This window comes from Cynocephalus volans, chromosome 7 (assembly GCF_027409185.1).
Source record: "Cynocephalus volans isolate mCynVol1 chromosome 7, mCynVol1.pri, whole genome shotgun sequence".
NCBI lineage: Eukaryota > Metazoa > Chordata > Mammalia > Dermoptera > Cynocephalidae > Cynocephalus > Cynocephalus volans.
Window position 1 is genome coordinate 65,889,967 of NC_084466.1, and position 288,358 is coordinate 66,178,324.

Sequence of the window (288,358 nt, forward strand, 5' to 3'; positions counted from 1 at the left end):
ATCAGTATAACAGTAACCAGGGAGAGTCTCTGTGTCAACGCGTCCAATTGATGGGTATTTACATTGCTACTTATGGCAGAGACTTCTGGTTGTCCCCAACAGTCATTTTCCCTTGTTTCCATATTAATAAATCCCTGAATTTTAGCTGGACACATAGCCTCTCAAAAAAAAAATTCACTGCATTCCTGCAGTCAGGTTTGGTTCTTGCATCCAAGTTTTGATCAATGGGATGTAAGCCAAAGTGTATTGGGGAAGTTTCTAAGAACTCCCCTTAAGTGAGATCTGGCATATGCCCCTGACTTTTTCTTTACTTCCTCCCCAACTCCACTGTCTAAAATGTGCATGTGACTTTTGGCTGTTGTCTTGGGCCTTGAGCACTGTCCAGGGATGACAGAGTTGTGAGCTGAAGGTGCCTGTGTCCCTGAGGGCTTTGTTGAGCAGAACCACTCAGTCCTGTAATACCCGCCTTTAGATTTTTACTTGAGATAAAAATAAACTTATATTTTGTTTAATACATTGTTATTTTGGGTTCTGTTATTAGCAGCTAAATTTATCCTGTCACATTATTGCCATACATTCTTTCTATAAATGTTTTTTATCGCATGCTACATAGTATATATTTCTTACCTTCCACTCACCTTAACCCAAAACTTTCTGGTGGCTCTTGTTGATTAGAAGAGAAAGGAAATGTATCAGGTTTAGTAGGCAGAAACTGTGTGTATTTAAATTAATGAATTCAGAGAAACATGTATAGGTCAGCAAGCCTTTAGAAAAATAAGATCAAAAAAGAAAAATACAAAATGCTTGTATTCCTGTAACTCATAAGGGACAAATCTGAAACAATAGTCCTATCTTGTCAAGTAGGAAAAGCTCTCAGTAAGACCAAGCTGCAAACCCCACTTTTGGTTTCCCTGGTTTGGGGCCACCTTGTGTTAATGACATTATTAATAAGAAAAAACACGTGCAAATGAAATAATTAACTGTCTCCCCTTCATCTTGGAGGCAGGGGGTTAGGAGAGAACTGGGAAGGGTTTGTGCATTAGACAAAGGCTGGGATTATAAGGGTTGTAAGTAAAGGAATATGCCTTCAGTCACAACTACTTCAAGCGACTCACACCTGTGTAATCCCTGATGACTAAGTTTTAGAAAATGTCAACAAACTGCCTGAGTTGTTTTTCCTGATGTGGATAACCCATGCACTTGGAAAGGGAAGAGTTTCTTCTCTTGGTGCAGTGGCTTTGTTTGTTGGCTTGAGGTGTAGTAATCTAGCAGCTTGCTGCTTTGGTCACCCTCCCTGGCCCTTGGCATGGCCAGTGAGAGTTGGGCCTGTGTTGAGGGCATTAGAATATGAGGTCAATACAAATATTATGGGAAATGCTTTAATTTTTTTTTTAAGGCTGCCTGCCATCTTTACACCTCTTTGCCCCCTGAGATATGAGCTAGAGCCTATGTGATGGCTAGATTTGTTTGACTATTTAATCTCTTCCTCCATCTGTTTTTGAGAAATATGTAATCTCTTTATCAGAGGGGAGCTTAAAGTCCCACCAACATTCCTGCTCCAGGTGTTATGGGCTGAATTGTATCCCCCCAAATTTATATGTTGAAGTCCTAACTCCCAGTGTCTCAGGATGTGACTGTATGTGGAGATAGGGTCTTTTTCGGGGGGTGGGAGGGTGGGTGGTAGGTATAGGGATCCAAACCTAGACAGGATCTTTACATAGGTAATTAAGTTAAAATGAAGTTGTCAGGATCATTCATTTAACAAGTACTTCTTCCGTGCCTGCAACGTGCCAGGCAATGCTGAGCATGGGTACACACTGGTTGGCAGAATGGACAGAGGCCTACCCTCGTTGACCAGCTGCCTTCGTGGACATGTGAGCTGTGCAGTCACTTAGTGTCCCATGTTAGAAGGGCCCTGTGCTTGGTTTAATGCTCTGCTGTCACCATCTTGAAATTCTTAATAATATTCAAACAAGGCATTCTGCATTTTCATTTTTCTCTGAGCCCTGCAAATTATGTAACCGATCCTGCTCATGGAAATTACAGTTTAGTAGAAGAATCAGTTATATTCTCTCTACTGAGGAATGTGAATCAGTGGCATGGAGAGGCTAGTGTAGCCGGAGAAGTGGTATAAAGAGATGAAGAAAAATAATGTTCACAATGGAGAGAAGGAGGGGAGCCTGCTGGCGGGGGATGACAAGATACATTAGTGTAGCAGCAGGGACTCTTTTTTGTTTTATTCACTTTTCCCTCCTAAATTTATCTGAATAATTCAGATAAACTGAGCAGGTTCCTGTTCCTTGAAACTTGAAAGAATGTAAGAAGCACACACATATGGGAGGTGGTTTAAATCATGGGATTGAAATAGAACAAGAGAGGAGAATCGAAGCCCCTTGAAAGCCAGTGTTTCCCATACTGTCCATGAAAGAACTTTTCATTACTTTGAATTTCCCATTTGTCATGAACTGATACTTTTGGAATGTAAAATAACAACAAATTGAAAATAAAACAAAAACAAAAGAGGCACACCTAATACAAATTCACAATTTTTTAGATTAAACAGAAATAAAATTACATTTCAATAAATATAATCAGAACAAACATAATGTGGGATGAAAGAAAAAAATTATAAAGATGCACATTGTTTATTGAAAGTGCCCATATACATAATTAATATAGAGAATTGCTATTACACTATTAATTTTTGTCATTCTGCTAACAAAAAGTAGGGAGTAAGTAGCAATTTAATATTATTAAAATGTTTCATAGTAAACACAACTACACAAACAGCAGGAATATCAATATTTAAAGTTTTAATGTCACAAATGAGTGTGTTCCTTGCTTGTTAATTTATCTAATCTAAGTTGGATTGGTAACATGCTACTTGCAGGAGATAATGTGTATTTAAACTGTTTTTATATTTTATTTTAATAACACTAGTAGTAGAGAAACCAGGCTCTCAAAGGTATGTTAAAGGGAATGGAAGAAGAAATTAAAAGCAATTTCAACAAGCTCAAGATATGCACTTTTAACTTTTATCCGTAGTGAAGGAAGCAGTGCTTTACTTTCAAAATTTACGTTCAATTCATCAGTAGCCAGTCCCCTAAATTGTCCTATAAAGTTATAGTTACATTTAAATATTTTTCAATGAAAGAAATGGATTATGGATCTATGAATTTTTTGTGTATAGAGCTTATTTTGATGGAAACTAAATACTCAAAATGTTTTATCAAATTCATAATGAGTTTTTTTTTGTCAAATGTCACTTAAGTTTGATGGCTTTATTGCTTCATTAGTCCGTACATGATTTTAGCATTTCCTGATGAGTTATGGCTCTAAAACTCAATAAATGGGGGCTTATTCTTCTGAGTAAAATTAGTACAAATTCTTAGATTTTAATTCTTTGGAATTCCTTTTTTTTCATTATTTGATTTACTACATCTATTACAAACACATCTATTTACTACTGACATTTCTTTTATTGACAAAATAGGACAGTGAGGCTTGTTTCACCATCTATAATGTATGGTTAAAATAAAAGTTTACTTTTCTAGTTTAGCTATGAATTTCAGAAAGAATCAGTCTAATTAAAAATTAAAATGACTGTAAAAATAACAAGTTATAAAAGTAAATAAACATTTACATTTTCACAAATTTTTACTCACTTTTGGGTTGAGGTGACAAACCTTAAAATTTCACTCATTGTAATGCAGTCCTACTATGCATGACAAGGACACAGCCATGCCACCTGCCACTCACCACACAAGTCAGAGAACACCTGAACTGTTCTATACTTTGTTTAACAAAGGATGTCCAATGACCATATGCTTGCATATTGGTGAAATGTCAAATTGCTATAAACAAGGCTAAGCACTTACTCTTAATTTCTATACTTTCCTTGTGGACTAATCACAAGCAGTTTGCAGACTAGTACTGGTCCAAGGACCACACTGTGAGTAGCATTGTTCTAGGGAACATCTGCACTGAAGAGACTGGCAGAAAGAACTAGTGAAGGAGTCTATAAAGTAATAGAAGGGAGGAGAAGCACAAAGAGACAATGGAATTGTGGAAGACTAGGGAATTTTTAAGGAGGAAGTGGTTAACTGTGTTAACTGCAAGAAAGGTCAAGTAGGTTAAAGACTGAAAAGAAGCCACTAAATTGACAGTTAGGACATGAGTGACCTTTGAAAGATTTCAGTAGAGTGCTGGTTGTGGTAGTGGAAGAAAGACAGGCACTCATAGGCTCAGAAATTGGGAAGTAGAGAGAACCAATCACTGCTTAAAATCATGTGCAATGGAAAGAAATGGAAATAGTGTGGTAGCTTGGGGGTGCAAACACTTCAAAGGAAGACTTTTTAGGTCAGTGGAGAATCAAAAAAAAAAAAAAAAAAAAAAATTCCAGTATCACAGAAGGAGTCTCGAGCTGAAGAGAGTTCCTTCTCCAGATAGAAAATCCAGGGAAGATAGTTTTTGGTCTTACAGCAGTCTTATTAAAGTTACTATGCTGGTGGGGGGAGATCAGGGGAAACGTCTTTTAAGAATCTGCGTAATTTTTAATACTTCTTTGGTAGTGCAACAGAAAGCTATGTTTTGGGTGTGTGTGTGTGTGCAAGGATTCTGATCGACTCAATTGCTCCTGAGTTGTGTGGAAGGAAACTATACCAGGGTACTTCAAAAAGTTCATGGAAAGATATGTATTACCTTTTAGTTCTATTTTTCCACTAACTTTTTGAAGTATCCTTGTATTTTCTTTTCTTTTGTTTTCTTCCCCTTCACTCTAGCATTGATGCTGGAGGGAAAGTACTCATATATATTTAAATGTACTAGGAAACATAGTTAAATCAATCCATGGTAAAGATACGTATCTTTTTGTAAGGTAAGAAATCTCTCTGTATCATTACTGTGGTAAATCCAGAGGTTGATGAACTGGGTTTAATAAAGCAGGTCATACCTACATATGAAGAGAGTTTACTTTTAGCAAGCAAGCATTTACTGTGTACCCAACAGTGCTAAGTACTAAGGCTACCAAGATGCCTAAGATTTGGTCTTCATCCTGAAGGGGCTCAGAGCAGAGAGATTATCAGTCATAATGCTTCCTGGTGCAGATGACTGAAAACATCAGCTCAGATGAGGTCAGTTCCATAATTGGTCAAATCAGAGGCTCAGTTATGTCACCAAGGACCCAAATTCCTTTGACGTTCCTACTGCACCAACCTTAGCATTTCTGCCTTTTCCATAGGTAGGTTTGCTTCAGGTTACAATGGCTGCAGAAATTGCAAGTGTCACATCCTCATAAATCTGTGTCATCCCTGTATCTCATTTTATCAGACTCCCAGAAGACTAACTTTCATCCTGCAAAGGTCAAAACTGCATCCTGAGCTCTTGGCTAAACTAATCCAGTGCAAGGTGAATGATACTACCACTTTAATCTATTAATTCTCTATAGCTGGGACTGGGCCCTACTTGTGACAAACATTTGGCCCCCAAGAGGGACTTTTTGAAGTTAGATGGGACTGGCTGTTAAGTAGGCCAATGCTTGCCAAACCTTTACACATCCTGACCTACGTCATTGTAGACAGAGTCAATGATAGTTCATTGTACAATGCTTGAAAGGTCCTGGCTGTTCATGACCTGCTTGAAAGGTCCTGGCTGCCTCAGACCCTGTTTAGCTGTTTCAGGAGGAGGGGACTTACGTCAAGGCACAACTGTATTTTATTCACAGCACCTCAGTTGGGGAATTCTGAGTGGGCAATCAACAGTGCCTGCCAAAGAGAAAAAACATATATTCAAACTAAACAACCTGTTAACGTAAATAAATACCAAGAGACCGAAGACATATAGCTTCTAAGCGAATGTTTGATGCTGGTAGTTCCAGCAAGCTCTTTTCTGTTGCTGTGTGTATGCCCATGCTGTTTCTCTCTTGGCATTTTCTTCACCAACACAATGTAATGGATAAGTGGAGTCAAATATACTTAGGTTCAAGTCCTCTGCCACCCATCTGCTGTGTGTTATTGGGCAAATTAATTAACTCCTCTGAGCCTGTTTTCCCATCTGCAATTTAGACTGCGAATACTACCCATTTTAAAGGGCTGTTTCTGAGGATTAAATAAAATAATTACATAAGGTGGCCAGCACAGTCCCTGGCACATAGTAAGCCCTCTTTAAATGTTAGGTGGGCCTGGCAAACTTCTATTCAACTGCCACTGCTCCTCTGAAGATCTCCCTTGGACGTTTCGATGGTGCCTCCTGTTTTTAAACCACTACTGAGACCTCTGATGACAGTATAATTTGTTCATTTACCCACAGCCCTCCCCCTCGCATCCCCCCGCGCCCCCCAGTGATCCCCCAAAGGCCAGTAACTGTCCTACACTCTGTTTCTTTCAGTGATTGGCAAAGTTCAGCACTTGTTAGGTGTTGCCTGTTTGTTTTTGTTTTGGCCGACTTCGCTTAACGGATTGGGCGGGAGGAGGCGGGTGGAGCGGGAGGGCGCCGCCCTCGGAGGAGGAGAGGGGCGTGCCCGCCAAGGGTGCATTCGCCGGACAGACCCCGCGGGCCCGAGCGGCTGCCGGATCAGACTCAGATAGAGATGGGGGAACAGTGTCACCCACCAGACTCTTTGTAAAGCCCCGTACGGATACCCCGGCCTGGGGGGGACGGTTTCGGGTAAAAACAAGTCCAGACAGCCGCGTCTGCCTACGGGAAGGCACGTGGACCCAAGCCGGGCCTCCCCGCCCGGCCCGCGCGACCTCGCACCCCAGCCCGCGCACTGCCGGGCGCCCCGGTCCCCCCAGACGCCGGCGGGCTCGGAGCCGCGCGGACGTGACGCCGCGGGCGGAAGTGACGTTTTCCCGCGGTTGGAAGCGGCGCTCGGTTGCCGGGCGGGGAAGGGCGCGTCCGGTTTTTCTCAGGGGACGTTCAAATTATTTTTGTAACGGGAGTCGGGAGAGGACGGGGCGTGCCCCGACGTGCGCGCGCGTCGCCCTCCCCTGCGCTCCTCCACAGCTCGCTGGCTCCTGCTTTGGGCGGGCGTCATGCCACCCAAAACCCCCCGAAGAGCGGCCACAGCCGCCGCCGCCGCCGAACCCCCGGCGCCGCCGCCCCCTCCTGAGGAGGACCCGGAGCAAGACAGTGTCCCCGAGGAGCTGCCTCTGGCCAGGTGAGTGGGCACAGCTGCGGCGGCAGCCAGCACGCGGGAAGGGCGCCCCGAGGGTGCTGCGGGCGGGCGGGCGCCGCAGCGGCACTGCGGGGGCGCATCTTCGCCGGGGCGCATCTTCTCCCGGCGGGAGGAGGGTCCCTCCCTGCCCCCACCACCGCGCGGAGCGTCTGCGGGACGGTGACAGGGTTCTGGGTTCGCGAGCGCGGGGAGAGGAGCTGGGAGGGGTCTCGGCTCCGGCTTGACAGGTGTCGGGCGGGTGGGGCTCGGGTCTCTGAGCGAAGTGACAGGTGCAGTCTTTCCTCTAGCGAGACGGAGACTCGGAGGCGGCGGGTACTTGCGAGCCTCCATCAAACGCAAAAAAGTTAAATGAAAATACAAAAATGACAGTTTTTCTCCTGTTGAGATCTGGAGTACGCTGGTGGACGTCTGACTTTCTGTTTTGGTCTCCTGCGATGCAACAGTTGAACGTATTTGCACTGCATTGGAAGCCCAGTCCTGGGAAAGGCCAACCAGAAAAGGCTTGGACGTGAAGCGCAGGGTCCTAGGTGTCAATTGCCCACAGGGTACTTGGCTCTGAGGGGCTGTGTGGGGTTCTCTTAGAACAATGCTTTGAGGCCCTGGGGACTTAAAGCCATCTGCAGTGACTGGTAGATCATAACGCTTTAGAGGAACTGGCATATGGGCAAAAGTTTCGTGAGACATTTAGCATAAGTTGTTTGAAAGTTTCTAGACTACTTTTTCTTTCTTTCTTGTTTTTGTTGTTGTTTTTTAACCGTTGGATAGAACTCTTACGTCTTAGTTGGCCTCAGCATGTCTTATTATTTCTTCCATTTTGCCTTTTTTTTTACTTTGAGCCAGCAAGAATCCTGGTATCCCCTCTTTTTTGGTTTTGTTTTTGATGCAAAATTAGTGATGTTCTTGTGCTCACCTGGACTTTTTTCCCCCGTACTAAATTGAATCTAAATTTAAGCAAGTCCATGTGGATACACTAGAACATAACAGGGAGATATTTATTGTATTGCAACGTCTTATTTTTCTTGATTGTATTATTTTATGGTTAAGTAGCTAAGATTGAAAGTGTGTAATTGTCATTATTATTGCTAGCACTGGTTCTGCTTTGAAACTACAGATCCACTGCAGGGGACTGGGACTCGTTTCTGTACCTCATCACTTCCTCCCCCATTCTAGTCCATCACTAAGTCCTACTTTACCCTCACCCATTTGTTTCCACTTGCTAGACTCTAACAGAATTAAGGGAAAATTGTAAAATATTGAAATGGAATTTTGGAAATGGCCTGTGGAAGGCTAATATTTAATATTTAATATTCATATATTTAAATGATCTTATTATCGGTCAATTAAAAATCATACTCACTAGTAAAAAAACACAAACAAACAGACAAAAATCAGTCTGGGGGATGTTCCAGGAGAAATCATCACTTTAGTTTCTGATTAAATTCTTTTTTTTTTTTTTTCTCTGATTAAATTCTGATGTATTCAATACTTGAAAGTTTCCCTTTGGAAAGAGCAGTAATAACTAAAGAATTCTATGTTATGCACACAGCTTTGGAAACATTCTTGATTATTGTAGGGTATACAGGAATATTAAAGTTCTGGCTATTGTCTGGGAGAAGAAGGATTGTTTATTATTTTTAAAAAACACATTATTTTATATACTTTTAAATAATGGAACTATCAAGAATTCTCCTATAGGTCAAAACCATACACGATATGGTTTCTTCTTGATTATCCCTACCCACAAAGAGTTTCATTAGCATGGACAACTGAACTCTATAGATTAACTACTTAGCAAGGGTGGAACCACTGCCTGGCACTCTGAAGCTGAGAAAGTTGCTTAAAGATGGATTCAGGGCCCAGTCCAACTGCATTTCCAGCGACAGAGTCAATTTCTACTTTAAGAGTTGAGATCTTATTTCTGTTGCATTATCTCTAGCCTAAGTGATGTAGTTGGAAGGGAAACTGTCTCTAGGAACAGCATACCACCTTCATTGTTGAAAAGTTAATTATGTTTGAAGGAGGAGTTGGCAGTCTAGAGCAGTGGAAAAGGGCGTGGATTATGGAGTTAGACTATTGGGTTCATATCTTAGTTTACCTCTTACTGGTGGTGACTTCAGGTGAGTGCACTAACTTCCCTCATTTGGTAGACATCTGTAAGACAAGGATAATCAAAGCATTTACCTAACAGGGCTGATGGGGGGAATTCAGTGAAATCAGGCATCTGAGGTACTTTGTACAGGATTATAGTAAATACTCCAATATTACTAGTTATTTCTCATACTGTTGTTAGTATTAGATGTCAAGTAGACATTAGATGAATGACAAGGAATTAGCCAACAAGAATTTATTGAATGCCTGTTTTGGTTAAGATCAAGCAGAAAATGCTGAAATAACGATATAAATTTTTACATCGCTTAATCATGTAAGAAATGTTAGTAGGTAGAGAGATTATATGAAACATTCATAAGTGTAGACTATAGTTTAGCTAAGTCACTACCATCCAGTTGATTGTATAAAATTATCTATGGGATTTTCTGTTCTTGCTATTATCATCCCATTTTCCCAAGTAACTTTAGCTATTGTATTTACTTTGTATCATAAAGCTGTTTTGCTGCTCTGAAGTATATTTGACTCATCACGCCAGCAAATATTTTTCACTGTGTGCTATCCTTATTTTGGAAAGACCATGAAAAATATAAACATATGTTTAAATTCTAAGTGTAATTTTTTTCAAAGATAAAATAAGATCTTAAAGTATTTAATGATGCTTTCTTTCAGAATAGTGCTGTTATGTGCAAACTGTTGAAACAAATGTTTACTAAATCAGTTTGATTCACAAATCTGTGCTTATTTCCATTTTGTGATTATTTTCATTTGGTAGGCTTGAGTTTGAAGAAACTGAAGAACCTGATTTTACTACATTATGTCACAAATTAAAGATACCAGATCATGTCAGAGAAAGAGCTTGGTTAACTTGGGAGAAAGTTTCATCTGTGGATGGAGTATTGGTAAGGATTTTCTTTAAATTTTTTGAAAATAATTTTTCTCACTTTAAAAATAATTTCAAATAATTTCAAATCAAGTTTTTCTATTTGAAAAATATTTTCAAATAGAAAATTTGGAAAATAGAAAAATATAAATAAAAGCTAGTAATAATTCCATTACCCAGAGGTAATTTGCCTCTGATAACATTAAAAATGTTTGAAAATTTTTTCCCTATATAAGCCTCCCACCAAAGTGTTTTAAAGCAAATCTTAGATATCATGTCTTATTTATTAATACTTTACTATAAGTACTTTTTAAGAAACACACCCATACCTTATAATGTGCGATCAGTGTTCAGGTTTCCCGATTGTCTCAGAATTAGTTTTGTTAGAATTCAGGATCTTTGATAATATTTTGATATATTTCTTCCATTTTTTTTCTTTGCATATGTATATATGTACAAGGGATCTTCAAAAAGTTCATGGAAGGGTTTGTATTATCTTTTAATTCTATTTTTCCATGAACTTTTTGAAGTACTCTTATATGTGTAATAATAACAACAGCAAATAATGTTTTATATGTACTGAGGGAATATTATAAGCACTTTACAAATAACTCATTTAATAAGCCATCAAGAAATGAAATATAAAATCTTTATTTTACATGTAAAATATAAAATCTTCTTTTCATAGAGGAAGATACCTAAGTACAGTGAGGTTAAGTAACTTGACCAAGGTCCTTGGGAAATAAGATCTCAAATACAAATTTGGGAGCATACATATAGTTATTTATTGTTACATGTAGTTACACATAGTTTTGTATCTTGATTTTCTTTTTTGCTTAGCATATCATGACCATTTTTTTATGTTATTAAGTATTTTCTGGTAATATAGTTTCTAGTGACAATATAATATTTTGTCTATTGGATGTATTTTAATTTGTTAACTTTTACTGTTATTAGACATTTAGTTTTTTCCCAATTTTTTGATGTTATAAAATAACATAATAAACATCCTTATTCATAAGAATAATGCTTGGCACAAAGTAAGTATTTGATATTTTGTTAAATAAATTAATTAATGAATCTTTGATTATTCATTAGAATAAATTTTTACAAGGTGAATTACTGAGTCAAAAGGTATGAGCATTTTTATGACTCTTGGTGATTACTACTAAATCTCACTCCAGACATATACTTTTAATGAATTTAGTTTCTCATTATCATAGTATGAGTACACGTCTCTCTGTTTTTATTGATCAGATCAACAAGCACCATATGTCTTTATATTCCATTAGAAAAACTGATTAAAACCATCTAAAAAATCTCTGGCAATTAAAGGAGAAAACAAGTGCCACAATTCTGAAGATCTGAACATAATCTCAAATTCCTTCTCTAAAAAAAGAGAAATATTTAAGTATTTTGGATGTATAACTTTGATATTATCACCCTAAAGCATCTAATATGTATATTTTCACTTATTAGGGTACTTCATGTACATGAAGCTATTTTTGTGCATGTTAAAGGGAGTCAGAACTCCTTCAACTCTTTTCATAAAATATTAAGCTTTTAGTTTTCAGAAAATTTGGAAGGGGTAGCTGATAACAGAGAGTATTAGTGAATACTGCTAGTTTCCAATTTATGAGTGTATTGTGTTCCAAATCTGTTTGCAAGTGCAATATGGTAGTTAGGTTTCCAGCCTAGTCAAACAACTTTTTTTCATGCTGTCATATAACAGTAATAGCTTTAATAAGTAGAAGCCTTTTTGGGCTTCAGACTTGAATACACGTATGAACAAATGTTACTACTTTCTTATCCTTCCCTTTTCTCCTCCTGGCTTTGTTCCTACCTTCCCTGGGAACTGGCACAGTTTAAATCTAATTTCCTAATGGAGCTCATGATGGGGAATAGGATATGTGAAATCATTCCCAGTTGTATGCTGAAAGACAGCAAGAAAGGAATTTGATGTTACTTTTGGATTTGGTATACATTTTTGGAGGGTATGACAGAAGATGATGTCCTGTTGTCCTGTTATAATTCAATAGACCATTTCCTTGAAATATTATTTTAAATGATAGTTAAGTTTGGAGGGTTGTCTTGAGAATTTAACCTCCATTTATATAATAATTCTTTTTTTTTTTTTTTGTCAGCTGACCAGTATGGGGATTTGAACCCTTGACCTTGGTGTTATCACTGTGCTTAACCCACTGAGCTAACTGGCCAGCCCTATACAATAATTTCTTTTTTTTTTTTCCTATGACTAAATTTTATTTTTTTTATTTTTATTTTTTAAATTTTATTTTGTCGATATACATTGTAGCTGATTATTGCTCCCCATCACCAAAACCTCCCTCCCTTCTCCCTCCCCCCCTCCCCCCCAACAATGTCCTTTCTGTTTACTTGTCGTATCAACTTCAAATAATTGTGGTTGTTATATCTTCTTCCCCCCCCCCCCCGGTTTGTGTGTGTGTGTGTGTGTGTGTGTGTGTGTGTGTGTGTGTGTGTGTGTGTGTGTGAATTTATATATTAATTTTTAGCTCCCTCCAATAAGTGAGAACATGTGGTATTTCTCTTTCTGTGCCTGACTTGTTTCACTTAATATAATTCTCTCAAGGTCCATCCATGTTGTTGCAAATGGCAGTATTTCATTCATTTTTATAGCTGAGTAGTATTCCATTGTGTAGATGTACCACATTTTCCGTATCCACTCATCTGATGATGGGCATTTGGGCTGGTTCCAACTCTTGGCTATTGTAAAGAGTGCTGCGATGAACATTGGGGAACAGGTATACCTTCGACTTGATGATTTCCATTCCTCTGGGTATATTCCCAACAGTGGGATGGCTGGGTCGTATGGTAGATCTATTTGCAATTGTTTAAGGAACCTCCATACCATTTTCCATAGAGGCTGCACCATTTTGCAGTCCCACCAACAATGTATGAGAGTTCCTTTTTCTCCGCAGCCTCGCCAGCATTTATCGTTCATAGTCTTTTGGATTTTAGCCATCCTAACTGGGGTTAGATGGTATCTCAATGTGGTTTTGATTTGCATTTCCCGGATGCTGAGTGATGTTGAGCATTTTTTCATATGTCTGTTGGCCATTTGGATATCTTCCTTAGAGAAATGCCTACTTAGCTCTTTTGCCCATTTTTTAATTGGGTTGCTTGTTTTCTTCTTGTAAAGTTGTTTGAGTTCCTTATATATTCTGGATATTAATCCTTTGTCAGATGTATATTTTGCAAATATTTTCTCCCACTCTGTTGGTTGTCTTTTAACTCTTTTAATTGTTTCTTTTGCTGTGCAGAAGCTTTTTAGTTTGATATAATCCCATTTGTTTATTTTTCCTTTGGTTGCCCGTGCTTTTGGGGTCGTATTCATGAAGTCTGTGCCCAGTCCTATTTCCTGAAGTGTTTCTCCTATGTTTTCTTTAAGAAGTTTTATTGTCTCAGGGTGTATATTTAAATCCTTAATCCATTTTGAGTTGATTTTAGTATACGGTGAGAGGTATGGATCTAGTTTCATTCTCCTGCATATGGATATCCAGTTATCCCAGCACCACTTGCTGAAGAGGCAGTCCCTTCCCCAGTGAATAGGCTTGGTGCCTTTGTCAAAGATCAGATGGCAGTAAGTGTGTGGGTTGATTTCTGGATTCTCTATTCTATTCCATTGGTCAGTGTGTCTGTTTTTATGCCAGTACCATACTGTTTTGGTTATTATAGCTTTGTAGTATAGCTTAAAGTCAGGTAGTGTTATGCCTCCAGCTTTATTTTTTTTGCTGAGCATTGCTTTGGCTATTCGTGGTCTTTTATTGTTCCATATAAATGTCTGAATAGTTTTTTCCATTTCTGAGAAAAATGTCTTTGGAATTTTGATGGGGATTGCATTGAATTTGTATATCACTTTGGGTAGTATGGACATTTTCACTATGTTGATTCTTCCAATCCAAGAACATGGAATATCTTTCCATCTTCTTGTATCCTCTCTAATTTCTCTCAGCAGTGGTTTGTAGTTCTCATTATAGAGATTTTTCACCTCCTTGGTTAACTCAATTCCTAAGTATTTTATTTTTTTGGTGGCTATTGTAAATGGGCAGGCTTTCTTGATTTCTCCTTCTGCATGTTCACTATTGGAGAAAAGAAATGCTACTGATTTTTGTGTGTTGATTTTGTATCCTGCTACTGTGCTGAAATCATTTATCAATTCCAACAGTTTTTTTGTAGAGGTTTTAGGCTGTTCGATATATAGGATCATGTCATCTGCAAACAGGGACAGTTTGACTTCATCTTTTCCAATCTGGATGCCCTTTATTTCCTTCTCTTCTCTGATTGCTCTGGCTAGTACTTCCAACACTATGTTGAATAGGAGTGGTGAGAGTGGGCATCCTTGTCTAGTGCCTGTTCTTAAAGGAAAAGCTTTCAGCTTTTCCCCATTCAGGATGATATTGGCAGTGGGTTTGTCATATATGGCTTTAATTATGTTGAGATACTTTCCCTCTATACCTAACTTATAGAGGGTCTTTGTCATGAATGAGTGCTGAACTTTATCAAATGCTTTTTCAGCATCTATAGAGATGATCATATGGTCCTTGTGTTTGAGTTTATTAATATGGTGTATCACATTTATTGATTTGCGTATGTTGAACCAACCTTGCATCCCTGGGATGAATCCCACTTGATCGTGATGAATAATTTTTCGTATTTGTTGCTGTATTCTGTTTGCTAGTATTTTAGTGAGGATTTTTGCATCTATATTCATCAAGGATATCGGCCTGTAGTTTTCTTTTTTGGTTATATCTTTACCTGGTTTTGGTATCAGGATGATGTTTGCTTCATAGAATGAGTTTGGGAGATTTGCGTCCGTTTCAATCTTTTGGAATAGTTTGTAAAGAATCGGTGTCAATTCCTCTTTGAATGTTTGGTAAAATTCTGCTGTGAATCCATCTGGTCCTGGGCTTTTCTTTGTTGGGAGCCTTCTGATAACAGCTTCAATCTCCTTTATTGTTATTGGTCTGTTCAAATTTTCTACGTCTTCACGGTTCAGTTTTGGGAGCTTGTGTGTGTCCAGAAATTTATCCATTTCCTCCAGATTTTCAAATTTGTTGGCGTATAGTTGTTTATAGTAGTCTCGAATGATTCCTTGTATTTCAGATGAATCAGTTGTAATATCGCCTTTTTCATTTCTAATTTTTGTTATTTGATTCTTCTCTCTTCTTTTTTTTGTTAGCCATGCTAATGGTTTGTCAATTTTATTTATCTTTTCAAAAAACCAACTTTTTGATTCGTTGATCTTTTGAATTGTTTTTTGGTTTTCAATTTCATTCAGTTCTGCTCTGATCTTAATGATTTCTTTCCATCTGCTAACTTTAGGTTTGGATTGTTCTTGTTTTTCTAGTTCTTTAAGGTGAAGTGTTAGGTTGTTCACTTGCCATCTTTCCATTCTTCTGAAGTGAGCATTTAATGCATTAAATTTTCCCCTCAATACTGCTTTTGCAGTATCCCACAGGTTTTGGTATGATGTATCATTGTTTTCATTAGTTTCAATAAACTTTTTGATTTCCTGCTTGATTTCTTCTTGGACCCATATGTCATTAAGTAGAATGCTGTTTAATTTCCATGTGTTTGTATAGTTTCCAGAGTTTTGTTTGTTATTAATTTCTAGTTTTAATCCATTGTGGTCTGAGAAGATACATGGGATAATTCCAATTTTTTTGAATTTATTGAGACTTGATTTGTGACCTAATATGTGATCTATCCTGGAGAATGATCCATGTGCTGATGAGAAGAATGAATATTCTGAAGTTGTTGGGTGGAATGTTCTGTAGATATCTGCCAATTCCAATTGGTCTAGAGTCTTGTTTAGATCTTGTGTTTCTCTACTGATTCTTTGCCTAGATGATCTGTCTAATATTGACAGTGGAGTGTTCAGGTCCCCTGCTATTATGGTATTAGTGTCTATTTCCTTCTTCAGGTCTAATAGAGTTTGTTTTATAAATCTGGCTGCTCCAACATTGGGTGCGTACATATTTATGATTGTTATGTCTTCTTGATGGATCAGTCCTTTTATCATTAAGTAGTGTCCCTCATTGTCTCTTTTTATGGTTTTTAGTGTAAAGTCTATTTTGTCAGATATAAGAATAGCCACTCCAGCTCGTTTTTCTTTTCTGTTTGCATGGTAAATCTTTTTCCATCCTTTCACTCTTAGTCTGTGTGAATCTTTATGGGTGAGGTGGGTCTCTTGTAGGCAGCATATAGTTGGGTCCTGCTTTTTGATCCAGTCAGCCAGTCTGTGTCTTTTAATTGGGGAATTTAAGCCTTTAACATTAAGAGTTGTTATTGAAAGGTGTTGATTTATTCCTAGCATTTTATTGGTTGTTTGGTTGTCTTAGGTGTCTTTTGTTCCTTGCTTTCTGATTTACTGTTTGGTTTCTTTGTTTGTTGGTTCCTTAGGTTGTAGATAGTGTTTTTGTTAGCTTGTTTTCTCTTCATGAATGCCATTTTTATTGTACTAGCGGGTTTAGATTTTTCTTAGGTTTTTATGGCAGTGGTAGTTATTTTTCAGGAACCAAACCCAGTACTCCCTTGAGGATTTCTAGTAAGGGTGGTCTTGTGGTAGTGAACTCCCGCAGTTTTTGTTTGTCTGAGAAATATACTATTTGCCCCTCATTTCGGAAGGATAGCCTTGCAGGGTAGAGTATTCTTGGCTGGCAATCTTTGTCTTTTAGTATTTTGAAAATATCATCCCATTCCTTTCTAGCTTTTAGGGTTTGTGATGAAAAGTCTGATGTTAACCTGATTGGGGCTCCCTTATAGGTGATTTGACGCTTCTCTCTTGCAGCTTTTAAGATTCTCTCTTTGTCTCTGAGTTTTGCCAATTTGACTATGACATGTCTTGGAGAAGGCCTTTTTGGGTTGAATACGTTTGGAGATCGTTGAGCTTCCTGGATCTGAAGATCTGTGATTTTTCCTATACCTGGGAAGTTTTCTGCCACTATTTTGTTGAATATGTTTTCAATGGAATCTCCATTTTCCTCCCCTTCTGGAATACCCATGACTCGGATATTTGAGCGCTTGAGGTTGTCTGATATCTCTCTCAGATTTTCTTCCATGTCCTTGATTCTTTTTTCTTTCTTTTTGTCTGCTTGTGTTATTTCAAACAGCCCATCTTCAAGTTCAGAGGTTCTCTCTTCAACTTCGACAAGCCTGCTGGTTAAACTCTCCGTTGTGTTTTTTATTTCGCTGAATAACTTCTTCAGTTCAGCAAGTTCTGCTACATTTTTTTTCAGGACATTGATTTCCTTGTATATTTCCTCTTTCAGATCCTGTATACTTTTCCTCATTTCATCATGATGTCTAGCTGAGTTTTCTTGTATCTCATTCAGTTTCCTTAGAATTATCACTCGAAAGTCCTTGTCAGTTATTTCAAGGGCTTCTTGTTCTATAGGATCTAGAGTATGAGATTTATTAACTTTTGGTGGTGTACTTTCTTGATTTTTTGTATTTCTGGTGTCTTTTTTTTGGTGTTTATTCATTGTGGCAGGGGGTTTCACAGTCCACCGGTTTGAGACTAATGACTAACTAGGATGTTGCTGTGGTTGCCAATTTGGTATGGCTCCCACCGTGACTGCTCAGTTGGCCTCTAGTGTCTTGTGTGTGTGGTTGCCTCGGGTCTTGGGCTTCTCCGGGGATCCACCTTTCTGGTCAGCTTGTACTCTGCTGGGCTGGTGTATCACGTACCACAGGGTGTGTGATCTCTGTTGAGCTTTCACTTTCTGTACAGGACTTCTCCCCGTTCCGTGTGCTCTGGCCCAGGCTGTTAGATCGTGCAGTGGCGACCCCACCGGGTGTGTGGTTTCTGTCGAGTCTCCGCCTCCCTGGCCTCACGTCTCCCCCCTCTGTGCACACTGTGCTGGGCTGGGGTGTGTCTTCTGCACCCCTCGTCTATCAGCTGGGCCTTCAAGACCCTGCTCAGCACCGCCTCGCCCAGGAAGTCTACCAGGTTTCTGCTAGGCACAGACGACCGGTCTCTCTGGGTGCCTTTGTAGCACTGTGTAGATCTTTCTCAGGTCTTGTTCACCTTTGTATCCCCCCGGTATAAACCGAGTCTAGTGCCCGCCTGCAGCCTGCTCTCCGGCAGGTTCAAGCGGACCTGGGAACTCTCCTACCACACTATTCCCAACCAGAAATTCGTTAGGCTTTTTTCCAAACTGGTGGTCGCAGAGATGGTATCTGCCTCCCAGTAACAGGAAGTTTACCGGGGCGGAGTCCAGGGTGTGGTGGAGTGACAGTCAGCCCGCCCGTACTTCCTAGCCCTCCCAACACTGGTCGGGACGCCCCACACCCCCAGCCCCGCCAGAGAACCGCGGAGGGAGTGGGAGAGGAGGCCGGCCTGCAGGGTCCGGAAAGCCCCGCGCCAGGCCAAGCAAATGGGCTCAGTGATGGCCGAGCAGGGCGGAGCTGCCTGCACCTGGGAAAATGGAGGCAGCACCGGGGCAGTGAGTGGCCTGGTGGTGCAGGCGGGAGCCGCGTGGGCATCCACCCCCCGAACAGAGCTGTGCCAGGGATCACTCACAGTGCTGTGCCAGGTCCGGCGCTCGCTCTGTCTCTGGTTTGTTGCCTTCCGTGTTCTCGGCGCTGCCGCCTTGGGCTGTTCAGTCGCGGCGCCGCTCGGGCGCTCCCAGGAATCTTCTTTAATGCCGGCCTGAAACCTCGAATCCTGAATAGGGCAGCTGGCCGCCTTCAGTGCGGCCCCAGCCTCCGGGATCCTGGCTGCATCCACAGCAGCCCTGGCGCCGTGTTCCCTGTTTCAAGACTCGCTTTTGCAGCTAAGAATCCATTCTTTTCCTGCTCCACACTTCAAAGCTGTTGCCTGTAAATGAGGCAGCCTCTCCTGCCGGGGGCAAAGTGGCGTTGAGCCCCCACGACCGGCCAGCAGCAGCAGTCCTCCCTTAAGAGATGGCCAGAGGAAGGTCCACAAGTTTCCCGGCTGCCTGAGGCCCAGTGGCCACCTTTTCCACCTCAGCTACTCCGCGCCAGCCGCCGCAGCCGCCGCCATCTTGAAACTCGAATCCTATACAATAATTTCTAAGGTAGAATGTGAAGGAATGTGTTCTCAGAAGCGAATATAATGACAGAATGAACCAGTTTCCAATGTAACTATTCTAGTGGCAGTTGTCTATCTTCTTTGAAACAAGAAGAGGAATGTAGTCAGGGAACACTTTTTGGCAGTTGAAATCAGGTGTTGTTTATTTGGAGTCAGACTGCACTGATTCAAGTCTCAGCTGAACCACTAGCTCCATGATCTTGAACAAGTTACTGAAAATCCCCAAGCCTCAGTTTTCTTATCTGTAAAAGAAAGGTGCTAACAATAATATCTGGATATTGGAGTTATTGTGCAGATTAAATAAATAAATGCATGTAAAACACATGGTAGTGTTAATGAGTGCCTAAATTAGGTCATGCAAACGGAATAATTTCACTTAAGAACTACCCTGAAAAACTTTAATTTTTTTTAAGAGAACTTAAGAATCAATTAAAATGTTTGAATTTTTAAATGTATGTGTAGTGATTTTGATGTGGTACTCTTGTTAAAATTTTTATTTTTAAGTTCTTTAGAGTCAGAAAAGTTATTTATGCATGCATGAAAGCATATATTAATCCTTTTTAAGCAAAGTTTTCTGGTAGCTTTTCTAGAAAAGTGTTTTCTTCTTTTTCATAAACATTTAATGCGGTGTAATATGTGATTGCTGTCATAAGATTGGATTGTACTCATGCTGCATATAGCATATAAGGGACTTTCCATTAAGAAATTGGCAAGGAGTGCTGCTCATATTGTGACTTAAGGTGAATCATTTGTTAGAATTTTATTTTTCTTTCTGCATCTTGAATGGCAGTGTGGTAGAACGGAAAAGGCCTTAGACCTCAAGGCGGAAAACTCTGGTTGCAGTTATACTGTAGCTGTATGATTTTAGGCAAATTGGTTTAATTCTCCGAGTCTTAGTTTGCCCTCTGTAAGGTAGAAATAATGTCTGAATGTCAACCTCACAGGGTTTTTGTGAGTATTTTATATATATATATTTCAGAGAGCTTTGAAGTATATTGTCCTTGATAGGGCCACTTATTTACTTATTTTTGCGATATCATCATTATATTTAAAAAAAAAATTGAAAAGTAAGTTTGGAATTAGAGTGATTCTAGGCATTCCATTTAAGTTGTACTACAGAAATATGAAGGGGTTTCTTAATAACCTTAAATAGAATGTCTCTTTTAAAATTTTGTGGTAATGAAAGGTCTCTACGTGTTATTTTCCAGTCCTTGGCAATTTACGTACCCTTTCTGTTTGAAGATGGTGCTAGTATTGATTGCATGTGGGTGTTAGTGAGAAAAATTTATTTAAGAACATGTATATTAATGTTGTTTTTGTCTTACAGATGTAGAGTATTTACAGTTTCTTTTATTTCTGATCCCACTTCTAAGATTTAAAAAAAAAATATTATGGAGAATTTCAAACATTTATAAAAGTAGGTAGAGAAAATATGAACTGTCATGTACGTCTTACTCAGCTTCAACAGTTATCAACTATGGCCAAACTGTATTTCTCCCTGGCCACTAGATTATTCTAAAGTAAATCCCAGATACTGTATTTCTTCCATAAATATTTTCAGTTATGCATGTGGAAAAGAAAAGAACACTTTAAAAGAATGACCGCAGTTCATCGCACCTAACAAAATTAATAATTTCTTAATATAAAATATCCAGAATTTCCCATTTGTTTCATAAATTTTTTCAGTATGTCCTTTTTCTAGTAAAAAGAAAAGAAACTTTTATTTCATTTAATTTTTAAAAATTTTTTATTTTTGTTCATTGTACGTGTTTATGGGGTACAATTTGTTGTTTCAATACATATATATGTTGTTTAGTGATCTAGTCAGAATAGCTAGTATATCTATCATCAGAATAGTTAGCATACCTAAACATTTATCATTTCTTTGTTGTTATAATATTCAAGATTCTCTTTTCGGGCTATCTTAAAATATACAATACAAGTATTATAAGCTATTGTCACCCTAGGGCACCGGAACTTATTTTTCCTGTCTAACTGATTTTGTAACTTTATGCTAGTCTACCAACCTTTCCATGGCCCTGTTTCCTCACTCCCTTTCCCTGATTCTGGTAATCAGTATTCTACCTTCTATTTTTCTTTTTTTTCCCTTTTTCTTTTAAATTTATTTTTCTTAATTGATCCATGATAATTGTATATATTTATGTAGTACAATATGATAATTGGGTACATTCATACTATGTGCAATGATCATGGATGGTCACTATATATCCATCACCTCAAACATTTGTCACTTTTTTGTGTTAGGAACATTCAACATCATCTTGATGATATTCAAAGATACACGGTACTTTGTTGTTGACTGTAGTCCCCTAAATTACTATAGAGCCCTACATCCTATTCTTCCTATCTCTCTAATATTTTGTATTAACTGACCACCCTCTCCCCATCCCCTTTTTCCACCTCCCTCCATCAGTCTGTAGTAACCACTATCCTACTCTCCACTTCTATGAGATCAACTTTTTAAAATTCCACGTATGAGTGAGAACATGTGGTATTTCTCTCTCTCTCTGCTTGGCTTATTTCACTTAACATAATTTTCTCCAAGCTTATCCATGTTGCTGTGAACAACAGAATTTCATTCTTTTTTATGTCTGAGTACAGTATTCCATTGTGTATATGTGCCACATTTTCTTTATCCAGTCATCCGTGGAAGGACATTAGGTTGGTTCCAACTCTTGGCTATTGTGAAATAGAGCTGCCATAAACTTGATAAACCTTTGACTTGTTGATTTCCATTCCTTTGGATATATACCCAGTAGTGGGATTGCTGGATCGTATGGTAGTATCTGTAGTTGTTTGAGACATCTCCATACTGTTTTCCATAGTGGCTGTACTAATTTACATTCCCACCAACAATGTATAAGAGTTCCCCTTTCTCCACATCCTCCCCAGCATTTGTTATTTTCTGTCTTTTTGACAATAGCCATTCTAACTGGGATAACATGATATTTCATTGTGGTTTTGATTTGTGTTTCTCTGATGATTAGCAGTGTTGGGCATTTTTTCATATGCCTATTGGCCATTTGTATGTCTTCTTTTAAAAAATGTCTATTCATTTCCCTTGCCCATTTTTTAATTGAATTATTTGTTTTTTTATTATTGAGTTGTTGGAGTTCTTTGTATATTCTGGATATTAGTCCCTTGTCAGATGCATAGTTTGCAAATATTTTCTCCCATTCTTCAGGTTGTTTTTTTTCCCGCTCTGCTGATTGTTTCCTTTGCTGTGCAGAAGCTTTTTAGTTTGATAAATCCCATTTGTTAATTTTTGCTTTTGTTCTCTGTGCTTCTGAAGTACTATTATGAAGTCTTTGCCCAGACCTATGTCCTGAAGTGTTTCCCCTATTTTTTTTTTTTATGAAGGATCTCCTTATTTCCTCTTTTTTTTAAAATTATTTTTTACATTCTATGATGTTGTTGTGGAGCAGTTGGGAGGGAGGGGGAGAGGAGAAAGGGGAAGACAATGTGATAGAAGAAGGATGAAGTAGGAAGGGTGAGATTGAGGCCTGTGGGCCTGTAGCACCCCCCATTCCCCACAGGGGAGACCAGGGGGCTTCTAGCGGTGGCTTGGTCACCCTTCAAAGGGCTGAAGTAGATGTCAAGTGGGTGTGGCAAGAGCCCTCACCTCCCACCACCTCAGCTCAGGAACCTGGGGCCCTTCTTGCTGTGGCTTGGTGGTTGTCACTGGGCTGGTGTCACTGGGCATGTCGGGGGGCGTGGCCGAGGCCCTCAGTCCCCCACCACCCCGGCTCAGGAGAGCCCTGAGTGCTTCCTGAGGTGGCTTGGTGGTCATCGCTGGGCTAGCTGCAGGTGGTGGGTGTGTGTGTGGCTGAAGCCGTTGGCCTCCCTCTGACCTGGCTTGGCAGAGCCTGGGGTGCTTCCTGTGGTGGCTCAGTAGTCGTGGCTGGGGTGGTTGCACTTGTTGGGGGGATGTGGATGAGGCCCTAGACCCCCACTCTCGGGACTGTTTGTGGGTGTCAGGGGGCATGGCTGAAGCCCCTGGCCTTCCCCACTTTCTGGATTGGTAGCCCAGGGACTTCTGGTCCTTCTAGATGTTATAGGTGTTCTTTGGTGAAATGAAACTTTTATTAGTTAATATCTAACATTGTCTCTGGTTGTGGGTACTTTGTTTTCTCTTTCAGTTCTGTGTTGGGTTATTTGCTGTTCCCATCACTCAGACTCTGTGCTGGAACTAATTTGTTGTCCTTTGCTTACTTCTAAAATGAGAGAACTTGCTGTGGGGACCAATAACTGAGCTCTGTAATAGAGCTAAATTGTTGCTTTGCTGCTGATTCCATAGGGAAGGCTTTTTGTGCAGCTCAGGTTTTAATGGTTGTCTTTATAGGTATTTCTGGTTCTACTGAAATCTGGTGTACTTGGGTTCTGTAGAAACACCGGTCTAGGCTTGAGTCCTTTCATCAAACTGCACCCCATGCAATTCTGTATTCCTGACCAGTTTTCTTTGAGTGGTCCTATGCTGATTGGGGTGCAGATCAGCTGTCCTTGCTGTGCGCCAGTGTTGCCCCGGTTTGCCTGTCTCACCCACTGCCTGGGCTCCAAACACTTCCCGTGGGACAGGCCATGCTCTGGTCCCTTGCGATGACTCACCAGCCTGAGTGGTTCCTTTTTTTCAGTTGTTGTGGCTTCTCAGTCCTATGTAGGTCCATGGGAACCCTATTAGTGGTATTGCTGGCCTGGGGGCCACCAAGGCCCTCTCCTCTGCTGCTGCCTCCAAGCAACTTCATCTGAAAGGCACAGCTGCAACTTTTTGCCAGCTTCTGCTCCATGCACTCAGCAGCTCCAGCCTGGAAGTGGCTGGGATTCAAAATGGTTGGAGGGGTATTTTCTTTCTCTCATCATGGCTTGTTCTGTCGTCATGAATCCATAGGTCTCTCCTCCTCTTCCCCTGATCTCTTGCAGCTCCAATTTGGCTGTCATTGCTTCTGTGTAGTTGTAAATTGGTTGATTTGTGGGAGAGGGTGATGCTGGGGACCGTCTATTCCACCATCTTGACTGGAAGTCCCCTCTATGTTTTCTTATTGAAGTTTTATAGTTCAAGTCTTACTTTTAAATCTTTAATCCGTTTTGAATTGGTTTTGGTATATGCTGAGAGATAGGTGTCTAGTTTTATTCTTCTGCATATGGATCTCCAGTTTTTCCAGCACCATTTATTGAGGAGACTATCCTTTCCGCAATGTATGTTCTTGACTCCTTTGTCAAAAAAATCAGTTGGTTGTAGGTAGGTGTATTTAATTCTAATTCTCTATTCTATTGCATTTGTCTGTGTCTTTGTGCCAGTACCATGCTGTTTTGATTACTGTAGCTTTGTAGTATATTTTGAAGTCAGGAAGTGTGATATCCTCCACTTTGTTCTTTTTGTTTCAGGATTGCTTGGGCTATTCAGGGTCTCTTCTTGTTCCATATAAATTTTTGAATCGTTTTCTTCTATTTCAGTGAAGTATGTCATTGGTAGTTTGATGGGGATTGCATTGAATCTGCTTTGGGTAACATGATCATTTTGATAATACTGATTCTTCCAATCCATGAGCATGGGATGTCTTTCCATTTTTTTGAGACTTCTTTAATTTCTTTAATTGGTGTTTTGTAGTTTTCATTGTAGAGATCTTTTTCATCCTTAGTTAAATTTATTCCTAGGTATTTTATTTTTTTTTGTTGCTATCATAAATGGGATAGCTTTCTTGATTTCTCTTTTGCTAGTTGTTGGTGTATAGAAATGCTGTTGTTTTTTGTATGTTGATTTTTTTTATCCTGCAATTTTACTGAATTTGTCAGGTCTAGGAGTTTTGGGGTAGAACCTTTAGGTTTCTCTCTATATAAAATTATGTCATCTGTGGACAGGAACAGCTTGACTTCTTTCTTTCTGTTGGATGTCCTTTATATCCTTCTCTTGCCTAATTGCTCTGGCTAGGACTTCCAGTCCTATATTGAATAGAAGTGGTAAGAGTGGGCATCCTTGTCTTGATCCAGTTCTTAGGGGGAAAGCTTTCAGTTTTTCCCCATTTGGTATGATGTTAGCTGTGGGTTTGTCATGTATAGCCTTTATTGTATTAAGATACTTTCCTTCTATACCTAATTTTTTGAGAGTCTTTATCATGAATGGATGCTTTTATCAAATGCTTTTTCTGCATCTATTGAGATGATCTTTTTTTTTTTTTTTTCTTTTCTCTTTCTCTTGATGTGATGTATTATGTTTATTGATTTGTATGTGTTGAACCATACTTGCATCCCTGGGATGAATCTCACTTGATCATGGTGTATAATCTTTTTGATGTGCTGTTAGGTTTGGGTTAGTAGTATTTTATTGAGGATTTTTACATCTGTGTTCATTAGAGATATTGGCCTGTTGTTATCTTTTTTTGTTGTGTCTTTGTGTGGTTTTGGTATCAGGGAAATACTGGCTTTGTAGTATGAATTTGGAAGAATTCCATCCACTTCAATTTTTTGAAATAGTTTAAGAAGTATTGGTATTAGTTCTTCTTTAAATGTTTGGTAGAATTCAGTAGTAAAGCCATCTGGTCCTGGAGTTTTCTTTTGGGAGACTTTTTATTACTGATACTATCTTGTTACTTGTTATTGGTGTCTTTAGTTTTCTATTTCTTCTTGGTTCAGTTTGGTAGGCACATGTGTCCAGAAATTTATCCATTTCCTTTAGGTTTTCATATTTATTAGCATGTAGTTGTTCATAATAGTCTCTGATGATCCTTTGTATTTTGGTGTTATCTGTTGTAATGTCTCCATTTGCACTTTTGATTTTATTTACTTGCATATTTTCTCTTTTTTTTTTTGGTTGGTCTGGCTAATGGTTTGTTGATTTTGTTTACTTTTACAAAGACCCAGCTTTTGTTTGATTGATTTTTTTTATTGTATTTTTAGTCTCAGTTTCATTTATTTCTGTTCTGGTTTTTATTATTATTTTTTTCTTCTACTTATTTTGAGTTTAGTTTGTTCTTGCTTTTCTAGTTTCTTCCTTAGTTTTTTATTTGAAATATTTCTATATTTTTGATGGAGGTGTTTATTGCTATAAACTTTCCTTTTAATACTGCCTTGGCTTTATCCCAAAGGTTTTAATGTGTTGTGTTTCTGTCTTCATTAGTTTCAAGAAATTTTTTTATTTCCTTATTTTCTTCTTAAACTCTTCTTTGACCAATTGGTAGTTCAAGAGCATGTTATTTAATTTCCATATATTTGTGTAGTTTTGCAGATCTCTTCTTACTGATATCTAGCTTTATTCTGTTATGGTCAGTAAAAACACTTGATATAATTTCAGTTTCCTTGAACTTGTTGAGACTTATTTTGTGACCTAACATATGGTCAGTCCTAGAGAATGTTCCATGTGCTGATGAAAAGAATGTGTATTCTGCAGCTGTTGTATGAAATGCTCTGTATGTGTCTGTTAGGTCCATCTGGTCTGTGGTACCATTTAAATCTGATGTTTTCTTATTGATTTTCTGTCTTCATGGTCTGTCCAATGCTGAGAGTGGGGTGGTAAAGTCTCTAGCTATTATTGTGTTGGTGTCTATCTCTCCCTTTAGATCTGATAAAATCTGCTTTTCATATCTGGTTGCTCTGGTATTGGGGGCATGTGTATTTATAATTGTTATATCCTCTTGCTGTATTGATCTCTTTATCATTATATAGTGTCCTTTATCTCTTAGTACAGATTTTGATTTAAAGTCTCTTTTAGCTGATTAATCATAGCTATCTATACCTGCCTGCTTTTGTTTTCCATTTACGTGGAATATCTTTTTCCATTCCTTCACTTTCAGTCTGTGTGTGTCTTTGTACGTAAGGTGTGTTTCTTGCAGGCAGTGTATGGATGTGTCATGTTTTTTTAATCCATCCTGCCAGTCTGTCTTTTAATTGGAGCATTTGATCCATTTACATTCAAGGTTATTATTTATATGTGAGGTCTTACTCCTGTTGTTTTGTTGACTGTTTCCTGATTGTTTTTCTGTATCCTTTGTTCCTTTCTTCCTCTCTCAGTGTTTATCCTTATGGTTTGGTGGTTTTCTGTATTGATAAGGTTTGATTTCTTTTATTTCTAATTTGTGTATCTACAATACCAATAAGTTTTATATTTTCAGGTATCTTCGTGATGGCTGTTATTTATTTTTTTTCTTCTCAATGTAGGACTCTTCTAAGCATTTCTTGTAAGGCTGGTCTGGTGGTGATGAATTCCCATAATTTTTGCTTATCTGAGAAAGACTGGAGATTCATTGAAGTTGGATATCAATTGTGTATTAGTTTGGTGGGGAGGCCATAACAAAATACCAGACTAGGTGGCTTACACAACTGAAGTTTATTTTCTCACAGTTCTAGAGGCCAGAAGTCCAAGTTTGAGATGTCAGCAGGTTTGGTTTCTTCTGATGTGTCTGTTCCTTTGCTTGCAGATGGCTGCCTTGTCGCTGTGTCCTCACATGATCTTTTCTCTGTATGCACACATCCCTGCTATATTTTTCTGTGTCCAAATTTCCTCTTTTTATAAGGCTACCAGTTGTATTGGTTTAGAACCAACACTAATAGCCTCATTTTTAACTTAATCACCTCCTTAAAGGCCATATCTCCAAATATTGTCCCATTCTGAGGTACTGGAGTTTAGGGCTCCAACACATGAATTTTGGAGGAACACAAATCATCCCATATCACCCTGCTCTCTGGGCCCCCAAATTCATGTTTTTTTCTCACATGCAAAATACATTTATCCCATCCTGTCAGCCCATATGCCTGTTCTAGCATCAACTCAAAGTCCTAATTCTCATCGACATATCTAAATCAAGTGTGGATGAGACCTGATGTATGATTCAACCTGAAGCAAAGTTTCTGTCTAGCTGTGAACCTTTGAAACCAGACAAGTTACCTGCATCCAAATACAATGTTGGGACAGTAATAGGATAGACATTCCTATTCCAAAAGGGAAAAATTGGAAAGAAGAGAGAGCAGGTCTCAAGCAAGTCTAAAACCTAGCAGGGCAAATTCCATTAGATTTTAAGGCTCAAGAGTAATACTCTTTGACCCAGTGCTTTGTCCTCTGTGCCCTCCAGTGCAGTAATGTCACCCCTGAGGCCCTGGGTAGCATCCTGGCCCAATGAAACTGAGCAGACTGTCTTTTCCCCCAGACCTGTACTCTCTGGGCCCATGATAGCAGTGGCAGCCCTGATGATCTCCAAATAAGTATCAGGGTCATTGTTCTTTTTCTTGAAGGATAATGCTGCTTGTAGCTCGATGGTGCTGTTGTCCTATTCTGTAGAATCTCAGAAGTTCAACAGCCTTTCTTCATTTCATTCTGTCTCTGTCTCATTCACTCCAAGCTGGCAACAGTTTGGCTGATATAGGAGATTAGATCCATGAGTCCAAAACCTATAATTTTTTTTTGGTCAAATTGTTGTCTATTCATAACATTGGTATTCTCTCCAGAACACACTTTCTTACATTTTGTAATATGGATAGGTTGAGAATCTTCTAAACCTTCAAGTTTTGGTTTCTTTTTGTTTAACAATTCCTTTTTTAATTTTTCTCTCTCTGCTCACATTTTACTATAAGCAGGAAAAACCAGGCCTCGCCTTCAACAATTAGTTTAGAAAACTTTTTGACTAAATATCTAAGTTCATTGCAAACTCTACCTTCCACAAAATACCAGAACACAATTCAGACAAGTTATTTGCCACTTTTTAACAGATTATCTTTTCTCTGATGTCCAATAATATGTTCCTCATTTCCACCTGATACCTTACCAGAAGGACTTTTAATGTCCATATTTCTGCCAACAGTCTCTTCAAGGCAATCTAGGCTATTGCTAACATGCACATCAAAACTCTTATCCAGCTCCAAAGCCACTTCCACATCTTACAGTAGGACCTTACTTCTCAGTACCAAAGTCTGTCTTATTTACTATGGCTGCTGTAACAGAATACTACAGATTAGGTAGGTTAGATAACAGAATTTTTTTCCCCCCACAGTTCTGTAGGCTAGAAGTCCTAGATCAAGGTATTGGCAGGGTTGGTTACTTCTGAGGCCAGTTTTCTTGGCTTGTAGATGGCTCCCTTCTCACTGTATTTTTACATGGCCTTCCCTCTGTGTATTCATATCCTTGGTGTTTTTTTGTGTGCCCAAATTTCTTCTTAGAAGAAGAAGTCATATACAAGTCATATTGGATTAGGGACCACCCTGACAGTCTCATTTTAACTTAATCACATCTTTAAAGGCTGTATCTCCAAATATAGTATCATTGTGAGGTGCTGAGGATTAGGACTTAAGCATATGAGTTTGAGAGAGACACAGTTCAACCCATTTTTTTTTTCCTTTTTTTAAAAAATTTTTTGCTGGGTAGTATTCTATGGTATGGTTGTACCACAGTTTGTTTAACCATTCACCTATTGGAAGATATTTGGGTTGTTCATAGGTGTTAGCTATCATGAATAAAGCTGCTATGAACATTGTGTATAGGGTTTTGTGTGGACATCAGTTTTTATTTTTCTGCAGGATAAATGCTGAAGAATGTGATTGCTGGTCGTATGGTAGTTGCATGTTTAATTACATAGGAAACTGCTAAACTTTTCCAGAGTGGCTGTGTCATTTTACATTCTTACAATTAATAGATGATCCAATTTCTCTGCATCTTTGCCAACATTTGGTGTTGCCACTATTTTTTATTTCAGCCATTCTTATATGTGTGTGGTGATATCTCACGGTGGTTTTACTTTACATTCTTCTGATGGCTAATGATGTTAAATGTCTTTTAATGTGCTTATTTGCCATCTGTGTAGCCTCATCAGTGAAATGTTTCTTCGTGTCTTTTGCCCATTTTGAGTTTCCATAGGGTTTTCTGCAGATACAGTTATGTCATCTGTGAATAATGACAACTTTATTTCTATTTCTTAAATCTTTATATTTTCCCCCTTTCTTGTTGAATTGGCTAAGACTTCAATACAACGTTGGAAAGAAGTGGTAAGAGTTCCTGCCCTGAAGGAGGAATAATTTTGTATTTCACCATTAAGTATGATATTCGGAGTAGGTTTTCTTAAGATGTTCTTTATCAGATAAAGGAATTTTCCTTCTATTTCTAGTTTGTTGAGAGTTTTAAAAAACTTATTATATTAGAAATGAATGTTGGATTTTGTCAAATGCTTCTTCTGCACCTATTGAGCTAATCACATACTTTCCCTTTTTTAGACTTTTGATGAATAATATTGACTGATTTTCAAATGTTAAAGCAACCTTGTATTCCTGGAATACATAATCAAGTGAAGATTATGATATATTATCTTTTTCATGTAATGTTGCATTTGATTTGCTAAACTTTTTAAAAGAAATTTTACACATATATACATGAGGAATATTGGTCTGTAGTTTTCCATTTTCGGTTATGTCTTTGGCTGGTTTTGTTTCAGAATAATTCTGGCCTTATAGAATGAATTGGGAAATATTTCTTCCTCTTCAATTTTTTTTGTTAGAGCTTGTGTAAAATTGTTATTTTTCCTTAAATGCTTGGTAAAGTCGCATGGACCTAGAGTTGTCTTTGTGGGAAGGTTTCTTAACTATCGATTCAATTTCTTTAATAGGAATTGGGCAATTCAAGTTTATCTATTTCTTTTGGAGTGAAGTTTGGTAGTTTATGTTTTTTAAGGAATTGGTCTACTTCATCTAAGTTGCTGAATAAAATAAATTGGCATAAAATTGTTTATAATGTTTCCTTATTATTATATCTTATATATCTTAGTACACTTTATTAATCTATCTTGTATTAGTTTTCTTTAGTATATGTATCATATATTTTTAATGTAATATGTGATGACATGACCTTCTCTATCCTTTGTAATGCTTTTTACTCTCAAATCTACTCTAATATTAATATAGCCACTTCAGCTTTCTTTTGATAAGGACTAGCATGGCATGCCTTTTTAAAATCCTTTTTATATATAAATATGAATATAAGTAATTTTTAGTATTTATATGTATATTCTTTATATTATATAAAGACCTATTTGCATCTTTATATTTCGAGTGGATTTCTTGAAGATAGCAAAAACCTGTGTCCATCTTTGCCGTTTGATTGGAGTTTTTAGACCGCTGACATTTAATGTGATTCTTGATGTAGTTGGGTTTAAGTCTATTGTTTTGATATTTGTTTGTATTTGTCTCTTCTTTTTGCTTCTTTTTCCTCATTTTGGACTGATTTTTTTAATGATCCGTTTTTTCCTCATTTCTTGGCTTATTAACTATAAACCTTTGTTGTGTTATTTTAGTAGCTGTTTTAGTGTTTATAGTATACATTCTGAACCTATCACAGTCTACATTTGATATTCTGCTTTATATGTAGTATAAAAACCTTATGCCAGTTTACTTCCATCTCTTCCCTCCTAGCCTTTGTTCTGTTGTTACACATTTTAGTTCTACATGTGGTATAAATCCTGCAATACAGACTCCCTCAGTATCCATGGGGGGTTGGTTCCAAGACCCCCCAGAAATACCAAAATCCACAGATGTTCAAATTCCTTATGTAAAATTGAGTAGTGTTCACATAAAACCTATGTACATCTTCCCGTATACTTTAAATCTACATCACTTATAATATTTAATATAATGTAAATGCTATGTAAATAGTTATTGTGCTGTATTGTTTAGGAAATAATGACAAGAAAAACGTCTGTACATGTTCAGTACAGACACAATTGTCTGTTATTTTTATATATATTTTTAATCCACAACTTTTTGAATCCGTGGATGAGGAAACCACAGATATGGAGTTGACTGTACATTATTTTTATTTTTGCTTTAAATAGTTATTTTTAAAAGAGATTTAAATAATAAGAAAAACACATTCTTCATATTTAGCTATGTAGCTACTATCTATGTCCAGTGTTCTTCATTCTTTTGTGGAGGTCCAGATTTCCATCTGGCTTCATTTTCCTTCTGCTCGAAGAATTTTTTGTAACATTTTTTATAGTTAAGGTCTGGTGACGATGAATTCTCTTGGCATTTGTATGTCTGAAAAAGGTTTTATTTTGCTTTTGTTTATGAAAGGTATTTTCACTGGTTAAAGAATTTTAGCTTGACTTCCCCTACCCCACACCCCCCAGTATTTTAAAGATGTGGCTCCACCGTCTAGCTTTCATTGTTTCCAAAGATAAATCTGTTACCATTTTTAGTTGTGTCCCTCTGTATGTAACGTGTCTTATTTTGATTTTTTCTCTTCATCACTAATTTAAGCAATTTGGTTATGATGTGCTTTGGTGTAATCTTAAAGTTTCTCGTGCTTTGAGATTCATTGTGCTACTCGGATTTGTGGATTTATAGTTTTCATCAAATGTGGAAAAATTTTGGCCATTGTGTCTTCAAAAAGTTTTTTGATCCCCTTTCTCCTCCTTTCAGGGTTTCCAGTTACACATGTATTTAACTTTTGATATTTTCCCACAATTCATGTCTATTCTGCTCTGTTTTTTCCTCCAGTTTTCTTTGCTGTGCATTTCATTTTTTATAACTTCTTTTGTTTTGTCTTTGCATTAACCTGTATTTTCTTCTGCAATAATTTAATTTGCCCTTAATCTCATTTAGTGTACTCTTTTATCATAGTTTTTAAATTTTTATCGATAGAAGTTCAAATTGGGTGTTTTAAAATATATCTCATGGTCTCTACTTACCATGTGTGATCTTTCCTCTAGCTCATGGATTGGCAAACTTTCTATAAAGGGCCAGATAATAAATATTTTAGGCTATACAACTCTTCAGCTCTGCTATTGTAGCATGAAAACAGTCATAGACAATAAATAAATGAATAAATGTAGCTGTGTTCAAGTAAAACTTTGTTTACAAAAACAAGTGACAGGCTGGATTTGGCTGTAATTTGCTGACCCCTGCTCTAGCTTCTTGAATATACAGGATTGAGTTATAGTGACTGTTTTGATGTCCTTATCTAGTAGTGATTCTGTATCTGAGTTTTTCAGTTTTGAATTAACTTATTATTCTCCTCATTATAGTTTATATTTTCCTGCTTTTTGTATGTCTGGTAATTTTCTTTCACAGGGGCTGCCAGATATTGTAAATTTTACCTTTTCCTATATTGGATATTTATGTATTCCTTTAAATATTCTTGAGCTTTGTTCTGGGATGAGATTAGGTTTCTTGGAAACAGACAGATCTTTTAAATCTTACTTTTAATGTTTATTTGATGGTACTAGAGATTGGTTTCCTGTAGGGCAAAGATTCTCAACCTTGGCACTATTGACATTTTCTGCTGAATAATTCCTTGTTTCAGGGGCTTGCCTATGAAAATTATAGAAAACAGTGGCCTCAACCCACTAGATGCATGTAGCATACCCTGCCCCCAGTTTTAACAACCAAAATCATCTGTAGACATTGCCAAATGTCCTCTGAGGAGCAAAATCACCCCTGACTGACAACCACTTGTCTAGTATTAAATTTTCACTATTGAGGTAAAACCCTGCCTTTTAATGTATATCCCTTGTATTTTCATGATGTTTTCACCTCTGGCTGTTGGGAACAGGCACTGTTTCCAGCCTGTGTGTTCCCTCAGTCCTTTTTGGTGATTATTTCCTGGCTTTGTTAGTTTCTTCACCTGCATGTGTTAATCAATACTCAATTGACCACTTGAGAGTAATCCTCTGTAGATGTCTGGAGTTCTTTCTCTATGCAGCTCTCTTCTCTTTGGTACTCTGCATTGTGAACTCTAGCTCCTTTGACTTCCCTGGACTCCCAGTTCTGTATGGACATTTTAGAAAGAACACTATGCTCTCCTTGGTTTCCCTCTCCTTGAATTGCTGCCTGGAATTTTTCCCCAGAAAGTTAGTTTGAACATTGGTAGGTTCACATTGTATCATTCTTGTCCTTTACAGCTCACTGTCCTTCATTGCCTAACATCTGGTGTCCTGAGTTATTTCATATTTTTTCCCCTGGCTTTTTAGTTGTTTTAGGCTAAACAGTAAATCTGGTCCATGTTACTCTATCATAACTTGATGCAGAAATCCTCAGTTAAATATTTTTTGTAACCTGCACCCCCTTTTATCAACATCCCCAACCAGAATGATACATTTGTTACAGTTGATGAATCTAGCTGACACATCCTTATCACTCCAAGTTCATAGTTTACATCAGGGTTCACTCCTGGTGTTGTACATTCTATGGGTTTTGACAAATACATAATGATATGTATTCACCATTGTAGTATCATGTGGAGTAGTTTCACGGCACTAAAAATCGTCTGTGTTCCACCTATTCATCCCTCCCTCCTTCACCCTTAACCCCTGGTTTTTACTGTCTCCTTAGGTTTTTTTTTTTTTTTTTAACTGTCTCCTTAGTTTTACCTTTTCCAAAATGTCTTCTTAGTTTTATGTTTTCCAAAGTGTCATATAGTTGGAATCATACAGGAATCAGATTGGATTCTTTCAGTTAGTAATATGCATTTAAGTTTCTTCCATGTTTTTTCATGGCTTGATGGCACATTTCTTTTTAATAATAATATTCCATTGTCTGGATGTATGACAGTTTATCCATTCAGCTACTAAAGGACATCTTGGTTGCTTATAAGTTGTGGCAATTATAAATAAAACTGCTATAAACATACATGTTCAGGTTTTTTGGTGGACATTAAGTTTTTAGCTCCTTGGAGTAAATACCAAGGAGCATAATTGCTGGATCATATGGTAAGGGTATGTTTAGCTTTGTAAAAAAAACTGCCGAACTGTCTTCCAAAGTGACTGTACCATCTTGCATTCCCATCAGCAATGAATGTATTGCTCTACTTCCTTGTCAGCATTTGATGTTGCCAGTGTTTTAGATTTTGGCTATTGTAATAGGTGTTTAGTGGTATCTCATTGTTGTTTGAATTTGCAGTTCTCTAATGGCATAAGATGTTAGGCATCTTTTTTATGTTTATTTGCCATTCATATGTCTTCTTTGGTGAGGTATCTGTTCAGATCTTTTCTGTTTTTTAATTGGGTTATTTTTTTTATTGTTGTGTTTTAAGAGCTCTTTGTATAGTTTGGATAACAGTCCTTTATCAAATATGTCTTTTGCAAATATTTTCTCTGATTTAGTGGCTTGTTTTCTTGTCAGTGTCTTCTGCAGAGGAGGAGTTTTAAATTTTTATTCAGTCCAGCTTATCAGTTCTTCCATTTATGGATTGTAACTTGGTATTATATCTGAATATCATTGCCAAACCCAAAACCAGCTAGGTTTTCTCCTGTATTATCTTCTAGGATTTTTATAGTTTTGCATTTTACATTTAGGTTACTGATTCATTATGAGTTAATTTTTGTGAAGAGGGTAAAGTTTGTTGAGATTCTTTTTTTTGCAGTGGATGTCCAATTGTTCTAGCACTGTTTATTGAAAGACGTCTTTTCTCCATTGTACTGCCTCTGCCCCCTTATCAGAGATCAGTTGATTATATTTGTGTGGGTCTATTTCTGTTCTCTTTATTCTTTTTCTTTGATTTGCCTGTTCTTTCATCAATACCACCCTGTCTTTATTACTGTAGCTTTATAGTAAGTCTTGAAGTTGGAGAATGTTAGTCCTCTGACTTTGTTCTTCCCCTTCAGTATTGTGCTGGCTATTCTTTGTCTTTTGTCTCTTCATATAAACTTTAGGATCAGTTTGTTGATCTCCACAAATAACTTGCTGGGATTTTGATTGGAATTATGTTGAATCTATAGATCAAATTGGAAAGACTGACATCTTGACAATATTGAGCCTTCCTACCCCTGAACATGGGATATTTCTCCATTTATTTAGTTCTTTGATTTCTTTCATTAGAATTTTATGGTTTTACTTGTCTTGATCTTGTAGATATTTTGTTAGATTTATACATTAAAAATGAAATGAGTATTTCATTTTTTTGGATGACAATGAAAATGGTATTGTGCTCTGCTTGTTCATTGTTGACATATAGAAAAATGATTGACTTTTGTGTGCTAACTTTGTATCCTGCAGCCTTGCTATAATTGCTTATTAGTTTCAGTAGTTTCTTGTTGTTGCTGATTCTTTTGGATTTTCTACATAGACAATCCTAATCATATCTGTGAACAAAGGCAGTTTTCTTTCTTTCTTCCCAACCTGTATGCCTTTTCTTTCTTTTTTCTTTTTCTTTTCTTTTTTTTTTTTTTTTTTTGGTCTTACTACATGCATTGTCTTGGACTTCCAATCTGGTGTTGAAAAGGTGTGGTGAAAGGTGACATCCTTGCCTTGTTCCTGATCTTAGTGGGAAAGCTTCTAGTTTTTCACCAGTAAGTATGATGTTAGCTATAGTTTTTTCTGTAGATATTCTTTACCAAATTGAAGAAGTTCCCCTCTCTTTGTAGTTTGCTGAGTATTTTTATCATGAGTGGGTTTTGTCAAACTCTTTTTCTGCATCTATTGATATGAGGATGTGATTTTTCTTTTTTAGCCTGTTAATGTTATGGATTACATTAATTGATTTGAATGTTGAACCAGCCTTGCATACCTGGGATCAATTCCACTTGGGGTTGTGGTATTTTATACATTGTTGGATGGGATTTGCTAATATTTTGTGGAGGATTTTTGCATCTATTTTAATGGAGATATTGGTCTTTAGTTTTTTGTTTGTTTTTCCTTGTAATGTCTTTGTCTGATTTTGGTATTAGCGTAGTGCTGGCTTCATAGAATGAGTTAGGAAGAGTTTCTCTGCTTTCATCTTCTGGGAGAGATTGCAGAGAATTAGTATAATTTCTTCCTTAAATATTTGGTAGAATTCGCCAGAAAAGCCATCTGGACCTGGTACTTTCTGTTTGGGGAGTTTATTAATTATTGATTCTGTGACTGATTCTGTGATTATCTTGATTCTATGTCTATAAATATAGGCTTATTCAGATTGTCTATTTCCTCTTGTGTGAGTTTTGGCATATTATGTCTTTCAGGGAATTGGTCCATTTCATCTAGGTTATCAAATGTGTAGACATAGAATTGTTCACTGTATTCCTTTATTATCCTTTTAGTGTCATAATACTCTGTAGTAATATACCCTCTTTCATTTCTTAGTAATTTGTGATTTGATTAGTAATTTGTGTCTTCTCTTGTTTTTTTGTTGTTGTTGTCAGTCTGGCTAGAGGCTTATTGATTTGGCTGATCTTTTTGAAGAATCAGCTTTTGGTTTCATTGATTTTCTTAATTTCTTGTTTTCAGTTTCATTGATTTCTGCACTATATTTTATTTCTCCTCTTCTGCTTACTTTGAATTTAATTTACTCTTCTTTTTCTGCTTTCCTAAGGTAGAATCTTAGATTATTGACTGTAGATCTTTCTGCTTTTCTAATATATGTACACTATAAATTTCCCTCTTAAGCACTGCTTTTGCTGCATCCCACAAATTTTTACAAATTGTATTTTCATTTAGTTCAAACTATTTTTTAAAAACTTCTCTTGAGATTTCTTCTTTGATCTTTGTGTTATTTAGAAGTATTTTGGGATTTTCTAGATATCTTTCTGTTACTGATTTTTAGTTTAATTCCATTGTGGTCTGAGAGCATGCATTGTAGGACTTCTCTACTATTTAATTTGTTTAGATGTGTTTTATGGCCCAGAATACGGTCTGTCTTGGTGAATGTTGCATGTGAAGTTGAGAAGAATGTTTATTCTGCTGTTGTCAGATGAAGTAATTTATAGATGTCAGTTATATCTAGTTAATTTATTGGTGGAAGAAAGTTTTTCATATTTTTTCCTAATTATTTTTCTAATGTCTGTAGGATATGTAGTCATTTTTCCTCTAATATTAGTAATTTGTGCCTTCTCTTTTTCTTCTGGATTCATCTGGCTAGAGTTTTATCAATTTTAATTAATTTTGTTCAAAACCCTGCTTTTGTTTTTTACTGTTTTTCTATTTTAATTTATTGATTTTTGGGGGGGTTGGTTTTAATTTCTTCTTTAATTTTTCCTGGCTTTTGCAGGTCGAAGCTTATGTCATTGATTTGAGTATTTTATTCTTTACTAGTGTAATTTAATATTATAAATTTCCTTGTAAGCACTACTTTTATCTGCATTACACACGCTGGTATGTTGTGTTTTCATTTTTCATTCAATTAAACATATTTTCCAAATCCATGTGACTTTCTCTTTGAATGGGTTATTTAGAAGCACATTGTTTAGTTCCCAAGCATTTTTTGATTTTCTGGATATCTTTCTGTTATTGACTTCTTATATAATTCTGTGCCTTTTCAGTTCTTTACAGCTTCTTAAAATTTGTTGGGATTTGTTTTATGTCCCAGAAAATGGTCTGTTTTTGTGAATGTTTCATGGATATTTGAAAAGAATGTGTATTCTGCTACTGTTGGGTAGAATGTTCTATAAGTGTTAAATCAAGTTGCATGATCATGTTGCTTTCCTGTACCTTCACTGATTTTCTTTCTATGTATTTCATGGATTACTGAGGGCCAAATTTGTGTTTTTGTTATTTTATTTTATTTTATTTTATTTTATTTATTTGTTTGTTTGTTTGTTTGTTTATTTATTTATTTATTTGGTGACTGGCTGGTATGGGGGTGAGGGAGGAATTTGAAGTCTCCAACTTTAATTAGAATAGTCTCTCTCCTTTTAATTGTTTTTGATTAATGTGGTTTGAAGTTATTAGGTGCATACAGGTTTAGAATTTTTATGGCTTCTTGGTGAATTGACGCCTTTATCATTATGTAATGTTCCTCCTTATCCCAATTTATATTTTTTGTTACATGGTGTCCACATGTCCATTCCACTTTTCTGGTGATTAGTGTTTACTTTTACCTTCATTTTGGTTTTAACCTATCTCTGTCTTTATATTTAAATGGGCATTTTGTTGTTTTGTTTGTAATCAGCATTCATTGAGCATTTTTAGCAGAATTCTTCTTACTTCTTTTAGGGTTCCCTGTGTCTCTTGCTTTTGTGCTGTGCCACAGATAAGCCAGTATTCATGTCTTTTTCTCTTCTTGGAGGTTCCTGCCTTTCCTTAGATTTCAGATTATTTGGTTTCCTTAAAACTGCAAGTCTCTGTTGGGTTCAAGAAAGGGTATGATTTTGTTTCTTATCTGGCTTGTTCTTGTTGTGAGGGTGGGAGCAACACTCTGAAGCTTTCTGCATTCTAGGAAGAAGTGGAATTATACATTACCTTTTGCTTTCTGTGAATGTTTACCTTGGTAATTTGTTTAATATCTATCCATAGGACTAATTAAAACTATACCAGACTTCTTCTGTTTTAAACCTATCTATTCAGTCTCAAGTTGTTGTTTTGCATTACCTCTCAACATTTATCCTTTCTTTTCTCTTACCAGCAGTGCATATGCCTGTGTGATATATTTTCTCCTTCTTACTAGTCTTTTGTTTTCTTCATCCAATTTATTTTACTGCTTGATCTTTTAAAATGAATAGTTTACACAGTTTGCCCCACCTTTTATTTTAAAATTTATTTTTCATTGTTACAACCCTTTCTTAATAGCCTCCACTTAATGTCTCCCAGATATGAAGAGAATAAAGTACAGACTGTTCCAGTGTTTGGAGTCCGCCATATCTGGTACTTTAGCCTTCCTTTCAGTCTTATTATTTTTTTTCCAATGCCTTGTGCTCTCCTCTCTCAGATTATATGTTCGTGCTATTTCCCTCTTCTTGGAGTAGAAAACCCATCTTTATTCTGATAGCCCAAATTCTGCGTATTTTTAAGGTGCAGTTTAAGCTTCTTCTCTATGAAGTGTTTCCTGATTTGTTTAAGCCATTCTGAACTCTTTTTGTTTCATTGGATAATTTATTGTTGACTCTACTCATTTGGAAGAGACAGGCAATATAGAAACATAGTTAAGACCATGAGCATTGTCCACTAGCCCTACCAGTGGACTAAGTTACTAAGTTGCTAATATTACTATTTTATTTTTTCGTGGCTCACTGGTAAGGGGATCTGAACCCTTGACTTTGCTGTTATCAGCACCATGCTCTAACCAACTGAACTAATGCTAATATTTTTGGTAATTTAACTTTTCATTTATTTGTGCTTTGTTTGTAAAACTCATTTGTAGAGTCCTTATTTAAAATTCTTAGAGTTCTTTTGCATGTTTCTTGTTAACAATTTTATATAATTCTCTAATTGTGATATGCTCTTTTAAATGGTGGTTTCAATTTAAAGTGCCTTTTTTTTTTTTGGTATACTGTGCTTGGAGTCTGTGAGATATATATATATATATATATATATATGAACAAATTAGGGATTCTGGTTCCATTTTTTTGTGTGTGTCCAGTCCAGTGAGTCAGTGATAAAGCGTATGAGAACTGAACTGTGGTTGCCTTCTAATCTCTGGTCAAGTGTTGATTATTTTTGAAATGGCAATGATATGATCATAAACAAAATCATAAGTATTTCACTTTACTTCCTCCTTCTTCCATATGACTGAATTAAGCTGAGGTAATTATCTTCAAACACAGAAACAGTATTAAGAGTAAGTTGCTCTTGGAGGTGGTTACCAAAAAAATTTAATAGCTTTATTGAGCTATAATCCACATACTATAAGTTGACCCATTAAAAGTGTACAATTCACTGGTTTTTAGTGAAGATATCTTGTATTCATGGATCGGAAGAATTAATGTTGCCAAATGTCCATACTACCCAAAGTGATCTACAGATTAAGTGTAATCTCTATCAAAATTCCAGTGACATTTTTCACAGAAATAGAAAAACAATTCTAAAGTTTGTGTGGAACCACAAAAGACTGCAAATAATTAAAGCAATATTGACCAAGAAGAGCAAAGCTGGAGGTATCACACTTCCTGATTTCAAATTATATTACCGAGTTATAATAATCAAAACAGTATGGTACTGGCCTAAAAAACAACACATAGACCATTGGAGCAGAATAGAAAGCCCAGAAATAAATAAACCCAATCATATATGGTCAACTGATCTTTGACAAAGGCACCAAGAAAACACAATGGGGAAAGGATAGTCTTTCAATAAATCGTGCTGGGAAAACTGGATATTCACATGCAAAAATATGAAATTGGATCCTTATCTTACACCATGCACAAAAACCAACTCAAAATGGATTAGAGACTTAAACATTAGACCTGAAACCATAAAACTCCTGGAAGAAAACATAAGGGAAAAACCTCATGACATTGGTCTTGGTAATTATTTTTCTGATATGGCATCAAAAGCACAGGCAACAAAAGGAAAAATAAATGAGACTACAAAAATAAACAAATGAGACTACAAATAACTACTGCTTCATTGCAGTATTATTCACAATAGCCAAGATATGGAAACAGCCTAAGTGTCAGTCTATGGATGAATGGATAAAGAAAATGTGATATATATGTATAATGGAATATTATATGTATATATACATATACATTATATAATATCAAACTAAAAAGTTTCTTCACAGCAAAGGAAACAGTCAACAAAATAAAAAGGCAGTCTACAAAATGGGAGAAAAATATTTGCTAATTATATATCTGATAAGGAGTTAAGAACCAAAATGTATAAGGAACTCATACAAATCAATAGCAAAAACAAATAACCCAATTAAAACATGGGCAAAGGACCTGAATAGACATTTTCCAAAGAAGACATGCAAATGAGCAACAGGTACGTGAAAAGGTGCTCAACTTCACTAATCATCAAGGAAATGCAAATCAAAACCACAAATGAGATGTTACCTCACTCCTGTAAGAATGGCTGTTACCAAAAAGTCAAATGGTAACAGGTGTTGGAGAAGATGTGGAGAAAAGGGAACCTTTGCACACTGTTGGTGAGAATGTAAATTGGTACCTTTATGGAAAACAGTATGGAAGTATCTCAGAAAATTAAAAATGGAACTACCACATGATCCAGCAATCCCACTTTTGGGTGTGTATTCAAAGGAAATGAAATCAGTATGTTGAAGAGATATCTGCACTCCCGTGTTCATTGCAGCGTTATTCACAATAGCCAAGATGTGGAAACAACCTAAGTGTCAGTCTATGGATGAATGGATAAAGAAAATGTGATATATATGTATAATGGAGTATTATTCATTATATGTGTGTAATGGAATATTATTCAGCCTTAAAAAAGTAGGAAATCCTTCCATTTGCTACAACATGGGTGAACCTGTAGGATATCATGCTAAGTTAAATAAACCAGACAAAGACAAATACTGCATTATTCCATTTATATGTGGAATCTGAAAAAAAAAATTAAATACATAGAAACAGAGTAGAAAGGAGGTTACCAGGGTGAGGGTATATGGAGAGATGTTGGTCAAAGGGTACAAACTTTCAAGTTACAAAATGAATAAGTTCTGGAGACCTAATGTACAACAGGGTGACTATAGTTAAAATGTTTCATATACTTGAAGTTTGCTAAGAGAATAGATCTTAAGTATTCTCACTACATATGCATAAAAATGGTTACTATGTGAGGTGATGGGTATGTTAATTAGCTTGATTGTGGTAATCATTTCACATTGTGTACATGTATCAAACCATCATGTTGTGTACCTTAAATGTTGTACATTTTTTTGGTCAATTATAGCTCAATAAAGCTGGGGGGAAAAGGTCAACTCATTTATTCATTAGTGGTGTTTTTCTTTTTTGAAGAAGTATATGTGATATTTGGTTGAAAGAGTTGACATACAAACTTTGGAAGATACCTTTTATCCACATAATTGAATCTGAGTTGTAGGCATTAGCCTCTCTCCTCAGTGTTTTTCAGCCTTGTTTTCAAGAGTAGTAGACACCAGTTTCATAGCTATTTTACAGAAAAGCCAGTTAGTGGCCTTTTGAGAATGGTGGCAGTTATCTCCTTGGGTTGATCATATTTGGGATTTGGCTCAATAAAGTAAGCAGGGAAATTGATGAGAAATGAAGTGATAGGTCAATTATATGTCAGCTGTTTAGCAAATGCGGTCTGTAATGTCATTTCTTTGTATGACCTACCCTTGTTGATACTCACTAGTTTGCTATCAATGTGTGAATGGAAGCTGAAGTAACTATAGTAAAACCAACAGTCTTAGCTTATGCCCTGTCTGGTGTTTCAATTGCTGCTTGTTTCTCTGAGTGTACTAAGAAAAAAAGAAGGAAAGCCACTCTATCCTATATTAGGGAATGGCTCACAGCTTTTTTTTAAAAATACACATTTAACACCACATTAGAGCTGGACACTACTAGGCTCTTGGAGAATGGTGGCAAATTAGTCATTTTTTGTGCCTTCAAGATGCTTACAGACTAGTTGAGATAGGCATAAATGAGCAAGCAAGTAAATCACAATTCAGTTAAGAGCTCTGATAGGCCTATGCACTGAGTTCTTAAGGAGTTCTTAAGGGAGGGAGTTCAAGGTCCTCATCTTTTGGACAGAGGCCAGGTAAATCTTGCCAGGTAACATGTTTTTCCGGGATTAGAATCAACTGTCTCCCCACAAAGGCATGGTATAACTGAATGGCTGATTCAGCTGGTGTTTATCCCTGAATGTTATATTAAAAATGTGATTGAAGTACTGGCTGGTTAGCTCACTTTTGTGTTACCTGCACCAGGCACTCCCAAGTCAAGAGTTCAGATCCCCGTACTGACCAGCCACACACACAAAAATAAATAAAATAAAAATAAATAAAGTGATTGAGTACAAGCAAAGTTAGCTTTTTACGTTCTTCTTCTTGGCTGTGCTACTCTTACTTTTTATTTCTGTGCACATCCAAGAATGTCCTTAGCAATAGAATGCTGTCAGCTAATATTATACAATTGAAAAGGGGGATTTTCTGGCATATTAACATGTTATTTCTTTTGTTTCTGCATATAACCTAGGTGAGGAGGAAATCCAGGAGTAGAAGATAAAGGCAGCTCTTTGCCCTATTTTCCTAGAATGCCTTCCTGTAATACATTTCATATAACCTTATTTCTAATCACTTATTATAGTCTTATGAATTAAATGTTAAGGTGTATCCTTCTGACTGAGGTAGATAACGTATTTCTTGTGGCTTGCTTTTATTTTTCATATTTCAAAAAGTATAGGCTAGAGAGAATATTATTTTTAACTTTAAAAATTGCAGTTTAAATCCTTATTAGTTATGATAGCATGAGTAGTAATTTTCTGATGTCTGATTTTCTGACACTTCCGAGATGACTTTTGTCACCACTTGATGGAGCTCTTTTATAAGTAAGTGCATAGTAAAAAAGCAAGTACAAGTTCAGTAATTAGAGGTTGTCATTAGAGTGGTTCAAAATGAACTCGAATGATAGCGTAATAGGTAGCCTCTTCAACTGTTAATTGTAGATTTTGATTTAAACTGTAATATATATAATTAAAATTTTGATATTTTAAAGATTTTTCTCAAGAGTATTCCTAATTTTTCTCTCTTGCTTTATATAAATTTAGTATTTTTGTTGGCTTAACTTTTTTCCTGTTTTATGATTGTAGATAATTTAGAAAATGTATGTAGGCTTAATGAAGAAAATGAAAACAGTTTATAATCCTACCACCTAGAGATAATCATTAACTTTTGATATATTTTTTCCTTCCCTTCTTTACTTTTTTTGGTTTTTCACAAAATTGGAATAAAAATATATACAGAATTTTGTATTCTGTTTTTTTTCCCCTTATAACATTATATCTTGGATATTTTTTCATGTTCTTATAATATTCTTTGAAAATGTTTCAGGGGTTTTATATTATTCCATGATATAGCTCTATCATAATTTATTTAGCCGGTCTGCTTTAAGATATGTAGACCTTTCCTATTATTTTTGCTATTATAGATAATTCTTTGAAAGTCTATTACACTATCTTGACTCAACTCTCCAGTTATTTTTACTGGATAAATTCTTAGATAAAAATGAAGTATTTTAAGGATCTCGATGCATATTAACAAAGTGCCTTTCAATTTACACTATTCTGAGGTTTAGCATTTTTAACAAAGTTTGAAAAGTACTGTTTTCTCATTTACAAAATGCTTATTCCTTTCCCATTTTTCTGCCTTGTTTTACTTACCGTGTCTTTTTGGTAGTTGTTTTGGCTGGGTAAGAATAATTTTCTTATGGTTTAACTATTTTTAAAGTGCTGTTCTGTGCCCTTTTCACAATTTTCATCTAAATTTTCAAGAAAACACATCAGTTACAGATTTTAGGTTATAAATTGTCATGGGGAAACAAGAAAGGCCTAGAGCTTAAAAGAGCAATCAGGCTAGAAAGCAGAATGAGATGTGAGAACCATCTGTATGAAGATGATGGGGGTACTGTAGGAGTGGATAAGATTGCTGAGGAAAAGAGAGAATGGTGGAAAAAAGCTCTTGGGGTTAAGAAACACTGAAAAAGTTGTGAGAGAGGAAGGAAAGAGAGTGAGAATGTTAAAGTGTAAAGTTAAGGAAAAAAGTTTCACGAGAGTGGATTGAAGGAGAAAAATTGCAGATGCTGCATAGAGGTCTTTCTGGATGAAATCAAAAAAGGCCATTTGATTTAGAAAGAGCGAGATCTTTGACGACTTAAATAATAGTGTTTGTATAGTGAGAGGGGTGTGTGTTAAGTGGGTGTAGTATGTGTACACTGTGAGAATGTGTGGTGCATGTGTGTATGAGAACAGTGAAGTGTGTGTGTACACGGAGAGGGAGTGTGTGTGAAGTAAGGATAGTTGCTTGACAAGGTTTAGGAATGGAAGGATAGTTTTGTTTTAAAGGTGATACAAGCTTATTTGTAACCAAAGTGAAAGAAACTTTTAGAGAGAGAACTGTTAGAGAAATTATAAAAGACAGAGGGAGGAATTAGTAAGCTGTGTCTTCAAGGACACCGAGAGACAATGTCATCTAAGGTGGGAGGGAGGGAGGGATAAGAGATATTAATTTGAGAGTGGAGGATAATGGCCATTTGTCAATGTCAGAAGAAAAGAGGGACTTGAAGATGTAGAGACATTTTGAGGAAGACTGGAAGATACAGAAATCAGAAATGACTTGATGTGGAGAAGAATGTTGAAGCTTTAGGTATTGTGATTCTTCAACCTTCTCAATAAAATAGAAATCAAGACCACTGCTTAAGAGTATAGAACTCTTGATGGGGGTGATGAGATTAAGGATTTCTATAGTGAGAATGTAAGGAACATCAATGTAGAAATGTAATAAAGAAAATCTCTTACATGAACAATACTAAATTGAGTATTAGGAAACTTGGGTTTTAGGTCATGGCATTGACTGACTGTGATGAGCAAGTCTAAACTCTGTAGTCTTTAGTTTCTTAAACTACACAATGAGAGGCGAATCAGATGATCTTTTCAGATTGAAAAATCTTAAATCAAACTCAACTAAAAATGAACAAAACATATAAAACTACAGTAATCAAGACATTGTGGTGTTGGTGGAAAAAAAAAAGAAGTAAATCAATGGAATAGAACAGAGAATTCAGAAATAGACCCATATGTGTGTGTGTGTGTGTGTGTGTGTGTGTGTATTCAATTTTTTTTTTTTTACAGATATACAAAGCTAATTCAATGGAGGAAGGATATTCCTCTTAACAAATGATGCTGGAGCAAATGGAAATCCATATGCTAAAAAGGAACTTCCATATCTACCTTGCAGCATTTATAAAAGTTAACTCAAAATGAATCATAGACCTAAACTTCTAGAACATGACATAGGAGAAAATCTTTGTGAACTTCAGTTGGGCAAAGATTTCATAGATATTATTACTGAAAGCACAACCCATAAAAGAAATAAATTAATATATTGAGCTTAATCAAAATTTAAAACTTCTCCTTGAAATAGTCTATTTAAGAACATGAAAAGACAAGCCATATTTGAAATAAAGATCACATTTTATTCATGGGAAAGGTCTTTAAGTTTTCAAAAATCAGAACCTAGAGCATAGAAAGGCAGTGAAGTGTCAGACCAAGATCTGCTCAGAGCCAGGAGAGACTCCTTCCTGTGGGGAAAAGGTAGGCAAGGGGAATCCCCAGTGCTCTGTGCTCCTGCTGTGGATGCCTGCAATTCAAGCTATAAGAGAGCCTTGTGGCTCTTGCAAGCTATGAGCTAGTGTGGGGAGCTGCTTGGGGTCCACACCCCTGCATTAATCCATAGAGGGGGTTCATGCTGAGCTTTCCCATTCCCTGGGTCCCAGGCTGCTATTGAACATTGTCATTTTGGGGTCAGAGCCAGCACCAGAGTGTGTTTTGCCCTGGGCCCTAATAGCCATGGCATCTTCACACGCCTAAGGCCTCTTCATCACACTGACTCTGGCACCTGAGCTCATGAGGTGCCCAGCACCCCTGGGAACAGGTGGTTCAGTGCAGTGTGGAGGCCATCCCCAGGACAGAGGGAGCCAGCACTTGCATTTTCTGGAGCCTGAGACCTGACCAAACAGGGCCTTCTGCCACCTCCATCATCCCTGCCTACTTCAGTGGAGTGCCTATGCATCTCTCCTGGGGGCAGAGTACTGCTGTGGTTCCAGTGAACCCACCCAAACCCACCCACTCCAGCTGGAAGCTGCAGAATGACCACATGCCCCTCCTGGGGACACAGACTCCCATCTGTAGATCCAGCAAGCCTGCTCAGGGCCACCTGCTCCAGCTGGGGAGCTGCAGGGTACCCCAGCATCCCTCTTGAGGGGGCACAGGGTCTGGCTCACACCCCCAGTGATCTCATCCAGAATGGCCCACTCCAGCTGAAGAGCTGTGGAGCACCCCATTGTCTCTTAAGTACACAGAGTTCCTCCCAGTGACCTTGCCCAGTATCGCCTGCTTCAGTTGAGGAGCTGCAGAGCACCCCAGCATTTTTCTTGGGAGCTCAAGATCCTAGCAGTGGCCTCAGTAACTCCACTCAGGGTCACTAACTCCAGCTGAGGAGTTTCTGAGCACCTCAGTGTCTCTCTCAGGGGTGCAGTATCCTGGCTGCAGCACCAGTGAGCCCACTCAGGGTTGCCAGTTTAAGCTGAGGAGATGTAGAGCACCCTAGCACCTCTCTCAGGGGCACAGAATCTGGGTTGCGGCACCAGCGAGTCTGCACCGTGTCACCCACTTCACCTGAAGAGCTGCAGAGCACCCCAGTGCTTCTCCTGGGAGGCCAAGACCTCACCCACAGCCCCAGAAACCCTGCCCAGTGTCTCCTATTTCAGCCAAGGAGCCTCAGAAAACTCTAGCACCTGTACCAGGAGTCTAAGGTTCCATTTGCAGCCCTAGTGACCTCCCCAGGGTTGGCCTCTCCACTTGAGGAGGTGCAGAGCTCCTGAATGCTCCTTCCAGGGTTCTACAGTCCATTCTGCTACCCAAGTGACCCTGCCTACTTTAGCAGAGGAACAACCGATTTCCATAGCACCTCTGCATAGAACCCTGAAGTGCCAGTGATGCCATTCAGGGTTGCTCACTTCAGCTGAAGAAGCACTGAATGCACCAGTGCATCTCCCAGAAGCTTAAGGTCTCAGTTGCAGCCCCAGCAACCCTGCCCAATGTCACCCACTCCAGCAAAGAGCTGTCAAACACCCTAGTGCCTAAGCCATGAAGGCACTCACAGATAACTCTAACATTGAATACAGTCAAAGAAATCACAAAGGTACTACACCACTACCCTTACCCAAAACCTAACCTAAAACACCCTAACTGACTGACACTGTAGAACACATCAACAGGGAAATCTTCAAAATCTACTGTAGAAAATGAGAGTGACTGTTCTACCAGATGCCCAGACATCAGTATAGGGATATGGGAAACATGGGAAAACAAGGAAACATGACACCTCCAAAAGAATACAATAATTCTCCAGTACCAGGCCCCAAAGAAAGGAAATCTATGTAATGCCTGAAAAGGAATTTAAAATACTTACCTTAAGGAAACTTAACAAAATGAAAGAGAATAAACACAACAAACACAACAAATCAAAAAAACAATTTATGATCTGATGGAGAATTCAACAAAGAGATAGATAGATATAAAAAAGAACTAAACAAAAATCTTGGAATAAAGAATTCATTAAATGAAATACAAAATACAATTGATGGCTTGAGCAACAGGGTAGATCAAGCAGAAGAAAAAAATTTGGAACTTGAAGACAGGTGTTTTGAAACAACCCAGTAGGACAAATAAATAAATAAATAAAAACAAAAATAAAAAAGCCTATGAGATCTATGGGACAACTTTAAGTGTACAAACATCAGTGTTATGGGTATTCCAGAAGGAGAAAAGGCATCAAAATCCTATTTAACAAAATAATAGCTGAAAATTTCCAAAGTATTAGGAGAGATACAGACTTCCAGATACAAGAGGCTCAGATGTCTCCTAACAGATTTATCCCCTAAATAATAAAACTCACTGGCAGTGCAGAAATGAAAAAGAGAAAGAAATTATATCTTATCAGTACAAAAAACCAAAACAGAACAAAAAACCAAAACCAAATAGCAGAGACAACAGTAAAAGAGAAAGAAAGGAACAAAGAATATACGAAACAACCATAACACAACAGAATGTCAGGAATAAGGCAACACTTTTCAATAGCAACCTTGAATGTAAATGGATTAAATTCCTCATCTAAAAGATATAGACAGGCTGAATGGATTGATTAAAAAATAGGACCCACTATATGCTACCTACAAGAAACTCACTTCACCTGTAAAGACACACATAGATTAATAGTGAAGGGATGAGAAAAGATACTCCATGCAAATGGAAACCAAAAATGAGCAGGAGCAGGTGTGCTTATATCTGGTAAATTAGATGTTAAATTAAAAAAAAACTATAAAAAAAAGACAAAGTATAGCATTATAAAATAATAAAGGGATGAATTCAGCAAGAGGATATAACAGTTTTAAGATTATATGCACCCAACATTGGAGTGTCGAGATATATCAAGCAAATATTATTGGATCTAAAGGGAGAGACGGACCCCAATAGAATAATAGTTGGGGACTTTAGCACTCCTCTCTTAGCATTGGATAGATCATCTAGACAGAAAATCCACAAGGAAACATTGAATCTAAACTGCACTATAGACCAAATGGACCTGACAGATATTTGCAGAACATTTCATCCAACAACTGTAGAATACAAATTCTTCTCATCAGCCCATGGATCATTCTACAGGATTTATGGTATGTGAGGCCACCAATCAAATCTCAATAAATTTTTTAGAAATTGGAATAATATTATCTTTTCAGATGGCAGTGAAATAAAACTAGAAACCAATAACAAACAAAACTTTGGAAACTGTACAAATACATGGAAATTAAACAGCATGCTCCTGAACAACCAATGGATCAAAGAAGAAATTAAGCAGGAAATCAAAAAATTCCTTGAAACAAATGGAGATAAAAGCATAGCATACCAAAACCTATGAGATACTGCAATGCAGTACTAAGAGGGAAGTTTATTGCAATAAGTTTTTACATCAAAAGAGTAGAAAGATTTTAAATAAAGAATGAATGTTGTAGGTGGTTTCTGTTGATTTTAAAATTTAAAAAGCATGGTAACAGCAGGAGGTTATTTATTAGAGAGGCAAACAACTTTTCACGTTTTGGTAGTTCCTGAGAAATTGTCTATATTAATATAAACACATATACAAAAATTGTTAATTTTATTGAAATATGTAATAGTTATAATAGTGAAGCAGTGTATACTTTGTATGTTGAGTTTCAGAAATAGTAGGCATGTAATGCAGTTACAAAATCAAATTTATTGATATATAATTTACATATACTAAAATGTACCAATTTTAAGTGCACAATTAGATAAGTTTTCACAGATACATACACCCATGTAATCACCACCAGTAAGATATGGAACTTTTTAATAACTTTAGAAAGTTCTCTCATTCCCCTTCTCAATTATTCCCAACACCTCCCCTCTGGTCCTCAGGCAACCACTGATCTACTTTCTAACATTAAAGATTAGTTTTGCCTTTCCTAGAGTTTGATATGAAAGGAATCATACAGTGTATCCTTTTGTGTCTGGCTTTTTAAAGTATAATAATTTTGAGATTTATCAATGTTGTTATGTTTATTAGGACTTTTCCTTTTTATTGTCAAATAGCATGCTATTGTAGGGGTATACCACAATTTATTTATGTATTCACCTGTTTCTGGATATTTGGGTTGTTTCCAGCTTATGGCTATTATGAATGAAGCTGCTATGAATATTCACATGTAATGTTTTCATTTGTCTCGGGTGTCCAAGTGTGTGCTAACAGTATAATGTCCACCAAACTGAGAAGGTATCCTGAACCCAAGAATGAAGCAGGCAACTCCATATGGTTTACAAGGAGTTATTTATCATCATTTTTATTATTTATGAGTGGTTACTTACAGGGAGTGGATTGGGTGGAGTGTCAATCTGAGTGTTGTGTGGGTTGCTTTCTCCTCAACCCCCTGGTGTGTGTGTGGGGGGGTGAGTGGGTGGGTGCATGTTGAAGCTTATAAGGGACTTATATGCCAAAGAGAGAGAGGCTGCAGAAGTGGAAGATTACCAGGCACCTTGCAGCCTCCTGCTGCTTATCCTTGAGGTTGCTGGTGTTTTCCTCTTACCTTACACAAGCATAGCATTCTGTTAATTTCCCTTCCTCAGTTGCTATGCAAGTTGCGCATAGGAAAGATTTTAACTATTGAAATTGAAGCCAGAGCTTCCAAGGCCGTGAGGATGGAGTGCATTTTGACTAGCATTCATACACTTGCGTATAAATATCTGGGAGTGGAATTTCTAGGTGAGGAAAGTATATATTTAACTTTATAAGAACATGCCAAACTTGTTTTCTAAAACAGTTGTACCATTTTCACCAGTGCTATTTGAGTATTCCATTGCTCTCCATCCTTACTGACCCTTGATATTATCAGTCTTTTTAATTTTATTGATTCTAGTGGATGTATAAGTGTAATATGTTTTAAAATATTTATATCCTAAAAGTACTGTAGCTAAAATTAAGGAAAAGTTAGACTTGAATGGTGGTAAACTGTTATCCACAAAAGTTGGTAGTCCAGAACAACTTTTTATCCCAAAGTTTGTATATAATTGAGATTTCAAAACTTGGCACACATGCCTTTCTTTTTAGCTCTATTGTAACCTCCAGTTAAGAGTAAGCAAATAGTTCTGTTTAATAGAACATTAGATAATTTGGAATTTCTTTTATTTTCAATATAATATAATCTAAATTTTACCTATAAAATTTACATATTTAGAAGGTGGTATATATTGTTAGGAGAAAAATTATTCTAATGATAATGAAAAAGTATTCCAGATAGTACCAAACCCTATATACACTTTGTTTTTTCCTACATACATACCTATTATAAAGTTTAATTTCTAAATTAGGCACAGTAATGAATTAACAATATATATGTATGTGATATATATATAATGATAAAATAGAACAGTATAACAATATACTGTAATAAAAGTTATGTGAGTGTGGTCTCTCTCAAAATATCTTACTGTACTGTACTCACCCTTTTTGTGATAATGTGAGATGGTACATATCTACATGATGAGATAAAATGAGGTGAATGACATAGGCATTGTGACGTAAATGGAAAATTCCAGAAATAAATGATTCATAAGTTTTAAATTGGGTGCCATTCTGAATATCATGATAAATCTCTCACCCTCCCACACCATCGTGCCTTGGACAGGGGTGTGAGTTATCTCTTAGTCTAGCGTATCCATGCTATATGTGCTGTCTGCCCATTAGTCACTTAGTAGCCCTCTCTTCTTTTATCAGATCAAATGTCAAGGTGCTTGTGTTCAAGAAACTCTTATTTTGCTTAATAATATCCCCAGGCTGAAACCACAGAAAACAAAACAGCAAATAAGCGGGGGCGGCGGGGGGGGGGGGGGACTACTGTATTAGTTTTATGCTGGGCATTATCTAAGGGCTTTATAAATATAATCTCATTGAATTCTTACAAAGTGAGGTATGTGTTATAATTTTGATTTCACAAAGAAGACAGTTAAGGAACTGAGACATGAATTACAGATGGCTAAAAAATGCTTGAATGAATAAACTGATAAAAGAATGAATTAGAGAAAAGGAAGTCTAATTGAATAATAAAGTGGGCTTTTTAAAAAAAGGTTATATGTTATAGACTCTAAAATATTTTAACTTTGCTTTGATGACATTGGATTATTGAAAAATGAAACTATTTCAAAGAATTGATTGACCCCTAAAGTTTCCACAGTAAAGTAAGTTATTTAACTTTTTGATCTAGTAATTTTCATTGCCTTATAATATAAAATTTAAGTGTTTGTTATTAGTGTAGAATGAAATGCATTCAATTATATGCCATCATAAGGATTTTAAAGCATTTATTTTGTTATGCTAAATAGGAAAAAAATCACTTGTAATATAGTTTTAACGCAGTATCCAATGTATGAATGATTTAATGAAATATTTGAACTGTGTTTGTTCCCAGGAAGGTTATATTCAAAAGAAAAAGGAACTGTGGGGTATCTGTATCTTTACTGCAGCAGTTGACCTGGATGAGGTGACATTCACTTTTACTGAGCTACAGAAAAACATAGAAACCAGGTAAAATTTCTTGTGTGAATATAGGCTTCTGCCATTAAAGAAAATTGTTTCTGGACTTTCATCTTAATAGTAAAGTAAAGTAAAAACATTAAGTAAAACACAAAGGACTTGGGTCAAATGATATACTGCCATTCTCTCATGCAGCCCTTAATCAAAGCATATTTGTACTGCATTTCTTAAAAATATAGCTGTTGTGTTCAGGGAAAATTTTCATTGTATGTCTGACTATTCTTCTATAAACTTCCTTAATTGTAGCTATTGATAAAGTGAAGAAAAAAGCAAGGATTTATAAAGTAGGCTTATTATATACTAAAATCTTTATTAAAGTGACATAAGTCTATCTTAAAGATAATTAGATAAGATTTATTAAAGCTTAAGATTGTTTTAATATAGTACATACTGTAATTACATACATTTTATACTACATATTCAACTGAGTATACACTGCATTACTTGATAATTACTTAACAAATGTTTGTTGTTGAGCATATAGACCTTTGAAAGAAGTTCCAGTAATTCATGAACTTTATATTGAGAAACTTTTTGGGACTCATAGTCATTTCCTTTGGCAGCATATTTATGAAATGCAACAGTAAATTTTACAAAATAGGTAGTTGTTACAAAATAGGTAGTTGTATATGGTTCTTCTTGAATAAGCCATCTAGAATTAAACATAACTGGTCTTTTATTTAAATGAGATCAATTAAATTGTTAAACTTTTGTAACTTTTTTTCTTATACCCCTAAATAAAATGTGGAAAGACCTTGTATATTCATAAAAATACAAAATAATATAAATAACATAAGTAATTCACAGAATAAATGCCTATAACACCACAGGCACTAACTCTTCCTTTTTTCTTTCCTCCCTCCCTGCCTTTCTTCCTTTCATTAAGTTAGACCTAGAAAAAGAAGGCTTTGTTATAACAATTCAGTTTTCATGGTACTCCAAGGACAGGTATTGTCATATACCTCATAAAAACGAACTGAGAATGGTTCTTTAAATGCTCTTTTAAGGTTGAATTCTTTTCCACATCTGCTCCATTCTCTTCTCTTCTAATCAACATCCTGATCTCCTACTCTGAATCTTTTCTTCTCCTTTATTTGTTTTTCCACATAGCTTGTCATGGCTGCCCTAATCCCTTCTGTATCATGAGAATTTTTAGCCTTCTTTTGGGTTTTGTGCCCCTGCCGATTAGCTGAAGCTCTTATTTTCCCATTTCTTGAGCTAAGTGTCTGATTGATCCAGCCCTTTTTTTTGAATGAAGTCTATAACTCTCATTGCTGGACAGCCTATAGATGAGTCTGGTGACTGCCCTTTTCTTCACTTAGCTGCTTTGGTTTAATCCCTTACACAAACTTGATTAGAAATGAGTATATGAGATGTAGTTGATGATTGCTATCTTTAGTGCCCTATAGAAAAAAATGTATACATTGATGTTTCAAGTAGGTTTTTATAGGAAAACATAAAGAATGACTTCAAGTCATTATTTAAACAACATAAAATTTTAATCAGCTTTCCTTTTCCCTTTCCCAACAACTCAGTCCAAAAACTCTTGGGAGGCAAAGAAATTAAGTTTGTATGTCTGTGGCAGGGGAGTGCCATGGGGCCCATGGAAGGATGTGAGAGCCAAAGTGGGGTGAGGAGGACATCCACATGGGGGTTGTTCTTGTGTGTGGGCAACCTGACGTGGTGTGCAGTGTCAGAGCAAGCAGGGTGTGTGGGTAGCCAATGTAGGGAGTGATAGCACAGGTGAGGTGAGGAGGGCAGCTTGGTGTTGGGAGTCAGATCCTGGTATGGAGGGTCAGGGTGACAATGATGTCCATGTGGAGGGGTGCAGGCAGCCCAGAATAGGGAGTCAGTATGAGCAGAGAAGAAGAATGTTCACATGGGGGAGTGGTGGCTTTTGAGATGGAAAATAGTCACAGTGGGATAGGTTAAATGAGTAAATAAATTCAGGATGAATGGGTTTTAGGTTTCTGATTGTCAAAGAAGAGTTACAGATATGGAAGGGGAAACACTACAATGAACCATGTGGTTTTGTGTTGGAATTGAGTAAATGGATGTGAATTTGTGGTTCATAAAACATACAGATAGATAGGAGTAAACATATATGTGTGTGTCCTTTCATGACCCTTCTTTTTTTCTGTATTCTCAGTGAGAAATAGATATCAGCATAGGTATACAAATATAGGGATGTAGGTTGAAGGCTAGTTGGTTTTTTCCTTTTCAAATTCTAGTAAAATGCAAAAAGTAATTCCTTCCAAAGATGTAATAGTGATTTAGTGTAGAGCTAGTAATCTTTTGAATTGAAATGTCTGTGCTTTGAAAATGAAATAAAACAAATTTTTTAAGTTAACTGATTTACTTTTTTTCTATTCTTTCCTTTGCAGTGTCTATAAATTCTTTGACTTACTAAAGGAAATTGATACCAGTACCAAAGTTGATAATGCTATGTCAAGACTGCTGAAGAAGTACAATGTATTGTGTGCACTCTATAGCAAATTAGAAAGGTAAAAAAAATTTTATCAGGAATACACCCTGATTTTTCATGTCAATTTTTATAGTTAGATTCCATCTGGGAATTATGGCATATTTAGTAAAGTTATTAACTGTTACCCCCAGACATTCCTTTTGCTATTAGGTTCTTATTAATTCTTAGCTTTCTTATTTATCCAGTCGTTTACCTTCTGAATGCTTCCTCCAAAATTAACTGTTTTACTATCCTTTCATGTCTCTCATTTGTTTTCACAAACTTTAAGCTTAGTTCCCACTCAGCCTTCTCTGCCAGAAGACTTCTAGTTCTGAATGGAGTAGTGACCTAAGCATAAACTTCTTCCTAATGGTGTTATTAAGTTTAGAAAGGGAAGACATATTGGCAATGGAAAGTGTATATGACCTGTGCTACCAAGTAATGATTTGTACTCCTACTGATGATTTAGAAGACTTTTCACCATTACTGTTCAACTGGGAGAATAATGAATATGCTTGGGTTAAGTGTTTGATACAATTTTCATCCAAACTGTAGTCCCCTACCCCCAGCATTACAGCATTTAACATGGCATGTGTCCATTATTATGATTGTTTCAGAGTTCATTTCATTTTGGTAGGAGAATATGAGAGTTAACATTGTAGCTAAATAAGCAATTGTATAATAGCGTGGTAAAGGGAGAAGGGAAAAAAGGTATTCTGGAGATATTCTGGAGAGAAGGAGGATGGAGAAAAAGCTGGAAAGAAGCGTCTTCTCAGAAGGATGCCTCTTTTTTCCTTCTTGCTTGGTATATCACTAAAACTTCAGAGGTGTGATTAGAGGATGAAGAAAGTGGAGAAAGATTCAAAGGTTGGCTAGGGCTTTTGAAGAAATATCTTTTCTTGCTCTTGTTTTTTAACTGTAATATAGTAGCATTGGGCATTATTATTTCTGTCCTTTCTTGAAGAGAGTAGAAGCTTTTTGCATAGGAAAACAGGAAATTTTTTATTATTAAAGAAAATAAATTACCTAAGTAATTTGCATAAGAAATGTGAACTAATGATAGAATGCTTGGAAAACACAGAAAGGCAAAATTTCAACACTGGAGATAATCACCTGTCGTATTTTAGAATATTTCCTTCCTTTGGGTGTTGTTTTACACTGAGTAGATTATATTGTATATGTAATTTCTTGCCTTTTGTAATTTACTTAATAGGGACTTTCTAAATTCTTTTCTGTCCTTTAATCTTGTTTATAACCTTTTAATTCATATCTGGGATCTTATCCTGATAACATGATCCTAAACACAAAAAAGCTTTAGAGATTTTTGTCACAATATTATTTAGACCCCTGGAAAATTAGAAACAAACTGTTCATTCACAACTGAAGTTAAGCAATAAAATCTTGTAAATATAAGCATAAAGTATTATAAAATAAAATTTGATGAGGAATAATAATATGGGAAAGTGCTTTCAATGTTAAATAAATGATTATAACTGCTTGTAAGGAAAAAATCCAGACCACTAATGCATAGAATGAAATGACTGGACAGAAGTTTGCCAAAACATTAACCTAGGTTTTATTTGAGTAACTTACATTTCTAAGAAGGATGTGTTACCTCTATAATAAAGTAAGGAAAAATTTTCCCAAGCCAATTTTAAAGAAAATTTCTATTCTATAAAGATTAGTACTTCAAAATCTATAATCATCAGATTATTTGTAGATACAGAATTTTGAGGCTAGTTCGTAGGAGTGGTTTGAGGGACTGCCCTGACTTGTTTTTTTTACTATAGTATTTTAACTGAATACTTCCTGATTGCTTGCTCTCTGTCTGAGATGAGGAATCTGCTTGGATATTTGTTTCTGGTTTCCTTTATCCTTTACCAATCACACCTGCTGATGAATTGTATTTGATTCTCCTGGAGACTTAGGAAGTTAGAAGTTTGAATAACCTAATGGGTAATTGCAGACTTTACAGTTTACTTGAAGTGGTTTGCTATCCTCCTTTTCTATAAACAGAGAGCAATGATCAATAAATAAACCAAGTAGGCCAACATTCTTCCTTTTTACATTCAGATGCATGTTAAGATTCTGTTAAAAATGTTTATTTTTTGTCTGTATTTTGAGGGATATAAGTAGTTAGTCTGGAAATGGAGGGGAGAAAGTTATAGAGAATTGCTTTAGATGATAGAAAATTCAGATGATAAAGTAAGAAAAGAAAGCTAAAGTTGACTATTGAAACTATTACATAATTAAAAAGTGAAAGCTTTAAAATATTTTATGGACTGTTCTGAAGTGCCCATGCTCTTCCTATCTTCCATTCCCCATGTTTTTCCTGAAGGCCAGGGTAAACAGGTATTTCCAGTTTACTAAGTAGGACCAGAATTCCCAAAGAATATTCTGCAAAATAGTATTCTGGTGTGAAGCACAACCAAAAAAGGGTCGCTCTAGTAGAGCTTAGTGGAGAAGAGAATGGAGTCTTTTGAGTAAGACAGATTTGGATTTTAGTCTGGGCTCCAGCATATACTGTGTGATCTTGGACAAGTGTATTAACTTTCATGTTTAGTTTTCTAATGTGTAAATTGAGTTGGAAATAGTACCTACCCTGTTAAGTTTTTTAATGTATTAAATGAGATAATGCATAGACAGTGCTGAGTCCAGTGCCTGGTATAAGTACAGTAATTTTTCCATGCATGTTAGCTTTTAAAACAAAAAAAATTTTGCCCAGGTGGGGAAACAGTATGTACCATATTCCCTCCCCTTAAAGATTCACAATGAACATTGGCAACCCAAGGCTCTTAGAAGTCTTGTAGAATAAAATTGGTTGAACTTTCTTGAGTTCAGTATTTCCTGTACTTATTAGGTTACTTATATATGCTTATGTGTATTTAACATCAATTAGTATCTTGTGAAAGTAATATTTTGTGGGATTATACCTTAAGAAACTTTATACTATCGTTTTATTGCTAATAAATTAACAAACCACAACAAGTGTTAACTAAGTATTAGTACTGAGCTGTATGTCAGGTACTAAGGATACAAAGCCATATGACACTATGATCATCAAGAAGCTTTTAGTAAACAGATTGTATTTTTTATAAAAATAAATGCAATAATGAATGTGATACTTAGTTGTAGAGGATTATACTTAAGAAGTAGAAATTATATAGTGGGCAAAGTATTATATTGCATATGTTTAAGGGTGAGAAGGGTAACTATAGGGGCAATTTTGGTCAGGAAAAAACTGTAGAAGGCAGTATCTGATAGGGTTTAAAGGGTAAATAGAAATTCACCAAGCAAAATGAGTTGGAACTGAGACTGAGTATCCTAGGCAGACTGATTAACATGTGTATAAAGACAAAATAGTAGCAGGATGTATAGGTGGCCATCTGTATCTGTGTGTTCCTCATCCCTGGATTCATCCAACAAGGGATCAAGAATATTCAAAAGAAGAAAAAAATTGTGTCTGTATTAAACATGTACAGACTTTTTTTTCTTGTCACTATTCCCTAAACAATACAGTTATAACAACTATTTATATAACGTTTACATTGTAATCTAGAGATGATTTAAAGTATATGGTAGGATGTGCATAGGTTATGTGCAAATACTATATCATTCTATATCAGGGACTTGAGCATCCGCAGATTTTGGTATCTGCGGAGGATCCTGGCACTAATCCTCGTGGATAACCAGGGATGACTGTACTTTGGTAATACTAATGACTGAAAGGTAAGAAGGGATCAGATTGGTAGTGAGCTTGGATTTTGCCCTGTAGGCATTAGAAAGTCATTGAATGATTTTAAATGACATAGTCAGATTTGGCTTTAAAAGACCATTCAGGCCCTTGTAAAAGGAATTTTGAATTTTTATTGATTAGTCATATGAGATAATTTAGAGTTAACTTTACAGGCCTTGAAGTGGATCAGCAGGAGTTTTTCTATCTTATTTGTACCTTTTTCTGAAGAGTAATTGAGAAGATTAACGGTGATTCCAAAGCCTATTTATTTCGGAGTAGACTATATGAATATATAGTCTTTTATAGGCTTTTATGACCTTTTATGATCTGGTATTCTTACCAGATCTAGTCTAACAACATTCAATTGTAAAATGTATTCTGAGTTACAAATGAACATACGGAATCTGGTCCTTTTGTAATTAGATATTATGATGATGTGATACATCATGAATTGGAAAAAACTACCTTAACTTTGTTTTGTAATGCTATACGTTTTTTGTTTTTTAAATGTATACTTCTTAAAGTAAATAAAGCATGATAAATTGCTATGAATTCTAAAATATGAATAAATTTTAAAAGTAACTTTTAAAAAAGATATAATGTTAATATAATTATTTCTTCCTTTCAGGACATGTGAACTTATATATTTGACACAACCCAGCAGTTCGTAAGTAATTTAGAGCGTGTTATTTCTCACTTTTTAAAAAAGATTTTTCTGGAATAATCTCGACCAGATTGATAATGTTGGGGTTAGTTTGATTTATTATAGTGTACCACTTCATAAGTTAAGGTCATAGATTTAAGTTCTGTGTTGATTATTTATCTTCTCACAAAGAAAATGGTATGAAATACATGCCTTGTACTTTAAGGGGGAACTAATAAGTGGAAATTGATTTAGTGCAACATATCACCAGCTCTTGGGAAAAAAGTAAATTAATTGACTAAATCCTTACTGAGGGTCTGTTACAGGCACCTTATTAACTAAGACTCAGCATAATTTTTGTGTAAGAGTACATACAAAGGTCTATATTAAAATTTCCAAATTATTTTTTTAAATGTGTAATGCATGCTTTAACAGTATACCTATCTAGAGCTCCAGAGTTTTTCTTTGGAGCTTTTCTGTTCCATTGAATTAGTAGTACTGAACATGATTGATATAAAGGGAAATTGTATATTTATTAATTGATTGATTTGAATCTATTAATTCCAACAAGTAAATATTTATGAAAAGATTATCAAGGAAAAGTGTTAAACTGGCAAACTGGAATCACCCAAAACTTCATTTTTCTGTTTACACTGTTGATTTTAATAAAAAAACAAAGCAAAAAAGTATTGAGGTAATTTGTTTTTTTGGTTTTTTTTTTTTTTTTTTTTTTGGTGGCTGGCTGGTACAGGGATTGAACCCTGGAGCTTGGTGTTATCAGCACCATGCTCTAACCAACTGAGCTGACTGGCCAGCCCTATTGAGGTAATTTGAAACCAAGTTTATTAATATACCATGCCCTTTATGTATTTTTAGACTAGAATTGAGATATTCAGAATTTCCTTTACAAAATATATACAGTTGGCCCTCCATATGTGTGGGTTGCACATCTGCAGATTCAACCCACTGCAGATAGAAAAAAATTAAAAATATAAAAAAGAAAGAACAATGCAACAGTAAAATATTATATACAGTATTGGGTATTATATGTAATCTAGAGATGATTTAAAGTATTTGGGAGGATGTGTGTAGGTTATATGCAGATATATGCCATTTTATACAAAGGACTTGAGCATTCGAGAATTTTGGTATCTGTGGGGGTCCTGGAACCATTCCCCCGTGGATACCGAGGGACAACTGTACAATTCTACGGGCTAAGTATGATATGTCTGTAGAAACACTAAGTGAATTGGGACAAATTAAGTTCAGGTATAAATTGTGGATTTAAACTGGACTATATTCTATTAAGCATTTAACTCAGGACTGTGTTTTAAAACAAACAAAACCGCACAAAAGGTATACAGTTGGAAATTTTTTGTCAGTGTTAAATTTTTCTTTCTTTTCTGTTCTCTGTTTGTTTACTAGAATATCTGCTGAAATAAATTCTGCCTTGGTGCTAAAAGTTTCTTGGATCACATTTTTACTTGCTAAAGGTAAATTCATTATGTTTATTACACGCTAATGTTTCAAATGTAATAATTGACATTCTTTTGGACTAAGCTGAAGATTTTTATTCAATTAATGCACTCCTCCGCATTCTCTGTGTGGCTTAGCAAGTTCTTAATTCTGGTCCTGGAAACAATTTTGGACATGTTTTATTTCTGTTTCTCGTATTCCATCCTTCCTTTTTTTTTTTTAAACAATAACTGTGTTACTGTTTTTTACAGCGAAGTGCAAAGAAAAATTATTCAAAATCTACCCAGTAATAATCATCATTAAAATTATGTTGCTGTCATTCCAGATATATTTTTGTATATACATTCTGATAGAAAAAAGTGGGTGGATGAGTGCATTCACAAATAGATATAATTTTCTAAAAATAGGATCATACTAAAGTGCTACCTTAAAAGTGTGAAAATTAATTTTATTTGAATTTTATAGAAGAAAAGAAATAAGAGAAATGGAAAGAATTGCTTAAATTTAGATAAGTGTTTTGTCACTCTAAGTAGTATTCTTAAGATGTGAGGGTACATCAAAAAGTTCATGGAAATAGAATTAAAAGATAATATGAATCTTTCCATGATTTTTTAAAGTACCTTCGTATTGCTCTTAGATTATAAAAAAGCATTATGACAAAATTACGTTAGAATCTTTATTATTTAACTTTGTGGTTTTGATTTAAAGCAATATACGTTAATCTGCTTTGAAGAAAAAGAATGTTAGTATTCTCACTCTTCCTGTCACCTTCCCTCTCCGCATTTTCTAATTAGTTCATTTTACTGTGAGCATTACATTATCAAAGATAATAACATTTACATTCAGTTCTGTAATTATGATTATTACACTTGTGTAGTCTCAGTTCCGTATTTAAATGAATTCTAAGCTTATCCTAATTCCTATATTATAGCTTCTCCATTTTTGAGTTTTTTAATTTAATTCATTTCTTTGCTGGCTGGATTTTACCATCAAGTTTTTAAAAATAGGCTTCTTGGTACCATGTTCCCTATGTTTTTTTTTTTTTTTTTTTAATTTTTCAATACCTGAATAATATGAATCATCTCCTTTTTAATTTTTTTTCTTCCAAATTTTATTTTGTCAATATACAATGTAGTTGATTATTGTGGCCCATTACTGAAACCTCCCTCCCTCCTCTCTCTCCCCGCTCCCTCCCAACAATGTCCTTTCAGTTCGCTTGTTGTATCAACTTCAAGGAATAGTAGTTGTTATCTCTTCTCCACCCCCCATTTTTTTTTTGTATTTATTTATTTATTTTTAGCTCCCACAAATAACTGAGAACATGTGATATTTCTCTTTCTGTGCCTGACTTGTTTCACTTAATATAATTCTCTCTAGGTCCATCCATGTCATTGCAAATGGCAGTATTTCATTCTTTTTTATAGCAGAGTAGTATTTCATTGTGTAGATATACCACAGTTTCCATATCCACTCATCTGATGATGGACATTTGGGCTGGTTCCAACTCTTAGCTATTGTAAAGGGTGCTGCAATGAACATTGGGGAACAGGTATACCTTCTACTTGATGATTTCCATTCCTCTGGGTATATTCCCAGCAGTGGGATAGCTGGGTCATATGGTAGATCTATCTGCAATTGTTTGAGGAACCTCCATACCATTTTCCATAGAGGCTGCACCATTTTGCAGCCCCACCAACAATGTATGAGAGTTCCTTTTTCTCCGCAACCTCGCCAGCATTTATCGTTCAGAGTCTTTTGGATATTAGCCATCTTAACTGGGGTGAGATGGTATCTCAGTGTGGTTTTGATTTGCATTTCCCGAATGCTGAGTCATGCTGAGAGTTTTTTCATATGTCTGTTGGCCATTTGTATATCTTCCTTTGAGAAATGCTATTTAGCTCTTTTGCCCATTTTTTAATTGGGTTTCTTGTTTTTTCTTGTAAAGTTGTTTGAGTTCCTTGTATATTCTAGATATTAATCCTTTGTCAGAAGTATATTTTGCAAATATTTTCTCCCACTCTGTTGGTTGTCTTTTAACTCTGTTAATTGTTTCTTTTGCTGTGAAGAAGCTTTTTAGTTTGATATAATCCCATTTGTTTATTTTTCCTTTGGTTGCCCATGCTTTTGGGGTCATATTCATGAAGTCTGTGTCCAGTCCTACTTCCTGAAGTCTTTCTCTTATGTTTTCTTTAAGAAGTTTTATTGTTTCAGGGTGTATATTTAATTCTTTAATCCATTTTGAGTTGACTTTAGTATATGGTGAAAGGTGTGGGTCTAGTTTCATTCTCCTGCATATGGATATCCAGTTATTCCAGCACCATTTGCTGAAGAGGCAGTATCTTCCCCAGTGAATAGGCTTGGTGCCTTTGTCAAAGACCAGATGGCTGTAGGTGTGTGGGTTGATTTCTGGATTCTCTATTCTATTCCATTCATCAGTGTGTCTGTTTTTATGCCAGTACCATATTGTTTTGGTTATTATAGCATTGTAGTATAGTTTAAAGTCAAGTAGTGTTATGCCTCCAGCTTTTTTTTTTTTGCTCAGCATTGCTTTGGCTATGCATGGTCTTTTGTTATTCCGTCTGGATAGTTCTTTCCATTTCTGAGGAAAATGTCATTGGAATTTTGATGGGGATTGCATTGAATTTGTATATCACTTTGGGTAGTATGGACATTTTCACTATGTTGATTCTTCCAATCCAAGAGCATGGGATATCTTTCCATCTTCTTGTATCCTCTCTAATTTCTCTCAGCAGTGGTTTGTAGTTCTCATTATAGAGATTTTTCACCTCCTTGGTTAACTCAATTCCTAAGTATTTTATGTTTTTGGTGGCTGTTGTAAATGGGCAAGCTTTCTTGATTTCTCTTTCTGCATGTTCACTATTGGAGAATAGAAATGCTGCTGATTTTTGTGTGTTGATTTTGTATCCTGCTACTTTTCTGAAATCATTTATCAACTCCAAGAGTTTTTTTGTAGAGTCTTTAGGCTGTTCGATATATAGGATCATGTCATCTGCAAACAGAGAGAGTTTGACTTGATCTTTTCCAGTCTGAATGCCCTTTATTTCCTTCTCTTCTCTGATTGCTCTGGCTAGTACTTCAAACACTATGTTGAATAGGAGTGGTGAGAGTGGGCATCCTTGTCTAGTTCCTGTTCTTAAAGGAAAAGCTTTCAGCTTTTCCCCATTCAGGATGATATTGGCAGTGGGTTTATCATATATGGCTTTAATTATGTTGAGATAATTTCCAACTATACCTAACTTATAGAGGGTCTTTGTCATGAATGAATGTTGAATTTTATCAAATGCTTTTTCAGCATCTATAGAGATGACCATATGGTCCTTGTGTTTGATTTTATTAATATGGTGTATCACATTTATTGATTTGCATATGTTGAACCAACCTTGCATCCCTGGGACGAATCCCACTTGATCATGGTGTATAATTTTGTGTATGTGTTGCTGTGTTCTGTTAGCGAGTATTTTAGTGAGGATTTTTGCATCTATATTCATCAAGGATATTGGCCTGTAGTTTTCTTTTTTAGTTGTATCTTTAACTGGTTTTGGTATTAGGATAATGTTTGCTTCATAGAATGAGTTTGGGAGATTTGCCTTTGTTTCAGTCATTTGGAATAGTTTGTAAAGAATTGGTGTCAATTTCTCTTTGAATATTTGGTAAAATTGTGCTGTGAATCCATCTGGTCCTGGGCTTTTCTTTGTTGGGAGCCTTCTGATAACAGCTTCAATCTCCTTTATTGTTATTGGTCTGTTCAAATTTTCTACGTCTTCGTGGTTCAGTTTTGGGAGCTTGTGTGTGTCCAGAAATTTATCCATTTCCTCCAGATTTTCAAATTTGTTTGCATATAGTTATTTATAGTAGTCTCTAATGATTCCTTGTATTTCAGAATTATCAGTTGTAATATCGCCTTTTCATTTCTAATTTTTGTTATTTGAATCTTCTCTCTTCTTTTTTTCAGTAAGCCATGCTAATGGTTTGTCAATTTTATTTATCTTTTCAGAAAACCAACTTTTCGATTCATTAATCTTTTGAATTGTTTTTTGGGTTTCAGTTTCATTAAGTTCTGCTCTGATCTTAATGATTTCTTTCCCTCTGCTAACTTTGGGTTTTGATTGTTCTTGTTTTTCTAGTTCTTTAAGGTGAAGTGTTAGGTTGTTCACTTGCCATCTTTCCATTCTTCTGAAGTAAGCATTTAATGCGATAAATTTCCCCCTCAATACTGCTTTTGCAGTATCCCACAGGTTTTGGTATGATGTATCATTATTTTCATTAGTTTCAATAAATTTTTTGATATCCTGTTTGATTTCTTCTTGGACCCATTTGTCATTAGTAGAATGCTGTTTAATTTCCATGTGTTTGTATAGTTTCCAGAATTTCATTTGTTATTGATTTCTAATTTTAATCCGTTGTGGTCTCAAAAAATACATGGGATAATTCCAATTTTTTTGAATTTGTTGAGATTTGATTTGTGACCTAACATGTGATCTATCCTGGAGAATGATCCGTGTGCTGATGAGAAGAATGAATATTCTGAGGCTGTTGGATGGATGTTCTGTAGATATCTGCCAAGTCCAATTGGTCTAGTATGTTGTTTAGATCTTCTGTTTCTCTGCTGATTCTTTGCCTAGACGATATGTCCAATATTGATAGTGGGGGGTTCAGGTCCCCTGCTATTATGGTATTAGTGTCTATTTCCTTCTTTAGGTCTAATAGAGTTTGTTTTATAAATCTGGCTGCTCCAACATTGGGTGTGTATATATTTATGATTGTTATGTCTTCTTGATGGATCAATCCTTTTATCATTATGTCGTGGCCCTCGTTATCTCTTTTTATGGTTTTTAGTTTAAAGTCTATTTTATCAGATATAAGAATAGCTCCTCCAGCTCGTTTTTCATTTCTGTTTGCATGGTAAATCTTTTTCTATCCTTTCACTCTTCATCTATGTGAGTCTTTGTGGGTGAGGTGGGTCTCTTGAAGGCAGTATATAGTTGGTCCTCCTTTTTAATCCAGTCAGCCAGTCTGTGTCTTTTGATTGGGAAATTTGAGCCTTTTACATTAAGAGTTGTTATTGAAAAGTTGATTTCATCCTAGCATTCTATTGATTATTGTTTGGATGTCTTAGGTGTCTTTTGTTCCTTTTTTTCTGATTTACTGTTTGTTTTCTGTATTTGTTGGTTCCTTGGGTTGTAGATAGCCTTTTGTTTGTTTTCTCTTCATGAATGCCATTTTTATTATACTAGTGGGTTTTGAGTTTTCTTGGGGTTTTATGGCAGTGGTAGTTATTTTTCAGGTACCAAACCCAGTACAACCTTGAGAATTTCGTGTAAGGGTGGTTGTGTGGTAATGAACTCCCACAGTTTTTGTTTGTCAGAGAAATATACTATTTATCCTTAATTTTGGAAGGATAGCCTTGCGGGGTGGACTATTCTTGGCTGGCAATCTCTGTCTTTTAGTATTTTGAATATATCATCCCATTCCTTTCTGGCTTTTAGGGTTTGTGATGAAAAGTCTGATGTTAGTCTGAGTGGGGCTCCTTTATAGGTGATTTGACGCTTCTCTCTTGCAGCTTTTAAAATTCTCTCTTTGTCTTTGAGTTTTGCCAATTTGACTATAACATGTCTTGGAGAAGACCTTTTTGGGTGGAATACGTTTGGGGATCTTTGAGCTTCCTGAATCTGAAGATCTGTGTCTTTTCCAATAACTGGGAAGTTTTCTGCCACTATTTTGTTGAATATGTTTTCAGTGCAATCTCTTTTTTCCTCCCCTTCGGGAATACCCATGACGTGGATATTTGAGCGCTAAAGGTTGTCTGATATCTCTCTCGGATTTTCTTCAATGCCTTTAATTCTTTTTTCTTGTTTTTTTAATCTGCCTGTGTTATTTCTAACAGCCCATCTTCAGGGTCTGAAGTTCTTTCTTCAACTTCTGCAAGCCTGCTGGTCAAACTCTCTGTTGTGTTTTTTATTTTGTTGAATGAATTCTTCAGTTTGGCAAGCTCTGCTACATTCTTTTTCAGGACATTGATTTCCTTGTACATTTCTTCTTTCAGGTCCTGTATACTTTTCCTCCTTTCATCATGTTGTCTAGCTGAGTTTTCTTGTATCTCATTCAGTTTCCTTAGAATTATCACTCGAAATTCCTTGTCAGACATTTCAAGGGCTTCTTGTTCTATAGGATCTAGAGCTTGAGAGTTATTACCCTTTGGTGGTGTACTTTCTTGATTTTTCATATTTCTGGTATCTTTCCTTTGATGTTTAGTCATTGTGGATGGGGGTTTCACAGTCCACTGGTTTGACACTGTTGTCTGGCTAGGATGTTGCTGGGGTTGCCAATTTGGTATGGTTACCTCAGTGTCTGCTCAGTTGGCCACTAGTGCCTTGTGTGTGTGGTTGCCTCGGGTCTTGGGCCTCACTGGGGAGCCACCTTTCTGGTCAGCATGCACTCAGCCGGGCTGCTGGGTCACATGCCGGCACCACAGGGCATGTGGTTTCTGCAGAGCTTCCGCCTCCCCTGCTCAACATCTCCCTGCTCCGCGCACTGGGCCAGGCTGCTGGGTCGTTTGGCAGCACCGCAGGGTATGTGGTCTCTCCATGTTCCCTATGTTTGACATGTTATGAATCATGTCTATAGTCTTTATACTTGAAAGACAACTTGGCTGTGTATCCTATTCTTGGGTCATGTTTTGTTTACCTTAGACACTATTTTCTGGCATTGAACTTTGCTGTTTAGAAATCTGAGGCTAGCTTAATTTCCCTTCCTCATTTACTTCTGAAATACTTAAAGACTTTTTTAAAAAATTTGATAACCAGGATATCTCTAGATTTTTATTATTCTGTATTGGTTTTTCTTGGAACACTGTTATTCCTTTTTAAACTGAAGGTTCTGCTCTTCATTTCAGAGAAATCTTAACATACTATTATTTAAGATATTATTCTATTCAGTTAGGTTATTTTATTCTATTCTTTTTCAGGAACATTAACTGTCTTATGTTGGATTGTTTTTGTCTTTCATATTTATTATCTTCTCTCATATTATTCTAATCTTTTTTCTTTTTCATATATATTAATTTTTTTTATCTCAAGCCTTTCTTCTGTTTTGAGCTAAACTATTTTTGTAATGGTGTTATTTGGTCCTCAGTTTTTTCTTAGCTTGTCCAGTTCTTTGTTTTTATATAACTTGAATTCATTAAGTTCTTAGTGCAAGAACTTATAGGGCATTTTCTTCTTTTAGACTCTCTTCCAGATTGGGTTGTCTATCTGATTTTTTTCCCTTTTAATGTTGTAATTTTCTTTCTTCTCTTCTGTAATATGTTTGCATAGTCTCTGTGCTTTTGTCCCTCATCTTGCTGTGACTTTAAAATGTATAACCCTGACTTGATATTTTGTTTTCTGTGATGTAGTGTGAGTGTGTGCCCTTCACTCACTTTGCACTTAATCTGTGACTTGTTCGTGTTCCCCAGAGAGCTACAAGATGAGAGCAGGCATTTTTATTATACCTACCTCTTTAGTAAGAAGATAAGGGAGAAAGAACATAGTTCATCTGAAGTGATGTGAGCCTTGGTTGTTCTGAGTTTTTGTTAGAATGAACTCTGTAACAGAACACTTCAAGTGGAAGTTATATTCCATAACAGGAATGTGCTGGGATTCAGAGTGTTCCCAGCTTAGCACAGTATACTGGAGTCTCTACTTTTGTCAAGAAGTTAGCTATAGTTGTTTACTCCTTCTATTTTACCCTTCTCCAACCAGTAATTTCTACTCCCACTAAGTCAGAAGAGAAAAAAGATGAAGATACCTCTGAGTTAGTATTTCTCAAATTTGGTATTGGTACTAGCACTTAATCAGTACAATTTTTTCCTTTCATTTTATTAGGTTTTGGAGGAGAGCGATCCTTTCATCTGACTTCACTCTACTGTTTTTACTTAGAGGTCCTTGATATCATTCTTTACCTCTGTGGTATTCCTTAATGGCTTACTTTTGAGTATATTGCAAACAGTTTTTGCACCATACCTATGGATGTAGAAAACTTATCTGATGCAGGGTTACCTGTTTTCTCACATAGTTTCTGCACTTTTGATACTTGTTGGAATTATTAGTGCTTTATTAGTGAGACACTCAGAAGGTAGAGAGTGAATCAAATTAAACTTCTCTTTTAAAAATAATGCATAACATATAGCCATAAGCAAATATGTAATAGTTTTATTTTATCATTGTAGAGTAAGGGCTGGGTCTGGAGCTCACAGAACTCTCAAGCCCATTGTCCAGACTGGGTTATAAACCCTTCACACACAGGTCTATGAGCTAGGTAACAGGAAAAAGGTCCTTGGAGCCTTGGTTGAAGAAAGAGTAGTCTTTATGCAGCACACACAGGTCTAAGAGCTTAGGCAGTCCAAAGAGAAGCTCAGAAACTCAACTGGTACTAGCAAAGTCCAGAGAAAAACTGAGGAGCTGCCAGCAGAGTAAACATGCTCTATTTTTAGACTCGAGCTCTGCCATCCAGCCTGTTTCACAAACTCAAGAACACACAATAGCAACAAAAGAAAACTAACTCCACCCACACACAACTTGTTTACAAGAAACGTGCTGCTTGACCCCCAACCAGACCTGAGTGGAGGGAGCCTGACCAAACTATTCTATTTTCCTAACAATCGTGATTTGTATATTTTGTGTAACTACACTTTGTTTTTTTCAGGTATCTAATATATGCATTTATTTTTTCATAACGCTCTAGTTTTATATGTTTGTATTCACTTTTAGGCTTTTGTACCAAGTAATTATTTTATAGATGACCTTACAATTATATACTAGTTTTGTTTTTTCTTAATGGCTTTGGTTATTGTAATATTTTGGAGGGAGGGTTAAAATTTAAAATATATGAGGTGTTTTTATATAATTAGAATTAAAGATTAGCATGTATCATATTTGAAAATTATTTTCAGAAGTAATAAATTCTATAGCACTTACCGAAACTGGAAATAAGTTTTAAAAAGCAAAATGATTTTAGATATAAGGAATGAATTATTATAATAACTTAAATGTAAAATTCTCAGGGTAGATTTATACTTGATTTATAACTTCATGACTTTATATATTTTTATTTATATTTTTATGTAGTTTAAACCTGATGTTGATTTTTTGCAAAAAGAAAAAGGAAAAAATCTTTACCATGCCTCTAGAGATTGTTGAATGGAGAAGTATATGGATACACACACACCCACAATTTTCTCTGACTTAACGATCTTAATCTCTGACTTTTTAAAAAAATGTGAACATTTTTATTTTCAGGGGATATATTACAAATGGAAGATGATCTGGTGATTTCATTTCAGTTAATGCTGTGTGTTCTTGACTATTTTATCAAACTTTCACCTCCTGCATTGCTCAAAGAACCATACAGTAAGTATTTTAAATATACCCCTCCTAGTGTGTCATTCGGTAGTTATTTATTGAATGTTTAGTAGATACCAGACATGGTTCTAAAGCTGAGAGGATGATAAAAAATAGATCAGACATGGACTCTAACCTCAAGTAGCATAAGTTATAAAAGGAAAGATAAGCAAATAGAGTATATGGTAGGAAGTGATCTGGGTCAGAATATAGATACAGCAAATGCTATGGGAGTTCAGGAGACAAGAAAGTTTTCCCAGCTATGGAAGGCCAAAGAATACCATATAAAAGAGGTGGTATTTGGAATGAATGTTGAAGTTAGGATAGTGTGAAAGCACTACCAGTAAAGAAGCTGGGGGAGGGTATTTTCAATAAAGAAAAGCAAAAGACAAGACAGATATGAATGAAACAGCATGGGAGAAAGTAGTCCATCTCTACAGGATAAGGTTAACTAAGTTTTTATTAGTATTGGATGCTGTAATAACTATGTGATTGATTTTTTTTTTGTATATGAACTGTAATTGATACTGTTTCAGTGGATGATGAGAGGGGAAGTGAATTTAAATAAAAACTATTGCTAATTTAATTAGCGTTAATCAAAGATGGGTAGATTCCTCTTAGACTAGAATTTCTTCCTTTGGCAGCCTCAAGAGTAAGATTTCAAAATTATTTATTATACTGCAGAAAAATTAAAACTTAACTACGGCTGGACTGATTCCTTGCTCCTGAAATGATGACAGTATTAATAATAATACTAAAAATAACAGATAGATCAAAACACGTAAGTCTGAAAGTGTTGTTGAAGTAGCTTAAAGGCTGAAGCCTAATTTTTGTGAACACCAACTTAATGGAAAAGTAAAGTCTGTAGCAGAATTTTGAAAACATGCTGAACATGGTTTGGCAGAGAAGGCAGAAACCTTCATTTAGCAGAAATCTTATGCAAAGCAGAGGGAGAAATAAAAAAAAATTATATGTAGAAAACAATTAACAGACTTCAGAATATTCCCAGCCTTTTAAAATTTCCTTTATCTGCCTTTTCCTCATTTTTTTTTTCAATGTTAACAGCTTTAATAAGTTGATGTAGTGTGTTACTTTAGGTTGATAGTCTTTGTTCTCTTGGATAATTCAAATCCACATTTAATTCTTTAAGTGCTGTGTTAAAGAGAAACCAGGATGAGGTATTGAATTGACTGAGTAAACTCTTCATTAAATTTTGTTATGGAGAATTTTAAATGAATACAAAAGCAGACAGTAGTATGATAAGCCTCCATGTATTCCATCACCTAGCTTCAACAGATAACTGATGGTCAGTCTGTAGCACCATTTCTTGGCCAATTCACAGCCCCCACAGCTGTATTATTTTGAAGCACATCTTTGCATACCATTTCATCCTTATACGTTTCAGTATTTATCTGTAAAAGATAAAGACTTTTTAAAAGTATAATGACAGTACCATTATCTAAATAATGGAATTCTACTCTGCTATAAAAAAGAATGAAATACTACCATTTGCAACAACATGGATGGACTTAGAGAAAATTATGTTAAGTGAAACAAGTCAGACACAGAAAGAGAAATACATGTTCTCACTTATTTGTGGGAGCTAAAAATAAATAAATAAACACACAAACAAAGGGTGGGGGAGAAGACAACAATCACAATTCCTTGAACTTAAGACAAGTGAACAGATATGATGTGGTGGGGGGAGGGGAGAAAAGGAGGGGGGAAAGAGGAATGGATAAAGGGTCTCAAAAATCAACTACAATGTATATTGAGAAGTTAAAATAAAAAAAAAATAATAAAAAAGCAAAAAAAAAAAAACCAGGATCACAGACAAAAAAAAAAAAAAAAAATCAATGAATAGTGATTTCTTATTTTAACAAATATCTAGTGTTTACATTTTCAATTATCTTATAAATGTAATTAGAAAAAAAATTTACAGGTTGACCGAATCAGAATCTAAATAAGATCTGTACTTTGTGATTGATTGACATGTTTCTAAAACTCTTTTAAAAGTTCCTTTCTATCTGTCTTTCTTTTTTTATTTCCTTAAAATGTATTTATTAAATAATCACATTTGTGATTCAAAACATCACATTTTAGTTTCCCATATTCTAGTTTTTGCTGATTGTATCTTGTGGTATAATTTAACATGTTCCTCTGTCCTCTCAATTTCTTGTAAGTTGTTGGTTTGGTCTAGAGGCAATGAATACTTTTTATTCTTAATCATTTGTAATCTCTTTAATAACAGAACCTATATTTAGTTTGAATTGGGAGTGCTCAAAATAATCCAGGGGATTTTTTAAAAAATCACAGTTTATTATTGTATTATTGTATTTACATGCCCGTCTTTTAAAAACACCGTGATTTATTAAAACTTTAGAATTTTTAAATTTATTTTTATACTATGTCTAGAAATTGAATCCATAAATAATTTTCTCATTATTTTTAAGACTCTAAGATAGAAAACATTTTTTCCTTTTGCAGACTGATACGATACAATTAGAATTAGTTTATAAATTGGCCATTTCTCTGGCCTTTTCTTTGCATTTGTTTATGGAGCTGTAGGTGTTTTAGAGTTCTTTTTGGGTTGTTTGGGGGCAGAGGAGAAATAGGGATGGCAAAAACTAATATCAGTGCAACTTAAAATAGGTATTCAATAAACAGATGAATTCGTTATCCTTCAAATGAAGCCTAATAAGTAAAAGAGTAGAATGTTACCAAAATTATTTCTATACTTCTGAATTAGAATACTTCATTTTTTATATGATGGAATGTGTGGTTATTCTTGTCTAATTAAACATTTTTACAGAAACAGCTGTAATACCCATTAATGGTTCACCTCGAACACCCAGGCGAGGTCAGAACAGGAGTGCACGGATAGCAAAACAACTAGAAAATGATACAAGAATTATTGAAGTTCTCTGTAAGGAACATGAATGTAATATGGATGAGGTAATTTAACTTCATGATTTCTTTAAAACAGTTAACGTAGATTTAGATGTAAGTTCTTCCTGGTAGTATATACTTTTGTGATGATCATGCTTTTTGTAATTAGTGCCAACTTTTTTGCAGTAGCAAAATATTTAGAAAAACAATTTATTTTTCATACTCAATTACTTTGATTTCAAAGAGAGTAGGTCCCTTGTTCTGGAATCACTGAAATATATATCATCAGGACAATAGTTTTCAAATATATCTGTTCTTTGATTCTTCTGAGGTTACTGATACCCCTAATGTTTTAAAATACCCTTCCAAGAAAACTCTAGTGTTTTTATTTAGTGATAAGTGATATCAACATTAAATTTCTTTCGGCCTTCTGTAATTACTCTCTTTCTAAATATTACACCACATGTTCATGGCAGATGAAGAATACACATGAACACCCAGGAATTACTTGTTTATATAATCTGGAATGTTGGAATTGGATGAGACCTTATGAATAATGTACTCAACCTACTTTTAGTAATGAGTAAAAAATCTTCCAGAGACTGATAGCTCATTACTAACAGAGTCTATACTAGACTTTGGGACATCTAGTACTAGTACTCCTTTCACTCTACCATACTGTTTCTCTCATAGTTTGTTATATTGTCCACAATTCATATCACCAAATAGCAGCATGAAATGTTGCGTCTTTGAAATTTCTTTGTCAACTCTGGGAAGAAATGGGGGTATGGTCCCAAAATCTAGTTTAAGTATTAGAATGACTTATCAAGATATCTAGGTTTTAGTACTGTGGCTCTTGTTAATTTAAACAAATATATGTAGCTATTAATATATAAATGTTATATATATATTACTTTTTTTACTTCTTGAGAATCACGAATTATCTTTGCAAATAAGCCGACAAATGTAGTTGATATATTTCTTTTTACTAACAGGATAATGAGTTGCTTATTCACAAGATAATGAGTAGTAGTAAATGCAGTTTACTAATTCCTGGTTATTAATTCTCTGGATTTCAGAAGTACTGGTAATATTTGGTTTTTAAGATTAAGAATAAGTCATCTTTTTTTTTACTTTTTATTTTGAAGAACTCTTTCTTAGAATTTGGAATCTATAGTTATGAATTTTAAAGTATAATTGATTAAAAGCTTTAATGGTATTTTAATTAATTGACACTTGGTTATTTACATATAGTATTTATAGTTATGTAGCTATTGGTTAGTCATACTAGCTGGGTAATTAGAACTACCTACTTTATAAATATTCTAGGTAGGTGGGAGTTAATCAGAAAAAAAACTGAAAAGTACTTTAGAGACTTAATTCTTACAACTTATTTGTGAAGTAGAGGGTAGGAACTGATATTATTCTTACCTTAATAGGCTCCAAGTTTGGAAAAGGAAGTTCAATAAAGAAAAGCAAGTTGTTTAAAATCCTATAACACATTATATGTGTAGAATAGTCATGATTGTGACTCTGGATTTTCTCAGTGCATATTTTTAAAATCCACATTGACTGTAGGGTGCTTTTGCATGAAACAATGCATAATTCCACAAAAGGTATTTATTTGGTTTTGAAATGAATTATTGGGAGTTAATTTTGTGTGTGAAATTATTAAATTTATTCTCAAAGAATTGACTTGATGTTCCTTGAGCAGATATCAGATGACCTATGTGTGAAGTGACCCCAAAATATGCTTTGGGGAGAAACCAAAGACAGTGTAGAAAAGTGAAAAGAACCTTGGCTTCAATGATAGACAGATTGTATTTTAATTTCCATTCTGTCACTCTGTAGCTGTGCAGCTTTGGTCAGCTTGCTTAATTTTTTTGTGTCCTGTCTTTTTGTTATATGTGGAATATTGAAGTTGGTTTCAGTGGTTTTTCTTCCCATAAGTCCTATTTTATTAACAGTTCCCTACTTACCTCCATTTTAGGACCTGAAATTTGCCTCACGTATGTTAAAAAGTAAATAATTGAATTACTTATAAATAAATATCATACTAGCTTGAATGTATGACAGTGTCAAAAGTCAATTACACTTTCATTCTAGTGTTAATAGTGACAAAGATTAGGTTTTGTTTTGTTTTAAATTTTAATGGTCATGTATTTTTCAGGTGAAAAATGTTTATTTCAAAAATTTTATACCTTTTGTGAATTCTCTTGGAATTGTGGCTTCTAATGGACTTCCAGAGGTAATCTAAAAAAAACAATAAAAAATTAATATGCTTTGCGATTTTGGGGGAAGGGAGATAGTTGTCTAAATTTCTTAAGATCAATTTACTGTCTATCAAATATTTTTTTATGCCCAAGGAAAGGAATCTAGCTAAATTGAATTGTGGTGAAACCAACTTTTGTATAGTAGCAAAAAAACTTTTGAATATATATTCAAATATATGAATGAGAATCATTTTGTGATTTGTATTTGAAATTGATTTGTACTGAAATTTTTCAAAAATCAGTGTAGGCTTTTAAATTTCTGAATGCCATTAAATAGCTAAATATAACTAAATACACACAATCAAATTTGATTTGTTTGCTTTGCTGTGCATCCTTAAGCATAGAATCCATGATTAATACCATCAATATTATTGGCATTACTGCAGTGTAAAACATCTGTGCTTCTGTGTGCTGAGAGATGTAATGACATGAAAAGGATAATTGTCAGTATTTTTTCTTTTGAGGTTGAAAGCCTCTCTAAACGATATGAAGAAGTTTATCTTAAAAACAAAGATCTAGATGCAAGGTTATTTTTGGATCATGACAAAACTCTTCAGACGGATCCTATGGACAGGTATCATATGTGCTCTGTTTTTATTTATTGATATGCTTTTGATATAGGCTGATATTGATATAGGTAGGTTTAATAGGTTTTTATTTAACTTAGTGGCCTTTAAATATTATTTATAATAAATTACTTTCAAATACCTTTATATAAAGAAAAGGTTACCAGTATTCTAAGCATATAATTTATTAACAAATAGAGATTTAATGTGAATTGTGTTATATTAACAGTTAGCTGAATATAATTTTTAAAATGTTAACCAAAAGAAAATTGTTGAAGTAATTAGTTTACTCAAGTTGTGGACTCTTTTTTTTTCATCCTTTCATCTACTATTGCAGAGTGGTTCAACTTTTTAAGAAAACCAATACAAAAGTATATTCTCTTGATTATCATGTAGAATTCTAAAATAGAAATGGTTGAGAGTAATCATAAAAAATTTTTAATGATCATATGTTAGATTAATTTTATGTCTTTAGCATGAAATCTTTTCATATGAAACTGAAAATATTATATGTAATTTGGAAATTAAACACGAGTAAAATGTTTTTAATTCTATTTAAATGGAAGTAAAGTTTTTAGAAAGCATAATGCATTTAAAAACTTGAGCATTGATGTTTTTTAATATTGAACAACTTGGTTATTAATACCACTAGGGAGAAAACATCTTTCACTTTCAAAAAAATACTTAATGATTGGTCATCAAGTACTTAATGTCTTTAAGTACAAAAAAATACTTAAAGATTGGTCATTAAGCTCTTTGTCATAAACCTAGTAGAAAGAGACCCACACTTAAAAACAATGGTGAAAAAATAGAATTTTATTTATTTAAGCAACAGTTGGGTCATCTATTTTCTGTCACTTCTATTATTAACTTACCATTTTATGTGATGTTATGAGGCAACAAAAGGTATTATAATGCTTTCTTGATGTATAAAGAACAAGTTGTGAATTTTCAGTATGAATGACTTTACTTACCTTTATTTAGTTTTGAACCACAGAGAACACCACGAAAAATTAACCCTGATGAAGAGGTGAATGCAATTCCTCCACACACTCCAGTTAGGTATGAATTTTCCTGATTTTGATTTTCATTATTATTGTTTTTTCAGTGCTATAAGTGCTTCAGATTTGTTCATTTGTTTCATTATATGTTTGTACATACATGTAACACACACAAAGGGTACTTCAAAAAGTTTCTGGAAAGATTCGTATTATTTTTCAATTCTATTTTTCCACAAATTTTTGAATATACCCTTGTATATTCAGTATTCCTTGTGTGCTGGATGTTTTACTAGTTACTGAGAATACGCTTATCAGACCTAGTCTATCTGTCCTTAAGGAACATAACCTAAAGTGGAAATGTGTTCCATCTCAGTAAATAAAACAGAGAAAACAATAGCACCATTTGATGTGCATAAAACCTTGAAGGATTAGAACTATTTTTATGTTCTTTTCTTCACTCACTTCCCCCATCTATATCTGTTACAAGTCTTGTTGAATCTGCTTTCAAAACATTTGAGTCCATCTACTTTTCTCTATTTCTACTCTCACCACTCTTGTCCAAGACATATTTCTCTCTCTCTTGGATTTTTTGCAGTAGACTAACTGATCTTGCTGCTTCCGCTCTCATCACTGTTTCTCTCACCCCAACATCGAAACTATTCTCCACAGAGTCCCAAGAATAATATTCTAGAAATGTAAATAAGATCATGTTCACCCTGCTATTAAAACCCTCTGATTACTTCCCGTTGTATTTGAAATACGATGCAAATTCCTCAACAATGTCTATAAGACCTTATATAATCTGCTTCTGTTGCCTCTCCAACCTCATCTTGTTTTCTTGCTCATTCTGCATTATCTACACATTGGCTTTCTCTCAGTTTCTTCAAGCTCTTTGTACAAGTTAGTGAGATAGCACAGAAGGAACTTGATGAAGCCTTGTCTGAACTGAATTTCGAAACACATTAATGGTCCATGATGTGGGATAGGCATTTTAGGGATTGGGAACGGCATGTGCAAAGGCACAGAAATGTGAAACAACACAATGTGTGTAGGAAAATATTAGCAGCTCTGTACTGATCGACTGTAAAATGAGAGGATGAAATGGCAGGAGAGGAGGGTGGGTACAGACATGAAGGGTCTTACATGCCATACTCACAAGTTTGGACTTTAGCTCTTGCATGGTATAGCCTGTGCTATGAATTGGTATCAAGCAGGGGTAAGGATAAAATCAGGCTTGTTTTTTGCAAGTTTACATGGTAGTAGTTTGTGAGGGGATGGACTGAGGAGGACAAGACAAGGTGAGAAATAGAGAGACCTTTCAAGTTGTCTCAGTGGTTCTTTACCAAGGGTGAAAATTAGAACAACTTGAGGAATTCTTTCAAAGTACACATGCCTAGTCCTTACTACCACAGACATAGTGAGTGAAAATCTCTGGATTGGTCTATTACAGTTGTTCAATTGAGAGATGTTGAAGATTTGAACCGATAGAGTGGCAGTGGGAATGAAAGAGCAAGAACAGGTTTCATAAATATTTGATGAATTTATATTTAGATTGTTGTTTTTGAAGCATTTATGATGAAGATATCTAGTAAGCAGTGGGATATGAGGATCGTATAGATTTGGGAATCATCAGCGGGAGTTAAAACCATAAAAATAGATGAGATTGCCTGAAATGAGGGTATATAATGGTAAGAATAGGTGGCTAAGGACTGAACCCTAAAGAATAGCAGCATTTAAGGACCATATAGAAGTGGTTAGGTTTTAGAGAATGAGAAGGTGTGGTTAGGAAGCTCAGAGAGTGAAGCCAAGAAAGCCAAGGGAGGGAGGGAGGTCCAGGAAAGAGCAAGTGTTTAAGAGTGTCAATGCTTCAAGGAATTCAAGTATCAGAATAAATGAGGTCTTTTTAGCAGTGGGTCATTTGTGGCTTTAGTCATTGTGGCTTAAATAGATTAGTGGGCATAGAAGCCACATGGCAATATATTTGAAGGGTGAAGAAATACAGATACCAGTTGGGAGAGGCTTGGCTGAGAACACTGAACATGTTTTACTAAATAATACTTAAGGACCCTTTAAATCCTAAGCATTGTACAGTTATTTGCACCATTAAACAGTGACTCAAATATATTGCTACTCCAAAATTAGAATATTAATATGTACTGTACACCACACACACATAAAATTACAGAATTAAAGAAACCTTAAGAGATTGACCAATTTTATGCCTTTACAATGGTGACTTTTAAAATTATCCAGGACCTTAGTATCCTTTCTTCTTGAAGATCTTTGTAAAGGAGAATCATTTGATTTTTTTACTTGTTACTAAATATCTTATTGTCTTTATTGGAAAGTGTTTAATATTTAATTGTAATAATAATTTTGATGCCAGTTTATATATTTTCTCCTAAAAATAATGTCATAAGTTTGACCAATTAATGTCTTATTGGTATTTGTTGATTTTATTCATTAGTAAATAAGTATATCAGTTCTATATAAACTTACTGATTATGAGTACATCTTTTCTTAAAGTTTAAGTAAAATGTAATTTCTTGTAAACAACAGTACACTAGGTTTTTATTGGTAAAGTCTTATTTCAGGGACCTTCTTAAAGATAAATGGGAGACAGTGTGTTTGAAGATACATTTAGGTTGAGAGATAGAACATTTCTTTTTTTTTTTTTTTTCTTTCCCCTTTCATTGCTTAACACTTCTTTCTGTTTTTTTTTTTTTTTTTTTCTCTAGGACTGTTATGAATACTATCCAACAATTAATGATGATTTTAAATTCAGCAAGTGATCAACCATCAGAAAATCTGATTTCCTATTTTAATGTAAGCCATATATGAAACATTATTTATTGTAATATCTTGGCAAAGAAGTTTGAAATTAGAAGTTAAAGTACTGAATATTTTTTAAAACATTTACCTACTGTTCAACATGTGGTTATTTATTATCTTATTTCTTGTTTTTTTAACGCTCCAAATTAGATACTGTATTAGTACTGTTTTATTTAGGTAGTATTATTTTTAGATTTTCCTATTTTTGCTATTTGCCTTATTCGCCATTGTTTTTTGAAACTTTGACCTCATTTCTGAGTTCTTCTTCAGATATATCCTTTATTACTCCTTTAGGAAGGTTACTTTGGGATGGACTTACAAGGGTTTTTTTTGTTTGTTTGTTTGCACATATCTTTACCCTTATTTTTTGTGAGATAGCTTAGCTGGATCTTAATTTCTAGGTTTTCTCTTAGAAGTTTGAAGATACTTTACTATTTTGAAGATATTAGTTTACTATTTTTTGGCACCCACTATTGCTAGTAAGAAGTTTTCTGTCAATCTAACTGTTGTTCCTTTACATTTAATCTATCTTTTCTCTCTGGCTACTTTTAAGATCTTTTCTTTGAATGTGATATTAGATAAGACTTAACATTCACCATAGCCCTGAAGTCTTTTAATCCTATATTCAACCCATTGTCATTTACAATTCTTGCCTGGCCTTGTGCACATTGCAGTTTGTAACTTGTGATAGACCCTGAGTTTGATATCTGAAGTCCCCTTTTACCTTCCCTCCTCTGAAAAAAAAGGGAAGAGAGAAAGAGAATGAAAACTAGCATCTGTAATGCTTGCTTGCTCCTTTGCTCCTTATTTAAACTCAGATGAGTGTTAGAACCCACTGATATGCTCATCCATGGAAATTGGATGTAAGGCCTTATTAAAATTTGGTTATTAAAATTACTAAAATTTGGTTTATTCCAATAACTATGTGCTTTCTGTAGTTGTTAATAACTCATTTATTACCATACCTGCCTGTAATTTTGTCATGTTCTGTTGTCATCTCTTGCTGTGTTCCCCCAGCAATTAGCAAAGAAATTTCTGTCATCATTCACGATTATGTTGGCTCAGAACCAATTTTCTTTTTCGAACTTGCATAAAGTTGCTTTTGTTTATGGGTTTTCTTTAGCACGAGAATATTTGCCAAAATGTATCTATCCAATTACTTAGAACTTTTAACAAGGGATAATGTGATAGAATTTAAAAGAGGGATATCTCTCCTCTTAAGTACCATTTTGAATACTTTCTCCCACATTTAGAGTATGCCGTAGGAGTTTTTTTTTTACTCTGAATTACTTTAGTTGGGCAAAAAAATTCCACCTCAAAGATGTTCTCTGGAGCTCAATTTAAAGCTTAACTTTTAATGAAGCTTAACAGCTTAACTTCAAAGTTTTATGTAGGCGACAAATTTCCTATCTCAGAATGGGCATATCTTGAAGGTCATTATGATTTTCCTTGATTTATTTGTTCTTTATTAGTTCAGGTTTCTTCATTTAAAAAATTAATCTCATCTTCCCTGTGTGTAAACTCTTAGAAGCTGTGGACATTTTAATGTATGTTTTGGCAACAATGATTTTATAACAGGAAATGCTTCCTTGCTATATGTTTCTAGTATTTGTGTGCTGTTTCCTTTCAAAAATATAGAATTATTGATATTCTAGAATGTGAAATTTTTGAATGACAATGTGCACATTATAGAGAAAATTATAATTAATCTTAATTTTAGAAAGTTTGTTTTCTAATGTATAATATTTTGAATGCATTTGATTACAATATGAATTACAGAATATAATAATATATCATAATACACATTTTAATACATCATCTTGTGATGCGTTTTAATTATTAAAGTTGATATAGCCCCACTCTTAATCATAATGCATTGGAACTTCTTTTGTAACTATTTTCCTATCTTGTGTTTCTGACAATGTAGTTAAATGATTTAGCTAATTCTTAACTCTTTCAAAGAATGTTTTTAAATTAGAAAATGATGCCCATGTGTTCATATCCTCCTACTGGCCAGATGCCAAAAAAAAAAAAAGGAAAAGAAAATGATACCAAGCTCAAATCTTACTTTTACTTCTCCATTTGCTTTTTGGGGGTTAACATACATCTCGATATAACTCTTAGTTAAAGATATGTTATGAGAATGATACATCTCTTTTTGCTGGATGGAAGGGCTAACAAATCTGCTGTTCCCTAGCCTAGCAGCAGAAAATTTAGAAAATAGGGTTTTTAAGTTATACTCTAGTATTTTTTGCTTACTAACATCCAATGAAATTTTATCATCTGCTTATTTTCAGTATTTGCGTTTACCTAGTTACTGTGGAAGTCTTTCCACATTTTTATATAAACAGTTGAAAGCTAAAAGATATGTTATGGAGCAGAAAATGTTAATTCTGATTAAACAGTATCCTTAACATTGATTTTTGTTTATGTCTCTTAAAGAATTGTACAGTGAATCCAAAAGAAAGTATCCTGAAAAGAGTGAAGGATATTGAATACATCTTTAAAGAGAAATTTGCTAAAGCTGTGGGACAGGGATGTGTTGAAATTGGATCACAGGTAATGAGTTCATATGGATTACTGCCACTATTATATAGAGATAATTTTAAACGTAGCATCTGTCCAGATTGTATAAATACTGTAATAGTATTTGTCCAATAATATAAAATACTGGCAAATACTATATCCCCTCTGTATGCTACTGTTTGTGGGAAACCACCACTTACTCCATTACAAAAAAATAAAAGTACGCATGCCAATTGTAGAAATTTTAGAAAGTACAAGTAAGAAAAAAAATTAAAATCTTCGACATTATTAAATTTGGGGTATATGTACTTTGACTTCTACATGTATTAATATTTACGTATGCCTATATTAACATGAATGGGATCATACGATACATGCCATTTCTCTGATATTATTTATTTCACAAAATCTGAAACCAGTATATTGGGTAAGAGTATGGGCTCTGGAGTTACGGTCCTAGGTTATATCTGGTTGTACAATTTATGAGCTGTATGATCTTAGCCATGTCATTCAACTTCTCTGAGATTCAGGTTCTGTATTTGCCCTGCTTTGTTATGTGGCATTAATGAATATAATATATAAAAATATGTTTGAAAACCGTACTCCACTATATATATTTATTTCAGTATAGTGAGGTTATATTTTGCTGACGTCAGTGTTTTAAGCAGCTATATTAAAAAGTTCTTTTTGATGGTATATGAAATTTGGGCTCTTAATTTGGAGTGTGTGTGCGTGTGTGTGTGTGCGTGCGTGCGTGCGTGCGTGCGTGTGTGTGTGTGTGTGTACTACCAGGCATGTAACCTATCCTTAGTGTGAATAGTGTACACTGAAATGGAGTGAAGGAAAACCAGGTATTGGACCTTTGATAACTTACTGAGCATGTCAACCATCACTTTATACTTAAGTCTTGAGTTTTAGACAAGCTAGCTTTTGTGATTTCTTGGAGCCACATTCCTAAGAAGGATCAGAAATATGGTTCAAGAAATAACTTTTTAAAAAATTAGTAATAATTGTGATTTTCTAAAATAATGAGATCTTCTTTTTCTTTTTCTTTGTTTGTAGAGATACAAACTCGGAGTCCGTTTGTATTACCGAGTAATGGAATCCATGCTTAAATCAGTAAGTTAAAAGAATATAATAGAAAAAAAATTCAATGCTGACACAAATAAAATTTCAATTAAACTTTTTTTGTTTTAATTCTTTTAGGAAGAAGAAAGATTATCTGTTCAAAATTTTAGGTAAAATTTTAATTTTAGTAAAAATTATTATTTTTTTTTTAAAGTAAGAATTTTGAAATCATTCTTTTTTTTTTTTTCTTTTAGCAAACTTCTGAATGACAACATCTTTCATATGTCTTTATTGGCCTGTGCTCTTGAGGTTGTAATGGCTACATATAGCAGTAAGTTAAATTTTAGTAAATAAACATTTTAGTTTAACTTAAAGTTAAAAAAAAAAACCTAAGGCGTGGTGTGTTTTATTTTTGGGGGGTGTGCCTGGGTGGGATTAAGGAGAAGAAATGCATATTTTAGGTCAGAATGTACTGAAGAATGTAATTGGTCATCATAAGCCCGTTAAGTGGCTTATTATCTGAATTGTTTCAGGTCATCTTGGAGATAGTATTTCACTAGGCTTCTGTTCTGAACATACTGAATCCAGAAAAGGTACCTATTGAAATCCCTTCCAAGACCTGTGAGGTTGTAAATTGCCAAAGGAGTTTTAAGGAGCAGCCTCTACTGATAGGGAAGTACTACTATAACATCTATGGTTATGAGACCAAAGGTTGGAGCTAAAATCTACCAAATAAACAGAACAAAGACCAGTAACAGTGCTTTTTTAAAATATAGTTTTAAATATGTATTATTTTGCAAATAATGTTGCAAATGTTTTAAAAAAAGTTTTGCTTGAAGGAACAAGAGTTACATTTATCTAAGGATGCAAATACACAATTAATAAAAGAGGAACTTAAATTATTAAGCAATATGGAAAGCTGTGAATCCTCATTAATAACCAAGACATGCACAATTTAAAAAGGATGCCATTTTCTAATTTTATGAAATTAGCAAAACCTTAAAGAATACTTCCCTTCCCCCACCAAGGATTAAGGAGAGAATTAAAATGGATATGCTAATAGATTGCTGGTAAGATATTAACACTGTCCCTGATGTAGGGTTTGGTTGAAAATTTGGTATAAGCTCTGAGCCCTTTTTTCTAGGGAAAGCGTATATACACATACATGGAAAATTTGGAAGCCTATTTCCTAGGAGTCTTATAGACTCCAGAATAAAAAATTCTGCTCTAAATAGAAATTGTTTAACTTTGTACTGTGTTTTAATTCTTTGTTTGATAAAATCTTCCAAACAAAAATACCTAGTTTAAGTCTTAACATTTCATACTTAAGTTACATTTTTTCTTTTATTTTTAGGAAGTACATCTCAGAATCTTGATTCTGGAACAGATTTGTCCTTCCCATGGATTCTGAATGTACTTAGTTTAAAAGCCTTTGATTTTTACAAAGTGATTGAAAGTTTTATCAAAGCAGAAGCCAACTTGACAAGAGAAATGATAAAACATTTAGAGCGATGTGAACATCGAATCATGGAATCCCTTGCATGGCTCTCAGTAAGTAACTAGCTAAAATAATTAATCAAATTCATATGCAAACGCCTAACATAACATTTACCTCAAAAGCAAATTGGCAATTTAATGAATAATGTTATTTCAGTTTATAGCCCAATACAAGTGGAATATTAGAATAGAATTTTATTTTAATTCTCCACGCCATTTAATACAGTGATTTATTTAGGAATAGTTTTTCTTAAAACATGACACTTTAATAAAACAATGAAGAATTTTAAAAAGTATTTAGGTAATTTATTTAAAATACAAGTGTTATTTTTGAAAAGGTAAATGTCTGCTTTTAAATTTCAACAAAATAAAAATTTTTGAGATTATTCTATTTAGATGATTTTAAAGTACATTTTTCTTGTTCAATATAATAGGATTCATTTTGTACCATTATTAAAGATAGTTCAAAAACCTACACTATTATTCAATTATAGGTATTGTTTAAAACAGATTAGGGGCACAAATTATATTCTGTAGGTATTCTATTTATAGTATATATGCTACTGGTAAGGCTTTAGTTTTAATAAAGTTGGCATTTCCTATGTAGTAATAGTAAAATATTTAAAGTTCTATTATGCTCTTTAAATCTGCATAGCTGGATAATACTTTGTGAAACATCAGATTTGTAGATTAATAGTTCATCTTTTTTGAAATTATGTTTCATACTAAGCATATATCTTAATTTATACCAGTACATAGAAGTGGTAATAAAAAAATTAGGACCTCAGTTATGTTAGAACGCTAATCTGCACAAGTAACTTTAGTTTTAATTTTTTGATGTCTTAAATATTTAATGGTTAAGAGATAACTTATTTCTTAGTGTTTTCTTGTATGGAAACACTAAGGTAGAGTGGGCAGAGGAGAGAAGTAGCAGAAGTTGATAAAGAGATGTTACATTGCTGTTAATTATTTTGGTAACTACTTGTATAACAAACTTTCCTTTGGTAAGGAAAGGAGTGGTTAGAAGAAGACTTTCTGAATCTGGGGGATTAAATAAAAGTAGCAAAAAGAAATAATAGATCAATAAGTAAAATAGAGTACTTTTCAGAGGCTTATATATCCTGTCCTTCCAGAAAATGAAATCAGGACATTACTGTATCATCTGAAATTGACTATTCTTATTTCTTTTAGATAATTAATTTTATTTCCATCAGTACATATTTATTGAACATCTACTGTATGCCTTGCATTGGGGTAGCCATTGTGAGGGATATAAAAAAGGCAAAGGCTCTGAAAATTTCAGAGGATGTAATAGAAATTTATGTTTTAAAAGTTGCTTGTGCTCAAGCTTGTTTAGCTCAATTATGGGCATTCAACGATTCTAAACAATATTTTATTTTTGAGAATGTTTTGGAGAAAAAATGACATACCTAAAGTTTGGAAAAGAGTATAATTTATTTATGACAGGATGATGTGGAAGTCATAAGCCTTTGAATTTAAGTTCTATGTGTGGTATCTCTGGGAGATGAAACTATAGAGGACTTTTATTTAGACATATACTTTTAACGTTTGAATTTTAGGTTTTTTAATCATAAAAATACTAACGTGCTAATGGGTAACTGTGAAGATGTCATACTACATAAACTGTATTTTTTCTATGAGAATATGAGAATAATTGGCATTATAGAGAAGGGACATGCCATAGATATATATGTGCTTTCACAAACTTTTTTTTAAAATTAAGGTACAGCATATATACAGAAAAGTATATATGTCAAGTGACAATTAGATGAATTTTTCACAAACTGAACATAGCCACATAACCAACACCCAGATCAAGACCCACAGCAAGCTTTCATAGTCTTTTGATTCTGTATCACAATGAAAATTTCTTATTAAAAGCATAGATTGAAGGGAACATATTCACACAGTGTTGTTGACCAAGGAAAACATAAAGTGAGGTACTATTTATTCCTCTCCCCGCCAGTAATTTAATGAAAGGAAGAGCATCACTGTTTTTAATGATTGTGTGGTGGAAACAGATTCAGTATCCTTGCTTGACAATCTTAGGAAATAATAAATCAAGAGGGAAAAAGCAAATTCTTTTTTTTTCTCATCCCAGAAAGATTAGCAAGCAATATATGAGTGAAAGATGCTGGAACAATTTACTGAAAAACCTAGTGAAATCTCATTCTCAGAAAATTGGAGGATTAGAGGTGATTTACAATGCACCACACCTAAGAGTTAGATTAAATGACTTCCAGGTGTTTGGGCCTATTAACTCTGTTAAGTTCATAATGCTAGCAGGTGATGAGATAATATTTGGATATATTAGTTGCAGTATTTTCAAAATTAATCAGATTTTTTTTCAGTAAATCTCTCTAAACTAAGGTACGTCAGGTACTTTATTCTCTGAAGGGTCTCTCTTTCCTGGACTATAGTGGACTCTTATTGATCTCCTGTCTGCTACCTTGAGACCATTTCTCTCACAGCAGCCAGAGAAATCTTATAATACAAATCTCATCTTGCTAATCCTTCAGATGAATACCTTCTGTGGGGGTCATATTCATCCGGTGATGATGGAAGAAGATCCTATCAGATGACTCCTTGCAAAAAAGACTTCTGTATAGCTTGTATGGAATACGAAAAGCAACTGCCTGAAATCTCTGGACAGGAAGAACAGACAGACTCTAGTTGAGAAGGAGAGGAGAGGAGCTGTGAGCCTGGGGGAGAGGCTTTTAGTCTGGGGCTAGGTTGCAGTATGTGTAGGGGAGGACAGTAGGATGGGGAGAGAGTGTTAGTGGGGAAACTGTGGGCTTTCTGACCAGGGAAACTAGAAGACTGAAGCTGGGGAAACCTTCGCTACTGAAGAGAGTGGAAGAATCTTGCAAAGGAAAGAACCAGAGAAAGGGTGCCCAAATTCTGTCTGCCCACATCTCTCACTGAAACCTGAATCATTCCTGTGTGTTAACAAACTCAAAACAGCTTAATGAAAGAGAATGTCTGAACTGAGACTGGAGTTGCTGCTCAATAAACAGTGCACAGTTCAAGTTCAACAGGGATAATTGCCTGATAAACAAAAAACAGTGCTCATTTGAGAAAAATAGCAGAATCCAGAATCTTCATAATTTAACATTTATGATGTCCAGGATACAATTCTAAGATTACCCAACATACAAAGAAGGTCAAAGGAATCAAGTGCACATTTTAGAGTGGGAACTTTAAGTCAACTATTTGATGCCTCAAAGTCTCTTTATAAGAAGTTTTCTCTCTTCCTTTCTTCTTTTTATCAGCAATTCAAAGTGTGGACTACGATTCCCTGGTGGTCCCTGAAACCACTTCAGAGAATTTGCTTGATAAAAACTATTTTCATATTGCTATTAAGATGTTATTTATCTGTTTCATTCTGTTGATGTTTAAACCGATGTAAAACTGTTGGCACCTTTGCACGAATCAAGGCCGTGGCAACAAACTGGCTAGTAGTCATTGTATTCTTCGGATCCTATATAGGGATGGCTGGTGCACTCACTGGCTGAGTGTGGTGCAGACCACACCGTGTGACGGGCTGCGATCCCCTTACCGGTCAAAAAAAATGGTAGCGGTAAGGATTAAATGTTAATGGAAAAGAGCCAGTAGGAATGTTCACTGTTGCTGGATAAAAGATTAGTGGCTTAAAACAGCTACTTTATTTTGCGCATGATTTTGTGGGTCAGGAATTTGGGAAGAGCTTGATTGAGCGGTTCATCTGTGACCATGCAGTATAAGCACTTGTCTGGGGCTATAGGATGCACTTTCAAGATGCTTCACTCACAAGGCGGCACCTTGCTGCTTCTCAGTGCACATTCACCTCTCTTCCTCCCTCTGTCTTTCCCTCCTCCAGGTGGCCTCTCATCCTTCTCATATGAGAAGCATGACTTTAGGGTTTTGGGGTAGTTAACACTTCTTACATAGCAGCTGACTGGCAAAAGCTTCTAAAAGGGCTGTAGCTGGAAGCTGTAATCTGTTGGTCAAAACAGTTAGGTCCTGCCCAGATTCAACAGGATGGGGAAATAGATGCCATCTCTTGTTTGAAGAGAGGCAGGTCACATTTCAGAAGAGCATGTGGGATGGGAAATCTTGATGTGGCAACATGTTAAGGTTGTATGTAGGTACCATGGCAGGAAATTGAGGAGGTTTCTGTTTGATGGCTTTTTTTTTTTTTTAAATTAAACAGAGCTGAGGTAATTTGTTGAGAGTGGGAGGTGGGGATAGGGAGTGAAAAGTGGTACAGTCAGAAGTTGGAGGAGGGTAGACACAATTTGAAGTTGTTATTGTGGATAATATTGGAGCTGACTGGTAAAAGATAAGAGGATTGCCTGGCAACATTGAAGGAAATTTTGAGGCAAAAACCCTGAATTTGTGTGGTGGCCTTATTTTTCCAGCATCATAGGTGGAAAAGTAATAAAATTTGCCACTCTTTATTGACAGTTTATTTTGTGCCAGGCACTTTGGTGAGCAGTAGGAACCTAAGGTGTAGGATTAGAAAAGGTAAACAGCTAGATTGAACCAGGCTATTGGGGTATGGCTAAGCAGATGCAATAGAATGATAATGGGGCAAGAAAGTTGAGGTTATAGTGACTAGAGTGTTAAGGTGTGTTTTCAGCTACATAGAGAAGATAGGAGACTGATAGAGAAAGGAGAAATTCTAAGAAACAGGAACTTCTAATGAAGTTTAATTGGTGTAGTGGGAGTGACAATGAGGGTGAAAGCATAAAAGATTGTAGTCAGAGAGTGAGATGCTTCTAGAGACAAAACATTTCTGAGTAGTTTACCATATTCTAAGAAATGGTCTTGGGAATGTATAACTGAATTAGAGTGGAAGTGAAGACAATTAGAAATGAGGAGGTCAAAGAACCAAGAGTCTAAGTGAGCGACAAGGTCACCCAAGACATGGTGGCAGGAAAGAATGTGAACTAGGGACTAATGACTTCAATATGTGAGGGAAGACACCAGGACATAAGTAGTGCAAGGTGGGGCAGAAGGCTAGAGAGGTCCTGAAAAGCGAAATGCCTGTCTCACTTTAAAAAAATCTCTCTCACAATACCTAGTCCCGTGTCTCACATAATAGAATTTAGTGTATAAACGATTAGAATTGTAATGTCCTTTGAATTTATGCCTTAATCATTATGAAACAACTCTTTATCACTGAAAATATTCTTTTTTATTTTTATTTTTAGTTTCTTTATTGTAAAATATATATATAAGAATTGCCATTTTAAGCACTTCTAAACACACAGTTGTGTGGAATTATTTACATTCACAATGCTGTATAACCACTACCTCCATCTATTTTTAAGACTTTTTCACCATCCTAGACATAAACTCTGTAACCATTAAGCAATAACTTCTCAATATTCCTTCCCCCTTGTTTCTGGTAGCCTCTCTCTACTTCTGTCTCTGAAAAAAAGTTTTTAATTTATTTTTTCTTAATTGACCCATGATAATTGTATATATTTACAGAGCAAATTGTGATATTTGGTACATTTATACAGTGTTCAATGATTATATCAAGGTATTTAGCATATTCATCACCTCGAACATTTGTCACCTCTTTGTGTTGGGAACATTCAACAAATTCTCAACTAGCTACTTGAAGTTATACAGTAATTTGTTGTTGACTGTAGTCTCCCTATATTGCTATAGAACACTAGATCTTATTCTTCCTCTATCTCTACGATTTTTTATCCATGACCACCCTCTCTCCACCCCCCCACCCCATCCCCTTAATAGCTTCTAGTAACCACTGTTCTACTCTCTACTTCTATGAGATCACCTTTTTTAGCTTCCACATATGAGTGAGAACATGTGGTATTTCTCTTTTTATGCTTGACTTATTTCATTTAACATAATTTTCTCCAAGCTCATCCATGTTACTGCACATGGCAGAATTCCATATTTTTTATGGCTGAGTAGTATTCCATTGTGTACATATACCACATTTTCTTTATCCAGTCATCTGTTGATGGACATTTAAGTTGGTTCCAAATCTTGGCTATTGTGAATAGAGCCACAATAAACATGGGAGTGCAGGTATCCCTTCAACACATTGATTTCTGTTCCTTTGAATATAAACGCAGTAGTGGGATTGCTGGATTATATGGTAGTTCCAGCTATAGTTTTTTGAGAAACCTCCATACTGTTTTCCATAGTGGCTATACTAATTTACATTCCCATCAACAATGAATAAGAGTTCCTTTTTCTCTGCAATCTTGATAGCCCTTCATTGTCTGTCTTTTTGATAATAGTCATTCTAACTAGGGTGAGATGATATCTCACTATGGTTTTGATTTGTATTTCTCTGATGATTAGCGATGTTAAAATTAATCATGTTTTCATATACCTGTTGGCCATTTCTATGTCTTCTTTTGAGAAATGTCTGTTCAGCTCATTGCCCCTTTTTTAATTGGATCATTGTTTTTTTTAAAATTGAGTTGTTTCAGTTCTTTGTGTATTTTGGACATCAATCCCTTGTTAGATGTATAGTTTGCAAATATTTTCACCCATTCTGTAGGTTGTCTCTTCACTCTGTTGATTGTTTTCTCTGCTGCACAGAAGCTTTTTAGTTTGATATAATCCTTTTTATCTATTTCTGCTTCTGTTGCCTGTGCTTTAGATGTCTTATTCTTAAAGTCTTTGCCCAGACCTACGTCCTGAAGTGTTTCCTATGAGTTTTCTTCCAGAAGTTTTATAGTTTTGGGTCTTATATTTAAGTCCTTAATCCTTTATTTTTACCTATGTGCATCTTTAATCTTAAAGTGATTTTTTTTTTATATGCAACATATAGTTGGGTCTTGTTTGTTTGTTTGTTTAATCCTTGTATTTGTCTATCTGTATGTAATAGGATTTTTCTTTTTGGCTGCTTGTAAGATTTTCTCCTTATCACTGGTTTTAAGCAATTTGATTATGATATGCCTTGGTTTAGTTTTCTTCATGTTTCTTTTGCTTGGAGTTCTGCTTGGATATGTGTGCTTATAGATTTCATCACGTTGTTTTAAAAACTATTTTTGTTGACTTTCTCCACTCCCTTTATTAGGGGATTCCATTCACACATATATTAGGTTGCTTGAAGTTGTCCCACGGCTCAATAATGATTTTTTTTTTCCTCCCAAATGTTTTCCTTCATTTTGGAAGTTCATTGATTTTTTCTTCTGAAGCGTCTAATCTATTAATCTTATCTATTATATTTTTAATTTTAGATACTATATTTTTCATCTCTAGAAATTTGATTTGGGTCTTTTTATATTCTTCTGTATCTTTCTTTAATATGTTTGTGCTTTCCTTTACTTTTCTGAATGTACGGAATATAGGTTTTATAACTTTTCTAATGTCTCTTTCCGCTAATTCTAACATCTTTGCCTTTTAGATCTATTTCTATTGACTGACATTTTCCCTTTTAAGAGTTATATTTTTCTGCTTTTTTGCCTGCTTGGCAGTTTTTATTGGATGCCAACTAAAGTGAGTTTTACTGGGTTCTGGATATTTTCATATTCCTTTCACTATTCTTGAGCTTTGTTTTGGAAGACAGTGAAATTATTTGGAAGCAGTTTGGTCCTTTGAAAGCTTTAATTTTAGACAAAGCCAAAGCAGTCTTTAATCTGTATCTAATTTTTCTCCACTATCCAGGCAATGCTCTTCCAAGTACTCTACCTGATGTCCCATATATTACAATGTTTTTTCACTCTGGCTAGTGGAAATCAGAACTCTTCCTGGCCCTGTGCCAGCTCCTGGAGTGGTTCTGTCAGTCTCGGAGTAGTTCCAAAAGTTCTTTCACTGGCTTTGAGTAGTTTCCTCATGTGCGCACACTGATCCACACTAGTCAGTACTCAGCACAGGACAGTGATCCCTGAGAGAAGGGAAACAAAAGGTGAGCCCCACAATAGCTTATTGCCTAGAGAGAGTTGACAGCACAGGGAGGAGAAACTAGAATAGAGCCCAGTTGTCCCCCAGTTGAAGAAACAGTTGAGAAATCAGAGAAGCCAAGGCAACTAAAATTAGCAGGACATAATACTAGAGGAGAGAAAGCTGCAGAAAGAGTTCCAGAGGTCTGGAGAGGGTTACCCTAGAGTCTCCAGTTGAGTACTAAGGTCTGAAAACTATTGTTTCATTTATTTTGTTAACATTTGTAGTTGTTTAAACAAATCTGGTTTGTGTTGCTCTATCAGGGCTGGCAGGGTTACTAAACATAAGGCTTAGTGATTGGTAAAGTATTTATACATATAAAGTATGTGTAATTAAAAATTATATAGGATTGATCTCTGTTTTCTTGTATTGGGTCTTCTGAATAAGACAGTTTTGTAGAGGTACTTATTATATAGAGAACACAAAAGTACTAGTTATTGACTATTTCCTTGTGTTAAATTTTAATAAATCATAAGAAAGTTATCTCCTTTAAGTGTTGTCACATGTAGCTGACTTATTACGTTGGATTCTATCATACTGTTTTTCTCTGGTCACCAAATGTGAGCAAGTTTCTTCATTCAGTTACACAAATATTTGGCCAAAATTCTTTTTCATGAGGAAAGATTTTTTTCAAATTATTTTTCCAAATTTGTAATGAAGTGCTATTTCATACATCAGTACAGTTGTAATGAATAGCTCATATTTTTGGAGTCCTGTTTTGGTGACAAACTTACAAACAAATTTTTAAGCATCTTTGGTATTCTTTTGAAATGTCAAACTTGACAGGAAGTAAACACAAAAGGGAGAAAAGCTTGTGGCTCTGAAAAAGCCAAAAAGGATATCTGTTGTATGTTTGTATGGTGAATCATTAACCTCTAGTGCACTTTTCACAAAGGTTTCAGTATTTACCATTAGACTTTTTTATTTTTAAGTTACATTTTACTGAGAGCTATTTCTTAGGAAGGTAAGTGAATTGTAAGACAATGATTAAGTTACATTAACATTTTTTTTAAAACATGGTAAGGACAATGAAGCGATGTGATGCTATATTTACATTTACACAATAGCCATGCTGCTATAATGAAAAATTATGTTGTGATTTTAAAATTCCTCATGAGTTATTTAAAATAACGATGTATGTACTTTTTTGTCAGCAAGAGGAAGCATTTTATTTTAATTTTAAAAATCTCATTCTCTCTGAAAACACAGCTAAGGCTTTAACCTTTCTCACTCTGACCCAGTGTATTCCTGATATCTTGCCCTTAACTTCCATAGCTATCCAGTCGCTTCTTAAGTGATTTAGTAGACTTGACTTTACTATTCAAAACTGAAATTATTTTATTGTTCTAAATACAGCCTTGCTTCCTAATATATCGGTTTTTCCATTACTTTTCAGGTCATTGAGGCTTGGATATTGAGCATTCTCTCCTCTTTCTCTATAGTTTAATACAGAGTCCTATAATTAAAAAACAAAAACAAAAATAACAAACAAAAAAAACTTTACTATGTCTCTCAGATTTATTTTATTATTATTTTTAAAATGTTTCATTATACTTCCCTAGATGAGATCATCACCTTTCTTTAATTTGTCTAAAGTCACCCAGTTGGCATTTGAATCCAGATTGGTTTGATTCCAAATACCGTGTTGGTTTCTAGTAAAGTGCTCTATCACTGTAGTGCGTTATTTCTGTTAAATCATTCACACTGTTTTTATTACCATTATAACATGTAGTCAGGCATATGGGACAGTGAAGAAGAAAGCAGTGTAACTAGTAAGTTTACTTTATTCCAAGTGAAAAAATACTATGTGTATTTTTTATCTTGAGTAACAAGGTAAGTGAGTTTATTGCCTAGTAGTTAATTAGGAATAGGAAGGGGAAGAGTAACATTTGTTGAGCAGCTCTTCTGTGCAGTACACTTTGACTGTTGGTCTGGTTTATTCCTCAGAAAGAAAGATTAGAAGATTTTAGAAAAAAGAGCAAGCTGTGGTTTGAAAGGAAGTACTAGTGTGCCTACTTGCAACTCAGAAATGAGTCTTCATGGAAAGATTTGTATTAACTTTTAATTCTACTTTTCCTCGGGCTTCTTGAAGTACCCTCATATAATAGTAGAAGTGTTTTCAGAATCCATAATAATTTAGGTTGAAATTAGGTATTTAGATCAACCTTCAAGGAAATTAAAGAGAAGGATGAGAAGGAGGTGAAATGGAAAGCTAGATCTGTTTTCATAGACAGAAATGTTAGAACTGAAGTTTTTTTGTTGTTTTACTTTTTCTCTCAGTTTTTAATAGAAGATTTCAGTCATCTTCTATAAGAATGAAAAAAATGTAAAGACAGAGGGGAAAATAAAGGAAGGCAATATCTTAGAAATAAAATTTTTGATAGTGACTTAGTTTTCTAACAGTGAACAAATAGTCTAAAGAGAATTTAAAAACATATATGTGAAAAAGTACAAACAAAAATAAGGATAGTAACATATGACTAATTACTCACTGAAATATAAATAGATGGTTGCTTAAAAAGTATTTAAGAATATAAGGCCAATTTAATAAAATAACTATTTTTTCTTCATAATTGTTAAGGATCAGTAGGTTTTAACAGGGTTTTTATGTGGTTCCTCATATGTTACCAAGAAAACAACAGAAAACCTAAGGAAACTGAGATAGCTAATATAAATCAATGCAGGTCTTCCTCTGTATTGAATGCTTATGTAAGCCCGAGTTCTTGATTCAGATCTGTTTATGGTTTTAAACTTAAAATCTTTCCTATATCTAAACTTTTGCTTAAGGGACTCCTAGTACTTGGACCCTGTGTTTGACCCCTAAGTAAGTCTATTTTTTTCCCTATGCATTTGCCCCATTCTTTAATCCATAAAACATTCTGACATATATGAGAAATTGCTACAATTCTCTGTGGAGAAGTATTCGTGACTTGTCCGTTCAGGCAGCCCCTCCCCACCATACCATCTGTACTATATACATTACCCATTCTCTTTGTTCATGAATTGGCACAAGGGACTAAAGAAATTCAGGGATGTTAAAAAAAAAAAAAAATCCAGCAGCTCAGGAATGTTCTTTATGTAGCTCATAGAAAATTGGTTTAGGAAGCAGTGTTTGAAAAAAGCTCATGATTCACTACTTTGGAATATTTCCTGGTTATCATACAGACCATTGTCAGAATGACCTTCACTTATGAGTATGACATTTCAGTGTAGAAATAATGACAACATTATTGCATATGTGCTGTTACAGGCACTGTTAAAAGTGCTTAAATGTGTTAACTCATTTACTTCTCACTACTCTATGAAATAAATACTATCATTATCACCATTTCACAGATGAAGAAACTGAGGCACAGAGAAGTTAAGAAACTTTCCCTTGTTCACAAAACTAGTTGTTGGCAGAGCCAGAATTTCTGGTTTCAGAGACTGTACTCTTAACCTCTATGCTGCCTCTTGGTATGTGTTAGTTTACTGTTTGGAATATGCATTGTAATGATTAGTTTCTTTATTCTTCTTTTATATGTGCTTGTATCTTTCTTTTTGTGAGTGTTGTTATGCTGTATAGCAGAAGGAGCCTGGGTTTTGGATCGCCAGATCTCATTTAATCTTCACAGAAGCCTGGAAGGGTAAACATTGCTGTCCCTGTATTATAGATGAAGAAACTTAAGGTTCAAAGATGTCATGTAACTTTGGTGTGGTTCTGAGCAAGTTATGTCTCTATCATGTTTCCTTGTCTGTTGATGTGGATAATAACACTTACTTTTCAAAGTTGTGAGGAAAAATTAGCATTGATGAGAACGGTAATTAGAAACATCACAATTAATTGTTCCCTTCCTTTCTTTCCTTTTCCTCTACTATTCAGTGATTTCTTAAGAACAGAGAACTGAGAACACAGTTAAACAGTATTGACCTGTTTATTCTGGCTTTCTAGAAGTGTGGAGAACTTTTCTCTTCTCCTGAGGTTATCCCCCCCTCCTGCCCCGCCCATCTCCACCCCCCATTGCCTTCTCAAAATGGAAAAAGTTCAGGGGAAAAAAGGCGTCACCGAACTCCAGCATTGTTAAGTGTGGGCAGTGTTTGCTGTTACACTGCAGTTGGAATTTGTTCTGTTGCTTTAGTATGAATCATGTCAGTAATTACCCTGAGGGCAGTGTTAGTTCACTATTCAAGTACAAACAAGAAAGGAGGTAGCAATTGTAGAAGAATAGCTAGGAAATGTCCTCTGTACTTAACCTGTGGGAATGGAAGCACGCATACTCTTTGTCAGAGGGTCTTATATGGGGTAATGATGTTAGAGAATTACTTGAATATAGTCTTAGAATTTCCAGTTTCTAAACTTGTAGTCATATCTCAACTGGAATAGTGAGGAAGGGCTTTGGAATTCTGTATGTGCAAGAAACAAAGAGGAGAACTTTCTTACAAGATATCTATCCTAAGCAGTGTAGCTTCTGAATTTGTCCAGCAAAATAAGATGCTATTATTAATTCATGAGTTTAGTAAAATTTTAGAACCACTCTGGGGCAATTATTCTTAAATTATCTAAGTTCACTTACTCTTAACTGTAAAATAGAACATTTTGGCATTTCTCTTTTCCAAATATTTATAGCATGTTTTTAAAATGCTCAACTGTCACAACCCAGTCTGCTTCAACATGCATGTTTGTGGCCCTTGCATGTATGGTTTTATTAATTTACTCATTGGTTCCTAATATTTTCTACTGTTGTCAGAAATGGCCAAATATCAAAAGTGTTTTTGGTGTCTTCCTGTAAGTGCTAGATTTAGAGCATGATAAAGAAACGTAGGGTAGGAAACAGCCGAGTTTGTTCAAAAAACCTTTTTTGTTTTTCTTGCTAAGTTTCAGTGTTTCTTAGCTCCATTAAAATATAACAGAATTCGTCTTTAAGATTTTGGTTATACTCCTTAGGAATTCTTCAAAGACCAACCTAACTCTGTCTTGCTATCTTGTAAGTGTGATCATTTTTATCATTATACCCTTTCCATATTTTAAGATAATTTGTTTGAAAGTTTTTTCATTTACATATTAAGTAGTGCTAGTTTTTGTATTAAGTTAGTTATTTAGATTTCTTTCTTGTAAGCACTGAAATGAGAAAAGTAGAGAAGTGAGATAACTTGTCTTTTACTAATACATAAGTCATAAACAAAAATAAACATTGAATTCCCTAAATCAATACTAGATTTCTCTATTTGTTCTTGAAAATATAATCTTCTGCATTGTCTTTCTAGTCGGAATATTGGACACATCTAATTACTACATACTTTTGGACCAGATCTAATTTACTCAAACCCACATATGTAAACAGGGTCTTCTGAAAATAAACTTTTCCACAGTTCAGTTCCAATGAAGAATAAATGACTTCTGGGGGTAGGGGGCGGGGGGAGGAGACTTGTAAAGATTGCCAGTGATAATGCAAAAATGATATCCATGGCCTTTGTGATTATTTCTCTAATAGCAACTATGAATCTCTTGTAGAGAAACTATACATGTCCTTTTCTATTTTTTTAACACATGTTCATATTTTTTTCCTTAAGTAGCTAAGATTAAATTGAATTATGTGTGTTTCAGTCTTTTTCATCTGAACAAGTTCTATGAGACCACAACATAACTGCTGGGCAAAAATTACTATACTTCTTGAAAACCAGTTATTTTGGCCATTAGCAAAATTTACATATGTGACATATGAGCCAAATGGTACAATTTTTTAGTGCTAAATTTTAAACTAGTATTCAGTTTTATTTAAATAAACTGCTTCTGTTCACCAAGTATTATAAATAAAACCTCTTTTCCTGAAAAGCCTAAATTTTATTTCAATGTGAATGTTTTAAACTCATGTAATTAAATCAGAGTTCTTTATTTTAAATTAAAGATTTGTAATACATGATTCACAGGTTTTATATACTATGAAAATATGAGCTAACAATAAAATTGGTAAAATTATTTGGAAAATTATAATTTAAAAAAATTAAATGGAAGATTGTTGTCCATAAAAAAAGACTTTGTTTTGACGAAAAAGCCCTTTGCTTATTGTTTTTTAGCAGCAATAAAAGAGTTTGAGTGGTATGATTTTTTCTTATGTAACTTAGACCGTGCAATTACTTTTAAAAATGAGAATATTTTTGGTTTGGAGTAGCAGACTAACCACACACCTTTACCTCCTTTTTACCTCCTTTGTCCCCCAAAACCCTACAGAAGTGACAGAAGAGAAACATAAAGTACACACAAACACGTGTGTGCACACACACAAAGCCCAGCAGTACTCAGACTATTAAGTGGAAAACCTATGGAGGGAAGTGGAGAGGTTGATTCATTTTTGAGGATAAAAAGTAAATGAGAGGAGTGTGTTGTTGGGTACTATAAGGTAAAGAAAAACCGCAGCACAGAATACACACAGGAAAGGGCTCTGGTGGGAGTGGGAGTCTTAGAGAGTCTGCAAACTCAAACTGACTGATACAGCGAGAGGGGCAATAATCAGGAGAGTTTTCTAAAAGTACTATCTGGTAGTACTACTGGTAGTGCTCCTCAAACTTTAGCATGCATCAGAATCACCTGAAAGGCTTGTTAAAACACAGATTACAGATTGCTGGGCCCAACCCCAAAGTTTACAGGGTAGGGTCCAAGAATTTGTATTTCTAACATTTTTTCAGGTGATGCTGCTGCTGCTGGTTAGGCACTACACTTTGATAACCGCATTTTGAGAACATGAAATACCTGGACCAGTCTCCCTGAGACCACGCCAGCCTGTAAGGATCAGGAAGATGCACCTCCCTCTGTACTGATGAATTGGAAAAAGACGCTTCTTCATACACAGCAGCCCTAGGCTTGATATACAGATCTTAGGCTGAAGCCCCATGCTATTGTGCAATGCACAAAACTATACAGATACAGGCCTAGCCCCACCCCACACCAAATTTTGTGTATGCATACACACACAGGGCTAGGATTGCCTGATGGTGCCAAAGAGAGAAGCAGAGCAGAAATTGAGATAATTTCAGACTTCTGTAAGAGACTTGAAGGAAAAAAAAAGGAAAGGTAATTCTTCCTAGCAAGAAAATATAAACTATTACACTGTTAGGTTATATAGCTACATACTTTGGTATTTTGGGGCACCTCAGTTCAGTATCTATCTGTTCATCTCCACAAGTAAGACCAGAGAAAATGGAGGAGAAAAAAAATAATAATGAAAAATAAAAGAAAAAAATTCCCAAAGCTAATGAAAGCCAGGAAGCTTCAGATGGAAAGGGCCCATGGTGCCAAACATGATTATTAATGTGGATGCATCGTGGTGAAAGTTCAGAACTCTAAAGATAATAAGAAAACTATAAAAGCTTCCAGAGAGAAAAATTATGTTATTTATAGTGGAATAAAAGCCAGATCAGCACTGCAGTTCTCATCAGGAATAGTGGATGTTCGATAACCTATAATTTTTTATCAGACCTACACTTGTCAAACATGAAGGCAAAATAAAGTAATTTTCAGACATGTGAGGACTCAGAAAATTTATCTCTTGACTGTCCTTTTGAAATGAAATTACTAGAGGATATTCTTTCGCAAAATGAAAAAGGAATCCAAGAAAAGGGAAATCATGGAATCTAAGAAAGAGTGAAACTAGTAGTAGTGCAGAGAGAAAAAAAAAAATGGGAAAAATTCTAGGATGCAGCAGGCCTAGAAAATAGTTGTTCCAAATGAGAAGCCAGATAGTTCCATAAAGAATACCTTCAAGAAGAAAGTGGTTTTAGCAATTGTATGACCTCATCTAAATAGTGGTAATCCAACAGATACTGTTTAAAGTTGATAAATCAAGTAATAAGAGTTACGGTGATAACTGGAAGAGCTGAATTCTTGCATTGTAGAAGTATTGACAAAAGAAATTCGCCTTTTTTCCTTAGGCTTTTGAAGAACTAAATGAGCCATAGGATTGATGAAAAAAAGGCAGTCTTTATTTGTTTACATTTTAGTGTGTAGGTATAGGAGATTTATTAGAACTACGTTGATAAATACTCAGAGTAGGTACTATATAAGTAAATAGGTATTGGTTATTAACAATCTCCAGTCTGGCAGGCAAATGATATCTAATTTGTTCCACTTCCAGTCTTTACTCCCCTCTATTTCAGTCCTATGTGATGCCCTATAGAGAATCTAACGAAGTACAAAACATTATCCCTTTCCTTGAGGACCTCAATGTATTTAGTTAGGAAGATAAGAAATACCCATGTAAAAAAATAATAAAGGCAGTAAATAAATACCAAATAAGTGATACTGACAATAAGCATTATCAAAGATGATTTTGTTTTAGGCTAGGAGTTGAACTGGACCTTATAGCATGAGAAGGATTTTAACAAAGACAATGAGCAGAGTGAGCTTTATTGACTGGGATGGGGAGTAAGGTATGGCATGCCTAAATGTTTAGAGTCAAGAAAGTGAGAGTTATGAACACAGGACAAATAGTGGACCAAACTGAAATGGAGGAGTCTTACTGGGGAGACAGAAAAGAGACTAAAATATTAAGTAGTAGGTCAGGGCCATATTTTGGGGAACTTTGAACTTGGAAACTAGACTTTTCCCTTCAATAGAGAATCTGACAGCTTTTAAAACTGGACATTAAGTGATAAGTGTAAAGTGGTGATTTAATAGGTGAATCTGGTTAAGCCATCCTTAATGAGTTGAGAGAAAGGAGGAAACATGCGGAGTGAGAGAATAATTGCAGTAGTTCCAATATGACATGGAACAATTTTGATAGTGGTTATTAAAAGGAAGAAATGAATGAAAGTCATAAGTAACTAGAATGAGAGTCATAGAGTATGAGTTGAACCTTATATATTGTGTAGTCCAAAACCCTTAACTGAAGATTGAAGAGGTCAACATAGAGAGGTTAAATGACTAAAGTTATACTAGTTTGTATTAAAGCCCTGATTAGAACTCATGTCCCTCCTTTAATAGAACTTTAAGGTTCAGTCATTCAGAGATAATTATTGAGACCAATCATGTGCCAGGCACTAATAAAAATGAAGTTCTTGGGTATTTTTCTTTCCCATCCTTGTTGGTTTTAGTATTTTTTTTACTATGTAGAACAGGAGGTGGCACATACAGCCTTTAGACTGACCACCTGTTTTTGTAAATAAAGTTGTATTGGAACACAGCCACCTTAATCATTTATTTTGCTCTGTAATGCAGAGATGAGACATTATAATAAGAATCTGTAGCCCAAAGGTCTAGAATATTTACAGTCAGACCCTTGAGGAAAAAGTTTGCTGATTCCTGATGTACATCAACAGGCTTTTCAAAATTAAAACTGTACAAAAAGGTGTCATCAAAGAACTGTCATACTCTTTAATACCCCTTTACCCCATTCCCCACCTCATCCCTTGTTTTTTGATTTATCCTTCCTGCATTTGTTTTTGTAAAAATAAGCAGGTATATGTATGTTTTATTGTCTTGCCTTTTTCTTATATAAAAGGTGGCATATAAGGGAACTTCAGAAAGTTCATGGAAAGATTCATACTTACCTTTTAATTCTATTTTTCCATTGACTTTTTGAAGTACACTTGTACTATTTGTGCTCTTTCACGTTTTCGCTTTTTTCATTTAACAACACTTTCTAGAAATCATTTCATTATCAGTTCATAGAGATCTTTCTCATTATTACAGCTGCATAATACTACATTGTGTGTACATACTATAGTTTATTTAGGCTATCTATGCTTGAACATATAGTTAGTTTCCAGTATTTTGCAATTTCAAGTAATTCAACAATAAATAACCGTGTGTGTGTGTGTGTGTGTGTGTGTGTATGTGTGTGTATGTGTGTATTTTTATGTTATTGCAATCATGTCTTCAGGGTAAATACCTAGAAGTGAAGAATAATCTTGTGCATACGTATTTTTATATTACTGAAGTTGTATCTTCAGAATAAATACCTAGAAGTGAGAATGTTGGGTCAAAGGGTAAATGTGTGTGTTTGATATTGCTAAATTCCTATCCATAAGGGTTGTATCATTTTGCATTTCCATCAGCAATGTATGAAGGTACGAATTTTTCTACAAGGCCTGCTAACTTAATTTTACCAAGTTAACGCCATTAAAATATTCTTCCCATCTGTGGTCACTATCATTTCAAAAAAGATTTCTCCCATTTTCATAAGGGCGAAAGGACATAAGCAGAGTAAAGGATAAGAACAGTCCTTTAAATTGTATACATATAATGTCATTATAATTATCTCTCTCTTTTTGCCAAAGTCTAAGGCATCTCTACCCAGTATCAGAGGGGTCTTTTTGAAATGCAAATCTGATCATGTCTCTCCTACTTGAAATCATTCATAACTTTCCACATATCCTCAGCTCTTAACATGGTCTATAGGTACATGCAAGATCTCAGCCCTGTACTCCAGCCACTTTGACTTTAACTCTTTCAGTATACCAACTTCTCTACCACAGGGCCTTTACATATGCTCCTCCCCTTGCCACCATTAAAGAACTGGACAATTCAAAAAAATCTGGGTTTTTACTCTGGCTCTACCTTAACTTGTTATGTGACTTTTTGCAAGGTACTTACCCTTTTGGTTCCTCCATGTCCTCAACCTAGGGTGTAATTTTATCAGTTGACTGCCAGGCCCTTTCAGTTCTACATTGTGAATTTTCCAGAAGCAATTTTGGTAGGAAGATAATGGAACACAGCATATTCACCCTATGGCTATTAACTGTAACTCAGCTGTAAGTATGCAAAACATATTTGTTTCTCACTCGTAACATTTAAATTATTTTCAGAAATCACTTGATTGGTTGAATCTATATGAGTAAAGCAAATTTTGACTTTTAAAACTGATTATTAAATTCTTGAATTATCCCTACTTCTGAGTTCCTATCTTTTCTATTGATTTTACCACTGCTTTTCATATGGGAGAGACAATTTTGTACCCTTTTAAGAGGTTATTCAAGTCTTTTTGAGAGAGGGAGGGAGGGGGAAGGACTAGGTAGAGAAGTTTTCCTACAGTTATTTTCATATTTGTTGCCTTGTTTAATTAATATTCTTCATACTTGTATAAAACTGACAGCCAGACATTAGGTAAAAAGAGATAAAATCGAAATTTGAGAATTAGAGATTTTAGGAATATATACATGTTGATCTCTGGAAAATTGCTAATTAAGTAATATTGTTGATCATTAAATACTCCCGTTGATTTAAATATGTTCTATGTCCTTAAGTTTGTTCATTAGTCCTATTTATTTGGCGTTTGTTTTTTGGAAGTCATGTTATAAAAGGGTAATTCAGTTTCCAGGCCAGTACGAAAGAGATTTTTCAGAGCAGCTTACCAGTTTAAGATTTTATCCATGCGTAAGCACTGCTTCTGTAGAAAAATTCATTCACAACTGCAAACACCAGGTCACATCTTCCCTTATTTGTGACATCCTGAGTTATATTGGCATGCAGGCACTAAGAAAGTCTGGGTGTTGGGTGGTAGTAAAGATTCTTCTAGACAATAGTAACAATATGTAAACAAAAGACAAAGTACGTGTCTCATCAGGGGTCCAAAATTGCAGGACCAAAAAGCAATTGCTCCAGACTCGTAATAGCTATGTACCATTTATAAATCAAATATTTCTCAGTTATTCCTCAATTGAGTGGCTAATTTCTCTAAATACCACTGTATATATTTGGGATTTATAATTCAAATTACTTTCAGTATTTTGAATGGGGAATATTAAGATTTGCTGATAACTCCTTGATAAAGTAGTGACTTCAGTTTCTTTAATTTTCTGTGGATATATTATGTACAGTATTATACATCTTTATACTTTTTTTTTTGTATTTTCTCAAGAAATAGAATATCTAAGTTCAGAACCAGTCATTACGATGCTGAAAAGCTGTCTTCCACACCTGAAAAATAATATGGGAAGGAAGATTAGACTCTTGTATGAAGATGTTAAACACAACATTTGGGGGGGGCGGGGAGGTCTTGATACTATTATTTTAAGGTAATAAAAAGTAAAATCCTTAGAGTTCTAATATTAATGTGGGTTTTCTGAGTAAAAGGGAAAGAGAAAACCTTCAGGATATATAGTTTACCTTAAAGTACAACACTAACAAAAGAAAATAATTTTGTTTTGGTATTCTTTCTGTATAGGTAAGATTTACTCTATTTTCATATAGGTAAGATTTACTCAGTATTTGAAATTCTAGATGAGACAACTAATATTTGTTATCTGTTAAGTATTTCTTTATGAAGATTCTTAGAAAAATTTTGATTCATATAACATCCTGTTGACAAGAGGGCAACAAAAAATTTATCTTGTGAACACAGTAATAACAACTGTCCGATAACTATTTTGCTTGTATTTTAAAGTAATATTCATGCTTTGTGATCTTGCCTTTAAATTTTACTCCAGATTTTTAAGCTGAGGGAAGTTCAGAGAAATCTCAAAGTTATGTAATTCCCTGCCCCTTTCCTCCAGATCAGTAGGTTGTTAGTTGCTTTTCAGCTCAAAAATATGTGTTTGAGTGCTAAATGTATTTTGGTTTTCTGAACTGTGATATCAAATAAAGGAACTTCAGGTCAATTGAAGAAAACATCATTTATGGTGTATATATACTTCTCTCGAGATGTAAAGGACCATTCTTAATTTCTTCACTAGGTTTTTTTTTTAGGGATTCATTTTGCTTTTAAGTTTACCTAAAGGAAACCATGGGTCCTTAAAGAACCACCCCCCTTTTTATTTTATTGAAAATGGGTTTACCTGTCTAACAAGTACTTATGATTTGTCTGAAATCATTGCAGCCAAAACCGAGAGAACAGTAAAAATCAAATTTAAATCTTGAAAGTGTGTGTCAAAATTGTTTTCGGGACTTGAAAGATTAAGATGGTAAAAATCAAATAGGTTGAACGCTGAATTTAATTACATGTTCTTTTTCTCAAATAAAAAGCATCTGTTTTAGTTAACTTTGGAGAACTGCTTGAATTTGGAGTGAAGAAAGAATATGCTGGAAAATGAAAAAGTTTTAGTGTAACTGGTACTTTTCTAAATTATAGCTCAAAGCCATATTTTTTTATGATTAGTGAAATGAAAATGTAGTTGTGTTTAGGTATTTGACCTTATAGTTTTGCTGCTTTTTAATGTAAGGAACTGTGTGTCCTTACTTAATAAATTACTTTGGCACAAATACAGTAATATTTTGCCTACTTGAAATAACATTTTTAACTTCAGTATTTGGCTTAAAATGGTCAGAAGAGGTAAGGGAAGTAAAAAAAAATGTGTCTATATGTGTGTCACTTTCTAAGTGCTAAGTACTATATCACTATCTCTGGTGTTTCTCTGACCTAACATACTTAAAATCCAAGTTCTTTATTGGGATATAAATGTACCTTTCAGATGTACCCTCTGGTAGTATTTCATTTTTTAAAAATTTGCTTAGCAAAATAACATTTCATTACTTCTCTCTGTCTCAATTTTTGTGGCATATATCATTTTGAAATTGGGTGCTGTTATATCCAGAAAATGAATCAAAATGAGAATTTCAAAATATACCATATAGTTAGATAGCACCTGTTTTTTACAAATTGCCTACAAAGACAAAACTCCTAAATATAATCTATAAGTGTTACTGCTCCAGGTCTTCAGATAGTATATGTCATCATTTTACAGAAGACTACATTTTTAAACTAGTTTTTTGGGAAAATACTCCAAAAACATTTGATTATTTCAAATTATTCTCCTTTCTCATTTATTATTATTGTTTAAGAAACGTGATTAGTAGTTTTAATTCAAAATGAAATAAAAATGAGATATATGTTGAATAAAAATATTAAATGCTTAAACAAAACCTTGAATAAATCAGTTAGTATAAAAATCATTTAGTATAAAAAAGAATCCAAAAACAGTACAGATGGTTGATATATGATTTAAATCACAGTCACCTTTAGACATTGAATAACTTTTTCATACATTTTTTAATGAAGAAGGAAAAAATCAAAATGGTTCAGAAAAATAAAATGGAGTGTATACAAGAATAGAATATATATTTTAATGTTTAACACATTGAATACAAATTTTCTTTATACTAAAACCTTTAAAATGTCCACGTGTTAATTTTCTTTCAGAGGTGGAGAAATAGTTTGTCCAAGAAACAATTTTCACAGTTGAAGGAACTTGGAGGTTCTGTCCCAGTGAAGTCCCAGTGGTTTTATTTCAAGGAACTTATATTGTAGATTCATTGTCAAATATCTTATTTTTTAAGGTCTGTAGGTTGTGTTGAATAAAATTCTCTGTTCCTTGAACTTCAGAGAATCTGGAGTCACTTCTCCTAACAGACCAGTTTTTTATTTTTATCGAATTCTGAATTGTGTCCGAAGTAAAGTAGTAAACTATAGGGTCAAAACAACAGTTTAAAACAGCAATGCAGAGAGTGATTGGGTACATTGTCCTCACTGCTGTTACTACTGAGCAATTAACAAATGTTTGTGTTCTCATAAGAGAATATAAAATAAGATTGATATTGTAAGGAACAAAACAGAAACAGAATATGACCAAATGTACAAAAATCATTTTTAAAACCTTAGTTTTGTTTATTTTGCTTCTACTTAATGTAACAGGTTTATTTAAAGTTCTTAGCACCATACTAGAACAAGTTACATTTAAAATTAGAGGAATAAAAAATCCCACTATTTCGATGAAAATTACGATCCTTGAGAGATAAGTTTTCCATGTGGCTTCTGGAAAATTTTCAAAGCAGGCTTCTGTACTGTTACCCTGAGAGTGGGTAGATGGAAAAAAAACTGCTGGTGCACTTCCTCCGATCACAGTTAACCACACGGCAATGCAAACAATCTTTGCATTTCGTTTGGTTCTTAGAGTCTTTGACTTAAATGGGTAAACGATTGCCAAAAACCGATCTACACTAATACAGGTTAAGAACAGAATGCTTCCATACATGTTGGTATAAAACAGCATCACAGAAATCTTACAGAGTAAATCTCCAAATGGCCAATTCCGTGTTGCAAAGTAAAAAATCCTGAAGGGTAAAGTAAAAACGAAAAGCAAGTCTGACATTGCCAAGTTAATCATGTACGTTGTAGTTTCATTTCGCACTTTGAGGGTGCAGATGAAAATGTATATGGCAACACAATTGGCTATTAACCCAAGCACAAACACCATGCTGAACATGCACCCATACAAAGTGTACTTAAAGGAGTCATCATAGGAGCAGTGGGAGCTGTTAATGCTTACCATCATAAAGGCACGTCCTACTTAACAGTGTGGAAGTCTTTGTTGGCTGCGTCTTCTTTAGTATTCAGATTGTGACCACTATAATCTCCAATTTATTTGCAAATTTTTTGGATCTCTGGGCGGTTTTATAAATATTTCCTTTTTCTCAGAAATCTCCAAAAGAAACATGAAATTGCTGTAAAATTTCCACTTCGTTCTTCAACAGGAAAATATTCTCATTTTGTAGTCTCCGGAAAATCCATGAATCCAGGGCTTAGTTAACTGATAAACAGTCTTTAAAAAATGTAGTCATTGACGCCAAAGAAAAGCCGTGCTCCGAGATGGGAATAAAATTACTCATAAACTTGTATTTCAATAGTCAAGATGAATATTCCAAAAGTAAAGTTTCTTTATTCTCCAGAATGTTCAAGCTTAAGTTATCAATCTTATTTTGCTTCTCAGTGCACAGTATCAGACATTTAAACATTCCCAGTTTGTCCTCTTTTACTTCTTGCTTCTTTAAAATGAAATTTTCCTTTTTGATATTTCTGTAGTGGATTCCAGATGGTGGTAAGCAGAAGAGTCTTTTCAAGTTTCCGAAATAAATTCCTAAGCTTGTTAGCTCTTGCTGAATTGAGGCCTCTCAGTTGCCAGTTGTATTGTGAGATAGGCTTTCTCTGAAGTGAAAAAGAAAGCCTTGCTAGATTTGTAATATGACATCACAGGAAGAAGAGGCTGGGTTTGGACAAAGAAAGGTTTCAGCCCAGTTTGTTTGCAGTTCCTTTAATCTGATAATGTGTCTGCTGGGAATATACCTAGGAGGCTTGCAAATGGTGACTGGCTGTTTTGCTGAGCAGTCTGCCTATTAACTCTTTTTATGCAGAAATGTCTTATGGCATGCTGGCAACCTTTCAGAGTTGTTTCTGTTTTGTTTTGCTTTCTTGGTAATAATTAAGAACAAAAGCAATCAGTATTAAGCCTATTTTTCTCTTATTTGATTTCTTTTGTGTTTGGGATATGACTTTTTTTAAGAAATAAAATATATATGGGTGCATAATTATAAATTGAAATTGTTAATGATATCTTAATATAGCATTTTAAAAGAGCTTTTTAGTGACTGTAAAAGAGAGATCTTTAACCTGTGGGTATAAAAGGGATTTGACTGCTAGACCAATGGTAATTCTGCCACTCTCAGCTTCTGTTTTTCTTAATTACTCCTCAGGATTTAATTTAATTAGTATGATTGTGACTAGCTCTAATCCTGAGTCCCTTTAGTTTTCCATAAACAATTTTCTAACATTATTTCCTCTTTCCTAGGAAAGTGAATTAATATATTAAAGAAATTTCAATTTTTAAACTATCCCTTTTACCAAAAAATAAATTCAAGAATGCTTATTTTTGGTGTGGTATTAATCTTACTTTACCCATGAATTTAAGCACAAAACGAAGTTGCATCTTTTTAAGCTAAATGGTCCCCCCCCCCCCATAAGTTTTGGAGAATAAAAGTTCTGCTACTCGGCTAAATTTTAGGATCATAATTTTATTTTCATTCTCCCCAGATCTTCCCTTAACCCCTTAATAATGGCATTGACTATATATTGGAATATAGATTTTGTCTTCATTTAAAAGTTCCTGTGAGTGATTTCTCTATATATTTATATTTAAAGTATACTCATATTTTAAAATGAGTAAGTAGTTACTCTATAGTATTATAAAATTTAAGTTACTCTGTATTTTTCAAATCCTAACCTAAGGATTTTTACTTAAATTTGTAACTACTTACAAATTTTAAAAAATGAGGAGAAGGAAGTATGTGTAGGGTGAGGGTAGTTGAGTGTAGATGTTATTTCCTCATGGACTTAGGATAGCAGAACCTCTGAGACACATTTTTCTTATTTTTAAACTACTGTTTTTCACAAAAAGCTGGATCCAGTTGTATTTTCCTGTTACTATTTTAAAATTTGGTTCAGTTTGGGCTGAAACTCTCCCTTTTGGGTATCAATTAATGAATTTAAGGGCAATTTATTTTCCCTCCATAAATTACTTAGCTAATTTAAAAATAACATGTTACAGGAACGTGTTTTATTCCTTTTAAAAAGGTGTTTTGCACCTTTTTAATTTGGACTACTCTCTCATGCTCAGCAACTTTTGTTGTTTGATAAGTTGTAATCTATTTTTATTGTTTTGTCATCTATAATCAGTGTCACACAAAAATATGAGTAAAAAGTAGAAGCTTATATTTTCACTGGAAAAAAAATTTCTGTTTAGTTATTTTAGAAAAACATGAAATCTTAGTAATCTACTTTCAAATTAATGGTCTCCTCTTTAGTCATCTTTAATTAGTGAAATATGTGCAGTTACATGCCCTTATCTTGTCTACATTTACTTTCATTTTGAATATGGCATTTTCTCAAAGAATTAAAATGTATTAATTCTGTATTGGAGTATTCTTCCACATATTGTTGTTATTCACTTGACTTGTTAGTCACTTAACTGTGCATTTGTAGTTTTTTTCATCTTTGAGTTATTGGTGCTTAAAAATGGATAGATCACTATTGGTTGAATTAAGCTTTTTGTTATTATTGGTATATTAGTGTATGTTTGTATTTCTAATTTTTAGTACAATTCTTGACCCTTAGTAGATACTCACATGTTTTCTGATTAATGAATCACATCAGTAAACTTGAATCTTGTTGAAAGTTGTTTCTACTGAGGAAGAGCAGTAGCAGAGGGGCTGTTTCAACAGGAAGAAGATAATTGAATGCTGGATTTTTTAAGATATTTAATTTGATTTCTAATTAAAGAACCAGAGTGAAATTAGATACATTGAAAAATCCTTAATTTAGGATTTGAAAATAGAGTAACTCTTACAAAGGGAGTTCAGTGAATCCAGGGAACCAATAGTTGATTTTGTATTTGAGATAGACTCAGACAAACTGTTTTTTAATGTGAGATTTGTACACTTTTGGAAGTTAAACCTGGGAATCAGTTTGCATGGATTTTTTGGGGGGGGGTGGAAATGAAATAAGAAAACCAGAGCTGCACAGAAGTTCAAGTGGTAAAGACAAATTTTATTTAGGACTATTTCAGTAATGTACAGGTACAACTGATTTGAAATAAACTGTACATATACATCTGATTTGAAGTACAGTGAATAGCATTATGCAACTCATCACTTTTCGAAATTTAATTACATCAAGAAGCCATGTAAATAATCAGCTAACCTATAAAGTAAATCTGTTCTATTTATCACTACAGTAATGGTATATACATTGTTTAGTTGTATAACTAATTTTTTATCAATTCAAGAGAAAGTATTCTGTTAATCAGCTATCAGAAGTTTAAGGATTTGGGTAACTTCTGAGTTCTTGACTAAATTGTAGTGCAACTGTGGCTTTGAGGGGGCAGGGAATCTGACTTACCCATGCCCGACTCAAAATAGTCTCATAATACTGTTTGTTGAAAAATAAACCTTTATTGAACACCGATTATAAATAAGTAATGTGTAAGGTGGGTTCCTCAACCATTCTTTTTTTTTGTTCTTTTTTATACTTGTTATTTCTGGCCTTGATAGTAATATCAGTTTTATCTTGCCCCTTCTTCTTTTCATTGCCACCTTTAGATAAACCCAGTCACTCTTATCTAAATGATTGTTAAAATGTCTTGTTCTGTCTCCCTATTTGTAGTTCTACCCTCTTGCAGTTCTTCCCTGCCAGACTGTCACAGACAGATCAAATTCATTCTATTCTTGCTTCCAAAAAGAATTTAAAGCAAATTATAATTTTTAAAATGAATATACTGTCAAAGCTGATTGAACTAAACATATAAGATTTTAGCATTTTATTATATGTAAATTATGCCTTAATAAAAAAAAGTTTAAGAAGAAAGTATGGAAGAGTTATTTATTTATTTATTTGTTTGTTTGTTTATTTTGGCAGCTGGCTGGTATGGGGATCCAAACTCTTGACCTTGGTAGAGTTAACTTAAAATAGGAGAAATGTGAGAGAAATTTGCTAAACATTAGTTGTATTCATTATTTTCTAAAAATTGTTCATTTTGAATGCAGTAAATGTTTGCGAAAAGCAAAAAAATAAAATTTTAAAACATAAATCCATTAAGGCATTAGTAAAAGAATAAAAGCCAAATGCTAGTGGAGAGAGAGAAGGATGGGAAGGGTCATGTGCAAAATAATGATGTTAGAAAAATCTAGGCTAAGGGAAGCTACTGCATTTGACACAAGGCAAAAGAAAAAGGAAAATATAGTGGATTATGTAGTTCTCATTTAATGAAAGGAACAGAATGTCATGGGAAAAACTTTTTTTTTTGCTGTATCTCAGAAATATATTGTGAATCTTTACACGTGAATCACTGCAGAATGTTTTCTAATGGCAGAATTATTTATTTATCATATGCCATTTCTTGTTGGCCTTCATTTTAAGAAAAGCACCAAATATCAAATTGTGGCTCTACCAATTTGTTGGTAGATTAATTACATGTGGTAATTTGGTTTAATGCTGGGGTAAATTTGACAGTCTAATGCGAAGGAGCTCCACCTGGGAACCCTGAAATTTCTGAAACCCTTGTATCCTTCCCTGTCCCCAACTCATTCCACACAGTGGTTTATTGGTTTTATAGTTTTTATGAGAGTCTCAAACAACACTGTGCCTAAAAACAGATTGAAGAAACACAGATCTGAAGAAATGAAGGATCAGCAAGTCCTGTAGGCTATTTCTCTGAAATATTAGGGAACTTCAAAAAGTTATTGAAAAATAGAATTGAAAGATAATACAAATCTTTTCATGAACTTTTTGAAGACCCCTCATATCTGGAAATATGTCTGAAATATTTTGAAAGTTTTTCTATATGGATGGACTAGAAGGAATCTAAACTGTTAGTTGCTACTGCAGATTCTTTGTGAATGAAATAAAGAATTGTGTAAGTAAATCTATATTTTTTTTAATAGGGAAGTGTGAAATTGTTGTGTAAAGAACACCAGGCAGAAAAATCAAAGAAGCTTATATGCAGTTACTTGACCTTTCTAGGATTCCGATTCCTTGGCTGTAAAAAGAAGCGAGTTTGACTACTCAGAGGTCCCTTCCTGCTTCTATATCTGATTCTGATTCTTTGAATACTTTGAATGCTTAAGCTGCCAGATTTTTTTTTTTTTTTTTTCACTCTTAGGCATAACAACTCAAGGAGTCACTTTTCATTCTTTATGTTCAATGATTTCTGGTTTTGAAACTAAGTCGTACAAGAAATATTCCATACAAGAAATATTCTTTGCATAAGCCAAGAGTCTCATAATACAAGAGGAATTTTTAAAATATTTCATTATACTGTAAAAATTAAATGTAAAAAAAAGCCTTTATATTTATATAGCATTATTCTTTAAAGACCTTTCCTTTCCAAAACAAATAAGATTCCATGTTCTTTAACTATAAAATTGTTCAAAGAGGAAAGGATCAAAACAAAGTGTTCTCTCTTTAAATGTTTTAAAGGTCATAATTGAAGTTGTACCTAAAATAACAGATTAGGGGATGTACAAAAAAATTGAATGAGAGAGTATGTGAAACTTAAACAAGTAAATTTGTTCAAGTTCAAAAGAAAGTACGGAATAGTAATATTTTAAAATGTAAGAAAAATTATTTTAAACTTATTTTATTCATTTTGAATGCAGCAAATGTTTCCCATGGTGAGATATGACTCTTTTGGGTTCTTTTCTGTCTCGAATTTACACTTATGAAAAAAGCAACATTTTCTCATTTTATATGTATATATTTTTGCAGCTGGCTGGTATGGGGATCTGAACCCTTGACTTGTATTCTTTTGAAGCCCTTTATGATAAATTTTCTATTTTGGTTTAGATATGAACAAAACTTTTTCAGTTTGAGAAATGAACATTTGTAATTTATGTTGACAGAATATATTTATTTCCTATATAAAAATATCTTTTAGCCTAAGAGGAAAATTTATTAAATTCTAGACAAATTAAGTATTACTCTAAGTCTGTTGATATTATTTAAAAGTGTTTTTTATCCTGTCATTATTGCAAACACTTAATTAATAACTTAATGTTATTTTTACTGGAGCATGAGTCATCTACCTATATTGAAAGGGTTAAACCAGCTTGTAGGATTGGGTGGGAATAGAAGAGGAAAGATGGTTATAGCAAAGTAAAAATGGATGGGGATGATGATGATGGTTGAAGCAGGTTCAAGCAAAGAGGGTAAAGGAAATTAAGAGAAGGAGGAATGTTATTGCGGTGTAATATTTAAAAGTTGAATAAGCGAAGTTATCTCTTTCTATGCTTATGCTGTCCCTTCTTCCATATCTTTTTTCCTGTCTCTGTCTGCATCTCTACCTCTTAAAATCCTATTACGTTTTTCTATGGAGTCCTCTCAATCTCATCAATTCCTTTTATGTACTTCCACAGTACTTGCTTTGTCTTGCTTTTATGACATATTCATGCAATTTAATTAAAATTAAAAAACAAAGGAATAATTGCAGCACCTAATATAATAACAGATTTTTGTATAGCATAGAGATGATAGTCTACCAGTTCAGCAAAGGGCCTCCAGAGGAGGTTATGTCTAATGAGGTCTGACCTTTACAGTTGAATAAAAATTTCAAATTTCAGGTCTTGAAGGCTAGAGCCATTCCTGGTGGTAATTTATTAGTGTAGTCCTATTAGTATAGTCATGTTGCCTTTCTCAACCAGAAACACAGAAAATTATTTGAGTGATGATTTTCTCATTCTCTCAAGGATGCTATGTAACCTAGTCCTACTCTGAATTCCTAGAAGTGATATTAATTCTTCATATACAGTGCATGCCTTGGGATATAAGGGCTTAATTGGTTATAGAATCTTAGTTGAGAAAGGCTAATTGAATTATAGTTTTCAAAAAAATCTTTCACCTACTGTACTTTATAAGCAGCAAGGTGTAGTGAAAAGACCAATTTGACTAGGTGTTAAGTGACATGGATTCTAATCTCAGCTACTGAAAATTAATGTAATCTTGAGCAAATAATTTAACTTCTCTATTATATATTTGTAAAAGGAGAGTGTTGAATTGGATCTCTAGAATCCTATTCAGTCTTTAGCTCTCTCTCTCTAATTTAATCTTCATACTGATTTCAAATGACAGAAAAAACTGAAATTCAGAGAAGTTGTGACTTGCCTAGGATTACAAAGTGATTAAATGATGGAGAATGATGAAGCCAGAACTAGAAACTAGGTCCTCACTAGAAGTACTCAACCCAGTTCCTTACACATGTTTGCCAAGTGAAAGAATACAACTCAATGAGTGTATAAAGGGATAGTACAAAAAACTCTAATCTTGAGATCCAAAATCTTTGATTTCTAAATTTAACTTGATTTTGGGCAAAGTCTACCTGAACTTTAGATGGATATAACATGGCTTTTGGACCTTACAGATGGTTGTCAAAATAAAATGAAATGAAAATACATTTGAGTGTAAAACTCTAAAAAGATTCTATTATAGATGAAGTAGGTTATAATAATCTTAATTTTACAGAGATAAAGGCAAAGTTGTAAAAAGACAGAACAGTAAGGTTTCTGAGTACCTGTGCTTTAAGTATGCCAGATAAAGAAATGGTCATTTGATACATTTGATATGCCTTTTTAGCACTGATAATGCATAACAGATTTAAATCTTTAAGTAGACTAAGGCTTTGCTTATCAAGACCATATTTATTTCTGAGTTAGTTTTCTTAGTAGTTAACACATTGTATTAGTCTTAACACTCTCTAATGTTAGAGCTAGTGTTACAGATAAACACCAGAAGGGTCCCTGTCTTTACCTACAGGGTTCTTGTTTATTGTGAATGCTGAAAGAAACAGGACAATGGGTTTGAGTATTCAGTGGAAAGAAGTTCTATTTGGGTTGCTCAAGCCAGGAGCAAGGCCAATCTCACAACCCATACCAAGCTCCTTGGGCAGGTGGGAGTTACAACTTTTATGGGTCTAGCTACAGGACTCACACACATTCAACAAGGCTGGGTTACTCTTATCCATAGTCAAGTGGGGATGAGCATGCATGTACATTATGACATCATGTATGTTACATGCATCCCATGTTCTCTTGCAAGTTGAGATTTAAGGATTAAAATGAAGGGGGGTTGGCCTTCTGTCTTCAGAAGGTGAAATTAGGGGCAGAATTGAGACTAGCATGTGAACTACCCTATCGGCCGAAGCAGGTCGAGACTGACTGGGAGTTCGGCTTCAGTTATCATCAGGAGGCAGTCTCACTGGATCAGAATTGTTGAATGAAAGGGAGGAGAGGAGGAAGACTGATTAGGGAGAGGAAGAAATGAAGGGGTAGCTCTTAATCAAAAAGGAGTAGGGGTTGGTAGCTCTTAACTAGCACTAGATCCTAGAACTTCTGAATACAAGTCCACCTTAACACCCATCACAACTTGCTATTTGTTTTCTTCATTAGTTCTGCGGTTTCTTCCAGTCACTCAAGTACAAGGAAACTGAAACTGTGAGAAGCAAATTTCTAAAGTTTTTAATGATAGCAGATCATTGCCAGAGCTGGAACTAGAATCCTAGTTTCCTTACTTGTAGTCAAGTTCCCACTGTAACAGGTAGCTTCCAACCTTTTTCTTACTGACATAAAATAGGAAAATTTGTTCATAGCTTAGGTGAATATTAAGCAAAGAAGAAAATTGTTTTTATATGTGTAAACTCTATAAAGATGGGCTTTTTTGAAACACTAAATTCTAACATTATAACAGAAATTTAACTTAATCTCTTAGAGGTTTCCACCTTTGTGTAGATTAAAATAGTATGGCACCCATGCTTCATTTTTAGCTTTATCTTTATTGATTAAAAAATTATTTGTATTTGTTTATAGTACTGTGCCAAATTTTATACAGAGGAAGGCAATATCTCTGTTTCTTTCAAATAATTAGAACAAGGGTTTTCTGTAAATAATAAATTTAACATCTTCCAACAAATCCAAGTACTTTTCAGTTTATTTCAATAAGCATTTATTGACTTTCTGTCTTTTACCCATTACTGAGGGGTGGAGGTAGAGAAGCATTGCTCTCTCAGGATGCTCCTGGATGTTGAATGCTTTTGGCTAGATAGCTCTTTTCTGATACACCTAAGTTCTTTTGCTCCCAGTACTGAAATTGTGTGCACATTAAAAGTTTAAGTGTTTGCCTCAGATTTGTATTTGCTGGTTGTACATATCAATGTAATGTTATGAAATATAAGGGCAAAAAACTGGTTGTTTTTTAGTAAAACTGTTATTGAGCAATGGGTTCATTGCCTGATGTACACAGAAAGTCAAACTTTGTGACACCGGTGTTTTTGAGAAGGAAGAGCTTTATTGCGTGGCTGGCCAGCAAGAAGACAGGAGGCAAACTCTAATTCATCTCCCTGGTCTGGGGGTAGGTCAAACTTTTATGGTTTATGGGCACAGGTTGGTATGTGGAAGCACTGGCAGGGCAGGTTTTGATTGGGTGGGCTCTAAATTTGGCCATGTATGGTAACATAATGGAATGGTGGGTTTCAGCACCAGAAATGCCTGAACAACAGACCCCTTGCTTCTAATAGGGCTACTTTCAGGTCTAGTCATGTCCAGGCCTCCTTTGCTCCGTGGGGAGGAATGTTGGTTCCAGGTGTTATTTGGAGGTCAAGGCTTTTTCTACTGTGCATGCCCAGGCTGCATGACCTACAAATTGTGGCTCTCTGCTCCATCTGCAAGAAAGCTTAAGCAGTGGTTAAACAACAGACCCAGTCAAGCTGGTCACACGGTTACAAAACCAAGTTCAATGCCTTGGAATGACTCAGAGGCAAGTTGCTAAAAATACAGTCATTGAGTTAGATGTGCACATACTTCTGTAGAAGATGCAAGGGGAGCAACATAAAAAAACTAGAAGAATTTGATGAGATGTGCTAAGCTCATCAAATAAGATGATTTCTATGTCAGCAATGATCAACTGGAAAATGTAATGGAAAAAAGATTCAATTTTGAGCAGCAGCAAATAATATAAAATACCTTAGGAATAAACTTAATAGGCAGGGTGCAGGATCTAGATGAAAACAAAGCAAAAGACTACAAAACATTAATGAAGGCTGTAAAAGAACACTTGAATATGTGACATGCAGTTTTCCTGAGACAAATCTATAAATTTAATGCCTTTCCAGTAAAAATCCCAATGCGTCTTCATTGAATGTCCTTATAACTTTGTTCACATATAGGAATATAATTTGGATTATATAACTCAGCAATTTCGTTTTGTCTTCCCCTCCCAATTTGCATTCTTATCAGTAGCACCTATTTTCCCACACCTTCACCTAAACCAGATTACTATCAGACTTTTCATAGGTCAAAGGTAGTATCTTATTTAATTTGCATTTCTTTAGTTATGAGGTAAGCCCAGAGATAAACTCCAAAGATCCCAAATCTAGGGGAATTTAATACATGATCATTTTAGCACTTCAAATCAGTAGAGGAAAATATACATAACTACAATAGATACTAATGAGTCATCAGGATAGCAATTTAAAAAAAAAAAAAGTGGACTACTTATTCTTTATACCAAAATAAATTCCAGCTAGATTAACAATTTCTATAAAAAAATGACTCAAAAGTTCTGGAAAAAAATGAGTACATTTAAAAAATAACAAGAGTACTAGGCTTTCTAAGTATTAAGTGAAGTCTGAAGTTTTAAAGAAAAAGTTTTGAGTAAATAATTTAGTTTTATTGCAAGAGCAGCTTAAAGTGGAAAGAAAATATCAGTCCATCATATTACATTTTATATAATAGTTAAATTGTCTGTTAGAACAAACTAGTGAAAATTAACAACGCATTAAAAAAAAAATGGGAAACAGATCTAATAAGCATATTATTTTTGTCCTTAACTTAAAAGCAGTTCTCAGTCAGTTTTAGGTACCTAAATTTAATATTCTTATTTTTTCAAAATTTTGGCCTTCAATATAAAAACTATACATTTGATTATTTTTATTTTTATTTCGTTTACAGATGACAGATTTTTTAAGGTCTAATTCTATGAAAACTATTACAAATATGCATTTTAATTTTAAGCATTTATGTAGATGTTTTGCTTTTAACCCAATTAGAATTCAAAGAAAGAAACAGTTGCTTTAACAGATACTGATACTTAGAAGTACAGAAAAATTATTACTAAGATTCTAAGCCACTAGTCATTCATTGCCAGAACAAAATTTCGATGGCTACTTCTTTTACTGGTTTGCTAGTGTAATTGTTTTAATCAACTGATGATTCCATATTCTTGGAAAATTTGAGGGTTTCCTATTAATACCATATGTTACTAGCACTGCCTCAGAAAGGTTAGAAACAAAAGACCGAAAGGACTGCCTCTACAAAAGGATCCCTTTTAAAGCCCAGCCTTTTGTTATTTTAGTTAAACAGAAATGGACTATATAACCTGACCGAAAAAGGGTACTAGATTGTTGTCCTGGCCATATAGATAGGAAGATAGGACAGACACATTAAATTTTTTTCTGCTTATATTTTCTTCACCTTTGGATATACTGAAATTTATTTGTAGTGAATATTTATTTAGTGCCAGCTATGTGCCCGGTACTTTTCTAGGTGCTAGAAATACAGCAGTGAATAAAACTAAATATCTGAGCTTATATTTTATTTTGGGGAGACAAGCAATCAATAAATAAGCAATTATACAATTGGTCATGTGGTGATGAGTTTTCTGAAGAAAAATACATTTGGGAGTATAAAGGGGGTAGGCTTTTACTGTTCTGTATAGGGAGGTCAAAGAAGGCCTTGCTGATAAGGGGACATTTGAACAGAGACTTAAAAGAGGTAAAGGAATGAATCGTGGATATCTCAGGGAATTAACCTTTAACTTATCAACATTTTTAAAGGGCCTTCCCCAATCTCTCTTTTCACCCTCATCTGCCATTAATTCACTCAGCAAGTCCACGTCCCCAAAATTTTCATGGCAATTGGAAATTTCTAAATAGCATTTCAACTTGATAAAATTCTGCATGTCTACTTCTGATTTTTGTTTTTCATGACACCTAATAAACTGGAAGTGTTTGGTTTTTTTGTTTGGGGCTACTTGACAGTGTTCTTCAAACTCAATGCTTCTGAGAGAATAGTTGTGTTTCATTAAAAGGAACTCCAGGCCTACAGCTTCATTTCAAGTCAGATCCTATCCTGACTTTGCTTCTTCCTGTTCAGTGATTAGGCATATGTCTTTTACTATTTGATGCTTTGGCTGGCACCCTATTACCTCAAGAGACTGAATTTTCTTGTCTGGGTTCAATTTCCCTGATAGCAGGGACATCAGACAGCCTATACCAACTGTCTTTCTTGACTTCTATTAATTATCTGTCCTACCTATGCTTGGATGAGTATCCAGGGTACTAGAAGTACTTATATTCCACTTGTCTTTTCTCCACAATAGCATGGTATCCTAATTTTGGATCTACCTTCAGATTCTGTGTCTGTCCTTCAAAGAGCCAACTCGTGGCCTTACTCCTGTATTCTTACACATGACCATTACCCACTTTGATAGGCTACCTGGAACTGTAACTTCACCTTTCTCTGATGCAATTCTACTACATTCTAAGCACATATGACATCATTCCATGAGTTTTTTTTGTTTTGTTTTCTTTTAATTTTCCCTAGGCATAAATTTTTAGTTTATAATGTAGGAGAGATATTACCGTTAAGGATCTTAAAAAGCAATAATAAGAGAAATAGAATAAAATTAGAAGAAAAAAGGTAACATAATCCTACCCTAGTAAATCAGCTGTTTATAATTTTCCAGGTTTAATTTCAGTCTTTGCTATTATGCTTACACAGTTGAAATTAGAAAATAATATGTTTAAAATTTGGGAGAGAACACTGCTTTTTCTTTTTATGTACTCTTAGATAAGAAAGAACACTTCCTGCTGTAAGATCTAAGTTGTGTCTTACCATAAATTTCTCAAAGTGATTTTAACCATCATCCATTCTAAACAGTATTAGAAATGATTAAGTTAGTTTCTGACATGAACATACATGAAAGTGTACTTAGGTAAATTTAGAAAATAGGAAAAAGTACTTTGATGTTTTAAAACATTTAAAATCATTTAGGTCTATTACTAACTTTGTAAATTTTAAAACAATCTTTGGTCAGAAGCAGTAAAATTCTTAAGTAAGATGTATACTATCTGAAGGAGAGAGTTGGGATTCTACTGCCTTGCTTTGTAATCTAGTGAAGGCTTCTTCAGGGACTCCTTCAAAGTACCTGTTAGAGATGAATCTGGCAAAAGGTTTTGTCCAGAGAATTTCTGCCACTAAGTAAGCCTTAAATAAGTATGCTACATTGGAAGATTGTTTTTAAATTAAACCATTTAAAATTACTAGGCAGAAACACTGTCAAATTCTATGACAAGAGCATAATTCTTATTTGATGAAACTGTTTCACTGTTTTATTTGTTTACTGTTAACAGAAATGTAATTTTTCCTTTCAATAGGTATGTGCTGCATTATAAAACAGTGATATCTTTTGGAAATTTTTCATCTGAACTAGAGAAATGAGTAATTTGGCTTATTCAGATTTATTCCATTCATCATCTTTGAATTAGTTTCTTCTTGAAGAGGGGCATATCTTACAACTTTTGTCTTTAGTACCTCAATATTTATTTAAAGATTATAAGAAAATACATTCTTAAAATCTTGATAATTAGAAGAAATAATATCTTCAATAGTAATAGCTTTGCATTTATCATATTATAAATTGAAACTTCGAAGTTTTAAAATTCTACTTCAGTGAATCTGTTTTGGGATTCAGTCTTGATAATGAAAAGGGAGAATTTTACAGACAGATTATTTCACTATTGCTCTCCCAGCAATATCTGTAAGTACTATCAGTCATTTTGCATCAGGTGCTTTTACCCCAAAAGCCCAAGACTCCTGAGATTCCCTTCCCCACCAGGAGGTTCACAGCAGGCAAGTAGAACCAGAAGAAGGGTCCCAGCCACAGCAAACAGCCTGGCCCAGGAAGTCTCTTTGACACATGGTCCCAAGACTCCTCTTCCCAGCCCAGAGACACCAGGGTTGTAGAGTTTCACCAGTGGGGAGATTTCACCATACCGCACCCCCACTAAGAGACACTTGGCAGCCTGACCTGGGGAAAATGTGTAGGTTCATGTATTCACCACCACAGTTAAGATACTCAAAGGTTCCATCACCAAAGGGAACTGCAACCACATCCCTCCAACTCCCTTATCTCTGTCCCTAAGCCCTGGCCTCTATTAATCTGCCCTTCATTTCTCAAATTTTGACATTTAAACATGTCATATAAATGGAATCCAACAGGATTATCTTTTTAGGATTAGCTTTTTTTCCACCATAATTATCTGGAGATCCATTCAAGTTATCACACATACCAGTAGTTCTTACCTTTTCATTGCTGACTAGTATTTAATAGTATAAATGTCCTGCAGTTTCTTCTACCATACATGTGTTGAAGAATATCTGGACTGACTCCAGTCTTGTCTGTCACAAATAAAGCTGCTATGAACATTTGTGTACAGGTTTTGTATGACCATTAGTTTTTACTTCTCCAGGATAAATGCCCAAAGAGTATAATTGCTGGGTAGTTGGTTATTCTGTGTTTTGTTTGATGAGATATTGCCAAAATATTTTCCAGAGTGGTTGAACCATTTTAAATTCCCACCAGCAATATATGAGTGATTCATTCTCTGCATCATTGCCATCATTTGATGTTGTCATTATTTTTTATTTTATTCATTCTCATAGTGTATTTAGTCATTCTGATCGTGTAGGGATGTCTCATTGAGGTTAGAATTTGCATTTCCCATCAGGATGATAGGTAATGATGTTGAACATCTTTGCCTATGCTTATTTGTGATCTGTATTCTCTCTCTTTGCCCATTTTGTAATTAGAGTGTTTGTTTTTTATCACTGAGTTTTGAGAGGTCTTTCTATATTCTGGATACCAGTCTTTTCTTAGCATATATTTTCTCCTGGTCCTCAGCTTCTTTCTTTATTCTCTTCACATGGTCTTTCTCATACCAAAAGTTTTTAATTTTGACAAAGTCCAGTTTATCAGTTTTTCCTTTTAGGTATCATGCTTTCAGTGTCAAATCTAAGAACTCCAGATCCCAAAGATTTTTCCCCTATGCTTCTTTTTTAAAGGTTTGTAGTTTCACATTCTATTTTAAGTCCATGATCCATTTTGAATTTATTTTTGTATGAGGTTTGAGATTTGAGGTTCTTTTTTTTTTTTAGCCTGTGGAAGTTCAGTTGTTTCAGCACCATTTGTTATAAAGGCTATCCCTTTCCCATTGATTTGCTTTTTGCACTTTTGTCAAAAAGGGAACAAAGAATAGATGGGACAAATAGATCTGGATTTGAATTAACCATATCAGTAATCACATTAAATCTAAATGGTCTAAGCAGCCCAATTAAAAGTCAGAGATTGTCTGAGTGGATAAAAAGCAAGACCAACTCTGTGCTATCCACAAGGAACCAATTTTAAATATAAAGACACAAATATGTTAAAAATAAAAGGATGGGTCAAAAGATTAGGTACTTGGATGGAGCTGAGGATAACTGAGGATAATCCTAAAACTGCACTGTGGGAGATTAGGTGGTTGATAAAACAGTTAACTAAAGAGGATATTGAAGGACTTGTAGCTGATTGGTGATGAAGGTAATGAGTTCATATTAATGTTTCAACATATATTTGAGATGTTTCATATATATCCATGTGGAGATTGTTAGAATTCAGTTGGATATATGGATCTGGAACTTGAAAGAGTATTTTTAGTCAGAAATGTAGATTTAGGAGTAATATAGCTATAGTTAAAGCCATGATAGTGGCTTAACCAGCATATATATATTAACAGGAGGATCTAGAGGAATATCAATATTTAAAGGATCAGAGAAGTAAAATGGGAAAGAACTGTCAGAAAGGTCAAGGCCTGCCAACAATTTTCTATTTTCTATTTTTGTTTCCTTTTGCAAGGCAAAAACAGTCAGAATTTGGCTTAGGATAGCACAAAAACATTTCCTGTAATGTAGGTCCAATAATATTCCTTAAAATACCCAGTAACAATAGCAATTCCTGTCTTCCACTTCCTCTATTGTTAATTTTTTCTACTAGCAGTAGAGACCTTGTACTTACTTGGATAATCAGAATCTCTTTTAGAAGCACCTTGACTCGATAGGCTTGAAGTCCTTTACTCTCTGGAGAAGTTCATGCTTGCTTTAGAAATGTATGTTAATTATGAAAGATCATGGAAAATAGACATAACTTCTACTTTTTCTATCAGTATTATTTATTCAGTGGGATTTATACTAACCTTGCTGACTGAGAGTCTGGTTTCCTTCATAAGATTAAGTAGCAAAACAGAGTGAAGCATTCATTACACAGAGAGCAATTATGCTGACAGTTAATTTGAGTAGATAAGTAATGACATGAGACAGCTTGCCTGAGTCCAAGAGAAAACTGCTGTCTGAGTCTTGGATGGAAACAGTGCTACATAAAGAAATATATATGTTTTACTTTCAAAAGTTAAGTATTCCATTAAATCTTTTCTTTATAGTTTTTAAAAAATCAATTGCTGTATTAGTCATCGATAGCTTTATTAATTATCTGTTAGCAACTTAAAACAACCAACATTTATTATCACACAATTTCTGGAAGTCAGGAATCTGGGAGTGGCTTAGTTGTGTGGTTTTGACTCAGGTTTTCTCACAGGAGATCCTTAAATTGTCAACCAAGGCTGCAGTCAGTTAAGGCTTTACAGGGGTTGGAGAATCTGCTTCCGAGTTCACTCTCAGGGTTGTTGACAGGCCTCAGTTCTTCCCTGGCTGATGGCCTGAGGCTTCCTTTCCTTGTCATGTGGGCTTCTGCATAGGGCTGCTCACTACATGCAGCTGCTTCCTCCCAGACCAAGAGATCCTAGAGAGAGTGAGTACTCGAGATGGAACTTGCAGGTTTTTATAAACTAATCTCAGAAGTAACATGCCGTCACTTCTGCCATATGCCATCGTTCGCATAGACTAGCCCTGGTACAGTTTAGAAGTGATCTGTACAAGAGTGTAAATGCCCAGCATCAGGGATTATTGAGGGTGATCTTGGAGACTGGTTGCACAGTTGTCATTTAGTGTCCATCAGAAAGCAAATTGTATCAGTTTTCTTGTTTATGCTTTGCTGTATTTAATTTAACCCATGACATGGCTATGTCATATGTTAACATTCTAGAAATATTTACCAAGTGTCCATTATATGCTAGGCACTGGGATTTTATTTTAGGAGCTCTCTAAAAATCCCATCTAGACTCTGTTAGTTACCTGCCTAAAATCCTACAGTGAGTTTTTTTCTTGCTCTTTCCTTGCCATGTGATCTTGTTTTAGCTTTATGGAACTAATAATTTCTGTTTTAAGGGCTTATGTTCCAGGTGCCATTCTCAGCAATTTACATTTATCATCTCATTTAATTGTCAAAACAGCCCTATGAAGAAACATTATTTTCCTTATTTTATAAATGAGCATGTGAAATTTCTTTAGGGGCCATATTTTCCTTTCTCTTGCTTCTGAGCCCTCTGTTCCATCACTTTTTACTTAAAAATAACTTCTGTTCTTTCTTTAGGACTCAACTCAAGCATAACCTTTTCCAGTGCACCAATTCTGGGTTAAGTGTCCCTCTCTTGATTTCCATGATATCCTATGCATCCTTTTATTATGGTACTTACCACTCTGTATTGCTCTTTTTAATTTACTTATCTGTTTTCTTTATTAGACTAACTGTAGCATAAGAATTGGAAACAAGGGCTATGGAGTAAAATAGCTTGGCACCAAATCCTCGATCTGCTGTTTACTAACTGTGACCAGGCAATTCACTCTTAGACCACCTTTCTTCACTTGTAAATTGGTGTTTTTTTAAAAAAAGATAGATAAATAGTACCTTCCTCTTAGAGTTTGTTGTGAGAATGAAGTAATATATGTGTTTCGTTCTATGCTTGGTATTTAATATATATTATCCATAGACACTTTGAGGACAGAAGTATTGATTGCTTATTATGTGCCATATACTATACCAAACCTTTTGCGTATGTTATTTTATTTAATTTTCACAACAACCCTCGGTGGTAGGTACTACTATTAATATGACATTACTCTTAGCATCTCCGGATAAATGGATGAGGGAATGAATGATTGATGGAATTATGGAGAGTGGAGCTAATTATAGGAATAGACAACATGGAAACATGGTTAAAAGCACAACAATAGGCAGAGAAAGAATGAGAGAGAAAATGAGCAAAAGAACATGACATATCCTAGTCTAGTAGCTAACTGCAGAAGTTCTAGAAACAGGTAGATGGGTTTCAATCCCTGCTCTATCACTTATTAGCCATAAACATGGGGCAGATTTCTTAACTTCTGTGCCTCAGGTTCTTTATCTGTAAAATGTGGGTAATAATTGTGTCTACTCTATAGTCTTATTATGGGGATTTAATGAGATGGTATATGTAAAATTTTTAGCATAGAACCTGACATAAAGGAGATGCTCAGTAAGCATGAACTAGTATTATTATTAAATTGAGAGAACCATGAAGATTGAATATTTTAATAGTAAGGGAAATCAAATAGGATTATAAAGCATGTGATAATGACTTTGCCTCATTAGTCGTTATCAAAATTAGGTATGATAGAAAGATCACAGCTGTTATTCTTCCTTATAGAGTAGTACCTTCACTGGTCAACACAAAATTTTTGTCTAGTGGATCTGAGGTCAAGTTAAAAATTAGTCCTTATAAACTAAATTTAATTAAGTGTTTTTAATATTCAGCCTTCTTGTCCTATCATCAGTTTAGCCCAAATGCTGGGAAAAGGAGAACCAAAACTCTTCTGTCAGCTATTGACTATTCTGTGATTTAGGGAATTTCTGAGTTTCACAACAGAGGTTGTACTTTTCATGTCTGACAGACCTCAAATTTGTCTGGGGTATTAGTATTCCAGGAAATAGAATTTGGGGAAGAGTTGAAAGGAGGTCTTTTAAAACCAAAGAAGTCAAGAAATTGAATTGTTAAAACAATATTGCTATTTAAGAAAGGACAGTAAGTCAGAAATTTATATCAGAATTAGAAAAATACATTTAACACTTCTTGAGGTGGTAGAGGAGATACACACACACACACACACACACACACACACACAAACACACATACAGTTATACACACACACACATATATCCGTATATATGGGAGAGATGTCAGGGATAGAGAGGTGGGAGGGAGACAGAATGGTAGAATTGCATTAGAATCTGCTCAGGAGTTTTTCTAAAATGTACGTGTTCTCCCATCCAGGGTATATCAAAATCTTGTGGGGTAAGGAAAGACTTGGCATGTGTGTTTAACAAAGCTTCCTTGGGGACTCTGATAAATGCTGCCCTCCAAATAAATTTCAGGCTATGTTAGCAAGGAAAACTAAAGTCAGATGTTCTAGAAGATATTAACTATTTTTCTTAGAGTTCTGGAACAGGAATGGTTAGGATTTGGGAGACAACTTTAATTATGTTCTGTCAGGCAAAGAGAAGGGAAGCTGAAGACAATGAAGACATCTTTCTTTTATGTACAGTTTTGCCTAGGCTGGGCACTGTTAATTTCGTTTACTTATGAACAAATAGCTAATGCATATTTCTTTTTAACTTTTATTCAAATGTTTGTTGTTATTCATATGCATAGTCTGATGAGAGCATAGCCCAAAGTTTAATTTTTGTGTAAAATTTAGTATTTTGGCTTCATGTATATAAACACTGGGTTAAGGTTATCTACATTGTCTTTCTTCCACTGTGTTAAAGAATTTATGAGCAAAGACCAAACTCAGTATTAATTCTGTGATTTGTTTTGATGTGAACCATCATTTAGAATTGTAATTTCATTCATAAATACAGGGTTTTCTTTGTTAAGGAAGGAAGAAAAGAGACATCTCTCAGACTCACTTAACTTTTCATTTTTAAAAAATTTAATGTATTTGTGAATAGAAAAATGAAAGGAGCTTAAAAAGCAAAGTTCAACATAATTATCAGAGGAAGCAGCTGTAAACTTATGATTTTAAACTCTCACCTTTATTCCTAAGAAAGGAATATTTTAATATTCAATGTTTATTTATAATTAAAAAGTGGGGAAGAAAAAAAGAATCCTGCAAACATTCCAAGCATGATCTTGGCCACTGACAATCTAGGCTTAAAATTAATCATTAGATTTTCTGAACTCCTGTTATACTGTCTTAGTCTGTTCGGACTGCTTATAAACAATAGAAATTTATTTCTCACAGTTCTGGAGACTGGGAAGTCCAAGATCCAGGTGCTGGCAGATTTGGTGTCTGGTGAGGGCTTGTTTCCTGATTTGTAGATGGTGCTATCTTCACTGTTCTCAGACGATGGAAGGGGCAAAGCAGCTCTCTTGGGCCTCTTTTATAAGGGTACTAATCCCTTTCATGAGAGATGTACTGAAACTAAATAGTGCCTGGAGAACCTTATGTTATCTTTACATGTCATATCTCTGTTGTACCCATGTCTGGCCAACCTTTGATTTTAAGGGTCCAGGGCAAGAATGACCAAGGGGTTTCCAAAGTCAGAACAGGTGTAGATATAGTAACGTGGCTGGTTGGTGTAGCTCAGTTGGTTGGAGCACGGTGCTGATAAAACAGCAAGGTCAAGGGTTTGATCCCTGTACCAGCCAGACACCAGGAAAAAAAAATAGCAAAATGTGCATATCAACATGAACCACTTGCTAGGAACCCAAACTCCTACTGTCTCAGATCTAGTCCAGTTTCAGAATTGGAAACTCTAAGGATTTTATTGGGAACTCAGAGTAGGTCCACCTAGAAGTAGAAGCAACAAAGCCCAAGACCAGTGAAATTCTTTACTAATGTTATCTTAAGTTTCTACAGTGTTCAGTCATTAAACAGTTTTTAACACAAAGCTTTGGCATGATGAATAGGTTAAACCTGACACAGAACTTGCTGTCATGGAATAATATATATGGATAAAAGGGCACTATTAGATTCCCATAGGCAAAAATCTGGTGATATTGATTCTCTGGTATAGGGTCCCTAGTTAAGAGGCAGGAATTGTTTGAGGAAAATAACTTTAATTGTGATTATTGTTTGTTTTAACTTCTTTACAAATCTTAGTCATCAGCATTATTAGTACATAATTTGACAATTCCTGATTTCAGCAGTGCAAGCATGTTTATTCCTGACCTCTGAACTCTAATCACCCTTCTTGTGCTTTTCCATTCAGTCATAACCCTCTCTTCCTTCAAAACTTGGCAAAGCATCATTGGCTTTCATCATGTTCAGACGTGCTAGCTTCCTTTCAAGAACTTTCATGCCCTATTCCTCTTTTAATATCTGTTTTCTTTATAGTATTAATTCTTCCTACAGTATGAATTTTTATTTATTTTGCAAATATTCATTGTAGGTATTTTTGTCTGATCTTTTCAGTTAGAATAAGATCTTTTCTTTGGGTTAGGAAGGTAACTCTCTCATAATACTTAGGGTAAATTCTACAAAGACTCTGCAACAAAGTTCTATCATGACTGTTAGAAAGAAGGAAGACCCTCATTGATAACATTTGATGTGGCCATTGAAGATAGTATTGATGGGAGAGGACTTTTGACTCCTGTAGTACTTCATTCATATGTAGCTATCTTAGTTTAATTGCATGAATTTTGCCATCTCCCTTGGAGCTGCCTCCCAGAGCTGCTAAGTCAAAGATCCTCAAGTAACCCTGACCCAGTTTTAGAAACCTTGGCTACTTTTGAGTTAGGAATTCCTTTCTTTAAACAATAGTTTAAAATTAACAGAACAAATACAAGATATATTGTGTGTGAATTACATTTTTAAAAGAATACTTTTAAAAATATTCAATATCACAAAGTAACAGTTTTTTGTTTTCTTTCTGTCTTTCTTTTTTTCTGTCCTTTTTTTTCCTTTCTGTCTGTTCTTCTGTCTTTCGGTCTATCTTTCTGTCTGTCTTTCTGTCTCTCCTTATGTCTGTGTATCTGTGTTTCTGTCTTTTGTTCTTTCTGTCTTTTTATCTGTCTGTCCATCTGTCTATTTTTCTTTCTGTCTCTCCTTTCTTTCTTTCTCTTTTCTGTCTTTCTTTCTGTTTTCTTACTTTCAATGGTTTTTCTGTCTTTCAGTCTTTTTTAAATATTATTTATTATAAGCATATTATTATTACAAATCATGATTTTTCTTTATGCCCTTTACCCAACCTATCCCTTCTCAGCCCTCCCACTCTCCGCCCCGCCTCACCCCTGTCTCTAGTATTCTGAAAGTTCAATGAATTGTTTAGGGCTTTCCTTCTTCCTTCCTTCCTCCCTTCCCTTCCCTTCCCTTCCCTTCCCTTCCCTTCCCTCCCCTTCCCTCCCCTCCCCTCCCCTCCCCTCCCCTCCCCTCCCCTCCCCTCCCCTCCCTCCCTCCCTCCATCCCTCCCTCCCTCCCTCCCTCCCTTCCTTCCTTTCTTTCTTTCAACACAGTTATCAGTGAGAACGTGCAGTTTTTCTCTTTCCTTGTCTGGCTTATTTCTCTTAACATAATTTTCTCCAGACTTATCCATGTTGCTGTAAATGGCAGAATTTCATTCTTTTTTATGGCTGAATAGTATTCTATTGTGTATATCTACCACATTTTCCTTATCTAGTTGTCCGTTGATGTACATTTAGTTTGGTTCCATATTTTGGATATTGTAAATAGAGCTGCAGTGAACATGGGAGGGCAGGTATCACTTCAACATGATGACTTCCGTTCTTTTGGATATATGCCCAGTAGTGGGATTGCTGGATCATATGGTAGTTCTATCTGTAATTGTTTGAGGAACCTCTACACTGTTTTCCATAATGGTGTACTAATTTACAGTCCCACCAGCAGTATGGAAGAGTTTCCCTTTCCACGCATCCTCGCCAGCATTTGTTGTTCTTATTAAAAACATTTTATTGATTTAACTATTATTTTTCAGCTTTATCCAAAGCTTTATCTATTTACTGAAAAAGAAATCCATATTAACATCTGTTATTAACAATAATAGCTACCATTTAGTAGATGCTTCTTATGTGTGTGCATTTAATTTTCACAGAAATCCCATGATGTAGGTATTCCTATTTCCACTTTACATAGGTGAAAACTGAGGCTAACAGGTGGCAAAACAGGGATTTGAATCTAGGCAATCAGGTGCCAGAGTCTCAGCTCTTACTATGACTATACTATAATCTTTCATTAATTTCCTAGTATAATAAAAAGCAAAGGAGATGAATAGGCACTTTTCAAAGGAAGACATACAAATGGCCTACTGGTACATGAAAAAATTCTCAACATCATAGTCATCAGAGAAATGAAAACCAAAACTACATTGAGATATCATCTCACCCCAGTTAGAATAGCTAGTGTTAAAAAGAATAAGAAAGTCGTAAATATTCTAATTTGTGCTTCTAGGAAGCATTTCTTTATTTTTTAAAAATAGTTTAAAAGAGTTTTGGTTTTTATGTTTATATAAAAATGCTATTATCACACACTCAGAAAATATTTTAGTGTATTCATTCACAAGTTACTAAAATAGATAAGTTTTCTGATCCATAAAATGAATAATGATAACACTTAATTCACAGATTTATTTTGAAGATTAAGTGACATAATTTTTAAAAATCTTTGTAAACTGAAAATATATTAATTCTTGTTTAAGCAAACCATGAAAATAATAGACACATCATTTTATTTTGCCAAGTGAGTCTTAAATTAACTAGCTTTCATTATCTGTTTAGTGTTTAGTGCCCAAAAAAGGATAAATTTCATACCACGGTCATGTAAGTGAGAGTGAATACACCCTTAAATTTTCTATCCTAGGTACCACCTTTGCTTTATCTTAGTCCTGGCTCTATTTTATTATAATGCTTATAGACTTTTTTTCTCTTTGAGAGAAGATAAACTGAAAGACATTTTTGTTGATGACATACTACTTCTGAAATAAAAATAACCTAGAGTATATTGGTAATTTTTAAATTTTCATCTCTGTTTACTGTGAAGTTAAAGACTTAAGTAAATTAAGTAGTAGAGTTTTCTTTTTTAATTTCACAGATTAACAGAGTTAGCTCCTGAGTTATATGCATCCAACTCCAAAGTTGTTTGCTGTCACTGGACCTGCCACTATACCTGCCTGGCATATTCTTAGATATATTGGAACTAGAAAGTTGGAAATTGATAGAAAATTGTGTCACTTGTGACAGAGGTAAGGCAATTTGGATTATAATGAGCCCTATCACCTAGAATACTTGCCTGAAAGCAACATAACAAGTCGTTCAATTACTCAAATATTCTTATAACGCCAATTTTATACGAAATGCTAAGGATATAATAGGGAAAAAGATATAACTGAACTAGCTATCTCTGTGTGACAATACTTCAAAAAGTTCATGGAAAAATACAATTAAGGGATAATACGAATTTTTCCATGAACTTTTTGAAGACCCCTCATATTATTAATTTATGACAAGAAGAATCTTCATCCTAAAATATGTTGTAATAGGTTTCTATTGTAATAAGTTTCCCACTTAGAATATTCAGACTTTTTAGGATAGTCTTTAAGATTCTGCATAATTGGGCTGCTACCTACCTTTTTAACCTTTTCTCTAGCAACCTCACTACTGTACCACCACTATACTTTAGTCCCAGTAGCCTCTTATTTTCTAAAAGAATACCAGTTTCTTAGCACATGTTCTTTCATCTTTTGGGAGACCTCTGCCCCTCTCTAAGCACAACCTCCTCCTTATCCTTTAAGTAGGCATCCATGTTACCTTCTCAGATCAGTCTTCCTTGAACCACTCCATCTACCTGCATCTCCCTCTTTATTCTTCATGAAGGAAATCTCTTCTTTCATAGCATTTTTTCTAAATTTTTCATCACATGCTTGCTTCCTTGTTTGTTTATTGTATGTCTCTTCCTGCCAGACTCTAAGCATCATGTGAGTAGGAATCATATCTGTTTATTCACCACTGTACCCAGTGCCTGGTACATAGTAGGTATTCAATAAGTGTTTGATGTTCACTGGATATTGTTTCACTGATAAAAATAATTTTTAGTGTTACTCCAAGTTGCCTAAATTACTTCATTCTACTCCACTGCACTTCACTTTTTTAAAAAAGTCTTTAAAATGGTAGGGATTCCAAAACAGTTTATATGTTTATACTTTTATGGCTAGGGTGCATATACTCTGATTAATATTTTAGGGAAGAAAATGGGGGAAAGGAGTAGATAAAAACATTTTATTTTTAAAGGATTTATGGTATATATAACTAAGAAATTTCCGTTTTTAACCTTAGCCTCACTTGAGCGCAGAATTAGTCTCAGAGAACTTGGGTCACTTTATTTCACATCATTCGTTTATTCAACAAATGTTTATTGAGCCCCTGCTGTGTGCCAGACAGTTTTAAACCTTGAGGATACTGTTGTGAACAATATAAACAAAGCCCATGCCTTCCTCAATCTTGCATTCTAGTGAGGGAGACAGTTAGTAAATAAGTAAACAAAGGAATACATGATATAAATTCAAGTATGAGTGATCCGTGCTGTGAAGAAAATAGAGCAGAGGTAGGAGTAGCAAATAAATGGAAATTATGGCTGTCTTAGACAAGATATTCAGAGAAGGTTTGCTTTGGAGGTGCTAGTTGAGGAGACATGCGAATGATGGGGTGGGTTGAGTCATGGGAAGCTCTAGTGAAAGAGCGTTTCACGCAAAGGAAACAGCAAATACAGAAACTCTGAGACTGGAAGAATCATGCCATATTTGTGGAATAGAAAGATGACCAGTATGGCTATAGTAAGTAAGGAGAATGGTATAGAGTGAGGTCTGAGTAGTAGTAGGAAAGGGACAGACCTCATGAAGTGTTTTGTAAACCAAGATAAAGACTTTGGATTTATTCCAAGTGTGATAGGAAGCCATTGAAAAGTTTGAGTGTGGGGTGGAGGTAGGGAGTAACTTATTAGTTCTGTTGAGGAAAGCTGGGAGATGGCAAGAATAAAAGTATGGAAACCAGTTTGTAGGATGCTTTTGCAGGAGTATAGACAAGAAATAGTATGGCTATAGGTAATAAAAAGAGGTTAGACTTATAATAGATTTTGAAGTTAGAGCCAACGTGACTTGTCTGGTGAACTGGACAACAGAGTATGAGGGAAAGAATAATTAAAGATGACTCCTTGGTTTTTTTTTTTTTTTTTTTTCTGCTTTGAGCAAGTGGATATAAGGAGTCATTTAATGATATGGGAAAGACTGGGGAGAAGTAAGGGCTTTTTTGGTGGTAGAGGATGATTAAAGTTTATTTAGCTTACTTTAGACATCAAGTGAAGATGTTGAGTAAGGTAGAAGAGGGCATATGCTTCTGAAATAATCCTTCAAGGCTGTCAGTATCTGACAGTTGGAGGGTTGTTTACCTTTATATTCCTACTTCCTAGATAGGGCCTGGTACAGAATAGACGTACAAGTACTTGGTGGATGGATGGATAACTAGGCATACATTCATACATTTGAGCAAATACATTGTCCTTTGTGTAATGGCATTTAAAGGTATAAATAAGAATCAAAACCATAATAATATCAAATATTTTTGTAACATTCTGTGCCACACACCTTCAAATGCTAAACGTGTATTAGCTCACTCAATTCTCACCACAGTATGATTTAAGTTACTGTTATTTTCATGAGTACCTCCACTTTACAGTTGAGAAAAGTGAGTCTGAATGAGGTTAAGCAACTTGTCCAAGGTCAGATAGCCAGTAAGTGGTCAGGATTTGAACCCACGTGGTGTGGCTCCAGTTTGTGCTTCTATCCACTGCACTATACTTCTTCCCATTATCATGACATACTCATTATTATAAACCTATATCTGTATATCTGTGTGACCACTTGGATTGGGGGGTTGATAAAAGTGATACTTGAGTGAAACGCGGAGAATAGTGTTAAAAAATGCCACCTTAATCCTTGGAAGAGGGATTTACTTTAGTATAATCCTATTGTGCTAATCTGAAGCACTAACCAGGTTTTAACCCATATCTGAAAAGTAAGTAAAATGCCTAATTAGCAGCGTACTTAATTCCATGTCTTTGTGAGGTCACAGGGTCTCCTAAAATGTCCTTGTTTGAGAGAAAAATAGGATTAGGCCACCGCTATTGAATATATGTGGGTTTACACCCAAACTGTTTTGGTTAAATAAAGATATTCAACTCACCAGTGTCTAGAAAATGTAGAACACTGAGTATAACAATACGTTAGCTGGAATGAATTTGGTAGGTGCTAATTGTTAACATTACTTTAATCAGATGAAAGCCATTACTTAGATTGCACTTCAGAGTTCCCCTAATGAATGACTTGACAATAAAAATTACATTGTGGGATTGTAGCATCTCCTTTTTCCAACGCTACCTTCTCTTCTGATGCCTCCATAAGAGATAACCCATGCCTACCACCACCTCCACTTTGAGAATTATTTCTGTAGTGAGTCACTATTACAGATGGTAGCCTATCTTCTGTTAGTCTGCTGGAACTGAAAAAGTGTTGAAAACCATCAAGCTTTGGCGGTGGTACATATGGTAGTGACTGTATGATTATCGTGTCTCTTTTTATTCATAACTTTCAAGTATGTACTTGACAAATAGAGGGGGAAAAAGTAAATTAAAAAAAATTTTTTTTTCTCTGAAGGTTTAGAGTTGAGAGCACATCTTTAACACTTTCATATATATATCCAAGAGACTCAAATAAAATAACCAAGCCAAATCACTGAAAGGAGAGAAAAGAGTTGAATGTTCAAGTGGCTGCAGTGTAGGCACTTCATATGTTATGTCATTTAATCCTGCAAAATGGGTGCTGTTAATCCTATTTTTCAGGTAATGAAACTGAGGTTCAGAAAGCAAAACTACAAAGGAGGTAGAATTTGAGCATACATCTCTTATTCCAGAACCTATACTCTTAATGCTATTGACTTTTTTTTTTTTAACTTTTATTATTATTATTTTGTTGTTGTTGTTGTTGAGATGAGTTGAATTTGATTGGCTACCTCTGAGCTTTTTGTACCTGGATGTTGTTATTTCTTCATACTTGGGAAATTTTCAGCCATTATTTTCTTGAGTATGCTTTCTACATTTCTTTTTTTTTTTCTCCTTTGGTATGCCAATTTTCGGAGGTTGTTTCACTTGAGGGAGTCCCATATTTGCTGTATTTCTGTTTCATTTTTTCTTATTTTTTATTTTTGTTCCTCTGAATAATTTCGTGTGTTTTATCTTCAAGCTCACTGATTCTTTCCTCTGTTTGATTAAGTCTGCTGTTAGAGCTTTCTATCAAGTTCCTCAATTCAGATAATGTATTCTTTATTTCTAGAATTTCTATTTGTATTTTTTTAAATTGATACTATTGCTTTGTCAGGGTTCTTATTCTGCTCCTGAATTTTTTTTCCAGATATCATTTATAATTTTATAGCTATATTTTCTAGTGACTCCCTGAACATTCTTAAGAGGGTTATTCTGAATTCTCTGTCTGACATTTCATAAATCTGCTGTTTCTCTGCATCCATTGCTAGTGCTTCGTTTGTTTCCATTGATGGAAATATATTTCTGTGATCTTTGTCTTTGTGTCTTTACATTGATGCTAGGCCTTTTGAAGAGAGTGCCACGTCTTTTAGCTTTTATAGGTGTTTGGTGATGTTAGAACTTTACTGGTTAGTATCAGAGCTTTGTCTCTGATCTGTGAATTTTTTCCCCCTGTGGTGGATTAATAGTTACCTCCACCACTTAGACTCTTCAGTGGAACTAATGTGCTGTCCTATGGTTAGTTCCTGACTTGGTAGAACTTCCTGGGGGTACCAAAACTTGAGATCTGTGCTTGAGCTAAACTGCAGCTGATTTTCTTGGGAAGGCTTTTTGTGTGGATTGTTAATCAATTCTAGCTTTGGGCTGTGTGCGAATTCTGGCCTGGGACTGAGTCTTTCTTGCAGTCCTATCCCCCTGGCTGATTTCCACTGAAACCAGCTGTCCACGCTGTGCCCAATGTTCCCCTGACGGGCCAGCCTTTCCCCTGTACTCCAAATACTTCCCATGGGACAGGCCATGTGCATGTCCCTTGCCATAACTCATGAGTCTCTGTGCAGCTACTTTTTCCAGTCAGCTGTGGCTGCTTGCTCCTGTGGGGGCCCAAGGGAACTCTGCCAGTGATCTTAATGGCTTGTGGGCTGGGGTGGTGCTTTCTGAAGCCCTCCTCTCCCCTGCAGACTCCAAGTAGGCTTACACAAAGGGTGCCACTGCAGCTTTTTCCGGCTTCAGTCATGTGTGGAAGCTACTCTAGGCCTCTGTATCAAGGTGGCTCAGAAGTGGCCAGGGCTCAGAATGATAGGCACCATCCACACACCCTCTCACTGTGGCCTCTTGAGCCTTCACACACTTCGTGGGTCTCTACTCCTCTTTCCCCAGCTCCAGTGCTCCCAGATTAGCAGTCTTTGCTTTTTAATAGTTGTAAATTGGTTACTTGTGGGGAGGAGCAATGCTGGGAATTGTCTATTCTGCCATCTTGATAACATCACTCTCAGGATGAATAAAAAAAATAGTGTTTAGGAATGTATTGCATAGGCATGAGTGACTTCCTGTTCAAAAGGACTGTTAAGTAATCTGCCCTTTCTTTTTCTTTCTTTTTGAATTTCTTCTCCCTGCATAGTTTGTATCTTCCAAGTTGCTTTTTTTGTTTGTTTTGTTTTGTTTTGGCACTTTCATATTAGAGACTTTCTTGAAATATTTGATTGCTAATCATATATAGGAATAAACCAGTAAAAATTAATTAGCAGCTCTGAGGACATGGATGGGATTTATGAACTTAATGATATGGTGCTTTGGTAGGATGGTTTCTTAAGAAACCTCCGTTAATATCTTTAGGTCTTTTCTCTTAGGCTCATCATATTACTCAGCCTTGACTCTTCTTACTTCATGCCTGGAGGATATGCTCATGGCTGCAAATGTGCTGGGGTCTGGAGACAGCAGGCAGTCTGGGATATGCAAAATTCATTATATAAACTTTTCCTTAATTCTGTCATTTTGAGTATGGTAGCTCCTCCTCCAATTCTGTCTAGAGTCCCCCAGTCCAGAAAATGCACTTTTACACTTTCTGAATAATAAACCTTTATTTTTTTCCATCAGTAAAGAGAGGAGAAAAGGAGGAGAATACCTGGAAGTCTAACTTATATTTAGGTGGACTTCCAGCTAACCCTTCTGTTATGAAACCACACCCCCCCTCCAGCCTTTCACTCCACTGCCTGAGACATGTAGTATCACCACTTCCAGACTTTTTGCGGGGGTTAAGAGTGCATTTGGTTTGCCTCTTGACTTTCCTTATTCTGCTGGGTTTTGATTCAACTTTTTCTCACCTACTGAGTAGTTTACCATTTTCTATTCACTTTTTGGCTTTCAAAATATTGTATCTGATGTCCCCTCTGCCATTCTCTTTGTTCTTAAGGTTTATGTCTTTCAAAGTAAGTCCATTTACTGCCATTTTAGTGGTGTTTTAGGAGAGAGAAAGTTAATGTATGCATTCAATTCACCATTGTTACCTGGTATGGTTTATTTTTTAAAGATTCAGTTTAATTTTTTGTGGTTCTTGTTGTAAAGAAATTTACAATTTGTATGTATTCAGATCTGCTTATCTTTTTCTTTATGACTTCTGGGTTTTGGTCAAATCTACAAATTCCTTCCTTAACAAAAAGTTATAAAGATATTCTCTTCTATTCTAATACTTTTTTAAATTTTGTTTTTTAATATAAGTAATTGATTTTATGTATATTGTGAAGGTGTAATGATCTAATTTTTTTCAAATTGCTAGTTGATTTCTGCAACACTCTATTGAATAGACAGACTATTCTTCATATTTTTTAAAAAATCTACTTACATTCTGCAGTGTTTTGTATTTTTACTTATTAATGTGCCACTTCCACTTTTGATATAAACCCATCTTTTTTTTTTTCTTGGTCTTCCTTAGTTTAAGCACTAATGGAATCCACTGTATATACTTGCAAGCAGTCACCTTTAGAAAATTACAATTTTTGAATCAATGTTTTTAGTGATTTCTAATGCTAGGCTTACTTTTTTGTAAATGATATTTTAAAAATTACACTTCTAAACTTTTTGCTTGGTATATAAAAATGTAGTTATTTTCATATGGATTTCATAATAGCAACCTTGCCAATATCTCTTATTCTAATAATTTGTCTGTAGATTATTTTGAGTTTTCTGTATTGACAGTCAAGTCATCTGTGGATAATCATATTTTTGTTTCTTCCTTTCCAATCTTTTGATCTTTTATTTATTTTCCTTGTCTTATTGAGCTGGCTGGGACTTCAAGTGCAGTGCTGAATAGAAAGCACATTAATGGGTATCCTTTTCTTGTATCTTATTTTTTAAGGAGAATGCTTTTTATGTTTCACTATTGCATATAATGTTTTCTGTGGGGTTTTTGTTTGTTTGTAGATATGATTTGTCAGGAAATATCCCTCTTTTCCTGGTTTACTGAGAGTTTTCTTTTTTTAAAACTATGAATGGGCTTTTAAATAAGAACTTTTTGTACACTGATTTTTGAATAAGATTTTTCACCTTAGATTTATTAGTGAGGTGAATTGCATTTTAGATTTTAATGTTGAATCAATCTTGCAACCTGGATTAACTCAACTTGGTAGTGATGTTATGGAACGGACTCAATAGAGAAGCGGTCGGCACTCAGAGAGTTGGAGAGTCAGTTATTTTATTATGCTGGCAGGCCCAGATGAGTTAGCACTCCAAGATCTGAGCCCTGAGTTTAGGTCTTACATGGTTTATGTAGGCATACTCTTCAGGTTTTTTAAGTTTTGCTCTCTCAGCATTTATGTGGCTAGCGCGGTAATAAGTCATTTTTTCAGCATTTATGTAGCTAGTGCAGTAGCTATTGCGATAAGCAAGCATGGTTACAGAAGTGAGAGTGTGAGCAGTTGAGTAACAGTAAGGCTGATGCAACAAACGGGTACTATTTTAAAGGCAAAACGGGATACTGAAAGAATTAATTTTGAATCTTGAATTTTCCCAACAATGTATTCTCTTTTTTAACACTGCTGATTTGGGTTGCTAATATTTCTTGTTCAGAATTTTTATATCTCTGTTCATGAATGAAAATGGGATATAATTTACCTTTTTTATAATGTCTTTGACAGGTTTTAGTATCAATATTGCACTAGTTTCATAAAGTGCTGTAAGAAATGTTTCTACTTTTTTCATTTGGGGAAGAGTTTGAGTAAAAGTGGAATTATCTGCCCCTTGAGTGTTTGGTAGAATTTATTGGTAAAACCAAATAAGCTTGGTGTTTTTTTTGTGGGCAGATTTTAAATTACTGATTTAAATTCTTTAATAGTTGTAGGATTATTCAAGTTACTTTATTTCTATTTTATTGAGTTTTGGTAATTTGTATTTTTGTAGGAATTTTCTACTTGTTCTGAGTTTTCCAATTTATTATATAAAATTACTTACAATAGTTCCCTATTGTCTTTCTAATCTTTGACTATGATTATGTCCCACATTTCATTCCTACTACTGTTTATCTGTCCCTTGTATTTTTCTTGATTAATCTGACTAGGGGTTTGTTTAATTTTATTAGTTATTTCAAAGAACCAATTTTTAGCTTTGTTGATCAAAATGGTGCGTTTTATCTGTTTCAGTTTCATTTAATTCTGCTCATATCTTTATTATTTCCTTCTGTTTTACTATCTTTGGGTCTTTTCTGTGTCTGATTTTCCTTAACTTCTAACTTTTCTTTTTTTGTTGTTTTGTTTTGGTGGCAAGCTGGTATAGGGATTGAACTTTGGACCTTCTGGTTGTCAGCACCATGCTCTAACCAACTGAGCTAACCAGCTAGCTTCACTTCTAACTTATTTTCTATTATAAGTATTTAAGGTTGTACATTTTTCTACTCCATTTTTTGGTGTAGTACAAAAATGGCAATGAGAAATTTCAAAGTGGAGAAAAGGATTTCAATATGACTTTTAAATTGCCACCAGCAATAGTGCCTAAAATTCATAGTGCTCAGCATGTCAAATAATATGATTTTTATATGTACCTGGGAAAATCACACTTACTAATGTTGTTTTAATTTCATCTTGTTTTATATAGGATTCACCTTTATTTGACCTTATTAAACAATCAAAGGACCGAGAAGGACCAGCTGATCATCTTGATTCTGCTTGTCCTCTCAATCTTCCTCTACAGAATAATCACACTGCTGCAGATATGTAAGTAGAATGTATGTTATTTTATCCATTCAAACTGCAACTAGATTTTGAGCATAAGCTTAATACAAGGTACTATATAAAAGCTGTAGGGAATAGAATTTTGAATTTCTGCTTTTAAGAATTAGGAATATAAGATACCTGACCCAAATGGGTCATATAAATGACTATAAAGTGCTACTGAATCAGCTAGGATTGGTCGAGGGCAGTTTTCATGGCAGAGATGGTAATTTAGATAGGCCTTAAAGATTGAATAGGATTTCAACATGGAAACTGGAAAGGAGAGAGGAGACAAAAGAGTGTTTCAAAAGTCAGAACTGGCATGAACCGAAAGCATAACAGCCAGGAAATCAGGAAACATCTTTCAGAGAGTGCAGATCAGCCCATTTGGAGTGAAGAATAGAATAGGTGTAGGGAGTAGGATGGGATATGGACTAACATGGTTGATGAGTGTGTGATGATGATGATGATGATGGGAGAAGAGAGCAATAGCTAACATTTATTGAGGGCTCACTATGTGCTGGGCAATTGCTTATGTACTTTATTTTTTTCAGTTATCTTCACAACAGCCCTATAAGGTAGTAAATACTACTGTTGGCTTCCTAAATTAGGAATTAGAGAAATAAGGTAACTTGCCTTAGGTCAATAGAAATCAGACCCAAGCAATTTGACCCCAAAGCACAGATATTAATCACTCTAGCTACACTGCCTTTCATGAAAACGTGCCTAAAATTTCTGTTTAGTTTTGTGTAGGACCTGACATTATAGTGTTCTGTGATTAGTGCAAGGACCATTTTCCAGAGACGGAATTTCCATGCCAACTTGTGCCCAAAATATTTCTAGCATATGGAGATTCTGCCTTCATATATAAATTTGTTTGCTAGGTAATACTTTTATGTAAATAAGTCAAGCCTTTTTTTCTTTAATTCAGTAAGCTGTTATCTGTTAAGTGCCAGCAAGTATTCTAGGCACTGGGAATACAGAAGTAAGATTTTCTAGGTCCTTCCCCTCATAGAGCTTATGTTCTGGAGGAAGGAAACAGACAGTGAACAAGTAAACTAATACATAGATGATTTTAGAGTATAATAAGTGCTATAAAAACAATAAACAGTCATGTGAAATAGAGAAGCCGAGAGGATGATAGAATGTTTAGGGATGCTTTCCTTTCTCTGATCAAGTGATATTTTGACCTGACACCTCAGGACTAGTGGATGCTAGCCAGGCAAAAGTCTGCATCATGTGCATTCCAGGCAAAACAGATAGCAAGTTCAGGGGCCCTAGGGCCGATCAAACTTAGCTGGTTTGAGGAACAGAAAGAAATCCCAGTGTGGCTGGGGTATAGTGAGCAAGAGTAGAATGGTACAAGATGAGATTGGAGAGGTAAACTGGGGCTAGATCTTATAGGTTCCCGTAGGCCACAGTAAGGAGTTTGGATTTTGTAAAGATAGTGGTAAACCATTTAAGCAGGATACAGCCTGCCATAATTTGTAATTTTAAAGGACCACACTCCGGCTGTTATTTGAAATACAGGTGGGTTTGGGGGAGGGAAAGGAATAGGCAAGGAAGAAAGTGGGAGACTAATTTGGATCCCATTTGAATAATTCAGTGAAGGATGTAGGTGACTTGGTCTAAGATATGGCATTGGGTAGAAATGGAAAGTACTGGAATGTATTTAGAGATAGATTTAATAGGCTTTACACTGGTTTTACATTGGATTTGAGGAATTAAGAAAATGGAGAAATTAAAAATAATAAGGTTTTTGACTTAAGACACTAGATGTGATGTGAAGCCACTTTTTGAGATGAGAAAAACTGGAAGAAGAAATCAGTGCTCCATTTTGGCCTTATTAAGTTTAAGATTTAAGTAGTGTTATCTGTTAAGTAATTGAATATTTGCACCTGGAACTCAAGGGAGATTAACTTTTGCCCAAGTTAAGTCAGCCTATGGTGTTATCAGTTACTGAACCAAAGGGATATTCAAGGTGGATAGGACATCAGACACTGGTACTTATAAATTCATTGTGATGGTGAGTTCCTTTTCCTAGTGTATTATTTTATATACTGTATGTAGAACAAACATCCATAGTAAGGTACAAATCCTACTTTCTGTTCAGGATTATTTCTCAGCTCCTAAAGCAAAATAAAAAGTACAGTTGACCCTTGAACAATACAGGGGTTACGGGCACTAACCACACCCCCCACCCCGCCTCCCCCACCGAGTAAAAAAATCTGTGTATAACTTTGACCCCCCCAAAACTTAACTACTGATAGCCTACCATTGACAGGAAGCTTTACCAATAACATAAACAGTCAATTAATACATATTTTGTTATATTTATTATACACTGTTTTCTAACAATAAAGTAAGCTAGAGAAAAGAAAATGTTACTAAGAAAATCATAAGAGAAAAACCATGAAAAATCAGTTTTTATGGTGATATGCAATTTAATGGAGAGAGAAACTGATCATGTGGAGATGATCAGCATCACATGGCATTTTTTAAAAAAATTTACTTATTTATTATTATTTTTTTATATTGCTGAGTATTGGTTGGGGGGCTGGCCCACAGCTAGCTCCTTCTCCGGCCTGGTTGGTTGCTGATAGCAGATAGGGGGTGTGTGGCTGATGTCTGTGCAGGGGAGATGAGGGGGACACTATCAAGGCTCAGGAGCCCCAGGGGCATCTGGCCCACACAGTGGCATTGTAAGTGGATACTCCAAACGTTTGAACTTACTACAATAGCAACAAGAAGTGGCTATAAAATTATTACAGTGGTACAGGACATACTGTAGTTAATTTTATGCAGTTATGATTTAATGCTGCATCTTTACATGTGTTTACATTTCTCTCAACTGAATGGTGCCATGTGTGGTCTATGAGTGGTTGTGTAAGTTTTGATAAATTTTAACTTTTTATACTGAATGTGTGTATATTTTATGGTAGTAGATGATAAATAGACTAGCACCTATATACACTTTATGCATTCATGAGATACTTAACTTTTTTGTAATTTTTTTGATATTTCTAGGCTACACAGTTTGTGTGCAAATTTTTTCAAATTGTCACAAATCTCCAAAAAATTTTCAGTGTATTCATTGAAAAATATCTGAATGTAAGTGGATCTGCTCAGTTCCAACCTGTGTTGTTCAAGGGTCAGCAGTAGACCTGGATTATTCTGTTACATGAGGGCAACACAGAGCAATAGAATTGCCAGAAATTGTGAGATAATATTTGCTACTATCTCTGACTGGATTTATGCCTGAAATATTTAGTATATGGATATAAATCTGTCTTGATAATGTTATTTAAAATACTGATTCATAAAATCCTGTTCTATATAACTTAGGGGTATGTGTATGTGTGCATCTGTGTGTGTAACCTAAGTCTTAACATGTATATGAACCATAGTTATCAATAAAAATTTTTTTAGGAGGAAATATGATTATGCTATTTGGTATCATTAACTTGTTTTTTAAGCTGGAGACATTTTATGGTCTCAGTATCACTATAATTATTAAAATTGAACATTATACATATGCAGCTATTTTTTCCAATAAGTAGTTCCCAGGAAAAACCATTTATTAAAATAGAGTTAGAAATGATGATGCCATAGTTTTCCTATTAAGCTATCTTTCCTAGCTTATATTTAAATATCCTGATCAGGGAATTTCCTATAGAATGACAGGTTAAATAGACAAGATGTATCTGGGTGTATGTGTACAACCTTGGGGGGAGGTGGAGTGTGTGTGTGATAATTAGCAAATTTCAAATGAAGATTCTTCCTTTGAATACATGTAGGTATCTTTCTCCTGTAAGATCCCCAAAGAAAAAAGGTTCAGCTGCACGTGTAAATTCTGCAAATGTGGAGACACAAGCAACTTCAGCCTTCCAGACTCAGAAGCCATTAAAATCTACCTCCCTTTCACTGTTTTACAAAAAAGGTTAGTAGATGATTACTTGCAGGAGCATGGAATGTGAAACCAGACTGACTGGGTTCAAATAATGGCTCTTCTGCTTACTAGGTATAACCTTGGGCAAGTCACTTAATATTGCTATACCTCAGTTTCCTCATCTGTAAATGGAAATAATAATAGTCTACCTTTTAGGGGTTTTTGAGGTAATTAAATGAATTAATACATATAAAATGCTTCCAACAGTGCCTAGCAGATAGTAGCACTCAGAAAGTGGTAGATGTTATTATTGCCACAGCTGTTGCTATGTCTTCAATTAATATTTGAAAATATTTGACCTGTATGTAGAGTTGATATTATACAGTGTGCTGTTGCCTGTTGCAGACACATTTCCTGGATATTTTCAGGAACTTTACCAAGGCCAGTAACCAGGTTGTATAGTATTCTCTGATTCTGTGTATATGTGGTGGGCAAGGGAGGTTGATTTGGGTGTCTGTGCATATACATGCAAGTGAACACCCACTTGGAGCTCACTAAAGGAGAGTGAGAAGCCAGATTCTTCTGTGATAAGTCTTTTTCCTGATTTTATTCAAGTCAGAAATATGAGGGTACTTCAAAAAGTTTGTGGATTCATTTCACAATGGATAAAAAAAAAGTTCATGGAAAGATTCATATTATCTTTTAATTTCATTTTTCCACGAACTTTTTGAATTACCGTCATATATTGAGTTTTATAGGCATATTGTAAGACCTAGTCATTGGTTAGAGCAGTGTGGTCAAAGTGTGGTCTCCAACCAGCAGACTCCACATGACCTGGAAAGTTGTAGAAATGAGGATTTTAGGGGTCCACCCTAGACCTGCTCAAACAAAAACTCTAGGTTAGGGCCTCCAAATTGTTGTTTTAACTCCAGGTAATTCTGATGTATGCTAAAGTTTGAGAATCACTAGCATAAATTGTTAGCTTTAAAAAACTCCGATTACCTTATGCAAGTCTTTGAAAGAAACATTTTAAACCAACAGTCTTTTTAGTAGATGGAGGAAAATTCAATTTTTGGATTCTTTTTCTCCAAACTTGCATGAGGGGGCTTCATAAAGTTTATGGAAAATGTGTATTATGAAAAAACTATGCATAGATATCAAAATTTTTTTGCACCAAAAAAAAAAAAAAAAAAAAAACCCATTCTAATTTGTTGTATAACATGTTTGAACAGGATCTAGGTGGTTTTTTTTTTTTTTCTTTAGGGGTGAAGTCTTTTCTTTCTCTTTTTCTTTTTGGCTACAAAACAAGTCTAATGAAATTTAGAAAATCCACAATGTGTGGAAACCCTCTCCTAAATAAACAATGAGTAAAAAGAAAAATCACAGGGATATTAAAGAGTACTTTGAGATAAAAATCAAAGTGCAAATATCAAAATTTGTAGGATGCAGGGCTATTGCAGTGCTTAGAGGAAAATTTATGCTTGTAAACACCACATTAAAAATAAGAAAAATCTCAAATCTGTAATGTAAACTTCTACCTTAAGAAAACAGAAAAAGAAGAGCAAACTAAACCAAAGGCAAATGTAAGTAGGAAATAACAAAGATTACAACAGAAATATGTGACATAGGGAATTAAAAACCAATAGAGAGGGGCTGGCTGGATAGCTCAGTTGGTTAGAGCACAGCCTTATAACACCAAGGTCATGGGTCCAGATCCCTGTACTGGCCAGCTGCCAAAAACAAACAAAAAAACACATTTCTGTTTGATTTCATATATATATATATATATACCAATAGAGAAAATCAACAAAACCAAAAGTGTATTCTTTAAAAAGATCAAAAAAATTTGCAAACCTTTATCTAGACTGACCAAGAAAAAAAGAGAAGGAACAGGGTCTAGTTTGAGGCACAAACAAGAATAAGACATCAGTTTGAAAAGAACCCCTCTCAGAGCAACATGAATTCTGCTAAAATTGAAGCTTGGACAAACATCAAATTTATGATGAAGCTTGGGTGGAAAAATGGTGAAATCACTGATGCTTTATGAAAAGTTTGTGGGGACAGTAACCCAAAGAAATCAGCAGTTTACAAATGGATAATTCATTGTAAGAAGGGACAAGTTGATGTTGAAGATGAAGCCTGCAGCAGCAGACCATCCACATCAGTTTGCACAGAAAAAATGAATTTCGTTTGTGCCCTAGTTGAAGAAGATCAGCAATTAACAGCAGAAACAATAGCCAACACTATAGACATCTCAACTGGTTCAGCTTATACATAATTGACTGAAAAATTAGAGGTGAGCAGACTTTCTGCGCGATGAGTGCCAAAATTGTTTTGCCCAGATCAGCTGCAGATAAGAGCAGAGCTTTCCATGGAATTTTTAAACAAGTGGGATCAAGATCCTGAAGCATTTCTTTGAAGAATTATAACAGGAGGTGAAACATGGCTTTTCCAGTACAATCCTGAAGATGAAGGGCAATCAAAGCCATGGCTACCGAGAGGTACTGAGTGGTCCAGTCAAGATCAGAGGTCAAGGGTCATAGCAACAGTCTTTTGGGATGCTGAAGGCATTTTGCTTGTTGACTTCCTGGAAGGCCAAAGAACAGTGACATCTGCTTATAATGAGAGTGTTTGGAGGAAGTTAGCTAAAGCTTTAGGGGAAAAATTCCTCAGGAAAGCTTCACCATTGTCCTCCTCCACCACGACAATGTTCCTGCTCATTCCTCTCATCAAACAAGGGCAATTTGCAAGAGTTTCAATGGGAAATCATTAGGCATCCACCTTACAGTACTGATTTGGCTCCTGACTTCTTTTTGTTTCCTAATCTTAAAAAAAATCTTTAAAGGGCACCCATTTTTTTTCAGTCAGTAACATAGAAAAGACTGCATAAACATGGTTAAATTCCCAGGACCCTCAGTTCTTTAGGGATGGACTAAATGGGTCATATCATTGCTTACAAAAGAGACATGAACTTGATGGAGTTTATGTTGAGAAATAAAGTTTACATTTTTTATTTTTATCTTTTAATTTCATTTTCTATTAACTATTTGAAGTCCCCTCATATTTCCAGTAGTATTTTTTTTATAGTCTCTATAAATAAATTTCATATCCCATTCACATTACACTTACATAATATACAAGTCTACCATTTTTCAACAGAGTATGCTCCATTGGTATTTCATAGAGAAATGAGTGGCTTGATTCATTTTTTTTTTTTTAGGATTGGAAAAATTAATAGACACCAGCAATTTTACTATTTTTAAAAATAATTATCTCTCTTGAATTTTACAGAACTGAAACTAACTCTATTTGAATCATCTAATTTCACAATGTCTTTATGACCTTTCCTCTTCTGCCTTCCACTTCTGCCTTAATTTCATGCTGTAATAGTTTAATTTATCAAGTTTATTGTGCTTTCTATGTACCTAGCACTGTATTAATACTAGGTAGGAGTCATTTATTCATAAGGAAAATAGTGCTAGAGATGAGGTTACTGTTAAAATTCTATTTAACAGCATTGTGGTTATAGCAATTTATTGGTTTGAAAAAATCCACTTGTAATTCAAAATGAACAGTAAACGTGACTCATTCCCTATCTCCACAGTGTACAGGCTAGCATATCTCCGACTAAATACCCTATGTGCACGCCTTCTGTCTGACCACCCAGAACTGGAACACATCATCTGGACCCTTTTCCAGTACACACTACAAAATGAATATGAACTCATGAGAGATAGGCATCTGGACCAGGTAAGAAAATCGAGCACTTTATATTCTCTTCTCCCTACTTATTTCTTAACTATGTACTGATTTCTTAAGAAAAGATTAGATTCAAATGAGAAGCTAGATCAATTTAGTAGATCTAATATACATTCACTTGTTGGCTACCATTTATATTTTTGCAATAATTCTTACAAATTTGAGCTTTAAAGCTCAGGAGTATTATTTCAATAACTGTACTTATTTAATGACACAAAAAATCTTATCTGTAAAAAATTACTGAGGAAACTGTTCATCATAGGCTTTTTCTGTGTTGTGGTAAGCTAGATTTCATTTTAGTGTGGAAAAAGCATGAGACTTAAGAATTAGTTGATCTAAAGCAGTGCCTATTGAATGAATGAATGAATGAATGAGGTTCGTTTACAAACAGGGAATGATCTCTCATATCCTCCTTTTCTTCTCTGTAAAATGGGTTAATAAGAACAATATGTTTTTGGTAATGTCTTTATTCATATAATTCACATACCATACAAATCACCCATTTAAAGTATACAATTCAGTGGTTTTTAATAAATTCACAGAATTGTGCAGCCATCACCACAGTCAATTTTAGAACATTTTCATCACACCAAAAAGAAACCTTAAGCAGTTACCACCCATTCCCCCATCCCCAGCCCTAGGCAACACTAATCTGCTTTCGCTCTCTGTAGATTTGTCTACTCTGGACATTTCATAAAGTGGAATCTTATAATATGTGATCTTTTGTGTCTGGCTTCTTTTATTTAGCATAATGCTTTTAAGGTTCATCTGTGTTGTAGCTTGTATCATTACTTCATTCCTTTTTAATTGCCAAGTAATATTTCATTGTACCAATGTGGCTGAACCATTTTACTTCCTACTGATAGCATATGAGGTTCCAGTGTCTATATCCTCACCAGTTTGTTCTTTTTTTATCATAGCCATCCTACTGTGTGAAGCAGTACCCCCTGTGGTTTTGATTTGCATTTCCCTGATGGCTAATGATGTTGAGCATCTTTTCATGTGTTTATTACCTGTTTGTATATCTTTTTTTAGAGAAATGTCTATTCAGATCCTTTGCCCATTTTTTAATTGGATTATTTTGTTATTATTGAGTTATAAGGGTTCTTAATATATTCTGTGTACAAGTCCCTTATCTATATGATTTTCAAAAATTTTCTCCCACTCTGAGTTATTTCACTTTCTTGATGGTGTCTTTTGAAGCACAAAAGTTTTTAATTTTGTGATGTCCAATATATCTATTTTTTTAATCTATTTTTTATTTATTTTTTTCTTTTGTTATTGGTGCTTTGGTGTCATATCCAAGAAACCATTGTCAAATCTAAAGTGGTTAAGATTTATCCCCATTTTCCTCCAAGAGTTTTATGGTTTTAGCTCTTATTATCTTATTATTTTAGCTCTTTTGATCCATTTTGTGCTAAGTTTGTATATGGTATGAGGTAGGGGTTTAACTTCATTATTTTGTATGTGGATAACTAGTTGTGTAGCACCATTTCTTGAAGTTTTTTCTTTCCCCATTGTTGACAGTTGTTGAAAAGTCAATTGACTGTAAATATATAAATGTTTATTTCTGGACTCTCAGTTCTATTCCATAGGTTGTTCTTATTTGAAGATTAAACGGTCTTAATTACTGTAGCTTTGTAGTATGTTTTGAAATAGGGAAGTGTGAGTACTCTACATTATTATTCTTTTTCAAGATTGGTTTGCCTATTCTGAAACTTGCATTTCCATATGAATTTTAGGATTGACGTATAAGTTTCTTCAAAGAAGCCAGCTGAGATTTTAATACAGATTGCATTGAATTATAGCTCAATTTGGAGAACATTGTCATCTTAAGAACATTAAGTCTTCTAATCCATGAACATATGATGTCTTTCCATTTATTGATACCTTTAATTTCTTTCAACAACGTTTTGTAGTTTCTACAATACAAATTGTGCATTTGTTTTGTTAGACTTATTTCCAAGTATTATGTTATTTATAACAATATTGTAAATTGAATTTTTTAAATTTCATTTTTGTATTGTTCATTACAAGTATGTAGAAATACAGTTGATCTTTATGTATTGATCTTGCATCCTTGCACCTTTGCTGAACTTGTTTATTAGTTGTAATAGTTTTTTAGTACTTCCTTAAAATTTTCTCTATATAACATCTTGTTATCTCCAAAAAGAGACAAATAGAGTTTTAATTTTTTCTTTTCAATCTGAATGATTTATTTTATTTTCTTACTGAATTGCCTTGTCTAGGAACCTCCAGTACCATGTTGAATGAAGTGGATTGAGAGGAGATCTCCTTGTCTTGTTCCTGATATTAGAGGAAAGCATTTAGTCTTTTCACCATTAAATATATTAGTAGCTGTGTGTTTTTTTGTATAAGTCCTTTATCATGTTGAGGAGGTTCTATTCCTAGTTTCTTGTGTGCTTTTATCAAAAGAGTGTTGCATTTTGTCACGTGCTTTTTCTGTATCTATTGAGATGATAGTGTGTGTGGTTTGTTTTGTTTTTTTACTCTTATTGTATTGATATGGTGAATTGATTTTCAGATGTTAAACCAATCTTGCACTTCTGGAATAAATACCACTTGGTCACAGTGTATAATCCTCTTGATGTGTTCTTGGACTCAGCTTGCTATTATTTTGTTGAGGATTTTTGCATCTATAGTCATAAGAGATATTTGCAGTTTTCTTTATATGGTGTTGGTATCAGTGAAATTCTTGCCTCAGAATTAGTTGGGAACTCTTCTAATTTTGAAAGAGTTTGTGAAGAATTGATATTGTGTGTTCTTTAAATGTTTGGTAGAATCCACCAGTAAAGCCATCTAGGCCTGAGCTTTCGTGAATAGTTTTTGATTGCTAATTCAAGCTCAGATTTTCTATTTTTTTCTTGAGTTGGTTTTGGTAATTTGTGTCATTCTAAGAATTTTTCCATTTCATCTAAGTTATTTGTTTTTATTGGTATGCAGTATATTCATAATATTTCCTTATAACCTTTTTATTTTTGTAAGGCTGGTAGTAATTTTCCCAATAAGAATGATATTTTGAGCAAAAGATGGATTATTGTATAAAAGTATAAGCTACAAAAGTCTATTTTATAAGAGCATGTTTGGATGTATAAATTCTAATATGTTGGATCTTTAGAAATAGGCACTTATTGCCTTATGGTTCTACTGCTTTCTACAGGATGGAAAGATAGACAGTAGTGTTAAGAATTACTAGTAAGATTAGGTATCTGGAATCAAGAAGATTTTTGTGAAAGATGCCTTAGGTAAAGTATTGAAGTAGAAGAAAAATGTGAATTAGCAAAGAGGATACTGAATAGCAATCTAAATGGAAGGGAATAGTAGGCTTGGGGCTGGTAGAATGCTGAGTAGGGGATAATGAGTAGGTATTTTTGGCAATAGCAGATGAGAGCAAGAATGGTACATATGTGATGACTACTTAAATTAGACAATAAAGTTCATCCAGATTAAGAAAGTCTGATGTTTTAAAATCACAGAGAATCATTTTCAAATCTTATTTTTGCATTTAAAATATCTTTTTATTGAAACAGAATATGAATACACAAAAATTCAAATATCATAAGGGTACATCCTAATGAAAATTCATCAGCTGAACTTACTTGTATAAACAGTATCCAGATCAAAAAACAAATTATCAGCAATACAGAACACTTTCTCCTGCCCTCTTCTAGTCACTACATCACCTTTACCACTGCCAAGTGTATTATTTTATCTGGTAGTTTGAAACTTTTTCACATCTGGCTTTTTTAAAAAGTGCTAATTATACAGTTAAGTGATTCCAGTTTCAACTTTTCTCTTTTGGGAAACATTTAAGGAACAGGAGCCAAAGTTAATGTAATTCACAAACCAGATGATCAGTCCTGAATAACTGAGAGTTGGCTATTTTCATTTTGTTCTTTAAACACAATTTGGGTCAAACACTTCATATAGACTTTCAAACTAAGCTCAGGATGGGGAAAAAACTGTAAGAAATTAAATTTTCCTCTTTTGAAGCTAAAAGAAAGATAACAGAGTGCTTTTTAGAACAAAACTATGTAATTAAATTCTGACTATTTTTAAATCACATTTACTAGATTATGATGTGTTCCATGTATGGCATATGCAAAGTGAAGAATATAGACCTTAAATTCAAAATCATTGTAACAGCATACAAGGATCTTCCTCATGCTGTTCAGGAGGTAGGTAATGTTCCATGGTAAAATTATTTAAAATTATCATATCCATAATATTGATAATTTCAGTCATTAATTAGATCATATATTGTGACCTTATGTAAATTCACAAATCAAGTCTTTTATATTATTGGTTAATTATTTGTAACTAAAATGGAGTTGGAAAACTAAGGAAAATTATGAAATTATCCAAATTCATAGTTTTTTATAAAGTTAATGTTATATCCATGCAGTAAGCAGGATATTTGTGATAAACTTGACATTCATAATAGTACATTAGATGTTCCTTTAAGTTATTTTATTACTTTATAGGAAAAGCCAGTATAAATGCAGCCTTATAAAGAAATAATAAAAATTTTATATTTCCACTTTACCTTTTCTTTAGAGAAACAGTAGAAGTAAAATACACTTGCTCTGGCCCTTTGACTCCCTTAATGCTTTTCACCCTGCCATACTGTCCATACCTCTCTTTCCGGATGGCCAACTGCTCCATCTGCTACTGCCTCGCTGCCTCTCTGGATCATTCTGTGATATTTTGCTCCTGGTAAAGCACTATAAATCAAGCCTAAAAAGGCATTTTCAGATTATTTCTTCCTGCATAGTATGTGCTTCCTACTAGTTAAAAAGTAGTATTACTATTAGAAAAGAAACCTAAAGAGAGAAATTCCTAAATTCATTTAACAAGTGTTTTTACTGTTCTTCAGACATTCAAACGTGTTTTGATCAGAGAAGAGGAGTATGATTCCATTATAGTATTCTATAACTCGGTCTTCATGCAGAGACTGAAAACAAATATTTTGCAGTATGCTTCCACCAGGGTATGTTGAAAGTATCCTTTTATTAGGAAAATCTAATTCTAAAGTAATGGATCCCACTAAAATATTAAATAAATAATCTTTTTTGTTTTTGCTCTAGCCCCCTACCTTGTCACCAATACCTCACATTCCTCGAAGCCCTTACAAGTTTTCTAGTTCACCCTTAAGGATTCCTGGGGGGAACATATATATATCACCCCTGAAGAGTCCATATAAAATTTCAGAAGGTCTGCCAACACCAACAAAAATGACTCCAAGATCAAGGTATGTGTTTTCTCTTTAGGGAAGTGGTGGAGAATAAGAGGGAATTATTTTGATTCAAGCATAAAAATATAAAGCTTTCTTATTTAAAATAAGCTAGACTCTTGAGTCTCTAATTTGATTATTCATACTAAGTGATAAGAAGTTGGGGGAAAGAAAATCTGTAGACTTGGATGGGTTTGCAAATGAGTCATAAACTTTCTTGGCTGCTGGGGTCTCTTCTTTTGTAAACAGTCTGAGAACCAGTTTGGTTATGTTTTAAGACACTATCATATTTTTGTAAGTAGCCAATCTGCTAAACACAGTAGATTACTTTAGGTTAAGAATTTTTATTCTGTAGTTTATTGGATGCCCTGTAAACTCTTTCTGTGGACGTTGTTCAATTTGCTTGTTATAAATATGAAGACAACTTATTAAATGTAGATGACTGTCAAGTAAGTCTTTAGAGGCCCATCCCTAATTCAGCCCATGGCCACCTTCTATTACCTTGGGCAGGTGTCTAGCTCAACTTCAGAAGGGTGCTGTGGAAATGCTGAGTGTGAAGCTGTTTTAAATTCTCAGATGAAAGGGTCTGTGCAACCACAAATCATTGTATTATCTTCCACATCCAACCACAAGTGCTCTCTGGCTTTGAAGTTCTACAACTGACTAATTATATGTTATCATGGGCTATTTGAAACTGACTCTATTTATATAAAGTAGGAGGCAGATTAGCTAGTATAGTTAATGTAGTCTCATCTCGGAAATTGTCAGCCCATATAGTTGTACCTAATAGGCAAGAAAACAAGGAGAAGGGGTATATTAGCCTTTTAGAAAATATTTTTGTGGTATGTTTAATTATAAACATTCATGATAAAGTTTTCAAACTCTACAGAAAAATATGAAGTAAAAAATCATTGACAATATGATATAAATGCTCTTGTGTGCCCCTGTATTATCTTTTATTTATTTGGTGTTCTTGTATACAAGTTGGCTATCTGTGTACTATTATCTGCAACTTACATGATAAGGTGCTAAGATGCCACACCATGTCTATTTAAGTAAATTTACACAGTCCCATGCCACCACCTGAAAATATATACACTTAAGTAGTTTTTTAATGATGATAATTAATCTGTATAATGGTGATAAAGATGGCTGTTGGCTGATCTTAGTGAAATCAATTCTGTGTTCTTTAGCAAAAAAGTCACATTCTGAAAATCCTAACTGATAAATCGGTGCACTAAGAGAGCATCTTAATGCTGTTTATCTAGCGTATTTATTTATGTAATAAGGCCACTTATCAAGGAATTAGAGGACAATAAAGTCTATATATCTATCAGTTCCATGTGCATATTTTCAGATCTTTGTTGTATCAGGCTAATGCTGTTCTTCAACTTTATAATCAAGAACATAAAGTATAGGGTTCAAAGACAACCTAATAGAGATTTCTGATTCTAGGGTACACTTGTATGATGAATAGCCTTTACTGTATATCAGTATAGATGCTAATTAGAGTACTGATTATTACTTAATACTGTAAAATTTTGCCAAATGTAACTTGAATTTTACACTTGATCTTAGCCAAAAGGCCGAGAGCAATATCTTGAATTTTAAATGAGAAAATGTAAAATAAATTTGATAACTTACCCATTGGTTTATGAAGAACTAAGTAGGGGCAAGCTTAAAACTTTCTTTTACCCCTTTAAATATGGACAGTAGCAGAATATGTTCTTGCAGACCTGTATTCTTGCTTTGAAAATCTAATAGACCAGCTGAGTATGTGATTAGACTAGCCATGTTAGAATTAGCCCCTAATGAATATTATTCGTCAGTGGGTCTAGGCTAGAGGAAGCCTTTGATTTGGTATTCCTGATAGTTCAGAATGATGGTCTATATTCATCTCTGCACAGTTATATATAATTTTCATTACTAATTTGTATTTCATCTTAACAGAATCTTAGTATCAATTGGTGAATCATTTGGGGTGAGTATTTCTTTCTATGAAGTATAATGGCATGCAGTGTAACTATAAAAGAAATTAAAGATTTCTATAATTTGAATTTACAAATGCTATTATTCAAACACCTCATCCAGGCATATTGCGTAGAATTTAGAAGATATATCTTATTTATTTTCAAATCAGGTTTAATTTCAAATGATAATCATATATTGTGAACTTCAAAACTGTTTTCTAAATATTCCTTTGAGATTATATAATACATGTATATACATTCATGTATATACATAGATATATGAGGGGTCTTCAAAAAGTTCATGGAAAGACGTGTATTATCTTTTAACTCTATTTTTACATGAACTTTTTGTATGTATGTGAGCTGTTTTTACTTACAACATTTGTGACACCAGATTTGTGGGGTTTTTTTCTCACGCCAAACTATTCTCCAACTTTCTGGACACAGTTGGTATCTTACGATTCAATTTAATTCTGACAATTAATTACCCAGAGTTAGTGTCAGACTCCACAGGTTCAAGGGCTCAGTCCCACAAGACTGCTCTCACTTCAGATGCCAGTCACAAGTGTCAGGTTCCCAGGTTACACCACCCTTCCATCCAACTTTGCTACAAAGTTGGGGGGTTCCTACAATGCCATCCCCTTTCAGGTTTGATAATTTGCTAGAATCATTTGTTTGATCATTAAAAAAACTCCAGAAAATAATTTATTTACCAGTACTTACTGGTTTATTATAACTACAAAGCACTGGTATTTAATGATTTTAAATAAAGAATTCTGTAATTTGTAGACTTCTGAGAAGTTCCAGAAAATAAATCAGATGGTATGTAACAGTGACCGTGTACTCAAAAGAAGTGCTGAAGGAAGCAACCCTCCTAAACCACTGAAAAAACTACGCTTTGATATTGAAGGATCAGATGAAGCAGATGGAAGGTAGGAACTGTTATAGAAAGTTTTCCAGCAGCTGAGCTGGTCATCTGGAGAACTCAGCATCTCAGCTGTGCTCATGATATCCACCTGTCCCCTTCATGCCAGTTTTATTTGGAAGTTGTAAAAATGGCTCAAAATAATAGAAATGGATGCAGCCCAAAGTTAAAAGCACCATACAAATCATATAAAATCTACTGAAACTCAGTGGAGATATCAGATGTTAAAAATATTATCTTTCTTTTACAAAGATATTGATAAAATTTTTTAGTTTTATGATTAGATTTAAAAATGCTTACTCTTGAAAATATTAACTACTGTGTTTTATAAGAACCACTGAAAAAATATATAGGATCATAAATGTGTGACATATATATTTTAGATGATTAGATTTAAACCTCTGAAATTAAAAGCTACTCACTAAAATAATAGCATAAAATGTCATTGAAAGTACCATAGTTATTGGACATTTGAATTTTCCATTTAAACATATACATATGAAATATTTTGCATTTTTTAAAATCTGCAGTAAACATCTCCCGGGGGAGTCCAAATTTCAACAGAAACTGGCAGAAATGAGTAAGTACTTATCATTTCACCTTATGTAAATGAAAGAAATTGTTTACATTGGAAAAAGCCTTTTCACTTTATAAAAGAATACACACATATAATTCCTTCAATGAGCAGACTTGTTTATGCATTTAAAATATCATTTAATCAAGAATATATTATTTACCTACAAACATTCATGAGTTAAATATATGATGCAAACTGAAGGTCATCTTCACCCTCTCTGAAATCTTTCGTGCAGGACAACTAAGAAGTGAAACATTGCTTGACCACGTCTTCAACACGAATGGCTGTGGTTAGAAAATACTCAGGATAGCAGAACTATCATCAGGAATTATTTAAGAATGTTAGATAAAGGGAAAGGTTTTATAAACCTAGAACATGTAAACATCATCACCCTTATTTAAAGAATAATCTTTTATTCTGCTTTTGTTGAACTTTCCTAATTTGCAAATTTTAAAACTTAATTTCAAACAAAAGTTTTCCATTACTGGAAGTCAGAATTTTGATAAAGAACCCCAGGTCATTCTTCAAGTTATACAGAGTGATATAAATTTGTAATGTTAAGGCAAGTGGAATTCTATCCTAAGCTACTCTGAGACTATAAAAAATTAATCCAAGTTTAGTAGATGAAAAGCACATTAGGGAAGAGACAAATGTTCACTGTTACTGGGTTGTGAGTGTGACATTTCCTGAGATCTGGTGCCAAATCCATTAATAGGAAATGCAGCTGAGACTTGGAAAGAAGAAAAATATTTAGGAGATTAAAGGTGTTAAAACTATCATTCTTAGATCATGGGACGTATCAATGAGAACAATATTAAGTGAAATGTGAGAGTCTCTCGACATGGCTTTGTAGATACTGACTGAAATATAAGGTATTTAAAAGAATGCTTTTGGTTGCTTTTTAAAACCATTTTTTTCTATGTATGTTAAGAGTACAATTAAATATACCCAAAATTTAAATTTTCTAGTTATAAATGAATCTTTTTTGATTTTACAATGACTAATATATCCCTATTTAACTTTGCAATAGTTCTGGCTTTTCCCTCCAGTACATGAAAATAGATATGAAGCTTATAACCAAAATTAGGTCTTATAAACATGTGGAAGTATTTTAGAGTCCATAGATATGCATTTAAAAAGGAGCAGAAAGCTGTAAAAACATACATATTTTCTTAGAGAAAAGTTCAGTTGCTGTAGTAAGTGCATGTCCTTTCCCAGTGCCACACTTAGCTATGATGGGGAGTTTCCTCTGCCAGGTCTAAGTTCAGTGCCTTTGTGCAGCTGGAAAACTGGGGACAAGCAGCAGGAGTTTTAACCCTTATAAGGCATTTTCCAGGATGCTCTTCATCTTTCCTCAAAGAATTGCATTCAGAAAAGATCACAATGTTGGATTGCCCGGAGTGGAAAGGCAGGAGGGAGAGAGTCAGAACTATTGACTATTTTCTTTCTTTTCCAAATGTGAATAGTCCTTGTACTTCCTTATGAAGAGTTCCTGCCCACCTCTAAAATCAGGTTAAAATTTTAAAAAATAATTTAAAATAAGTGTTCTGGTTTTGTTTTTATAATAATTAATAATATACTTTTTAAATGTCCCAATTAAATGAGCCCAATTTAAATGAGCTATGAGCTGATGATGTCTCTGTAGTACCTGCAAGGCATTTCTGAACACAAGGGAATCCCTAGCTTTATAAAGAAAACCACCACTTACTCTGTCAGATCCAGTCTGGGCCAGCCCAGGATTCTAGTCTCTCAAGTACATGCCAAACTCAATCTCATCATCTCTAGAACTGTGGTCTGTAAAGTGGAGCATATCTGGGAGTTGTGCAATACCATCTTTTGGGGTACATAATGAAAATATTAGGAGTTCTATTTATTTTTATCTCATCTCTTTTTAATATTTGGGGTGTGTGTTTTATAATTTATACACATATATACACACATACATATTTTGTTGGTACATGGAAAAAATTTTACAGTGATATATGATTTTTTTTATTATTGTTTATATATATATGTTTTTTAAGAAGTTGGAGACTACTGCTTTTGCAAGGTCCTGAGCTCCATCTGTTTGACATGAGCATAATATATATGGCAGGCCCTTGCCAACTCACCCAGCAATATCAGTGCTATTAACAGTTCTTCATCCTTTTTCCAGCATCTACTCGAACACGAATGCAAAAGCAGAAAATGAATGATAGCATGGATACCTCAAACAAGGAAGAAAAGTGAGGATCTCAGGACTTTGGTGGACACTGTGTCCACCTCTGGCTTCATTGTCTCTTAAAGATGTGAGTGACTGTATAACTCTGTATAACAGAACCTGTTTAACAGCCCCATTTAATATCTTCAACTCTTTTCGTGGATATAAAATGTGCAGATGCAATTGTGGGGGCAATTCCTAAGCCACTTGCAATGTTGTAGACATTGTTGTACAAGATTAAAAATCTTGTGTAAATCCTGCCATTTAAAAAGTTTTAGCAGATTGTTTTCATTTCCAAAGTAATGTTGCTGTGCTTTACAAACAAACAGCAAGGATGCTCCTGGAGGGGGAGTCCTACCGACCCCTGCCTGTCTGACTACTTTGCCTTCTCTTATAGCATATATGTGATGTTTGCTCTTGTTTTTATTAATTTATATGTATATTTTTTTTAATTTAACATTAACACCCTTAGAAAATGTGTTGTCTTCCAAATGTAATTTGACTCACTGCCCATTTGCCCAAATTATCCTGAGCTCTGATGCTAAAACAGATATTATTAGAACCTAAAAAACATTACTAATTTTTACACATTAGATTTTATTTTACTGTTGGAATCTAATGTACTGTGTGCTTCTTTTTATAAATTTTAGCTTTTAAATACAAGCAGGAAGCAAAGTATAAACATATGATACTGTCATACTACTGACACAGATTTCATACCTCAGAACATGTAGGAACTTACTGATTCTTTTCTTCATCCAACTCATGCTTTAGAATGAGGATTACTGATAGCACTCTTGGTTTTTATTCTATTCAGATCACTGAATCTTTAAAGTACCCATGTAGTACTTGATAATGTAAAGTGTTCCATCCAGAGCTTTGCTGTAGAGGACCCTTGACAGTATATCCCAAGTGCACTTTCTAATATTCCTGGGTCCTGAAGAATCAAGATACGAATTAATTTTACTCCATACACAGACTGTTAACTATAGGAGCCTTAACTTTCTTTTCTTAGAAATTTCTCTAATTGCATCTCAACAATTATTCTGCCCTCCTAAATTTGGGAAGGTTTGTGTTTTCTCTGGAATGGTACATGTCTTCCATGTATCTTTTGAACTGGCAATTGTATATTTATCTTTTTTTTTTTAATTTTAAAGTCAGTATGGTCTAACACTGGCACATTCAACACCACATTATTTCTAGTCTAAAATTGCAAGTAATCAAAGGTCATTGTGGGTTAGGCATTAATGTTTCTATCTGATTTTGTGCAAAAGCTTCAAGTTAAAATAGCTGCATTAGAAAAAAGGCACTCCTCCCTTCCCCACACCTAAAGGTATATTTAAACTATCGGTGTGATTAATTTATTTAGAGATGGTATAATTTAAAATAGGTGGTATTTAAGGTAGCATCAGCTAGCTTTTAGGAAAATCACTATGTCTAAACTCAGAGTTCTTTTTAAGAAGAAATCTGGTCTTATTTGTTAGAAAAAATTTTATTTTGTGCTCAATTAAGTTTCAAACATACTATTTTGACAGTTATCTTGATAACAAAGTCACTAGAAAGCTTCACCCCACTTCCTCATTAATTTTTGCATGAATACCATATACATCAGTTCATTTTTAGGTCAAGGGCTTACCATCTTTCTGGGTCTTTTGCTAATAAGTTCACATTAGAATTAGTGCCGGAATTTTAGGAACTTCAGAGATCATGGATTGAGATGTCTTAAATAAGGCTTCTTATATTGCTTTATTCCTTTTTTGTATTGGTTACAACTGTACATTTAAAATTGCTATGTTACTGTTTTCTACAACTAATAGTTTGTCTATTTTAAAATAAATTAGTAGTTAAGAGTGTTACTGGTCTGATGTTGTGGTCTTTGTATTAAATGTACCAAAGTTTTCTTTTATATCTAAACTGTCTCTTAGCAGCTCATCCATTCTTAGCCTTTAATGGGCTGTATATGCTGATGATTCCCAAATTTATTTCTCTAGCCCTGACCTCTTCATAGAGGTCAAAACTCTCATAGCCAACATAACTCTCAATTCATACTCCCCACCACCACCCCAATTTCTCAGTATATAGACCAGAATCAAACAAACAGAAATATCATGTTTCTATCCTGGTCTTTCCTTGTTTTACTAACACTTATCAAGCTAAAAACTTAGGAGTCATCTATTAACTCTTTTCTGGAACACTGCTAAAGACTTCTAAGTAGTCTCCCTATTCCATCTCTTTCCTCTTTACCATTCAGCTCTGTAAAGAGCAAAACTGATCCTTTAAAAATGTAAATTGGTTCACATTGCTCCTCTACTTGAAGTACTCAAACTCCTCATCAGGAACTATTAAGCAGTCGCACCAACTTCCCCATCCTCATCTTGTAGGACTTTCTTCTCTCTCACTATGCTTTAGCCACATAGACCTTTTTCTGTAAAATGCCAAGCCCATTCGTTCTTCAGGCTTTTAGATTTGCTGTTCCTTCTGCCTGGAATGCTCTTCTCCCAAAATTTCACGTGGCTCTTACAGGGCTTGGCTCAGAGGCTTTCCTTGACCACCCACCACTCTGTATTATGCCGTTCTCCTTCAAAAGCATAACAGCATTTGTCACTATTTGTCCCATCTGAAATTACCATACTTGACTTGCTTATTACCTACCTCCCCACCCCTGTCCACCACACCTCAGATTGTGAGCATCAACCTAGGTAGTCTTACTACTATAGCACCTAGAAACTCGCATTTAGAAGGAAAAAAAAGGCAGAATGTGTATTTTCCATATCTTTCCATATATGTGGAAACAAATAATATTCTCTTCCTTTTTTAAAATGCCATATATTAATACCTACCACATTCCAGGCACAGTTCTAATTACTGGAGACCCAATAATGAATAAATAAAACTGAAATCCCCATCCTCACATTCTAGTATTAGGCAAAGAGAACAAGTGAATAAATAAATGAATACATAGCATGTCTGACTGTAGTAAGTACTATGGAGAAAAACAAAGTGAGGGTAACAGGGAGGACCGTAGGGAAAGCAGTTTTAAAATTTAAAATAGAGTGGTCAGAGGAAGACTCACTGAGATAATATTTGAACAAAGACCTGAAGGAGATGAGAGAGGAAGCACACATGAACAGGAGTAAAACATTCCACAGAGAGGAAAAGCTAGTGCTTTGAGGTAGGAATATGTTTGGTGTGTTTGAAGAACAATAGGAGGTCATAGTAAAACAGGGAGCAAGTGGCACTCTCCATCTAATGCAGAGCATATGTTAAAGGCCTTTCCTCCTAAGCATCCTTCATATACACAAGTCAACAATCACATTAGTGCACAGACTTTTATCTGCAATTCTAAAATCTACAAAGCTTTAAAAACCAAGTGGTTCTGTGTCTGGTGCCAAAAGTCATATGGCATCAAAACCATACCAAAACTGGGCATAGAGCTATTTATTGTCTTTATTCCACTTACTGGAAATGTTCTTATTTTACTGCCGAAATATTAATATGTTTGATTATTGGGAACTAACCCAGGTCCTGCTTAGGTGTTATATATTACGTGGTGTATGTACCATATTATCATTCTAAACTCCAAAAATGTTATGAAATGCATCTGACACCAAGGTTTTCAGATAGGGGATTATCTTGGGTTTATATGATTTCTCAAAACAGGGTGGATAATGAGATTCTTTCCTTCTGAAACAGCAGCATGTTTGTTCCTGAGGGAAGAAATGCAAAGAAAGAGGATAGAGCAGAAAGAGCAGCAGCATATCTCAATGGGCTGCATTTATGTTGCATGCAGTCTCTTAGGTTAAGTCAAAATTAAGCAGCCTTGGGCGGTTTCAAGATGGCGGTGGCTGTGGCGGTTGGCTCGGAGTAGCTGAGGTGGAAAAGGCGGCCACTGGGCCTCAGGCAGCCGGGAAACTTGTGGACCTTCCTCTTGCCATCTCTTAAGGGAGGACCGCAGCTGCTAGTGGCCGGTCGTGGGGGGTGACCGCCACTTTGCCCCCGGCAGGAGAGGCTGCCTCATTTACAGGCAACAGCTTTGAAGTGTGGAGCAGGAAAAGAACTCTTTCTTAGCTGCAAAAGCGAGTCTCTAAACAGGGAACACGGCGCCAGGGCTGCTGTGGATGCAGACAGGATCCCGGAGGCCGGGGCTGCGCTGAAGGCGGCCAGCTGCCCTATTCAGGATTTGAGGTTTCAGGCCGGCATTAAAGAAGATTCCTGGGAGCGCCCGAGCCGTGCCGCGACTGAACAGCCCGAGGCAGCAGCGGCCGAGAACACGGAAGGCGACAAACCAGAGGCAGAGAGTGAGCACCCGACCTGGCACAGCACTGTGAGTGACCCCTGGCCCAGCTCTGTTCGGGGGGCTGACGCCCACCCGACTCCCACCTGCATCACCAGGCCACTCACCGCCCCGGGGCTGCCTCCATTTTCCCAGGTGCTGGCAGCTCCACCCGGCTTGGCCGTCACTGAGCCTTCCCACTTGCTTGGCCTGGTGCAGGGCTTTCCGGAGCCGGCGGGCCGGCCTCCCCTCCCACTCCCTCGGCGGTTCTCTGGCAGGGCTGGTGTCGGGGGGCGTCCCCAGCCAGTCTCGGGAGGGCAAGGAAGTACGGGCGGGCCAACTGTCACTGCACCACACCCTGGACTCCGGCCCCTGATAAACTTCCTGTTACTGGGAGGCAGATACCATCTTTGCGGCCACCAGTTCGGAAAAAAGCCTAACCAATTTCTGGTTGGGAATAGTGTGGTAGGAGAGTTCCCAGGTCCGCTTGAACCTGCCGGAGAGCAGGCTGCAGGTGGGCGCTAGATTCGGTCTATGCCGGGGGGATACAAAGGTGAACAAGACCCGAGAAAGATCTACACAATGCTAAAAAGGCACGCAGAGCAACCGGTCGTCTGTGCCTAGCAGAAACCTGGTAGACTTCCTGGGCGAGGCGGTGCCGAGCAGGGTCTTGAAGGCCCAGCTGATAGACGAGGGGTGCAGAAGACATGCCCCAGCCCAGCACAGTGCGCACAGAGTGGGGAGACGTGTGGCCAGGGAGGCGGAGACTCGACAGAAACCACACACCCGGTGGGGTCGGCACTGCACGATCCAACAGCCTGGGCCAGAGCACACGGAACAGGGAGAAGTCCTGCACAGGAAGTGAAAGCTCAACAGAGATCACACACCCTGTGGTACGTGATCCACCAGCCCAGCAGAGTCCAAGCTGACCAGAAAGGTGGCTCCCCAGAGAAGCCCAAGACCCGAGGCAACCACACACACAAGGCACTAGAGGCCAACTGAGCAGTCACGGAGGGAGCCATATGAAATTGGCAACCACAGCAACATCCTAGTTAGTCATTAGTCTCAAACTGGTGGACTGTGAAACCCCCTGCCACAATAATAAACACCAAAAAAAAGATACCAGAAATACAAAAAATCAAGAAAGTACACCACCAAAAGTTAATAAATCTCAAACTCTAAATCCTATACAACAAGAAGCCCTTGAAATAACTGACAAGGAATTTCGAGTGATAATTCTAAGAAAACTGAATGAGATACAAGAAAACTCAGCTAGACATCATGATGAAATGAGGAAAAGTATACAGGATCTGAAAGAGGAAATGTACAAGGAAATCAATGTCCGGAAAAAAAACTTAGCAGAACTTGCTGAACTGAAGAAGTTATTCAGCGAAATAAAAAACACAATGGAGAGTTTAACCAGCAGGTTTGTCGAAGTTGAAGAGAGAACCTCTGAACTTGAAGATGGGCTGTTTGAAATAACACAAGCAGACAAAAAGAAAGAAAAAAGAATCAAGGACATGGAAGAAAATCTGAGAGAGATATCAGACAACCTTAAGCGCTCAAATATCCGAGTCATGGGTATTCCAGAAGGGGAGGAAAATGGAGATTCCATTGAAAACATATTGAACAAAATAGTGGCAGAAAACCTCCCAGGTATAGGAAAAATCACAGATCTTCAGAACCAGGAAGCTCAATGATCTCCAAACATATTCAACCCAAAAAGGCCTTCTCCAAGACATGTCATAGTCAAATTGGCAAAACTCAGAGACAAAGAGAGAATCTTAAAAGCTGCAAGAGAGAAGCGTCAAATCACCTATAAGGGAACCCCAATCAGGCTAACATCAGACTTTTCATCACAAACCCTAAAAGCTAGAAAGGAATGGGATGATATTTTCAAAATACTAAAAGACAAAGATTGCCAGCCAAGAATACTCTACCCTGCAAGGCTATCCTTCCAAAATGAAGGGCAAATAGTATATTTCTCAGACAAACAAAAACTGCGGGAGTTCACTACCACACGACCATCCTTACAAGAAATCCTCAAGGGAGTACTGGGTTTGGTTCCTGAAAAATAACTACCACTGCCATAAAAACTCAAGAAAAATCAATACCCACTAGTATAATAAAAAAGGCATTCATGAAGAGAAAACAAGCAAACAAAACCACTATCTACAACCTAAGGAACCAACAAACACAGAAACCAAACAGTAAATCAGAAAGCAAGGAACAAAAGACACCTAAGACAACCAAACAACCAATAAAATGCTAGGAATAAATCAACACCTTTCAATAACAACTCTTAATGTAAAAGGCTTAAATTCCCCAATCAAAAGACACAGACTGGCTGACTGGATCAAAAAGCAGGACCCAACTATATGCTGCCTACAAGAGACCCACCTCACCCATAAAGATTCACACAGACTAAGAGTGAAAGGATAGAAAAAGATTTACCATGCAAACAGAAAAGAAAAATGAGCTGGAGTAGCTATTCTTATATCTGACAAAATAGACTTTAAACTAAAAACCATAAAAAGAGACAATGAGGGACACTACTTAATGATAAAAGGACTGATCCATCAAGAAGACATAACAATCATAAATATGTACGCACCCAATGTTGGAGCAGCCAGATTTATAAAACAAACTCTATTAGACCTAAAGAAGGACATAGACACTAATACCATAATAGCAGGGGACCTGAACACCCCACTGTCAATATTAGACAGATCATCTAGGCAAAGAATCAGTAGAGAAACACAAGATCTAAACAAGACTCTAGACCAATTGGAATTGGCAGATATCTACAGAACATTCCACCCAACAACCTCAGAATATTCATTCTTCTCATCAGCACATGGATCATTCTCCAAGATAGATCACATATTAGGTCACAAATCAAGTCTCAATAAATTCAAAAAAATTGGAATTATCCCATGTATCTTCTCAGACCACAGTGGATTAAAACTAGAAATTAATAACAAACAAAACTCTGGAAACTATACAAACACATGGAAATTAAACAGCATTCTACTTAATGACATATGGGTCCAAGAAGAAATCAAGCAGGAAATCAAAAAGTTTATTGAAACTAATGAAAACAATGATACATCATACCAAAACCTGTGGGATACTGCAAAAGCAGTATTGAGGGGAAAATTTATTGCATTAAATGCTCACTTCAGAAGAATGGAAAGATGGCAAGTGAACAATCTAACACTTCACCTTAAAGAACTAGAAAAACAAGAACAATCCAATCCTAAAGTTAGCAGACGGAAAGAAATCATTAAGATCAGAGCAGAACTGAATGAAATTGAAAACCAAAAAACAATTCAAAAGATCAACGAATCAAAAAGTTGGTTTTTTGAAAAGATAAATAAAATTGACAAACCATTAGCATGGCTAACAAAAAAAAGAAGAGAGAAGACTCAAATAACAAAAATTAGAAATGAAAAAGGCGATATTACAACTGATTCATCTGAAATACAAGGAATCATTTGAGACTACTATAAACAACTATACGCCAACAAATTTGAAAATCTGGAGGAAATGGATAAATTCCTGGACACACACAAGCTCCCAAAACTGAACCGTGAAGACGTAGAAAATTTGAACAGACCAATAACAATAAAGGAGATTGAAGCTGTTATCAGAAGGCTCCCAACAAAGAAAAGCCCAGGACCAGATGGATTCACAGCAGAATTTTACCAAACATTCAAAGAGGAATTGACACCGATTCTTTACAAACTATTCCAAAAGATTGAAACGGACGCAAATCTCCCAAACTCATTCTATGAAGCAAACATCATCCTGATACCAAAACCAGGTAAAGATATAACCAAAAAAGAAAACTACAGGCCGATATCCTTGATGAATATAGATGCTAAAATCCTCACTAAAATACTAGCAATCAGAATACAGCAACACATACGAAAAATTATTCATCACGATCAAGTGGGATTCATCCCAGGGATGCAAGGTTGGTTCAACATACGCAAATCAATAAATGTGATACACCATATTAATAAACTCAAACACAAGGACCATATGATCATCTCTATAGATGCTGAAAAAGCATTTGATAAAGTTCAGCACTCATTCATGACAAAGACCCTCTATAAGTTAGGTATAGAGGGAAAGTATCTCAACATAATTAAAGCCATATATGACAAACCCACTGCCAATATCATCCTGAATGGGGAAAAGCTGAAAGCTTTTCCTTTAAGAACAGGCACTAGACAAGGATGCCCACTCTCACCACTCCTATTCAACATAGTGTTGGAAGTACTAGCCAGAGCAATCAGAGAAGAGAAGGAAATAAAGGGCATCCAGATTGGAAAAGATGAAGTCAAACTGTCCCTGTTTGCAGATGACATGATCCTATATATCAAACAGCCTAAAACCTCTACAAAAAAACTGTTGGAATTGATAAATGATTTCAGCACAGTAGCAGGATACAAAATCAACACACAAAAATCAGTAGCATTTCTTTTCTCCAATAGTGAACATGCAGAAGGAGAAATCAAGAAAGCCTGCCCATTTACAATAGCCACCAAAAAAATAAAATACTTAGGAATTGAGTTAACCAAGGAGGTGAAAAATCTCTATAATGAGAACTACAAACCACTGCTGAGAGAAATTAGAGAGGATACAAGAAGATGGAAAGATATCCCATGCTCTTGGATTGGAAGAATCAACATAGTGAAAATGTCCATACTACCCAAAGTGATATAAAAATTCAATGCAATCCCCATCAAAATTCCAAAGACATTTTTCTCAGAAATGGAAAAAACTATTCAGACATTTATATGGAACAATAAAAGACCACGAATAGCCAAAGCAATGCTCAGCAAAAAAAATAAAGCTGGAGGCATAACACTACCTGACTTTAAGCTATACTACAAAGCTATAATAACCAAAACAGTATGGTACTGGCATAAAAACAGACACACTGACCAATGGAATAGAATAGAGAATCCAGAAATCAACCCACACACTTACTGCCATCTGATCTTTGACAAAGGCACCAAGCCTATTCACTGGGGAAGGGACTGCCTCTTCAGCAAGTGGTGCTGGGATAACTGGATATCCATATGCAGGAGAATGAAACTAGATCCATACCTCTCACCGTATACTAAAATCAACTCAAAATGGATTAAGGATTTAAATATACACCCTGAGACAATAAAACTTCTTAAAGAAAACATAGGGGAAACACTTCAGGAAATAGGACTGGGCACAGACTTCATGAATACGACCCCAAAAGCACGGGCAACCAAAGGAAAAATAAACAAATGGGATTATATCAAACTAAAAAGCTTCTGCACAGCAAAAGAAACAATTAACAGAGTTAAAAGACAACCAACAGAGTGGGAGAAAATATTTGCAAAATATACATCTGACAAAGGATTAATATCCAGAATATATAAGGAACTCAAACAACTTTACAAGAAGAAAACAAGCAACCCAATTAAAAAATGGGCAAAAGAGCTAAGTAGGCATTTCTCTAAGGAAGATATCCAAATGGCCAACAGACATATGAAAAAATGCTCAACATCACTCAGCATCCGGGAAATGCAAATCAAAACCACATTGAGATACCATCTAACCCCAGTTAGGATGGCTAAAATCCAAAAGACTATGAACGATAAATGCTGGCGAGGCTGCGGAGAAAAAGGAACTCTCATACATTGTTGGTGGGACTGCAAAATGGTGCAGCCTCTATGGAAAATGGTATGGAGGTTCCTTAAACAATTGCAAATAGATCTACCATACGACCCAGCCATCCCACTGTTGGGAATATACCCAGAGGAATGGAAATCATCAAGTCGAAGGTATACCTGTTCCCCAATGTTCATCGCAGCACTCTTTACAATAGCCAAGAGTTGGAACCAGCCCAAATGCCCATCATCAGATGAGTGGATACGGAAAATGTGGTACATGTACACAATGGAATACTACTCAGCTATAAAAACGAATGAAATACTGCCATTTGCAACAACATGGATGGACCTTGAGAGAATTATATTAAGTGAAACAAGTCAGGCACAGAAAGAGAAATACCACATGTTCCCACTTATTGGTGGGAGCTAATAATTAATATATAAATTCACACACACACATACACACGTACACACACAAACCGGGGGGGGGGGGGAGAAGATATAACAACCACAATTATTTGAAGTTGATACAACAAACAAACAGAAAGGACATGGTTGGGGGGGAGGTGGGGAGGGAGAAGGGAGGGAGGTTTTGGTGATGGGGAGCATTAATCAGCTACAATGTATATCGACAAAATAAAATTTAAAAAAAAAATAAAATAAAATAACCAAAATTAGAAATGAAAAAGGCGATATTACAACTGATTCATCTGAAATACAAGGAATCATTCGAGACTACTATAAACAACTATACGCCAACAAATTTGAAAATCTGGAGGAAATGGATAAATTTCTGGACACACACAAGCTCCCAAAACTGAACCGTGAAGACGTAGAAAATTTGAACAGACCAATAACAATAAAGGAGATTGAAGCTGTTATCAGAAGGCTCCCAACAAAGAAAAGCCCAGGACCAGATGGATTCACAGCAGAATTTTACCAAACATTCAAAGAGGAATTGACACCGATTCTTTACAAACTATTCCAAAGATTGAAATGGACGCAAATCTCCCAAACTCATTCGATGAAGCAAACATCATCCTGATACCAAAACCAGGTAAAGATATAACCAAAAAAGAAAACTACAGACCGATATCCTTGATGAATATAGATGCTAAAATCCTCACTAAAATACTAGCAAACAGAATACAGCAACACATACGTAAAATTATTCATCACGATCAAGTGGGATTCATCCCAGGGATGCAAGGTTGGTTCAACATACGCAAATCAATAAATGTGATACACCATATTAATAAACTCAAACACAAGGACCATATGATCATCTCTATAGATGCTGAAAAAGCATTTGATAAAGTTCAGCACTCATTCATGACAAAGACCCTCTATAAGTTAGGTATAGAGGGAAAGTATCTCAACATAATTAAAGCCATATATGACAAACCCACTGCCAATATCATCCTGAATGGGCAAAAGCTGAAAGCTTTTCCTTTAAGAACAGGCACTAGACAAGGATGCCCACTCTCACCACTCCTATTCAACATAGTGTTGGAAGTACTAGCCAGAGCAATCAGAGAAGAGAAGGAAATAAAGGGCATCCAGATTGGAAAAGATGAAGTCAAACTGTCCCTGTTTGCAGATGACATGATCCTATATATCAAACAGCCTAAAACCTCTACAAAAAAACTGTTGGAATTGATAAATGATTTCAGCACAGTAGCAGGATACAAAATCAACACACAAAAATCAGTAGCATTTCTTTTCTCCAATAGTGAACATGCAGAAGGAGAAATCAAGAAAGCCTGCCCATTTACAATAGCCACCAAAAAAATAAAATACTTAGGAATTGAGTTAACCAAGGAGGTGAAAAATCTCTATAATGAGAACTACAAACCACTGCTGAGAGAAATTAGAGAGGATACAAGAAGATGGAAAGATATCCCATGCTCTTGGATTGGAAGAATCAACATAGTGAAAATGTCCATACTACCCAAAGTGATATACAAATTCAATGCAATCCCCATCAAAATTCCAAAGACATTTTTCTCAGAAATGGAAAAAACTATCCAGACATTTATATGGAACAATAAAAGACCACGCATAGCCAAAGCAATGCTGAGCAAAAAAAATAAAGCTGGAGGCATAACACTACCTGACTCTAAGCTATACTACAAAGCTATAATAACCAAAACAGTACGGTACTGGCATAAAAACAGACACACTGACCAATGGAATAGAATAGAGAATCCAGAAATCAACCCACACACTTACTGCCATCTGATCTTTGACAAAGGCACCAAGCCTATTCACTGGGGAAGGGACTGCCTCTCCAGCAAATGGTGCTGGGATAACTGGATATCCATATGCAGGAGAATGAAACTAGATCCATACCTCTCACCGTATACTAAAATCAACTCAAAATGGATTAAGGATTTAAATATACACCCTGAAACAATAAAACTTCTTAAAGAAAACATAGGAGAAACACTTCAGGAAATAGGACTGGGCACAGACTTCATGAATACGACCCCAAAAGCACGGGCAACCAAAGGAAAAATAAACAAATGGGATTATATCAAACTAAAAAGCTTCTGCACAGCAAAAGAAACAATTAACAGAGTTAAAAGACAACCAACAGAGTGGGAGAAAATATTTGCAAAACATCCATCTGACAAAGGATTAATATCCAGAATATATAAGGAACTCAAACAACTTTACAAGAAGAAAACAAGCAACCCAATTAAAAAATGGGGAAAAGAGCTAAGTAGGCATTTCTCTAAGGAAGATATCCAAATGGCCAACAGACATATGAAAAAATGCTCAACATCACTCAGCATCCGGGAAATGCAAATCAAAACCACATTGAGATACCATCTAACCCCAGTTAGGATGGCTAAAACCCAAAAGACTCTGAACGATAAATGCTGGCGAGGTTGCGGAGAAAAAGGAACTCTCATACATTGTTGGTGGGACTGCAAAATGGTGCAGCCTCTATGGAAAATGGTATGGAGGTTCCTCAAACAATTGCAGATAGATCTACCATACGACCCAGCTATCCCACTGTGGGGTATATACCCAGAGGAATGGAAATCATCAAGTCGAAGGTATACCTGTTGCAGCACTCTTTACAATAACCAAGAGTTGGAACCAGCCCAAATGCCCATCATCAGATGAGTGGATACGGAAAATGTGGTACATCTACACAATGGAATACTACTCAGCTATAAAAACGAATGAAATACTGCCATTTGCAACAACATGGATGGACCTCGAGAGAATTATATTAAGTGAAACAAGTCAGGCAGAGAAAGAGAAATACCACATGTTCTCACTTATTGGTGGGAGCTAAAAATTAATATATAATTCACACACACACACACACACACACACACACACACACAAAAAAAAAAAAAAAACGGGGGGGGGAGAAGATATAACAACCACAATTACTTGAAGTTGATACGACAAGCAAACAGAAAGGACATTGTTGGTGGGGAGGGGGGGAGGGAGGGGGGGAGGGAGAAGGGAGGGAGGTTTTGATGATGGGGAGCAATAATCAGCCACAATGTATATCGACAAAATAAAATTTAAAAAAAAAAAAAAAAAGTGAGAAACAATAAAGTTATTTCAACCAAAAAAAAAAAAAAGACATTATTTTTGAATGCATGCAATTAAACCTACTGCCACAAGGAAAAAAAAAAAAAATTAAGCAGCCTTAATGACACTAAAATTTTTTAATCTGTATGACAGAGCACTGACCTCTTCTGTGAGAGTAATTTAGTATTCCAATGATTAAATGCTCATTAAAATAAAAGGAATAAGTTCCAATTCATATATGTATTTACTTTTCATTACAGTTTTCTGATACAAATAGTGGTACGGTGGGGGGACCCTACATAACTAATTCTATTATCATCTGGATGATTTCAAAGAAACTTACTTTTAGAAACATATTTTTGTCCCTCATTTTAAGGCCAATATAGTATACACAGCATGGATAAAGGGTCAATAGAATTTTCCTTTGGTCTAAATAGATATTTTACAGGACAACTTGAAACCTTGCCTCTAGAATTATTAAGTTTCTACCATGACTATAGCTTCTTAAATAGAAATATATTATGGAACACTGTTTAATGTCTAAAAGGATTAAAACAAGCTCTTTCAATATGAAGCTGAAATAGTCATCTGTTCTCATAAATTCTCTTGTGTGTCCATTATTTTAGGACTGTATTTATGTATTAGTATTGACATATGTGATAATGAAAATTTAATATGAAAGGTTAAATTTATTGCACAGGCCAACATCAGTTACTTCCTAAATAGAAAATGTTATGATTTTCAGCTTAATTTACTTAGAAAATCAGTAAAGTTTATATGTCTATGTTTTGGCAAAGACTGAATTAAAAATAATAGTAAGGTATGATTTTTTCTTTATCTTCACAATTCTCCCAACAGAAAGAGGAAGGCTAATAAGATAGACAAGATTACACAGCTGTAGGCTTCTCTTCATTATCTGTGGTTAAGAATTCTGCCTCTAAATAAAACTCTCCATGTTATGGTCAAAATGACTGGCAAGTTACAGTGGTTCTAGACTGAAGATCGTGTTTAGCATTCTTAATCCTTGCTTTTTAAAATGAATTAAATGGTATCTTCACAAATCTCATCAGCAATGAGGACACTACTTCATTCCTATAAAATGTTCACCTTTCTCTTTGGAAGTTAGAGTAGAATTATATAGGAAACACTAAAACACTGAACTTCCTTGTGGGAGCAAGAGAGAAAACTTAAAGACAGAAAATCTACGATAAATTTGTGTAACAGAAAGGATCCATTAATTTCTGATGTAGTGTCATTCTGAAAATGTACCTTTTTTCCTCACATTATCACTAATAATAACAGCAGGCTTTTCTGAGGCTCTTCAAACACTCATCTGTTAGAAAGAAAGAAAGGAAATCTTTTTCCTTCCCATAGGAGTATCAATGGCAAGCCTCTCCTCAAAGATCAGAGAGAAGGCATGTTTTTTCAGACAGATGTATCCACACCCTGGGCTCATCTGTCATCTCTCAGACTGGTCTAAAATTAGCTCTTCCTTATTGTTTGGAGTCATAAGTTTTAAGTGCTAAACCATTGATTCTCATCCTTGGCTGAACATCAAAATTATTGTGGAGCGTTTTTACTATACTGAATTAGAATCCTTGAATCTGTGTTCTGTAAAATTCCCACAGATTATTCTGTTGTGCCCAGAGATACAAAGCACTGACATACATAACAGTGCAAACCTACATACAGCAAAGATTAGAAAATCTGGGTAAAAATCCAGAGCAATAACTTATATTTTAGCAGTATGGCTATTGACCCATTGTGGAGTTTGGTAAAGTCTATTTTTCATCCCTTGATAAACTTATCTGTTCCCCTTTAAGTGTTCCAATTTTTATACGAAATGAATAAAAGAAAAGGGCACTAAGGAGCTTCAGAAGACCCTGTCAGAAATAAGTGAGGAAAAGGAAAACAAGGTTTTGAAAGACACTGTGAAGCTGAAAAGCCTAGTTACAGCTAGTAGAGAGGTGAAGAAAAAAGATCAAAGAAATGAAGACTGACTGTGGTTGTCTAATGGCCAGGACTGATAGCTATAGTGTACTTCGCGTGTCTGAATGTTTCTGTGCTGGATAAAATAGCAAATCTATCAAAAAATGGTGGGGGGGGAGGTATATGGCTGACTTTTAAAATAACAAGTGAATAAGAATATACTGTTCCCAAAACAGGATTCTGATTTAGAACTAGAGGTGTCCAGACTCCTTTGCCTCTACTAGATTAGGTCTGCAAAAAAATGGATAAGCAATTTGTCAGAAAGAAAAATTCAAAAAGTGACCTTAACAAGAGAATGAAAAGACAAGCCACAGACTGGGAGAATATATTTACAAAAGACACATCTGATAATACATCTGGATTGCACCCAAAATATACAAAGAACTCTTAAAACTCAACAATATGAAAACTCAAGTGGGCTAAAGACCTGAACAGACACTTCACCAATGAATATATACAGATGGCAAATAAGCATATGAAAAGATGCCGTACAGCATATGCCATAAGAGAAATGCAAATCAAAACAATGAGATACCACTACACACCTCTTAGAATGGCCAAAATCTGGAACACTGACAACAACAAATGCTGACAAGGACATGGAGCAACAGGGACTTTCATTCATTGCTGGTGAAAATGCAAAATGGTGCAGCCACTTTGGAAGACAGTTTGGTGGTTTCTTATAAAATTAAACATATTCTTACTATATGATTCAGCAATCACTCTCCTTCATATTTACTAAAGGAGTTGAAAACTTAGGTTCACACAAAAACTGTACATGGATGTTTATAGCAGCTCTATTCATAGTTGCCAAAACTTGGAAGTAACCAAGATGTCCTTCAGTAGGTGAATGGATAAACAAACTGGCACACCCAGACACTGGAGTATTATTCAGCATTAAAAAAAATGGGCTATCATGCCATGAACAGATATGGAGGAAACTTAAATGCAGATTAGTAAGTGAAAGAAGCCAATCTGAAAAGGCTACATACTCTATGATTCCAACTATATTCTGTAAAAGGTAAAATTATGGAGACAGTAAAAAAGATTAATGATTGCCAGAGGTTGAGGGGAAGGAGAGTGGGATGAATAAGTGGAGCACAGAGGATTTTTAGGGCAATGAAACTACTCTAGGATACTACAGTGGCAGATCCATGCCATTATTCATCTGTCCTAATCCACAGAATGTACACCACCAGGAGTGAACCATAATGTAAAGTATGGACTCTGGGTGCTGATGTGTCAACATAGGTTCATCAGTTGTACAAACATCAGTCCCACTCTGGTGGGAAATGTTGATAATGGGGGAGACTATGCATGAATGGGCGTGGAGGATATATGGGAAATCGCTGTATCTTCCTCTAACTTAACTTTTGCTGTGAACCTAAAACTATGCTAAAAAAATAGTCTTAAAAAGCGACCTCACCAATGAAGAGCAGTCAAAGGCAATAATATGAACAGTACGTTGTTTATAAACCATTTATGTTTTAGTGTGGGCTTTGCTATGAGATCTTATCTGAGTAACTGCTTTAAAAAACAAGCGTAACTAAGGTATATATACACAATGGAATACTACTCAGCTGTTAAAAAAATGATGTGCTATCATTTGCAGCAGCATGGATGGAACTGGAAACCATCATGTTAAGTGAAGTAAGTCAGTCACAAAAAGACACATACTGCATGATATCACACATGTGGAATCTAAAAAAAAAAAAAAAATTCCCTTAGAAGTAGAGAGTAGAATAATGGTTACCAGAGATTGGGAGGTGGGGAGAAGGGAAGGGGTGGACTAACGAATACAAAACTCTGCTATCTATCCTAAGTGAATCATTATGCAGCATATCCAAGTACTGAAACAACACACAAATAGATGTTAAAATTAAAAAATAGAAAGTGTATAATATATCAAATGGACTTATGTACATGTTAGAGACATGAGGTTGATATAATTTTGCTGCTGCTTAGGGATTAAAAAACCCAACTCATCTGTTATCTGCAAATAAACACTTTATTATCAAACAGTTCAGCATCAGAACAAGATTTCTAATTCCAAAGGGTTTTTTTTAATATAATATATTGTGAGGTACGTATTAGAAGAATCTGATGCTACTGTCCATTCCAGTTTCCTTTTTTGCAATTAGGTAACTTGTTTTGATCTAAAAAGTATAAATTTATCTCATTGTTGTTTATGCTGTCCATGAAATGTATTAGTTCCTTTTCAGCTTGTACTTTATAATTATACTAGTGCCAGGTTATGAGACCTGTTTTACAGTGACATAAAAGTCAATTACAAGAAAAACACAAAATATTTTTACTTATGTAAGCAAATCCCTCTTAACACAAAGAAAAGCAAAGGACCTTATGCAGTGATGTAAGGCAGATGAGCCCTGATATAATATTCATTCAAAGATAATCCTTCATATTCAGTAATCTCATATGAGAAATTAACAACTCAGAGTAAACAGAAAATTAAAGTTAGCCCTTGGACCTCTGACCATTGCCAAGGCCTTTTGTGAATTCAAATTAATGCTCTAAATTAGTCACTATTTCTCAGAATGACATACCAGAAGAATAGGAACCTCAATCATTAAAGGCTGTTTTTAATTTATTTTGTGAAGTTATTCCTTCATCCAGTGTTATACAAATAAAGCTGTTCTCAGGGCATATTTAAGATTTATGTTAGGTTAATTGAGTGCCTACTATATGCAAGGCACTGTGCTGGATGCTGAAAATGTGGTAGGGATAGCATTCATTGTCAAGCTATCCATGTAGTATCAGCTAGCTGAATAATGGAACATTTGGCCAGAATAGCATATATTGAGGCCAGGTATCCAATTTAAGTGACTCAGAAGAGGAAATGGTAAATATAAGATGTTTTAAAATTTTTTCCTTGAACTTACTCACATATGATCAAAGCATTCACTGCTTTCTGTATAAACTTTGGATTTGGGCAAATAGAGAAGACTGACCACCATCCTTCTTTTGACAGCATTCAGCCAAATGGAGTTCATCATAAACACTATAAAAGAGAAGTTATTCATCTCTGGCTTTCGCAGAGGAAATGGGAAGGCTCAAAAACTTTCCTTTCCTTCAAGGGGCATCAATTTTTAAAGGCTCCAACTCTGCTTGCTTTGCTGATAAAGTTCTTCAGGAGATCATGGTCCATTTCTGCAAAGCCTGAAGTTTGTGTTACTACAGTCAGATGATTTATGCAAAACCTGAAGCAGAATTCTTCTAAATCCTAGGAACAACAACAAAAATGGTTAAATAAGTTTGTTTTCCAATAGCAATGCAACATAACATGAAAATTCCTAAAACAAGTCAGCAAAGAAAAAGGATTTGATAGCCAATAGGAGGAAATGTTGGTATGGCAATACCTAAAGAAGAGTTATAAAAACTGTATTAGTAAATAAGAATTCATGCTTGTAAAAACGTAAATAACACAGACTAAAAATGTTCGAGTTCCCTCATACCAACCAATGTAAAGAATCTGGCTTTTTCTTCCAAGAATTAGGCACCTAAGTATACAAATTCTTTGGTATCTTTTTCTAGTGATGGTACTTGTATTGTTCGTTCTACTGTCAATATTTGTTAAATCCTTACACTCTTCTTTTATATTCCACTAGGTGCTTTAAATATTTCTACCTGTAAAGAGTTTATAGAAAAAAAAGAGTAAGCCAAAAAAAAAATAGTAATACTGGGGACACTGCTTCTCTTAAGTCATTAATAGGCCACTGCTTTTTTCCTTTGTGAGAAGACAAAGGATGGGATGGATGGATTTCATCACGCTACACATGCCTTCAATAATCTTAATGGGGAAAATGCTTTGAAGAACTCGTGACTTTCAAGGGTCTCTGGTAAGAGAAACTCTATAGATTGGTGTTTTCTGGCTTATTGCAATGCACTCTGGGCCAAAGAATAATCCTGTAGTAAGTTTCTCGACCAGAGCTGCAAACTTGAGAATCAGAATGAAGGTGGCCAGATGCTTTTTTGGCTCCAGAGAGAAGTGAGGCCAGCCTGCTGACACCTCTGATATGCCTCAGATTCTGGGCTATGCTGCCATCTGACCCTGCACAAGGTTCTGCCAGGTGGTGGTGGATTGTTACAGCTTCCTCTCTCTGTCGCTGAAGCTCATTTATAAAAAATAAAGCCCAAAATAATTTCCAAGCAATTATATATGCACATGCACACTATACGCTTGTTTTTCTTTAGACACATAAGTTATAGCAAATGCTGAAAATAAAAAAATAGACTAAAAATTAGCAGTACTGATAGCCGTGCAAATGTACACACAAACCTACACTAATTTCCTTTTAAAAAAGAAACACACTACATAAGGAAAACATATTTCTTTCTTTTTTTCTGACCGGTAAGGGGATCGCAACCCTCGGCACGGTGTTGTCCCCACCACGCTCAGCCAGCTCACCGGCCATCCCTATATAAGATCTGAACCCGCGGCCTCGGTGCTACCAGCACCGCACCCTCCTGAGTGAGCCACGGGACCGGCCCTTTATTTAATTTCTGAACACAGCCAAGCAGGCTGCTAGGGTCACACTGGCAGTATGACATGTCTCAGACTCAGGTAAGTCCTCAATGATAAAATGGGGAAATTCACACCCACTCGGTATCATAGCATGTTACTAGACATAAAAATGTTAAAATAACTCGCTTAAATTTTTAGAGATGACATTCATACCTATACCACACACATTAAAGCATGTCTGGAGAGAGGTGGTTAGGCAGTTTGAAGTCTCATAGATCTGGAAAGCATCAATAAAGTTGCTAATTAATGGGAGAACAAAAGGACCCTAAGAAGTTATCACTTGGAGCTATCCTTCACTTTCAAGAATGGCAACTTCCTATAATCATTAAATAAGGGCGGGACTTGGAAAGAGTTCCTATGACTCTTAAGAATTCAGTTAAGTTGGCATAGGGTGGTGGTATTGGTAATAAGGGAATTCTGTCCATGTAAAACAAGTGCTCATTATTTTTCTTTAAAAGAATTATACTGTACATTAAATGCTAGTACTTTATATGGCTTCATTTTAAAAATAGGGCCCTTAGTTATGTCCTGAAATCCAACCACATTTCCCTCATTCTTTCATTCTCCTGCACAACTCTCATACTTTCTCCCCTTAAACCCCAATATCCCCTCACTCATCCTCTCTCTAAGCTAATTTGACTCCCTAATTTGATTCACTGAGAAAAGAGAAGAGAACCTCCACAAGCTCTTTCCACATTATCTCCTCACCTGCCTGCATGTCTGCCCGACTCTGGATGAACGGTCATGATCCTAAGTGAGGCAGGCCCCTCACTTTTTCACTAGATCTCAGTGCTCTACCTACACAGGGACCACACTCTAGCAACTGTCCCCTGCACCATCAACTTGTCCACCTTTACTGGATCATTTGCATCACTATACAAACATGCTTCAATTTCTTTCATCCTAAAAAAGTAAAAAATAGGTTTTACCTTGAATGCCCCTCCAATCTCTCTTTATATCTTTATTGTAAAATTACTGGGGAAGGTTGCCTCTATTCCCCATTTCCAATGCCTCTGCTTCCATTCTCCAAGCAGACTTGACCCTTCACAGTGTCGAAACTCCTAGCCGAGGTCATCCACGCCGTTCTCATTGCCAAGTTCACTCATCAGTTCTCAGCTCTCACCTTGACTCACCAGCAGTATCTGCCATGGCTGATCCATGTTCTCTCCCAGCTTCCAGGACACAGTTTCATGGTTTTTCTCTTACATCCCTGCTCACTCCTGTTTAGTCTTCTTTGCTGGTGTCTCCTTACCTCCTTGGCCTTTACACCTGGAGTGCCTAGGGCTTCATCCTCAAACCTGTGTCTCATGTCACAGTCTTATAGCTTTAAATACATTTCTCTCTGAACTCCGGATCTGTTTATCCAACTTGCTTATTAGACACTTTCATTTGGACGTTTAATAGACATAACATACTTAACATATTCGAATTCCTGATATTTTCCCCAAAATGCTGTTCCTTCCAGTCTTCCTTATCTCAATAAATGACAATTTAACCCTTTCAATTGCTCAGGCCAAAAACCTTGGAGTCATCCTTAAGTTTTCTTTTTTTCCTTACCCTGTATCTCATCCATTAGCAAATCTTGTTGCCTCTACCTTCAAAAATAAAATCCCTTTTCACCATCCCCACAGCTAATAACTTGGACCAATCTGCCATCATCACTTACCAGACTATACAGCCTACTGACTAACCACCCTCCTTGCTCCACACACTTTTCTCAGCACAGCAGCTAGAATGATTATTTTCATGTAGGTGAGATCACACCTGCTCTTCTCCAAACCCTCCAAAGGCTGACTCAGGCTAGAATTCAGATTCCTGAAACCTGGTTGCTGGGTCTGCAGGCCCTCCCTGCCTCCCCACACGCCACTCTCCACCGCACCGTCCCCTGCCTTCATCCACCACCTTCATTCTATCTCTGCTCCATGCACACCGATCTTGCTGGTCCTCGAGCTCCCCACTCACATCCCTCAAGCCTTTGCTCTAGTCACCTTCTCAGTGACACCCTCCTTCCCTGACCACTCTCTTTAAAATTCCAACTTCAGTCTCAGCCTGGCACTCCCTCTCTCTCTTCCCTAGCTTACTTTGTTCCATATCATCTAACATCTGACATACTATATATTGTATTCATTTATTTACTTATTATCCGTCTCCCTTCACCAGAAAGTTCCACGAGGACACAGACTTTGGTCCGTTTTGTTCACTTGCTGTACTTTTAACTCCTAAAACTGCCAGGCATATAATAGATACTCAGTGAATATTTACTGAATCAATGAATGAACACTGCTGATTTTAAAACAGAACTGTAGTTAAATGTGTGGTTCTGAAATGTGTCCAATCTTGGATTGCATTCCAGCTTTGCAATTTACTAGCTTGCTAAAATTACTTAATCTCTCTGAGCTTCAGTTTTCTCATTTGTAAATTGAGACTGATAATAATGCCTGTATCTTATAAGGTTGTTTTAAGGAGTAAATGAGACATAAACTGTGCTTAGAATAATCCCTGGTTCATATTAATTATGTACTAAATGGCAGTCTAGCATGAGGGATAAAAATTTGCTGAAAGAGCCTGTTTCTTGCTTGATTATTAGGGTCAAATCAAATATGCTGTTCTTTATTTATAAAAACTCTTTTATTAAGTATACAAACAGTCTATTTTACTTGTAGTCTATGATACTAATTTAGGGTATAACAATTAGCTGGACAGGCTGTAGGAAAATAGTGTCTCTATAGGCAAAGTTGAACATTCATTAAACAAGTACTTAATGAGAACCTACTAAGTGTCAGACACTATCCTAGGCACTGGGGATATGGCTGTGAGCAAAACAGAGTCTCTGCCATCCCTCAAGGAGCTCACTTTCTAGAAAACAGGGGACTGGAAGGTAACCACACAGATAATTCACATAAATGGGGAATATGAAAAAGTCTTAGAAATGAAGCCACCATCTTGACATCTAAGATAGCGCTCTGGAGTCCAGGGTTATCACCATGACTTTAAAGAACAAACTCTAGGAAAACACAAAGGTTTTGTTTGGCCAAGAAACATTTTTCATGTTATAAGCCCCCAATATATTATTACCTGGATATAAGACAAAGATTCACTGTACTTTTAAATGTCAGTGTTCAAGGTAGGTAAGATTTTGTTTTTTTAATGTTAAGTGAAAAAAAATCTAGACTTCAAGTACCGAGAGATATGTACATAATGTGACCTAGAAGGAACATCAGAAGTTTATGTGTGAAAGTGGTAATGTTCTCTGGCTGATGAATCATCGCCTTCCTCACACTTCTTATATTTTCCAAATTTTCTTTAATAAGCATATTGTTATTTACATAGCAGAAATAAAGTTATAACCTTTTTTCCACTAAAAGGTCTCTTTTTTTTTACCAAAGAAGAGGATATCCTTATACCGAAAGGAAATTGAAGAAGTTATGGACTGTTTCCTAAAGATTTAGCTCTAAGATGGGTTTTCTTCACTTTCTTTATTGTCATAACAATACATGGTCGCTGTAGAAAGTTCAGAAAAAACAAGCAAAGAGAAGGAAATAAAAATCTTCCATAATCCTACCATCCAGTGATAACCATTAACCATAATTTTCGGTCTTTTTTTCTATGTAGAAAATGAATTTTGGTCTTTTTTAATTCAGCTATTTTTACTTATTTAAAAAATAAAAAAATAGGATCATAGTTTTCACTTAATGATATACCTTGAATATCTGTATAATTTCATAGTATTAACATTTTGTAAAAAAACCTCTACCATTCACAGGCTTTTTCTAATTTTTCAACATTATAAACTGCTGCAGTAAACATTTTTCAAGGTAAATCTTTGTCCCAATTCATGATTACTTCCAAAAGATAAATTCCTATAAGTGAATTCCTTAGCTAAAGAATTACATCTTTAAGGCTTTTAATCTATATTATACCAAATTGCCCCCAGAACAACTGTACCAACTTGCACTCGGATCAGCAGTTTAGGAGAAGACCCATTATTCTGAGCCTATAGCATTTCTAAAAATATTCTCCAATTTGGCAAGTGAAAAATTACACCTTGTTTTCACTTATATTTTCCACTTAAATTTTTCATTTGTTCTTCAGTTCATTTTTTTCAAACTCATATTTTCTTTTTGTTTTTTACTATGATAAACTTGCTTCATTACATGTTGCAAATATTTTTCCCAGTATATCATTTACTTTCTCATTTTCTCTGTGGTATTTTTTGGTGCATGAAGTTTTTTATCTTTTGAAATCAGATCTATCAATCCTTTCCTTTTGTGGTTTCTGCCTTTGATGTCCATCCTAATATCATATAAATATTCACTTATTTTTTTCCTAGTACTTTTGTTACTTTATTTTATTCACATTAAATCTTTAATCTACCTAGAGTTTATTTTACTTTAAAATATGAAGCAGCCCTCTCACTTTCTTTTTTCCAGAAGGTCGGGTAGATGGGTGAACGCCTTTCTTACCTGAGCGTCATACTTCACAGCAGCGGAGAGCAGGGCAATGGCATTCTCTTCACAGATTCCTTGCTTGATAGTTTGCTGGCAGAGCTTTTTCAATCGATTTTCTCTATAAAATGTAGCCAAATCTAGCAATCCTGGTGGAAAGAAGTGTTTGTCAGGGGGAGTGATATCAAGCATCCTGATTTAAACTCGCTCAACCATTCAGAGATAACTTGGACAATGAACGTAATCTGCAGTGCAGCACCGTGTAAACAGAGCCTTACACAGTGACACTTTTGAGCGTATGGCTCTGCCTAAGAAGGTAGCCAAACTGAGCAAAGATAGTACACAGATAATTAGCTTTTGAAAAACAGGAGCACAGTGAAAGTGGCATTAGTATTTTTTCCTGGGAAAAAAAGAAAAGGTATGCACTCCTCTAATTACCCCTCCCCTGCCTTATCATATCTCCTTCTGGGTCATTCCCGTCAGCATACACACATGCGTGCAGTCATAGTGCCCGTCTTTAAAAAAACAAAAAGAAAAACCTGCCACGGATGCATGTCTGCCGCCTGCTTCCCTGTCTTATTTCACGGCAGCAAAACTCCTAGAATGAGTTGTCTGTATCTGCTGACTCCCTTTTCTTGCCTCCCATTCTCACCTCCAGCCATTCCAGCAGAACCTCACCCCCACCACTCCCTGAACTCACTCCTGAGGCTGTCATGAGTGGCTTGCTCAGTGCCAAACCCAAGTCGCTGGTTTCCTCTTCCTCAACAGTTACACGGAATCTGCTGTGCTGGATGATGCTCTCCTTCTAGGAACACTTCGTTACTTGCTTGTGTTTTTCTTCTCCTTAATTAGTTACTCCTCAGTTCTACTGGCTGGACCATTTGCTTGACTTCCAAATGTCTGAGTGCCCCACGGTTCAATTCTCAGACCCTTCTTTCACTTATTTCCCTAAGTAAGGTCCAGCCCCAGGGTTTTAAATACCATCTCTATCTGCTCATGAGTCCTGTTATATATTTCCTGTCATCTACTTTCAAATATTTCAGTGTAGAATGAGTGGTAGACATATGTAAGTGAATTTTAATCTACCCTGAGAGACAATATGAAGTACTCTCCTCAGGAATGGCTAATTAGCCTTGGAGTAATCTTATCTGTTTTCTGACGTTGCTATCTGAACCTTCATTAGAGGACTTGTTCGTTAGTATAAAGAATGTCAGAACCAGTTTGTCATTGGTGAAATAAGTGGTGTTCGGGATATGTGGCTTGGCTGGAAATACTGTGAGGCCTTCTGCCCCTGCATGAATGGGGTTCCAGCATCATGAGCACAGCAGTCCTACACCCCTGGCAGTGGCACATATACTAGGTCTACATTTAATCCCAGGTGGCCACCTGATGATCACAAGGTTAGCTGAATCCTGCTGCTAGAATATTGTCATGTCAGATCCACCTCAGGCTAACTTTCCATGCCTGAAGGACAGAGAGCTGAATTTCATCAGTCTTACCATACTAATTGTTTTTGTATCTGTCTGCTGTTAAGCTTTATAAATGTGGTAGAATTGGTTAGAAACTTGCTTTCGTATAACATAACAAATATTGTCAAAGTTATGGAAGAAAGGCCTATGGCCTACTGAAGGATACTGAAATCTGAAATCTTGAGAGTTGTAAATGGCTTTAATTGTTTTTGGTCAGTTCTCAACCACCTCCAAATTCATATCAACAACCCCAAAGGCTCCCCAAGCTTCAGACTCAGATATACAAGCATCACTGCACTGAGAGGTCCCTGCCACACTGGCTCTGCACCTCCTCCAGGCACATTCTTACCACAGGGTGCCCACTTCTAGACCACAATGTGGGGACCTAGGAACCTGATGTTCCCCGCCTAATTGGCCCTGAAGCCGGGTGTTTGGGTATTTCCTTCCTCTGGCAGACCACACCAGCAAGAGGTGGCCTAGGTTGGGAGAGCGTGGAGTTTGGACATGCAGGCTGGGGTGCCCACACACCCCTTGTGATGCAGGATGTGGCCACAAGCTGGAGGCCAGGGGTTGTTCCTTCCTGTGCCACTGCATTCTAGTACAGAACTCCAAGAAGTCCCACAACTCTAAATTCCAACTAAAACTCAAACCTGGCCCTTCAGTTCTTAATGAAGGAATAGTTTTAAAGGTAGGAAGATTGAATATATTTTATCTGAAGCTTGTTAGATCGAAGTAAAACTTTAACTTTTTAGACATATAGTATGTAGGCCTCCAACTGGGCTCTTTCCCAGGGCCCTGCAAGTGTAAGGAGTCGGTCTATAAAAAAACCTGCCCCTCAGATGTCTAATAAGCAGTTCAAACTCCTTTGACTTTTCAAAGTCAAAAGCAAAACCTACTGCTCTCCCTCTTCTCCTCTTACTGAATGGCACTTCCATTAACCAGCTACTCAGGCCAAACACCTCAGCGCAGCCATCCTTCTCTCTCCCTCACACTTCATGTTCCGTCTGTCCACAAATCCTATCAGCTCCATCTTTAAAACACATCCAGGATCTGATCTCTTTTCAACACTTTGCTGCCTCACCACTCTAACCCAGGATAAAGCATCGTGTCACACCTGAACCACCTTTTAAAACTAGTCACATCAGTCCTGGGGCAGAAGTTACCAGCTGCCTCTCCCCCCATGGCTCCTCCCCTCCCCCCCAGCATGCCCCCCGCCAAATCCATTCTTACTTTCTGCCAAAACCATAGGAGTTTTAGCTTAGCCATGGCCATGTGGAAATGCCCACTTTCCCCAGCCTCCTATGCAGGTGGGTGCAGCCTTGATCAACTGTGGTCCATGGTTTGAAATAAGTGGAACTTCCAGGATCCCTCCTCAGGAGACACTGGGATTTGTCCTGTGCCCCTTTGTCTCTGTCCCTTCCTCCATGCTGCTGACTGCAGTGCTCCGCAGTGGTGACGGTTTGGTATTTCATCTATTTCTTATCTATCCAGTCAACCTTTGTATGAAGTAGTAACAGGGGAAAAGAGTTTGGGTTCACACACACAAAAAGAACAACTTCTGTGATTACCCTCAGAGTGACTTTCTTTTAGGCTCTACAGAACCACCTCATCACTCACTGAACATTTTGCCAATTTCTTGGTAAAGTCTCTGGCAATTACCTACTGCCTCCTCAGGAGAAAGGCTGATGCTGTCTGTGTACAGGTATTCGAGGAAGGCTCGGTAAACTGGGTATGAAAATTCACTCATTTCTACAATATCATCCTCATTGTCTTCCAGTGAAGAACGAAAATGCTCGCACCTGAAGGAAGAAAAAAGCAGGTCAAGTCCCAGCTGCTGGGCCAGCTCCTCGGCTCCCTGAGGAGCACAGCCTTCTCTAGAAGCTGCACACCTCACATCCTTGACTTGGCTCCAAGGCACCTTGCTTCCTTTTCTGGCCTGAAGTTTTCAAGCAAGCCTCCATCCCACAGGGCTGTAGATGCTAACCTGCTGCTGCCGTGGGGGGCCCAGGCCACTGCCTCGACGGCCACGCTGGTGAACACAGTGCCAGGCTCCCTGGGATCTGTCTCACACCACATCCACACATCAGCACTTAGAGAATCAGTTGGTTCTATTTTTATATATCTGAGTAATTTTATTTCTTTACCCCTGTTATGGGTTGAATTACGTCCCCTAAAATTCTTATGTTGAAGTCCTAACATCAGTACCTCAGAATGTGACCTTAAAAACCCAAAGACCCTTTGGAAATAGGGTCTTTACAAAGGTAATCTGGTTAAAATGAGGTCATTAGGGTGGGTCCTAATCCAATATGACTGATGTCCTTACAAAAAGGGGAAATTTGGATACGGACATGCACACAGGGAGAACGCCATGTGAGGCCTGGAGTGAGTTAGGCTGCCACATGCCAAGGAGTGCCAGAGACTGTCTGCAGGCCACCAGAAGCTAGGACAGAGGCATGGAACAGATTCTCCCTCACAACCCTCGGAAGGCACCCATCTGGCTGACATTTGATCTTGGACTTCTAGCCTCCAGAAGAACTGTGAGACAAATTTCTGTTTTTTCAGCCCCCCAGTTTGTAGCACTTTGTTTCAGCAAACTGCTTCACTGCCCGTCCTTCATGAAGTTTTGAGTGCTACAGTGAGAGCAAACCAGTGCTGCACAGCCTGACCTCACTAAAGGGGAACTTGAGACTAAAATGCCGTAGTGAGTTTGTGATTCTTGGAAGTAGAATTTAAATATAAGTTGCACAACAACATAATGAATTTCAAAACTGTTATGCTGAAAGAAAGAAGCCAGGCACAAAAGAATGCATCTTATATCATTCCATTTATATAAACTTCTAGAAAATGCTAACTAATCTTTGGTGACAGAAAGATCAGAGGTTGCCTAGGGCTAAGGCATGAGGGATCTTTGAGGGGTGATGAGCCCAGCTCATCATAATCACTGGATGATGTTAAGGGAAGTTAACTTATGTCGAAGCAGAACACACTCACCAAGTGTTAGCTGGCTGCTCTCTAGAGCCAAGGTGGACAGACCATTTCCAAGCCCTGTAAAGGAAGGCCTACAGGACTGACCCCCTGCTAATAATACCCATGACCTGTATTACTTCTTATTGCATGTATGGTGTGTTGTCCCTGGCTATGTTACTCTCTAGAAAGGGCAAAAATGGCCATACATTTTTTCATCATTACTGAAGTGCCTAATGTAGTTCCTTAGCCATTTAGAATATAATTGTTGAATGAATGGATTTACTTCAATTCTCAGAATAAATGATTCCTTACCTAATTTTGAGAAGGACTTTATGTGCATAAATGTACTTTCCATCAACCAAAAACTTCAGGTCCGCGGTGTTTGGGTTGTCAAATTCCCTCTTCAGTGATTCGGCCACTGTGAGGTGGTCATCGGGTTCTAAGAGAATAACACAAATGCTCCTAGAGTTGTCTATAGACATGTTGAAAATGCAGGCTAGGCTATAGCACTGCTCTACGACATGAAAATACCAATCCCTCAAAATAACTGGCCAACTGAGCAACGCTACTCTCCCTAAACACGAATTTGCATCTCTGCAGTTATTACGGATAAGAACCTCTCATCTGCTTCTAATTCTGGCAAGACAACAACTAAAAAGTCCCAAACTACCTCACTAAATGAAAATTTCAAATGTTTGAGTAATTTTACTAGCAAATATAGTTTCCCAGTAAATTAAAAAGCAGTCAAATAAAATTACTTTTAATTTAGCAGGGGATTTTTTTGGATACTTTCAAGAAAATTAATCAAATTTGTTCCATCTCACAGGAGCCCATTAGAGGGAAATAAATTATAAGATACTGCATCTAACAAAGTCCTTACTATCATCCAAATGAAAGCACCAACTTCTCTTCCTAGTTTTCCAGCCATCCCCCAAATGGACAGCTCACCCACAGAGAGGAGGCGCCACGTGACGGCGGGCGTGGCAAAGCAGGCGAACACGTCGTCCGTGCAGGAGAAGTGGGTGAGGTGAGGTAGGATCACGGACTGGCCCCGGCACTGGCCCCACATGTACACGTTTCCACCCTGGGTCTTGGCGGCAGACGTGTGGGCAGAGTGACAGGCTGCGATCTCTACAATTCTGAATTCACAAACACACACCACATAAACACAGTAAATGGGGGAAGAAACAAGTTGATTCTCCTTCCCCTAGGTTTAACTGATTTGGGGCATCATAAACTTAATAATTTATAGAAGGGGCAGGCCTGAGAAGAGGAACAAAACAAAAAACAAAAACAAAAAAAAAACAACAAGACTTATTATACCTCGTCTCCTAAATTTTCAGGCACCAAACGGTTATGTACATTTAAGCCACACTTCAATGGCACTTATAACTCATCTTTGTTACCACTTCTAGCCAGTAGGCCTATAAAAATGTGCAATATCTTGTTTTGATATTCAAGTGTAATCCAAGAAAGCAGAGATACAAAAAAGTGAGTTACTTTTTTTTCTTAAAATATTACTTACTGAAAAAGATAATAAAGATTTGGGGTATCTTGACCCAGGGTCAATAAATATTTTAATCAAAACTTCTATTTTAGGGTTAAATGGAGCATGTTGTGGGTCATCCCAACTTATGCTGAAAAAGTACAATCAGTAATTCTATCTCACTGGACTGTATCATCTGGACCCCAAGAGATCAGTTTTCTAGGATCACCACATGATAAACCTAGGCGTAAGTTCATGACTGATGTGGAGGTAGTTATCAGAACATTTCCTAATGGAAAACACTGTTCTGTTGATTTTGAAGTAACTGTTTCTCTGTAAGAATAAGCCACCATAAAAGATTCAAAGAAGATAGTAAACTCTTCCTTTTACCCCAGGTGAGGTCCCCCACCTTGACTCTGCCACAGCAGGCACTGGTACAGCACCCGCCAAGACTTAGGCTCAGGACTTCAGAGTCATCTTTGACTTCTTCTCCCTCCTCATCTGCCACTTTTTTCACAATATCCAGTTAACAAATAACATGGATTCTTTGTAACATCTCCCATCGGCCACCACCATGGGTCAGACACACCCTGTATCTGGACACTGTCACAGGCGTCCCTTGCCTGAGACTTCTTTCCCCTGCCCCAAGTCACACAATGCTGGCAGGTTAACAATCCTCCTGAAACACCATTCTCATCAGTACATTCAAACTTGCAGTGGCTTCCCACAAGATAAAATCCAGACACGAGACATTAAGGCCCTCCATAATTTGGCTTCCACCTCTGTCCAGCCTTCTCTGAAGTCACTTTGGTCCGTATACCCTCTGTTCCAACAATCACATGTATTTACTGCTGCTCAATGTCTTTATTCATGGTTAAAGTCCTTGCTCAGGAATGTTCTTTCTCTCTGCCTTACAAACGCTGCCATCTTGTAAGGCCCCATTCAAACGGCCTGAGGTGAAGCGGTCTCTCGCTTACTCGAGCTCTTGCAGCACTTCCTGCCCACACCACTCCAGCCTGCCCTGCTCTTCTTTCAGGTGGATAAGTTCCACCTAGTCAGCTAGATTACAAGTTCCTGGCAGGCCGAATCACTGGCTTATTTCTCTCTCTGTAAGCACACAACACGGCGCCTTACTAAATACAACCTGTAGGTCATTTTATTAACTAATTGGGGAGGACTCAAAAACACAGAGCAACTGATGGTTGTGTAAGACCCCACTGACCAAGGGTTAGCAATTAAAGGGTGGGGAGGTTCCTGCTCTGCCTCCTCTAATTGGACGTTTCCCAGTCAAGGAGGGACAGTGGTCATCATCCAACCTGGAAACGGTTGTGCTAATCCCCGCAGAAGGCGGAGACATACTGTCTTCAGGTGCAGCCCAAGTGGTTAAACTAACTGGCTTATTGGAGGACAGAGCTCTTGAAAACCACCCATGAGTATCAGAGGAAAAGAGGCTGTGGTGTGACACAGCAGAGAGCCCGGGCTTTGGAGTCACACGGTCCTAGGTTTGAGTCCCAGCTCTACCGCTAGGCTGTGTGACTGTGGGAATGTCACTCAGCCTCTGGGAGCCTCAGTTTCATCACACTGCAGGGCTAGTGTGAGAATTAAGTGATAAAATGTTAAGCACCCAGCACAATGTCCAGTGTGTAGGTGATAGCATAACAATAGAGGTTTCTTAAAATGCTGAGGAATAGTAATAATATTAAGTGACAAAGCCTCCCTTAGGTAGAGACTAAACATTTCTAATGATCAATTCAGATTAGTAAGACCTTCACTAGAAGAGTCCTTTCCTGACATTTGCATGGTTAAGTCAGTCAACTGGGTCCATCCTCTAATCCACGCTGTGCAAAAGAGCCTGGCCAGATGCGGGTAAACACCATTCTCCACAACAAACTTCTAAAAAATGGGAGAAGGAAGTAGAAAAAAGACATCTATTCAAAGAAAAATACATGCACTGTTAGCATCTGTGTACTGGCAAGCCTCACATGTTACAGCGAATGTGAGGGGAGCACATTGGTCTTAGGCGGCTTCATGTGGTGGGCAGGACATGGGCTCCAAGTTAGACGGTGGCTGGTAGAGGCCAAGTTGCTTAAATTGTTATAATCAGTTTTATCATCTTTAAAAAAAAAAAGGTGGGGGAAGCAGGATACGGGGAAGCAATTATCTCATAGGTTTGTGATATAGAATAAATGAAATAGGAACCCAATACAGCTGGGCAAAAACGGCTTCTTTCCATGAATAAAATGTTTGACAGCTGCTGCAGGAACTGCTGGGTCTGCCCTCAGGAGCTCATAATTTAGCTGAAGGCAGAAGTCACAGACCTGTGACACTGCAAACAACTCCCAAATAACCTCAAAGCGTGACACTGCCAAGAGTTCTGGTGAGTAAGGGAAAATACCTGGGGACTCCTCAGGGAGTATTTAAAGTAAAAGGAAGCCTCCTGGGCCATGCGGGCTTTGGATTTGTCAAGGAAATTTGCCAAGAGCGTAGGAGGCAGAGGGAAGGGTGGAGCAAACATGCAGGCAGGGGAAAGGAGCAAGGCTGGAGAGAGGTGTCCCATTAGAAGGGCCTCGCTGGAGCAGATGGGCACTCTGGGGACAGAGGGCAATGAGGTTTGCAGGAGCAGTGGTATCAGTCTTCAAGCCAAGGCTGAAGAGCCCAGATTTGATCTGATGTGATAGGAGAATGGGAAACAGGGCCACGATGTGATGAAAACGGTGTTCTGTGAATGATTAACCTGGCAGCAGTGTGCAAAACAGACTGTAAGGTAGAGAAAGAACAATCCAGAAGACTAGCTGGGCAGGCCCATGGTGTGGCGCTATCACATCCAAGCCATGTTGCCAGAGAAGAATGGGGGTGGCCTAGATATCAATGCAGAGGAGGGAGAGGAGTCAAAAATGGCCCCAGAGTAGGAGTCTAAGAAAACACCAGCCGGGCAGTGCTGAGGGGGTGGAAGCAGCGCTAGCTGCTCTGATGGTGGCGGTGGAGGCTCAACATACCGAGAGCTAAGCAGTTAGCAGAAGACAAAAAGCCACCTGCATTTTAGCCACTGCGGTTGTAAAGCCATCTGCTTTTCCTGGGGGCGGGGGCATGTGTAAAACAGCCCACCAATGTTTAGATAAACATGAATTAAGTGCTCTTGCTCTCCTTACGTTTAAGCACTTCTGCAATGACCTACTGGGCAAGGACTTTTAAATTTTTCGAATCAATTTCTGTGGACTTTGGGAGACCACTTAAAATGGCAGACTCCCTTTTCTCTGATAATGTTCTATGAAAAATGTCACAGACTGGAACAGAACACTGTCATTCTGTGCGAAACCACCCAACATCAGAAAATCAGAATAACTTAGTTCCTACATTCCCTCCTGGAATGTCTGCTATAAGCCTCCATGAAAGGAGTGCCGCCTTGCCCCTGTAGCGGCTGGTGACCCAGGCGGGAACACTGCTTCCCAGAGAATGGCGGGGACGGACAGAGAAGAGGGTGAGGGAGGCGGAGGCGACACTGACATTGGCTGTCCCTAGGCATGGCCTCGTGACGTTTACCTGGCACACCTGGCTCCACACGGGAAGTCAGGGGTGGGGCGCGGGCCTGGCTGACCGCAGCAGCTGCTACAGGAACAAGAGTGGAGAAAGTTTAGAGGGAACCTTCAGGTCTAGGCTTGGAACCCAAGCAACTGCCAAGGAACCTTGCCTCTGCCTAAGGTCATCAGTTTTTTAATTGGATTCATACTAAGAAGGAAATTTTGAAGCTCCAATATTCCAGTCTTACACGTGACAGACGATGACTATAAACTGAGCTAACCTTTGCTGTGAGGATGTCTGGCATGTTTTACACTTTATTTTGTAGCCAATCTTAATTGAAAGAAAAATTACTGCATGTTCTTAACAGGTTTTGTGTCACCTCAGTGGAATGATCTGCAATAACTGCACAGCTTAATGGCTGTGAAGTACTAGAAATGAAAGAGCAGAGAGTGAGAAAGAATGTAAAACGGAAAACTACGAGGAGGGGCAAAAGGGCATCTGTGAGGGGAGAACCATGGAGAAGACAGAGCAATAATCCAAAGGTCCAGAGCAGTGATTCCCAATCCTGCTTTTGTAAGAGCCCAAAGAACTGCCGATTAGCACAAGAAGTACCAGAATTCTCAACAGCTCAAGTTAGCTTTACATCAGTTTAACTTAAAGAACAAAGACACAAATGCTAGTTTCAATACCAAGGTTTTGAAACTTTAGAAAGACTGGGAATGACTGGGCTAGGAAGAAAATTATTTTAATTGTTAAAACTACTTTTACATAAATATAAATTGATGACAAATATTAGCATTCTTCCTCATAAAATGACCTCTCTGGGAAAGATTTTAAAAGGTTTCCCTTGAGTTGTCATTTGGGAAAAGAATCCAATATAGACAAAAGATTTTGCCTTTCCACTTCTGTGAACAGCTAACTATGAACTGGAGACCCACCCCTCCCAAATGCAAGCCTGTTCCTAATTAGTCAAGCTTCCCTGTAATGGGTCCCAAAAGAGTCAGAAGGAAGGTTCTTGAGTGATAAGTCATGACATACCCGTGAAGTCTTAGTCACTGAAAGGGTGGAGAGGGGCAGGACAAGTCCCAGCACAGACTTCTAAAACCCTCCCTTGCAATATGCACGTGGCTCAGAAACCACCACCCAAAATTCAAGCACGGAAAACTGGGACAGTCGGGGGAATATTGTTTAAAACACTCATCCATGATTTTTACAGCCCAAATGCTGTTTATGTGGACAGTAGCACGTGCATAAGTACATAGCTATTTCCACTTTATTTATATTTAAAATTCAAAATAATTGCAGTTAAGAAAGAAACGTAAAAGATAACTCTCAAAGTCCAGTTGAGCAACTTGCACTCACATAACTTCCATTCCCTGCTTCTCTGATGCTTTTTCTTTCTCCTGCCTCAATGCCCCACAGTCAGTCGGTCCCAGCATGAACCACTCAGAAGACCAGTGGACCGTTCTGGATCAGGGACTAGCAGTACAATGTTAGGCAAGTCACTGGGGCAATGACAGCAGACTCTATGAGACCAGGGCCAGATAAGCTCAAGTTTTTGATACATGGGAAAGTACCACAAAAAATGGTAAAGTGCCTTACAAATATGTTGTTTTTATTTCCATGCTACCTTTATTTGATCTTTTAATACTCTGTTCAGTCTAAATACTAAGTGTTCCTACTGACTGGATTTGCTAGCCTGAGGCATTTTGGGGATTATTCAAAGCCTCAAGACTGTCCCTGCTCTCTCCCTTCCTCCCCAATTCTTAAGGGTTCAAGGGTCTTATGCTAAGATTTTGGGGGGGAAAAAAACAAAGTTTTATTTAACCTATTAAACATAGGTTAAATAAAATTAGCCAAATTCACCATACTCAAATGAAAATTGAGGTAGTTAAGAAATAACAATTTGGTTCTTCACTGTTATTGTTAAGCATTCCAACAGAAAAACATAAAAGGATTGCATATAAATGCAAGCTCATCTATCCATATATTTATTTAAAAATCAAATATAATAAAAATTAATATGTAAAATAAAAATAGCTGCATTAATTTCTACAATGACTACAATCCTAGTTTAAAAGAAAAGATAGCATGTCTTTGCTCCTCACTACTGTGTCAAAAAAGATGAGAGAAAAAGCAGTGCTATGGCCATGCTTGAAAAATTCAAAGAGCCTTAAGAAATATTAGGATAATTTGGAAACTAATTCTGGATGTGCTAATTACATAACATAACCTTACAAACAAGTGCACAAAACAAAGTCTTACTTTTCTAACTATTTTAATCTTCCTCATAGAAACAGCTTGGGAGTTAAAGAAATGAAATAATCCTATTCCCTTCAACTGGAAATTTATAAGTAGCGGAGTGACCAGCTTTACACACCATTCAAGGTGGCTTCATTTCCCTAAGCTACAGAAGGTAGACCTCAGACATCATCAATTTCCCCTTAAGAATGTAAAACAGAAAATGAGGAGGGGGAGAAAGGTAAATTGTGAGGAATAAGAATAATGAAGTTTAGTCATTGCAGTTTGGCTGGAGTAGCTGTTGGAGGCGTAGATGAAATCTGGGTAAGTGAAAAATAGAATATTTAACATACAGTCAACCTCCCCAATGATTCAAAGCCAACTGTTAAAAAGAAATGAATACTGCTGTTAAAAAACACTCTAATGCTAGCAATAAATACCCCACAATTCTGTATCATGCCTAGCTTCTGTTTAATCACTAAAGACCACTGGGTTAATTTTGAAAATACACACATTACCTGTCCTTTTCCACAACGACAGGGGCAGGGTAAGGCTGGTTACTTTTATTGCCAGTGCCCAACTGGCCATAAGAATTTGCACCCCAAGCATACACTTGGCCTTCGTCTGTTAATACTAACGTGTGTGCGTAGCCACAGGCAACCTGGAAGGAAAAAAGACAAATCCACTCATGCTTGCTAAGAGAAGAAAATTTTTCACTACTTTTACAAAGTGACTTAAGAATCAAAAAAGGAAGAAAAGGAAGAGGCAGTCTGCCTACAGAGGCAAGCGTTAGGTTAACCACTGTCCTTCCAGAACTGTGGTTAGAACATGAATGCTTCAGCTCCCTTAGCCCCAGTCTCTTCAGGTTCAACACAGCACCCATTGTGCTCATGGAAATCAACGGGTTGGAGGTGAATATAAGAAATAGACACTTTTAGTTTTTGATAATTATTTTTTTTCTTATAAAAGTAAATCATGTTCAATGTGAAAAATACAGAAAAGTATAAATATGAAAGTACTCTCAAGACGATCAGGGTTTTTTTTTTCTATTTATCTATAGACATAGAGATATGCACCTATAGCTTTTTTTTAATGACTATATTGTATAGGCAGTTCTGTATCTTGTTTCTTTTCACTTAACACTACACACAGAAGTTTCTCACATAATTAAAAATTCTTTGTAAACAACACTTCTGTCATGTAGACTTGTCATAATTTATCTGATCATTAGTTTGATTAGTAACTTATGCCAAACCTACTGTTTTTTATTAAAGTTATCAATTTTTTTTCTATATCTTCTTAACTAATTCTAAAAGAATCTTTCTCTTTGTTTCATTAGGATAATTCCCTAGGAGAGAAATTACAGGTGAAAGGATATGAAAATTTTTAAGGTTCTTGATACATACTGCCAAAGTTTCCATGAAAAAGTTGTAGCAATTTGCATTCAAATAGCTGTGCATGAGAGAGCTCTAGAAACAGAAATTTTCTGATAACAGCTACAACTTAATGCAGGGAAAAAGAGCTTTAACCTTTACTTCAATGAAGACATCCAAGCAGCTAAACTTTTCATCCTGCTAAGAAAACAGTGTTTTTAATACACTGGTATCTTTGCCACCTTAGACATAAACACACACGCACACACAAACCACCAGTGGACGTACCCGCTGCACACGAATGCCTTGCAAAGCTGCTACTCTGCAGGGCGTTGGCTGGTTGCCACCACTGCCAAGTCCCAGCTGACCGTTTCCATTGTAACCCCAAACATAGACCTGAGAGAAAAGAGAACCTCAACGCTCACAAAGAAAAACAGCAATCAAGTGCTCTGTTATGAGAAACACGCCATGCTGGTATGGCACTGATGCGGCAAACAGGTTTTTTAAACAAAGTATGAAATAACTTCCTTACCTCCCCAGTGTCCACTACCACCATCGAGCACATCTGCCCACACGCTATGTTCACAACTACTTTATTCTGTAAGCAGCCAGTGACTCTTCGAGGGATCGGCTGATTAGCTGTTGAACCAGATCCTACCTGCCCAGAGTTATTATAACCCCAGGCAAATACCTGTTTGAAAGAAAAGATAAACAGATGAAACACATTAATTTATAAAGTGTCTCAACTGGACACTAACATGTACTTACGGCATCTCATCTTTCCTCTCAAAGTGCTTCATATCCATAAATTCTCACAACACAGTCAGAGAAGTTTTTATATAATTCATTCTTACACAATGTGTTGTTTTATAAAGTTAACTTATTGCTGTTATCTGCACAAACTGATAATTACTATCAAATATCATATAACACAAAAATATCTATTTTGCCTCAGCCATATTTTACAGTATTTTGGGCTTTTTCTTTTTGCGAATAACTCCTTCACTATAGGAATATAGAAGAAACAATATATCCTTTTAAGTTCTGCAGTTTTAGAAATCCTTACTACATACAAGTAAACTTCATAATATAAACACCATGACTATGAATTGCTACCGACAATAAGGCTGAATTTGAGGGAGGTGGTTATTTTGATTAAGTGACCCTATTTACAGGACTGCTATAGGAATCTATGGACTTTTGTTGGAAAACAGTGAACTTTATGCTGACTATTCTCACCTCTCCATCAGATGTTAGCACCAAAGAATGGTAGGACCCACAGGCAACTTCAATGACTTGTTTGTTTGATAAATTAGTAGAGATATGACAGGGCGCTAAACCGGGATTAGTTGTCCCATTGCCCAGCTGGCTATAAGCATTATGACCCCAGGTAAAGACTTCTCCTTCTGAAAATAAAAAGAAAGATAACCAGCTTTCAAAACATCTACTTCATTATATGAAAATATGCATTGCATAACTTCCACAAATAAAAACTAAAAATTCAGGTGCAAAAAGCTAATCAACTTCCCTACTCCATCAAATTCATTCTACGAAAGAATCTATTTGGAAAGTATAAATTGCATTCTCAAAGCAACAAGATGAAATTTAAACGCATGCAGCTATAATAGCTGGAAAGTACGTTTTTAATAAACAGCAGAGAAAAAACTGCTAAGAGTAATAGAAAAACATTAGATTGAAAGTCAAAAGATTGTAAGTCATTTGCTCTGGGAGTTAATTTCCTTATCTATAAAAGGATCATTAAGTTAATTTTTAAATCTTTGTTATTCATTGTACAATATTATACATAGTCAGAAAAGCTCATAAAACATGTATGTTCAGTTTTATAAAGAATTATAAAGCATACATCCATGTATTACTGCTCAGGTCAAGAAATAAAACCCCCCAAAGCTCCTCACATATGCATCTTGTATAAATAAAATAATTTAGATTTTCCTGTTTTTGAACTTTAAAAAAATGGAATCAGACAGTATATACTCATTTCGTCTGTATTTTCCACCATATTATTTCTTTGTGCTACATTCTGAATCATTTCTTCTGATCAATCTTCCAGTTTATCAATTTTCTCTTTTGCTGTGTCCAAACTGCTACAGAACTTGTCCACTGAATTTTCATTTTGATAATTACATTGTTCATTTGAGTCTTTTTCAAATTTTCTATGATCTTTGCAGATATCTTTAAGCTCATTTTTTATTTCTTAAAACAATAAATATATCATATAACTGGTATCAGATAATTCTAATGTCTGCTATTTAGCAGTCAGTTCTTGCTGTCTGTTGTTTCTTCTGGTTCTCATTCATGGTGCCTTGTTTCCTCGTTTACCTGGTTGTCATTGACCATGTGCTGCTTTGCTGCCTTTGAAAAAGCATTTGTGGTGATTCCCTCAGGCCTAGGATGAAGGTGCCTTCTTCTAAAAGGATGTGCATTAACTTCTATCATGCCCTTAAGAAAATTCAAGTCAGTACTCTAATAAATTCAAGGCTTGAGATTTCTTGGACCATCCAGTCTGATGTGAATTAAACTACAAATTCGTTGTTACAAACTCTCAGGGAGAGGTTTTATTTCTTTTATTTCTTTTTTTCCTCCTGGCTTTGCTCAGAGCAAGATATTCTTAATATCTTATTAGTCACTAGTCATGAATTAGCCATGAGATGTTTAATCCCTTTATATAACTACAGCCATCAGTCACTATTTAGTGTAAGAACCACAGAATGTTAAGAGTTAGGAGGGATGTTACAATCAAGGTTTAGTTTCTCAATTAATAGATCAAGAATCTAAAGTTCAAGAAGTAGACTTGCCAAAGCCCACAGTGAGTTCAGTGTTCAGAAGGGGTTTACTGGGCTTGTAGTATTGTCATTCATACATTTATAATGCCAATAATTGCTAGATTCCATCTGCTACATTATCTTACTCTGATATTCAGATATATTCACATTTCATGTTGTCCAAAGCATAGTTAAGTTCACAGGGCAGAGCCAGCAACTCTTGCTCAATCAAAAAGTACGTTCTCAATTTAAGGGACAGTCATAGTCTTTTTACCAACAAATAAAGCAATGGCTAAAATTCTAAACTGAGTTCCTAGGTTACCTGCTGTTGCAAGGACAATATGCGGACCACTCCCATAGCTGAGGCAGGCTATCTTTTTGCCACTTAAAGAATCCAGTCTCCGAGGTTCAATGGTACTCTGGACATCCCCTAACCCCAAACAGCCACAGCAGTTTGTGCCAAGCACAAAAATCTATGGGAAAAATCACAAGCCTAAAATTATATTCAAACAAGCCTAAAAATTACATTCAAACAAGCACAGTCTTCCTAAAGCAAACTGCTTCATTATATAATAAAAATATATTTTCCATGCTTTTTTAAACCTTTATTCCTTAGTTTCCCCCAAGATCTTCAATTTAGCAAATCCTTACTAAAAATATGGGTGGCTGAATGTTTTTCTTCGAAATTACCTCATCATTTACTGTAGTATATAAAACTTCATTGCCAGCACTGCCAAAGACACAAGCCTGACGAATTAACTGCAGCTCTTCCTCAGAACAGAGGGAAAACATTGGCCACTTTCCCACATCTAACATCTTCAAGGATGACAGAGTAGCCTGTACTGGCTGAAAAGGAAAAAAGACATATATATTGAACCTACTAATAAAAACACAAATTTTCTTTGCCCGTTTCACTTCTGTAGAAGAGGGTTAACACCGGTTTAAGGAAGAATTAAGCTGGGTCTATTTTTGAGAGGCTCTCACAGCTGCAGGAACTGCCTTCCCCAGCCCCGCTGCTCCAGCTCTGCCCTCACAGCAGCAAGCGCCAGAGGCCCGGATGGCATCCCATCTCACCCACTAACTTTCTTCAAGGACACAGAAATCATCCAAAGCTGAACTTTGGGGAGCTGAATGGTTAGCAAGTACTTTAAATATTGGCCATGTCTTAAATGTAGCTGTGGAAACTAGGCTGGTTGTAAAAGCAAGAAAAGAGAGAAAGAGAGGACTGCCACTTCATCTGCTGTCAAGTCTCAACTAATCAAATCCTTAGAACATGCTGAAGGTGACACCAGGGAAATGGTCCCAAAGTTTCAGTTCATGGGCAAGCTTGACCTGATCTTCAGTTTGAGGGGTGGGTGGGCTCCTCATCTCCACTCAGGTTTGGGGATTGGTAGGAAGAAACATCCAGAAAGCATATGTACTAGTTTGCTAGGGTGGCTGTGACAAAGTATGGCAAACTAAGTGGCTTAAACAACAGAAATTTATTGTCTCACAGTTCCAGAGTCTAAAAGCACAAAATCAAAACTAAAAGCTAGTTTGGCTCCTTCTGAGGGCTGTAAGGGGAAAATCTATTGCAGGCCTCTCTTCTTGGCTTGTAGATGGCTGGCTTCTCCTATGTCTGTTCACACCAGCTAACCTCTATGGGTATCTCTGTGCCCAAATTTTCCCTTTTTATAAGAACACCAGTCATACTGGATGAGAGACCACCTGAATGACTTCATCTTAACTAATTACATCTGCAATGATCCCATTTCCAAATGTCACATTCTGAGGTAATGAGTGTTAGGACTTCAACACATGAATTTTGGAGAATCACTATTAAACTCATAACAGCATACATTAAGATCATGAGCATCTGTGCTCCCATAACAACATGAAATGTGCACATTATAAAGTTGTTTTAAAAGAGAGTTTTTGTTTATTTGCTACACTGGAGACATTTTTACTTGTATACTTACAAAATTTTTGAAGATTACAATAAGATGCATAAATAGCCAACATGCCTATCAAATGGCATGTTTGGCCATTTCCCACAATAATCACCAAACTCATGCTTGATTTAAAGGAGCAAAGATTTTTCTAAGGCTTCTCTTTCTCATCAGCTATTAAATCATCCTCACTAGGAATGAGTTCTGGTATAGAGCTGAGCAGACTAGCTACTTGTTTTCTATAGATCTGAAAGAGTATTTGTCCCTTCCACCTTAGGAGTTGGGTGAGGATACCTGAGAGTGCAAGTGAAGTCCAAACCATCGACTTACAAGGCGCTCCCATCCTCATTACCATTAGTTACTCCATTAATCATAATATTCCAGATATTCCAATATATCTTGGCCTCTCCATTCTCTGCTTTTAGCTCCAATGGCGTCCATTTCTACTTCACCTAAACCACATCATCAAACACTATCACCAAGTTCTCAAACTTTGAAGTTCCCGTCTAATCACAGCCAACTAGAAGACTCTGAAGCATCAAACAGCTATCTCAATAACCACTGAACTTAACAGCAGAAGACAAGCACAGCCACCATCTTTTTCCTGTAATTAAAGCTTCGTTTTTAGGTTTCTGTCTTTTCAGAATAACGTTCATGGAACTATTGCATGCTGTACCTAGAAAGAGCTCTAAAGATCATTTTACAGATGAGCAACCTGAAGAAGGCCCAGAGAAGGGCTGTCATGGGTTGAATAGTGTCCCCCCAAATCCAAAAATTCATGTCCACCTGGCACCTCAGAAGGTGACTTTATTTAGAAATAGGGTCTTTGAAAACGTAATGAGTTAATATGAGGTCATACTGGATTATGGTAGGCCCTAAATCCAATGACTAACGTCCTTATAAGAAGAGGAGGGGGCCCACAGAGACACATAGGAAAGAAGGGCATGTGACAAAGGAGGCAGAGATTGGAGTGATGCATCTATATGTCAAGGAACACCAAGGATTGCTGGAGGCCACCACCAGAAGCTGGGAAGATTCTTCCCTTCCCCCTTCAGAGGGAGCATAGCCCTCATGACACCTTGACTTCAGACTTCTAGCCTCCAGGACCATGAGACAACACATTTCTGTTGCTTTAAGTCACCCAGTTTGTAGTAATTTGTTACAGCAGCCCTAAGAAACTAATACAAGGCCTGAGCAGCTTGTCCCTGGCAACAGCACCACCCTGCGAGCCACTGGCAGAGGCTGAACCAGGGCTGAGCTCCCCTGACTCCAAATCCAGCCACATTCCCTCATCTTGCTACGTAAGACCCTGCCCCAAGAATGACCCCTTCATTGATGCTATTTCTTTTAGGCAGAACCAGCAGTTGATTCTCTGGTTCAATTTTGAAACAATAATTATTGTTTCTGCAATTACTTTTATCAGAGCACTTTACAAAAAAAATATCAGTGGTTGGAAAATCTGTGGGCATTCCCTACAAGACAACCTTAATTTAGGATATGGAATCAAAAAAAAATCTTACATATGTAGCTCAAGGAAAACATAATGAAGCTACAATTATGTGCAAGTATAAAATTATGTCCTTGTTTTTATTATTTTTTTAGGAACACAGAGTTTATGTGGTGACATTATGGTAATCTAGTAATCCAAGAGTCTTTATAAAAAAAGATTTCTTTCTTCTCTTTGAGACATTTTGTTTCCTGAAAGAAGAGCGATTTGCCCAAGTCCCAAGTCCACTATAGAGCTAAAGACAAAATCTGTTTTTAGTCTAAGCTTCTACCTTAAATTACCCACCACCTTATATCATGAAGGAATCTTATTTTCTATAAGGTCTTCATTTTAAATTTTTTCCTATTTAAGTCTGTAAATTTTAAAATAAAAACCAAAGTTAGGAAGGTGGCATCAAGTATTTAATGGAGATGCATCAGTGTTCTAGCTGTCAGAGTTCTTATGTATTGTTTCTAATCTTCGCAATAATCATAAGACATAGATATTGCTATCCTCATTTTACATGTGGGGAAACTGAGGGACAAAGAGACTAAGTAATCCTCCAAGATCACTAGCTTCTAAGTGTGTGAGCCAGATTGTAACCCAGATTTCTTTCCACACATCATCTAATTGCAGAGTAAAAACTTTATGTAAAATGTTATACCACTGGTAGACCTAGTGTTTGCTTGCATTTGCAGGGCTTTGGCTGTTGTTCTCGTAGAATGCTTAATAAACAGGGCAATAATACCCCCACTGTGGGTTATCTTCCACAAACAGGGCAGGTGGCAAGATCCAGTGATTGACTGCTACCTAACTTCTTTCAAGAAGATCTTTGGACTTCATCCTTCCCTGCTACAAAATCAAGTGGATGACTATCATCAGACTGTAAATTCCAACCAGTTCCGAAACACTTGTCTACAAATCATTAGTTCTAAACTTTCTTCTTAGACTACCTGCACAAAAATATATAGTACCCAGCTTGTGACTTTACTGACTTTGTGATTCCAATTTGCATGTTTGTAATGTAACCTGCAGTCTGTACATTTTGTTAAAAGATGCTAGTGGTCAAGGGAGTGTCTGGTCTGATAATATCACTGAACTAAAGATATAAAAATGAAACATAATCATTCCCTTCAAGGAGGTTGTCATTTAAGGGAAAACAAATAATTATAATATAATCTAAGTACAACAGAGATGTGAATACATTGCTTTCTAAATCTCTGTCAGAAGGCTGGCTGCTGGTGATTAGTCATCCAAGACTCATTTTTTAAATCTGTAGGGGAGCTATATTACATAGAGAACTGATGACAATTTATAAAAGATGTCTTCACACTTTTTTGAAGTAAATAATCAGTCTCAAGGAATTACAGCGTCTTTGTTCATAGAAGAAAAATACATTCTTCTGTCTAGCACACTCATGAGACAACGTGTAAAGTGTTCATAAACACCCTACAGGAGTGCCACTCTGCATGACAGCAGCCATCTCCGCAGAAGGCACCCAAACGACTCTGTGCCCAACTGTCAAGAAAGAGACTTGCTGAGCAAGGGCCAAGCATGGGCAATAGAAAAATCTGTATGGGAAAAAAAAGCAGTACTAGGGAATGACAGCCGGGTAATATTCGTCATTAAGATCTTGCCTCTAGAATTCACAGTCCTAATTTGGGCCAGGTAACCTTCCTTTCTGCACATAAAACTACCTTGGCAATAATTAATTGTAGGCCAGATTTCTTTCACTACTTTGCTCACATCCAGTCCAGCTCCTCCCACCTTTAGCTGGCATCTGTTTGGGAAACGCAAAATAATAAGACTTTACTATTAGCTCAAGAAAAACATAATTAAGTAAGTGTATCTGCCATAATATTAGAGACCAAAATGCATCTTATTATTCCTTTGAGATAGTGTTACCTGAATTACTATGCTTTTCCATCAGTATGAAGAATCATACTTCACTTAATTATAGACAACTATCAAGTTGTCACAATTCAGTTTAAAATACAACATAGGTATATAGGATCAAAATTATATGTTCGGCATGCCCAGCAAAAACCTTTCTTCAAAAGAAACAGCAACACCTCCCATTTTGAGGATTTCCTAGCATTATGACACCTTGGTATGTAATAAAGTAATTTTATCACGGATTCTTTGAATTCTTTCTTTTAAGAAATCTGTTGCTAGGCAAAATTAGGAAATTTTTCTATTAACATTTTGTAAGACTCTCAAGTTCTATATATTACTTTTATAAGCTACTTTTGGACTTTTCAAAAGAGCTCACAAATACTCCAAGTCAGCACACAGTGATGCTACAGTGTGGTTTCAGAAGCTTTGCCGTCTTTGTACCCTATGCTCACTTTGTATAATTATTTACATCTTTCATTGAATTTTGACCTTATTTTATTTTTTAAAAAGAGTAGAAAAGAGACAAATGAAAGTTAATAGTAACAGTTACCATTAAGCTGTTAATAGTGATGAGGAGATATTTTGTAAATTTAATAAAATAACAAGATGGAAATCTATGTGCATGCTGAAAGATGTGAAACTTTTAACATCAGTTGGACACTGATTGGACTTAAGCTGGCTGTCATGTTCAATGTGATAGAAAAGAAATAAAGAATATCTATGATGAATTGAGAATATGTTGTCTAAGATTAGGTATTTTATAATTTTTTTAAATCTCTGGGAATAGAATAAACATGGTTCAACTCAGAGTCTTTTGCAGGACAGCATTATCTGTGAAATGGGGATGGTCCGTCTTCCTCATCCAGCTCAAGCATCACATCTCCGAGAGCCCTTTCTGAACCACTCAGATGATACCAGTTCCCTGCTGGCCCCTTCAGCATTCTACATGTCCCCAGTAATCGTCTGCTGGCATCTCAGTTACTACAGTGTGAGCCCTTCAAAGATAGATACTGTCTCATTGATCTTCCTATCAGGTGACCAGTAGATGTTTGACGAAGTATGTTTCACGCGACAGAATACACATGATCCAAGGGCATGATTTTTTCTAACCTTGCCACTTTCTCCATAGAAAAGAGGAAATTCTTCTTCCATATGGACTCAGTCCTGTGCAGTCTCTGAGGAAAAAGTATGTGGTAAAATCAGGATCCCATACATCAGAGGAAACTAGCCAGGTAAAAATTACTTTACTTCTAATTAACAGAGAAAATAAGCTAAGCTGAAATATTGTGAAGAGAAGATAAGGGAAATCCAGCTTTAGGCACGGGAGTTAACTACATAACCCAAAAGGTGTTTTAACTGTTCTGGAGCTACCAGATGGCTTCTTAGGGGAATCCTCCTTCTGAGGTCTGGAAAAGTAATCCCAGGATAAACACAGGTCCTTAAATCTATAAGGAAATGAGTAGAAAATTTTTTTATTTCAGAGCTGACTTCCTATAGATAAGGAAAAATAAATTTTAGACCTTGGTCAACTTTTCTTTGGGATGGAAAGTTCCAAATCACTGTGAAGAGCAGACTTATCAATTCTCAGCTCCACTGAAGAATATATGATTTGCTAAGCTAGGAAAAAAAAAAAAAAAAGGAGAAATGAATGAAAAAGATGAAAGAATGAATGAATGAACGTGACTTTGTAATCCTGGACTTTAATGAAACAACAGCCATCAAATATTTGGCAATGGTACTGAATGTTCTTTCCTTAATAACCATCTCCACAATAACTACTTTCTACTTTGTAGAAGTAACAGCCAGAGCAGCTCTATCAGAAGACATACAATATGTCTGAATATATTGACATACAATATGTTCGATCATTACCCCATATTTATCACTAAAGATAAATATCCATAAAATATTCTCTCTCCCTCAAAAACCAGCTTAATAAAACTGTATTTAATAATATTGATTTTTTAAAATTTATTACATTGGATCCTATTAAATATAATCCATATTTTGACTACTAACATCAGAACATTTTACCTGGTGTTTTTACAATACAGTTAGAGACTGAGATAAAAACAATAATCAAAATAAGGTCAAGTCTTAACAGTGTTCTTATCAATGTTTTATATGCCCTTAAGGATATTAATAATTTGTTTTCCTCAGCTGCAAAAAGGTCTCCAGAATATAAGGAATAATAATATATTCATAATAATTATAACTCAAAACTATGGCAATTAATAGATCATTATTTCTAATGTTTGGAAACAAGTCAAAAAGGATATGCTTGTTTTTAAAAAAATCACTTAGAAGTTTCTCACTTATATATTTATAAAACTTTATCTGGTTGACAATATGGAAAGATACTTTGCCGTATTTAATTAATACTACATATTATCTATGCTTTTTTAGCAGATCTATTAAAATCCTAATTATTCTCTAAAACCCAGCACGACTGCCATTGAGCTTCACATTGACGTGGTTCCTGATTATCCAAACGGGCTGGTATCTATCCCTTCTCCTCTGTATTTTCATAGTGCTTTTTAAAAAAAACATTATTAATTAATGGCACTTTTCATATTCTGTCTCATGTGATAGTTATTCCTATATGATTTGTCTTCTCTATTAATTTGCAGGCTCTGCAAGAGAAGGCATCATGATTCATTCATCAGTATAACCATCACAGCCTACGGCTCAGCGCATTCACTGAAAGCATCCTTCAAACACAGCTTTTTGTATACTGGAGACTGTCTGTACTAAGGATTCCTCTCTTTTTGCCTCATCCCAACTAGAAACACCTTTTCCTTATCTACCCCAAGTTTACTGGAATAAAAAATAAAAGGAGAAGAAAGATGAAAAGAAGAGAAAGGTGCACAGCAGAGGAAGAAAATTCAAAGGGAGTGAGGGAAGGAAGGAAGGAAGGGAAGGAAGGAAGAGAAAAGGAAGGAAAAGAAAAAAAAAGAAGAAAACGGGACCAAAGTAGAGACGTGACTGCACTTCATTGTACTTTAGGCTTCAGGTCTCCTTTGTTCCTAGCAGAGGGAAATCTTGCTAATGTGCTAAGATCACGGAGGAGCAATCCTGCATTTTTAAGTAGGAAATTAACTCTTTTCAGTGCCTTTGATGAATTTCAAGTATAATAGACTCTGTAAATTAGAATGGTGGGAAAAGAGGCCATTCTGTTTATTTGACTGATCAGGTTAAGACATAATTGCATGTATGGCATGTGGAAATTACCACATTCAAAGAAATGACATTCAGTAAGATTCAATTAACACTAAATATAAGATTAACATAATTTCATGTTTGCTGATCAGAAAGTCCTTCAAGGTTTAAAAATGATTCAAGATTAACATCTATTGTAAAATACTGTTAAAAAAATTGTTGGATTCTCTAGCATTGTGGAAAATGGTTGGATTTTTTTTGTTGTTGTTGTTTTTTAACATGGTTCCAATGTGATCCACACACAATAGAGAAAACTAGCTTCCCAAATTTTCATTATTTGAGGAATATATGTAGAGATTATACTTCTCTTATCCTAATACCCACATGATTTCACCAGGCTATCATTAATGTCAATATTGTAGTAGTATATCAATAAATACTTTTGAAAAAAATCCACAAGATACATACAGAAAACCATATCCATGATGTGGTAAACATGCATTCTAAATAACAACAGCAACAATAATAAAGTTAGACAGTGACCCTCTGCCAGGTCCTAAGTGCCTTCCATTACCTCATTTAATCTTTGTCAAACCTAAATGAAACAGGTATAATTATTGCCTCCATTTTATGCACATGTTTCAGTAACTCAACCAACAGTCACTAGTCAATAAGAGTCAGAGCCACTATTTGAACCCAGGACTGATTCCAAAGCCCTTACTCTAAAATTCTCCACTGTATTGCAGAAATATTTTTTTCCTGCGTACATTCCAAACAGTCTTATCCTATACTGATTGGCTGAGAATGTTCCCTCCAAAACCATTTGTACCTGATCGTTTTAAATTTCTGGATCCCAGTAGTCAGTCATCTTTAATCCTGTTCCTTCTATATCCTTGTAAAGTTGTCTTCTAGAACAAAGTTAATGAGACTGGAAATATAAATACATAAATAAATTCTATTAGAGAAAAATAAACGAGGAAAAGAATGTATTATCTTGCAAGTTTAACAATCCATTATTTATCTGAGAAAAATACAGTTTAGAAATTGTATCATCTCTATTATTAAAAAGTGATAGAGGTGCTTTATTATAAAAATATTAAAATTGTAAAATATAACTTTTGGATATTATACTTTATAAGTTTTGGGAGATGGTTAAAACAATTTGGGCGCTGAAACATACAAAAAAAAACACATACTAAAAAAGTTTAATATATGGTATTTCAACTCAGAAAATGAAAGAAACCACATCAAATGTCAAAAAAAGCAAAACTTTCAAATTTTTAGAAGTATGGAAAATATTTTTATGACGTTAAGACAAGGAAAAATTTCTTAAGAAACAAAAGCATACACCACAAAGAAAAGACTGGTAAATTTGAACAAAGGGAAAAATATGCCATAGAATGGGAGAAGATATTTGCTACATATATAACTGACAGCTGGCAAAGGATTAGTATACAAAATCTACAAAGAATGTCTACAAATCAATAGAAACAAGACAACCAACACATTAAGAAATGGGCAAAGGATACAGGCAATTCACAGAAAAAGAAATTAATAAACATATTAAAAGATACTCAGATTTACCAAGGAATTTATCATGGAAATGCAACCACAATGAGATAGATCTCATCCATCAGATCTACAAAAATTAAAGGGAGACAATACCCAGTGCTGGTGAGGTGCAGCTCAAAAGGCACATTCATATACTGCTAGAAGGAGTGTAAATTGGTACAATCACTTCACAGAACAACTCAACAATATTTAGACCACAGCAGCTTTTCAATCTTCATTGATACATATATGTAAATGAAACAAAAATTTCACAAAATAATTCTTACCCCTCCTACATGAGATGCTTGGTAATATCACCTTTTCTATTTTATGCTATTCTTTTCTACCCTATCCTGTTTTATCCTATTCTATTTCCATTTAGAAGAAAATGCTGGTCTCAGCCTACCAAAATGATTTCATGATCCCTAATAAGTCATACCCTATAGTTGGGAAAACACTGGCCTAGATGAACTCTAGAGCATATACATAGTGGTTTGTAATAGCAAGAAAACCAAAAAACAAAACAAAAACCCCACAAGAAATAGCAAACAGAATTGATCAATTGAATCCATCAACAGAACTGATAAACTGTGGCATATGGATACTATACAGTAATTAAAATAAATTATCTAGAATCAACACAGATAAATCTCCAAAGTAATGCTGACCAAAAATCAGTAAGTCACAAACGATACATATGGTATCCTATTTGATAAAGTTTTAAATCATGGAGAAAACGACACTATTTTATAATGTGTTATGGATACCAACATATGCATGGGACTTTTTTGATGGAAGCAATGCCAGTGATAAAAGGTCCTATGTAATTCTATCTATGAAAATGTATGCTGTGGCTTTTCCATCTGATGAGATGGTTTTCAAGATTTTAAGCTTAAATTAAATTAATCATCTCAGTATGGGGGTATAAGTTACCCAATGTTAAAGAAAACAAATCTTAGAATCAGAATACTTCCACCATTGTAATTTTGCCTCTACCATGGTCACAGGAATTCAATAAACGTTTGCTAATAACAACTTATAATTTCTTCTGCCATCTGTAAAATAAAATTTTATCAACACCATAGGAAGATAACTAAATAACATAAACAAAGTGTAGTATTTTAAATGCCATGGAAGAAAAATCCAAAATAGAAAAAAAATGTTCTATATCAGTGTGTTAGAATGGCAAAAATATGTTTTCTATTTCTGGTCTAAACTGCTTACAAACTTTACCCTTTTCTGCACAGGAGGGCAATGTTGCTTATAGATCCAGGGCAGAGGCTAGTGTTTACATTGGGAAGATTCTTCACAGTGACAATGTCACGATATGTCATGAGATCATCCTATATGATCTTACTATGGGATGATATTAAGATGATCTTACTGTCTTACTATATGTTTATTTTTTCTCTTACATGTTTGTTTGGGGGTATATGACCTGGTTATTCATATTAAAAAGTGCCTTGTGCTTTGCAAAATAATTTGTGCATTTTCTCATTTTGTTTAAATGTAGTAAAAACCGTGTTATTACAGAATTTTACTGTACTATTTGCCTTGCAATATAAATAGAAAATGGGAGGATAAGTACCTCCTCCAAGCAGAAGCTCCTGCACTGATATGTGACTTTAGGGGCCCCAAATTGGACACTCAAGAGCCATGTTTTACGTTGTTGCAAGAGTAATTTTTCAAAGCCAAATATTTATCAAGTACGGTAATCTGTTGCATGACATTTCCTACTTTGGCTGTTTTCCTAAATTTGTATAGTTCAATAAATTATTTCCAAATTACCCCTGTTTAGGATAGATAATTCCTATTTTCTACATATTGTATTTTGAGAGTTTTCTCTACACTCTTAATAACTACACAGTTTAAGACTGGCAGACAAGAAGGAAATCTTTTGATAACGTGATAAACACATCCATTCCTAATCCTCACATAGACCAGGCCAAATAATTCCCTTCCTGTACAAGGTATATCATAGGCAGTCTGCACATGTTATCATTGCTAAAGTAATCAGCATTAATCGGTGTGTCTGCTACACAACGCGTCATACTACTTGGTAATACCTCTGACCTAAATAATGAGGTCGGCTGATTATAGGACATACACTCATTTGCCTAATTCATTCAACAAAAATTGATTTAGTGCCTACAGTAAGCACTGAACAGAAAGCAAATACATACATAAAAGAGAAAAAAAAAATGCAGAGCAAAAGAATATCCAGCTCTTGGGTGCTGTGTACATATTACCAAACCAATAGTGGGCCATAAGAGCTGATATTTTGCAGTTAATCAGGAGTTTCTAAAGGCTAATCATTGTTCTTTAGAAGTGATCACATAAGAAAAAGTGAAAAAAATAGGAATTTCTGCAGAGAAATCCCAGTGTTATGTATTTTTTAAATTCAACTTTTTAAATTCAATTGAGATTAACTCTAAAGCTATGCTTGAGAAACATAATTCAGAAAAAAGTTTTCTTGCAATATAGAACTAACTCAATGCTTTTAACATTCTCTTATATGGGAAACACTTGATGATGCTTCTATAGTCAAAAAAACAGGAAATTAAATAAAACCAATGTTTTTTAGGACACTAGCACACAATTTACAGCATCAGTGTGTTAATGAGTTCCAGACTGATGGAATTTGGATGTATTGTTCTCCCAGAACTCATGTGGAAATCTGATCCCCAATGTGGCAGTGTTGAAAGCTGTTTGAGTCATGGGGACGGATCCCTCATGAATGCATTAATGCTCTCCTTGGGGGATGGGGGCAGTGAATTCTCACTCGATTAGTTCCTGTGAGATCTGGTTGTTTAAAAGATCCCAGCACCTTTCTCTCTCTCTCTCTTGCTTCCTCTCGTCATGTGATCTGCTTGTACCCGCCGGCTGCTTGCCGCTTTCCGCCATGAGTAGAAGCAGCCTGAGGCCCATGCCGGATCAGCTGTCCCAGAATCATAAGCCAAATAAACCTCTTTTCTTTATAAATTACCCAGTCTCAGGTATTCTGTTATAGCAATACAAAAAACAGACTAATACACAGACCAATAAATGTCAATAGAATAAAGATGGTTCCTAAGTATATTCTAAGCTGAGTCATTAGATGGTATCTTTAATAGCTTTTTTGGTATCTACAAGTTATAAATAATACATACATAAAAATAAAAAATAAAACATGATCCCAATTGTCACTTGCAAAAAAAGAATAATGTTAGCTGTAATTTAGCACCACCTGAATGAGATGTTGGAAATCATTGACAAATAGCAGTAAAATACCTACATAGCTGTTAATTAAAGCAGAACAATTATACACAGAATGAACAAAACTAAAAAACTAAAAGCACAACGAACACTAGAGCACAACATCAAAGGAAATTGTTTTGCCATATGTTTATGAAAAACAGCAAAGTGACTTGTAGAACAGAAACACATTTTAGTTATTTGTTTGTAAAAAGCTTTACAAATTTCACGAAGAGTGATGAGGCAGATATTCGGTCCACAGCAAAGCTGTATTTAGTTTAAAGAAATTACTGAGCTAGTCAACATTGGTATTTTCAACCATACACAGCGGAAGTGTCACTTTCAAATGTGAAAAATAACCAACATAAACTGTACAAATATTTTAAGTTGCCCTAATAACAAACATGAGTTGGTACTTGAGACTCATTTGTAAATCTATTTGAAATTTAGGTCCTTATAGATCTAATCCAATTTAAAACAAAATCTTAACATGCCCTAATTGTTAAAGGTCTTTGCCTCACAACCTAAATACTCCTTCAGCATGGCAGGCTCTCTTGGCCTTGGCTCATTTCCACTTGGGACTCATTTTATTCAGTATCAAGTACATTCAGCATAATACAGAACATATATAATGTAATCACAGTTTATGATTTACTCACACACTATTGTCCACTGGTACTTGTTAGCTCAAAATGTCTTCCATGGGGAAATATACATAATAGGTATTAGCTCAGGTTAAAGCAGCAAGGCTGAAGACATAAAAGACACACACTCCAATGTCAGATTAATGCTAAAACAAACTATTATTGCTTAAACTTCCTGGAGACTTTCACATGGTTAGGATGGGATCATATGTGAACTAGATACGTGTTCCTTCTGGATGAGTACTAGAAGGATCACAGCCTTGCATTGATGGACATTACGAATATCCCTTACAGGGAGGCAAGTTATCTGCTGCTTTGAGATTGTCAGATTGTTGTAATAGAGGTCCCCATGTGGACCTCTATTTTTAGCCTTGATCAGGAATCCTTGATCAGGAATCCTTGATGTCACTCTGCAATCCTGATACCTCTGTTCCTATTCTCAAATGTCCCTTTCCTGAACAATTTTGATTTTTAGTAATTTAACTCCAAGTAAACTTCAAAAGTAGCAGTATCTTAGGGGCATTTTAATTTCACATTAGCTAACTGATAAAACCGAAACAGAATATGACAGTCTCCTAAGAGCATAAGCAAACTCTATGGGTTCCCTGCATTTATAGTTCTAGATTAATCATTTTTGCTGTTTGAACACAGAGTTTTTGTAATCTACTTAAGTAAAGAACCTGAGGGGAACCACATTCTCCTTTCTAAAATCTTTTATCTCAGTCAGCCTCTTTCTCTAAGCCTCCTTCAATTATGAACTGAAATTTGGTTAGGTTTGTCTGGTTCACTCAGAAATCCCTAAGAGATCATTTAATACCTTATGGAATGACTTCGTACCAGGTGACTGAAGCTCCTCTTCTACACAGTTTCAAATAAAGAAAAGCAATGACCACTCTTAGAAAGGAACTTCACTAGTCATCCACAACATTAAGAAGCAATTTCAAAGTGCCAAAAACTGTGAAGAAAATATAGTTTTTCTCAGCATATCTGTAGTAGTCATTTGGCTGGTCTTTTCCATTAAACGTCCAGTCTCTTCATTTGATGTGCTGAGTTAAACTGTAACATCCTGAATAATTTGAAATCTATTCGGAAAAAATGTTTTTTTAACCTATATACTATAAAGAATGGTGACATCTGTCACAGTGGTCATGCTGTGGGCCCCCATGAAAGACACATTAGAGCACGGTAAAGAACATTTTCTCCGGGAAGGACATTTAATTCTAAAACCCAGTTCTCTATCTTGAACACCATCTTTGATTTATCCTTCAGACTTGAATTAACCATGCTGTTTAAATTTGCAGCCCACACCTGCACTCCCAATCCCTTTTTCTGCTTTTTCATTTTTTCATAGCACTTATGATTTTCTAACATAATAGTCAAATATGTTTATTGTTTATCATTCTTTGCTAGAATGTAAGCTCCACAGGGAAGTATCTTTGTCTCTTTTGTCCGCTGATATATCCCAAGCACAGGACCTGATACAAAATAAATGTTGAATGAATGAATGAATCCCCGTTGAGAGTTCAGTACAAAATACCTTTGGAGCTGAGTTTGATTCGATTCCAATTTCACTTATGCAGTTAAGTACCTTCTGAGCTCCGATTATGCGGGGGCAGATAGATCGGACCCATATAAATATATAATATCAGGTGTGATTAAGTGCTACAAAGCCAAAAGAGCAGAATAAGAGTTTGCAGAGCCAGAGCAGTGGCTGTTTTAGATGGGATAGTTACCTCTCTGAAGCGATGGCAATTATTTCAAGACTTGAAATCAGATGCCATGCAGATTTGGGTGCAGTGGCAAAGTGAGCATTGAGCATGGAGCAAATAGCAAATGCACAGGCCCTAGGGTGAAAGTCCACTTGGTGAGCCCAGCAACAGCAATAGGCCTGCGTGGTGGGAGTGGGGTGTGCGAGAATGTATCATTCCTGTTGCCTTTACCTACTACTTAATAGGTGTATCTACTGCCTAGTGCCATAGGAAATAAAGAGATTACATTTCACCTAAGGTACTCAGCTTCTCCGAACCTAAGTGGCTCCCAAATGTCTGTATCAGCACATCATATAAGATTACAAGGCGCACAGTAATGGCATTGTTAGAAACTCTTCATAGTAGCCCCAGGAGTCAAGAAACTGACTCAACTAAGTACCATCGCCCAGCAAGGTGTAAAGCCACGCAGGAACTCAGTACTAGGAAGGTGCACAGCCAGAAGGCTCAATAAACATTAAACAGTGACTGTTGCTTTCGAGTATGGGGGAAAGAGCAACGTTCCAAAGCACTGTTTGTGAACTCAACCACTTTTATTCAGCTGGGACAAAGATCACCTCGCCAAGCACGGTACAAAAGTAGCTCTACCACATGCATTCCGTTACAATCCAGGGCTTGAACTGTTGCAACATCTTACGTAATTTTGCAAAGAACAAAAGCAAAAAGTTCATTCTGAACTCGCCTTCCAAATCAGACAGGAAGTTCTTTCTCGGCCAAGGTGGAGCACTCGGAAAGTTTTCAACGTCTGAAAACCTATTTCCGGAGCTGATCAGAGCGGTATCTTCGGACTCCAGGTGTATGGGGATTCTCCCTAGCCCTCCACAGCACTTCCCCAACGCAGTCTAGCACAGTCAAACTTTCCCCGCTATCCCTCCACATCAGGACCGAATGTCGAAAGCTTGTACTGCCACCGAGTTAGCGGGCCCGGGAGCTGAGGGCATAAATTTACGGTTCAGCAACCCAGCCAGAACGGAGAGGAGGCGGGGAGACGAAACTCCCAGGAAGGAGCCTCCCCCGGACGCCCCCAGCCGCAGGGGCCCCAGAACCCCGAGAGGAGGGTAGCCTCCGGCAAGCGACTGCCTTGGGGCGACCCCAAACGCGACCCCTCCCGCCCTCTGCGTGAACGCGCGCGTGCGCAGCGCCGCCTCGGCCCGCGGCTTGGGCGGGGATGTAGCCCCTGAACCCCGGCCTGGCCCCCGCCAACACGTTTGCGCATGCGCGGCGACGCCTTGGCCCGCGGCTCGGGCGCAGCCCTGGCCCTTCGGGCCCCTTTTGGGCCGTCGCGGTCGCCGCACCGCGGGCGGGGAGAGGTGTTCCGCAGCGGGGATACCTGGGCGCGGCCCGCTTCACGCCCCGCCGCCCCGCCACACCACCGCTCCACCCCTCACCTCAGCGCAGGCCCCTGCCGCGTCCTCTCCGCCTCCTGGGTCGCCGTTACTGCTCGGTCGGGGGCCCGGCGCCGAGTCGAGTTGGCGCCTCCCCCTGAAGCGGCCCGGCCTCGGCAGGGGGAAGGGCAGCGCTCACGAGGGGAGGGGGCTGCGACAGCGCCTCGCCCCTCCTCTCCTCCCTGGCTGCCCACTGTCGCCTCCGCCCCTTTCTCGCAGACTCCCCGTCTCCTCGGTGTGGACCCCTAGGACATGACACCGCGTCTGCCACTGGGTCCGCCTCCGCCTTTTCCTGGGAATTCCCCGGTGGGACACCCACACCTGCTCCAGGGTTCTGGTCCCCCAAAGCTTGGGGCTTTGTAGACGCCTGACCTGGAAGGGTGAGGTACCTATGATGACGTGGACAACCTTTTCCAAGATCCCTCTCCGCCAGCCTGTCCCAGCTTTTATTTCGGTGGAGGCCCCTCCACCAGGGAGCTCAGATCACTTCACGCGTTTTCTCCCTGCTTTCACCCCTTTGCCGCGTCCTGTACCCCAGTGCAGTATAAATGCTGAAATGAGTGATGTGTGTTGGGGAAGGAGTGACCTGAGTTACCTTGGGGCTGAGGTGTCTGAACAGCCGCACTCTCCTTTATTAATTTGCTGTAATTTCTTATATCTTATATTGCCTTGGTAGATTTTAGTAAAATGCACCACAACTTTGCAACCCGAGTGGGTTTTGGTAAAATGCTCAACCGTTCATTGTTATTAGCTATTCCTATGAAGTAAGCTGGTTGTTTTCATACTGACTTTTAAAAGAGGACACTGGTTGAACACTTAAATGATTTGCCAAAAGTAGCACAGCCAGAGAGAATAGCTGAGATTCCAACCCAGAATGACCATGTCAGTCTTTGGTCTGGTCTGGCTTCTGTCATTTTATTGGGAAGCATCATTCCGGAGCTGCCTTTACCGCAGCTGCTACAGTTGGCAGACATTTATGCCTATTATCAGAATATAGCCCATTGAGACCCAGGAGGAGGAGGAGGCTTGCATTTATTTGATTTTATAGGATATGAGCAGGGCAGAAGTCTTACATGCATGGCACTGCCCAAGACAAACTTTCCTCCGAAACATGCTCATAAGACAAATTGCAGGGTTTCGTTATCCACCAAATGGACAATAACAACAATACCTTTGAACAACATAGGAAGGTACAGGTATTTCTCATAGAATTCTAAATGGAAGAAAAAAAAATGTTTAACTTACTACTTTGAAACAATCGTAGACCCACAGGAAGTTGCAAAGATAGCACAGAGAGGCCTATGTGCCTGCCCCCAGTTTCCCCTGTTGGTTATGTCTTAGAAATGGAAGAAATTTATGAATTAACATGTTTGCTCTCAGAAACAGCTCAAATCTAATACTAGCATTTTGTAAGCACCTATTGTGTAGCAGGAGTTTATATTATGTTATTTGGAGGTCACAACAACTTCATAAGGTGGGGGTTATCTTTATTTTACCGATAAAGCAACCAAGGGATTAAGTCACTTCCTTCAGCAACCATGGTCACATCTATCTGCCTTGCCCACTTCATCTTTTCCACTTGTGGACAGCTGAAGTTCATGCATTCCTTAGCCTATGCTTCAGCTGAATCCTGACAATTATTTAACAATGAAAACATTTTATGTATAGGGCTTTGAAAATTGTGATATTTTCTCATAAGTTAAAAACATTTATATATATATATATATATATATATATATATATATATATATATAATGTGTTTTATTAACTATTTCAATTTTATTTGCAACTAACAATTTTTCCCAGGGAGGTCAAAATTAAAAGTAGGAGGGAAAGATGTCTAGATCCCTTCAAAAATTTTTGGATAAGTTAGTCTATTGACTACCCTATATTGATGAATTCATTAGGTTAAAAAGTTGGACTCTGAGAGAGTATGTGTCAGTATTTTAGGGGTTAAAGTTCCCATCACCACATCTGCCACGCTTACCCACATCTGTACCTGTGCACTCTTTATTTCTTCCTGTTACTGGAAATGAACTGTCCATGCTCTTTTCTAAGTTCAACTCTTTCACTTTTGTGTTTGATCCTGTCTTCCCTTACATTCTCAAGATTTTCACTCTAGCAATTGTCACCTCACAATTCTACATTATTAATTTTTGTCTCCATGCTGGATCCTTCCCATAAGCATATTAACACTGCAACATTTTGCCATCTTTAAAAAATTCCTTGACAACCAATTTCCCTCCAGCTACCACCCTATTTCTCTGCTCTCTTCCAAAACTCCTTAAAAGAGTTGTTTATACTCACTGTATCCTCATCCCCTCCACCTATTCACTTTTGAATCTGCTCCAGTCATGTTCTTGCCCCCACTGTCCCACTGAAACTACTATTGGCTAACTCACCAATGACCTCTGAATCAGTGGTTACTTTTCAGTTATCTTAAACTATCAGCAGCATTTGAAACAGTTGCTCACTGCTGCCATCTTGAAGCATTCACTCTCTTCACCTGGCCTTCAGGTGGCTCCTCTCTCTTGGTTCATCCACCTCACTGGCAGCTTCAATGGCTCATCCTCTACATCTCCAGTCATTGGCGTGCCCAGAATTCAGTCCCTTGGCCATTTCATCTCAATACATGGTTTTCAGTGCCCAGCCTGGGACCATTCCTTCCACCCACCCATGTCCTGTCACTTCTCAAGTCCTAACAGGTTAATGACTTTACTCCAATGAAACTAGGAGCCCTGTCCTTTTTCCAGTTAACAATGGGGACCCATTTGTAATGGGACAGTCTTCCCTTTTAAACGCTCAAAGCAGAGATATAGACTGGCTGAATATATTAAAAAACAAGACCCAACTATATGCTGCCTACAAGAAACTCACTTCACCAATAAAGATACATAGACTAATAGTGAAGGGATGGAAAAAGACATTTCATGCAAATGGAAACCCGAAATGAGATGGAGTTGCTGTACTTACATCAGATGAAATAGACTTCAAGCCAAAAAACATAAAAAGAGACAAAGGACACTATTTAATGATAAAAGGATCAGCGCAGCAAAAAGATGTAACAATCATGAATATATATGCACCCAACATTGGAGAACCCAGATATATAAAGCAATTATTATTGGATCTAAAGGGAGATATTGATCCCAACACAATAATAGTTGGGGACTTTAACATGCCTCTCTCAACACTGGACAGATCATGTAGACAAAAAATTTACAGAAAAATACTGGATATAAATGGTACCTTAGACCAAATAAACTTGACAGACATTTACAGAACATTTCATCCAACAACTGCAGAATATACATTCTTCTCATCAGCACACAGATCATTCTCCAGGATAAACTAGCTGTTAGGCCACAAGTCAAGTCTCAACAAATTTAAAAAGATTGAAATAATATCAAGTATATTTTCAGACCACAACAGAAGTAGAAATTAGCAACAAACAAACCTTTGGAAACTAGACAAAAATGGAAATTAAACAACATGGTCCTGAATGACCAATGGTTCAAAGAAGAAATAAAGCAGGAAATGATAAAATTCCTTGAAACAGATGAAAATCCAAGCACAACTGACCAAAACCTACGGGCTACTGCAAAAGCAGTATTAAGAGGGAAGTTTATTGCAATAAGTGCTTACATAAAAAAAAAAAAAAATAGATTTCAAATAAAGAACCTAATGTTACACCCGAAAGAGCTAGAAAAGCTAGAACAATCCAACCCCAAAATAAGTAGATGAAAAGAAATAATAAATCAAAGCAAAAATAAATGAGACCAAAAAAATACAAAAGATCAAATAACAAGTTGTTTTTTTCTGAGAAGACAAAGTTGACAAACCATTAGCCAGTTTTACTGAGAAAAAAAAGAGAAGACCCAAATAAATAAAATCAGAAATGAAATAGGAGACATTACAACTTGTACCACTAAAAATGCAGAGGTTCATTAGACACTATCATGAACAAATATATGCCAAAAAATCTGAATACCTAGAGAAAATGGATAAATTTCTGGACACATATGACTTACCAAAACTGAACCAAGAAGAAATAGAAAGCCTGAATAGAACAATAACAAACGATGAGAATGAATCAGAAGTAAAAAGTCTCCCCAAAAAGAAAAGCTCAGGACCAGATGCCTTTACTGCTCAATTCTACCAAACATTTAAAGAAGAACTAATACCAATACTTCCTAAACTATTTCAAAAAACTGAAGTAGACAGAATTCTTCTGAACTCATACTATGAGGCCGGTATTGTCCTGATACCAAAACCAGGCAAGGACACAATACAAAAAGAAAACTATAGTCCAATATCCCTAAAGAACATATATGCAAAAATCCTCAGTAAAATACTAGCAAATTGAATCCAATAGCACATCAAAAATATTAAACATCATGACCAAGTGGGATTTATACCAGGGATGCAAGGATGTTTCCACATAGGCAAATCAATAAATGTAAAACTTCACATCAACAGAATGAAAAAAAAAAAAAAACTATATGATCATCTCAATAGATGAAGAAAAAGCTTTTGATAAATAAAATTTAAAATATTTTCATGATAAAAACTCAACAAATTAAGTTATAGAAGGAAAGTATCTTAATACTATAAAGTCTATATATGAGAAACCCACAGCTAACAGATAGTGACTGGGGAAAGCCTTCAGCTTTTCAAAGTGGAACAAGACAGGATGCCCATTCTCACCATTTCTATTCAGCATAATACTGGAAGTCCTAGCTAGATCAATTAGGCAAGGGAAAGAAATAAAAGGCATTCAAATTGGAAAGGAGGAAGCCAAATTGTCCCTGTTTACAAATGACATGATTTTATAGAGAGAGAAACCTAAAGAATCTACCAAAAAACTCCTATACCTGATAAACAAATTCAATAAAGCTGCAGGATACAAAATCAACATAAAAAATCAGTAGCATTTCTATACACCAACACGAAACCAGCAGAAAAAGAAATCAGGAAAGCAATCCCATCTACAACAGCAAGAGTAAACAAATAAAATACATTTAACCAAGGAAGTGAGAGATCTGTACAAGAAAAACTAAAAACACTGAATAAAGAAATTAAAGACACCATAAAAAATGGAAAGACATTCCATGCTCATGGATTGGGAGAATCAATATTGTCAAAATGACAATACCACCCAAAGGGATCTATAGATTTAATGCTATTTCTATCAAAATACCAATGACATACTTCACAAATATAGAGAAAAACAATTTAAAAATTTATATGGAACAACAAGAGACCCTGAATAGCCAAAACAATCCTGAACAAAAAGAACAAAGTGGGGGGCATCACATTCCTGACTTCAAAATGTACTACAAAGCTATACTAATCAAGACAGCGTGGTACTAGCACAAAACAGACACATAGACCAATAGAACATAATAGAGAATTCAGAAATATATACACATACCTACAGCCAACTGATATTCAACAAAGGAGCCAGAAACATACATTGGGGAAATGATAATCTCTTCAGTAAAAGATGTTGGGAAAATTGGAGATCCATATGCACAAGAATGAAACTAGACCTCTATCTCTCACCATATACCAAAATCAACTCAAAATGTATTAAAGACTTAACCATAAGACCTAAAACTATAAAACTTCTAGTGGAAAACGTGGGAAACACTTCAGGACGTAGGACTGAGCAAAGATTTTATGGATAAAATTTCTGAAGCACAGGCAACAAAAGCAAAAATAAACAAATGGGATTATATGAAACTAAAAACCTTCTGCAGAGACAAGGAAACAATCAACAGACAGAAAACACAACCTGCAGAATAGGAGAAAATATTTGCAAACTATGCATCTGACAAGGGATTAATATCCAGAATATACGAAGCACTCAAACAAGTCAACAGTAAAAAAAAAAAAAGTCCAATTAAAAAATGGGCAAATGAGCTGAATTAAAAGAAGAGATACAAATGGCCACAGCTATATAAAAAAATGCTCAGCATCACTAATCATCAGAGAAGTGCAGATCAAAAGCACAATGAGATATCATCTTACCCCAGTTAGAATGGCTATCATCAAAAAGACAGAGAATAACAAACGCTGGTGAGAATGCAGAAAAAGGGGATCTCTTATTCATTGTTGTTGGGAAAGTAAATTAGTATGGCCATTATGGAAAACAGTATGGAGGTTTCTCAAAAAACCATAGATGGAACTACCCTATGATCCAGCCATCCCACTACTGGGTATGTATCCAAAGGAAAGGAAATCAGCAAGTTGAAGGGATACCTGCAGTCCCGTGTGGCTCTATTTACAATAGCCAAGATAAAGAACCAATCTAAATGCCCATCGACAGATGACTGGATAAAGAAAATGTGGTATATATACACAATGGAATACTACTCTGCCATAAAAAAGAATGAAATTCTACCATTCACAGCAACATGGATGAGCAAGGAGAAAATTATGTTAAGTGAAATATGCCAGGCACAGAAAGAGAAATAGCACATGTTCTCACTCATATGTGGAGGCTAAAAAAAGCTGATCTCATAGAAGTAGATAGTAGAATAGTGATTATGAGAAAACATTAAGGGGGTGGGGGGATGGGAAGAAGGTTGTCAATAGATACAAAACTGTAGAGATATGGGAAGAAAAAGACTTAGTGTTCTATAGCAATACAGGGAAACTACAGTCAACAACAGATCACTGTATAACTTCGAGTAGCTGAGAAGATGTTTAATGTTCCCAATACAAAGAGGTGACAAATGTTTGTGGTGATGGATGTGCTAAATACCCTGATATAATCATTTCACACTGTATAAATGTACCCAAATATCATATTATACTCCATAAATATGTATAGTTATCATGGGGGGGAGAGAGAGAGACAGAGACAGAGACAGACAGAGAGAGAGAGAGAGAGAGAGAAACATCCTTTTGGAAAATTTTTTTTAATTTTTATTTTTAGTTGTACATATTTGTGGCATACAGTGTGTTATCTCAATACATGCATATGTTGTACAATGATTCACTTAGCATATTCATCACCTAAACACTTACCTTTTCTTTGTGGTGATTACATTCAAGACTCTCTTTTCTAGCTGTTTAGATATATACTGTAATATTATTAGTTTTAGTCAGCCTAAAACACCAGAAAGTTGTTCTTCCTGTCTACCTGCAACTTTGTAGCAGTTAGTCCACCTGTTCCTCTCCATCTCCTCCACCCTCTTCCCTTCACAGCCTCTGGTAACTATGATTCTACTCTCTACTTCTATGAGAACCACTTTTTTTTTTCATTTTATTTTATTGTGCTAAAATACATATAAGGATTGCCACTTTAAGCATTTTTAAAGATACAATTACACAGAATTAATTATGTTCACAATGCTGTGTAACCACTTCCTCTATTTACTTCCAAAATTCTTTTGTCACCCTAAATATAAACTTTGTACCCATTAAGCAATAACTTCTCATTATTCCTTCCTCCCAGTTTCTGGTACCCTCTAATCTACTCTGTCTCTGGAATTTTAAAAAAAATTAATGTATTTCTTCATAATAATAGGCCAAAGGAATGGAAATGTTTTGAATGATGGTGAGAAAGTGCTTGATAAAATTCAATCATCAATTTGAATCAAAGAAATCTTTAGTAAATGATTATATACACACACTGAGAGCTAGTTTTATGCTTAACAGTGAAATTCTAAGAGCACATCCAATAAATATAGGAATATAACAATGGTGCCTACTTATTCCTAATTACTTAATGTTATAAATCAATGGAAGTATTAGCTAATACAATCAGTTAAGAACATAAAGTAAGAATTGAAAAGGATGTAGAAATTTTATCATTGTTTATACATCATGCAATTAGATTTGTTGGCTGAGAGATGCATGCAGCTCTTTTTCAATTTGGGGTTGGTCAAGTTCAAAGGCATTTTGTGAGTGTCTGCACCAGAAGATGGAGTTGTCACTGTGCCACTGTAGCACATGGTCTGGTGGCAGTGGTAGATGTCTAGTGGGAGGCACTGGGAGTGCCTCCTGTGACTCCTTTTATAAGACTTGAAAAAATGTCAGGGTTCCTTCATGGAAGGCAGTCAATATTTTAACACCATTTGTGGCTTTTCATTCCTCGAGGCTGAAAAGCAAAACAAGCCCAGTGGTAGCTCAATTGCTCCAGGCATTGGGGCAAATGCTCTTCTGCTCTTGCATGCCCTTCTGGTCAGTGGTCTGCTCTGGATTGGCCTTCCCCTTATTGTAGGACAAGAGCAAGGAATGAGGATGGGATTGTTGGGTGGAAATAAGCAGGGCATGTTTTGTGGCCTGATTTGGTTTCAAGTCATGTAGGCATGCATAGTGTAATGGTGTAGCCTAATCTGCTCAAGTTCAACATTAGAGCCTGGATCAAATCCTCAGCTAGTAATAGCAATCATTTGCTGTGCTTTGTTTTCTTGTGCCTGTACTTCTCCTGGGGACCTCGGACAGAAGCAGGTCAGGAGCAGGATTTGGGTTTTCCTGGATCTCCTAGTCAAACACCACCTCAATTTCTGTCACTTTTGGCACACCTAACCATACCTTGAAAACCCAAGAGAACAAACTGAAAAAATTTTAGAAATAATAATGGAGTTTAGTGATTTGGCCAGTTAACAAAATCAATATACAAAAATCAATGTGAGGAAAATTATAAAACTACTGAGAGACAAAGGCAGACAAAATGAAGAGGCATACCCTGTTTTTAGATAGGAAGATTCAACAATGTAGGGATGTCAGTTTTCCTAAAATTTATCTACAAGTCTAATGTGATACCAATAAAAATCCCAGTGATTTTACCTAAACAATTTAAAAATCCATTTGTAAGTGTGGTTTGGTAAAGGCCTTCTGGAAGATGATTTGACTTTATGTATTAAATTTGCCCTTTGACTTAACAGTCTCACTTTTAGGAATTTACTAGTATAAAAAGATGTAGAAGAATGTTCATCAGAACATTGTTTATAATTGGGAAACATAGTCTTTTCAGACGGCTCTAACAAAATACCTTAGAATGAGTAATTCATAAACAACAGAAACATTTCTCACAGTTCTGGAGGCTGAGAATTCCAAGATCAAGGTGCCAGCAGGCTCTGTGTCTGGTAGGGGATTGCTGCCTGCTTTGTAGATGGCACCTTGCTGCTGAGTCCTCACGTGGCAGAAAGAGTGAACGCTGTCTTCACACAGTAGAATGGGCTAAGGAGCTCCCTTGAACCTCTTTTATAAGGCACTAATTCCTTCAAGAGGGTGGACCACATGACTTAATTACTTCTCAAAGGCCCCACCTCTTAATATCATCACATTGGGTATTAGTGTCCAACATATGAATTTGGCAGGAGGGTGGGGGTTGGGGACACCCACTTTCATACAGCACATGGAAAATAACCTATATATTCTATGGCAAACTAGTTGGGTAAATTAAAGCATGGAAAATGTTGTTGTTCACCTACCTAAGAGCCACCCTTTTCTTTTTTTCTTTTTCTTTTTATTAAGGAAAATTTCAAACATATACAAAAATAGGACAATTAACAAACCCCCATGTATCCATCATTCAGCTTCAACAATTAGCAACTCACGCCCAACCTTGCTTTATCAATACTTTCATTCTCCCCATCACCGTATTCTTTTGAAGCATCTTATTTCATCTGTATTTCAATGGATGTCTCTAAAAGATAAGGATGCTTTTTAAAAAAATATTGAAAACACTATTATTATACCCCAAACTAACACTAATTTCTTGATCATGAGATATTTGTTCAGAGTTCAAATTTTCAGTTACCTCATAAATGCCAATTTTTTTAACAGTTTGAGTGATTTGGGATGCCAATGAAGGCTACATATGGCAATTAGTTGATATATCTTCTAAGTCTGTTTTAATCCATAGGCTCCCTCTCCAACCTCTTTTGTTTCCTATAATTTATTAATTGAAGAAATCAAGTTATTTGTCTTCTGAATTTTCCAAAATCTGATTTTCCTGAATTCACCCTCTGTATTTCCCCTAAATTGGTAATTGGATCTAGAATCTTTATTAGATTCAGGTTCTATTTTCTTTTTCTTTTTTTTTGTAAGAAAGATGACTTCCTAGATGGTGTTGTGTCCCTAGGAGGCCTATACTGTTACTCAGTGGGTTTTGGAAATGGTGATACCACAACTCTCATTTCTTCTTCAGTGATTAGCTGGCGTACTTCTATAAAGGGAAACTTCCTTCCTCAATGATCTGATTCCCCAGTGATATAGGATAAGCAGGATGAGCATTTGATTCTTCCTCTTAATTTGCCAGTTTCCAAAATAATGAGTTGGTTCCCTAGCATTCTTCAATGGTCACCAGTTGAATTGGGTGGTTGTTTGGTATCATTGTAAATTCAGGGATTTAAACATATTCCACGTGTTTCATCTCCTTTTCCTTGCTCACAGAACACTGATTTTTGTTTAAGCAGTAATATAATAAACCACAGAGAAGAAATTCTGGCTTGTAAGAGCCAGTCATATCAATCCATTCTCACCTGGCAGTGTCTGTGATGGCATGTGACCCATCTGGGCCAAAGACATTTCATACAAGGAAGTCCTCCAGGAAGCCTCTGGAAAGACACCCACTTCCTTCCCATCATGTTGTCACATGATGACTTGATGCTTAGAGAGCTGCTGCTGAAGCTTGGAACATCCCAATGTATACATGTGATACATATACACAATTATGAACGCTAATGCTGCAGATCTGTACTTACTGACAAGGAAAGATATCCATGATATGCTGCCAATATAATAAAATCATTAAAATTTACTATATACATAAAATTGAACACAAGTGCATATATTTACACTGAGACATGCCTGAAAATATATTCACTTAAACATTAAGAGTGGTTATTTCTGAGTGGTAAAATATTGGCTAACTCTCCCTTGTATTTTTCTATAAGGTATGAGGTTTAAATTTTTATGTGAATGATAAACGTTTTTTAGAAATATTATTCTGGTGATTTCCACTTATGTCATGTTACTTATAATGGATTAATGGATCTTTTTCAAAAATATACTCCTATAATAAAAATTATTTTTTATAAGACCCCATAACTGGCATCATATGATTTTCTTCATGGCATGATCATAAGACAGGAAATGTTTTGATTCTAGAATAAAATTTCCTGATAAACATTTTTCGGAAACATTTAAGTATTTCCTGATCTGAACATTTTTGTGATTTTTTTCTTTGCGTAGCTTATTGTTATAATTAATCCTCTCTAGCCGGGTGAAATGTAATCATCCTGTTGGGGAAAACACTTTCAGAAAAACATGAGGTTTATAAGAGAGGTATTTTCTGCTCACCAAGAAAGTAAAATGGATACATTTTTCACTTAGTGGTAAAAATGATAAGTAGTCTCTGTTTAGCCTAGATTTAAGAAATTTCAATTCCTGTGGTCCATTTAATTCTTCCAAGAAACTGCATATTCTTAAAACTGAAAGATGTTTTAAAAAATTCTAGGTCTCCTGAGTAAAACTGAAAAGGGAACTTTCTTCTTTTGTTAATGACTCTGGGCATGGCTGGCCCTGCCAGGCCATCAGTACAGCGAGTCAGGGCCAGGTTGACCATCACAGTGGACAAATAGAATAAGTGCTGGGGGCCCTGCACGACGATAGCTACCATGGAAAATTCAATATAGGAGGTAAACTGGCTCTCCTGGACCTCGCAATCTAAAGCAAGAAAGACACACGGGGACCCAAGGCTGGAGATGAGTCTAAAAAGGCAGTTCCTAGAAGGCATTGATGAGTTTTAAACAGAGAGTAGATAGGGTCTGGAGGGTGGCATGAGGAGGACAGATTGGATGTAGGGAACAAACTGCAAAGTGGCTACAGGAGTCCAGAGGAATTCGAGCAAGGCCTTTGAGATGGAGAGGAGAGGAGAAAGTAGGGATTCAGCAAATACTTATACTGAACAGTCTCTGTGATCATTTCTCTCTTGTTCTTTCTTAGCATCAATGGAGTCTCCAGAAGGATTAAACTGAGAACAAGATTTTTCTGTCCACTCTTGGGTCAGAGCTCCAAAAGAGAAGCAACTTGCTACCGGCTGCCAGCATGGAAGTGGTAAAACTCGGGGCCAAGTCATCCACAGGTTTGTGTTTTGGTCAGATGGGTCCACCCCTTCACTTGATGATTAATGTAGGAATCACCTCCCCATACAGATAGAGATGTGGCCCTGACTGTAGTACAAAAATAGTAAGCCATCAATCCCAGGGCCAGATGATAGCCTTCATACCCCCTCCCTGTTCTACCCTCAGGGTCTTCAGTGAGGTGGTGTTCCTCACATCTTCCCCTTGGAGTGTTCTTATGACTTCTGGAATGGGCCATTTGCAGCCTTCCTGCAAAACTAGCTCTTCACCCAAGTTGCCTTTTGGGCGGCAGACCATCCTGAAGTCTAGTCATAGGAAAGACGAGGCTTCCCTAAGGCTTCTCTGAAACAGCAGGAACTGAAACCAGCCTGAGCCAACGTGGGTCTGGAGAAGACATTGTAGTAGATCTACAAGCTGGAGGAAAGGCCGGGACTGTCTCCCCAGCAACCCACTCAACATTCAGTATCTCAGGTCTGCTTTGAGTCAAAAGTTCCATCCCAGCTGGTGAAATTACAAGGCATGGGTCAGTGAGAAAGTTTAAGGACCCCACCCACCTAGGAGAAACTTTGCTGAGACTCTATTATTTAGTGCCACTGTCTATTTCATCCTGTCTCCCTCTGAAATTCCTATCTGGTGTTCTAGTTACTAGGGTTTGGTGCCTCAGACCCAAGTCACTAGAGAAAACTTTGAAACCAATACAAGGCCTGATATAATGTTTCTAAAGCTCAATAGAATAGCCTGAACTGATGGTCTCATGTACATCATAGTGGGATAAGAAAGAAAATGGAAATTTTAACTCGTTTTGTAAATTGAGATAATTACTCATCTGATGGGTTTAAGGTAAGCCCAGCTTCAGGGTTTCTGAATTAAAATTGGGAGAGAGGTCTGTAGAAAATGTCTGGCCCTGTCCCCTGGAGCTACCTGGCCTGGAGTATGGCCTGTGGACTGAACTTCTGTCACCACTCCATTCCCAAGGGACATCCCAGGCACTATATAGAAAGAGAAATGAAGAGTAAGACTAGGCAAATTAGGAATCAATTATCAATCCATGGTTTACAACAAAGCTGCCAAATAGGCAGGACCTGCATCATCAAGAAACCAGGAAGATGTGACGAAATGCTCCTAAATTTGTGGCTATGCTTCAAGCTCTCTTGCACTCACTTCTCACCACGACCCACTTCTAACCACAACCCACTTCTAATTCTGGTCTCTTTCCAAAGGACTTGATGGGGCTTTCTTTTGGACTTCTCTTTGATTAGGATTTGACAGTAGCTCTTCCCTGGCTCCCTCGGGGCCTCAATGTCCTAGAATCTTCTCCCTGCAAACCTTTGTAGCTGAGCACTTCCCACAGCAGTCTGCATCTCCTGAGCTCTGCCTCTGACCCAGTGTGGCCACCTACTTAACTCACTGGACTGTCCGGACCCTAGTTTAACCAGTCTTCCTGGTTCCTGTGGCCTCGAGTTCTCCTTCCCTTTCCTTTCCCAGTGCAACCACTTGAACTAGCTCATGGCTCCTACATCTTCCTAAAAGCAAAAAGGAATCCCTGCCCCAAGGAGACAATCTTTAGAAATCCCTCTGGTCCCCCCAACCCCATTTTTTTAGTGTTTTGGACTTGAAGATGATTATTCTGATGCCAGTGATATTCTTTCTAGCCCTGATCATATGATATAGGTCTACAGATCCTGACGACATCCATTGTGGAATGAGAATCGTGTTTTGGTGATAATGCTAGAAAGCTGACCCCACTGAGTCATGCAGCTCTCTTCTGCTCATGGAGTATTGACGGTGGGTCGAAAATATTTTTTAGACACAAGCTTGATGTTTCTAGCATTACTCCCCAAACTACTGTTGCAGTCCATCTCCTTTGCCCTGAGCTGATTTGGCTTTAGAATACAAATTAGTGATAAGATATATATATATATATATATATATATATATATATATATATATATGCACACACACACACACACATATATATATATGGAAATGATTTGGTATGTGGAACCATGGCAACAAGAACTTTCATTAAGGGGAAAAGGAACTCATATTTCTGAGTAACTGCTATGTACCAGGTACCAGGCACAATTAATCATAATGATAATGACACTATTTATAGCATGCATATTGTGTCAGGTATTGTGCTAACCTCTTACCTATGACCTATTTTGATCCTCATGAGAACTTCATGAGATAATCAGTGTATTATCATTCTCATTTTAAAAGTGAGAAACTTAAGCTTAGAGAGGTTAAGTAACCTTTTCAAGATGAACTAGGTTCAAGCTCAGGTTTATCTGAATCCAGCATCTTTTTACAGTAATTAGAGAAATGGTGAACTGAGTCACGTGACATAACTTGGGCCTGATATAGTCAAGATAATGATGAGATAAAATGAGTTTTGACCTAGATTATCCATATTATTTCAATTCTTCACTATGTTTAGCCTGTGAATATAAATTCAGTGAAACTCACGTGACCATTGCATGAGAATGTATAAATTGCATTCTTTCATTCCATCTGTGCTTGTTGCTGCAATATCAGAAGGCTTACATGATTAATATATCTTGATATATAACTAGCCTTGATTATACATATAATTATACAGATAGAAATTATACAGATTTCTATTTTAAATAGATAATCTCTATTTAATCTAGTAGGTGAAACACATACCAGCCTCTTATCTAAAAAACTGTTTGCTTTTCACTGTTTCAAAGAAGTATAAATGAAAACCTAGCCATATTTGCTTTCGTGTTTCAGACCATTTTTAAGTAGGTGTTTAAGACTTGCTGAGTGTTACCTCTGCCCTTAGGTTTTGGGGGTTCACAGGTACAGACAGATGCTGGTATTTGTGGGAGGACTGAGCCATTCAGCAGTCTCAAGAATGTGAAGCCCAGATTCTCTTCAACAGTGCTTCCTAAATCAAATGAATTTAGGAATTCAGTCTCTCTAATTTAAAATTAGCTTCTTTCTCCAAAGGATGCTCTCTTCCTCATGAATACTGTATTTTTTCTCTCAGTTTTTTTCATCTTTCTTTTCTTTCCTTCCTTCCTTTTTTCCTTTTCTTGATCTATTCACTTCAACTTCTGCAATAAAGTCACCTTCTACACTGTTGGAATTGGCCCCCCAAAACACACATATATTCTCTATAATGAGTAAATGCACATTATTACCTCCACTTAAAATTTTTTTCACTTTAAAAAAGGCAATAAGGTGGATTTATTATAGGTATGTATATATCATTAAATATATAAAAGAAGGTACCCATTCTCAGTTAAGAAATCTTGGAGGAGGGGGCAGGTAGTGTGTCCTGTCTCATAATTAACTGCAAACTAACTTGCACTACAAAGGCATCATATAAAATATTGGGAAGGCAGAGATTAAACAGTTCTATAATAGCAAGTCTTGGTAAGGGTGTGGGGAAGAGGCCCTGTCGGTGGAATTGTACTTTGGAACCCCCTCTTTGTAGTGCAATTTGGTAAAATCAATCAATTTTTAACAGAAACATACATTGACGTATTAATCCTATTTCTAGGAATCTATTCTGTCATGAACTGGGCATTTCTGCAAAAGCTGTCTGGCTAAACTCAATTCTTTCCATAATTTCCCTCTGACTCAAAAGTGGTATTCTCAGACCTTTCTGCTAGATCAATTTGTATTTCTCCACACCATTCATTCAACACTTTGACAGTGATTGGAGGGTAAAAATTATTCGGCTCTGGGGAGATGATTTAATCTTAGTTTTAAGATGGTAAAACACAAAATAGCATAGTGGATTGAGGAAGCTATTGTGTGTTTCTTTTTTCCTGCCTAGCACATTTGGTCACAGCACCCCATTTGCCTTGAGGAACTCTTTCTCAACTCAATATAGTCTGGGCAGAACTGTGCTATGGTCTGAATGTGCCCCCACCCCGAAATTTATGTGTTGGAAACTTAATGCTCAATGCAACAGTGTTGGGAGGTGAGGCCTTTTGGGGGGTGTAGGTCATGAAGGCATCACTCTCATGAATGGATTAATGCCATTATAAAAGGACTTGATGAAGGGAGTTTGAGCCCTTTTGCCCTCTGCCTGCTGCCATGTGAGGATGCAACAAGAAGATCCCCACCAGACACCAGACACCAGTTCCTTGATCTTGTTCTTTCTGGCTTCCAGAACTGTAAGAAATAAATTTCTGTTCTTTATAAATTACCTATTCTTTGGCATTTTGTTATAGCAGTACAAATGGACTAAGACAGAAATTGGAACCAGAAGAGTGGGGTGTTGCTATAACAAACGCATAACAATGCAGAAGTGACTTTGAAATTGAGTAATAGGTGGAGGCTGGAACAGTTTTGAAGTGAGTGCTGGAAAAAGCCTAGATTGCCATAAATGAAGCATTAAAGGTGATTCAGCTCAGAAGAAGTGAGCTGTAGAGAAAGCCTGAATCTTCTTAGACATTTCTTGAGTGGTTGTGAACAGAATGTTGGTAGAAATATGGAAAGTGAAGACTATTTTGATGAGATCTCAGACAGAAATGAGGTATTGGAAACTAGAGTAAAGGTCATCCTCATTATAAAATAGTGAAGAACTTGACTAAATTATGTCTATGTTATAAGACTTTGTGGAAGGCAGAACTTAAGAGTGATGAACTGGGATATCTGGTGGAAGAAATATCTAATTGAAGTATTCAGGGTGCTGCATGGCTTCTCTTAACTGCTTATAGTAAAATGTGAGAAGAGAGAAATGATTTCAAGACAAAATTTAAAATTAAATGGGAAGCAGAATGTAAAGATTTGGCAAGTTCTCTGCCTGGCCATGGAAAGAATAAAAAAGTGTGCTTAGGAGAGGAAACCAAGGGTGTAGCCAAGTGACCTTTCCATAAGGAGATTAGTATGGAGAGAAGGAAGCAGGTGCTATTCATCAAGACAATGAGAGAATAACCCTGAAGGCATTTCAGAGAACCTCAGGTCTGTTCCTCCCATCACAGGCTTAGTGTGCCAGGGCCTTATGTGTAGAATGGTTTTGGGGGAAGGCCCATAGTGCCCAGGTTGCATATTCAAGAAGGGTTACATCATGAATCCATGTGTGAAGCCCTTTACTTTGCAGTGGCTCTGCCCAAAACTAAACATTACCCACTCCATGTTCTTTTTCTTTTTTAATACATATTTCTGGGTACAGAGTTAACTATCAGTATTTGTGTATAGTATGTGATGATCAAATCAATATTTTTAGCATGTTCATTACAAATCATAATTACTTTTTGGGTCCCTTACTCAATTACTCCCTATCCCCCCACCCCCTCCTCCTTTCCCACCTCTAGTAACTATAGGTCTGTTCTCTCCTTCTTAAAGTTCAACATTTTATTACGATCTTTCTTTCTTTCTTTGTTTCTTATCTCCCACTTAAGAATGAGGACATACCACCATATGATCCATCAATTCCACTTCTGGGTATATACCCAAAGGAATGGAAATCATTGTGTAGGAGGGATACCTGCACTCCTATGTTCAACACAGCCAAGATATGGAACCAACCTAAATGTCCACCAACAGTTGACTGGATAAGGAAAATGTGGCAGATGTACATAACAGAATACTACTCAGCCATAAAAAAAGAATGAAGTTCTGCCATTTTCAACAACATGCATGAGCTTGGAGAAGATCATGTTAAGTGAAATAAGCCAGGCAAAGAAACAGAAATACCACATGTTCCATTCATGTTCTGAAATCCAATTAGTATTTCCTCATTTAGCAAAGGAGAATAGGAAGGGAGGAAGATGGTGCAGCTGAAGCTATTGATTATCTTCACAATATCAATTCTTCTTTTCTTCCTCCATAATAGAAGCCCCCAAATTTAGCTAGATACTAGCCACCTTGAATAAAAAGTACATTTCCCAGCTGCCCTTCAAGGTAGGTGTGGCATATGGCTAGGTTCTGTACAATGTGATATAAACATAAGGTGATGTGTACAACTTCCTGAAAATGTCCTTAGAGATAGGATATATTACTTCTACACTTTTCTTCCTTTTCCTTGTCGAGAATGTGAATGTGATGGCCAGATCTAGAGTAGCCTCTTGGACTACAAGATGAAAGCCACATGTTGAAGATGATAGAGCAACAACTTAGAAAGAACTTGAGTCTCTGATGATGGTAGAATTGCCATACCAGTCTTGTCTTCCTTAAGCCACTGTTTTTATGAGTTCTCTGCATGTTGTACCTGAACCTATTTTCTTATACCAGTGGGGATTCCACATATTATTGAAGTAAAAATCAAGAAAGCCTTGAACTCTATGTAAAGAATTTTAGATTTTTTTATTGAATATAGTGTGAGAGCAAATAATGGATTTTTAGATATGAAGAGAAATGATAGAGAAATAAAACTTATTCGAATTTGTGGTCCTATTGCATTTTCCCTTTACATCACTGAGAACTGGAGCACAATTTTAAAAGGTTAATGCATAGATCACTAAGCACATAAGCAAAGAAAAGAAAGAAAACAATAGAAATGAATTTGCCGGTTTTAATCTTTACTTAAAGTGAGTTTAGTATGATATTTTATTATTACAAGCAATAATGTAATGAAAACCCAACTATATGGCTTCTTAAGTATAAGTGCAAATGTTTCTCTAGAGTATATACTGAAAGTTACAATTACTGGGTTTTAGGATATACACAACTTCCATTTTATTAGGTAATGGCAAATTATTCCCCAAAGTGTTTATGGCAGTTTCCACCCTTGCCAGCATTGTATGAGAATTTCTTCATCCTGGCCAACACTTGGTATTATAAGGAATACTGTCAATCTGATAGACATGAAAAGGTATTTCCTCGTTTTAACTTGCATTTCTTTGATTACTAACCAGTTTGAACATCTTTTCATATTTATATTAATTGGCCATTCAGGTCTTATTTTCTTTAAATTTTCTCCTTATTGTATTCCCAGTTTTCTAATGGTTGTTTGACTTTTTCTTTTGATTTGTAGGAATTCTTCATGCAGGTTGACCATTGAATTATTGTTAAACATATGCATTGTTAGTATCTTCTCTGAATCTCTGGCCCATCTTTCAACATCTTTTGTTTTACAGAGATTTAAAATTTGAAAATACTCAGATTTCATTACATTTCCTTTGTGATTTGTGCTTTTTGAATCTTGTATAGGAATTTATTTCATCCTATGGTCATAAAGATATTATTCCACATTATCTCCTAAAAGTTTTATAGTTTTGTTCTTCAGTGCTTGAGTCCTTAATCCATCTGAAATTGAGTGTGTTTATGGTGCAAAATGAAGGTCTAACCTTTCCCCCCAGTATGGTAACAGATTGTCCCTGGATCATTTATTGAATTGTCACTTTGTCTATAGAGTCGTAATGTCACTTCTGTTACATATCAAACTTCCAAACTTGCAAGTTTGTTTTCTGGGCTTTTTTTTTTTTTTTTACTGGTTAATTTGTCTGTCCCTTTGCCAATCCCACATTGTTCTACTTTCTATAGTTTTATAATTATTGGTATCTGGTAAGGTGATATCTTTAAAAAAAATTTTTTATTCAAAATTGTCTCAGCTATTCTTGACTATTTACTACTTTACTTGAAGTTTAAGCTCAGCTTGTCAAAGCCCAAGATAAAACCTCTTGAAAATTTGTTTGGAGCTGCACTAAATTTATCAATTAATTTTGGGGAAGAACTGACATTTTTCTGATACTGAGTCTTCCCAACTATGAGAATAGTAAATCACTTCATTTATTTAGGTTTTCCTTTATGTTACTTATACATTATAGTGTTCTCCATAAAGTTCTTTCATATCTTTCATGTTAGTTGTAATTCTAGGTTGCTATTGTAAAGAAAATAATTTTTAAAAATTACATTCTAATTGGTTGTTGCTAGTGTACTGGAATGCCATTTATTTTTTAATATTTCTATAGTATTACACCACCTTGCTGAACTTGTATTCATTTGAATAGTTTGTAGGTTCTCTTGGATGGTTTATGTAAACAATCCTATTCTCCAGAAATGATTTTTTTCCTTTCATTTCAGTCATTATCTCTTATTTTTCTCATTTGTTTATCTGGCTAAGACCTCTACAACTCAGTCGAATGGAAACAGTAGTGGTGCCATCCTTATCAAATTCCTGACTTTAAACAGAGTGCTCTTAGTATTTCACCCTCAAGTATAATATTTGTAATAAGTTTTTGATAAATGCTCTTTTCAGTTTAAGAAAGTTCACTTCTGTTCCTAATTTAAATGTTCTTTTTCATTTATTTTAAAATCATGAATAAACGTTGAATTTTATTGAATGAGATAATCATATATATTTTTCAAATTTTCTTAATGTGGCAAATTATATTAATAGGTATTCGTGACTTAAATCATCCTTACATCCCTGGAATAAACTCTGGTTAGACATGATAATTTTTCACACATGTTTCTGAATTCAGTTTGCTAATCTTTTATTGATGATACTTGCTTCTGTGTTCATATATAAGCTTATGTACAATTTTCCTTCTTATACTTTCTTGTCTAGTTCTAAGTGGGGAACTGATTCTTCTTTTTCTATTATCTGGAACATTTTGTATAAGGAAAGTGTTACCTGTTTCTTAAAACTTTTTTGTAAAATCTTCTGGGCATGATGCTTTCTTGGTATGTGGATTTTTAACCTCTGAATTAATTTCTTCAATAAATATGAGTGGGACTGATAATCATCTAGTACTCATAATAAGTCTATGCCAGTTTTTTTCCGCAATTGTCTATTTGGATTTGCTAGTTGTCCTTTGGTTTCATCAGTGCCTCTTCTGGATCAGTTGAATATTTTAAAATATTACTCCTGAATATAGATCCATTCAAGTTTTTTATTTCTTCTTGAGACAATTTAGATAATCTACATTTAAGCAAAAATATGCTTATTTGATCTGTTTTCAAATGTATTATTATAAAGTTGTTCAAAGTATTTTGTTAAAATTTAAAAATCTTTACATTGAACTTCTCCATTTCTAATATGGCCTACCTGTGCCTGCTTCTTTTCTTGATCGATCTTTCCAGATGTATTAGTCCACTTCTGTTGCTTATAACAGAATATCTGAAACTGGGTAATTTATAAAGAAATAAAATTTATTTCTTACATCTGGAGGCTGAGAAGCCCAAGATCCAGGGAACACATCTGGTGAGGGACTTTTTCTCAGTGGTGACTCTTCACAGTAATGCAGGTTGTCCATGGCAAGAATGGGCCAAGCAAGAATGAGTTAACCTTCTCCCTCACTCTCTTTATAAAGCCATCAGAACTACACCCATTACTCCATGAATGGATCAATCCATTCACAAGCGTATAGTCCTCACAATGTAATCACCTCTTAAAGGCCTCACCTTTTAATTACCATAATTGATTTCCCACCCTCTTAACACTGTTACAATATAAATCACCCAATACATGAACCTCAGGGGAACACGTTTGACCCAGAGGATCAGAGGTTTACTTAAGCTTTGCTAATCTTTACATAATTCTAATTTTGAGGAATTTACTGTGTTGTTTTTTCTTACTTTTATTTGAACATTTAACTCATTTATTTTCCATCTTTTTTAAAAATGTAGACATTTAAAAGTATAAATTTTCCTCTAAGTATCACTATCTACATTTCATAAGTTTTAAAATGTAAGAGTCATATATTGTCACTCAGGTTTAAACACATCTCAAATTTAATTTTTTTTTTCTTTTCAGGTTACTTTAAAATTTCAGTTTCTCATTTTATTGGATTTTGGTCAGTGTGGCGTGTATTCTATTGACAGTTTATACTTTTATGACTTCCTTTTGGATCCCTGTACAGGCCAGTTACAAAAAAAAAAGAAAGAAAAAAGAAAAGAAATGACTTCCTTGTGGCCTAGTAGAGTGCTCAGTTTTCATAAATTTTGTCTGTACTCAGAACTTTAATTGTCAGAAACAGTTCCTCACATATCCTTATATGAAATAATTTAATCATTGTTCAAATTTTCTATATCTTGACCAGTTTTTTCTGTCTTTGCTCTGTCTACTCTTTTACCCATTCTGATATTTTGGCAATTTTTACTTTTTCTCTTTTTTTTTTACATGTACATAAAACTATATTGTTTACTGCATATTCAAGATTATCTTTTCCTAATCAATTGTTTCTTTTTATCATTAAGTGCCAATCTTCTTTATCACTAAAACTAAAGTTTTCCTTGTAGTGTCTATTATCTGATATTGCTAGATCAATATCACCTTCATTTTGTTTAGTACTTGCCTGTTATATCTTTATTTTTCCTCTCTTTACTTTCGAACTTTCTGGGCCATTATGACTTAGTGTGTTGCTTTCTTTCTTTTTTGAGTGTTTCTTATAAAAAGCATGTATTTTAAACATTTTCTCAGTGAATCTCTGATTTTTAACAGGCTAGTTTAATCCATTTATATTATTGTAAGTACCAACATATTTGGCTTTTTTGTATTTACCACGCTTTGTTTTTACTTTTCCCTATTATCACTTTCCTCTAATATATTGGATTTACTGAGTTTTTTTGGCTCCTCAATATTTTATTTTAATGCTTTCACTGGTAACCTTAAATTTTTAGTATGCATAATTGAACAAACTCTAAAGTTAATTGTGATATTCCATTACATTGAACAGTGTCTCTCAGTATTTTGACGCTGGTATAGTCCCCTCCACTTGGATCTGGGCTTGTCTTTAACCAATACCATGTGGCAGAAGTGACCCTATGTCAGGTCTCAATATAAGATTTAAAAAGGCCTAATGGCTTCTCCTTTTGCATTCTTGGGATCCCTGAGCATACATGTAAGAGGTCTGGCTATCCTGCTGGAGAGCCACGTGGGAAGAACATATGGAAAGGCCCCATGTAGAGGGAACAGTCTGGAGACTACATGGAAGAGAACTGAAGAACTCAGCTGACCGTGAGAAACAAGGCCCCAGCATATGGCCTCAGCTGAATGTTCCAACCAGCATCCAATTGTTTGAGACATCCGAGTACAGGTTTTGGATAAGTGAGTGTAGAAACCATTTCCCCACAGAACTGTGAGAAAATAAGACGACTGTTGTTTTAAGCCTCGGATACTTGGGATACATTTCTATATGATCATATATATCCAAAATGTTAATGAAATCTTGGTCTTCATACTGAATTACATACCATTCTTATGCTTTAATTTCAGTTTTCTCCCTGCTTGCCAATATTCCACATGGTGATCTTTTTGTGATTCTATGTTCCTTTAAACATCTCAAAATTAATTATTTAAATTATTTTTATAGTTAATAATTCATTGGCTACACCAACATGTTTTCCAGTTTCTTTGCATAATATTGCTTCTTGCATTCCTATGTTTATTTGGGGTCTAATTTCCTTTTTACTTAATTTTATCCCTTAGTTGATCACTCAGTAACAACTGAGTGATAACAAGTGGTCAGCTCAGTTTTTATTAGTTGAAAAGATCGTCATTTTGTCCTTACCTTTAAATGATAGTTTATCTTTTTTTTTTTTTTTTTTTTTGTGGTATGGCTGATTTTCATTTTTTTTTTAATATAATGATCTTTTGAGATAATAAACCAAAAAATCTTGGCACAGCAAATATTTTACATAAATGTAAACATGCATGTAAACATGCTTCATAATAAAGCAAAATAAACTTGTAGGCGTAAGATTTTAAAAATCACTTAAAAATGATGCAATAAACCCAGGACAGAATTAACAGGAGCAACAAAGACACATATTTCGTAATGATTCAATTGGTCTTGTCTTCCAACCTGCTAATTAAGGCCTGAGTTTAAGAAATCCTACAATCCTTGCCAAATCCAATTTGGCTATACGTAATACATATCCACGTAACAGCCTAACTCTCTTTCAAAATAATCTAATAAATGCATCATTATTCATTCACACATGTACACACACACCCTGCTAAACCAGCCTCAAATAGGGAAGTAAGGATTTTGGAATTTTCAAGTTTTCCCACCACTGAAGCACATACATATAAACACCACACTTAGAAAAATTTATTCATTATTATAGTTAGTGAGTGGCATTATTGCAAATCTCTAGTTTATTTGTATTAAGTTTTCCCAAATCACATCTTTATTAAGCCTTGCCATGGATCCTTAGACAGTTCAGACTTAAGTTTTTCACCTCACCTTAAAGACCTACAGTAGACATTGTACAGTTGAAAGAAAAGGGAATTTTAACAATTTAGTTAAAGACTTCAAAATTATGGAAATTAGCATGGGTATTTTACTGTCTCCAAGTGCCTGGAATGTTTCTCAATGTCTATCCTGTGTACTTCACTGGTTGGTTTTCTCTGCCTCTTTGCCCACCGGGCTATAAGCATGTGAATGTCTATTCCTGTGGACACTCCTGGAAACGGAGATGAGAATGACAGTCCTTGCTTTTAAGGAGCTCATACCAACCAGAGTTCAAGCAAGAGAAAGGTCAGAATGTATACACAGGGCACTCCATGGGGGTTGCAATGATCAGAGGAAGAGTCCATGAACACAGCACCTACAGAGCCTCAGGAATGGCGTTTGAAGTGGGAGAGGAGGAGGAAAGACTGGGAGAGGGCACTGGGGCAGGAGGGGCAAGTCCAGTTTGGCTGGCGCTAGGGTACTCATGAGAAGTTGTCTCACGACAAACTTCTCAAAAAGAACTTGAGGCCAAATTCTTGATTTCCAAAAAGAAAAGATTCCTTAGTCCAGTAGGTAAAGCTGGAAGGCAGTGAGACAGAACCACCAAAGTCTTTGTGCAGAGAACAAAGCTGGAGCCATGCTAAAGAGTAATTGTGCAGTGTCGAGTAGGACAGATGACAGGGGAGAGGGTCTGAGGCTCGGAAAGCTTAACTCACCAAGCCCAGTGCCATATGCAAGTATTTCCTATGAAAACAAACATCTTGATCCAATATGCCAAAAACCACAGTTCTGTCTATATAAATCAAGGCTTTGGGGGAAAAAATAAAAGAGAGAAAGACAGGCTTAATTATAAATTTTCAGTTCAGGTTCCTGGAACTTGCGCCAGTTTGAGCAAGTTAAGAGCAGTGAAACAATTCCCATATCCAGTAACAATTCAAGCCTCCCCATCATGACCCTCACTTTCCCTGAGCTGTCATTACCAAGGAATTATAAAACAATTATCAATTCATTCTAAATAAGTTCCTTCATGCCATCAATCCACTGGAACCTCATGACAGTCTGAAAACCCACCACAGGGCACTAGTGTACACCTACACTTGGGTAGAGTGATGTGACCGTGTTGCTGGGCAATGGCTCCTTGCCCACATCTCCAGCTCACTGGGGTTACTATGTGGATGAAACAGTTGACTACATGGTGCAACTCTAACCAAAGCCGTCAACTTGAATCATCTATTTCCTTTCTAGGTCCAGACTGCTTCCCTCCACTAGCTGGGGAGGAAAAGTCCATCTGAGTGGAGGAATGAACATCAGTATTAATGTCTTGATGACCACTCAACCAAAGTAGATAAAAATTTCTCAGGTCATATGCATTTAAACTGTGGAAATGGTCTCCTACATACTAATTAAGGGACAATTCATCACACGTTCATTCAATGTGGAGCATTCACTAGTGTCCAGTTTCCTGCAACAACAGATTCATTTGGAAACTCCACACTGTAGAGGGCAATTGTGTGACTTTCTTCTAGTTGTGTATAAAAACTATGAATCAGTCTGGGAGTCAGGTACAAACAGTGGCACAATAGCATAACAGAATTACCTTACCAAAGAATGTGCTCCTTTCATACTGCAGAACTCCTGTCTGGATTCTGGGTTTGGGAAATGTATTGCTGGTTCATTTGTTCAGAGAGGTTTCTACAACATACCTCTCTTCCAATCCTACTTCCCCTGCTAATATCTCCTGAATGAAGAACACAGTGTGGGTCCACATAGAACTAAAAGCCCCAGTTTAGTTGGGTTACATGTAATAGCACAGTGGCTGCTGGTTTAATCTACTCATGCAGCCTCATGTACTTAGGTACTGTCTGGGTCTGAATTAAAGCTAGAAGTACCCAACACGTCTGTCTTCTGGAATTGAGTAAAAGCTCCAGTGTACATCTAAAGGTCCCATGTATAAGAATCTCTGATTCCAATAAACGAGGTTCAAGAGAGAGGAGCAGGGAGAAAAGCCTGGCCTGGGTCAGGGGACTGGCCACACACCAGCTGTGTGCTTCCCTTTCCCAGTTAGTCAGTGAGGGGGTTGAGCTAGCAGATGTCTAGGGGCCCACCCAGCTGACACTCATGGACTCTGTCTTGAAATCCACTTCTGCACAGGCTTGCCAGACTGGGTCAGACAAAACGTCCTCACCAATTTGTGTCAACAATTTAGAGTAGTTTTAACATATTTCTATGATGCAGTTTGAGGTTTCCGTCTCTCTCTTACCTGCGGACTACTTAGCCAAATTGATGACTGCTGAGAGTTAAAACTGAAGCACCCGCCTGGTGAAGACATGGTCTTTGAGTAACCTAGACCAGGGCACATTTGTCTGTGTTTCATCAACAATGTCAAACGAGTGGAAATGTAATTCTATTAGTTCTTCTACAGATCTACTTAGACTTTAAAACATGAGATTGTTAAAACATCACACAAGAAAATCCCCCATCACTACTAAGTTAAAGGCCTGAATATCTGAGTGCTCCAGCGCCTCAAACTCCCACAGCAGTCACTGATCCACAGTGTTTCCGTTTTGGCAATGAATTCCATGCTAAAGCAGGCTTGTCTTGCAGCATGTTTGTGCACCAAAAAGTAGATCTTAAAAGATCCAGTGCTTGTCACCACCGTCATGGCCAAACTCACTCAACTGCAAGTCACTCCTGAGGGTGTTCGCTAGCTAGTTACTCCCTTGTGGCCAGCTGGTTCTGCTGGCGATGGTGGGCCTGCTGGTGCAGGGCTGCTGGTGACCAGGATGTGGAGGACAGGCTGGGCCATTGTCCTCGCCTTTGCTACTGGAGCCGTCACCACCACTTTTCGAGGAGCTCTCAGAGTCCGAGGAGCTGCTCCCACTGCTGCTGTACATCTGCTCGGTGATGTCAACTCCGACCCTCAAGCTCTCTTTTGTTGTCATCCAGCTGAGGTTCTGGTGAGAGGGTATCCTTCAAAGCTGAAGTTTTGGATCCAACCGGGGCTTCGTTGGTGCTCTGAATGGCACAGGGGGTGGAGGTGATGGTGGCTGTGACGGCTGTGGGAGATGAGAGGGCGGCTGTTCCATGCAGGCCTGGATTTTACTGCTTCCCTCACTCTTTCTTTCTTTTTTTTTCTTTTTCTAAACTTTTTTATTGAAGCATAATTGATTGTACATATCTGTGGGGTACCACAGTGAATATCAATACCTGTGTGCAGTATGCGATGCTCAAATCAGGATAATTAGTATAGTCACAATGTAACCACTTTTCATGGCCCTTTATCAATTTCTCACTAACACCCCTTCCCCTCCCCCTTTCCCTCCTCTGGTGCCCTCAGTTCTATTCTCTTCTTTTCAAAGTTCAATGTATTGTGATTATTGTATTTTTCTTTCTTTCTTTTTTATTTTATTTGGTTTTTTTTTGTTTGTTTTTCAGTTCCCACTTATGAGTGAGGATGTGCAGTATTTCTCTTTTTGTGCCTGGCTTATTTCACTCAATGTAATTTTCTCTCAGTTCATCCAAGTTGCTGCAAAAGGCAGTATTTCATTCTTTTTTTATAGCCAAGTGGTATTCCATTGCATAAATATACCACATTTTCCTTATACAGTCATCTGTTGATGGATATTTAGGTTGGTTCCAACTCTTGGCTACTGTAAATAGAGTTGTGATAAACATGGGAATGCAGGTGTCCTTTCAACATGATGATTTCAATTCCTTTGGGTATATACCTGGCAGTGGGACTGCTGGATTGTATGGCAGTTCCATCTGTACTTGTTTGAGGAACCTCCATACAGTTTTCCTTAATAGCTGCACTAATTTACAGTCCCATCAACAATGTAGGAGAGTTCCACTTTCTCTGAATCCTTGCTAGCATTTGTTTTTCTCTTTTTGATAATAGCCAGGCTAATTCGGGTGAGATGATATCTTAGTGTGGTTTTTATTTGCATTTCCCTGATGCTTAGTGATGTTGAGCATTTTTTCATGTGACCATTGGCCATTTGTGTCTTCCTTTGAGAAAAGCCTGTTTGGCTTCTTTGCCCATTTTTTAATTGGTTTACTTATTTTTCTACTGTTAAGTTGTTTGAGTTGCTTGTATATTCTGGATATCAATCACTTGTCAGATGCATGGTTTGCAAATACTTTCTCCCGTTCTGTAGGTTGTCTTTTTGCTCTGTTGTTTCTTTTTCTTGACCTGAATGCTGCTACTGAATTTTTTCCAGCACATATTCACTAGTGTCATGATTAATAATAAGCACAAGGTCTTTCTGATAAGGCCATTTGTTCTTCTTGAACACAGTCATTGGTGGTGTGGACCCAGAGATATGTGGCAGTGTAATTGTGACTTCATCTCCTTTGCCAACCTGAAGCTCTCCTTCACAGGCAGTGTCCACAGATGTTTAAAATCATAGTGAATGGTGTGGAAGGAGGCCCACAAAACAAAACAAAAAACAAAATCTCAACCAAAATCTAATATGTTATACAAAAATAAACTCATGATGGAGTTAAATGTAAAATACAAAACTATAAAATGTTAAAAAAAAAAAAAAAAAAAGGGAAAATCTTTAGAATCTAGTACTAGGCAAAAAGTGCTGAGACTTTATACCAAAAGCACAATCCATAAAAGGAAAAATTGATAAATCCAGGCCTCATCAAAATTATTAACTTGGGCTCTGTGGAAGCCAAGTTTTCGTCCACTGTGAAGAGGATGCAAAGGTAAACTATAAACTAGGAGAAAATATTTACAAACAATGTATCCAACAAGGGACTTGTTTCTAGAAAATATAAAGAATTCTCAAAACTCAATGTTAAAAAAAACCCAACAATCCAACTAGAAAATGAACAAAAGCCATGAAGACACTTTCACTGAAGAGGTCATTTGGTTGGCAAGTAAGCATATGAAAAGATATTCAACATCACTTGCTGTTAGGGGAATCCAAACTAAGACCACAATGAGATGTTACTGCACACCAATCAGAATGACTAAAATAAGAAATAGTGACACCACCACATGCTGGCAAGGATATGGAAAAACTAGATCACTCCTACACTGTTGATGTGAATGTAAAATGGTACAGAAACTTTGAAAGTAGTTTGGTAATTTCTTATAAGGCTAAACATGCAAATGCCATATGACCTACCAATTGTATTCTTGCACAAATGAAACGGAAACCTGTACATGAATGTTCATAGCAGCATTCTGTACTAATGAAAAACTGGCAATCAGCCCAGATGTCTTTCAACAGGTGAATGATTAGACAAGTGGTGATCTGTGCATTTCATTGACTACTGCTCAGGCATCAAAAGAAACAAACTATTGATGTAAGCAATAACTTGGATGAATCTTCAGGGAATTATGCTAAGTGAAAAAGTCAGTCTTAAAAGGTTACATACTGTCTGGTTCCAGTTATGTGACACTTTTTAAATAACAAAATCTTAGAAATGGAGACTGGATTAGTGGTTGCCAGGGGTTATAGATGGGGGAGGGGAGAGATGAGTGCTGTAACAAAAAGGCAAAAGGTGGGATTCTTGTGGTGATGGACACATGAAGCTACATGTGTGATAAAATTGTGTGGAACTAAATATATACACACAAATATTTACATGTTAAACTGAGGGAATATGAATAAGATAGGTGGACTGTATCAATGTCAATATCCTGATTGTGATATTATACTGTAATTTTGGAAATGGGGGAAACTAGTAGAAAGTATTCTCTGTATTATTTCTTACCACTGCATGTGATTGTACAATTATCTCAATAAGAATTCAATTTAAAGTGCCTTACTAAATAGTCTATATGTCTTCAGTTTTTCTCTCAAAATTCTATTCTATATCTTTTACTTGACTTCTTGCACACAATTACAATATAAACTTAATTTGTGGATTATTTCTGAAAGAGGAAAGAAGATAGTAAGATGGATAAATGTGCTCCCAACTAATCAACAGCAAACAAACAATTCTTAGTTCTGGTGTTTTTTCAGCTGAGTCAGTCATATTAAGAATGATCTTGTTTAATTAAAGAAGAAGAGTTGCAAAGAAGACACTTGCCCTGGAGGCGGTCAGGTAGCACTTTTTTGATAATGAAGTGGTGAAGACTTTTTGTTCTTAGAATTCATATTTTGCATGGCATCATAGAATTCAAGGGAGATTTCTTCCCAAGTCTATCTGTTCTATCTTCCTACCATTGCAAAATTGTTCTCTATGCTGCACTTGTAATAAATGATGATTACTATTATTAATACTAATAGCCCCAACAACATTATCTAGTGTAATGGCTTCAGTGATTACACTAAGTTTGATAGGAATTATCTTCCTGAGCTCATTCTAAAATTTCTTCTTGCTCAACATATCTTGTTATTTCTATTTATTTGTCCCTTAAAATACCTACTTATTATTTCCTCTGTAATTATAGCTCACTGGGATGAGGCTCTTTCATTTTGGTTTCCTCTTCGCTGCCTGGAGCATTGTGGGCATGCAGTAAATGCTGTTTCACTTTTGATGTTGACTCCTTCAAATGGAGACAGGTGGCTTCACAAGTTACGACAGTCATTGCATCAACCAGGATTAATTTGATAATTTATTTCAAGCTCATTGTAACATTGACTCTTCTCACAATACCTTGATTTATGAAAGATTAGTGCTGATAACCTAGACTTATTCATTCCTTTAAAACTTCAAGAATCCAACCCCAAATGCTCATTTTTTGTGACTACATTGTTTACAGTAATATTTAGTTTTAAAAATATGTAAGATAAGGACCGACTGGTTAGCTCAGTTGATTAGAGCATGGTGCTAGTAACACCGAAAGTTTGATTCTGTACCGGCTAGAGGACAGCACAAATAAATAAATAAATAAATAAATAATAAAAAGATGTAAGGTCATGATAAGGTTGACATTTGTCAATTAAATATTGATAAATATTGATATTACTATTTTCAGGTTTATTGTTATTATATAATCCAGATCCATAGCCAGGTTAGCATGTGAATTGGTGAATTTACAAACTCTTAAGCAGAAGAATAAAGTGTACAAAAAAAACTAAGCAGCATTGGATCATCTTCTGCTTTGCTGTTTTCAAATAAGAAAGTGAGTAAGAGAGACAAACTAACCTAAGCAACTTCAAAAATTGTATCCAAATTATAATAGCATGACGGGTTAAATAAACTAGATGTTGTGGCCTGAAAGGACCGTCTTTTCTACAGAGTCTGTCCAAACAGTGAGCTCAATCAAAATGTTTTGTCCATTGAAATGGACTCACAGACCAAAAGTACACACAGCTCTGTTGTTGAACGCAAATCCAAGATGATGAGGATGACAAGTCAGTAAACAAATCTACTGCAAATACAGTTTATGTGGACCAGTGTCTTCTCTGAATGTCAACCAGCATGGAAAAACTGTTACACTCTGACTTGAGATATTTAGCACCTTATCTGCAGGAAGCACCACTCGCCCCAGAGGAAGAAACCTCAGAACACTCACACGAGAGAGAGGTCCGGTAAGAGGCAGTGAGAACTGGATCTGAGTCTCAGAAGTACTTACTCACAACAAGTGTGGCTTCACAACCAGGGAGATTCCAGGGTGGGAAGGGTGCTTTCTGTTCTGCCATGTAGCCAACCTCTTGGCCCAGAATCGCACACCCAAACTTGGTACAATTTCTCCAGACCAACCAAATAATATGCCCAAGCTTGGACAAAGTATGGGGGAACACCAAAAAATTTTATAAAAGGAATAATGCTTTACCCAAAGGGACAAGGGATAGTGGCGTAATGTGGGGTGAAGGCGGTCAAGGTTAATCCAACACAGAGGCTGTGGCTTGGAGCTGGAAAATTGATGCAGAACAAGGATTCCTGACCATGATTCCTGCTCCCTAAAGTAACTTAGATATTAGGAAATGCCATTTTCCATCTCTATGCAGAATGATAGGCCTCTTTAACTGCAATGGTTTCTTTGCCTTGAATTCTTCCCATTTGATTTCTTTTTCAATAGTATCTGTACTCAAGATTGCTAAAACCAAGAGCAACTGGCAGAAAACATTTTACTACCAAAAATACTTGACTATCCCTGCGTTGGCCAAAATGGTTTCAAATGCAATTTGTTTTTCATCAAAATCAGAACATATTGAACTTGATTTTCTTCTTCTGAGTGCCTCACTGAACTTAAATGCACCCAATAACTAAATGTTCACAGAAATCTGTATTTGTATGCTCTGTGATCAGATTTCTGTACTGTTAATCTCTCTCTAAGAGATACATATAATATCTAGCACTACAACTATAATAAGGATACAATATAATTAACAAATAGATTTCCTTTTTGCCAAATGTTCAAAAATAATATAAATCAGTGAGCTAATGGGAAAATACTGGGACAAGTCTTTTTTGTCCCTATCTAGTTGCTGACCTTAGATGAGACACCAGACTTCCCTGGCTCCCAGCTTCCTCATGTATGAAATAAAGGGATTGGTCTAGGTAACCCCCCAAAGTAGGTAACTTCCCTGCTCTAACAATCCCCAATTCTACAGAGGGCCGAGAGAAAGTAATCTTTTCCCTAATTATTCTACAAAGTTTCCAATTATCAATCCCTTTCTTCTGGTTGCTTTGTACTCAAACCTGAATTGCTCTAATTGTTTAAATTGCTTTAATTTATTACATTTAAATATAAGTGTTTGAACTATAAGGGACTGTGGCCAAAGGAACCTTCACATTAGGACATGTGAACCTTCCTTGAATTAAAAAATTTTTGTCTCTGTTTCATCAACTATCAAGTCATCTGAGCATGCACTGGCCTTGATATACCTTTAATAAGCTGTGTGATTCAACAGAAAGGCAGAGCAATAGATTCTGTTGGGGTTTTAGACGGTTTGCTGATAAAAGGGCCCAAGGGAAGATATGATATACAGTTGCCAGCCAGCATTTTACAAAGAGATTGAAAACTAAGTTGCAACTACAAAGGCAGTGTAGCACTTAACGTCCTCCAGAATTTTTTATGTAGAAATAAAGAATGATTAAGTAAATGCTATCTCTTCTCTGGGGTAACTGACAATAACAACTCATGAAAAAAATTTTCATGCTATCACAGCAAAAAAAAAGTGATGCTAATAAGAGGTCATGTCACGGCAAATAAAGAAGGATGTTTACACCACTTAGAAAGATCATCTTTTCTCGTCTTTGTTTTCTTTCCTCTTTGTACTGCTGACCTGCTCTGTTATGACAGTGATAAGAGGCGCTCTGAGAGGTTTTACAAATACTAACTCTGCAACTTCCAGTTATCAGTAACTTTGCCCCATGCCCCCTATTTCGACTAAAGAAAATGAAGACAAATTGTGCAATGCAGCTTATCTTAGAATTGGGTATTTTGAGAGGAAAAGGAAACCTAAAAAAAGTCACAGATATGCTTGATTAGAAGAAGTAGGAATACAATTAAAAGAAGCAAGACTATAATAGCTCAAATTGTCATGATCACTAAATATTTTCTGCTTTTTTATGTAGTTGATACTTGCATTATGATAACGTGGAAAATTGCTAAGTGTGGAATGGTAAGATGATTGTAACCATCTCAGGTCTTGTAACTCAAGATGGTTACCAATTTGTACAATATTATTTATGTCCATCAGTGTGTCTCAACCAGGGATGTGTTTGTCCCTTGAAAGACATTTGGCAACGTCTGGAGACATTTTTGGTTGTTACAGCTTTGGGGAGTCTGCTGGTATTAAGTGGGTAGAGGTCCAGGGTGCTGCTAAATGTCTTACATTGCACAGGACAGCCCCCCAGAGCAAAGAGTTATCCAATCCAAAATGTCAGTAGTGCCAAGGTTGACAAACCCTGATGAGCATTATAAGGATCAAATAAAGAACATTTGGTGTGGCCTGATAATTTCTGTAGTTTGCCTGTTTAGGGAAGGAACAACTCTGTACTTAGAGAGTTGGAAGGTTGACCAGATAGGTAAGGCCTCCAATGCCCCAAGTCTGGGTTCAGGGAACTCCCAGGATGAGAGGGGGCTATGAGGCCATTATTTAATGTACTTGATCCAATGCACAGGGCCAGAGGCCACCAAACTGCATCTGAGTAGGAGCATCCTGAAATGATACCACCTATCTTAAGTAGAGTATAAAAAACACAATCACCCATCCCTGCCCACAACCAGGCAAGCAATGGAGCATGCCTGGGGTCCTGAGGTCAGGGGCCATAGGCCACCACTCCTGCCCGCAAGAACATCTTAGAATGCATTTATTAGCCACGTGTGTTTCTTTGGGGTGTGTGACTTGTCTGCTCATGTCCATCACCAAATTTCTGTTAAAATTTTTCTAATTCATTTTTAAGAGTTCTTTATGCATTAAAGATGCTATTCTTTGTGTGTTAAATTTGTCCCTTAACAACTGACTTTAAATTCAATTTGTCGTGTTTTCCTTCATTTGTATGTTCAGAAAATAATTTTCTATTTAAACACTAAATTTAAAAAAATAATAAAATTAAAAAAAAGAACCCCCCCCCTGAAAAAGAAACACATGCAGTTATTAGTTCAACCAGAAGGAAGATTACAGAACTCTGTGGCTCTCTTCAAGTTAACAAAGGCACAGACCAGAAAACAAGTAGTAATTCCAATGATAAACAGGCTGTGCACAAGCAACTTGATCAGCCAGAGCAGGGAGGGGGTAATGTACGTGTGTGTGAGTGTGTGTCAGTGTGAGTGCAAGCATGTGTGTGTGTGTGTGTGTCCCAGATGAGGCATGCTGGTGAGGAAAGTCTTCTGAAGACCACAGATTTAGCCCAGAGACACTGTGAGATATGAGACTTTCATTTCTGTAGACCTTAGATGATATTTCAACTATGACTGCTATATTTTGCAGGTATGCTTGCAACTCGGACATGAGGGATGAGTTCTTGAGATTTAAAGTGGCTTATTTGATGAAATATCCTTCTCAGAGGCACTACAGAAGGGCACTGCAGATTTCTAAGGAGGGTCTAGAAGAGTAATAGTCTCATCAAGATATTCCGTCCAGCCTTTTGTGCCCCAGGGTCTGTGACACATAAGCCCTTACTTATTATGAGACTTTAACTCTTTTTGTGGGGTGGAGTATCTCACCATCATTCCCTAATGATCATGAGGGAAACTTTAAGTGTTTAATTCAGTTACACTCATTACTAAACTTCATTCCATATACTTACAGTGCAATATGAAACCTAAGGTGATGTGTGAATCAAAAAGTCAATTAAACAAATCGAAATATGTTTTCGAACTTTATTATGTCTTTTCTATCAAAGTGATACCTAAATGCATTTGTATACTCCATACATCACCACTTGCAGTTTTCAGTTCTTCCATAATATATATGTGTGTGTTCATAATATGTATAGTTCCGAAGTGTGTATATAGATATGTATATATAGTGTGTGTGTTCTTGGCTTTTAGGAAATCCAGTACAGTAAAATCTGAAGTTGGAAAACAGGTAACACTCAAGGTGATTACTCTATCATCAAAGAATTATTTACTTTCCAAAAGTTCCTTTTAAATGAAAACAATAAAACAAAACACTATCTCAAACCCATGAATATAAATTAAGCAGCTATCTTATAAGCAGCAAAGAAGAGAATAAATGTACAAAGATAACTAAGGTTTATCTTTGGTCTTTAAGACTTCAGAGTATTGTATACAGTCTCCAGCTTGATGGTTCAGCTCATAGTTTTTCAACTTAATGATCATGCAAAAGCAAGACATATTGAGTAGAAATTTTATTTTGAATATCCATACAACCATCCTGTTTTTCACCTTCAGTACAGTATTTAGTAAATTACATGAGACATTTAACACTTTATTATAAAATAGGCTTTGCGTTAGACAATTTTACCCCACTGTAGGCTAACATAAGTGTGCTGAGTGTATTAAAGGTAGGCTAGGCTAAGCTATGATGTTTAGTAGGTCAGGTGTATTACATGCGTTTTCGACTTACAATATTTTCAGCTTACGATGGGTTTATCAGGACATAACCCCATTGTTAAGTCGAGGAACATCATAGTTCAAATGGTTTCAAAAGCATCATTTGCATGTCATTAGACATATGTTTGGTGTGGTGGGCTTGCTTTTGTCCATCAGCTTCCTTTCTGGGGAGCCACATATCCCCCTCTCCATATGGGCTAGCTGAGGCTGTCCCTCATAGAGCCTTGCCAACCCGCCTTCTGCCACCTGTTCATTTGCACCAGGCTGGGCCAAAGAGCCAGTCTCTTCCACCTGGATACAGTGATGCGTTCTGGGCAATCAGAGTTATCTTGAGTTTCAGTATATAAATCCTGGGGAAGAGTGGGCCTCATTCCCCTCTTTAGTGAGTGAGCAGTAACAATTTCTACTCACCATGTGTAGCCCACACTCAAGAAATAGGGAGTTACACTTCACCTCTTTGATGGCAAATTACCTACATAATTTACTTGGAATTCTTCTGCAGAGGAGATTTACCTACTTCCCCAGCACCACCAAATGTATTTATTTAATTGTTTATTTATATCAGTGTGTACTCATAGATGTTTATCTTTTGAATTATAATCCAATATTAAATTAGTCATTTTGTTGCTCAAATTGCTCCAGTCATAGCCACTGGGAGCTCTTTTAGTTGCCTTTGAGTCCCTTTGGCAAAATCCTATCATGGTGTGTGTGTGTGTGTGTGTGTGTGTGTGTGTGAGAGAGAGAGAGAGAGAGAGACAGAGAGACAGAGAGACAGAGAGAGGAGAGAAAGCACTTCCCTACTTTTCTGCCTTAGTCCTAGAATCAATCATTTGTTCAAAAAGCCCTGGCTCCTTTTATTGAAGAATGCTATTATAAACCAGAATCTGGGCACTAGGTGTGCTTGCTGCTTGTGATGTCATTGCTTCTGAGCCCTGTTGGCTGGCACAGCAAGGCAATACATATATGTGTACATGTGTGAGGAGTACAAATCCATGTGTATACACATATCTACAAATATTTCTATATGCAATCATCTGTACCTTTATTAAGCTAAACATGAGTTCATATGGATGTCTCCAGCTGTAATCCATTACCACATGGATCATTCCAGCCTTCTCACATTGCTTATCTGTAACCTCCCACTCCAACAATGTGAAAACTGGCTCCCATTCTCTGCCATTTATTTACTTAATTAATTCTGGAATACGTGTATAGTGGTTTCAGAATTGTTAATCTGTATACCCGTGGGAAACAACTTTATCAACTAGAGTCTAGTGTTTATGGACAATTCCTTTTGCCCTTAGTCTTACAGACTCCACTAATTTCCAAAGTTACTTAGGTCAGTGTCTTTTTTTCTCTGCCCTTTTCAAAGAAGCTGTTTCATTTATCTGTAGTACAGTTAGGTTCTTTTGTCACCTTCTATATTCCATTCTGGGATCTCGTAAAATACTTCTTAAATTTGGATAAGTAATGTTCACTCTCTGCTGTAAAATTCATCAGTTTTGAAAAATGTGTGGTATCATGAATACACCATTCTAGTATCATACAGAATGGTTTCACCACCCTACAAAGCCCTTTGTGCTTTGCCTGTTTAATCCTCTCCACCCCCTGGCAACCATTAGTGTATTCACCATATCCATAGTTTTGCCTTTTCAAGAATGTCTTATAATTGGAATCACATAGCATTAAGCCTTTTCAGGCTGGCTTTTTTCAGTTAACAATATGCATTTAAGGTTCAACCATGTCTTTGAATGATCTTATATCTTTTTTCCATAAGTCTATAAGTCTTTGAGTGTTTCCTTATTTTCTGGTACAGGACAGGCTTACCCTATACTTTCCCTCTCCCAGCCATGAAACTATTCATTTCCTCCAAGGAGCCCAGTGCAATGGTATTTAGAAACCAAAATTTGGACACCAGATATATTCATTGCTACTAAGGTATCATTGCTTCCAGTCTCCTTTGATAGAGAGAGTTGGAATATTTATTTAAATCATAGCCAAATCCACACAAAATCCTCTGTTCCCAATCCAAAACCACAGGGATTTTCCTTTAATGGAAAGGGATTCTGCATTCATTAACTCAAATAAGTGATCCCTAGCCAGGAGTGTTTTTTGTTTTGTACTCAAGTTTGGAACCATTGATTTCTTATTTTGCTCCTGGAGTGACTCAGTCTGGGGAGCTGATTTGAAGGCTGATTAGCTTTTATGGCGACCTTTTTTCCTAAACAGCATCTGATAGCTTTCATTCCTTTTGCCTGACTCATAGGGTGCAATCTGATATTTCTTTTAGCACCTTTAAAAAAAAAAAAAAAAACAACTTACAAAATCCTACATATTTCATATATGTCTAAGGTTCTGAGGACAGCCCAATCTGTAGAGCTTTCTCCAAGAGAGCAAAGGAGAGAGAACAGAGCAGAGAAGGGTGACTGCCTCTTGACCTCATTCTGCCCTGTTGGGAAAATAGAATAGTTTGGTCAGGGCCCTCACCTTGGGTCCAGTTGGGTGTGGTTTCAGCACAACCTTTGTAAGCAAATTGTGTGTGTGTGTGTGTGTGTGTGTGTGTGTGTGTGTGTGTGTGTGTGTGTGTGTGTGTGTGTGTGTGTGTGGAGTTAGTGCACATGAGCATCAATGTATCTTTTTAGTTTTGTTGCTTTTCTTGTGTTCTTCAGAGAGAGGGAGAGAGAGAGAGGAAGAGAGAGAAAGAGAGAGGAGTTTTAGTGAAGCAAGCAGGTGGGCATCTGCCTTGGGCATCTACCCAGCACAGCCATGCTTTCCAACCTATGGCTTCCAAGGACCTTTTGGCCAGTTGCCTAGCTCATAGACCTGCATGAAAGGGTCTGGTGACCCAGCCTGGCATATGTGGGGTCTGGTGACCCAGCCTGGCGTATGAAGGGTTTGTGACTCAGTCTGTAAATGGGCTTGAGGGGTCTGGGAGCTCCAGACCCAGCCCTAGCTCAACAATCGGCCCAGTTGGTGCAGGATTACCAGCAGGTAAAAGAGACCGACAACTGGCGTGGTCATGGAGCTAAACAACTGGCGTCACAAACAGGATTAAGAGTGCTACAATAGTCAGCGTCGGCAGGATTCTGATACTAACAGTAGTGCCACATGCCCACATTTATATTTCTTACTCTCTGGAGTCCCAAGATGAGGAGAATTGTATTTCTGCTACCAAATAATTATGATACAGCCTCTTAATTATCCTTCTATCTTCTTACAGGGCAACTGTGTGCTGTGTAGTATTTTGCTGAACTTTGTACCTTCTTGGCTCCAAAGGGCTGTCTGATTTCATAAAAAAAAAAATTGTTTTTTATAACAAAGCTGGCTTTCTTTTCAAGTGGCATTACATAATTAGAGTGACTGTAAAAATGACAGAAATGCGAATTTTGTCCTTTTCTTTTCCTTTCATTGAAGTCAGAGAGGGAACCAAAATGAAATACAAACAGAAGCTTGCTTTCTCTTCCTCCTTCCAAGCTTTTTTTGAGGTTCCAAATCCAACCTGCAGCTCACACTGTGGAGGGAGTGGCAAGTCATTCAGCAGCTACAGCCAGAATTAACTGTACTGACTTGTTGCTTTGCCAAATCCTTTGTTAAATAAAACTGAAACAGGTCCCAAAGCTTCGTAATCTTTGGAAGTGAGGCCAAACACACACATGGCTTAGAAAGTGCTGGACTTAAGAAAATCCAGGTGTGGGGCTGGTTTTGCTGCTTTAGTGCCATGTGGCCTTGGGCGAGGCCCTGGTCCTCTTTGAGCCTGTTTTTTAATTTGCAAAACAAGAATAAAAGTCACTGCCTTGCTTACCTCATCAGGGCGTTTGAGGCTCAAATTAAATGTGATAATGTCAGAGAGCTTTGTGAACTCTAAAGAACTATAAATATAAGGTGCTATTAGAAGCAGTTGAAAGTAAATGATGAGACAGCTTAATTTAAGTAATTTCAAGTGCCTCAGGGTAGAATAGAGCTGTGTGAGAATCTTAGATATTTGAATTGCCCTATGGTAAGGGAAGAGAGGGGGCCAAGATGGGGAAGATGGTGTTTACTCCTCCAGGTAAATGGGAGGAGATATTGACACACTTCCTGGTGAAGGCAGGAAATATGACAAAGATCACAATGAAAACAGCTAACATTAATTGGGTGCTGACTACTTGCCAGCCACAGTAACAACCCCTTTATGTGATACAGAGGGCAGAATAATGGCCCCCCAAAGACATCTGTGTCCCAATTCCAATTCCTGGAGCCTATGAATATATTATGTTTATGGCAATGGAGGATTTAGGTTCCTAATCTGCTGATTCCGAAATGGGGAGATGATCCTAGATTATCCAGGTGGGCCCAGTGTAATCACAACGGTCCTTATAAGTGACAGTGGGAGGCAGGAGAGTCAGAACTGTGATGACAGAAGCAGAGGTTGGAGTGACATGATGCTAGGACTTGACTGGCCATTGCTGTTTCTGAGATGAAAGAGGGCTACGAGCCAAGGAATGTGGACAGCCTCCAGAAGCTGGAAAAACAATGAAATGGAATCTCCTCCAGAGTCTCCTGGCCCTGCTGACACCCTGATTTTAGATCAAAAAACCTATTTCAGACTTCTGACCTCCAAAATTATAAGATTAAAAAACTGTGTTCTTTTAAGCCACTACATTTGTGGGATTTTGTTATAGCAGCAACAGGAAACTAATACATATTTTCTCACTCCACCTTCATGACAGCCCTATCAATTGGGTACTTGCTGTTGCTCTTTTGCAGATGAGTAAACTGAGGCTTTGGAGAGGTTGAGTCACTTGGCCCAGTCATGCAGTGGGTGGCCTGACTCCAGAGCCAGCTGGCACCTGGAAATGGTTTCACTTCCTCATTTCAAAAATGAGAAAACCGAGGCCCAGTGAAGTGTCTTGACCTGTCCCAGGTTACATGCAAGTTGGTGACAAAGCTCAAATCGTACCCCAGGAAAATGGTGTGGACCACTGCTTCTCAATTCTGCAAATCTGGGCTGAGATCCGGGACCCTGCATTGCTAACCAACTCGCAGGTGAGGCCGATGCTGCAGGGTCTGGAGTAGCAATTCCTGTGCTCTGCTTTGGGGGTCTGAGCAAGCCAGAGTCATCAGAAGAGCCATGGACATCTAGTGAGATGAGAGGGCACTTGGGAGGGAGAGAGGATGCTTAAAATGGTGAGGACAAAGGCACCAGATGCCACACAGTTCTGTGGACCATGAGATTTAGGGTCTCACAGGGAAAAGCCAAGGTTAACAAGAAGGGTATAACTCTCTGTGCCTGTGAAAAAGATGTTACCCAAATGTGGTGATTACTTTTGTCATTTGAAAATTCTTCCCAAACTTGCAGGGCTCTAGCATCATGATATCACACATAGGTCAAGGACATTGTTTCTGCCACAGAGACTGAAATATCTGTGTGTGATTGTGGGAGAAAACACAGCACTCTGCATTCCCTGGTGTGTGTGTGTGTGTGTGTGTGTTTAATGCATTTTTCTGAGAAAAACAGACAGTCTTTGAGAAACAGCTACAGAGTTGTGATAGAATCAAAGGGCTCATGTCCCTGGCCCCTTTTGCTCCTCAGCGCCCCCCACCACCCACTCAGTGGACTGCAAACTCAGGACCTGGAGTGTTGCTCACTCTATAAAACTGCTGTTGTGCTTTCCTGAGTGTTCATTTCAAAAAAATACATGCACTCCTATATTTGTGTGGGAGCTGCTGGAAGATTCTCCCTAACCTACTTTACTGCAATTACAGAATTTTCACCTGTCTGTGGCTGCTCGAGCTGCAGGCTAGGAATGTTCTGGTTTCATTTTAAAACAACCCCCAAGCACGCAAGCAAGAAATATCAGCTTTCGTTTCAGATGCATGAACTCAGAGAGGAAGCAAATGTTTGGCTGACTAGTTCCTTGAGGTATAGAGAGAAAACTATACCTGTATTTATATACAATGCCTCAAAAATGACAGGGTTTTATTTATTTATTTTTTCTCATCAGACTCAGCACTGTTAACGTGCAATGCTCCCTAATTGTATAGTTTGCAAAACAGAAATTTAAAGCATGCTTAAAATAATAGTTAAGGTCTCCTCAGGTGAGGCAGGCTCTAACCCTCCCCTGGGCCCTTCCCAAGCCCCTCAGGCCCTCAGGGCAGAGGGATCTAATATTTCCCCATCATGGCGGAGGGCCTGGCACAGCGGGTGTCCTGCCTGAGGGCCAGTCAGAGGAAAGCAAACTGGCACTGCAGGGCCCCTCACTTGTCCCGGCCCCTCTGAAGGCCTAGAAGTAGTTTCTTATGGCCCTGTGTTCTTTTCATGGAATTTGTAAGCGGTATTTTCATCACCCTCAGTTGAGACCCTGTTCTCTTCCACCCGTCCCTGCATCCCTTCATTGCTCCTCCTCATTGTCCGTGGCATTGTGCGTGGCCATGGCCTTGTCGGGGAAGTTGAATTCTAGGCTATATTTATGTATGTTGTAGTCTCTCCTGTGTAGAGTTAAGCTTATTGCTAGGAATACTCCTATCGCCCACTCTGCTGACTCACTGGGAGTTGTGTCAGGGAGATGAGAGGCATAGAGGCCATTTCATGACATGAACATGACCAGAGGCATCTGTCACTGGAAGAATAAGGGAAGTAGAGGACAAGCAAGGTTGGAAATGTTTGGAGCCAGAAGATACTCTCTGGAACATTTTTCTAATCATTCAGTTCTCAAAGAAACCTGGTCAAAATACAAGCTTTTCCTGCCAGGAATATACTCAAAAATGCAGCACAGGCAATTATAATACATTATATAAAAGAGAACTTCAAAAATTTTGTCGAAAAAATAGAATTAAAAGGGAATATGAATTTTTCCATGAACTTTTTGAAGTACCCTCGCATCTTTTCTTTCCTGTATTGGTGAGAATCGTGCCACAACATTTATCAGAATTTCTGAGTTTTTAGGCAGTGAGTCCGAAGCAGTCCTACAAAAGTAGGGTGTCTGCAGTAGTTCATAAATGAAAAGAACAAATCTTAATAAAGGACTTTCAAAATTCAAGACAATCTTAAAAATGTATGTGACTTTACCAATAATAAATTGCAAACCAGAGTGAAACTTTTCTACATAACTGATTGCAGAAAATAGATTTCAGTCAACCCTGCTAGAGGAAAGACAAAATTATCTTTCTATTCTTTCTATAGAAAATATGACAAAATTTATCATGTGGTGAAGTGACAAAAGATTACAAAGCCAAAATGATATAGGATAAAAATGTTATAGAGTTGTTTCTATCTGTTATAGAAAAAATAGCATTTTAATGTTGTAGTTTTTCTGGATTTTGTAGGATTCTGGTTTTTAACAGCTTTTTGAAATTTGTAACTTATTGCAATCTTTTTCCTCATTCGAAATAAATATTCTCTTTATACCTACTTTTTTTTTTTTTTTTTTAATCTTTTGCTTACTTTTTTTTTTTCTCTTTATTATTTTTTATTTTTATTTTTATTTTTTTTTAATTTTATTTTGTCGATATACATTGTAGCTGATTAATGCTCCCCATCACCAAAACCTCCCTCCCTTCTCCCTCCCCCCCTCCCCCCCAACAATGTCCTTTCTGTTTGCTTGTCGTATCAACTTCAAATAATTGTGGTTGTTATATCTTCTCCCACCCCCCCCAGTGTGTGTGTGTGTGTGTGTGTGTGTGTGTGTGTGAATTTATATATTAATTTTTAGCTCCCACCAATAAGTGAGAACATGTGGTATTTCTCTTTCTGTGCCTGACTTGTTTCACTTAATATAATTCTCTCAAGGTCCATCCATGTTGTTGCAAATGGCAGAATTTCATTCGTTTTTATAGCTGAGTAGTATTCCATTGTGTAGATGTACCACATTTTCCGTATCCACTCATCTGATGATGGGCATTTGGGCTGGTTCCAACTCTTGGCTATTGTAAAGAGTGCTGCGATGAACATTGGGGAACAGGTATACCTTCGACTTGATGATTTCCATTCCTCTGGGTATATTCCCAACAGTGGGATGGCTGGGTCGTATGGTAGATCTATTTGCAATTGTTTAAGAAACCTCCATACCATTTTCCATAGAGGCTGCACCATTTTGCAGTCCCACCAACAATGTATGAGAGTTCCTTTTTCTCCGCAGCCTCGCCAGCATTTATCGTTCATAGTCTTTTGGATTTTAGCCATCCTAACTGGGGTTAGATGGTATCTCAATGTGGTTTTGATTTGCATTTCCCGGATGCTGAGTGATGTTGAGCATTTTTTCATATGTCTGTTGGCCATTTGTATATCTTCCTTAGAGAAATGCCTACTTAGCTCTTTTGCCCATTTTTTAATTGGGTTGCTTGTTTTCTTCTTGTAAAGTTGTTTGAGTTCCTTATATATTCTGGATATTAATCCTTTGTCAGATGTATATTTTGCAAATATTTTCTCCCACTCTGTTGGTTGTCTTTTAACTCTTTTAATTGTTTCTTTTGCTGTGCAGAAGCTTTTTAGTTTGATATAATCCCATTTGTTTATTTTTCCTTTGGTTGCCCGTGCTTTTGGGGTCGTATTCATGAAGTCTGTGCCCAGTCCTATTTCCTGAAGTGTTTCTCCTATGTTTTCTTTAAGAAGTTTTATTGTCTCAGGGTGTATATTTAAATCCTTAATCCATTTTGAGTTGATTTTAGTATACGGTGAGAGGTATGGATCTAGTTTCATTCTCCTGCATATCGATATCCAGTTATCCCAGCACCACTTGCTGAAGAGGCAGTCCCTTCCCCAGTGAATAGGCTTGGTGCCTTTGTCAAAGATCAGATGGCAGTAAGTGTGTGGGTTGATTTCTGGATTCTCTATTCTATTCCATTGGTCAGTGTGTCTGTTTTTATGCCAGTACCATACTGTTTTGGTTATTATAGCTTTGTAGTATAGCTTAAAGTCAGGTAGTGTTATGCCTCCAGCTTTATTTTTTTGGCTGAGCATTGCTTTGGCTATTCGTGGTCTTTTATTGTTCCATATAAATGTCTGAATAGTTTTTTCCATTTCTGAGAAAAATGTCTTTGGAATTTTGATGGGGATTGCATTGAATTTGTATATCACTTTGGGTAGTATGGACATTTTCACTATGTTGATTCTTCCAATCCAAGAGCATGGAATATCTTTCCATCTTCTTGTATCCTCTCTAATTTCTCTCAGCAGTGGTTTGTAGTTCTCATTATAGAGATTTTTCACCTCCTTGGTTAACTCAATTCCTAAGTATTTTATTTTTTGGGTGGCTATTGTAAATGGGCAGGCTTTCTTGATTTCTCCTTCTGCATGTTCACTATTGGAGAAAAGAAATGCTACTGATTTTTGTGTGTTGATTTTGTATCCTGCTACTGTGCTGAAATCATTTATCAATTCCAACAGTTTTTTTGTAGAGGTTTTAGGCTGTTCGATATATAGGATCATGTCATCTGCAAACAGGGACAGTTTGACTTCATCTTTTCCAATCTGGATGCCCTTTATTTCCTTCTCTTCTCTGATTGCTCTGGCTAGTACTTCCAACACTATGTTGAATAGGAGTGGTGAGAGTGGGCATCCTTGTCTAGTGCCTGTTCTTAAAGGAAAAGCTTTCAGCTTTTCCCCATTCAGGATGATATTGGCAGTGGGTTTGTCATATATGGCTTTAATTATGTTGAGATACTTTCCCTCTATACCTAACTTATAGAGGGTCTTTGTCATGAATGAGTGCTGAACTTTATCAAATGCTTTTTCAGCATCTATAGAGATGATCATATGGTCCTTGTGTTTGAGTTTATTAATATGGTGTATCACATTTATTGATTTGCGTATGTTGAACCAACCTTGCATCCCTGGGATGAATCCCACTTGATCGTGATGAATAATTTTTCGTATGTGTTGCTGTATTCTGTTTGCTAGTATTTTAGTGAGGATTTTTGCATCTATATTCATCAAGGATATCGGCCTGTAGTTTTCTTTTTTGGTTATATCTTTACCTGGTTTTGGTATCAGGATGATGTTTGCTTCATAGAATGAGTTTGGGAGATTTGCGTCCATTTCAATCTTTTGGAATAGTTTGTAAAGAATCGGTGTCAATTCCTCTTTGAATGTTTGGTAAAATTCTGCTGTGAATCCGTCTGGTCCTGGGCTTTTCTTTGTTGGGAGCCTTCTGATAACAGCTTCAATCTCCTTTATTGTTATTGGTCTGTTCAGATTTTCTACGTCTTCACGATTCAGTTTTGGGAGCTTGTGTGTGTCCAGAAATTTATCCATTTCCTCCAGATTTTCAAATTTGTTGGCGTATAGTTGTTTATAGTAGTCTCGAATGATTCCTTGTATTTCAGATGAATCAGTTGTAATATCGCCTTTTTCATTTCTAATTTTTGTTATTTGAGTCTTCTCTCTTCTTTTTTTTGTTAGCCATGCTAATGGTTTGTCAATTTTATTTATCTTTTCAAAAAACCAACTTTTTGATTCGTTGATCTTTTGAATTGTTTTTTGGTTTTCAATTTCATTCAGTTCTGCTCTGATCTTAATGATTTCTTTCCGTCTGCTAACTTTAGGATTGGATTGTTCTTGTTTTTCTAGTTCTTTAAGGTGAAGTGTTAGGTTGTTCACTTGCCATCTTTCCATTCTTCTGAAGTGAGCATTTAATGCAATAAATTTTCCCCTCAATACTGCTTTTGCAGTATCCCACAGGTTTTGGTATGATGTATCATTGTTTTCATTAGTTTCAATAAACTTTTTGATTTCCTGCTTGATTTCTTCTTGGACCCATATGTCATTAAGTAGAATGCTGTTTAATTTCCATGTGTTTGTATAGTTTCCAGAGTTTTGTTTGTTATTAATTTCTAGTTTTAATCCATTGTGGTCTGAGAAGATACATGGGATAATTCCAATTTTTTTGAATTTATTGAGACTTGATTTGTGACCTAATATGTGATCTATCCTGGAGAATGATCCATGTGCTGATGAGAAGAATGAATATTCTGAGGTTGATGGGTGGAATGTTCTGTAGATATCTGCCAATTCCAATTGGTCTAGAGTCTTGTTTAGATCTTGTGTTTCTCTACTGATTCTTTGCCTAGATGATCTGTCTAATATTGACAGTGGAGTGTTCAGGTCCCCTGCTATTATGGTATTAGTGTCTATTTCCTTCTTTAGGTCTAATAGAGTTTGTTTTATAAATCTGGCTGCTCCAACATTGGGTGCGTACATATTTATGATTGTTATGTCTTCTTGATGGATCAGTCCTTTTATCATTAAGTAGTGTCCCTCATTGTCTCTTTTTATGGTTTTTAGTTTAAAGTCTATTTTGTCAGATATAAGAATAGCTACTCCAGCTCGTTTTTCTTTTCTGTTTGCATGGTAAATCTTTTTCCATCCTTTCACTCTTAGTCTGTGTGAATCTTTATGGGTGAGGTGGGTCTCTTGTAGGCAGCATATAGTTGGGTCCTCCTTTTTGATCCAGTCAGCCAGTCTGTGTGTTTTGATTGGGGAATTTAAGCCTTTTACATTAAGAGTTGTTATTGAAAGGTGTTGATTTATTCCTAGCATTTTATTGGTTGTTTGGTTGTCTTAGGTGTCTTTGGTTCCTTGCTTTCTGATTTACTGTTTGGTTTCTTTGTTTGTTGGTTCCTTCGGTTGTAGATAGTGTTTTTGTTAGCTTGTTTTCTCTTCATGAATGCCATTTTTATTGTACTAGCGGGTTTAGATTTTTCTTAGGTTTTTATGGCAGTGGTAGTTATTTTTCAGGAACCAAACCCAGTACTCCCTTGAGGATTTCTTGTAAGGGTGGTCTTGTGGTAGTGAACTCCCGCAGTTTTTGTTTGTCTGAGAAATATACTATTTGCCCCTCATTTCGGAAGGATAGCCTTGCAGGGTAGAGTATTCTTGGCTGGCAATCTTTGTCTTTTAGTATTTTGAAAATATCATCCCATTCCTTTCTAGCTTTTAGGGTTTGTGATGAAAAGTCTGATGTTAACCTGATTGGGGCTCCCTTATAGGTGATTTGACGCTTCTCTCTTGCAGCTTTTAAGATTCTCTCTTTGTCTCTGAGTTTTGCCAATTTGACTATGACATGTCTTGGAGAAGGCCTTTTTGGGTTGAATACGTTTGGAGATCGTTGAGCTTCCTGGATCTGAAGATCTGTGATTTTTCCTATACCTGGGAAGTTTTCTGCCACTATTTTGTTGAATATGTTTTCAATGGAATCTCCATTTTCCTCCCCTTCTGGAATACCCATGACTCGGATATTTGAGCGCTTGAGGTTGTCTGATATCTCTCTCAGATTTTCTTCCATGTCCTTGATTCTTTTTTCTTTCTTTTTGTCTGCTTGTGTTATTTCAAACAGCCCATCTTCAAGTTCAGAGGTTCTCTCTTCAACTTCGACAAGCCTGCTGGTTAAACTCTCCGTTGTGTTTTTTATTTCGCTGAATAACTTCTTCAGTTCAGCAAGTTCTGCTACATTTTTTTTCAGGACATTGATTTCCTTGTATATTTCCTCTTTCAGATCCTGTATACTTTTCCTCATTTCATCATGATGTCTAGCTGAGTTTTCTTGTATCTCATTCAGTTTCCTTAGAATTATCACTCGAAATTCCTTGTCAGTTATTTCACGGGCTTCTTGTTCTATAGGATCTAGAGTATGAGATTTATTAACTTTTGGTGGTATACTTTCTTGATTTTTTGTATTTCTGGTGTCTTTTTTTTGGTGTTTATTCATTGTTGCAGGGGGTTTCACAGTCCACCGGTTTAAGACTAATGACTAACTAGGATGTTGCTGTGGTTGCCAATTTTGTATGGCTCCTGCCGTGACTGCTCAGTTGGCCTCTAGTGTCTTGTGTGTGTGGTTGCCTCGGGTCTTGGGCTTCTCCGGGGATCCACCTTTCTGGTCAGCTTGTACTCTGCTGGGCTGGTGGATCACGTACCACAGGGTGTGTGATCTCTGTTGAGCTTTCACTTTCTGTACAGGACTTCTCCCCGTTCCGTGTGCTCTGGCCCAGGCTGTTAGATCGTGCAGTGGCGACCCCACCGGGTGTGTGGTTTCTGTCGAGTCTCCGCCTCCCTGGCCGCACGTCTCCCCCCTCTGTGCACACTGTGCTGGGCTGGGGCGTGTCTTCTGCACCCCTCGTCTATCAGCTGGGCCTTCAAGACCCTGCTCAGCACCACCTCGCCCAGGAAGTCTACCAGGTTTCTGCTAGGCACTGACGACCGGTCTCTCTGGGTGCCTTTGTAGCACTGTGTAGATCTTTCTCGGGTCTTGTTCACCTTTGTATCCCCCCGGTATAAACCGAGTCTAGTGCCCGCCTGCAGCCTGCTCTCAGGCAGGTTCAAGCGGACCTGGGAACTCTCCTACCACACTATTCCCAACCAGAAATTCGTTAGGCTTTTTTCCAAACTGGTGGTCGCAGAGATGGTATCTGCCTCCCAGTAACAGGAAGTTTACCGGGGCCGGAGTCCAGGGTGTGGTGGAGTGACAGTCGGCCCGCCCGTACTTGCTAGCCCTCCCAAAACTGGTCGGGACGCCCCACACCCCCAGCCCTGCCAGAGAACCGCGGAGGGAGTGGGAGAGGAGGTCGGCCCGCAGGATCCAGAAAGCCCCGCGCCAGGCCAAGCAAATGGGCTCAGTGATGGCCGAGCAGGGCAGAGCTGCCCGCACCTGGGAAAATGGAGGCAGCACCGTGGCAGTGAGTGGCCTGGTGGTGCAGGCGGGAGCCGCGTGGGCATCCACCCCCCGAACAGAGCTGTGCCAGGGATCACTCACAGTGCTGTGCCAGGTCGGGCGCTCGCTCTGTCTCTGGTTTGTTGCCTTCCGTGTTCTCGGCGCTGCCGCCTCGGGCTGTTCAGTCGCAGCGCCGCTCGGGCGCTCCCAGGAATCTTCTTTAATGCTGGCCTGAAACCTCGAATCCTGAATAGGGCAGCTGGCCGCCTTCAGTGCGGCCCCAGCCTCCGGGATACTGGCTGCATCCACAGCAGCCCTGGCGCCGTGTTCCCTGTTTCAAGACTCACTTTTGCAGCTAAGAATCAGTTCTTTTCCTGCTCCACACTTCAAAGCTGTTGCCTGTAAATGAGGCAGCCTCTCCTGCCGGGGGCAAAGTGGCGTTGAGCCCCCACGACCGGCCAGCAGCAGCAGTCCTCCCTTAAGAGATGGCCAGAGGAAGGTCCACAAGTTTCCCGGCTGCCTGAGGCCCAGTGGCCACCTTTTCCACCTCAGCTACTCCGCGCCAGCCGCCGCAGCCGCCGCCATCTTGAAACTCCGATTTATACCTACTTTTGAATTTATCCTTTTGTGTTATTTTTTCTTAAAGAACGTCCCCCAAATCGTATAGGACTTCTAAGGTCCTATAAAACCTGGACCTGTTCCTCTTGCTAATGTCTGATTGAAAGCATTTTCCAAACCTGCAAATGATTCAAAGTCAGAGATGGAGAAGAGCACAGAGACAAAGACCGAAAATGGTATGGCTGAAGCCCCAAATGACCATACTGAGCCACCTGGATGCAGCCTGGGCTCTGCGTCTCTCTGAGAGAGGCAAGGGATTGGACTCTGCATGCACTATGACCAGCGGTAAGCCAGAAGGATCCTGCTGGAGGTGCCATCACATTTCTTCTGTCGCCTTCTTCCCTTTCTGTTGTTCTTAAGTTGAATTTGTATTTTTGCAATCTGATACACACGATAGCTTCCAAAGTAGAGACGCACCCCTAGGTTTCTAAGGAGACGCAGCAGCTGCATGCTCCTGCACCCTATCTGGAGCCCTTCTCCCTGCAAGAAACTGCTGATTTTCCCCAGGTGTTTCTCTCCATACTGTAACTGAATATGCTGGATGGGAGTTCATTTTTCAATCATAAGCATTGTCTGTTGACTTTTTACTGTGCCCTAGGAGGCTTTAGTTCTCTTCTACCTCACCTCCTTCCACTCTCCACCTCCCAATACAGGCATTTCTCAAATTGAAGTTAAATCAATATTTGACATTTACATTTTACGAATATGTGCACATATTAGCAGCTTTTTTTTTTTTAAATGAGATCTCTGCCCTCTTGCTCTAATCTGGATGGATCGCTCTCTGGGTCCTCTGCCCAGCTGTGGTTCTAGACTTCGTTTCACCACTACTCTGGGAATTCCCTTTGCCCTCACTGTGTTGGAGTCCCTGCTTCCTGGAACCTGTGTCTTCCTCTTTTGTGGTTTAATCCCTTATTCTGGCAGAGCACAGCCTCTCAGGAACTTGCTGAGGAAGAGTTGGTGGAGAGAAATTTTTTTTTCTGGGATTCTTCATGCGTTTATTTTATTTTATTTTTATTTTGTTATTTATTATTAGCATATTCATTCTTACGAATCATGATGTTTCTCTATGCCCTTTGCCCGACCTATCACTTCCCAACCCCCCCATCCCTTCTCACCATCTCTAGTATCCCTGGGTTTGTTCTCTCCTTCTGAAAGTTCAACATATTGTTGTAGTCTCTTCTATCTTTCCATCATTCTTTCCTTCTTCTCTCCTTCCCCCCCTCTTTCCCTCCCTTCCTAGCAGCCAGTTGGGAGTAAGAACATGTGGTACATCTGTGTTTGTCTATCTTATTTCACTTAACATAATTTTCTCCAGACTCATCCATGTTGCTGCAAATGGCAGAATTTCATTCTTTTTTATGGCTGAGTAGTATTCCATTGTGTGTGTGTGTGTATGTGTATATATATATATATATATATATATATACCACATTTTCCCTATCCAGTCTTCTGTTGATGGACATTTAGGTTAGTTCCGTATCTTGGCTATTGTAAATAGAGCTGCAATGAACATGTGAGTGCAGGTATCCCTTTGACATGATAATTTCTATTCCTTTGGGTATATACCCAGTAGTGGGATTGCTGGATCATTGGCACAGAGTGGAAAGACAGCCTACAGAATGGGAGAAAATATTTGCAAACTATACATCCAACAAGGGATTAATATCTAGTATATACAAAGAACTCAAACAACTACAGTAAAAAACCAAACAATCCAATTAAAAAATCGGCAAAGAAGATGAATAGACACTTTTCAAAGGAAGACATACAAATGGCCAACAGGTACTTGAAAAAAATTTCAACTTAACTAGTCATCAGAGAAATGCAAATCAGAACCACAGTGATATCATCTCACCCCAGTTAGACTGGCCATTATTAAAAAGACTGAGAATAACAAATGCTGGCAAGGATGAGGGGAAAGGGGTACCCTCCTGCACTGTTGGTGGGACTGTAAACTAGCCAACCATTATGGAAAACAGTATGGAGGTTTCTCAAACGACTTCAGATAGAGCTACCATATGATCTAGCAATCCCACTACTGGGTATATATCCAAAGGAGGGAAATTTTAAAGTCCTTTCTTGCCGAAAATGACATTGTATTACCTTCGTATTTGATTGGTAGTTGAGTAAGGTATAGAATTTTAGGTTGGAAATAATTTTCCTTAAAGTTTTGAAGACATTTCTCCATTATCTTCTAACTTTTGGTGTTGCTGAGAAATTCAGTGTGATTCTTTCTTAGTCTTCTCTGTAAACTTCCAGGAGCTTTGCCTTATTGCTGGTGTTCTGAAGTTTCACAGTGATATGGCTTATTGGGCACTTTCTCTTTCATTTTTCTGGGCACTCAGTGGGCCATTTCAATCCTGAGATGCATCCTTCAGTTCTAGAAAATGTTCTTCTATGATTTCCTTGATAAACTCCTCCTTTCCATTTTCTCTGTCTTTTCTTTCTGAAACACCTGGGTTTCAACAAATATTTTATGGAGCCCTACTTCATGCCAAGAACAGTTCTGGGCCCTTGGGAGGACATATTGGGGAACTAAAGAGACACAAATTCCTGTCCTGGTGCCACATGCATCCTTACAGTGACGGGTCAGATACTGGATTTCCTGAATTGATCTTCTTTCTTATCTTTTCTTTTTAATTTATCCTTTTTATCTTTTTTAAAATTAATAGGCTTTATTTTTTAAAGCAATTTTAGTTATAGAAAAATTGAGGAGATAATACAAAGAATTCTCATGTGCAGAACTCATGTGTGTCCCTGTTTACCCTGTCTCAGTTTCTTCTATTATTAACAGCTCTCATTAGTGTGGTACATTTGCTACAACTGGTAAATCAATATTTATACATTATTATTAAAGTCCATAGTTTACATTAAGCCTCATGCTTCGTGTTGTACAGGACTATGGGTATTGCCAAATACATAAGGCCATGTACTCACCATTACAATGTCATACAGAGTAGTGTCACTACCCTAAAAATCCCCTGTGCTAGACTTATTTATCTCCCCCTCCCTCCAACAAGCCCCTGGAAACCACTGATTTTTTTTCACTGTCTCTATAATTTTGCCTTTTTCAAAATGACATACAGTTGGAAGCATACAGTATGTAGCCTTTTCAGACTGGCTTCTTTAACTTAATAATATGCAGATAAGTTTCCTCCATGTCTTTTCATGGCTTGATAGCTTATTTCTTTTTATCGTTGAATAATATCCCATTGTATGGATGTACCATAATTTGTTTATCCTTTCACCTATCGAAGGATCTCTTGATTGTTTCCAGTTTCTGATAATTATATAAAGCTATTATAAACATTCACATGCAGGTTTTGTGTAGATGTAAATTTTCAACTCATCTGGATAAATACCTAGTAGTGTGATTGCTGGATTATACGTTAAGACTATGTTTATTTTTTTAAGAAATTTCCAAACTGTTTTCCAAAGTGTACATTCCTAATAGTAATGAATGAGGGTTTCTACTGTTATACATTCTTGCAAGGATTTGGTGTTGTTAGTGTTTTGGGTTTTAGCCATTCTAATAGATGTGCGGTGGTATCTCATAATTGTTTTTATTTGCATTTCCCTGATGACATATGATATGGAGCATATTTCATATGCTTATTTGCTATCTGTATATCTTCTTTGGTGAGGTGTCTGATCAGACTTTTTGCCTATTTTTAAGTTGGGTTTTTTGTTGTTGTTGAGTTTTAAGAGTTCTTTTATATTTTGCATACAAGTCCTTTATTGGATATGTGTTTTGCAAATATTTTCTCCCAACCCATTCCTTGTCTTTTCATTCTCTCAACAGTGTCTTTCTCATAGCAGAAGTTTTTAATTTTAGTGAAGTCCAACTTATCAATTTGGATTGTGCCTTTGGTGTCATATTCAAAAAGTTGTACCAAACCCAAGGTCACCTAGATTTTCTCCTATGTTATCTTCTAGACGTTTTATATTTTGCATTTTATATTTTGCTTGATGACCCACTTTGAGTTAATTTTTGTGAAAAGGGTAAAGTCTGTGCCTAGATTGTTTTCTTTTTTGCATGGGGATGCCTAGTTTTTCCAGCACCATTTGTTGAAAATACCTCTGTGTCTTTTTGTTTTATATTCTGAGAGATTTTCTCATTACCAGCAAAAATCTCTTTAAGTTATTCATCTTGGGTCAAAAAAAAAAAAAAAAAGAGAGAGAGAAAGAAAGAAAAACACTGTCTCAGTCATGGAGGGACTAGACCTGTGCCTTCAGCACCTTCCTATAATTTCCCAGAGTCAGCTCGTCCTTCTATCTGCATCTCCTGGTCATTAGGTGGCCTCTACCCTACTGGCCTCTACCCACTTCCTACTTTTGTGATTGGTCTATTTGCAGCTCTTTTCTAGGGAAGAAAAAGCCAAGTGATGGAGCAAATAGTTGACTTAAATTTAGCCCAGGAAGAGGGACAGGTTTCCTGGCAAAGAGAATTGTTAAACAGCACAGAAAAGGACACTGACAGATTCACAGAGTTTAGTGGCTCTAAATATAGACAGCCTGGTTCAAATCCTGGCTCTGCCACTGACTGGCCAGGAGACCATGGGCAAGACATTTAAACCCTTTGTGCGTCAGTTTCCTTATCTCTAAAGCAGAGGCAATAATAGAAATGGCTTCCTTGGGTTGTTTGAGAATTGAATGACTTATTTCATAAGAAAGGAATAGAACAAAGGCTAGCACACAGGAAGAACTGCGATGTGTTTGCTGTTTTCATTATTGTCTTGCAAAGCATGTGAGTCACCAAAAACTTAAAATCAAAACTGCAGTCCTCTTATGCAAGTTGTCATCATTTACTTGAAGACAGCTGGGGCTGGAATCACAGGAATAGCTGAGTCATTCCTTCCAACCTTCGCCAGCTTTCACATTTCAGCGCTAAATTAGAATGAAGAGGTACCCGCATCATTGATAAGTGAAAAGACTTACACTGGCTCAGCAAACCTTTCCGCTTAATGGTTTCCCAGAAGAACCAAGACTCCAATTAAACCAGTCCCAGGGACTAGGACTGCATAATAAGTTACCATTTTACCATTTCATTTTACTGTTCTTGATACTGTACCAGGAACACTAAATCTAGGAATCAGGGAAACTTCAGGTTCTTTTGTGATAACCTGACCCTACTCGCTGGCTGTGTGCCTCTCAATTCACAACCCACTCCATCTCTGGTTCCAGCTTCCACCTTCAAAAACAGAATGTCACCCAAGGCCCTGCCAATCTCCCCAGAAAAAGACTCCAGTTTTCACAATAAGAATTTGAACTTTGATAGAGTTCAGAGACTGACAAGCTCCCAAGGATGTGGGGTCCATTCCAGAGCAGTAAGTTGAAAGGAAATAATACTTCTCTTTATAATGCCATCTAGTAATTAGAAAAGGTAAATTTAGAAATAAATAATTAGAAAAGGTAAAATTGTTTAGTGAGAAATTCTGGGGGAAAAAAATGAAATAAATTTTTGAGGAGTTCTGAGATTTTTTTTGAAACTCTCTAAAATCTTTCCTTTCCTCATGCTCCTGATAAACCTCATTTTCATTTTGGGTTTGGAGTATGGTTGAAATATCTTGGCTCGATTTCTGGGAGAAAGGACAATCAAGTTTGGGTGTATGAAACACGGGTCTCAGAAATTATGGCTAGCTCTCAGGTCCTGACAGCCAGGTCTCAAAGAGGGGGAAGTGGGTTAGTCCTTTAAAAAAAGCCTAGAGGAAGAAGTTGAAGAGGTTAGAAAGGTCAAGTCTCTTGGAAGCTTTGTGTGGGATTCCATCACTTTTATCTTCAAAACACAAGGTAATTGATGACGACGATGATGGCAACACGATGATGATGATGATTGTATTTACACAGAAGCCTTTCATCTGGAGACTCAAAGTGCAACACAACCGCTAATTAACTCTGAAGACAAGGTAGGAAAATATCATTATCTTCAATTTACAGGTGAAGAATCCAGCAAGAGGAAAATTAAGCCCTTTACCCAAGGCCATTTCAGAGTGAACACCAGAAAGGAAGAGTCCCTGCCTCTTTACCTTCCACTGGCCACTCTACAGGTAGCTACAGAAGGGCTTTCTTTTATGCCTTTAGAAGTCATTTTTGAATCATTATTTGTAGAAGACACTGTGGGAATACAAAAGATGACAGCAGAAAGCAGCACATGGTTAAGTATAAAAACAGAAGTTAAAGAGAACAAGAATTAGGAATGGAAGAGAGAGCTGTGGGTCTGAGAAGGCTTCAAGCAAAAGAGGCTTGAATTGGGATTCAGAGTTTGAGTTTGGAGAGAAGAGCTATTACAAGAGGCCCTGAGCATCCCCGCACAAGGCCTGAACGTTCTTGCTGGCTATTCCAAGAAGGCAAGGCCCCGACTGCATTCACCTGGGCCCCTTCTCAGGATTGTATTTGCTGTGAATAACATTGAGGGATGAGGTAATGTCTCCCCCAAACAAAGAGCAGTCTCCATACCGCCTGCTGTAAAAGAAGTGGATACTTCAAGCCTAGGGTTCCTCTTCTGTAACAGCCCACTGCATGACAGCGTTCATCTGGGCCCTGGGTTGTCCCTGTGGGACTTGGAGGACAGGGCAACAAACATGCTGCTCATGCTGTCTGGTGACTGTGAGTAGTAAAGCTTTTGGTCTCTGACTCAGGAGCCTCATGTCTTCTAACAACATCCATGAAACAATAACAGACCAATGTATCATCTTGTAAGTGGGTCAAATCAAATCCCAGAGCAGACAGAAACAGCCTGAATAACAGGTGCACCTGCTCTTGTACCTACCTTTTTATGACACTGAGCACCTTTCATTGTAACTGTCCATTTAATTTCTACATTCCCTACTAGGCTGGAAACTCTGGGAAGGAAGAAATACTACATTTCTTGTGCCTAGAAAAGTGCCTGGCAAGTAGTAGGTTTTCCTCCTATATTTATCAAAATATTGAATAAATGGATATAGCCTGCTTAGGGGTACACAATAAACCAGTTGTCCAGCAGGAAAGGGTTTCATAGTGTAGGGACAGTAACCTCCTGTGTGTCTCCTCTAAGGGCTGTCCCCATCCTCTGGGACAGAGCCAGCTCCTTGCTGCATCTGACCCTTCACTTTACAGAGTTTGGTGAGGGCAGGGAGGAGACAGTAGAATGCTGCCCCCACCACAGAATGATTTTGGGGGTTGCCACATCTCTACTGACCATGAACTGCGGCAGGTCCCCTGCCCTGCCCTGCTTGTTTGAGTGTATGGTCGAGCTGTGTATGTTCATACAATTTCTGTATCTCACGGTGGTGGCAGGAAGGAAATTCAGGCCACACCTATGGAGGTCACCCTTGGTTTCCTAAGGTCCACAGGTGTGGATGATGACATCTGGCCAGGAAGCCTGCCTGCCAGAATCCCAGGAGGGAGGGCACTCAAGCAGGGAACAGGAAAGCTCCTTGGTTATTCTGGCCGGTGACCAAGTCCCCAGGGTGTGTGGAGCAATTAACTGCTTCCTACACCCGCCCTGCTGAGGCTCTTCGAAATGGGGAGGGTTACATCAGCGAATTCCTAATCCTCTCTGAAGGCAGGCACTCACTACCACTGGCAGGGATAACACAGCTCCCTATGAAGGAAGTAACTGCTTGTTCTTGGGAGAGAAGTGGGCCAGGGGGACTGGCTGGACTTTTCTCCCAGAAAGCATGTTCTCCGTTCACCTAGCAGGAAAGAGAGGCGGGTGCACATCAAAGACATCCAAGCCATTTGGCCTCTTGTCCTCTCCTATCCCTTTCTTCCTCTTTTCCTTTTCTCCCTCTAAGCCACAAATGGTAATAATACATTAACCATAACCATGGATGTCATGTTTACCAGTGATTTTAATTGATAAGGCTGATACCAACAGATGAAATATCTTTATCTTCCTTTCGAAGCTTTTCATGGGATTTTTCTTTTTTTTTTCTCAACAGACATTTCTTGATCCACAATCTGGGCCAGTCCGGGGAGTCAGTGTAGCCGTCAGTTAAGACCATGGGCTTGTGGCCCAACAGTCTAGATTTGATCCGATCTGAGCTTCTTAGCTGTGGGGCCTCTGGCACTCCATGAGGAGGCTAAGTGGAGGCCAGGGCCACCTCCCCCAGGCTCAACAACAGCTGCAGAGCTGCCCTCTGAAAAAGCTGCTTCCACATCTGTCCCCAGTGCTGGGATTCCTTTACAGGAAGCAGAACCTTGTACTTCAGTTCCAGTTAAACAAATTCTCAAATGCTCTGGTAGGGGCAACTAACTCCTGCAAGTTAACACTTGCCTGAAGGCAGCTTCTGCAGACAGAAAGACAAGTGTGCAGACCTTAGCTGGGAGGGGGTGGGGGACACCACAGGGAGGGGCACATTGTTGAGAAAGAGGAATTGGGGTGTCAGAGTCAAAATTCATTACTTTTTGCTTTTTCTTTTAATATGATCTCTCTTCCCTGTCTTATCTGTGAGAGAAGGTTTCAATTCCTGACACAGCAGTGTTCATTGTGAACCATGGACTATTTGTCTATATGATTTATCTGTGCTTTAAATGTGAAGTTTTAGCATGTATTCAAGGCCTGACAATAATTAACTCACTATAAGGAAACACATGATTTTCTTAGTGAAATAGCATAAGCAAATTTCCTGGAGCCAGCAAGCATTGTAAACAGCTATAGTGGGATTCAGGCCGTTTAGTGTCAGCCAGTGCCAAAGTCCTCTTTAATTCTAGACTGTGCCTGCTCTTTTGAGAACTGTTGAACTTGGAGCAATCTGAGAAAGGTGGGTTTCCAGCCTACAGGCCTCATCTTGGAGTTTTACAGACACACAATTTTCTTGTGTATTTAACCAAAAAGATTCCCTTGATCTGGAAATCATGCAACTCGTACATCAAACACTTATTGAGCACTCGGTTGGTGCTGGGTGATGTTAGACTCTGGAAAAAAAGAAACTGGTAAAAAAAAAAAAAGAAAAGGAAAAAAATAATACTGTTTCTGCTCTGGAAAAATGTGCGTTTTGTATTTCTGTTTTGGTCAAACAGCAACTCTCTCCTCAAGGCCACAAATGCTGAAGTTTATTCTGCTTCTAATTAAAATTGCCTTTAGACAGGAGAGGAAAGTTAGCCGAGAAGAGCTATTAAAAACAAACAAAAAACTCTTTACAACCCAGTAACATTTTACCAATGCTGCCCTCTGCAGAGCAAAGCTAGAATCTCAATTCAAACAGTGTATACAAACTTATTGTTAGTTTGGAGAGAACTCTAAGGTTCAGTGGTCTTCAGCCTTTGCTCACAAACCCCCTAAAATAATCATGTGCCCCCTTACACGTCTTTAAATTGGCGTCTAAATTTGTATCAACAGTTTAATCTTTGTAAGGGATGTAGTTTCCTACCTTTTCTGTGCTTTAAATAGTTGCAGATTGAACTCACCCAATTCATGAAAAATGCTCTCCATATCACCTCGTGGGCAAAGCCAGCCCTCATTGTCAAACCAATCAGCTAAGTTTTAATTGCTTTATGACACAAAGTGACTTGACTGTTTTCAATTCAATGGGACTGTTCTTGGTGGCCTTTACTGCAGTCCTGTGCCCTAACATTGAGGCAGGGAATAGACAGAGTAGGCGCAGGTGACCGTGGCATTGCCCCTTTAGGATTGCCTTTGGGGAAAGCACTTTTGGCTTCACTTTCATGGGACTCTCCTTTCTTCAGTCTGAATTTTCTTATTTGCCATTGACTGGTGCCAAGTTTTTACACTCCAGGAGAGTGTGTCGTAGTAAGTTTCAGGTAGTAAGTGGCATATGTCTTCCTTTTGTAAAGAGGAAGCCAGGAGATTATGAAAGGGAGGTACAGACAAGAGGTGGGGGAGCAGCCTACTGACCCACCCCAGCAACTTTCTCAGGCAATCAGTTTTAGGAGGGAGAACACGCAGAAGCTGAGCATGTGGAAAACACATCCTACCTAAGGGGTGACGTCCTTCAGTTGGCAGATGGTTGGCCTCCGATGGCTGAGGACACAGCCTCCTGAGAGCCATGGTCAGGTAGCTCCTCTTCTCTCTCTATTCTTGCTCTAGTCTTCAATGGCTTTCTTTCAGGGTCACCTAATGGGCATGGCTGCGACGTGCCTTTATCATGCTTTATAAAGGTTGGGCCCCCTGGAAAATAACACTTCCTTGTCTATGTCTCTTGAGCTCTTGAAGATAACTTCTGGACCCCAGGAGTTACCAAGCAAAAAGTGAACGCCGATTTATAGCAGCTCTGCTCATACTGACAAGTTAGGACGGTTCCAGTCTGGTGGACAGCTGGACAAAGTGCCCAGAGTGGATTTAGGTCGCTATACCAGAGGGCCTGGGCAAGGGGCAGGGGTGGAGATCCTCTACCGGCTGCCGCAGAACACCTCGGATGCCAGACGAGGGCATTCCTGGTCCTGCCCCTCCTGACAAAGCCCGCTTTTCCAGGCTCCACTCCTGCTGCACCCTGCGTCCTACCTTGTAAGAATAGAATGTGTTTCCCCTCATGCCCTGTCTGGCTTGCCTTGACCCTCATCTTTGTTTGTCAAAAATCAAATTCCTTCAAGGCTGAAATACTGTTTCCTGCTTACTCCCCATACAATCCTCTCTCCTTCCTCTCAACTCCTGTAACTTCTGTATTTTTTTCAGGGCATGTTGTACAATTTGCCTTGTGTTATAATTATTGAACTACGTGTCTCATGGCCCTTTAAGGAGAGAGAGGCGAATTTATATCGCTTCCATATTTCCCAGTTGTCTAGCTCAGTATCTAGTAAGAGAAGGTACTCAGAAAGTATATCAGTTCCAGTTCCATCCCATACTACTGCTACGCCAGTTTATAAAATACACTTTCCAAACTAACGCTGAGTTTGTTTCCTCGGATCAAAGCAGGCACTTCTCATCGCACATCTAAAGAACAACAGGATGACTTCTGACACCTGTTAGCTTCTTCCAGAGTTCCAGGAAAAGGCACCCATGAAGGAAGGGGAGTCATGATCAAAATTGGGGAGTTTGTCATGGATGATGACACATTTCTAAGGTGCTGCCTGGTAAGTAGACCAGAGTCTCTGATGGCCTTGGTGTATTGCACATCAAAGGAAAAACAGGGAGCCCAGTCTAGGTTCATGCATTTTCCCCTCTTATAGGAAATACTGCTTCATGGTAACTCTCAAAGCTTACAACCCCCAACTAAAGGTGTGGCTTAGATGTAAATGATGGGTTATGTAGCATTGCTTAATAGGGACAAGATAAATGAAAAATAAAACAAGAGATGAAAAAGTTCTACCCAAATCATACCTACATTGACAGGAACCAAGTTCATATGGATATTCATAAATCCGCAAATAAATAAGAGAGTAGCTGATATGATTCTGCAGTGTGGTGGTGTTTCAAAGCAGATCTGGTGTTTCAAAGCAGATCAATTCAGTCAGACCAAAGAAATGAGAAAACAGGGGTTGTGTAAATTGGGTTATATACACAATGTATAAAGAATTATGCCTCTGGAAAAATATGTTTTATTCTACCCTTTAAAAATGAAAGTCTTAGCTATCAAGCGGGAAAGCAGATCACTGAATGGAAGTGAGTGCCAAGGCCCACAGACAGCATGAGGGTTTCTCACCTGGGAGCTTCGTGCCCCAGCTCTGCTGTTAACCAGCTGGGTGACTTTGGCTGAAGATCTGTCCATTTTTATACTTGAAAAATTAAACATTGGCCAAGAGTCCAGATAGAAACACTTTGGATTGCTAATTCATTTTGCAAAAGAGTTGCCCATTCTTTAGATGCTAAGGTTTAAAGAATTCGTCTACTAAGTCTCTTACCCAACCCATCCTTCTGCACTGAGCACCTACTACAGCCTTTGCACACCCAGCACTTGAAAATGCCTCTGAGTTTTTGGCAGCCAGATGTTCCTATGGAAACCAGTTCTACTCTGAGAGTCTTCCAGTCCGGCTGTAAATTGGGGTTAGTGAGGGCAGCCTCCATCCTAAGGAACAAAGCCAACCTTTCACAGGAACAAGAAGCTAGCGCTTCACCACATGTTTTTCCAACATCCTCTATAAAAACCCTTTGTGGCATTCACTGGATGACCTCCCACTGACCTTTCTCTTGTGTTCTAAATGCCATTCTCAGGCCAAACTCAATGAGAGTTTTCATTTTCCATTCTTCCTGCAGTAGTAGGGTTGTTAGATTTAAAAAGTAAAAATATAGGACATCCCAGTTAAATTTGAATTTCAGATAAACAATAAATGATTTTTAAACATACAGTGTTTGAGATATACTTACACTAAAAAATTATTTATTATTTATCTGGAATTGAAATATAACTGGCTGTCCTGTGGTTTACCTGGCAACTCTATGCAGAGCTTCCAATGTCCTAATTTTCACACCCAGTGGATGTTCATTTGTTTCGTGTATCCCTCACACCAGGAAATACCAGTACATAACCCAGATCTACCTTGCTCACCTAAAAACCACGTGCACTCTCCCTCTGCCGAGTTATCTAATCATACACTTTTCATTCATGACTGTCCTGAGGTTTGTCTATTTTCTTTTCTGAAGCTTATAACTATTGCCTTTCAATTTTTACCTCCTAATTTCCATCTCCATCACCACTTGTCTCACTTTCTTAAATAAAAGAAGACAAATCAAATCCTTTCACTATATAGGTTATGAAATCCCATGAGTTCTGAATCTAATAACAGAATAGTAACCCTGTACTCACTCTTTTTATCACTAAATAGTAGTGCTTTTGTGAATTAAAGACAACTCCCAATTTTTTGTTTAAACCTTTGGAGAAAACACCTTATTTTACTTTTATTTGAGTTAACGTAGGAATTTGGGGGGTGGTTTGGGGGTCCACGTGGGAGCACAGCAGCAACAACTGAAGACTTCAGCACTCACTTTTGGAGGCTTCTACCTTGACTGCAACCATTTCCTCCTGAGAGCTGCCACCCACAGACAGGCTGTGGTCCCTGCTCGGAGGTGGGCCAATGTCCAGCCTCTGTCTATAGCAGAGTCTGTCTTGGAATGTGCTGAGGAGTCATCTTGCTGACATAAGTTGGTGCTACACAGGGGAGCAACAGAGAACTAATTATGCACAGGAAGCAGAGCCTCCAGAATGGGTAACTGTCAAAGGTGGATGTATTCCTGATTGACTGCATGGGAGACACCACAGGAAGGTCTAATCCCAGGGGACAGCATGTACCATCAGAGAAAAGCATATTTGGGGAGAGGCAGATAAACACATTTTGACTTTTTGAATGAAATAAGGTGCTTAGAACTTGGCCACACACAAATTTTAGAAACAATCACAGAAACCAACTAGAAAGTGAGCATTGGCAGATATTGGGGCACCAGACATGAAGGACGGAGTAGGCAGAATCACCCATGAGGTCCTAGAAGCAGTCTAGGTGGGAGGAACATTTTAGAAACATTTAAGAACATACAAATCACCCTGGATTGACTGATAGCTCAGACACAAAACAGAGGACACCTGTGGTGGATTGATTCTGAACTGCCCACTCTGACGTTCAAGGAGTCCACGGTCAGGCCCAAGTCTCACTCCCCCAGCCTGTCCCTCAGCTCCCTCTTACTTGCTAAGGGTAGAGTCAGACAGGATATGCAGGGGCACAGAGCCTGACCTTTTTCTGAGGCCTCTTCTGTTACAACAGGCTACCTTCTGGAGACCCTACCCAGCCCATGCATGGCCTCTTTGCATTTCAGACCACTCCTGATGCTCTCCTTCCAGGCTTGTACCTGGAAAGCCCCCTCCTTTCCAGATCTCTCTACATAACACCTTCCCCTAACCCCCCCACCTGCCCCCATCCTGTCCACCCCTGCCCAAGCCTCGTCTTGCTGGCTGCAGTCCAGCAGATGGGTGGATATGGCTCCTCTCCACCGAGCTTCAAACTAGTGGAAACAAGTATCTGCACTGCTGTGGACTGGATGTTCCCCCAAATCTCACTGAGGCTGAATCCCCACTGTGGCTGTTGGGAGGGTGGGAAATCCAAGTATGGTAATTGAAAGGTGGGGCCTTGAACAGGTGATTAGACTGTGAGGACCATGCCCTGGTGAATGGATTAATCCATTGATGGCTTAATGGTGATCGTGGGTGTGGTTCTAATGGTTTTAAAAGGAGAGCACATGAGAAGCTCTCTCTGCTCAAGCCATCTGCCACCTCACATTGTGATACCCTGCATTGCCAAAGTCACCACCAAAGAAGGCCCTCACCAGAGGTGTTCCCTGGACTTTGGACTTCCCAACCTCTGGAACTGTAAGCAATAAATATTGTCTCTTTACAAATTATCCAGTTCTAGGTATTTTGTTATAAGCAACAGAGATGGACATGCTCTTTTTTCACCTATCATATTTAATCTTCCTGGGATGAACATTGTGGGTAAGTATTATTATTTACATTAGGGATGGTGTAAATTATTTCCCCATAGTCAGTTTCTGTTTCCTGCAGAGTCTGGGTTTAACCCCGGGAAGTGTCCTGTTATAAACTGCATGTTCATGTCACCCCCACTCTCCCTCCAAATTCGTTTGCCGAAATCTTAACCCCCAGTGTGATGTATTTGGAGATGAGAACATTGGGAGGTAATTAGGTCTTGAGGGTGGAAGCCTTTTGATGGGATTAGTACCCCAAAAAGAAGAGACAGGAGATAGCTCATTCTTTCTGCCATGTAAGGACACAAGAAGGTGGTTACCTGTAAACCAGGAAGAATGCCCTCACCAAGAATCCAACCATGCTGACAGCCTGATCTTGGATTTCCAGCTCCAGAACTGTGAGAAAGAAATGTTTGTTGTTTAAGCCACCAGTCTATGGTATTTTATGGTATATTATGGTAATACATAGCAACATGTATTAGTCCATTTCTGTTGCATATAACAGAATAACTAAAAGTGGGTATAAATAAATAGAATTTATTTCTTACAGTTTGGAGGCTGGGAAGTCCAAGGTCCAGGGAACACATCTGGTGAGGGCCTTCCAGGTGAGAACTCTACAGCAATGCAGAGTATCACATGATGAGGACAGTAAGAGCAAGAGAGCTAACCTTTCACTTGTTCTCCTTATAAAGCTTCAGAACCACACCCATGACAACCCATCACACCCTCAACCCATTACTCCATGAGTGGATCAATGCATTCACAAGCACACGTCCTCAGGAGCCAATCACCTCTTAAAGGCCCCACCTTTGAAATACCATAAATAGATTTCCCACCCTCTTAACATTGTTATAACCGAGATCAAGTTTTCAATGCATGAGCTTTTGGGGGACACATTTGATCCAAAGCACAGCCCAAACTGACTAAGCCATGTCCCCATCCCACCCCACCATAGACAGACATTCTCCCTCATGTCCCCTGCCCCCACTCAGTGAGGTGGCTACAGTGTGGTGGTTTTTATTCTGTGTGGGGGGGCACGGGTGGGGGTGGAGGTGGTGAGGGAAGAGTAAAGAAAGAAGAAGCAAAAATAGGTTAAGTGGCAGCTCTGCCTGACCCCAGGAATTCAGAGCCAAGCATCCTTCAGTAAGATGTTGCTGAGGCTGAATTTTGCTTTGGGAGAAATGCCCTCTCCCCATCCCAAGTGACATGCCCTCTTCCATGGCCTGTGACACCTGTTATTGCCTCTCTGTTGCCTCATTCTGGACACTGGGTGAGGGTGTCACATAGGTGTTATTTCCACATAGCCTTTACCTGGGAGTGTGTGTACACTCCTGTTTATGTGACATGTCCGTGAGTCTGACAGCTTTGTCCCAGTCACCTGGCAAAGAGGTTGCCAGGCAGGAAGCTGGGGCTCATGTCTGCTGGGGCAGCTCCTCAGAGCTGGTGGTCCTCATGCTGCCTAGGACACAACCTGAAGGAAAGTCCCTTGGAAAATTTTGTTTGGGGGCCATAGTATTTAAACTTCCACCACTGCATAGAGGGGGTTTAGTGATAAGGGGATAAGTGAAAAAATTACCTGCACTTTTTTCCATGAATCATCTCACTTAGTCTTTCTGGGGTGACCGTGGTGCATAAGAATTATAATTTCTTCCATTTTTTGCATAAAGAATCTGAGGTTGAGAAAGTTGAGTAGAGAATTCAAGTCCTTTGATTCTACCTTCTCTGTTCTTGTTATTCCCCTGGGGGTTTCCTATGGCTATAATGTAATGTCTTTTATGCTGTAGCTAAAAGTAGCAATTTATTTTCATAATCCTTTTTTCCATGGTAAAACCAATCCATGCTCTTTAACAAATATTTCCAACTTCCCCCCAAAATAATGTGGAGAATGTCTGTATCCCTATCCGCCTTTCTCCCATCCTATTCCCCTGCAGGGAGCAGCCTGGGGCCCAACCCTAATATTTATTGTGCACATTAATTTCCTGATGCTCTCTGTCCTTTATCAGGTTTCTGCCTCAGGCTGGCCTTTCCTTCACTCTGATTTCGTCATAGCCCCTCTCAGGGTTGTGAGGAACCGAAGGGTGTGACCGCTGGTGTTGTGGCCACTTGCTGTGTGTCTCTCTGCCTCAACCTGACGCTGGGGTGGGCATTCAGCCCATACTTTTGTGGATTGTTTTAGTTTTCTCATTTACTTCAGGAAACATCTCTCTTTTTCCTAAGGATTTTTTTTTTCCTTTTTAATTATGGAGTGTTTTTGCTTGGGGAGTGGGTATGGAGGTGGGTAGGAAGGTAGGAAAAGTGGAAGGGAAAATCATCGTGTTAGAATAAATGGATGGAGTCTCCCTACACAGGATAATATCCACAGGTGATATATAGGTTGTGGGGTTTAAGGGGGCTGCTGTAAGATTTTGCTGCAGCCTAAATCATTATTTCAAACAAGGTGCACTGGGGTTTAGCTTCCTAGCTTTCCCTGAAGGATTTGTCAGGGCAGCTTAGTGTTTTGATTAATTAACTTAAAGCTGGGATTCTATATAAATGCAAATTGTTGCTTTCCCCCACCCACTGAGTCCCTCTCAGGCACGAAAATGGGTAAGAGCTGAGGAAAATAAGGTGGATTGGAATTACTGGCTGGCTGTGACTTCATCTGCATTTTGTCTCTCAGAAGGGGGAGACAAAGTTTGTGCAAATGACATCCTCACAGTACAGCATCCATAAAGTGGAACCACCAGGGGTGGAGGCTCAGGCTTTTCCGCCGAGGCTGGCAGCACAAAGCTAATGAAACAGGAACACTGGCATGCCCACAAAAAATCGCTCGAACTGGAAGGTGCAATGGAATGAATGTTTATGCTCCTCCCCGCAACTCATATGTTGAAATCCTAACCCCGGGGTGATGGCATTAGGAGGTGGAGACTTTGGGAGGTGATTAGGATTAGTGCCCTTATGAAAGAAGCCCCAGAGAGCTTATTCACCCCTTCTACCATGTGAGGACACAGGGAGAAGGTGCCATCATGAACCAGAAAGCAGGCTCTCACCAAACAAACACCCAATCTGCTGGCACCTTGATCTTATACTTCCCAGCTTCCAGAACTAAATAGACTTCTGAGACATAAATAAATGTTGTTTATAAGCCACCCAGTTTATGGTATTTATGTTACAGCAGGCTGAACAAACTAAAATAGAAGGGAAAAAAAATGTCACAAATCTGATCTTTGTAGATATGAAGGAACGTATATTCATGGAGTTTAAAAAGGACACTGGATTCTGCCTTCACACTTATAGGTCACTGATGTTTATTTTCCATGCAAGGCAAAGCGTGGGCACGGAAGGGAAGATTCAGAGGGTGACAGGGAGCAAATGGCTGCAGTTGTGACTGCATTGACAGGCGGGGAAGAGCCAGGCTCAGTGGTCACACACCCCTGGGCTGCCATTGATGCCTTGGGTGAACTTGGGCACAAAACCTAACCTCTGGGGCCACTGGACTACCATGGACATGAGACTGGTCTCACAGGAAATCCACAAGCTTTCAAAGTGCTGTGGAAACTCAACAAGATGTGTTTGCAAATTGCTTAATATGGTGCACATGACAACTATGTAACAAATATGTATACCAGCTAATATTGTGATGATGACTATGTCCCACCTGGGTTTTATAATTCTTTTTGCTTTTGCCATTTTTTTCTCAGGACCTGCATAGGGTGGTAGAGTGCTTCACTCTCCTGTCCCTTCTTCCTGACTCGGGTCCTCAGGGCTGATTTCCCTGTTAGACACAGCAGGCACAGTGTTTATGGCTCATGAGACTTTTAGGGGCCCCTGAAAAGGTTTTAATTTCTTTTAAAATCAGAAAAAAAAAAACAGTATTAATAAATATGTGAATACGAATCCAGCCTGTATTATATTAATCTTTATACCAATACAACTGTCAAATATAATTTTTAATTTTTTTTATGAAGGAAGGGACCACAAAGGCAAAAGTGCCTTGAGACCACGAAAGCCATAATGTGGCCTCGTGGGTTCCGGAACTCACTTTGGAGAGCAAGCTGGTAGCCTGGGCTGCTGTCTGCCCCTGTTTGCTTGGGTAATAGAACAGGTAGCGCCCAAAGGGAGGTCTGTGTGGTGAGTATGCAGGGGAGGAAGGGGCTTTGTCAGGGCATGTTTCAAAGAGCTGAAGTTTGCATCTTAAATCCTAAATGATTGCTTGTTGACACTACTTTGATGGAAATATCCTTATAATGCATTACATTCTCTAACCTTCTTTATGCATTTTTAACTTTTATCAGAAGAATGTGTAGATATATATGTATACACACACACACATATATATATGTGTATATATATATATATATTTAAGACAAAAAGTACTAAAAGACTTAAGACAAACAACAGGGTTCAGAACATGTCTCCCCAAAATGAGACAGAGACCAGAATATGCCACCCCCAAATATGCCCCTTTGGCGTAAGGATTATTCTGAGGTGATTATTTTGAGAAAATGCAGACATAGGAGAACTGCTGAAAACAAGAGTAGAAGTTACCTTTTTGTAAGGGAAATTTGCATCTATAAAGAAAATCTCCATTTGTAGGATTTCTCCCTATCTGCATAAGGAAGAGAAGGATGACTCTAAATCACTAGAAACTCTTATCATGGGGAAGGCATAGACCTAAATCTGTATAACAAACCTCACCCTTGTTTAAGGTGCTTTTTCTGGCCATCTCCCCATAATGGCCTTTCTCTGCACCCTTCTTTCTTTGTTTTAGCAAAGATGTTTTAAGTATTTAAGCCTGAAGTCAAAGCCACTTCTTTGAGATACACTCTTGAAAATTACTCAATCGCTGGCTATCTCCCATATATGTATGTGAGCCCAACACATTAATGTTAATAAACTTGGCATGTGTTAATCTATGTTTTGTTACAGGAGTCCATCCCAACTAAGAACTAAGAAAAAAAACATGAAAAATTATTTTTACCTCCCTACACAGGAAAAATTATTTTTGCCTCTTTACGCAAGTAATGGTGGCTTCTTGCTTCACATTTCTGTCTGTGTCCTTCTTACTGCTTCTTGAAGCAACTACTTTCATCCCTTCTAACCCCCTTCTACTTTTCTGATATTTCACTC

General features: G+C 36.8%; 3 protein-coding genes and 1 pseudogene across 12 annotated transcripts; 1 reads left to right on the forward strand and 3 right to left on the reverse strand.

Annotated features, from left to right (window-relative positions):
• The first annotated feature begins 6,864 nt into the window (after window positions 1-6,864).
• On the forward strand, window positions 6,865-162,945 carry RB1 (RB transcriptional corepressor 1). 3 transcript variants are annotated; one of them, XM_063102610.1, is made up of 27 exons: window positions 6,865-7,156; window positions 10,056-10,182; window positions 53,610-53,725; window positions 56,119-56,238; window positions 60,563-60,601; window positions 62,003-62,070; window positions 71,350-71,460; window positions 74,264-74,406; window positions 76,511-76,588; window positions 77,078-77,187; window positions 78,164-78,241; window positions 80,919-81,006; window positions 83,455-83,571; window positions 84,601-84,657; window positions 84,745-84,776; window positions 84,861-84,937; window positions 85,961-86,157; window positions 142,472-142,590; window positions 146,385-146,527; window positions 150,081-150,226; window positions 154,330-154,434; window positions 155,133-155,246; window positions 155,344-155,507; window positions 157,440-157,470; window positions 158,249-158,391; window positions 158,915-158,964; window positions 161,098-162,945. In XM_063102610.1, exons 1-27 carry the CDS (start codon window positions 7,032-7,034, stop codon window positions 161,154-161,156), a joined length of 2,757 nt encoding a protein of 918 aa, XP_062958680.1. In that variant the 5' UTR covers window positions 6,865-7,031; the 3' UTR covers window positions 161,157-162,945. The 3 variants fall into 3 exon arrangements, with proteins under 3 accessions (XP_062958680.1, XP_062958677.1, XP_062958679.1); XM_063102607.1 differs by having other exon boundaries at window positions 161,117-162,945; XM_063102609.1 differs by lacking the exon at window positions 154,330-154,434 and having other exon boundaries at window positions 161,117-162,945.
• On the reverse strand, window positions 108,134-109,410 carry LPAR6 (lysophosphatidic acid receptor 6). Its single transcript, XM_063103325.1, has one exon. The coding sequence runs from the start codon at window positions 109,279-109,281 to the stop codon at window positions 108,247-108,249; it is 1,035 nt and encodes a 344-aa protein (XP_062959395.1). The 5' UTR covers window positions 109,282-109,410; the 3' UTR covers window positions 108,134-108,246.
• A 15,705-nt stretch (window positions 162,946-178,650) lies between the features above and the next one.
• Window positions 178,651-218,602, reverse strand: RCBTB2 (RCC1 and BTB domain containing protein 2). Of its 8 annotated transcripts, XM_063102088.1 has the most exons (16): window positions 218,523-218,556; window positions 210,769-210,867; window positions 208,301-208,397; window positions 207,891-207,955; window positions 202,161-202,316; window positions 201,793-201,943; window positions 199,927-200,093; window positions 199,220-199,378; window positions 198,976-199,083; window positions 197,833-197,975; window positions 195,095-195,160; window positions 191,017-191,207; window positions 190,381-190,507; window positions 188,761-188,900; window positions 185,651-185,781; window positions 178,651-179,885 (listed from the first exon to the last, which is right to left on the reverse strand). In XM_063102088.1, exons 4-16 carry the CDS (start codon window positions 207,930-207,932, stop codon window positions 179,745-179,747), a joined length of 1,722 nt encoding a protein of 573 aa, XP_062958158.1. In that variant the 5' UTR covers window positions 207,933-207,955; window positions 208,301-208,397; window positions 210,769-210,867; window positions 218,523-218,556; the 3' UTR covers window positions 178,651-179,744. The 8 variants fall into 8 exon arrangements, with proteins under 8 accessions (XP_062958158.1, XP_062958159.1, XP_062958157.1 ...); XM_063102089.1 differs by lacking the exon at window positions 208,301-208,397 and having other exon boundaries at window positions 195,095-195,157; XM_063102087.1 differs by lacking the exon at window positions 208,301-208,397.
• A 26,755-nt stretch (window positions 218,603-245,357) lies between these two features.
• LOC134381653 (ELL-associated factor 1-like) lies at window positions 245,358-249,277 on the reverse strand (annotated as a pseudogene).
• Window positions 249,278-288,358: the final 39,081 nt, after the last annotated feature.

What these genes read in the sequence shown, in the direction of transcription:
- RB1 (XM_063102607.1), top strand. Translation starts at nt 7,032, where the DNA reads ATGCCACCCAAAACCCCCCGAAGAGCGGCCACAGCCGCCGCCGCCGCC. An exon ending in CCTCCACACACTCCAGTTAG is followed by an intron (nt 78,242 to 80,918) that starts GTATGAATTTTC and finishes TTTTTTCTCTAG; the next exon opens with GACTGTTATGAATACTATCC. An exon ending in ATCTGATTTCCTATTTTAAT is followed by an intron (nt 81,007 to 83,454) that starts GTAAGCCATATA and finishes TGTCTCTTAAAG; the next exon opens with AATTGTACAGTGAATCCAAA.
- LPAR6 (XM_063103325.1), bottom strand. Translation starts at nt 109,281, where the DNA reads ATGATGGTAAGCATTAACAGCTCCCACTGCTCCTATGATGACTCCTTT.
- RCBTB2 (XM_063102087.1), bottom strand. Translation starts at nt 207,932, where the DNA reads ATGGAAGAAGAATTTCCTCTTTTCTATGGAGAAAGTGGCAAG. An exon ending in AAGGCATTCGTGTGCAGCGG is followed by an intron (nt 197,976 to 198,975) that starts GTACGTCCACTG and finishes TTTTCCTTCCAG; the next exon opens with GTTGCCTGTGGCTACGCACA. An exon ending in GTGGCGCCTCCTCTCTGTGG is followed by an intron (nt 190,508 to 191,016) that starts GTGAGCTGTCCA and finishes TTATTCTCTTAG; the next exon opens with AACCCGATGACCACCTCACA.